A 288,358-nucleotide genomic window follows, 5' to 3' on the forward strand; every position below is an offset into this window, starting at 1 on the left:
ATTCCAGTTCAGCTAGCAACCTTACATACAGGAAGGAATAATTTAATAAAGGTTGGTCATGGGTCAGTCTTAAAGGATTTAGTAAAGGGAACTTTACCGCGTTCTTTGAGAAGGTGACGAAACAGGTGCATGAGGGTAAAGCAGTTGGTGTGACGTATATAGATGTCAGTAAAGCATTTGATGAGGTTTCCCCACAGTAGGTGATCCAAGAAAATACGGAGGCAGGGGATTGAGGGTGATATTTGCGGTTTTGATCAGAAACTGGATGAAGAAGCCAGATGGCAGTGGCTGATGGGAAATGTCCTTCATGGGGTGGCATGGTGGCTCAGTGTTTAGCACTGCTGCCTAATGTGCCGGGGCCCCAAGTTCAATTCCATCCTCGGGTGACTGTCTGCGTGGAGTTTGCGCATTCTCCCTGTGTCTGTGTGAGTTTCCTCTGGGTGGTTTGCCTTCCTCCCCCTGTCCAAAGATGTGCAGGTCAGGTGAATTGGCCATGCTAAATTGCCGATAGTGTTAGGTGCATTAGTCAGAGGGAAGTGGGTCTGGATGGGTTACTCTTTGAAGGATCATTGTGGACTGATTGGGCCAAAGGGCCTGTTTCCACATTGTAGGGAATCTAACCTGATTTAGTTCAGTTAGTAGTTGTGTACCACAAGGATCTGATTTGGGCCCACTGCTGTTTGTCATTTTTATATATGACCTGGATGATGGCATAGAAGGATGGGTTAGTAAATATGCAGATGACATTAAAGCCTGCCGAATTATGGACAGTGAAGAACGATGTTACAGGTTACAGAGGGACTTAGATAAGCGGCAGAGTTGGGCTGAGAGGTGACAAATGGAGTTTAATGCGGACAATTGCGAGATGGTTCACTTTGGAAGGGGTGACGGGAATACAAAGTACTGGGATAATTGTCATGTTCTTATTAGTGTCAATAAGCAGAAAGATCTCGTCATCCATGTGCTTAGATCACTGAAAGTTGCAGCTCACATTAATAGGTTTAGAAGACGTACAATGTGTTAGCTTTTATTGGTATAGGTATTGAGTTTCAGAGACATGAGGTCATGTTGCAGCAGCACAAGACTCTGGTGTGGCCCCACTTTCGAGTATTGTGTACAGTTCTGGTCACCACATTATAGGAAGGAGGTGGAAGCATTGGAAAAGTACACAAAGTCGTCATTCCCTAGCACAACATTAGTTCCGAAAAATTGAAAATAAAAAGAGAAACAGAAATAAAAAAAAATCCAAAAGTAAAGGAAAAATCCAGATTACTCCTGCACATCCGCCATGAATCGACAGGGCCCGAGAAACAATCCAGAAAGTCCACTCATTCGCCACAAGCTGCCACAGCCAGAGCGCCACCATCTTGAATGACCCATGTGCAAGATATTGGTACAGTGTCGCCATTCTTCACTGTCACCACCATGAGTCAGTGCTGGGCTTTTCGTAAGAGTTACTCGACATGAAACATTAACTCCATTTTCTCTTAATAGAGGGTGCCAGACCTGTTGAGTTTTTCCAGAAATTTCAATTCTTGTCTCCATTTGTAGAATAGTGTGGTACTCTGAGAAAGGAGAATGATGCATTTTATTCAAACTGGACCATTGACGATGATGATGCCTGGCATGATTTGATGGGATGTGGGCTGAGGTACATAGCACAGTGGCTCAGGGGAAACCTGGTCAATTAGAATTTTTTTTTTTTTATTCCTGTCTTCAAGGAACAGACATAGATACATCTCACTACATCTGTCTTGGAATCTATTCAGTCTGCTGCTATCGCTTTCTTAACCGCTGCCCTTGAATGCATTACAGGAAAACATTATGAAAGAAGATTTGGCAATCAAGTCTAATATTTTCCCATTAACCAGCATACTGTAAAATTAGCTTATTTGTCAGTATTATTTTTAATCGTGAGATCTTGTAACAATGAGGACGATTCAATAGTCATGTAATATTTGCACAGAACATTTGGCTACTCTGAAAGTTCCTCGTTCCAGGAATGAGTTTTGTTCTTCAGCTTTCTGTGATCATGTTCCTTCTCATTTGCTCATCCACACTTCCTCTCTACTCATTCTGCCTCTGCCAATGTCGTCTTATGTCTAATTACTGCCTCCATCTCTAAAATTCAACCTTTTCCAATCCGGTCATGTTCAACTCAGCCACGTTCTCCACTTCTGTTTCAATATAATATTCCCCTGCTCAGTGTTTTAATGCCTCGACGTTAAAGTCTGCCTTAATTGCTGAATACTTTTCATTTGAAACCAAATATTGTTCATGATTCATTTGACTCAGCAGGAACCCGCGTTGTCACGACTTGACAGTCAGTCTGACAAACCTCTGCACAGACAGTGTAATTAGTACTTCGTGAAAAGAATGAATGGATAAAGGCAGATCAAGTAAATCACCAACGATTAAGCGTTGATATCGTCAGAAAATTTAAACACCATGAAATCTTGTGTGCCACTGTAGCCCGAACACAATTTTGACAAACATACTGCAGTTTCGAACCTGTTATTTCCCTCACAGTAATTACAAATCTGCATGTAGGCCACCACGATGTAGGAATAAGAGCAGACCGTTCAGCTCTGTGTGCCTGCCAGGCTGTTCGTTGCAATCATGGCTGAGATGCTGTATGTATTGTTTGTTGACGCAGAATTTAAAGACAAATCTTCCCCTTGTCATAACTATTGAATATGCCAGAGGACGGAGTAATATTTATTCACCCAAGAAATGCCATCATTATTGAAAAATTTCCTTCTGCTCCTCAATGACCCTTCGAAAAAAGTACTGAGGACCTGTCTTCTTGAAAATCTGATTTTCACGTGCTGTTGATGCTGCGATTAAGTAAACAAATAATCTTCAAAAATTTGACAGATCGACATGAAATAAAATCCTATGTAGTCTCAAACAGAATGTTGTGTAACCTGACGCATGTTTTCTCCATCGAGTACTCCACACCCATTCTCGGTATTTGTGCTGCTCTGAAAGCGCTATAATGAACAGTTGTTATAACAAAACAATGGGGCGTGTCTAGATTACTAAAATTGCAATGCATGACTGTTGGTGTGTCAGCGTGTTATAACGGTGATAGAAATCTCATTGATTTGTGATTTCAGCAGAAGGAGTTTGACATCGTGTCAAGTTTTCAGTGAATGATGCACACGAAATCTATGTAGAACGCAAATAACTGTAAGGAGATCCTGACAGATGAAAAGAAAATAGAATGAGAAGAATTTGATTATTTCACCAGGCGGTGTGCAACAAAAGACGATACAAAGAAAATAAAATGTGTTCAAATGCCCAAGTGTAGTTCAAAGATCATGTACTGTACTCAGAATAATGGACCTTACCTTGAGCGTTAGACCATAAGACTATGCAAGTTACCTTACGTATTAGACCCTAAGAATATAAGACATAGGAGCAAGAATCAGGCCAGTCACCCCATCGAGTCTGTTCCCCCATTCAATCATAACTGAGATGTTTCCCAACCCCGTTGTCCCACTTTCTCCCGGTAACACTTGATACTCAAGAACCAGTCTAAATCTTTCTTAAATATATTTAATGGCCTGGACTTCATAGCCTCCTGTCGAAATGAATTCCATAGATTCACCAGTCTCTGGCTGAAGACGTTTCTGCTTACCTCCATCCTAAAAGGTATTCCCTTTACACGAAGGCTGTGCCCTCGGTTGCAAGACTCCCCTACTAGTCGAAATACCTTCTCAACATCTGCACTCTTCTGACCGTCAGTATTCTGTATGCTTCAATTGGATCCCCACATATTTTTCCAAACTCCATCGAGTCAGACACAAAGTCTTCAAACATTCCGTATATGTTACAGGTTTCATTTTGGGAACATTCTGATGAACGTCCTCTGAACGCGCTCCAAGGTGAGTTGCATGTTTCCTGGCATGTTGGGCCCAAAACTGTGCACAATACTCCAAACCTGTCATGACCAAAGCATGAAAGAACCTCAGAAGTACACATTTTCTTTTATATTCAGGTCCTCTAAAATGTATTTGCCATTATTGCATTTGCCTTCCTAACTACTGATTCAACCTGCAAGTTTACTTTGAAAGAATCCTGAACTACAACTCCCAAGTCTCTTTGCACTTTAAACTTCTGAATTTTCTTCCCATTAAGAAAATAGCGCACATTTCTATTCAGATACTAAAGTGAGTGACATCACTCATGCCAACGTTGTATTTCGTCAATTGAAAATTGAATGATTTTGTAGTGCTCCATAAATGGTGCATATTCTTGAATCAATTTCGATGCACATTAGTAATTATGATCTGTCCAGGATATTTGCAGGTATGAACAATGCAGAGAGCTCCACGTTCTGCCTAACCAATGTTGAAGGAGACCAAATCCATCTTAGTGCTCAGAATATGGTTGATCAAAGATATATGGAGACAAAGTTTGCTCCCCTTCCACAGTTGTTTTATAGTTACGTTGTAGGGTGCATAAAATTAAATATAGACATGCTATACGGAGACAGGACAAGGAAACAGAGCTCCACGAGAAGCCAATGTCTGACATAAATAGTTCTATTAATGAGTTATGAAGAGGGATTGGAAAGGCTATTGCCATTTATCTTGGAACAGAGGAGATCGAGTGGTGTCATGACTGAAATGTTAAGATGGGCTGCGATCGGTGGGAGAGGGAAAACTTTGTCCGTAGCTCGACGGATCAAATACCTTGGGGAATATATTTCATGCAAGAGAGAGAGGAGATGTGCGGGAAACTGCTTTACCCTGTGGCCAATGGGAATGTGAAACTCATGACCTGTTTGGATGATAAAGGCAAAACATTTTAGAAAGTGTTTCGATATGCACTTGTGATGACAAGGCATATGAAGCTACAGCCCAAAATCAGGAAATGGGATGTGAATAGTTCAATGATCATCTCTGATTGACACAGAAATAATGTTCTGACATGACCCAATGGGTATGACTCCAATTTAAATCCCTCACGCTCTCATCGAGGTACTGACGCTGTGACAGGTATCCAATATGGAACTAACTTAGTTACCTTCCCAATCACAGCTTACTCAATTCATCCAGCCTTCCTCAGAAAGTGTCAGAGCCTCCAGGATAATCCACGACCCCAGGTATTCCCAACACGATCCCATAACCTTCATGCTAACAAATACACCCCAGAATTCAAAACTGCACTCTCAGATCCTATATATTAAACAGTGAAAACGGCTTTAAGTAGTGCGTCTCTGACAGTTTGAAGGACTATGCTTTCCTGGTGGAGGAGATTCTTTTGATTTTCTGCGTAAATTTTATGGGATACTTCTCTGGAATGGCACACAGCTGTAAATACAGGAGAATGGCATTAAATGCATCTTGTCCTAAGAAGACTTCAATTCTGAGAATCAACTTTAGTATATCACGCCATTTAATTTGAAATATATTAACGAAATGTTCCCACTTAAACTCAATCCCCCTACAGGTTTTATGGGAAAATAATCTACATTGACAGTGATATATATTCCTTATGGAAATATGTAACAGAAACAAAGCTTGAACTCATTGCTAACGAGGACTTTGAATATGAATCGATGGATGTCATCACATATCAAGTGAATTGGGAAAGTTTTGGGAGAATCATAGGATAGCACAAGAGGTTCAAACAAGTGGTGTACAGGAGTCTATATCATTATAATGTGACCACTTGCCTCATTCTAGCTTCCAAATTACCCTATTTCTCTGGCATTCTAAACGGGAAGTTCAAAGGAAAGTAACTTGATTTTCTCTCCACAAATTCTCCTGCAGAAATGAACCATTATTATCTGATTTTGTTATTATTCCTCTGACACAGTCTTACACTGACAACGTAGTTTTCTTCCGCACAATCCAAATGGGATAATGAATTTAGTATCTGTAATGACATCGTTGTACATTGGAGATGGTTGCAGAAGGACATGGTTTTGGCATTTCTCTTCTCTCTTACAGCTGTCATCACAACGACGAAATTTACTAAGTTATATATTTAATTCGCCTTAATTTTGTACTTTCTCTCCTCAAACCTGTTAATGCTTTAATATTAATGCTAGACAGTAAAGACTTTTCTGAATCAATCATTTAGCTTCATATCAATGCAACAATGAGATTGAATGCCATCACTCCAACCCCACCACCTTCTGAAGGTCGACCACTGACGGACAATGCATACTGGCCCATCCAACGATATTTATGTGGCACGAATTGACATTCACGTTCCCCACTGTTGCTGACTGATCTGTGAGATATCCCTGAGGTTTTCTGTTCTCATTTCGGATTTCAGATTCTCAGTGAGTTCAAACGATTTGGAGTATTATCGATTTGGAGATGCCAGTGTTGGACGGGGGTGTACAAAGCTAAAAAAGCACAAAACACCAGGTTATAAGCCAAGAGGTTTAATTGGAAGCAGTAGATTTTGAAGCACTGCACCTTTGAAGATTCATTGCTTAAGGATTGCAGAGGGGTGCAGGAAAGTCCTATTAAAATATTATTTTACCGACTATTGTAAAAGATGTCCAGGAGTGCCATTTCTGAGGCAGTACTCTTTATTCTTGACGACTAGGACCTCACACGATTGGGAAATTCCAACCATGCAGGGATTGACATGGAAATACAGATGGTATTAGCGAGTTTTGAGAAGATTTGTAGTTCAGGTTGAGGTTCTGGATGTAGGCATGCTCACTGATCAGGAAGGTTCATTTTCAGACGTGTCGTCAGCATACTAGGTAACATCTTCGGTGAGTCTCCGAATGAAGCACTAGTGTGTAGCCCGCTTTCCATTATATGTTTGTGAAAAAGAACATGAAATGACATCACCATAGGAAATGTGTCACCACAGGAAATGACATCACCAAACCAAGGAAACTCAAACATGTAAAAAGAAAGTGGGCTTCAGCAGCAGTTTTCCATTCGGAAGCTCACTGGAGATATTACCTAGTATGCTGACAAACCATCTCAAAACAAGCCTTCCAGCTCAGTGACCAAACCTATCTCCAGCAGATAATATATTTTTGCTTTCATCCTTATTGCAATCATTGCCCCTCTGATGCAGCTCGGAGTTTTCTGTTGTTTCGTCTTGAAATTTTCCACTGAAAATGTCAGTATATATTAATTCTAGACATGAGCGGGTCATGAAATAGTTGAGGTCGTGATTAGTCTTGCATGCGAATTATATAAGTGGTCATACTTGGTCATACACAAGTATTCTTATCAGTAATATTATTTCCCGTTCCTCATCCATCTCTTGCAGTAAATCTGCTGGCAATTGTGATCCATCCGAGGGAAAATAAAGCCTCTTCATTTGCACCATTTGTTACCGAGTGTCCATGGTGGCAGAGAATCCAATGGTCATTACCAAAGCGGTCATATTGAGACAGCTCAGTTAGTTTGCATTACTCACTATGTTTCCTGCAGACCATGCCTGTCTTTAATCTCAACCATACTCTGGCTCATCAAGCAACAGACTGCTCCATCTTGTTTAGTGTCACTTTTACCATTGATTGATTTATGGGCATTTATTGCCAGAAACTGAAGACGAGCTATTGTAACATGAAAGGATGTTAATTTATAACAGAAGTGAGGAGACATTTCTTCAGCCAGAGAGTGGTGGGCCTGTGGAATTCGTTGTCATGGAGTGCAGTGGAAGCTGTGACGTTAAATGTTTTCAAGGCAGAGATTGATAAATTCTTAATCTTGAAAGGCATTAAGGGCTACGGGGAGAGTGTGCATAAGTGGAGTTTAAATCCCATCAGCCATGATTAAATGACGGACTGCACGCGACAGGGCAAATGGCATAACCCCCACTCCAATGTCTTATGGTCTTTAAACTGCAGCTTGATTTTCGTCAACATCGTGTTCTCTCTTCTTTCTTTAAAGCAAAATATACCGTTCTACTTTGTGTAGGAATCTGGAAGCATTATAGATAAACTGTCATGTTTCTGTTACGCAAAGCCTATCTTTTATATTAATCATGGATGGCTCGTTTTTGACTGGCTAGATTTCATATTAACACTAATTCTCCTATTTGCTGTAATTCTGCTCCTTAATGCTCTTGCTGTCAGTCATATTTTGTTGGCTAATCAGGATTGCAAGGGACTGAAGAGGCCCAGGAAAAGTGGGTATCACAAAAACCCAGTGTTGGAGAGCAGTGATTTGACTCTTCACCAGATGGCAGCTTCATATTTCTGTGGGTGACTAATATTACAGTTTTCAGATTTTCCAAATCGCAGGCGTTCATCGCAATGATTATGACTTGCCTTTGTAAAATTTTGTAGAACCTGGTTTGTACTGTAGAATTTAAACTGTTGTGAAACTTCATTTATTTATTTGGTCACTCAGTCGACGTGCAGACAATAGGTCAAAAGTGCAGTGCAGTATGCATTTACAACAATGATTCAATTAATTAATAAAGACATAAAATTATAAACAGGCGGTCTGTTTCTACTGCATCAACCAATTGAATTTTAGACGGGGTAAATATGGGGTGAAGCATCCGGATTGAAGGCAGAAGGCGAAGGCGGCAATGAGCTGTACCGGAAATAGGAATTGAGGCGGTTTGTTTGGAGAACCACCTTTCCGAAGAGCAGTGAAAATAGCAACTAGGGACACATATACTCGCTTAACCCGACACTATGCACCTTCCTGTTCATAAATTATAAATAAAGAGACTAAACAATGCGTTTGCTGATGTTACAGATCCACCATTCAAGATAATTGACAACTCTTTCCATCTGATGGAGAGGAAGAGTGTGCTGGAGCAGTTGTCTTGAAAATGAATGTTTGATATCTGCAAACATGAAGTGCAACAGTTCACGTGGTGGATCAGGACTCCAGACGTACGGAAAGCATCTGGTCTGAGAGATAAATCAAAACATAGCCAATAGTAACCTGCTGTGTCATATCTTTCAAGTTAGTTGATATCAGCAATTGTTTGCCGTCCTGCCTTTATCACAACTGAATGTAAAACTCGACCAATCAATATGCTGACTATAACTTGTCGGGTTAGGTCAGTTCAACAGAAAACTTGTAATCATGGTGCCAGTCCGAGAAATCTGGTTAGTGGAGAGTAAAGGTGATCTTTAAAGCATAAAGCAATGCATTTGCTAAGGACGAAATGACGCAGTTTAATAAATCTTAAAACACCCTTTGTGTGGTGCAAAAGTCTCATTCATTTTCTGTCACAATTATATATTTCAAATGCTGCCTGAACTGCTGTGCTCTTCCAGCACCACTAATCCAGTATATATTTGAAAAGCAGAGAATGCACACATTCCTGTCCTTTAAAAAGAATGGGTGAAATGATCGGTTGCAATGAACTGTGAAGTCTTGTGACAGGAAGTCACAAAAGAAAACTAGGAGCTCAGCTTTTAACAACATGCAGATTGCTGATGGTACACTGCAGTTCTGTAAGTTGCACCAAGTAATTTTATGATAACGTGAAAACAGAATACAGGCAATGGTGGAAGTCTGACATAAGAAAAGAAAGGAAAACTGTTAAAACAAATTAAGATATTCTGGCAGCTTGTTTTACACTCTTCAGATGTATTAAGCGTTAAAACATTAACTTTGCTTGTCTGAATATGCTGCCAGACGAGCTGAGTTTCTTGAGCCATTTCTGTTTGCACTTTCAGCGAAGAAAACTTGTTATCTAAAAATTCTATACCCATTTCTTGCACAAGTTGTTCTTCTGGTTTTAATCAGGTCAATGAAAAATTGCTTAAAAGCTTCTAATCTCCTTTTTTTTTTGAAATAAACATCTTTTGTTTTTGTCCTTAACTGAAGCCAAACCTCAATATTTACAATATTAATCTTATATCAGAAATTTCCACGATTTTTCTTCTATCAGATAATGGTAAAATAAGGAATCCAGCCACAGCGAGCTACCTTCTGCTTAGCCTCTTAATCAACAAAATTCTTCTTGAAGAAGGTGTAACGTGTCCTCTAATTGATTAAAAGAAGAATTTTCAATCAGTGAATGAAGTACTGAAAATCCAGCTACTAAAGAAAAACTCTGTGTCAACAGGAAGTTAATGAAATAATTTCAAAGACAGGAAGTCTGTTAACTCCTGTGGTCCAGAGATGTGAAATTTAATTGCAGTTCACTTATGATTCCCTCCTACCACACCCACACCCCACGCTGCATATTCAACCCGAAGCTTCAGTCCTGACTGCGTTTATGTATTGGACACGATCATATCACCGTCAAATATATAAAGAAGATAAGCAAGACACAAATGTAAGGTGATCTGTTTCAGATGTAACTTGATCAGTCACATTACTCAGCTCAAAGCAAAATAGTTTATTCTTGCAACCAGCTGACATACAAACAAAAGAAAGAGGAATTGGTCTAAAGTGGGATCTATTGAAAGAGTAATCGATTATTTCACTGCAGCAAGTCACCAACAATTCCAATATAATAACATCCATAAACACAGGCTTGGCAATGATAAATTCATTAAAGCAGTTGGTCGTACATGCAATGTTTCTCCACTCCAGGAGGAAAGAACATCAAAAAAACAATTTCTGACAGAGAGCGAGAATTCAAGTGTTTTGGAACATAGAACATAGGACAATACAGCGCAGAACTGTATTGCAGATGTTGCAACGACCTGTGAATTAATCTCAGCCCATCACCGGACACTATCCCAACATCATCCATGTGCTTATCCAAGGATTGTTTAAACGCCACTAATATGGCTCAATTAACTACAGCGACAGGTAGGGCATTACACGCCCTTACCGCTCTCTGACTAAAGAACCTACCTCTGACATCTCAATAAATCTATCACCAATCAATTTGTAGCTGTGCCCCTTCGTACAAGCCGACGTCATCATTCTAGGAAAAAGGCTCGCACTGCCACCTTATCTAATGCTCTGATCAACCTATCTATCCCGATTAAATCCCCTCATTGCCTTTTTCTGTCCAATGAGAACAGACACACGTTTTTCTGAATCCGACCTTGCCTCCAGCCTGGCAAGTCGCCTCTGCACCTTTTCCAATGCTTCCACATCCTTGCTGTAATGGGACGACCAGAACAGTATGCAATACTCCAAATGAGGCCTTCTTAACAGCACTATCAACCTAGGTGGCAACTTTCAGGAATCTGTGTACATGGAAGTTGCTTTAGCATGGAGAGATATACGACAGCTTCTAAACGCCAACAATTGTTGAAAACCAAACTAAAGCTTCGTTCTGTGGGAACCTGATTCCACCCATTCATGGTGTTTCTATTCTAACAACTTAAAAATGAAAACTGAACCCCTCACAAGCTGTTTACTTTAGTAGTTTCAAATGGGAAGGTATATTCCTATGGCTCAAAATCCCTCTTTAGAAAGAAAAGCATGATAAAATACTCCTCTTGAAACCATACCGTTGTCACATTTCTTGTATCTATTACTTTCTGTGTAGAAAGTCTTGCAAGCTAAGCTCTCGACGTATAAATTAGCAAGTAATTCAGCCAATTATAGTTTCTGTTTAGCATCAATTGAAGAAAATTCGTTTGCAGTTAGCCGGAATTTACCTGCTGAGTGCATGGAAGTGTTGAACATGCGTTTGTTTGTTCATAAATTCGATGATGTTATTCATTTTGTTTAAATTTTGAAGGCTTCTGATGACCAACGTTGTTGTATTTCATTTCCAAAGCTTCAGCCCAGCGGGTTGAAACACATTACATTCTGATGAAAATATATTTCACGTGATAGTCATCACCTGAAGTCAGAAGAAATTAATGGAACAACCTCTGGAATATCAGCGCTCCCCCAATGATCTCTGACCGCAAAGATTTCAGAACGAAGGTCAAAGTTCATAATGAGAAGCCACAACAGGACAACTGGGAACTTTGTGTTTGTCGCACAAGCTGCTTTGAACTAAATAGGATTAAAACAAGTGGTCGAAATTCGAGAGGACATGTGAGGGGAAACATTTTGTTGCAGAGAGTGGTTGGAATATGGAATACACTCGCATTAAGTGTTTTGGAAGCATAAACACTTGTAAAGTTTTACTTTACAGGTGTACATTCTGGTAAATCTCCTCCACACTCCCTCAACTGTAGTGTAATTCTCCTAAAATTCTGATTCGAGAACTATAGATAGCATTCTAGCCATTGTTTAACTAATGTTTCAGACGGTTCCAAAATCAATGCCTTTCTCTTAAACTCCAATAATAGCACATATTCCGCATGCCTTTTTTAACCTACTTTATTAAACTGACGTGTTCTTTGTGTTATTTAGTCTGTTGTAATTTAACTTCTTGATATGTGATCTTGCTGGTGTTATTGTGTACGCATTCCTTGTGTCATTTCTACAGAGATTTTATATCCCAAATTCATCATTCAAACTTGTAGGGAATTTTAAAGCTATGTGTTTCTAAACGTATTCCATTCAGATTGGCAAATTATCATTCAATCATATGTGGTCCATTGTATTTCATTGTTTAAAATATGTTGTTTTGAAGGCGCTGCACAGAATATAATTGTTAAATGACTTCAGTTAATATCAGCCTCTCTGGGCGTCGAATTTGTCCTCTGGTGAATTGCCATACTGAATTAATAAAGGGTGCCATGTTTTCAATCAGTTATTCCGATGTGTTTGCCAGATTCCACCAATTTATTGATTGGAGTCTTTAACTTTACCAAGAAGAGGAAGTAATGTATTGTGGAAAATCAGTACTGTGACAGAAAGATGACTACCTCTTCAAAGTCGAAGATTTTTATTACCCTTTGCTGGCTGGCGATGCTCTTCTTGGTAAGTGCCTATTTCGAGCTGCTTGTCCAAAGACAGCCGAATTCAACAAGGCAAACAAACAGTGTACCTGAGAAATTTAGCTCAATGCTTTTCGTTCTCAGGCGTGACATGCGGTTTAAGGGCAGAGACGTTAAGTTGGAGGTATGAAAAACCTTGGAACGGCAATGGTTAGCGCACTGTGTACAGTCCTGTTTGGTGTAGTGGGGAAATAATGTGAGAAAGAAAGTGAAAATTGCTGGAGAAGAGCATCAGGTCTGGCAGCATTTGGGCAAAGATAGTGGTGTCAGCACTTCAAGTGCAGTGATCCATCTTCAGAATTTCTAGGATCTAGGAAAATGTCATAAATTTGCTAATGACAAGGGAGGGGAAGAAATGTATGGGCAAGTCACCAGAGATAGATCCCAGAGACCAAGAAAGACGGACCATCAAAGGGAAGAATGATGAAGAATCAAGCAGATAGAAAAGTTGCTAATGGAGTGGACAATTCGGTGAAATTGAGTTGAATGTGCTGAAATCAGTCCATATAATGAAATGGTCTCGGGTCAAGGGATGGGTATTCAGGCCATACAATTATTCAACACGATATTAATTTCTTAAACTGCAGCGGTACCAAGTGCAACATAAGGTATGTTTACTCTAGTTGCATTTAGCCTCAGTGGAGAACTAAAACAAGGCTGCGACAGAAATTTTGAGCAAGGAAGAAGGTGGTTGTGTTAAAGTTACAAGGAATTGGAAGTTCAAGTCATTAATATGAACAGAACACACGTGATGTTCAAAGCGGTGACTCAGTATATGTTTTAGCATGGTAATGCAGAATAGATCACATAACATCCAATGTAGATAGTGCATTCAGTGACTTGCAGGTGAATCACTGCTTCACCACGAAGATGAATATGCTTTAGTAATCACTAGAAATAGGGACCTTGGTTATAGTGAGAACACTGTGAACCACGTTAATTGGCTGGAGCAGATTGATATCAAGGAAGTGGATCTGCTGGAAATTCTGGGAAGATGAATACGCCAGGACTGGAACAAATCTATCCAAGGCTACTGTGGGCAGTGAGTAATGAGTTTGCTGCGTCTCTGGTGATGATCTTTGCATCCTCCCTCTCCATGGGAGTTGTACCAGCTGAATGGGGGGAGGCAAATGTTCAAGAAGGAAAATAGGGAAATCCCTGGGAATCACAGATCTTTCAGGCTTACATCTGTGATAAGTCAGATACCAGAAAGGACTCTGAGAAATAGGATTGATGACTATTTGAAAAAAAAAGGTTTTAGTTAAGACAGTCAGTCCGGCTGTGTGAGGAGAAAGCCTCATTGATTTCTTTAAGGATGTGACGAGACAGATTGAGGAAGGTCAAGCACTGGATGTGATGTATATGGATTTCCGTAAGGCATTTGATAAGGTTCCCAATGGGAGGCTCATTCAAAAACTTCGAAGGTATGGGACCCAGCTAAATTTGTCTGCCTGGATGCAGAATTTACTAGCAAAAAGAGGACAGCGAGTAATAGTGGATGGAAAGTATTCTGCCCGGAGGTTGGTGGCCGATGGTGTTCCGCAGGGATCTGATCTTGGACCTCCGCTGTTTGCCTTTTTTTCCAATGACTTGAATGAAGAGTGGAAGGGTGAGTTAGTAGATTTGCCAAAGACACAAATGTCGGTGGTGTTGTAGATAGTGTCCAGGGTCGTTACAGACTACAAAAAGACAGTGACAGAATACAGACCTTGGCTGAGAGGTGGCTGACAGATTTCAACCTGGATAAATGTGAAATAATTCGTTTTGGAAGATTGGACATAAATGCTGAATACAGGGTGTAAGATACGATTTTGGCAGTGTGGAGGAACAGTGGCATATTGGGATCCATGTACACAGATTCCTCAAAGTTGGTATCCAAGTTGACGGAGTTGTTAAGTAGGTATATCGTGTTTTGGCTTTCATTAACGTGAGAGTTACGTTTGAGAGCTGCGAGGTTACGCTGCAGCTGTATAAAACCCTGGTTAGACCATACATGGAATATTGTGTTCAAATTTTGTCGCCTCATTATAGGAAGGATGTCAACGCTTAAGTGAGGGTCTGGAGGAGATTTACCAGGATGCTGCCTAGATTGGAGGGCTTGTCTTCTGCAGAGAGGTTGAGTAAAGGAGGGCTTTTCACGAAGAAGAGAAAAAGGAAGATAGGTGACTTGATAGAGGTGTATAATGTAATAAGAGGCAGAGATGGAGTAGATAACCAGAGACTTTGCCCCAGGCCAGAAATAGCTGACACGGGGAGTCATAATTTTAAGGTGATTGGAGAAAGGTATTGGGGAGATGACAGAGGAAGTACGCAGAGGATTGTAGATGCATGGAATATACTGCCAGCGGCGCTAATAGATTCAGAAACATGAGGGACATTTAATTGACTGCTGAACAAGCACATGGACAGGAGTTAGTTGATGGATGTGTAGGTTAAGTTGATCTTAGATTAAGATAAATGCTCAACACAGCATCCCTGGCCGAAGGCCCTGCAGCGTGTTGTATTGTTCTGTGTTCTATGTTCCATATGAGGTTTTGAAACTGGTGATAAATGAGGGCAAATCTTGCATCTTCCAAGATGGCATGGAGAGATGCCTTGGGTGTGTTGGAAATAGACGAGGAGTGTACCACAATGTACCAGAAAGCAAACTTACCGTAGACATCTGCATGTTGTGTCTTGATGAACGTATATTGTTGATAAATTGGTGCTTTTTTTGTATGATTTGTTTGCAATCCTACCGCAACATTGTTTTTTTTTGCAAGAAGGACAATATTCAACTGCTGTGTATGACTACAACAAACTACCTTGTTCTGTACGATCACGTAAGATTATAGTTAATCATAGTTGAAAAGATAAATATAATGCAACTCATATCCTAGCCAATCTTCAGCAAAGCTTTCTCATTTTACCCAACAAAGATCGTAAGGCCAAAGTCCACAGGAGCAAAGGCAGTCATTTCTGCCCATCTAGTCTACTCCAGTATTCAATGACATCGCACCTGGTATGATTAACTTCGGGTGCACTTGCCTGCCTTTTCCGCATTACCCTCGATTCCCTTCCAGATTCATTTATTTTACTCTTGAACATGCTGAGTCAGCCAACATCGATAGTCCTCCATGGCAAAATGAAAATGCACAAACTCACTCTCCAATGACAGCACGAATTCCTTCTCATTTCTGCCTTGAACGGTCGATCCTATATTTGTCAGTTGATGCCTTTGCTACCAGACCTTGACTTTTGTTTCCAAAACGGGACAAATAATTCTCATCTAGCCTGGCAAGCTCCGAAAGCAGCTTGATTGCTTCAATAAGGTTACCGTACATTCATCTAAATTCCTTATTAGAGGTCCAAACTACTTAATCTTTTGTTGTAAAGCAATGCCTCCATACCCGATAGGAGCCCAGCAAGCGTTCAATGAACCACCTCCCATTGCAATAAACCTTTCATTACGTTAGAGAACCAAAATTGTTTGTACTGTTATTGGTATTGTTCAAATCGTGTTTTGCACAGATTTGCAGCATTATTTTTATACTCTATTCGCTATGAAATAAAGATCAACATCTTGTATCATTTTCCTTCCCTGTTCCCCGTTGGTCTTAGATTCAAGCACTCAATGCTTCATGGACGGGGAGTACCACCACTTCTGTTCTGCCGATGAGTGCAGTCCATCTCCATTTAAATCGTGCTGGGTCTTGTTTTAATCTCCACCCTCTAGTACAGAGCATCACGTTTATCCTGATTAAATTACATTCATACTTTTTGGTCCAATCACTTCAATTCTATCTGACCTTGTTTCTGATAGCTCGATAGCAGATCTGCGAGCAGATACTGAAGGGGACTGTCAGAGAATGCAGCAAAATATAGATAGATTGAAGAGTTAGGTGGACAAATGGCAGCTGGAGTTCAATCCGGGCAAATCAGAGGTGATGCATTTTGGAAGATCCAATTCAAGAGATAACTATACAGTAAATGGAGATTTCCTAGAGAAAATAAATATATAGAGAGATCTGGGCGTTCAGGTCCATTGTACCCTGGCAATGCAGTTCGATAGAGTGACCAAGAAGGTCTATGGCGTGCGTTCCTTCATCAGACGGGGTCTTGATGACAAGAGCTGGGAAGCTACATTACTGTTGTATCGTACTTTGGTTCAGCCACATTTGTAATAGTACATACTGTTCTGGTCGCCACATCACCAGAATAATGTGGATGTGGAGAGGATGCAGAGGAGGTTCACCAGGATGTTACCTGGTATGGAAGGTGCTAACTATGAAAAGAGGTATAGTGGATCAGAATCATTTTCATTAGAAAGACGGAGGTATAGGGGAGACCTGACTGAGGTTTACAAAATCATGAGAGGTAAACAGGGTGGATAGCAAAAAGCTTTTTTCCCATACTGGGGGATTCAATCATTAGAGTTCACGAGTTCAAGGCGAGCGGGGAAAAGTTTAAGAGAGTTATGCGTGGAAAGTTCTTTATGCAGTAGGTCGTGGGTGGCTGGAATGTGTTGCCAATGGATGTGGTAGGGGCGGGCATGACAGCATCATTTAAGATGCATCTAGGAAGATAAATGAATGAGCAGGGAGTAGAGTGATACAGATCTTTAAAAAATAGGCGATGGGTTTAGATGGAGGATTTGGATCAGCGCAGGCTTGGAAGGGCGTAGGGTCTGTCCCTGTGCTATAATTTTCTTTGTTGTTTGTTCTCAGCCGCTGTGTCACTCTGTCGTCTGTGACTTCACTCTTCAGACTGCTGATTTCCCAGGGTCGTCTTCTTTATTTTTATTGTGAGTGTGATTTATATGAAAAGGTACCTTTGATGGAGAGTGTTTCCTAATGTTTTGTATCTGTTCGATGGCAGTTGCTCCAGCTCCAATTTTCAAGCATGTCTGCACTTTTATTTTATTCCCAAATTCAAGCTCGATTGTTTTTTAACATCCTGGGACTTAATTTAAACTCAGCGTCATAGAGTGAAGTGTAGTATGGTCGACATCAGAATGAAGAGCTTATGCTCGAAACATTAACTCTCCTGCTCCTCGAATGCTGCCTGACCCGCTGTACATTTCCAGCATCACACTTTTTGACTCTAATCTTCAGCATATGCAGCATTCGCTTACTCCAAATCTTTAAGCTGATTGCTTAATTTCAAACAGTTGTCAACTCAGCAACCAAAACTCAGGTATCCATTTCACATCCAAATGTTACATGTGTTCAATTTTCCAGGGCACTCTGGGACTCCCTCCTAATCATATGAACAGGTGCTTCTAATCTCTCAGTTCAGAAGAGCATTCACTCTCTCTTGAAAGTACAATAACCCGCGTCAACTTCATAACACAAAGTACAAGTCACTTTCCTGGGTCATGCTATTGGAAATGGACAAATGGCTCCACCGAATGCAAAACCAAATGTCATTGGGATGTCGCCTATATGATCGATGAAAAGAACAGTACCTGTACTATGATTCCCGTGATTGAGTGGATTTTATCGAAACGTCGTACTGAAGTTTAGCAGTGTGACTGCTTAATTCACTGAATTGCTAAAGGAAGGCAAGAAGGCATTTAACAGGATAAAAGCTGTGTAACTACTGTTGCAGTGCTTGCCACACCTAATTCTAAAAGCCATTAAAAATAACTATTGATATAAGTGATGTGGGTGTCCATGCTCTGCTCTTACAAGAAGTCGACGAGAACCTTTGAAGACATGTCTGGTATTTCTCCAGGAAATTGAACATTTATAAACAGAAATATTGGATAATTGAGAAGGAGACTTTGAAGTTGGTATTGGCATTACAACGTTTGAATGTTTATGTAACCAGTGATGTTTCTGAGGCAATCGTAGACAATGATCACAACTCCTTGATGTTTGTGGAATAATGTCAGGACAAAAAATCAAGACAGAATTGATGGAGATTGTTGTTACAGCCGTTCAACTTGAAAACTGTGCACATGGCAGGACGAGGAAATATGATTGCCGATGCATCATTGAGATTTGACTGAAAAAAACATGTGTTCAGTCGCAGGAGTTAAACAAACTGAGACAGAATGTATATGTTTGCATGCATATACCCAATGTCATATAAATGTTCATTGTAGTCTGCTAACAATTTAAAATTACGTGGGTTTAGAATGAAGCTATCTTTGGTTATTGATGTTTTTTTTAAAGAAGAGAATGAGACGATGATGTTCCTTTAACAAGGTTGTGCAGTCTGTAGCTTTTTTTTCAAAGCGGTCGTAAATACAATGATTCCAAAACGTCTGAGTTTAACTACTTGCGAATATTTGCAAGACTTTTTTAAAAAGAAGCATTTGTACAATGAAAGGGGAGTGGCCATTTTTTCCAGCTCAGCTCATCACAGGTTTGGTTTGATTTGACAATAGACAATACAATAGACAATAGACAATAGGTGCAGGAGTCGGCCATTCTGCCTTACGTGCCTGCACCACCATTCAATATGATCATGGCTGATCATCTTAAATCAGTATCCTGTTCCTGCCTTATCTCCATAACCCTTGATTCCATTATCCTGAAGAGCTCTATCCAACACTTTCTTAAATGAATCCAGAGACTGGGCTTCCACTGCCCTCTGGGGCAGAGCATTGCACACAACCACCACTCTCTGGGTGAAGAAGTTTCTCTTCATCTCTGTCCTAAACGGTCTACCCCGTATTTTTAAGCTGTTTCCTCTGGTTCGGCACTGAAAACATGATTCCAGCCTCCAGAGTATCCAATCCTTTAATAATTTTATGTGTCTCAATCAGATCCCCTCTCAGTCTTCAAAACTCAAGGGTATACAAGCCCAGTCGCTCCAGTCTTTCAAGTTTAGGTGCATGAGTCAAAGGTAAATATAGAAGTATAGGGATAGGGGAATATGTCTGGGTAATTTACTCTTTGGTGGGTGGTGAGGGGGATCAGTATGGACCTGTTGGCCCTAATGGCCTGTTTTCACACTGTAGGGATTCTATGAGGAAGTGGTGGATGCTGGTGCAATTACAATATTTGAAAGGCATCTGGATAGGTATGTGAATAGGCATAGTTTGGAGAGATATGGGCAAAATGTTGGCAAATATGAAGTGATTTATGTAGGAAATCTAGTTGGCGTAGATGTGTTGGAATGAATAGACTGTCCATGCTGTACCTCTCTCTGACACTGTATGCAAATATGAGATGGAAGGGTGCAAGAGTAGGAGAGACACGTTGCAATCAGTAAACATCTTTGATTCGATGACACTGTCCCTGACATTTCCTTATTTACATGACATAACATTGGGATAGTGAACAGACAGCCATTGTCATTGTGCTTAACGTTTGATCTGCTCTAGTGTTAAATATGATTGTGGAAGATCATCCAACTCATTACTCTGTGTCTGCTTTCCACAGAAACACTTTGGCCCCTTCAGCTTTTTGAATAATCCACAATTCTTGAAAACATTCAGTGATTTGGTTTTCTTTTCAAAACTTTGCAGAGGCGTATGACTTTCTTGATGAAAGAAATTCTCGTAAACCCTGTCTTAAATGGCCAACCACATATCCAGAAGCAAAGACTGTTCGTTTTGGAGATTAAAACAGCCCTTCTGCAGCATCTGAAGTGCTCAATTGAACACATGTCCTAATACTAATAAAGATCTTCAATGAGAACATACCATGGAACCAATACAAGCCTGAAAATAATGTAAACTCTGACACTAACACAAGCTCTACAACGATTATGGTCCCTGTGACGAATACAGACTCCAAAAATGATGGCTGATGCTGTGTTAGAGACTTTAGCAAACCAGATAGCTGAAACATTTAATGTCTGTCAAAATAATATGGACACGGTACTTACTGCAGAATTATTACAGAGGATTGCAAAAATTGCGTGTTGATAGTCCAGTCCAGAATTGAGAAAGTTGCATTACGAGGAGATACTGAGCAGACTGGGTCTTTACTTATGGGAATTCAGAGGAACGAGAGTGCATTTTAAAGAAACATACAAAATTATGAAGGGAATGAATAAGATAGAAACCAGGAAGATCTATCCACAGGCAGGTGAAACTGGAACTAAGGGGCATAGCATCAAAATAAGTTGCAACAGGTTTAGGAGTGAACTGAGGAGGAAATGTTTCACTAGAGGGTTGTGAATTTGTGGAACTCTATGCCCAGTGCATGTGAGTAAACCTTATTCCAGATGTTCCTGGCGTTGAAGGAGACACACTTCAAACCACCTTCCTGCTTGCTACTGAACTCTTGCGAGCTTGAAACCATATTTCTGTCCTCATTAGTGTCAACCTCTGTACACTGGAAACACAGCTAGGTTTCGATCCCCCTCCTGAATATGATTAGCAAATTCCCATTCCCCACCACCATGATATTGATACCTCTCTGGTCAGGGGTAGACTACTCTATTTGAAGAGATCCCACCTATCCCAGAATGAGCTCCAATTGTCCAGGTATCCGACACCCTCCCTCCTGCATCAGCCGTGTAGCCACATCTTCAACTCCTTTCTCTCCCTACTCCTTGCCTCGCTAGCACGTGCCACGGGCAAAAATTCAGAGATAACAAGACTATTGTAGTACTAAGCTTCCACCCTATCTCCCTGAATTTCTGCCTTAAATCCCCACCTCTCTTCCTACCTATCTCATAGGTGCCTATGTAGACACACGACTTCGGGTTGCTCCCCTTCCCTTCAAGGATCCTGAAAACATGATCAGAGACATCACGAACCTTGGCAGCTGGGAGGCAACACACCAACCGTGAGTCCCTCTTGCTCTCACAGAATCTCCTTTCTGCCCGCCTAATTAGAATCCGTAATGTCTTCCTCTTCCCTTCTGAGCAACAAATAACGGCTGTGTGCCAGAGTTTTTTCCCCCTTGCTTACTCCTGGTAAATCGTTCGCCCCCAACAGTATCCAAGATGGTATACTTGTTAAGGGAAACGGCCACAGGGGGTCCCTGCACTGCCTGCTGGCTCCCTTTCTGTTTCCAGCCACTGGGAAAAAGGAGGAATATACAAATCGCAATGTTCATAAAGGCCCGAAACACTGAATTAGACTCTGACACACTTAAAAAAAAACCTAAAACTGATGCAGTGAATAATACTGATAAACATCGTGAGAGATAGGGAGGCCCTGTCTTGAATACAGAGCATGAAATTGGTGCCACAAAGTAACACAGAGCTTGAACCTACTGTGGAGGCTGCAACAGATGCAAACTCTGACACTAATGTAGGCCTCGAAAATTTTACTGACGATGAAAGTGCTGCAGGTCCTAATATTAATGCAGACATTGATATAAATACAAATTCATTATCTATTGGAGCCCTTGGATCTGCTGGTATTCTGGAAACTGACTGGAAGTGAGATTTTCACACTGATTGATTTGTTGGCACCAAGAAATGCTCTGTCATTAAAGATGAATCAAAATGTGTGGCGCTGGAAAAACACAGCAGGTCAGGCAGCATCAGAGGAGAATGAGAATTGAAGTTTCGGGCATAAGCTCTTCCTCCAGATTGAGAGGAATGAGAGATAAGTAGTGGCTGGTGTGAGACTCAGACTGTGAGACGTTAGGTAGGAAGGCTATAAATGGGTACAAGGGGAGGGGAATGGTAACAACTGAAGGAGTGGAATGGATAGGTGGGGAGGAGGATGGACAGGTAGGACAACTCAAGAGGGCATTAGCAAGTTGGGGGTTGAATCTGGGATGAAGTGGGGGGGAGGGGGGATTTTGAAACTCGTGAAGCGATGTTGTTGCCATGTGGTTATAGGTTCCCAAGGCAAACGATGAGGTATTGCTCCTTTAGTCGGTAGGTGGTTTGATTTGGTGGTGGAGCAGGTGCAAGGCTTGCAGCTAATTGGGGGAACGGGAAGGGGTGTTGAAGTGGTCGGCCACAGGGTGGTAGGGTTATTTGGTGTGTGTATCCCAGAGATGTTGCCTGAAACGCTCCATAAATTGGCATTTGCTCTCCCAAAATACAGGAGACCACATCGAAAGCAACAGATCAAGTTGATAAGGTGGATGGGTGTGCCTGAAAATCTCTACTGGATATCATTAAACATGCTCTAACAGCAATAGAGACAGTTTTAATGGTCAAAGTAATGAAAATTATTCTATCGTGTCCACGATAATGACCTTGAAACTACCATAGACCCTGGAATTGCCAGTTGCCTTGAACTAACTGATGATATTTGTCTTCTTACGATTCCTGATAATAATCGAGAGTCTGGTTCTTTTTTCCAGTTACAAGCTGAAAATAGTACATCGAACATAGAAAGGTACCGTATCGAAGAGTGTCTTTGGCCCACGATGTTGTGCCGAGATTTAATCCTAATGTAAAATATCGTAACTTAACCTACGCACCCCTCAACTCACTGCTATTCATGTGCATGTCCAGCAGTCGCTTAACTGTCCCCAATGACTCTGCTTCCAAAACCACAGCTGCTAACGCATTCCATGTATTCACAACTCTCTGCGTAACGAACCTCACTCTGATGTCTCCTTCATACATTTCTCCTAATATCTTCAAACAATGACGCCTCGTTCCAGTGAATCCTACCCTGGGGAAAAAAAAATCTCTGACTATTGACTCTATCTATTCCTCTCATTATTTTGTACATTTTGATCAGGTCTCCTCTCTTCCTCCTTCTTTCTAGAGAGAAAAGTCCGAACTTATTCGACCTTTCCTCATAAAGTAGGCTCTCCACATTCACTGCTCGACCATCGTAAAACCGTCTTGACACCTCTTCAAATAACGCAATAAGATTCGTGAGGCACGACCTGCCCCTCACAACGCCATGCTGACTGCATTGAATTACAGCATGCTTTTCCAAATCGTCATAAATCCTATTCCTCGGAATTCTTTCAAAAACTTTGCTGACCACAGACATAAGACTGACTGGTCTGTTATTGCCAGGGATTTCCCTTTTACGTTTCTTGAAAAGAGCAAGAACGTTCACCTCCTTCCAATCCTCCAGTACGACTCCTGTGGAGAGTGAGGAGGCAAATATCCTCTCCAGCGGCTTAGCAACGTACTTTCTCGCTTTCTGGAGCAGCCTAGGATAAATCTGGCCTGGCCCTGGAGACTTATCAATCTTAATGTTTTCCAAAATTTCTAGCACTTCAACTTCATCAACCTTGATCTGGTCAAGACAGCATCCCAGCTCCTCTAAGTTTTAATTTACAACAAGTTCCTTTTCCCTGTTGAAAATCGAGCCAAAAACTAATTTAGTGCTTCCCGTATCTGCTGAGACTCCACTCATAAGATCCATACGCTACCCCTGATCCGTCCTACCTTCTCACATACGAGTAAAATACCTTTGGGTTCGCCCTAATCCTCCCTGCAAAGGGTTTTTCGTGCCCCCTCCTGGCTCTCCTCAGTCCAATTCTGAGCACCTTTCTAGTTAGTCTGTAATCATGTAAAGCTGTGCTAGATCCTTCCGTCCTCCACCTTCTTCCTTTTGACGAGAAGTTCCTCTGTTTTCATCATCCACTGTTCCTTAATCTTACCCCTTCTTACCTGTCTCAGAGGAACAAATTCGTGCATCACTCGCAACCACTTCTCCTTAAATAGTAACCACATGTCTGCTGTGCCCTTTCTGTGGAACAATTGCTCTCAGTCTGTACTTCCCAACTCCTGTCTGGTAGTGTCATAATTTCCTTTTCCCCAATTAAATATCTTCCCTCAGTAATTGCTCCTTTCCCTCTCCAAAACTATGCTAAATGTGAGGCAGTTGTGATCACTTTCACCAAAGTGCTCACTAAGTTGAAAAATTTGTTTTTAGCAGAAACAGTAATGCTGAAACTCAAACAAAGATCCCTCCCGACTATCCAACTCAAACTTTGGATCTGCTACATCGATGACACCTTTGCCATCACAAAACAGAACAAATTAGATGAAACCTACCACATCATCAACAATATTTTTACTGGCACAAAATTCACAGAAGAGGAGGAGAACAGCAACAGACTCCCTGTCGAGACGTTGTAACGAGTATTTTACAGAGAACATCAGACCAACATCGACAGGAAAGGAACACATATAGATCAGATACTTAATTACAGAAGCAATCAGCCCATAACCCACAATTGAAGCTGCATCAGGAAATTATTGAAACGGGCCACAACATACTATAGCACCCAGGAATTACGAGCAGCAGAAGAAAAATATCAACACGGTGCATTCAAGAAGAATGGGGACCCAATAAACACAATCCACGATTCCTAAATAACAAACGCAAAGAAGCAGACACAACGAACCCAGAAACTACAGTCACTCTCCCCTACATCAAAGACATCTCTGAAATTGCTACCTGACTACTCCGACCCCTGGCACAAACCTACCACCTCACCTAAACAGCGGCTAATTAACCTAAATGACCTTATACGAACAACTAGTAAATCCAATGTCATTTATAAAATATCATGCAAGGACTGCACAAACATTACAGCGGACAGACAGGCAGAAACCTAGGATGCACAAAAACCAACTAGCGAAAAAAGACATGACCCACTATCACTAGTATCCTTACATACAGACGACGAAGGACATCATGTTTACTGGTACAGCACACCCATCCTAGGGCAGGCTACACAGAAATACTTATGTGGACAGATCTGGCATTCAAACTGGAACTCCATCAATAAATACGTAAATATGGACCCATTTACCAACCTCTGAGAAAAAAAACTAGAGATGATATCACCCACCTTAAGAGACCAAGACTCCAAAATTGAATATAACGGCAAAGCTTCACCGGAGATTCGCTTATGATATTACCTAACATGGTGATAAACGTCTGAGACCAAACCACCCGTCTCAGAGTGAAAAAAAACCTTACAATCTGGACCTCAAACAGAGCAACAAATGTTCTCAAAAATTGCAAACACTCAGGGGCGCAATGGTCTCAAATTTGCCCGAAGATGGGAAACCAAAGCCATCCAATTCAGTGCCACCTATGTAGAATGCATGAATGCCATAGAAACGGGAGCGACCAAAGTGTCGCATTAACAAACTACCACTCAATATCGCACAAGCCAAAAAAAACAGCAGACCAGTACAGCTGCCAAATATTGCGTGAAGTTATGAACAATGCCCACAAGTGACTCCACAAACACTATCCGAACATTTTGTGCCAAATATTTTTATAATCCAATGTGACAGATCATGAATGGACAGACAGGCTAGAACGAGCTAACAGCAGCAAATAACAGCAAACAAAGGAAATGGAAAAAAAAAACTGTCCCTACAGGGAAAACTGGACAAGCTCACATAAACGAAAAGCATTGACAACTAGAGGCTTGGATTTAAAAAAACAATCAGACCAACCACTAACAGAGAAGGAAAAATCCCGTCTGAGTCAGAGGGATGAGCTACAACTACAGAGACACGGACAGAAAGGACTTCTTAGCAGCATTAGAATCACCACTGATGGACATTTGATTCACTGAAGAAACCCAGCAGACCACCAGACAGACAAATACAATCGGCAAAATTAACGCCAAACTCCTTTTTGCACCAACGCAACAGTCCAAGAATGTGCAGACACATTAGAATGAGCCATCAGCATCAAACAACAGCAAACAAAGAAAATGAAAAAAATAAATATCCCAAAAGGAAAACCTGGACAAGCTCGCACAAAAGAACAACACAAACAATTCAGAATCTTGAATTAAAAACCTATCAGACAGCCCGCGAAAAGGCACGGGGAAAAGTCATCCTAGTAAAAGGGATGAGCTACAACTACAGAGACATGAACAAAAAAGGATTTCTTAGCAACATTAGAATCAAGTTGGAACAACAACGGACACACAGAAGAAATCCAGCAGACCATCAGACAGACAGTTGCACCAACTCTACGCAGGAAGAAGAAGGGAACACCCTCAATACACAGGAAAGGAAAGCCCTAGAAGGATACTGAAAAGGCAGAAACATTGCAATCTTAACTGCAGACAAAGGTCGCATGACAGTCATCCTAAACAGAACACAATACATTGAAAAGGCAAACTCTCTGCTCGTAGATACCGATATTTACGAACACATTACTATAGAACTGACTTTTCAGCAAAAAAAGTGTCTCAGCCACATTCCAAAAAAGTTCATAAATCTGGACAAATCAACAAGAGAGATCTCCCAATTAAATGAAACTGGATGGATGCAACACATCGCGCTTGTATGGACTACCTAAAGGACACAAAACAGGATCCCCCTCAGACCCATAGTTTCACTACCTGGAACACCAACATGCAGATTTTCTGAGGAATTCAACCGAAAACTGAAATATCTAGTAGAAGACGCATGCCACTCCAGTCATACCAGCAAGAATTCCTGAACACCATCAAAGACACCAACATAGAAGAGGACGAAATAATGGTCTCCTTTGACATAACAGTCATATTCACATCAATAAGCATCATCCTTGCTCCTCCCACTACTCAGCATCATGGTACATAGAATATAGTACATAGAACATTACAGCTTAGTATCGCTTCGGCCCTCGATGTTGCGCCGACCTGTTATACCAATCTGAAGCCCAGCTAAACTCCACTATTCCATGTGTACACATGCTTGTCCAATGACGATGTAAATATATTTAAAGTTGGCGAATTTACTACTGTAGCAGGCAAAACATTCAATACCCTTACTACTCTCTGATTAAAGAAACTACCTCTGACATCTGTCCGATATCTGTCACCCCTCAATTTAAAATCATAAGCCCTCCTGCTCGCCGTCAGCATACTTGTAAAAAGGCTCTCCCTGTCCACCCTATCTAGCCCTCTGATTATCTTAAATGTCTCTATTAAGTCACCTCTCAGCCTTCTTCTCTCTAACGAAAACAGTCTCAAGTCCTTCAACCTTTCCTCGTAAGACCTTCCCTCCATACCATGCAACATCCCAGTAAATCTCCTTTGCACGCTTTCCAAAGTTTCCACATCTTTCTTATAATGTGGTGACCAGAACTGAACACAATACTCCAAGTGCAGCCGCACCAGAATTTTATATTGTTGCAGTATAACCTCATGGTTCCAGAACTCGATCCCTCTATTAATAAAAGCTAAAACACTGCATGTCTTCTAAACAACCCTGTTAACCTGCGTGGCAACTTTCAAGGATCTGTGTATCTGGACACCGAGATCTCTCTGCTCATCTACCAAGAATCTGACCTTTAGCCCAGTACTTTGCATTCCAGTTACTCCAACCAAAGTGAATCACCTCACACTTGTCCGCATTCAACTCCATTTGCCACCTCTCAGCCCAGCTCTGCAGCTTATTAAATGTCTCTCTGTAACCTACCACATTCTTCGTCACTCTCCATTACTCCCAACCTTAGTCTCATCTGCAAATTTACTAAACAACCCTTCTACACCCTCATTCAGGTCATTTATAAAAATGACAAACAGCAGTGGACCCAACACCGATCCTTGTGGTACACCATTAGTACCTGGACTCCAGGATGAACATTTCCCATCAACTACTACACTCTGTATTCTTTCAGCAAAATAATTACTGATCCAAACAGTTATATATCCCACAGTCCCATTCTTCCGCATATTGTACAATAGCCTACTATGGGGAACCTTATCGAATGCCTTGCTAAAATCCATATACACCACATCAACCGGTTTGTTCTTATATACCTGTTTGGTCACCTTCTCAAAGAACTCAATAAGGTTTGTGAGGCACGACCTATCCTTCACAAAACCGTGCTGACTATCCCTCATCAAATTACTCTGTTGTAGATGATTATAAATCCTATCTCTCATTACCTTTTCCAACACTTTACCAATAGCTGAAGTAAGGCTCACTGGTCTATAATTACCTAGGTTGTCTCTGTTCCCCTTCTTGAACAGGGAAACCAAATATGCTAAACTCCTGTCTTCTGGCACCATTCCTGTAGACAATGACGATTTAAAGATCAATGCCAAAGGCTCAGAAATCTACTCCCTATCTTCCCAGAGGATCCTAGGATAAATCCCATCCAGCCCAGGGGACTTATCTATTTTCACACTCTGCAGGATTTCGAATACCTCTTCCTCGTTAACCTCAATCCCACCTAGTCTAGTAGCCTGTATTTCAGTATAATCTTCGACAACATTGTCGTTTTCGAGAGTGAATACTGTTGAAAATTATTCATTAAGTGATTCCCCTATCTCCTCTGACTCCACAAACAACTTCCCACTTCTATCATTGATTTGCCCTAATCTTACACTCGTTATTCTTTTATTTCTTAAATACCTATAGACAATCTTAGGGTTTACCTTAATCCTATCCGCCAACAACTTCTCATGTCTCCTCCTGACTCTTCTGAGCTTTCATTTTAGGCCCACCACTCTACCAATACACCTAAACAGCGGCTGATGAGCCTGAAGGACCTTATGCAAACAACAAGCAAAACGAATGTCATTTACAAAATGCCATGCAAAGACTGTAACAAACACTACATCAGACAGACTGGTGGAAAAGTAGCCATCAGTATACACAGACACCAACGTGCCACCAAAAGACATGACCCACTACCACGCTTAGATTCCGACAGTATAGAAACAGGCCCTTCAGTCCAACCAGTCCACACCTACCCTCCGAAAAGAAACCCAACCAGACCCATTTCCCTTTGACTAATGCAAAAAACAATATGGGCAATTTAGCATGGCCAATTCACATTACCCGCATATATTTGGACTGTGGGAAGAAACCGGAGCAGCGGGAGGTAATCCACACAAGCACAGAGAGAATGTGCCATCTCCACATAGCCAGTCGTCCGAAGCTGCAATCGAACCTGGTGCTGGTGCTGTGTGTCAACAGTGAAAACCACTGAGCTACTGTGCCATATATAGAAGACAAAGGGAGCACCATCAACACACAGGAAAAGAGGGTCTTATAAGTGCGCAAAAAAGACAGAAGCAGAGCAATTCTACCAGCAGATGAAGGAACCATGACCATCATCCTGAACAGAACACCGTTTATAGAAAAGGCAAACTCTCTACTTGCAGGCACTGACACTTACCAACAGGTGGCGATAGACCTGACTGCCAGCTAGAAAACCGTGTCACACCCATATTAAAGAATCTTCATCAATTTTGAATAATGAACAATGCAGATCTCCAACAATATGACTGGATGTCACCAACACATCCCACTTCTACAGACTATGTAAAGTACACACACCTGGTGCATCCCCTCAGTGAGACTATGGGCCTATCTGGGACAGAGATATCCAGACCAGCTAAGGAGCTCCAAAGAATACTGAAATACCTCGTAGAAGACGCATGTTACTCCATCCACTCCACCCAAGAATTCCTGAGCACCATCAAAGATATCAAGATGGAAGAGGATGAAATAATAGTCTCCCTTGACATAACTGCCTATTCACAACAATGAACATTAAGCTTGGTAAAGAAACATTGACCACACTAGGCGAAGATCCAAACACCCAAATACAGACAGCAGCAACTTCATCAAAAAGGACAACATCCTCACACTTGCAGACCTGTGCCTCACTACCTACTTCGCGTTCACTGCCAAGACCTACCAACAAATCAATGGAACATCTATGGGATCATCAATATCAGGCTTCTTTGCAGAAACAGAAATGCAAAGTCTGAAATGAACAGCTCTGCCCACTATCCAATCCAAACCGTTGGTCCGCTACATGGTTGACACCTTTGTCATCACAAAATGGAACAAATTAGGGGAAGACTACAACATCATCAACAATGTCCTTATTGACATAAAATTCACAAAAGAGGCAGATAACAACAACAGACTTCCCTTCCGATATGTCAAGTCGAACGAACAGTTAATGGAGACCTTCAGTCCAGCGTCTACAAGAAAGGAACACACACTGACCAGATACTTAACTGCAAATTCAATTGCCCCAGCACCCATAAACGGAGCTGCAACAGGACATTATTTAAACAGACCACAACACATTGCAGCTCCCAGGAACGACGAGCAGCAGAAGAAAAATACATGCATAGTGTATTCAAGAAGAACGGGTACCCAATAAACACAATCCGCAAATTCCTAAACAACAATCCCAATCAAGCAGCCACAACGCGCTCAGAAACCCTCGCCACATGACCATACATCAAAGACATCTCTGAAATGACTACCTTTCTACTCCGACGCCTTGGCATCATGGTAACCTATCAACCTACCCACAAACCTATCAACATACCTAAACAACGGGTGGTGAAACTGAAAGACCCTATCCAAATAACCAGCAAAACCAATGTCATTTACAAAATATCGTGCAAGGACTGTAACAAACACTAAATCGGACAAGCAGGCGGAAAACTAGCCACCTGGATACACGAGCACCAACTAACCACAAAAAGACACGACCCACTATCACTGTTATCCTGACACACGGATTTGAAAAAAACATCACTTCAACTGGGACACGATGCGAATCCTAGGATAAGCTAAACAGAGACACGCACAGGAATTCCTAGAGGTCTGGCATTCAAACCGGAACGCCATCAATAAACTCATTGATCTGGATCCCATTTTCCAACCTCTGAGATAAAGAACCAGAAATGATATCACCCACCTTAAGAGACCAAGAGAAATAAATATAAAGTGTGACATATCACCAGCGTTTCGCTGGAGGCTCAATGATGATGTTATCTAGCATGTTGATGAAACGACTGAAAACAACCCTTGTAGCTAAGCGAGCAAACTTAAGACCTGAACTTCAACTTGAGCTACAAAGCTTCTAATAAATCGCAAATAATAAGTAGCCTTATTATAATTGATAGGAGAGGTGATGTCTTATCCTGTTTTTCCAAGGAATGTTATTAAAATCATTTATTTTGCATTAATGGTGTTGCAATGTGTATCATTGTCATTAAGTAAGGTTACAGCCAACCAGCACTACTGCCTGTGACATGTGATTTTAATTTGTTGAGCTGAGTATCTTATTCCTGAGACTTAAATCATTCTCAGCAGTTTGAGCCTGAAACTGAAGTCAAAGCACTTTGGAGAATCTGGTAAGTTGTGTTTTTAAATAGATTTTTCAAACAGTCTCCAAAATGTGACAACCATTTCGTTATGGCAGAATGGTGGGTTTAGTGCTCCATTTGCCCTGACTTAAGCTTCAGGAATGAACCTCGGTTGAAGGACAGATATTGTGCCAATGCTGCAGTGTTCTACGATAGTTGGAGAAGTAGTTCACAAGCACGTTAGATTAAACTAAATTGATTTTTTTCTGATCGTGGTGGAAAACTTAATTTGTGGCAAGAAGTGAATAAGTGTGAAGTATATACAATGACATGTGAGCAAGTGGTTTATTAGATGCGTCAATGTAGGGGTGAGAGGTGGCTGTAATTAAAGCTAACTCTGTTTTGTACAGAGAGGACTCACTTCAATTTTCTAGACAGGCAGTGATGGAGATTGAAAAAAGTTCACTGTTTCTATTGCAGTTTAAGTACATGAGGAAGCAGGAAGTGTTTTATCTGCCAAACTGTTTGCCCAGTGACATTGTGATAGGGTCTTAATCCGCTCTGAATTCAGTTCATCAAACTCTGCTCTTGTAACAACACTATGTAATTGTATTTCTCTGTTTCACTTTGCAGATTGTCACAAACTAGGATGGGTATTCTGCTCCTTGTACTTTGTTTCCTGAATAAGCCATTTGCATTTTAGTGAAACCATATTTGTTTAAGATACCTCCGGTGTTGTGCAAAAATAATGCTTTTGATTTGTATTTTTGAACAGGAAATATTCAGTCTGTTGCAAGATGATAAGATAACAGTGTTGACATTACACTAGTAATATGTTGTCATAACATAGAGGCCAAATCCCTGTGTTACTTAAAACTAAATACCCTGAAATGCGAGCCTCAAATTCTAATCCTCTAAAATGTGGACGTGTGGCAGAGAACTCCTAATTTCCAATACTTAAAGATAAATTCAATTTATTTTCGTAACTCATTACTGAACGCTAAACAAAACTATTAACAAATCGAGTACTCTTCCTCTTAACCGAACATAATAATATTCAGATGTTGTTCCAATAACACGCTTATTAAACATTACTTACATTAACTTATTCTCAAATAAACACAATCTCTGTCTTATCTGCTATCCCCAATCTTCATCTGCTGATCTCCGAGTCTTCTTCCTTCTTTTTACCGTGAGTATTTTTACATAAACAGTTGCCTTTTGATATTCCGTCCTCCAATTTCATTAAGAGCAAGATTCTTCATGAACAGCTCACTTTCCAGCTCTACGGCAGTTACTCTGTTGTTCGGTTGCAGTTGCTCTGACCAATTTTCAAAACGTCTGCATTTTATACCCCAACATCGTTCCTTCTCATTGGTCTGATGTTGTCAAAACGATGTATTCAAACTCAATTGAATTTTAGTATCTGGGACATGGTTTTTATTAACTGGCCCAAACTGTTTGTTTTGTGGTGCTGTGGATTCCGTGGACCATGTATATCTTGGGTGTGGGCGTCTGCAATCCCCTTTTAGTTACCTGAAGAAACTCCTCCCCTGGTTTTGGTTGCACTTCAGTTCCATTCTCCTATTCTTTGGGCATCAGGTACGGGCGGGAGCGGGCAGAACAAAGGACCTCCTCGTGGATCTGTTCCTGGGTCTGGCTAGGCTGGCCATAAACAAGCCCTGGCTGTGGAAGATGTTGTTATTTCTGACTGACTGCCCTTCCTCTGTCCTCATGTTTGCGCCAGTGTTTCCCTCGAAAAGGAGCATGCAGTGTCCAGCAATACTCTCGAACTCTTCAGGGAGAGGCGGAATGTGTTGCTTCCTCCTCCATTTCTGTTTGATTTATTCCCTGCACTCCCCTTCACCTTTAATTTTATGTAAGCATTGCTCGCTCTGGGTTTTGCTTTTCACTGGTTCCTTGACCACGTGGGTGATATTTCTGGTGATGGAGCTGTAATAAAATTATTTACACTTGGCGTTTTCACTATGACTTGCACATGTACGCACACAAAAAATAACAAAATATATAAATAGGGAAATTAGAATCTCCTCCCTTTGTGGGACTGACTCTGAGCTGGCTGCGGACAATCAGTGCACTAAGTAAATAAAGGTAAGATAGTGACGGGAAAATATATTAAAGTAATTGGTTAAATTTGAATTGTTGTTGAAACAGCAACAAAAACTCACGTATCACTTTATCAGCTAAATGTTGCATTTATCGATTCTCAAGCAGGCCATCTTCTAGCGTTTTCATTCGGGAAGCTAAGCCTGCAATTTCTAGTTCCCAATTGTGAATTTTCTTTCCAACCAAAAAATCTCTGAACAATGGTCATAAGAATAATTTTCTTTCAAAAATGTGTGGAATTCCAAACAGGCTTGAGAGTACTTGCGGGTGGCACGGTGGCACAGTGGTTAGCACTGCTGCCTCACAGCGCCAGAGACCCGGGTTCAATTCCTGACTCGGGCGACTTTGTGGAGTTTGCACATTCTCCCCGTGTCTGCGTGGGTTTCCTCCAGGTGTTCCGGTTTCCTCCCACAGTCCAAAGATGTGCAGGTCAGGTGAATTGGCCATGTTAAATTGCCCGTAGTGTTACGTAAAGGGGTAAATGTAGGGGAATGTGTGGGTAGCGCTTCGGCGGGTTGTTGGGCCGAAGGGCCTGTTTCCATTAGATTAGTAATCTAATCTACCGTTTGTAGCTGAATCTCAGCACGCCTGAAGCAGAGAAGTGAACAATGACTGTTTCCTCCTTCTCGATAGCTCTGTTCCACTAACAAACCAATTCTATCTTTAATGCCTTTTCCTAAATAATGTAAAACACCGTCTTTTGCAGGGATATACATAACCTTAACAATAAATTTCATCTCATGTTACGATTGCTTCATTGTCAATCCAGCTTCAATTTTAACTCCCTAGTTCTTCATCGTTCCACTAATTGAAACAATTCCTGTTGATTCCTTTCTATGTGAACTTTCCAAAGTTCTGAATATCCCAGTCAAATATCCTCTTGGCAATTTCCCCTCCAGGAGAGCCGTCTCAACGTGACGACAATTATTTTCTGAAGGGTTTATTTTTGCTGTGACCGCGTTATGATATACACATCGTGCAATATTCAGTCTTTGTTAGAGAGCAACGTATAATATTTTTCTGTTATTTAGTGCTGAGGGCGGCACTCACTGACCCGTGTATCAACAACACCATCCTGGACCAGTCTTGGAGGAGCATCAATTGTACTCAGACTAAATGTTCCAGCCAATGGAAGTGTTATAATTATCGTCAAAATGAATGGTACAGATTTAACAGGTAACTTCAAGAGGCAAATTAAGTAAACAAAGCTATAATTCCACAATAAAGAATAAGTGGTTTACAGCGGTTTTGTCATTTATCCTTTATTATCTTTCTTCAACGAACGTTTGGAATTTCAAATCAATTCATAGAACGTTGGAATAAAACTTGGATTCAAGATAAAATGAAAAAAAAACGTTACTGTAAATGTCCAAGTGGTTCATTAATAATGTTGAGAGAAGGAAAATAGTTATTCAAGGAAACAAAAAATAAAGCAGAGTAATTCATCTTTACATATAAAAAAGCTTGGTTGTAAAATGAACAAATGGAATTGCATGCATTAGCTTATATTATCTAACTTCGTTCATTGTGCAGTGTTTTGGTTTCCATATTCATAAGTAACTTCTCCTAGAAGTACTGTGTACAGTACAAGATCTAGACGCATGGATGAGCCAACAGTGACAGCATTACTCTGAGTTCACTTCTCCATATCCTTTAGTTAGACAACACTTTTAACGATTGACACAGGTATGACATTCATATTTACTTGTTTGACCACGTGCATTGTCCTTAGTCCGTAATTGCAAGAAATCGGAGCACTGTGCACAGATATGATCTCTACATCACTGTATTGACCCTCACCTCAAATAGTACAGATAGTTACGTTTTCCAAAACTTTCATGAAGCAACAATTATAAAACTGAGCACAGCGCAGTCCTCCATGTACATGTTTTAAATTTTCCTCAAACATTGTATACATTTTCTTTTCAAATCAATTAATTAGACAAGGAGTAACAGGAATACAGAGTACTGAGTAAGATTCGTGGTACTGTGAATGAGCAGAGAGATCTCGGTGTCTTTGTGCATAGATCCCTGAAATTTGCCAAACAGGTTGATATGGTTGTTCAGAAAATGTAATGTGTGTTAGCTTTTACTGGTAGAGGGACTGAGTCATGAGGTCATGCCGTGGTTGTAGAAAACTTTGCAACAGCCACACTTGGAGTATTGTGTCCAGCTGTGGTCGCCACATTATAGGAATGATGTGGAAACATTAAACATAAAACATGACAGTGCAGTACAGGCGCTTCGGTCCTTGATGTTGCGCCGACCTGTGGAACCAATCCGAAGCCCATCTAACCTGTATTATTCCATTCTCGTCCATATGCCTATTCAATGACTATTGAAATGCCTTTAAAGTCAGCGAGTCTACTACTGTTGCACGTAGGGTATTCCACGCCCCCACTACACTCTGTGTGAAGAAACTACCTCTGACATCTATCTTCTACCTATCACTCAACAATTTAAAACTAAGTCCCCTCGTGATGTCCATCGCCATCCGAGGAAAAAAGCTTTCACTGTCCACCCTATCTTACCCTCTGATTATGTTATATGTCTTAATTAAGTCACCCCTCAACCTTCTTCTCTCAAACAAAAATGGCCTCAAATCCATCAGCCTCTCCTCGTACGACCTTCCCTCCTTACCAGGCGACATCCTAGTAAATCTCCACTGAACCCTTTCCAAAGTTTCCACATCCATCCTATAATTCGGTGAACAGAACTATACGTTGGAGATTTCTACAGCTGTAGCATGGCCTCATGGCTTCAAAACTCAATCCCTGTACCACCAAACGTTAACATACCGTATGCATTCTTAACAAGCCTATCAAGCTGGATGGCATTTTTCAAGGATCAATGTACCTGGATACCTACCTGCTCATCTATCACTACCAAGAATCTTACCATTAGACCAGTACTCGGCATTCCTGTTACACCTTCCAAAGTAAATCACCTCACACTTTTCCACATTAAACTCCATTTGACAGCACTCAGCCCAGTTCTGCAGCTTATCTATGTCTCTCTATAACCTACAACATCCTTCATCACTGCCCACAACTATACCGACATTGGTGATATCCGCAAATTTACTAACCCACCCTTCTATGACCTCATCCAGGTCATTTATGAAAATTACAAACAGCAGTGGACACAAAACAGATCTTTGCGTTACCCCACTAGACATTGAAATTTAGGATGAATATTACTCATCAACCACCACTCGCTGTCTTCTTTCAGCTAGCCAATTCCTGATCCTAAATGTTAAATCACCCTCAATTCCATGCCCTAATATTTTGTGCAATAGCCTACCGTGGGGAACCTAATCAAATGCCTTACTGTAATCCATCTCCACCATATCAACCACTTTGCCCTCATCCACCTGTTTGGCTACCTTCTAAAATAACTTAATAAGGTTTGTGAGGTGCGACCTACCCTTCATAAGCCTGCGTTGACTATCTCTAACCAACGGATTCCTCTCTAGATGATTATAAATCCTATTTCTTATAAACCTTTCCAAATCCTTACCCACAGCTGAAGTAAGGCTCACTGTTCTATAATTACCAAGGTTGTCTCTACTCGCCGTCTTGAAAATAGGAAAACGATTTGCTATACTCTCGGAAGAGTTCCTATAGACAATGCCGATTTAAAGATTAAAATAAACGTCTCAACAGTCTCCTCACTGGCTTCTAGAGAATCCTAGAATAAATCCCATCCGGACCAGGGGGCTTATCTATTTTTACACTTTGCAGAATTCCTAACACCTCGTCCTTGTGCACCTTCATCCGTCTAGTTTGGTAGCCTGTATCTCAGTATTCTCCTCGATCACATTGTCTTTTTCTATTGTGAATGCTGATGAAACGTATTCATTGAGAGCTTCCTCATCTCCTCTGTCTCCATGCAAAACCTCCCATTATTATGCTTGATTGGTTCCAATTTATTCTGGTCATTTTTTTTATTCCTGATGTACCAATATACCTTAGGGTTTTCCTTCATTTTATCTGCCAACAAATTCTCATGTGCCCTCGTGGCTCCTCTTAGCTCTCTCTTTAGGTCTTTCGTGGTTAACTTGTAACTCACAAGGGCCCTAATTGAGCCTTCACATCTCATCCTAACATAAGCCTTCTTCTTCTTCTTGACAAGCGATTCAACTTCCTTAGTAAGCCACGGCTCCGTCGATCGACAACTTCCTCCCTGCCTGACAGGTACATACTTATCCAGGATCTGCAGTAGCTGTTCCTTGAATAAGCTCAACATTTCAATTGTGCCCATCCTCTGCAGTTTCCTTCACCATCCTATGCATCCTCAATCTTGCCAATCACATCGTAATTGCCTTTCCCCCAGCGATAACTCTTTTCCTGTGGTATATACTTAGCCTCTTCCAGCACCAAAGTAGACGTAACCGAATTGTGGTCACGATCCCAACATGCTCGCGTACCTCTAAACCTAACACTTGGCCGGGTTCATTAACCAGTACCAAATATAATGTGGTTTCGGCCCTTGTTAGTGGAATCCCTCCAGCACACATTGGACACAAACTGACCCATCTAAAGTACTTGAGCTATAATATTCCCAGTCAATATTTGGAAAGTTAAAGACCCCCATAACAACTGCCGTGTCACTCTCGCTCTTATTGAGGACCATCTTTGCGTGGTATCATCTACATCTCTTGAACTGTTCGGGGGTCAATAGAAAACTCCCAATAGAGTGACCTCTCCTTTCCTGTTCCTAACCTCAGCCCATATTACCTCTGTCAACATGACCTCAAATCCCTTTTATGCCATCATTATACTGTTCTTGACGAACAATGCCTCACCACCCACTCAGTTAATATTATCTCTGTTCTTACTGAAACATGTACACCTGCAATAACCTTTCCTGACCCTGCTATCCCCATGTCTCACAAATGGCCACAACATCGAAATCCCAGGTACCAACCCATACTGCAACTTTACCTGTCATTTTCCAGATGATCCTGGCATTGAGGTAGACACACTTCAAACCATCATTCTGCTTGCCGGTGCCTTCTTGAAATATTAGGTCTGACTTCACTACTCTCAACCTCTTATATGCTTGAACTATAATTTCGGTTTCCATTCCCGTGTTTAATTATTTTCTACGCACCCGAAGAGCATTAGCAAATCTACCCCCGCCCCGCACTCAGGATATTGGCACCCGACTGGTTCAGGTGAAGACCAGCCTGTTTGTAGAGGTCCCACTGACCTCAGAAAGAGCCCGAATTATCTAGGAATCCAAAACCCTACCCCGTGCACCTGTAGCCATGTGTTCAACTCCTCACCCTTCCTAATCTTCGTCTCCCTCGCACGTGACATGGGCAAGAAACCAAAGATACCAACTCTGTTTATTCTAGCTCTCAGCTTTCACCCCAGCTCCCTGATTTTCTGCTTTTAATCCCCATCTCTCTTTCTATCTATGTTGCTAGTGCCTATTCGCTCTCCCTCCCCATCAAGGATCCCGAAAACATGATCAGAATCATCATTACCCTTGGCACCTGAGAGGTAACACACCAACCCTAAGTCTATCTCGTTCCCACAGAATGTCATATCTGTCGCACCTGACTGTGGAGTCCTTAATGATTAATGCTCTGCTCCTCTTCCTCTTCCCTTCTGAGCAACTCTACTACAGAGACCTGTGCCCCATTGCTTACCCTTGATAAGTTATTCCCCGAACAGTATCCACAATGGTATATTTATTATTGAGTGGAACGGCCACAGATGATCCTTGCACTGCCTGCCAGTCCCCTTTCTGTCCCCTGACAGTAACCCATCTACCTTCCTCTTTTGTCTGAGGTGTGACTACCTCCAAGTAACTCATTTCAGTAACCTCCCCGCTGCCTAAATGATCCAAAGTTCATCCAGCTCCAGTTCCCTGACTGGAGGAGCGGGAGCGGGAGTTTCGAGGAGCGGGAGTTGGGTGCACTTCCAACAGATGTAGTCAGCAGGGGCGCTAATGGTGACCACTACCCTTCCCAGTATGCGGAAGGAACATTCAACTGCCTTAACCTCCATTCCCACTATTCTAGATTCCCAACGAGACGTCACTTTACTAATCCGGCTCACAGAGGAGGACGCCAGCTGGGACTCACTACCCGAGTAGGGTTTCAGGGAAAGCAACCAATCAAATACCCTGTGAAAGGGTGCAGTGGAGATTTACCAATATGTTGCCTGGTATGGAGAGAAGATCTTATGAGGAAATGCTAAGGGATTTGAGACTGCTTTTGTTCGAGAGAAGAACGTTGACAGGTGGCTTAATAGAGACATACAAAATGACAACGCCGTGGACGGTGTCTGCTCCTTCACAGCGTCACGGGCCCGGGCTCGACTGCAGCCTCGGGTGACTGTGTGGATATTGACGTTCTTCCCGTGTCTATATGGGTTTCCGCTGGGTGCTCCAGTTTGCTCTCATAATCCAAAGACATGCAGTTTAGGTGAATATACCATTCCAAAATTGCCCATCGTGTTCAGGGATGTGTAGGTTCCATTTATTAGTTAGGGGCAAATGTCGAGTCGTAGGTGAATGGGTCTTGGTGGGTTTGTCTTTGGAGGGTCAGTGTGGACTTGCAGGGCTAAATGGCAAATTTCCACCCTAACGGAATCTATGATTGTGGACAGTGAGAGCCCTTCTCTTCGGATGTTGATGGCTAGCATGAAGGGAAATAGGTTTAAATTGAGGGGTGCTAGGTATAGGTCAGATGTCAGAGGTAGGTTCATTACTCAGATAATAGTAGGAAAGTGGAGTAGCTTGTTTTAACAATGGTAGACTCGCCAACTTTCGGGGCTTTTAAATGGTCATTGGGTAAACATATGGATGATAATGGAATAGTGTCTGTTAGATGAGCTGAAGATGGATTTCACAGATCAGCACAGCATCGAGGGTCGAAGGGCTTGTATGTACTGTAATGTTCTACATTGCATGTGTTATGTTCTATGTTCACACAGAGAATATTGAGAAAATTTGACCCATAGCCACAGGGATTGGAACTGAGTTGCATCATTGGCTGAATGGTCAGCACCTGTTTGCCCAACAGTTTCTTTTTTTCTGTTGGGTGCTCTGTAACGTCCTGTGCTGTCATAGAATATGGACATTAGGGTGGAGGATTAAGTTCAATCTGACACATAATTTAATTAATGGTGTATAATGTCTGGTCATGCCTGATTGGACCAGCCTTTCTACATTTTGTTAAGTATAATCGTTTGAAGAGTTGAGTCTATTATCATTGTTTCAGTTCTGGTGGACTCATGATTCGAGAGACAGTTGTCCCAAAACGTCATTGCTATACACTTCCCACAGGATTGTTAAATGTAATTTCAAATTTTATTCAATTTACATTCACTAAACAGGTCTGTTCAGCTTGTGTACGCTCTTCATTACTGATACATCTTATTTCAGGATCTCATCCCACTGCTTCTGGACCCGAAATGTGGAGCTGGTGTAAGGGAACAATATTGCGTATTTCGCAGCAGAGAGCGGCGGGAGCTGGGCGGAAGTTCAGACGGAGCGCAAAGCTGGTCGGGTAGGTAAGTGATTGTTATATAAAGAACTTACCTCGACGCCAACGGTCCTTTCGCAGCAGAGAGCGGCGGGAGCTGGGCGGAAGTTCAGACGGAGCGCAAAGCTGGTCGGGTAGGTAAGTGATTGTTATATAAAGAACTTACCTCGACGCCAACGGTCTTTTCGCAGCAGAGAGCGGTGGGAGCTGGGCGGAAGTTCAGACGGAGCGCAAAGCTGGTTGGGTAGGTAAGTGATTGTTATTAGAGTGGGTGTGTTCTAAACCCCAGGTCCTACAAAGTAGGGTCTCCCTCCCTCCCTCCTCCTCTAACCTTAATTAAGAGTCCACAGAGTTGCCATAGGAAGAGGGTCTAAGGAAGTTTAGATCGAAGAGTGAGGCTTCAGCTCAGGAATCTTGATAAGGAGGTTGAGTAAAGAGATTACGCCACAGTTGAAGAGGGTGAAGACATGACTGCTCAGCTGGTTCAGTGCGCTACGTGTTTGATGTGGCAGGTCAACGACTCTGGTGTGTCTGGCTCGTATATGTGTGGAAAGTGTGCGCACATTCAGCAATTGACCGAGCATATTGCAGCACTGACGAAAGACCTCGAAGACCTTAGGCTCATCCGAGAGAACGAGATCTTTCTGGACAAGACCTTCAGAGATGTTAGTACAACAATCATGCCAGAAGAGAGCAGAAGAGTGCAGACGATGAGGAAGGCAGAGAGGAGACAGGTGCAAGAGACGCCGGGAGAAGTACCTGTCAGGAACAAGTTGAAGCTTTTGGAAACAGTAGAGTCTGATGACACTACTAGTTCGCAAGGCGGCCATGTTTGTCAATCAAAAGTTGCCGCAGAAGCAGAGCGGAAGAGTCGGACATTGCATAGAGCCGGGGTAATAGGGGACTCCATCGTGAGAGGAACTGACCGGGTTTTTGTGGCAGCAGACGGGATTTAAGGATGGTGTGTTGCTTTCCTGGTGCTAGAGTGAAAGACATCGCGGACAGAGTGCAGGACATCCTCAAGGACAAGGGTGAAGAGCCCGAGGTGGTGGTACACGTCGGCACAAATGATGTCGGGAAGAAGAGGAGGAACATACTACGGCGAGACTTCGCAGAACTAGGAAGAAGGCTAAAAAGCAGGACGTCCAAGGTGGTTATCTCCAGTTTGCTTCCAGTTCCTCGGGCTAGTGTGGCCAGAAACCGGGAGATAATGGACTTGAACGTGTGGTTGGGGAACTGGTGCAGGAAGCAAGGTTTCAAGTTCTTGGATCACTGGGGTATATTTTATGGTAACCATAAATTCTACAAGAGAGACGGCTTGCACCTTAATAGAACAGGGATCGGCATTCTGGCAGGCAGGTTTTCTGCTGCAACACCGCTACATTTAAACTAAGTAGCGGGGGGGAGGGGACAAGCTGGATGTTTAAAAAGGAAATTGAAGGGGGAGTTAGAACAAGAGTAGTCAAGAAAGACAACTGTATCAAGGAGGCAGAAAACTGGAAAAGGCATCATTCTGTAAAGTTGAGTGAAATAAGGGTTGAGGGGAAGGGTGAGAGCAGTAACAAATTAAAAATTCTATATATGAATGCACGAAGCATTAGACACAAGGTGGATGAGCTTGAGGCTCTTTTGGAAATTGGCAGATACGATATTGTGGGGATAACTGAGACGTGGCTTCATGGGGACATGGCCTGGGAAATGAATATTCAAGGCTACACGTGCTATCGTAAGGATAGACTGACGGGCAGAGGGGGTGGGGTGGCCTTGTTGGTAAGGGAGGATATTCAGTCCCTTGCGCGGGTGGACCTAGAGTCAGGGGATGTAGAGTCAGTGTTGATAGAGCTTCGAAACACTAAGGGTAAAAAGACCCTCATGGGAGTCATCTACAGGCCCCCAAACAGTAGTCTGGATGTTGGAGGTAAGTTGAATCAGGAGCTGAAATTGGCTTGTCGCAAAGATGTTACTACAGTTGTTATGGGGGATTTTAACATGCAGGTAGACTGGGAGAATCAGGATGGTATCGGGCCTCAAGAAAGAGACTTTGTGGAGTGCCTCAGAGATGGATTTTTAGAGCAGCTGGTGCTGGAGCCGATCAGGGATAAGGCGATTCTGGATCTGGTATTGTGTAACGAACCAGAATTGGTCAGTGACCTCGAAGTGAAGGAGCCATTGGGAAGTAGTGACCATAATACAATAAGCTTCAATCTGCAATTTGAGAGGGAGTGGGTACAATCTGAAGTGACAATATTTCAGTTGAATAAAGGGAAATATGGAGCTATGAGGGAGCAACTGGCCAAAGTTCAGTGGTTCAATACCTTAACAGGGAAGACCGTGGAGGAACAATGGCGGATATTTCTGTGTATAATGCAGAAGATGCAGGATCAGTTCATTCCTAAAAGGAAGAAAGATCCCAGGAGGAGACATGGGCGGCCGTGGCTGACGAGGAAAGTGAAGAAACATATAAGGTTAAAAGAGAAAAAGTATAACTTAGCGAAGATAAGCGGGAAAACGGAGGACTGGGAAGCTTTTAAAGAACAACAGAGGATTAGTAAGAAGGAAATACGCAGAGAAAAAATGAGGTACGAAGGTAAACTGGCCAAGAATATAAAGGAGGATAGTAAAAGCTTTTTTAGATATGTCCAAGGATAAAAATGGTTAGGACAAAAATTGGGCCCTTGAAGACAGAAGCAGGGGAATATATTACTAGGAACGAAGAAATGGCAGAGGAATTAAATGGGTACTTCAGATCTGTGTTCACTGGGGAAGACACAAGCAATCTCCCTGAGGTAACAGTGGCTGAAGGACCTGAACTTAAGGGAATTTCTATTTGCCAGGATTTGGTGTTGGAGAGACTGTTAGATCTGAAGGTTGATAAGTCTTCGGGACCTGATGGCCTGCATCCCAGGGTACTGAAGGAGGTGGCTCGGGAAATCGTGGATGCGCTGGTGATTATTTTCCAGAGTTCAATAGAATCGGAGTCGGTTCCTGAGGATTGGAGGGCGGCTAATGTTGTGCCACTTTTTAAGAAGGGTGGGCGGGAGAAAGCAGGAAATTATAGACCAGTTAGTCTGACCTCAGTGGTGGGAAAGATGCTGGAGTCTATTATAAAGGATGAAATTACGGCACATCTGGATAATAGTAACAGGATAGGACAGAGTCAGCATGGATTTATGAAGGGGAAATCATGCTTGACTAATCTTCTTGAATTTTTTGAGGATGTAACTCGGAAGATGGACGAGGGAGATCCAGTGGATGTAGTGTACCTGGACTTTCAGAAAGCTTTTGATAAAGTCCCACACAAGAGGTTAGTGAGTAAAATTAGGGCGCACGGGATTGGGGGCAAAGTATTGATTGGATAGAGAATTGGTTGGCTAATAGGAAACAAAGGGTAGTGATTAACGGCTCCATTTCAAAATGGCAGGCAGTGACCAGTGGGGTACCGCAGGGATCCGTGCTGGGACCGCAGCTTTTTAAAATATATGTAAATGATATAGAAGATGGTATCAGCAATAACATTAGCAAATTTGCTGATGACACAAAGCTAGGTGGTAGGGTGAAATGTGATGAGGATGTTAGGGGATTACAGGGTGACCTGGACAAGTTAGGTGAGTGGGCAGATGCATGGCAGATGCAGTTTAATGTGGATAAATGTCTGGTTATCCACTTTGGTGGCAAGAACAGGAAGGCAGATTACTACCTCAATGGTATCAATTTAGGTAAAGGGGCTGTTCAGAGAGATCTAGGAGTTCTTGTCCACCAGTCAATGAAGGCAAGCATGCAGGTACAGCAGGTCGTGAAGAAGGCTAATAGCATGCTGGCCTTCATAACAAGAGGGATTGAGTATAGAAGCAAAGAGGTGCTTCTGCAGCTGTACAGGGCCCTGGTGAGACCACACCTGGAGTACTGTGTACAGTTCTGGTCTCCAAATTTGAGGAAAGACATTCTGGCTATTGAGGGAGTGCAGCGTAGGTTCACGAGGTCAATTCCTGGAATGGCAGGTTTGCCTTACACGGAAAGACTGAAGCGACTGGGCTTGTATACCCTTGAGTTTAGAAGACTGAGAGGGGATCTGATTGAAACGTATAGGATTATGAAAGGACTGGACACTCTGGCAGGAGGGAACATATTTCCGTTGATGGGGGAGTGCCTAACCAGAGGACACAACTTAAAAATACGGGGTAGACCATTTAGGACAGAGATGAGGAGAAACTACTTCACCCAGAGAGTGGTGGCTGTGTGGAATGCTCTGCCCCAGAGGGCAGTGGAGGCCCAGTCTCTGGATTCATTTAAGAAAGAATTGGATAGAGCTCTTAAAGATAGTGGAGTCAAGGTGTATGGAGATAAGGCTGGAACAGGATACTGATTAGGAATGATCAGCCATGATCATATTGAATGGCGGTGCAGGCTCGAAGGGCAGAATGGCCTACTCCTGCATCTATTGTCTATTGTCTATTGTCTATTGTATCCTTGATAGGTATGTCCCTATCAGGCAGGGAGGAAGTGATATGCTAATGGAACGTGGTTTACTACAGAAATTGCATCTCTTGTTAAGCAGAAGAAGGAAGCTTATGTGACGAGGTTAGAAAAATCACACAATACCAGGTTATAGTCCAACAGGTTTAATAGGAACCACACTAGCTTTCGGATTTTTAACTTTCTACACCCCAGTCCAACACCAGCATCTCCAAATCTTGTCTATGTGACGATGAGACAAGATGGTTCAGATGAGGCAAGGGAGAGTTACAGATTATCTGGGAAGGATTTAATGAGAGGGTAAAGAAGAGCAAAGAGAGGACATGAACAGTCTTTTGCAGTTAGAATAAAAGAGAACACTAAAGCTTTCTATAGATATGTCAGTAATGAACGGATGACTAGTGTAGTAGATTAAAAACTAGGACAGCAGATGCTGGAAAACAGAGACTAGATTAGAGTGGTGTTGGAAAAGCACAGCAGATCCGGCAGCATCCGACGAGCAGGAACATCGACGTTTTGGGCAAAAGCCATTCATCAGGAATAGAGGCAGGGTGCCTGCAGAGTGGGGAGATAAATGAGAGTGGGGTGGGGGTACTCTATGATATTTTCTCCCCACACCCAACATCCTCTCATTTATCTTTCCACTCTATAGGCACCCTGCCTCTATTTCTGATGAAGGGCCTTTGCCTGAAACGGCGATTTTCCTGTTCCTTGGATGTTGCCTGACTTGCTGTGCTTTTCCAGCACCACTCTAATCTGGGGTAGTAAATGGTCAGTCAAAGACAGAAATGGGAGGTTGTGTGTGGATCTTTTGGAGATCGGAGAGGTGCTAAGCGAATATTTCTCATTGGTTTTCAATCAGGAAAAGGATAATATTGTAGAGGAGAATAATGAGCTACGAGATATTAGAGTAGAAAGCATCGAGGTTAGTAAGGAGGAGATGTTATCAATTCGAGAAGGAGTGAATTTAGACAAGCCTTTGATAAGGTTCCACAAGGTAGATAATTGGAGAAAATGCCTACCATGAGATGCGGGATTGAAGGTGATTTAGCACTATGGATTAGAAACTGATTTTCTGAAAGAAGCCAGAGAGTGGTGATTTTTGGAAAATAGTCAGTCTGGAGTCTTTAGTCCTATGCCGCAAGAATCTGTTTTGGGACCACTGGTGTTTGCCATTTTTATACATGACTTAGATGCAGACATAGCTGGATGGATTAGTAAATTTGAAAATGACACTAAAGTTGGTGGAATAGTGGATGGTGTGGAAGAATGTTGCAGGTTGCAGGGGCAATTAAATAAACTGCAGAATTGGCACAGAGATGGCAAATGGAGTTTAGTGCAGCTACATTTGAAGTGATGCCCTTTGGGAATAATAACAGGAAGGCAGAATACTGGGCAATGAAAGGTTGCTCGTAGTGTAGATGTGTGGAGGGATCTTGGAGTTCATTTACATAGATCCATGGAAGTTTCCACCCAGGTGGATAGTGCTGTTAAGAAGGCATACTATGTGTTTGGTTTTATTCGTAGATGGATTGACTTCTGCTGTGATACGCCCAGGATGTTGCCTGGTCTGGAGGGAAGCTCTTATGAGGAAAGGCTGAGAGAGTTGGGTCTGTTCTCATTGGAAAAAAGAAGGCTAAAAGGGGATTTGATAGAGACATGCAAGATAAACAGTGAATCTGATAAGGTAGACAGTGAAAGGCATTTTTCTAAGAAAATGAAGCTTGTGTGAGGGGGCATAACTACACATTGAGGGGTGATAGATTTAAGAAAGGTGTCAGAGGCAGGTTCTTTACTCAGGGAGAGGTAAGGGCATAGAGGGCCCTGCCTGCCAATGTTGTTAACTCAGCCACATTAGAGAGATTTAAACAATCCTTGGATAAGCATAGTGTAGGGATATGAGTTTACGTTAGTTCAAATGTCGGCGGCCAAAGGGTCTGTTCTGTGCTGTATTGTTCTATGTTCTATGTTCCAACCTAAGTAGTATGTACATGACTGGACACTTTGCATAATTTATCATGCCCAATCCAGCTCTCCTGCACATCTTGGCACTGTGGAAAGTAGGATGTATTGAAGAAAGAATCTAATGAACGAGGGAATAGTAGATCGAGGGGAGAGGAATTCTGTGGCTGGGGTAAACCAAACGCATTGACTGAGATGAAAATAGAGGGACAATCAATGTAATGTCTTAAGCAGAGTGAGATGCAGTGACTGAGCAGAGTGTGATGGGATGGGGTGACTGAGCAGAGTGGGATATAGCGTTGATGCATGGAGCTGTAGGGCATCATAATGGTTCAGTGGATGCTTCTGCAACCTCACCGTGCCAGAGATCTGGGTTTGATTCTAGCCTTGAGTGACTGTCTGTGTAGAGATTGCATGTCTCCACATCGACATGGGTTTTGTCTGAGTACATAGAACATAGAACATAGAACAATACAGCGCAGTACAGGCCCTTCGGCCCTCGATGTTGCGCCGATCAAAGCCCACCTAACCTACACTAACCCACTATCCTCCATATACCTATCCAATGCCCGCTTAAATACCCATAAAGAGGGAGAGTCCACTACTGCTACTGGCAGGGCATTCCATGATCTTACGACTCGCTGAGTGAAGAACCTACCCCTAACATCAGTCCTATATCTACCCCCCCTTAATTTAAAGCTATGCCCCCTTGTAATAGCTGACTCCATACGCGGAAAAAGGTTCTCACTGTCAACCCTATCTAACCCCCTAATCATCTTGTACACCTCTATCAAATCACCCCTAAACCTTCTTTTCTCCAAAGAAAACAACCCCAAGTGCCTCAGCCTTTCCTCATAGGATCTTCCTACCATACCAGGCAACATCCTGGTAAACTTCCTCTGCACCCGTTCCAGTGCCTCCACATCCTTCCTATAGTATGGCGACCAAAACTGCACACAATATTCCAGAAGCGGCCGCACCAGAGTCTTATACAACTGCAGCATGACCTCAGGACTCCGGAACTCAATTCCTCTACCAATAAAAGCCAGTACGCCATATGCCTTCTTCACTGCACTATTTACCTGGGTGGCAACTTTCAGAGATCTGTGTACATGGACACCAAGATCCCTCTGCTCTTCCACACTACCAAGTAGTCTACCATTAGCCCAGTAATCCATCTTTTTATTACTCTTACCAAAGTGAATCACTTCACACTTAGCTACATTGAACTCCATTTGCCACCTTTCTGCCCAGCTCTGCAGTTTCTCTATATCCCGCTGTAACCTGCCATATCCTTCCTCACTGTCTACAACTCCTCCGACTTTCGTATCATCCGCAAACTTGCTCACCCAACCTTCTAACCCTTCCTCCAGGTCATTTATAAAAATGACAAACAGCAATGGTCCCAAAACAGATCCTTGCGGAACACCACTAGTGACGGCACTCCAAGATGAATCTTTGCCATCAACTACTACCCTCTGTCTTCTTCCAGAGAGCCAATTCCTAATCCAAACCTCCAACTCACCCTCAATGCCATATCTCTGTATTTTCTGCAGTAGCCTACCATGGGGGACCTTATCAAACGCCTTACTAAAATCCATATATACTACATCTACCGCTTTCCCCTCATCTACCTCCTTCGTCACCTTCTCAAAGAATTCAATAAGGTTTGTGAGGCACGACCTGCCCTTCACAAAACCATGCTGACTATCCTTGATCACATCATTCTTATCCAGATGTGCATAAATCCTATCCCTTATAATTCTCTCTAAGACTTTGCCCACAACAGAAGTGAGACTCACTGGCCTATAGTTACTAGGATTATCCCTACTCCCCTTCTTGAACAAGGGAACCACGTTTGCTAGCCTCCAGTCCTCTGGCACTACTCCTGTAGACAAAGAGGACACAAAAATCAAGGCCAATAGCTCTGCAATCTCCTCCCTTGCTTCCCAGGGAATCCTAGGATAAATGCAATCAGGCCCAGGGGACTTATCTATTTTCACCCTTGCCAGAATTTCCAACACCTCTTCTCTACATATCTCAAAGCCATCCATTCTACTTATTCGTGCCTCAGTATTCATATCGACAACAATGTCCTGTTCCTGAGTGAATACTGATGAAAAGTATTCATTCAGTGCCTCCCCAATCTCTTCAGCCTCCACACGCAACTTCCCATTACTATCCTTGATTGGACCTATTCCTTCCCTAGTCATTCTTTTATTCCTAACATACCTATAGAAAGCCTTAGGGTTTTCCCTAATCCTACCAACTAAGGACCTTTCATGTCCCCTCCTTGCTGCTCTTAGCTCTCTCTTCAGGTCCTTCCGGGCTACCTTATAACTCTCAATCGCCCCTATTGAACCTTCACGCCTCATCTTTACAAAGGCCGCCCTCTTCCATTTAACAAGGGATTCCAACTCCTTATTAAACCACGGCTCCTTCACACGACCCTTTCCTCCCTGCCTGATAGGTACGTACTTATCAAGGACACTCAATAGTTGCTCCTTGAACAAGTTCCACATATCAATTACGCTCTTGCCTTGGAATCTACTTTTCCAATCCACACATCCTAAGTCATGCCTCAACGCATCATAATTTCCCTGCCCCCAGCTATAACTCTTGCCCTGTAGTACACACTTATCCCTCTCCATCACTAGAGTAAAAATCACCGAATTGTGGTCACTGTCCCCAAAGTGCTCACCTACCTCTAGTTCTAATACCTGGCCTGGTTCGTTACCCAGAACCAAATCCAGTATGGCCTCACGTCTTGTTGGCTTATCTACATATTGTGTCAGGAAACTCTCCTGCACACATTGCACAAACACTGACCCATCTAACGAACTTGAGCTATAGCTTTCCCAATCAATATCAGGAAAGTTAAAGTCTCCCATAACAATCACCCTATTACTGTCACTCTTCTCCTGAATCATCTTCGCAATCCTTTCTTCAACGATTCTAGGACTATTAGGAGGCCTGTAAAAGACTCCTAACAGGGTGACCTCACCTCTCCTATTCCTAACCTCAACCCAAACTACCTCAGATGGCAAATCTTCATCCATCTTCCTTTCCACCGCTGTAATACTATCTTTGACAAGCAAAGCCACACCCCCCCCTCTTTTACCCCCACCTCTGACCCTACTAAAACATTTAAACCCTGGAACCTGCAACAGCCAATCCTGTCCCTGATCTAGCCATGTCTCCGTAATAGCCACAACATCGAAGTCCCAGGTACCAACCCACGCTGCGAGTTCACCTACCTTATTTCGTATACTTCTGGCATTAAAGTATACACACTTCAAGCCACCCTTCTGTTTACAGGCACGATCCTTTAAGATTGATACCATATTCCTACCCTCCCTACACTCCAGGTCCTGCACCCTAAAGTTACAGTCTGGGTTCCCATGCCCCTGCAGAGTTAGTTTAAACCCCCCCCAAGAGCACTAGCAAACCTCCCCCCAAGGATACTGGTGCCCCTCAGGTTCAGGTGCAGACCATCCTGTCTATAGAGGTCCCACCTTCCCCAGAAAGAACCCCAGTTATCCAAATACCGAAATCCCTCCCTCCTGCACCATCCTTGTAGCCACGCATTTAACTCTTCTCTCTCCCTATTCCTCGACTCTCTATCACGTGGCACGGGTAACAAACCAGAGACAACAACTCTGTTCGTTCTAACTCTGAGCTTCCAACCTAGCTCCCTAAAAGCCTGTCTAACATCCTCAGCACTCCTACCTATGTCATTGGTGCCAATATGGACCACGACTTCAGGCTGCTCCCCCTCCCCCTTAAGGACCCTGAAAACACGATCAGAGACATCACGTACCCTTGCACCTGGGAGGCAACATACCAAACGTGAGTCTCTCTCGTTCCCACAAAACCGCCTATCTGTGCCCCGAACTATCGAGTCCCCAATTATTATTGCTCTGCTCTTCTCCACCCTTCCCTTCTGAGTAGCGGGGACAGGCTCCGTGCCAGAGGCCTGAGCCCCGTTACTTACCCCTGGTAAGTCGTCCCCCCCACAAGTATCCAAAACGGTATACTTGTTCTTGAGGGGAACGACCACAGGGGGTCCCTGCACTGGCTGCTTCCTCCCAGTCCCCCTCACTGTCACCCATCTATCTGCCATCTTTGGAGTTACTACTTCCCTATAGCTCCGATCTATGACCCCCTCTGCCTCCCGAATGATCCGAAGTTCATCCAACTCCAGCTCCAGTTCCCTAACACGGTCTTGGAGGAGCTGGAGATGGGTGCACTTCCTGCAAGTGTAATCAGCAGGGATGTCCATGGCATCCCTCACCTCATACATGTTGCAGGAGGAACATTGCACTGCCTTCACTGCCATCCCTCTAAAGCTAACCTTTATTTAAAAAAAACTGGGTCTAAAGAATACAACAAGCAAAATTCGGCACTTACCTCCTTACCACAACGGATCTTATTATTAGGTTAGAGGAGGAGGGCGGGAGGGAGGCACTACCTCCGTAGTGCCTCGGGTTCTTCAGCTGCGCGCTTTTAAAGGGGAAACAAACCTACCCAGGTAAGCTTACGCTCTACCTGCTTCCGGGTCTCGGCTGCCTCTCTGGTCGTCGTCACTTCCCCCTACTGCTCCCGCTCTTTCTGTGAAGAGAGAGTGAAAAAAACCACCGCTGCCCGCTACCGGTAAGTACTTTTAAAACAAACAGTCTTACCTTAGCTGCTGCTCGCACTCAAAATGACCGTTAGCGTCGAAGGGTGAGTATTTATACTCACTGCTTTCCTTCCCGGCTGCCTCTCTGGTCGTCGTCACTTCCCCCTACTGCTCCCGCTCTTTCTGTGAAGAGAGAGTGAAAAAAACCACTGCTGCCCGCTACCGGTAAGTACTTTTAAAACAAACAGTCTTACCTTAGCTGCTGCTCGCACTCAAAATGACCGTTAGCGTCGAAGGGTGAGTATTTATACTCACTGCTTTCCTTCCCGGCTGCCTCTCTGGTCGTCGTCACTTCCCCCTACTGCTCCCGCTCTTTCTGTGAAGAGAGAGTGAAAAAAACCACCGCTGCCCGCTACCGGTAAGTACTTTTAAAACAAACAGTCTTACCTTAGCTGCTGCTCGCACTCAAAATGACCGTTAGCGTCGAAGGGTGAGTATTTATACTCACTGCTTTCCTTCCCGGCTGCCTCTCTGGTCGTCGTCACTTCCCCCTACTGCTCCCGCTCTTTCTGTGAAGAGAGAGTGAAAAAAACCACCGCTGCCCGCTACCGGTAAGTACTTTTAAAACAAACAGTCTTACCTTAGCTGCTGCTCGCACTCAAAATGACCGTTAGCGTCGAAGGGTGAGTATTTATACTCACTGCTTTCCTTCCCGGCTGCCTCTCTGGTCGTCGTCACTTCCCCCTACTGCTCCCGCTCTTTCTGTGAAGAGAGAGTGAAAAAAACCACCGCTGCCCGCTACCGGTAAGTACTTTTAAAACAAACAGTCTTACCTTAGCTGCTGCTCGCACTCAAAATGACCGTTAGCGTCGAAGGGTGAGTATTTATACTCACTGCTTTCCTTCCCGGCTGCCTCTCTGGTCGTCGTCACTTCCCCCTACTGCTCCCGCTCTTTCTGTGAAGAGAGAGTGAAAAAAACCACCGCTGCCCGCTACCGGTAAGTACTTTTAAAACAAACAGTCTTACCTTAGCTGCTGCTCGCACTCAAAATGGAGTACTCTGGTTTCCTCCTGCAGTCCAGAAGTGTGAAGGTAAGATGGATTGACTGTGCTTAATTGTCTATAGTGTTGAGGAATGTGTACGCTTGGTGGAAAATCCGGGATGATAGGGTACAGGGTGGGTTAAGATGGACTGGTCTTCTGAAGAGCATTATGGACTCTATGAGCTAAAATGCTTGTTTCCACATTGTGGGAATTGTATGATTCTATGACAGAGCGAAGTGGAGTTCTGTGACAGAGGGTAATAGGATACTATTGCTGAGGTGTTGGGATGCAGTGACTCAAGTAAATGTAATTGATAGGAAGGCGATGTCATGTCAAAATGGAATGCTTTGCATTGACTGAGTAGAGTGGGACAATGATTAAGGTGATTGGGATGAAGGGACGCACTGTACTGGGGTTACATGTTATGGAGTGACTGGAAGCAGTAAGAAACAGTGACTGAGGGGCATGGATTGTAATGAGTGAGTGAAATTGGTTGCAAGTTTGGTGGTGAACAAGTTGCAATAACAGACCAGGGTGTAATGGGGCTAGTGAGATTCAGTGACTGAATTGAATGGAAATCAATAACTTCGTGGAGTGTGATGCATGGAAATATTGATTGACTGGAGAGGGACGAAGTGACTGACAGGAATAGGGAGTGGTGACAGATTTTTGTTTGGTTATGGTGAATTGATGAAGGGAAATCTCCAGATTCTGGTACGTTTTACACTGTCTTCTAGGTTGCACAATCATTCTCTTACCCACTTTGGCACCCACAAGTAGCAAATCCCCGAGACACCACTTTGTGGATCTATTCAGGTAGGCAAACAACTACAGGGCCAGGCAGTGACCGTCTCTCACAATCATGTCCACCAAAACAAAACAGCGATTTACCCATTTACCCCAGACACACTTACTCATGTGCAAATTAATTTGTTCAACCACTCACCTGCATGCATTCTGTGAACACCCAGTAAGCCACTCTGCAAAAACATCCTCCTTGCACTAGATCATTAACCGAACCATTATCTGCCCACTCACTCAATGACTTAAACATTCAGTCTCCCATCTTCACGCACTTACATACTCACTGGTCACCCACTCACTTTCACTCCCATCATAATTTCAAGCATGCAACTTGCCACCCTGTCATTCACTAACCCACACTCTTAATCACTCACTCACCCAGCATCTCAGTCACTCACACTCATCCAATATCTTAGCAAGTCAATCGACATTTTCACTCAGTCACTCATTTTTTCATTGTCTCACTAACACATGTATTCTCACAAAGGCATAGACATTGAAGCCGGACCTAAATGTAAAGTGTAATAGAGAGAGAAGCTAGTATGCCTTTTATTCCTTTATCATCTCTTGAATTGGATGTTCTTCCCAAAAAGTGACTACATTGACCCTTTTCTTGTTTTAACTAAGGAACGCAGGTTCTGGTTGAAATCTTGTAGTATTACTGGTTACAGATAAGAGAAATGCAGAACCACATGCTAAACATTTCCACTGAACAAAACATCTGGTCTAACATATTCACAGTTCGACTTTAGATGATGTCGTCACTATATTTCGGCAGTTCAGGTTTAAGTAGAAAGAGATTTTTTTATACAACAAGGGCAGCTTGCCATTGGATACAGAAAGATCAAGATGGATAGAACTGGTCGTTGACAACTTTTTCGGAATCCAGTCACAGACTCAGCAGTTGATGACACTTGCATAGATCACACAATCCTGGATCAACCCTGGAGGAGCAGGGATTGCATTCAGGCTCTTTACACTGGTTTGTCACAATGCGATAACGGTCTTAACCACGGATGGTGTAGACTTAGCAGGTCAAATGTAGTCTTTTCTTTGTTTGTTAAGGAAACAAGTCAATTAAAAGAGTGCACTTGGTTAGCAACAGTGCAAAATATCTACAAAACCGTCAAGAGCAGCAAAACTCTGAGTCTGCAGAATCTCTGCTGGCGCTCTGCGAATGGCCAAACAATTTATGTTTTGTCTTGCTATAACAACATGAAAGCACAATGATTTCATAGAGCACAGCAATTCAAAGAACTAAAAACTGCTTCACCTCCAAGGGGTATTTGCGCCTTTGGAAGGTGGGGAAGAATAACATCACATCGTCACAAAGATCTGCAGCACAGTCAAAGGGTCATTTAACCCATAGTGTCCGTGCCAGGTAAAAGCAATCGTCTAATTAGTACAATCCTATTTCTCGTCCTTTGGCCCATAGCCATGTTTGCCTTAAAACAAAAGTGCATATCTACGCATTTCTTAAATGTTATGAGGTTCTGCATCTATCACCCTTACAGGCAAGGAGTCCCACATTTCTACCATCCTCTGAAAATATATTTCTTCACACCTCCTCTAAACTTTGTATCTCTTACTTTAAATCTATGCCCCTGTCACCGGTCCCTCTTTCAAACGAAAATGTTTCTTCCTTTCAAGCTTGTCTTTGCTCCTGATTTTTCTTTTTACATTTTAATCCTATCCTCTGTCAATCTTCTTTGGTCTAAGGAAAACCATCCCCATTTTGCCCATTTTCTATTCATGGTTGAAATTCTACAGCCCAGGAAATATCCTTGTAAAAGGTGACTGCACAGTCTCCAAATGCAACCTCATCTCTCCTATAATGAGAAATCCATAACACTCATTCGAATCTAGTTGTGACCTAACCAGCATGATTGGTTTGAATCACTTCACGTGTTGTTGCATCTCTTGTGCGAGCACTGAAAATTGTGGCGGGGAAAGGATGATTTCTGTTGATTGTGTGTCACTGGGTGTCACTGTTGGAATGCCCGTTCAGAATCCAGACCAAAGAGAACGACGTTTTGACTGGCGAAGGCATCACGCTCGAGGGAGAATAACTTGTTTAAAGTGATGTGCTAAAAATGGAAGGTAAAAAAGTCAGAAGATGATGACAGGAGAAACACTATCAATGATCATGTAGGAAGGGAAAAGGAGAGAGGGCAGGAATAAGCTAGTAGAAAAGATGCACTGAACGGACTTATCAGTTAATTATCGAGACAGGAAGAGCGGGAAAATTGTTTTGAAGACAAAGAAGGCATATTTGGAACGACAATGAAAAATGTTTAAAATTCAGTAGTTAAATCTTTCATTGTTTCAGTTCTGGTGGATTGAAGATGCCAGAGCTGGTTGTGCCAACATATCACTGCTCAGCACGAGCAACAGGCTGATTACAGGGTAATTGTAGACTTTGCAATATCGGATTTACATTTACATTCACATGTCCAGCATTTTTAACACCAGCTACATGTTCGAATAATTGTAACCTACGTTTTAGGTTCTCAACCTACCGTAGAAGAAGACACAGTTACGAGGACTGTTTGTTTAAATTGGGCTGGAAATCAATGTTACTGGGCCCAAGAAATAAAAATCCGAAACTGCAAGAGGTACTTCGTTTATGAGTTGAAATTATTACATCGTTGTGCTGCTTACTGCACACGTACAGTTCTGAATATCTGAAAAAATCAGAAATGGTGACAATGAGATGAACCATATCGACAAAAAATACTAATAGTTAGATATTATCGTTCTTTCTGCAAACCACACAATGACTCTTGCAGTCTGATAGTTTGCATTAGTCTGTGTCAGAATTGTTTTTCAGAGGTAGATTTGACTGCAGTGAAGAGGCTTGGGAATGCATGCCCTGTTTACTACAAGGAATGCCCAAGAGAGCATGCATGCCCTGAGCAGTAAAATAGGATAGATATAAGTTTGGTAAAGCTGGATCCGCTAGTACTTGGAGTTGATGTTAAACCATTAATATAATTGCATTTAAATAAAGCTTAACTCATTCTGTATTACAGATCCAAACAGAAGGCAAACTGGGAAAATTTTGTGCAGTCTCCTCGACAATCAGCAAACATATATTTCCCTAAACAGTCAGCATCAGCAACCACTGGTACTGGATGTTCATCAATTATTATTGATATCAGTGGTTACCCCATGAGAACTCATGATAGAACAACATAAAAATCCGCTTAATTGATAATATGACGTAGTGACTGGTGTTGATGAGCAGCTAAGCTTATATGAATAGTTTGCTATGAGACAAAATAGTCGAGTTTAATGACTGAAAAGTGTGATGGAGTGAGAGGGAAATTTTGCCTTGGTTAAAAGGAATATGATAATGTGGCTAATCAAAATGAGAATTAGTCATGAAAAAGAAAGGGATGCAGCAACTGAGGAGATTGAGATAAATTGACTGTGAGGGTGTGATCCATTGACTCACCTGTGTCAATCATAGCGACTAATAGGAGTAGCCTGAAATGATTTCAGGTATTGGACAGCAGTGACTCAGGGGAGTTAATTGTCCTGAGTAATAGCTGGCACATACTGACTGAGTGACATGTTCCAGTGATTGCACAGATTTATAGACTCACGCAACTCACTTATAAAGCATTGACTTTCCCTCTATTCCAGCGATTAACAACCACAGCCAACTTGTCCACAATCGCACGTGCTCAGCAAATTGTTCACCCACTGAAGCAACCACAAATGTACAACTTTACGCATCAATATTCAAGCATACAGTCGTCTTAAAAACTCACCCATTTACAAATTCACGCACTGATGTGGTCACTTTGTCTCCAAATTAATTGGATCAACTATCCACCCACTCTCACACACAAACTCAGCCACTTACACAACCAGCTTCTCATGCCAGCATGAACTCACTCAACAAATTTTCAACCTTAACGTCTTCTTTAAACAGCCACATTTACAGTCATCGTTATGGAACATAAAACATAGAACATAGAAGAATACAGCGCAGTACAGGCCCTTCGGCCCTCGATGTTGCGCCGATCAAAGCCCACCTAACCTACACTAACCCACTATCCTCCATATACCTATCCAATGCCCGCTTAAATACCCATAAAGAGGGAGAGTACACTACTGCTACTGGCAGGGCATTCCATGAGCTTACGACTCGCTGAGTGAAGAACCTACCCCTAACATCAGTCCTATATCTACCCCCCACTTAATTTAAAGCTATGCCCCCTTGTAATAGCTGACTCCATACGTGGAAAAAGGTTCTCACTGTCAACCCTATCTAACCCCCTAATCATCTTGTACACCTCTATCAAGTCACCCCAAACCTTCTTTTCTCCAATGAAAACAACCCCAAGTGCCTCAGCCTTTCCTCATAGGATCTTCCTACCATACCAGGCAACATCCTGGTAAACTTCCTCTACACCCGTTCCAGTGCCTCCACATCCGTCCTATAGTATGGCGACCAAAACTGCACACAATATTCCAGATGCGGCCGCACCAGAGTCTTATACAACTGCAGCATGACCTCAGGACTCCGGAACTCAATTCCTCTACCAATAAAAGCCAGTACGCCATATGCCTTCTTCACTGCACTATTTACCTGGGTGGCAACTTTCAGAGATCTGTGTACATGGACACCAAGATCCCTCTGCTCTTCCAAACTACCAAGTAGTCTACCATTAGCCCAGTAATCCATCTTTTTATTACTCTTACCAAAGTGAATCACCTCACACTTAGCTACATTGAACTCCATTTGCCACCTTTCTGCCCAGCTCTGCAGCTTCTCTATATCCCGCTGTAACCTGCCATATCCTTCCTCACTGTCTACAACTCCTCCGACTTTCGTATCATCCGCAAACTTGCTCACCCAACCTTCTAACCCTTCCTCTAGGTCATTTATAAAAATGACAAACAGCAATGGTCCCAAAACAGATCCTTGCGGAACACCGCTAGTGACGGCACTCCAAGATGAACCTTTGCCATCAACTACTACCCTCTGTCTTCTTTCAGCCAGCCAATTCCTAATCCAAACCTCCAACTCACCCTCAATGCCATATCTCTGTATTTTCTGCAGTAGCCTACCATGGGGGACCTTATCAAACGCCTTACTAAAATCCATATATACCACATCTACTGCTTTCCCCTCATCTACCTCCTTACTCACCTTCTCAAAGAATTCAATAAGGTTTGTGAGGCACGACCTGCCCTTCACAAAACCATGCTGACTATCCTTGATCACATCATTCTTATCCAGATGTGCAGAAATCCTATCCCTTACAATTCTCTCTAAGACTTTGCCCACAACAGAAGTGAGACTCACTGGCCTATAGTTACTAGGATTATCCCTACTCCCCTTCTTGAACAAGGGAACAACGTTTGCTAGCCTCCAGTCCTCTGGCACTACTCCTGTAGACAAAGAGGACACAAACATCAAGGCCAATGGCTCTGCAATCTCCTCCCTTGCTTCCCAGAGAATCCTAGGATAAATGCCATCAGGCCCAGGGGACTTATCTATTTTCACCCTTGCCAGAATTTCCAACACCTCTTCTCTACATATCTCAAAGCCATCCATTCTACTTATTCGTGCCTCAGTATTCATATCGACAACAATGTCCTGTTCCTGAGTGAATACTGACGAAAAGTATTCATTCAGTGCCTCCCCAATCTCTTCAGCCTCCACACACAACTTCCCATTACTATCCTTGATTGGACCTATTCCTTCCCTAGTCATTCTTTTAATCCTAACATACCTATAGAAAGCCTTCGGGTTTTCCCTAATCCTACCCACTAAGGACCTTTCATGTCCCCTCCTTGCTGCTCTTAGCTCTCTCTTCAGGTCCTTCCGGGCTACCTTATAACTCTCAATCGCCCCTATTGAACCTTCACGCCTCATCTTTACAAAGGCCGCCCTCTTCCATTTAACAAGGGATTCCAACTCCTTATTAAACCACGGCTCCCTCACACGACCCTTTCCTCCCTGCCTGATAGGTACGTACTTATCAAGGACACTCAATAGTTGCTCCTTGAACAAGTTCCACATATCAATTATGCTCTTGCCTTGGAATCTACTTTTCCAATCCACACATCCTAAGTCATGCCTCAACGCATCATAATTTCCCTGCCCCCAGCTATAACTCTTGCCCTGTAGTACACACTTATCCCTCTCCATCACTAGAGCAAAAATCACCGAATTGTGGTCACTGTCCCCAAAGTGCTCACCTACCTCTAGTTCTAATACCTGGCCTGGTTCGTTACCCAGAACCAAATCCAGTATGGCCTCACCTCTTGTTGGCTTATCTACATATTGTGTCAGGAAACTCTCCTGCATACATTGCACAAACACTGACCCATCTAACGAACTTGAGCTATAGCTTTCCCAATCAATATCAGGAAAGTTAACGTCTCCCATAACAATCACCCTATTACTGTCACTCTTCTCCTGAATCATCTTCGCAATCCTTTCTTCAACGATTCGAGGACTATTAGGAGGCCTGTAAAAGACTCCTAACAGGTTGACCTCACCTCTCCTATTCCTAATCTCAACCCAAACTACCTCAGATGGCAAATCTTCGTCCATCTTCCTTTCCACCGCTGTAATACTATCTTTGATAAGCAAAGCCACACACCCCCCTCTTTTACCCCCACCTCTGACCCTACTAAAACATTTAAACCCTGGAACCTGCAACAGCCAATCCTGTCCCTGATCTAGCCACGTCTCCGTAATAGCCACAACATCGAAGTCCCAGGTACCAACCCACGCTGAGAGTTCACCTACCTTATTTCGTATACTTCTGGCATTAAAGTATACACACTTCAAGCCACTCTTCTGTTTACAGGCACCCTCCTTTAAGATTGATGCCATATTCCTAACCTCCCTACACTCCAGGTCCTGCACCCTAAAGCTACAGTCTCCGTAATATTATGTAAATATTCATCCGACAAATTAAAGAAGTACACAAATATCGACTCATATATTCGCATAGATGTAATCACCAACAATCCCAGACGCACTTCGCCATCAACTTACCAGCTCACTCACTCGCACACTCAGCCACCTTTTCAGTCTTCTAATGCATGCCTTCACACTTTGAAATCGACTACACGCTGCCTCATTCATTTACACACATACCCATATTTTCACAAACATACACAAATGTGCTATAACTAAATATGGCAGGAAATATGAACATACTAACACATGTACAAGGATGAAGAGGAGGATGTTCGACCCTGTTCTGTCAATACGTAAAGTCCAGCTTTGTCTGATTTTAACCTCGACTGGACAATGTCTTGTAACTCCAAAAATATTATATCCAAGTGGTATCCGTGAATCTGTTTGGATTTCTAGTTTTGACAAAGATTAAATATTCTACTTCAACTAGCTTTTGAGGAAGCAAAACTTTCAGAAGCAAACAATACATTTCGTCATCTCCATCTTAAATAGGTTATCCCTCAATTTTATTCCATGTTTGTGTGCTCCCATTGGCCGTGTTTTAATTCTTAACTCCTCGGTCGGAATTCTTCAAGCTTCGTTAGAATTTGGCATTGTTACATGCATGCAAACTCATTCATGCCTGAATTGAGTCAATTCTGCTTCTTTTTGTGTTCCAGAGAATAAAGGTCCATAATTTTCAGTTATTCCGCATAAGGCAATTTTTCAGTTGATGGAAACTACACCAAACATTTCAGCGCTGATTATAACGCATTACGACATTTCCCTATGTGCATTGAGCAGTTGAAACCAACACCATCCAAATGCAGTCTTAACAGCACACTATGGAAGGTCAGTGTGACCTCCCGACTCTTGCATTCAAGTTCCCTCATAATATAACTTCGACAATTAATTTGTTCCCTAATTACTTACAGTGCTTGTGTACTAAGATTGATATATGGTCGATGCACTAGGACACCAGGTCGCTCTACGCGAAAGAGAACCTCAATCTCCCATGACAGCGATTCCTTCTTCGTGCATTTTAGACCCACATAAATGAACAACTCACCATGCTTGCTACGTTTCAAGACATCTTTTCCCACTTTTCCATTAAGACACCTATATTGGTTATACGACCCCATGCCACTTCATGCACATATCTTGAGGCATCAGCAAACAAATCTAACATCATTTCTCTTCTTTCTTTAACATCATTCATTTAAATTGTCAACATTTCTGACTTCTTAAACGATCCTTGCGGCACTTAGCTGTAAAGTTCCTGACATCCTCATAAATAAATGGTATTTCTAAACTCTGTTTTCTGTTAGCTAGAAAATCTTCTATTCAATCCATTGTCTTACTCTATGAAAGTTGACCTTTGTTTTAAACAAAACATCGAACAAGGTGATTTATCAGATGTCTTTTGGAAATCTAAGTCAACATATAATTCCAGTGTGGAAACAGAACCTTTGGACCAACAAGTCCACACCAACCCTCCGAAGAGTTTCTGGCGCTATGATGCAGCAGTGCGAACCACTGTGTCACCATGCCGCCCCACTATTGTCATTCCATATATTTATTGTCTCCCCATTTTGTCAGCACAAGATAAGTCTTGTTCAGGAATCTCTAATAGAGCACGGTGCAACACATATTGGCCATTAATGTACTCGTGTGTCACCTCAATACAGATTGCTTCCATATCACGTTGCCTGAATTAAATCATCTCTCTCTACTTGCGTCATTCTTTATTGTAGACTCACGCTGACATGCATTCCAATTACCGATCTATCCTCCATATTCGGATATTGTACAATATTCGGAACTTAATATCGGTTATCCTGCAACATATATCCGAGTAACAACTGAACAGTAAATCTTCACTTGAGTTTGAAATACAAGTTAATCATTTGTCTTTAATGCTAAATAAACTCAGACTTCTCTAAGCTGTATTATTACTTTAGCATAAGAATATTAGTATAATTACATGTGGGAATCTTGGTCTTGGTCAATTGGATGTTCCCGGATGACAAAAGTTTAAGAAATCTAACTGTCCTTCTATTTACTGCAATTGATACAATGGAAAAAAGGTTTTGAGATACCAGTTGAAGTATCAGTACACATTCTTGTGGATCCTATTATTTGATGCAGATATTAGTCATTGGAGACTCTGGGCTGTGCTTCTGAGGGAGAGAAGTAAATGTCCATTTTAACATTCGGAATGATCATCTCTTTGTCAAATAAAACAAGCTGTTCATGAGGTTTGTAATGTTCTGTCAGAATTTGTTTAGGCTCTACCATTAAGTTTAAGTGCAATTGCTGGTAAATCACTCTATGGATTCCCTTATTTCAGATGAAAGTCCAAGGCAAACGATGGAAAATGTGGCTCATTCAATTCGACAGTCAGCAGAAAGTTCGTTCTTTTACAAGTCAGTTCCAGCCGCCACAAGTACCAGCTTCACGTTTTTTTTTCAGAGTATCAGTCTTCACCCAACATGAATCTAGATATGTTTGAAGGACTATTGATTCAGTTCGCATCAAGCATGGGCGAAGTAGCAACTGAGCTTCCTAAGGTGTAGTGTTATTTATTTGTGATGCTTGAACAGAGTTGAACGGAGGTAGTCATGGAATGAAGAGCGACGATATCAGACAATTATTGTCTGATCAGAGTGGAACACTGTGTGACGCCGTGACAGAAATATTATGGCAGTTGTGGAAAAAAATTCGCTAAATGAAGAGCGTGAAATGACTAATGAAAGTAGGTAATAGTGACTGAGTTGGTCAGATATATTGACTGAAGAAAGTAAACCACTGTAAACTCACACACACAGTCACACACTTATTCATTCGTGCCAGCAGCGAAAAATAGTCAACACCTAAGCCTTCATCTGTCATTGTCATGAACAGTGTTATTGTGGACAGTGAGGAGGTTTATCAGAAATGCAGCAGGATATTGTTCAGTTGGGGAATTGAGCCGAGAAATGGCATAGAGTGTGATATAGAGAAGTGTGTTGTCTTGCATTTTCCCAAGTCAAATCAAGGTTGGAGATTCATATTGAATGATTGGGCCATAAAAAATGTAATGGACTTGATGTGCGTTTCTCTAAAAGTGGGATCGCCGTTAGTCAGGGCAGGGAAGAAGGTCTTTGCCACACTTGCCTTCGTCAGACTTTAGTGTTATTACATCCACTCAAACTCATTTATGTCTGAATTGAGTCAACTCCGATTCTTTTTGAGTTCTAGAGAATAAAGTTCGAGAATATTAGGCCATTTCTCATAAGGCAATTTTCAGTCGATGGAAATTCCACCAAAACTTTTAGCGCTGAGTATCACGCATTAGGAAATTTCCCTATTTGCATTGAGCAGTCGCGACAAATGCATTCCAAATGCAGTATTGCCAGCACACTGTGGAAGATCAGTGTGACCTCCTGACTCTTGCATTCAAGTCCCTTCATATTATAACAATGACAATTTATTTGTTCCCTGATTACTTACATTTCTTTTGTACTAAGATTGATATGATCGATGCATTAGGACACCAGGTCGCTCGACAGGAAATAGAACTGCAATCTCCCCTGACAGTGTTTCCTTCTTCGTGCATTTTAGTCCCACACAAATGAACAACTCGACGTGTTTGCTATATTTCAAGACATCTTTCGCCACTTTGCCCTTAAGACAGCTATATTGGTTATCGGAGCCCATGCCACTTCATGTGTACATATTTTGAGGCATCAGCGAACAAGCCTATCATCATTTCTGTTCTTTCTTCAAAACCATTCATTTCAATTGCAAATATTTGTGACTTCATCAACGTTCCTTGCGGCACATGGCTGGAAGGTTCCTGGCATCCTGATGAATAAACTCTATTTCTGAACTCTGTTTTCTGAAGCCAGAAAATCTTCTATTCAATCCATTGTACTACTCATGTGAAAGTTGACCTTTGTTTAAAACAACATATCGAATTAGGCGACTTATCAGATGTCTTTAGGAAATCTAAGGCAGCATATTTTTATCTCCCGATTTTCTCAGCACAACATAACTCCTCTAAATAAATCTCTAATAAAGCAGGTTTCAACACAGAGTGGCCACATGTATACTTGTGCCTCATCTCAATACAGATTGCTTCTATATCACGTTGCCTGAATTAAATCTTCTCTCTCTTGTGTCATTGTTCATTGTAAAGCCACTAAAGTATGCATTCTCTTTTCCCGTCTGTCCTCAATGCTGCATATCATGCACTATTAAATACTTAATATCGGTTATCTTGCAACACATATCCCTGTAACAACAGGATTATAAATTTGCACCTCAGTTTGTAATACAAGTTAATCCATATGTTTTGAATGCTACATAAACTCAAACACAGTTCTCTATGATATCTTATTTCTTTAGGAAATGAATATTAGTTTATTTGCTTGTGGGAAATCCTGGACTTGGACAATTGGATGTTCCATAACAACAAAAGTTATAGAAATGTAACTAGCCTAATATTTACTGCAGTGGATAGATGTTTTGATGTACCTGTTCAAGTATCAGTAAACATTGCTGTGAATTCTATCATTTGATGCAGGAATTAGCCATTGGAGACTCTTTGTTGTGGTTCTGCGTGAAAGAAGTAGATGTCCAATTTACCAATCGGAATGATAATCCCTTTGTCAAATAAAACAGGCTGTCCATTATGTTGGTAATGTTCAGTCTGCATTTGTTTGAGCTCTACCATTAAGCTTAAATACAATTGGTGCAAAATCAATCCATGGCTTCCATTACTTCAGATGAGAATCCAAGGCAAACGCTGAAAAACGTGGCGCATTTAATTCGACAGTTTGCAGAAAGTTCGTCCTTTGACAAGTCAGTTCCAGCAACCACAAGTACCAGCTGCTAGTGTGTTATTCAGATGATCAGTCTTCACCCAACATGAACCTAGATGTGTTTGAAGGAATATGTTTCCAAATCTTATTAAGCATGAAGGAGGTAGCAACCGAGCTTCCTCAGGTGCAGTGATTTTAATTTGTGATGCTGGAACTGATTAGAACGGATGTCGTCGATGCAATTCGGCAAGATTTCGGAGGCATAGGATGGGGAATGGAACTTCAGGGGATGGGCACATTAGAAATGTGGAGCTTATTCAAGGAAAAGCTCCTATGTGTCCTAGATAAGAATGTACCTGTCAGGCAGGGAGGAAGCTGTCCAGTGCGGGGGTCGTGGTTTACGATGGAAGTGAAATCTTTGGTGAAGAGGAAACGGAAGGCTTATGTGAGGATGAGATGTGAATGCTCAGTTAGGGCGCTTGAGGGTTACAAGGTAGCCAGGAAAGACCTAAAGAGAGAGCTCAGAAAATCCAGGAGGAGACATGAGAAGTTGTTGGTGGATAGGATCAGGGTAAACCCTAAGCATTTCTATAGTTATTTAAGGAATAAAAAAATGACGAGATTAAGATTAGGGCCAATCAAGGATATTAGTGGGAAGTTGTGTGTGGAGTCAGAGGAGACAGAGGAGATATTCACTTAATGAATATTTTTCGACAGTATTCACTGTAGAACACGGCAATGTTGTCGAGGATAATATTGAGATCCAGGCTACTAGACATGGAGGGATTAAGGGTCACAAGGAAGAGGTATTAGAAATCCTGCAGAGTGTGAAAATAGATAACTCCTCTGGGCCCGATGGGATTTATCCTAGGATCCTCTGGGAAGCCAGGGAGGAGATTGCCAAGCCTTTGGCATTGATCTTTAAATCGGCATTGTCTACAGGAATAGTGCCAGAAGACCGCAGGATTGCAAATGCGCTTCCCCTGTTCAAGAAGGGGAGTAAAGACAACCCAGGTAATTACTTACTTCAGCTGTTGGTAAAGTGTTGGAAAAGTTTATAAGAGATAGGATTTTTAATCATCTAGAAAATAATAAATTGTTTAGCGATAGTCAGTACGGTTTTGTGAAGGGTATGTCGTGCCTCACAAACCTGATTGAGTTTTTGAGAAGGTGGCCAAACAGGTAGATGAGAGTAAACCGGTCGATGTCGTGTATATGGATTTCAGCAAGGCGTTCGATAAGGTTCCCCAAAGTACGCTATTGTACAAAATGCAGTAGAATGGGATTGTGGGAGGTACAGCAGTTTGGATCAGTAATTGGCTTGCTGAAAGAAGGCAGAGGGTGGTGGTTGATGGGAAATGTTCATCCTGGAGTCCAGTTACCAGTGGTGTACCGCAAGGGTCGGTGTTGGGTCCATTGCTGTTCATCATTTTCATAAACGACCTGGATGAGTGTGTAGAAGGGTGGGTTAGTAAATTTGCACACGACACTAAGTTTGATGGAGTTGTGGATAGTGATGAATGATGTTGTAGGTTACCGAGATACACAGATAAGCTGCAGAGCTGGGCTCAGAGGTGGCAAATGGAGTTTAATGCGGACAAGTGTGAGGTGATTCACTTTGGTCAGAATAACCGAAATGCACAGTACTGGGCTAACGGTAAGATTCTTGGTTGTGTAGATGAGCAGCGAGATGTCGGTGTCCAGGTACACAGATCGTTGAATGTTGCCACGCAGGTTGACAGGGTTGTTAAGAAGGCAAGCAGTATTTTAGCTTTTATTAATAGAGGGATCGTGTTCCAGAACCATGAGGTTATGCTAAAGCTGTACAAAACTCTGGTGCGGCCGCACTTGTAGTATTGTGTACAGTTCTGGTCACCGCATTTTAAGAAGGATGTGGACGCTTTAAAAAGGGTGCAGGTGGGATTTACTAGGATGTTGCTTGGTATGGAGGGAAGGTTTTACGAGGAAAGGCTGAGGGACTTGAGGCTGTTTTCGTTAGAGAGAAGAAGGTTGAGATGTGACTTAATAGAGACATATAAGATAATCAGAGGTTCAGGTAGGGCAGACAGGGAGAGCCTTTTTCCAAGTATGTTGACGGTGAGCACGGGGGGCATAGCTTTAAATTGAGGGGTGATAGATATAGGACAGATGTCAGAGGTAGTGCCTTTACTCAGAGAGTGCAAGGGCATGGAATGCTTTGCCTGCAACAGTAGTAGATTCGCCAATTTTAAGTACTTTTGAGTCGTCATTAGACAAGCATATGGACGTACATGAAGTAGTGTAGGTTAGATGGGCTTCAGTTTGGTATGACAGGTCGGCGAAACATCGAGGGCCAAAGGGCCTGTACTGCGCTGTAATGTTCTATGTTTGAAGTTCTATGTTCTAGTCATGGAATGGAGAGTGACGATATCAAACAATTATTGTCTGATCAGAGTGGAACACTGTGTGACGCTGTGACAGAAATATTGTGACAGTTGTGGGAAAATTCACGAAATGAAGAGCGTGAAATGACTAATGGAAGTAGGTAATAGTGACTGAGTTGGTCAGATATATTGACTGACGGAAGTAAACCACGGTAAATTCACACACACAGTCACACACTTCTTCATTCGTGCCAGCAGCGAAAAATAGTCAACACCTAAGCCTTCCTCTGATATTGTCATGAACGGTGTTATTGTGGACAGTGAGGAGGTTTTTCAGAAAATGCAGCAGGATCTTAATTAGTTGGGGAATTGAGCCGATAAATGGCATAGAGTGTCATATAGAGAAGTGTGTTGTCTTGCATTTTCCCAAATCAAATCAAGGTTGGAGTTTCATGCTGAATGATACGGCCATAAAAAATGTAATGGATTCGATGTGCATTTCTCTGAAAATGGGACCGCCGTTAGTCAGGGCAGGGAAGAAGGTCTTTGCCACACTTGCCTTCGTCAGACTTTGGCATTATTACATCCAGTCAAACTCATTTATGCCTGAATTGAGTCAACTCTGATTCTTTTTGAGTTCTAGAGAATAAAGTTCGAGAATGTTCAACTGTTCCTCATCAGGCAATTTTCCAGTCGATGGAAGTTCGACCAAAACGTTTAGGGCTGAGTATCACTCGTTTGGATATCTCGCTACTTGCACTGAACAGTCAAGACCAATACATTCCAAATGCTGCATTGCCAGCACATTGTGGAAGGTCAGTGTGACCTCCTGACTCTTGCATTCAAGTCCCTTCATATTATAACAATGACAATTTATTTGTTCCCTGATTACTTCCATTTCTTGCGTACTAAGATTGTTACGATCGATGCACGAGGAGACCATGTCGCTCTCCACGAAATAGAACTGCAATTTCCCATGACAGCGCTTCCTTCTTCATGCATTTTAGTCCCACATAAATGAACAACTCAACATATTTGCTACATCTCAAGACCTGGGGAGAAGTCTCTGGCTATTGACTATCTATTCTACTCATTGTTCAAATTCCGAGCTTATTCAACATTTCTTCATAAGGCAAGCCTTCCAATCCAGGCAGCATCCTGGTAACCCTTCTTTCACCCTCTCCAAAGCCTCTGTACCTTTCCTATAGTAGGGCTACCTGCACTGGACACAATATTCCAAGTGTGTTCTCACTAGGGACTTGTAGAGCAGCAGCAAAACCTCTTGGCTCTTAAACTCGATCCCCCTGTTAAAGAAAGCTAAAACATCATATGCTTTTTCAACAACCCTATCTACTTGGGTGGCAACTTTATGATATCTATCTACTTGAACACCCAGATCCCTCTGTTCCTCCAGACAGCCAAGAATCCTGTTTTAATCCTATATGCAGCATTTGAGTTCGACCTTCCAAAATGCATTACTTTGCATTTATCCAGGTTGAACTCCATGTTCCTTGTCATTTTTATAAATGACCTGGATAAGGGTGTAGAAGGATGCATTAGTAAATTTGCAGATTGCACGAAGGTGAGTGGAGTTATCGACAGTGCCAAACAATGTTGCAGGTTACAGAGTGACATAGATAAGCTGCAAGTCTAGTCTGTGAGTTGGCAAATGGAGTTTAATGCGATAAAAGTGTGAGGTGATTCACTTTGGAAGGAGGAACAGGAATAAAAATGTACTGGACCAATGGTAAGAATGTTGGTAGTTTAGATGAACAGAGAGATCTCGGTGACCATGTATATAGATCTCCGAAAGATGCCACCCAGGTTGATAGAGTTGTCAAGAAGGTATGCGGTGTGTTAGCTTTTTAGAGGTAGAGTGACTGAGTTTCGGAGCCATGAGCTCACGTTGCAGCTTTACGAGACATATAATATAATCAGAGGGTTAGATAAGGTGCACAGTGATAGCCTTTTCCCTCGGATGGTGATAGCTAGGACGAAGAGACATAGCTTTAAATTGTTTGTTGATAGATCTAGGGCAGTTTTCAGAGGTAATTCCGTTACTCAGAGTGTAGTAAAGGCATGGAATACACTGCCTGCAACTGTAGTAGAATCGTCCATTTTATGGGCATTTAAATAGTCATTGCATGAACATGGAATAGTGTAGGGTTTCAGATTGGTTCCAGAGGTCGGTGCAGCATAGAGGGCCGAAGGGCCTGTACTGCACTGTAATGTTCACTGTAATGAAAATACCTTTTGGCGCCTTGGACAGAGGTGACGGGGCGGTATGGGCACAGGTTTTATACTGCTTGCGCCGGGAAGGGAAGTTGCCGGATGTGCAGTGTGGTTGATGGTGGATGTAAATTTAACATGAGAGCCACAGAAGAAATGTTCTCTGCAAAATGCAAATTGCGGTCGGGGTGGAAAGGTGTCTCTAGTGTTGGGGCATGATTGTAAGTGGAGGAAATGGTGGAGAAGAATGCACTGTATTTGGATGTTAGTAAGATGGAAGTTGAGGAAGAGGGATGCCTCTCCTTGTTGTGGTTGAAGGGGTCGAGTTCAAGGACAGATGTGAAAAAAGTGGAGTAGATGCACTGGAGGACATTGTTGATCACGTGGGAGGGGAAATTGCCATCCTGGAAATAGGAGGCCATTTGGGATGTCCTGGAGTGGAATTGCTCTTCCTCTGAGCAGGTATTTCAAAGGTGGAGGAATTGCGAATGAGGGATCGGGTTTTTCAAGGGACAGGGTGGTGGTAGAAAGAACAGTCCATGTAGCTCAGGGTGTCAGTAGGTAATTGATGTCTGTGTTGAGTTGGTCACTAGAGATGGAGGCAGAGAGCTCCAAGCAGGGGAGGGAGGTGTCTGAGATGGTCCAGGCTAACTTAATGTCAGGATGGAAGGTGTTAGAAAAGTTGGTGAGCTGTTCCACCTACTCGTGGGATCACGAGATGGCACTGATATAGTCATCAACGTAGTGGAGGAAGAAGTAGGGGATGGTGCTGGTGTAATAGCAAAAGATGGATTGCTTCATGCATCCAGCAAAGAGACTGGCATAACTGGGGCCCATGGTGGGTGCCCATGGCTAACACTTTGATCTGAATAAAATGGTAGGATTCAAAGGGTAAGTTGTTTAGGTTAAGAACCAGTTCTGCCAATCAAATGAATGTGTTGGTGGAGGGATACTGATTGTGTCAGCAGATGAGGAAGAAACACAGAGCATGGAGGCCTTCACTATGGTTTGTGGACGTTCATAGGGACTGGATATCTATAATGAAGATGAAGCATTGGGGACCAGGGAAATAAACGTCTTGGATGAGGTGGAGGGCATGGGTGGTGTCCCGAAGGTACGTTGGGAGTTCCTGAAGCAAGAGGAACAGGACAGTGTCAAGATATGAGGAGATAAGTTCAGTGGGGCAGGAATAGGTTGACTGGGGCAGTCAGGTTTGTGGATTTTGTGTAAGAGCTAGAATCGGGTGGTATGGTGTTGCAGAACTATGAAGTGTTAACAAGTGCAGGGGCGATCCCCTAAGCTGAAGAGGTTGTGAATGTAAGACCAGGGAGATTGTTTTTGCACAGGACTACTTGCAATGGTAGGCAAATTGCAAGGGTCGAGGCAGGTTGAGAGGCTCGAATCAGCATGAGCCTGGTTAACCTCTCGACTCACTTCATAATTATCAATGATGGAGCTGCAAGATAATAGTCATTGACACACGAGTTTTCTTTGTTTCCGGACGATGGTCGTCTTCTTACAGCAGGTGGGAGCTTCAGATCATAGTCAGGAGAGCTTAAAAATGTTAGTGAATGCTCCCATCAGCTGGTTTCTGAAGAATCAACTTCATGGCTGAGAATGCTGTCAGAGCCAATAATTTCAATCGATTCACTCAAAATTTTTTGCACTCCTGCATGTGGTAATATGTAGACTGCTATCAGGATCGTGGAGGTGAACTCGCACGGCAGATAGTGGGAACAACACTTCACTGTTAGATCAGGGGATCTATCAGGGGAAACTATAATTCATCATGGACATCATTTGTGAGCACCAGGAAGTATTGATTAGGAGGCAGAAGCCATTGCGCCATACCTTGCCCGTGGTGTCCTTGTGATGTATAATATAGAAAATATGTCAATTTGCAAAACAGGCAGGCAGAGCAAGTTTGAGTCGTGCGTCTGTAATCTATTGTCTGGCAGATGTTTTTGGTAGAGAAACAGAGTAAAGGCTTTCAGTTCTATCTCGGTCTCCTCCTATTCAGTTGTCCAATACCCACAGCATTTTCCTTTAATCCCTCTATCTGTTCTTGTCACTGGTTTCATTCCCTTCACTCCCTAGCACCACAACCGCCCGCACTTGTGAGTTTTGCTTTCTGCATGTCTGCACAAAAGTCTCTGTAGCTCAGCTTTACTTACCTGTGTTTCTGTCACTCTGTCTGTCAGTACATCTGGTTTTCGTCTGAGTTTTCTAATGACATCTATGTAGCTTATTTTGTCTGAGTCTTTACATCCATGCTTTTATCCATCTGTTTGTCTGTCTTTGCCTTTCATTGTGTTTCAGTGAGACCGCTTTCTGTTCTCTGATGTGGAGACAATGATGTAAAGGGGGAATTGTAAAGGAGTAAAAATGAAAAACAAAAGTCTGAAATGCAAAGATTGAGAAATAGCGAAATGGAAGTAGGATGAATAATACTGCAACCAGAGGATTCAATATTGATTATAGGTGAACTAGAGGAATAGAGATAACACACATAAAGACAGAACAGAAAATAAGAAAACTTTGAGGCAATGAAGAACTAAACCCTTTGTGTTTTTAGTTGGTTGATGTTCTGACTTTTGCATCTACGTATTCGCTCCCAAAGGGTTAATGTATGGATTAATTCGGAGACAGTGATTGATACCGAAAAATCAAAGGGAATTGCCCTGCAAAAGGTGACAGTTGCACAACACTGATGGCAAGCACAGGATAGATGGGCTCCACCTACTTCGGTGCACTCTCACTACCTATTTTAAATTAGTGGTAGTTTCGGAACAGAAAAATAATTTCATTTATTTCCTATCTGGTCCCTGTGCCACACAGACACACGTGCATTCAACATCTCACAAAATCATGGAAACGCAGAATCCCCCAAAATTGGAAGCGGCCCATTCGGCCCATAGAGGCAATACTTACCTGAGAACATAGAAGATAGAACTTCACAGCGTAGCACAGATCCTTCGGCCCTTGATGTTGCACCAATCTGTGGAACCAATCTGAAACCCATCTAACTACTCCATTCTCGTCCATATGCTTCTCCAATGACCATTTAATTGCCCTTGAATTTGGCAAGTGTACTACTATTGTAGGCAGTGTGTTCAACACCCCCACTACTCTCTGAGTAAAGAAGCTACCTCTGACATCTGTCCTATATCTATCACCCCTCAATATAAAGCTTTACACCTCGTACTAGCCATCGCCATCCGAGGAACAAAGCTCTCAATATACACCCTATCTAACCCTCTTATTATTTTATATGTCTCAGTTAATTCACTTCTCAACCTTATTCTCTCTCACGAAAACAAAATCAAGTCCCTCAGCCTTTCCTCATAAGACCTTCTTTCCATACCAGGCAACATCCTAGTAAATCTCCTCTGAACTCTTCCCAAAGCTTTCACATCTTTCCTACAATGCAGTGACCAGAACTGTACTCTCTACTCCAAAGGCGTCCACATAAGAGTTTTGTACAGCTGGTTCCAAAACTCAATCTCTCTACCAATAAAAGCCATAACACCGTATGCCTTTTTAATAACCCAATTAATTTGCTTGGATCTTTGTATGTGGGCACCGAGATCCCTCTTCTCATGTACACTACAAGAATCTTACTATTATTGCACTAGTCTGCATTCCTGTTACTCCTTCCAAAGTGAATCAGCTCACACTGTTCGGCATTACACTCCATTTGCCACCTCTCAACCCAGCTTATCAATATCTCTCTATAACCTACAACATCCCAGAAAGCATCCCATCCAGACCAATCACTTCCACCCTACTGTAACACTGAATTTTCCAACTAGCTTGCACATTTCGGGACAATATTGTTTCATTCCATCATGAGGACGAATAATCTTTTTTATCCTCGTCCTGTAAATTGATTATGAGTAGGGTTCAGGTTAGGCTGAATGCTTTTCCTTTTTTCCTGTGTAGTGGATTCCAGAGAGAAGGCCCGGCTGGATATCCTCATGTTCAAGCTCTAGATGCTATTAAGTGGTATCTCTTTTCTTGTTTCACAGTATTCCATCTCAGTTTTTCTTTCAGCTGCATCATGTCTCACACATTCAAGTTTCATTCTTTTCAGTCTTTTAGTGTTTCCCTGCCTTCCTGCTATTTTGATTTGTTTTTCCTCATTCTAACTGTCTTTGTAACTTGTACTAAGTCGCTTGGTCTCCTGCCTTTCTTATTCTTTGTTTTCACTATTTCTGACTCTCCATTTCTCTGTCTCTCCCTGGTATGTCTGCCTGACCCTCTATCTCTGCGACTGTCCCCACTCAATGTAAAATGTTTCTTTTGCCTTGGTACTGGAGCTGCAGGAGATTGTCAGTGAAAGAGTTGGCAGGAAAGTGGAATTGGAACTGGAAGATGGATACTGTTCAGCTCTGGGCTTTCTGGATGGGCGGGACGGTGGCATAGTGGTTAGCACTGCTGACTCACACCGCCAGAGACCTGGCTTCAATTCCCGCCTTAGGCGACTGACTGTGTGGAGTTTGCACGATGTCGGCGTGGGTTTCCTCCAGTTTCCTCCCATAGTCCAAAGATGTGCAGGCCAGGTAAATTGGCCACGCTAAATTGGCCGTAGTGTTAGTTAAGGGGTAAATGTAGGGGTATGGGTGGGTTGTGCTTCGGTGTGGACTTGTTGGGCCGAAGGGCTTGTTTCCACACTGTAAGTAATCTAATCTAAAAGGAGATTGACTGTGTTACAAAACACACCTGGCATTGTATCACTGTAATTTTTACAGCTTTACTGCAAAATGCCTCAAGTTTCCTTTCCCCTGCTTGTATCAATATGATTTCTTCTCCAAATAATAATGTCTTAATTGTAGTGAGTATAAGAGAGTGCTCATCGCACTGCTGGACTATGAGAACTTTCATCACTTTCTTTTGTCTTTCTGTAGAAAAAGTGAAGTCCTTTTTTTTAAATAATGGACATATGCCCCCAAACCCGACTAAGCTAAGAATTACAATAGGTTGTAAGATCATTTAAATGCCACAACAATGAGGGTGCTTTAATAATGATGTTTCATGTGAGATGGCATTTGACTGGTGCTTTACAGAAGTTTAAACAGACCTCGACACAACTCCTTCATTACGTACAATTCTAAGTATTTGAGACTGAAGGAAAGTGTTTGCTTGAATGACTAATGAAATGTGTATACTGTGAAAGCCTAAACCCAATACTTAAACAATTTTCCTAGGTTTCAAGGCTGACTCATGTTCTCGTCATCTGCCTCAAGTCTGTCATCTTGTCTGTCTGATATGCAAACACCGTTGAGCATGTATCACTCCCACTGATTTTTGGGAATATTCAAAATGTTGCATTTGTTCCCAAGCATAAAGTTGTTCTTTACAATATACTCCATCTCTCTCTGTTATTTGATGGCTGTCCTGCAGCACAGTTTCCAATTATCTATTCTCTGATGTTGCACTGAGACTGCTAATTATCAATGACAACGTCAAATTGATGCAGGTCTAACTCTGCTCATCTGATGCCTGTGCTTTCCTTGACTGAATGATTCTAATACTCTGTAGGCAGAAATCATTCATTCCTGCATCGCCATCTTCACGATTGCTATCGTCTTGTCCTCCCTGAATTGATTCCAAATTTGGTTCACCCATCAAAGCTTTTCTCGCTGATGTTCATTATCACACTATCTTACAGTGTGTCAAATTCATAACCTTGTTTTAGAATGCATCCATCACCATTCTAAATCTGTACCCAATATACTTAGAGAACGTTTGAGAAGATTTCGAGCTCAGGTTGAGGTTCTGGATGTAAGTTTGCGTGCTGAGTTGGAAGGCTCATTTTCAAGGAAAACTAACATCCACATTTAGAGAACCTTTCAGATTTAGTCTAAATTTAATTTGAGCTATTTGCCATCTCAGAATTCAGTTTTTGACGGTTATTCTTTCAGCAGCTCAGAGTTTCTATAAAGCGTTTTGACCTACTTTGACGATCTTCTTATAACTTATACCTTTTCGCTTACCTGCCCACATAAGTTTTCAGCTTTCATTTCTAATATCGCCTTTTATGACTTCAGTTTAGAAAAAAAAAACGAACAGTGAACGCAGGTTTGCTCATTGAACTGGAAGGTTTATTTTCAGATGTTGCATCCGTGAGCCTCCAGATGAAGCACTGGTGTTATGACCTGCTTTCTATTTATGTATTTAGGTTTCCTTGGATTGATGTCGTCATTTCCTTGGCGATGTCAGTTCCTATGGTGATGTCATTGCCTATTTGTCTACTCAATGGGTGGCCAATGGGGTCCAAGTCCATGTGTTTATTGATCGAGTTCCGGTTGAAATGCCATGCTTCTAGGAATTCACAAGCGTGTCTCTCTTTAGATTTTCCAAGGATGGATATGCTGTACCAGTCGAAGTCGTCCTTCCTCATCTGTATGTAAAGATACTAGTGTGAGTGATCCATGTCTTTGTGTGGCTAGTTGATTTTCATGTATACTGGTAGCTAGTTTTCTGCCTGATTGTCCAATATAGTGTTTGTTACAGTTAGAGCAAAGAAAATAGAAAAGTATAGCACAGAACAAGCTCTTTGGCCTATGATGTTGTGCCGAAGTTTAATCCTAATGTAAAATATAGTAACTTAACCTACGCACCCCTCAACTCACTGCTATCCATGTGCATGTCCAACAGTCATTTAAGTGTCCCCAATGACTCTGCTTCCACCACCACAGCTGGCAACGTATTCCATGCATTCACAACTCACTATGTAAAGAACCTACCTCTGACGTTTCCTATATTCCTTCCTCCTAATATTTTCAAACTATGACTCCTCGCGCCAGTCAATTCTGCTCTGGGGAAAAGTCTCTGTCTAGTGACTCTATATATTCCTCTCATTACTTTATACACCTCGATCAGGTCTCCTCGCTTCCTCCTTCTCTCTTATGAAGAAAGACTCAGTCTTTCTTCATAAAACAAGCCGTCCAGTCGAGGCAGCATCCTGGTAAAACTTCTTTGTATCCTCTCCAAAGCCACTGTATCTTTCCTATAGTAGGGCGACCAGAACTGGACACAATATTTCAAGTATGGCCTCACCAGGGACTTGTAGAGCTGCAGCAAAATCTAACGACTCTTAAACTCAATCCAAGGAATCGACATCAATCCAAGGAAACCTAAATACAGAAATAGAAAGCAGGTCATAACACCAGTGCTTCATCTGGAGGCTCACGGATGCAACATCTGAAAATAAACCTTTCAGTTCAATGAGCAAACCTGCGTTCACTGTTCGTTGTTTTTCTAAACTGAAGTCATAAAAGGCGATATTAGAAATGGAAGCTGAAAACTTATGTGGGCAGGTAAGCAAAAAGGTATAAGTTAAAAGAAGATCGTCAAAGTAGGTCAAATTGAGTTCAGGTTAGTGAAAGCCAAAACACCACATGCTTTCTTAACAGCCCTGTCCAGTTGGGTGGCAACTTTGAGGGATATATGTACTTGCGCTCCAAGATCCCTCTGTTCCTCCACACTGTCAAGAATGCTGTCTTTAATCCTAGATTCAGTATTTGAGTTCGACCTTCCAAAATTCATCACTTTGCATTTCTCCAGTTTGAACTCCATCTGCAAATTCTCGGCCCAGCTCTGCATTCTGTCTATGTCGTGCTGCAGCGTGCAGTAGCCCTCCAACCTTTGCGTCATCTGCAAATTTAATAACTAACCTCTCAACCTCCTCATCAAATCCATTTATAAAAACTACAAAGAGCAGAGGCCCAAGAATAGAGCCTTGTGGGACTCCACTCAACATTGGCCTCCAGGCAGACTACTTTCGAACTACAATCACTCTCTGCCTTCTTTCAGCCAACCAACTCTGAATCCAAATAGCCAACTCTCCCTGTATCCCATAGTTCCTGATTTTATGAATGAGCCTACCATGGGGAACCTTATCAAATGCCTTGCTGATGTCCATATACACCACATTCACTGCTTGACAATGGTCGACCTGTCTTGAAACCTCCTCAAAGAACTCAATAAGATTTATGAGACACGACCTGTCCCTCACAAAGCCATGCTGACTGTCTTTAATCACACTTCAAAGCCATGCTGACTGTCTTTAATCACACTATGCTTTGCCAGATAGTCATAAATCCTATCCCACAGAATTCTTTCCGAAACTTTTCTGACCACAGACATACGAATGTCTGGTGTGTAATTGCCAGCGATTTCCCTATTACCGTTCTTAAAAAGAGGAACAACATTCACCTCCTTCCATTCCTTCGATTTAACTCCCATGGAAAGCGAGGAGGCAAAGATCCTCGCCAGTGGCGTAGCAACCTCCTTTCGCGCTTCCCAGAGCACCCTAGAATAAATCTGGTCAGGCCCTGGGGACTTATCAATCTTAATGTTTGCCAAATTTTCAGCACAACGAGTTCATCAATCTTGATCTGGTCAAGACTGTATCCCAGCTCCTCTAAGTTTTCATTTACATCAAGTTCCCTTTCCTTGGTGAAAAACGAAGCAAAAAAAAAACTCATTTAGGGTTTCCCCTATCTGCTCAGACTCCATACACAAGTTCCCTCCACGATCTCTGATCGGCCTACATTTTTTCTGATCATGGTCTTATTCCTCACGTATGAGTAAAACGCCTTTACGTTTTCCTTAACTCTTCTTGCCAAGCCTTTTTCGTACTCCTTCCTGGATCTCTCTCGGACCATTTCTGAGCTCCTTTCTAGCAAGCCTGTAATCGTCTAAAGCTGTGCTAGATCCTTGCTTCCTCCACCTTACGTAAGTTGCCTTCTTCCTTTACTAACGTAGTTCCTCTATTCTCATCATCAAAGGTTCCTTAATCATACGAGGAGAAAGTGAGGACTGCAGATGCTGGAGATCAGAGCTGAAAATGTGTTGCTGGAAAAGCGCAGCAGGTCAGGCAGCATCCAAGGAGCAGGGGAATCACCCCAAAGGATCCTTCCATATCCGCCACAAATTCACCTACACCTCCGCACACACATCATTTACTGCATCCGCTGCACCCGATGTGGCCTCCTCTATATTGGAGAGACAGGCCGCCTACTTGCGGAACGTTTCAGAGAATACCTCTGGGACACCCGCACCAACCACCCCAACCACCGCGTGGCTCAACACTTCAACTCCCCCTCCCACTCCACCAAGGACATGCAGGTCCTTGAACTCCTCCATCGCCAGGCAATAGCGACGCGACGGCTGGAGGAAGAGCGCCTCATCTTCTGCCTAGGAACCCTCCAACTACAAGGGATGAACTCAGATTTCTCCAGTTTCCTCATTTTCCCTCCCCCACCATGTCTCATTCCCAACCTTCGAACTCAGCACTGCCTTCCTAACCTGCAATCTTCTTCCTGATCTCTCCGTCCCCACCCCCACTCCGGTCTATCACCCGCACCTTGACCACCTTCCACCTATCGCATTTCCACCGCCTCTCCCACAAGTCCCTCCTCCCTACCTTTTATCTTAGCCTGCTGGACACACTTTCCTCATTCCGAAAGAAGGGCTCATGCCCGAAACGTCGATTCTCCTGCTCCTTGGATGCTGCCTGACCTGCTTTTCCAGCAACACATTTTCAGCTTTTTTAATCTTACCCCTACTTATGCGTCTCAGAGGAGCAAAAGTGCTCTCCCACCGCAAGATATGACTACTGTCCTGATTTGTTACCGATCCAAATTCAAAATGGCCTCTCCCCTCATCGGTCTGTTTACATCCTGAGTAAAGAAACACTCCTGAACACACCTGACAAAAACAGCTGCATTCAAACCCTCTGCACTTATGTGTTGATGAGACAAGATGGTTCAGATGAGGCGATGGCGAGTTAAAGGTAATCTAAGAAGGATTTAAAGAGAGAGTTAAGAAGAGCAAAGAGAGGACATGAACAGTCTTTAGCAAATAGAATAAAGGTGAATTTGCCAATTGCCGAGAGGTGCGAGGGAGGAGTGAAGGAATTCTGGGAAGGTGACGAAAATCGATCAAAATACTCTTAGTGTGGCCTACCCAAGTTCTTATAAAACTGAAACATCACATCTTGACACTTGTACTTAATTAATAGAATCATAGAGTCCTACAACATGGAGACAGGCCCTTTGATCCAAACTGCTCCATGCTGTATCATCTTTGTTAACTCCTTTTCTCTGCACTTGGCCCAGAAGCTTCTAAATCTTTCATCTCCATGTAGTTGTCCAAATATTGTTAATGCAGCAGACTGAACCATTTTCGCTGGCAGCTATTCCATATGTGTACCATTTTTTGTGTAAAATATTTGCCCTCAGATTCTGTTTTATTCTTTCCCCTCTTACATTAAACTGATGACCTCAAGACCCTGATTCCACAATCCTGGAGAATAAAATACTGAGGATATAGAGGATTCAGGTGAGATGGAAAGGGAGATAATGGGGTGGAGAAGTTGCATTTCTGGTCAGAGAGGATATCACAGCTTTGCTGAAGGAGGGCACTGTGGAGGAATCGAGCAGTGAGGCAAGATGGGCAGAGTTCAGAAATAGGAAGAGTGCGGTAATAATGTCAGGGCCTTACTGCATGCCTACCAACAGCGAATGTGAGATAGAGGTATAAATATGTAAACAGATTAAGGAAAGATGTAGGAACAACAGAGTGGTGGTGATAGGAGATTCTAATGTTCTCAACATTGACTGGGATTCACTTGGTGTTAGATGTCTAGAAGCAGTATAATTTGTAAGAGCGTTTTCCGGAACAGTATGCAAATAGTCCAACTCGGGAAGGGGTCAAATTGGACCTGGTGTTCGGGTACAAGCCTTGCCAGCTCTTTGCATTTTCAGTAGGGGATTACTTTGGAAATAGTTCCATAATCCATGGATCATAATTCCTTAAGTTCTAGAATACTCATAAGCAAAGACAGGAGTGATCCAAAAGGAAGAGTGCTAAATTGGGGGAAGGCCAACAATACCAAAATTCGACAGGAGCTGGTGAATGTGGATTTGGAGCAGCTGTTTGAAGGTAAATCTACATTTGATATGTGGGAGGCTTTTAAACAGAGATTGATTAGAAATTTTGATGAGATTTCAGAGTCAAGGTTTCGGGTCCAGTGACACTTGTTCAGAATGTATTGATGTCATGATGATTTGTTCCTATGTCGAACCTCCTACTGCCATGTCGTGGGACAATAACACTCAGTAGCTATGACAGCAACACGTTTTAGCTCTTTTGAAGACCATATTGTTCCCATTATTTAATTATTTGAGTTATGAATAACATCCATTGCCTCTTCAGTTGCCTATATTGGTTGAGGAACTATGACAAATGTTGCTTCTGTACTACATCGCTTGACTGTAGTAGCAACAATGTTATGCTCCTTTTCTAATGCATCCAACGTTATATAATGATAGCTGATATAACTATTGACCAAATCGCATGTATATTTAAACTATACAAGATAACCTGTTACATGTCACTTGAAGTATGATAGCTTTCAAGAATAAAATGTTTATTGAGATATACTTATCGACAACACATTCAGCATTACTTGTTTGTACACGTGCTAAATGTCAACCTGCTAAACCTCGTCTAGGTGGTGCAGTATTGAAAGTATGTGCATTTGTGCTTCATAGAGAAATCATTTCTTTACAGACATTTGCCAATTATTTTCAATGTGTTTTTTTTTTCAAATACCCATTATCCACAAGGCACGCAAACATTGTCCCCACTTGGATAATGTGAAATGTATTCCCCATCCCTGCCATTCTCAATCCATGTGTCGAGAGTGCAGTCGTTACATTTTAAGCACGAGCCTGCGATTAAATGGATGTTTTTAAAACTTTCTCAATTTCTACAAATTTCTTTTAACTGTCAACTGCGAGTATGGACCGTTCAGGTGACAGTCACGAAATGAATGTAAGTAACTAATAATTTTCTTGTATCGAATACTTCAGCAGGCTCATTTTTCAGGTCAGCGACCAACATGTTCTTGGTCCAGCAATACTGGATCATCGGTCATGTTGCATAATTGAGCTAAGCACGTTTTAACTTTCACTAACCCCAAAAGGTGGCATATACAGCTCAGGTAGTGGTTGAGCACCATCAAACAAGGTTATCTCGGACAGGTTAATGTATTTGGATACCAGCTCAGAGTACACATTATCATACAAGATCATAGAACTCCTACAGTGTGGATGCAGGCCATTTGGCCCATAGAGTCCACACTGACCTTCTGCAGAGCATCCCACCCAGAACCAACCTTTAACCTGTACCTATAATCTTGCATTCCCTATGTCTAATTTACACATTTCTAGACATCATAGTCAATTTAACTTTTCCAATCCAACTGCCTGCACATTTTGTACTGTGGGAAGAAACCAGAGCACCCAGAGCAAACCTATGGAGATGGGGGTGGGGGTAGCATAGAACATAGAACATTACAGTGCAGTACAATCCCTTCGGCCCTTGATGTTGTGGAACCAGTCTGAAGCCCATCAAACCGACACTGTTCCGTTCTTGTCCATATGACCATTTAAATGACCATTTAAATGCCCTTAAGTTTGGTGAGTTTACTACTCTTGCAGGCAGGATATTCCATGCCCCTACTACTCTCTTTGTGAAGAAAATACCTCTAACATCTGATCTATGTCTATCACTCTACAATTTAAAGCTATGTCCCTTCGTGCTAGCCAACTCCATCCAAGTAAAACGGCTCTCACTGTTCACCCTATCTAACCTTCTGATTATCTTATATGTCTCAATTAAGTCACACAGTGCTCCAAGTGCGACCACGTCAGAGTTTTGTACAGCTGCAACATGACCTCGTGGCTCTGAAACTCAGTCCCCCTTCCAATTAAAGCTAACACATCGTATGCCTTCTTAACAACCCTATCAACCTTACTATCTTACCATTAGCGTGTCTGTTGCTCCTTCCCAAGTGAATCACCTCAGACTTTTCCGCGTTACATTCCATTTGCCACCACTCAGCCCAGCTCTGCAGCTTACTTCTGTCCCTCTGTAACTTGCAACATCTTTCAGCACTATTCACAATTGCACCAACCTTAGTATCATTCGCAAATTTACTAACTCCTCCTTCGACACCCTCATCTAGGTCATTTATAAAAGTGACAAGCAGCAGTGGCCCCAAAACAGATAGTTGAGATACACCACTTCAGAATGTGCAAACTTCACACAGACAGCTGCCCGAAGTTGGTATCGATCCATGGTCCCTTGTACAGTGAGTTAGCTGTGCTAAAAATTGAATCAAACATGAATCAAGAATCTCAAACATGTTAGAAATGCTTAAGGATTGAGGATCTGGCAGTGCAATCCCCTTGCCATTCCCCTTGTCACTCCCTGTTGGGATAGTGGCTCAGTAATTAGCACTGCTGCCTCACAACTCCAGGGACCCAGGTTCTATGCCAAACTCAGAGCGACTATCCGTGAAGAATTTGCACATTCTTCCCATATTGATAGCGCTTTCCTCTGGATGCTCTGGTTTTGTCCCACAGTCCAAAGATATGCACGTTCGGGTGGATTAGTCATGTTAGATTGCCCATGTTACCCAGTGGTGTCTACATTAGGTGGATTAGTAATGGAAAATGGAGAATTGCAGGAGGGCAGTGGGTCTGAGTGGAATGCTCTTCAGAAGGTCAGAACTTTCCTTTCCTTTATGGAAAGATGTAGGAGCAACAAAGTGGTTGTGAAAGGAGATTTTAATTTTCCCAACATTGACTGGAATTCCGTTTATTCCTGATGAAGGGCTTTTGCCCGAAACGTCGATTTCGAAGCTACCTGGATGCTGCCTGAACTGCTGTGCTCTTCCAACACCACTAATCCAGAATCTGGTTTCCAGCATCTGCAGTCATTGTTTTTACCTCGTTGATTTATTCCCTGAGTGTTAATGGTCTAAAATTCACTTAGTGTTAGAGGTCTAGATGGAGCTGAATTTCAAAGGAACATGTAAGAGGGTTTTCTAGAGCAGTATGTAAATAGACCAAATCGGAAAGGTGCCATACCGGACCTGGTGCTGGGCAATGAGTCCGGCCAGTTGTTGAAGTTTACAGTAGGGGTTTACTTTGGGAATGGTGATCACAACGCCAAAAGTTTTAGAATACGCTTGGACAAAGACGAGAGTGATCCTACAGGAGGAGTGCTAAGTTGGGGAAAGGTAAACTATGCAAACATTTGGCAGGAGCTGGGGAATATAGGTTGGAAGGGTAAATCCACATTTGATATGTGCGAGGCTTATAAAAGGGTGGCATGAGTGGATCAGTTGTTAGCACGGCTGCCTGATAGCGCCAGGGACTTGGATTCAATTCCAGCGTCAGGTGACTGTCTCTGTAGAGTTTGCACATTCTCCCTATTTCTGTGTGAGTTCCTCTCGAAGTCCAAATGTGTGCAAGTTAATTGGATTGCCAACGGTAAATTTCCCATATCATCCAACAACGTGTAATTTAGGTGCATTAGTCAGGGATAAATGTAGAATAATAGGTTAGCAGAATAAGTCTGCGTGAGATACTTTTTGGAGAGTCGGTGTGGATTTGCTGGACTGAAGGGCCTGTTTCGATGATGATCTTATGATTCGAAAGAGAAGTTGATGCGAGTGCAAGGACTGATGTGTTCCTGTGAAAATGGGGGATAGAAATGCAAAGATTAGTGAACCAGGGATGACAAGTGAAATTGTGAGACTAACTAAGAGAAAAAAATGAAGCTTACATAAAGTCGAGGCAACCGAAGACAGACAAAGCTTTAGAAGAATATCAGGAATGTAGGAACAATCTGAAACGAGGCATTAAGAGGGCTAAAAGGGGTCATGAAGACGTTTTAGCAAACCTGGTTAAGGAAAATCCCAAAAACTTTTATTCATATATAAGAACAAAGAGGATAACTAGAGAAATGTTCGGCCCATTCAAGGACAAAGGAGTAAAGATATCCCTGAGGTCAAAGAAAATGGATGAGAATCTTAACGAGTACTTTGCATCGGTATTCACTGAGGAGAGGGACATGACGGATATTGAGGTTAGGGATAGATGTTTGATTACTCTCTGTCAGTTCGGCAAAAGGAAGGATGAAGTTTTGGGTATTCTAAAAGGCATTAAGGTGGAAAGTCCCCAAGTCTGAATGGGATCTATCGCCAGTTACTGGGGGAACCATCTCTAACCTAATAATATCCTTCCTTTAAGTGGCCAACCACAGCTGGACACAGTATTCCAGAAGAGGCCTCATCAATATCCTGCCCAATCTCAACATGACTTCCTAATTTCTATACTCAAAGAACCAACCAATGGAGGCAGCTTAGCAAACGCCTTTTTAGCCACCCTGTCTATTGTGATGCAAATTTCAAAGAACCATGTATCTGAACTCTGAGGTCCCTCTCGTTTATAAAACTACCCAAAGCCCTACCATTAATCCTGTAAACCAGACCTTTGTTTGGTTTACTAAAATGTAATACATCACATTTATCCAAATTACCTTCCAATGGTCATGTTTCAGCCCATTGACCCAATTGATCAAGATTTGCCTGTAATCTTAGATGAACTTAAGCACAGTCCACTAAATAACAAGTTTTGGCATCACATCCAAACTTGTTAATCATGATTGCGAAATTCTCATCTCTTACCCTAATGGCAAATAACAGAGGACTCAGGGCCACTCCCTGTGGATTACCACTGGTGACAGGCCTCCAGTCCGACGAAGCAACACTCAACCACCTATCTCTGCCTCCCGCTGTTAAGTCAATCACGTATCCAATTGGCAAGGTCACCCTGAATCCCGTGTGGTCCAACTTTCCAAATTAGCCTAACATGCAGAACCTTATCGAAGCTTGAATAAAGTCTAAGTAAACACATCTACTGTTCTGCCGTCATCAATCTTTTTGGAGACTTACACGGAGATATTCATTTACTTCATGCTGTTTTCTTTGGAGAACAGAAAGTTGAGAGTGAAGACAGAGATTTTGCAAATCATGGCAGAATGGTAAGAGTGAGAAGAAAACAGCTGTTCCCCTTGTGGTATGTTCATAACAAGGGGTTATGCATTTATAGAGAACACAGAGACGGATTTTAGGAAATAAATCTTTTTCACAAAGATAGTGGTGGTGCCTTCAATACCCAGGAAGGTGATGGAGGTAGTAAACCTCAGAGAGGAAGGCAATGAACGAAGTTGTTTAATATTCGGACTGGAGGCAAGACTAACTGATTTAGCAGCTTGTTTAAAAAGAGTGCTGAGAAAATAAAAATATATTTTTTTTCATTGTTAGTAGTCATCCCTGGGTAGGCCAGGATTCATTGCATGTGGCGAATTGCAAATCACATGGTGAAACAAAAGAGACCCTGTTGAAAGAGCGTGCACGTGAGAGAGAGGAGAGTGAGAGCGAGCGAGTGAGAGAGAGAGAGAAAGAGACAGAAGGGGAGAGAGAGAGAGAGAGAGAGAGAGAGAGAGAGAGAGAGAGAGAGAGAGAGAGAGAGAGAGAGAGAGAGGAAAGAGATATCAACATCGAGGGTGAAGCTGTTTAACGCTTGTTTTGGTGTTTCATGGACCAGGCCAGATCTCTTCAAAACATTTCAAGAAAGTAGTGCAGAGCCTAACTTTGTTAGTTATTTTAAGCATGAGAGATGCAGTTGTTCAAACCACACAATTTTAAACAAAACAGAATTTATTTTTAACAGTAACGAATAAAGCACAAACAAATCAGAAAAGAATATAGAATAACTTAACCAATCCAAAAACCCAACAAATTATCTCAACTGAATGATGGTATTCAAAATACTTGGAACAAGCCCCATAAACACCCCTCAGCGCAAAAGGAAAATTCAAATACAAGGCGTTACGGGAGAGAAGTCAGACAGAGAGAGTCAGCATAGATTTGCTTCTCTTGCGTCTAGCAGCTTCACAGCACTACAGCTTGGTAACCATACCAAACCAGAGAATAGTTGAACTTGGGCAATTGAATGCCTGTTGTCTGAGGCACCCTTCGAAGCCCATACTTCTTGGAGTTTGTGTCGTTTACGACTTCCTAAATAGAAAAGCCAAGGGCACCATAACCTTGCAGCATCATCAAAGGGATGAAGGCTTTCACAACATGTGACACAAAATGGAGTCATCTCTCTCTTTACAATTCTGAATGTTTTAGCACCTTAACCATTAAATAACGTAACATAATTCATATAACATGAGTGAGGGAAATTCAAGCAGTTTTGCATCGTATCTCCTTGCATTTTGAATTTTGTTAAAATGTTTTGAAATGTTCTTGTGCATATAACACAGTTTTGCAGCAAAACACGTGAAAGGAAGATTATTTTAGCTTTGAATAAGCTGAACAAATAAGCTAAAACCTAAGCAAATCAAATTCAGCCCGGTTAGCATCAGCTAGCTTTGCTGGTTGTTTTGATAGCATGAGTACGTAATAAGATTATCAACATGCAGTGTCATTGTACTCTGAGGAGGAGGTGGCCAACTTTCATGCACAGATTCATCTCCACAACAGCTGTCAGTTTCAGTTTCATCTTCTGCGCCAAAGTGAGCTTGTTATGGGAGAGAAAAATCCGAACTGTAGCTAATGTGTATTTACTCATGGACCACACGACCCATTTCAGAGAAAAATAAGCATCAACACATTTAAGGGATCTCAAACAATTTGCAAGCTACATAATATTAGGATGGATGATGTCCTTATTTCCTGTAACATTATAGAACAGTTGGGCTTTACGACCTCCTGAAAAACTATTGATAATCACTTTGTCATCATGAGCCTGTATTTTCTGAAGACCATATGTTTGATCTCACGTCCATTGTGGATTGACATCGTCTTTGGGAACGCTGAAGAATTCTTTTTGTAGCAGTCTCCAAATCAATCATAAGAAAATAAGGACTAGGAGCAGAAGTAGGCCATTCGACCCTTCCAGCCTACTCCACCATTCAATAAGGTCATGGCGGATCGTTTCGTGGACTCAGTTGTGTTTACCCACGCTCTCACCATATCCTTAATTCCTTTATTTAAAAGCTTTTATTGAAGTAGCGTCAACTCCTTCCCTGGAAAAGGGATTCCATCGATTCACAACCTTCTGAATGAAGAGGTTCCTTCTCAATTCAGTCCTAACTCTGGTTCCTCTCATCTTGAGGCCATGCCCTCTTGTCCTAGTCTCGACTACCAGCGGAAACGTCCTCTCTACTTCTATTTTATCTATTCCCTTTATCATTTTATAAGTTTCTACAAGATCTCCCCTCATTTTTCTGAATGCCAATGAAGCTAATTCCAATCGACTCAGCCTCTCCACATAAGCCAACTCCATCAACTCTGGAATAACATTGTGATCCTCCTCTGGAGAGCCCCTCCAGTGCCAGTACATCCTTTCTCAAGTAAGGAGACAAAGACTGCACACAGTACTCCTGGTGTGGCCTCACTAGCACCTTGGATAGATATAACATTACCTCTCTGCATTTAAACTCAACACTTTAGCAATGAAGGGCAACATTCTATTTGCCTTCCTAATTATTTGTTGGACTTGCAGACCAATCTTCTGTGATTCATGCGCAAGGACACGCAGGTCCCTCTGCATCGCACATGCTGGAAAGTTTATACCATTCAATCTGTTTTAATGTTACTCCGACCAAAATGTATGACTTCACATTCACTCACACTGTATTCCATCTGCCAGGCTTTTGCATACACTCACTTAATGTATATAAGTTTCTTTGCATAGTTTCAGAGCCGTCTGCCACTCAACTTAGTGTCATCTGCAAATTTTGACACCCTACTTATGGTCCCGAACTCCAAATCATCTGTATAAATTGTAAATAATTGCGGTCCCAACACCAGTTCCTGAGGGACATCACTAGTCACTGATTGCCAACCAGAATAAATTCATTTATCCGCAATCTTTGCTTCCTGTTAGACACATCACTCAGGAATTTCCCAGAGATTCCTGTGCCGCTGGAGCTCTTTGCATGTCTCTCATTAAATGCAAATATTTAGAACTTCTGCTGACAGAAAATCAATAGTTTTGCAGTAACAGCGAAGTCAAAGACATAACTGAATTCCCGAGTTCAACAGACGCAATACTTAGCTTACAATACTTAGCCACATCTACAACCCCTCCAGATAGTCTGTCTCAAAAGCTCATCGACACATATGTTTAACACTAAGGTAAAAGGTCCTCTCCCTCATCCTCAAAAACACAGGACACAAAGTCTTCACCACACTGTGGAATTGAAAATCACCCGTGGCAATCCACAAGACCTCTTCACCCATCTGGATGTGAATCTCATTCATCAACAAGGTCCGGTACCAATTTCAGATGCATCAGGATCTCTCCCTGTCTGAACATTCCTTTACCTGCTCCTGTCCAGATGTTGGGGCATACATGACTATTGCTGACCCTTAAGCAGCCTGAAATCACAACTCAATTTCCTGCAAGAGAGCCATGCACCTTCACCATTCTAGGCCCAGTGACATTTTGCCCAACCTCATAGGATCTTACACATGCATTCTTTTCCAAAAAAAGATAAAAGTTATGGCCCTGGTTATCCCTTTGATTTATTTGCAGGGATTTGGCTTGATCCACAACAATCCCAGTGGATGGAGAGGAGCAGGTGGATGTTGTATACTTGGATATTCATAAGGTGATCGATAAGGTGTCACATAAAAGACTCATCCATTAGATAGGAGTGGGAGAAAGTGAGGACTGCAGATACTGGAGATCAGAGTCGAGAGTGTGTTGCTGGAAAATCACTGAAGGTCAGACAGCATCCAAGGAGTAGGAGAGTTGTCATTTCGGGCATAAGCACTTCATCAGGAGTCCTGATTCGTGGTGATCAGGATCATGAACATTCCTAATGAAAGGCTTATGCCCAAAACATCAATTCTCCTGCTCCTCGGATGCTGCCTGACCTGCTGTGCTTTTCCAGCACTAAATATTGTGATTCTGATCTCCAGCATCTACAGTCCTCGCTTTCTCCAAGACTGAAACGTATCCAAGTTTGCTGATGACACTAAATTGGGTGGAAAGGGAAACTACAGAGGATGTGGTCGGTCTGCAGAGATATTTAGATATGATAAGTGAGTGGGTAAGGGTCTGGCAGATGGAGAACAATGTTGTGTATGGGAAGATATCCACTTTGGAAGTATAAATTGTAGATCAGAGTATTATTTAAATGGTGAAATATTGCAGCATGCTGTGTCCAAGGGGTTTTAGGAGATTGTACATGAATCGCGAGAAGTTGATGTGCAGGTGTAACCGCTAATCAGGAAGGCAAGTAGAATATTAGCTTCCATTGCTCGAGGGATCGAATTTAAGCGCAGGAAGGTTCAGCTGCAATTGAACAAGATGTTGGCGAGGCCGCATCTGTAATATAGTTCAAAGTTCTAGTCTCCGTAACTGTGGAAGGATATAATGACATTGGAGATGGTGCAGGATAGTTCACCAGGTTGATTCAAGCGATCAGAGAGTTACTCTATGAGGATACCTTGAGCAGCCTGCGAGTGTAATCACTCAAATTTAGGGATCTTATAGAAACATATGAAATTTTTAGAGAGATCGATAAGATAGAGGCAGGCAAGTTGATTCCACTGGTGTGTGAGTGTAGGACGAGGTGATATCCTCAAGATTAAGGGAGTCAACTTAGGACAGAGACGAGGAGGAACTGCTTTTCTCAAAGTGTAATGAATCGATAGAATTCTCTGCCGAAGGAAGTAATCAGACAGCTTCAAAAAAAAAATATTCAAGACACATTTTGGATGGGGTTTTAAAAGTCGGGGAATGAAGGGTTATGGGGATAATACAGGTAGGAGGAGCTGAGGTGATGGATAGATCAACCAGGATCTTAATGAATGGTGGAGCAGGCTTGACGGGACAAATGGCCTTTCCCTGTTTCTATTACTGTGATACAATCCCTTTGGAAACCTTCACCATCTTAATTTACTTCAGAAACTAAGGGTATCCACCAACATGCACTCCCATATTTCCACAACACATGCATCACTGCATTTGACAAGCTTCATCCCCTGATACCAACAGATTCTAGTTCTTCAATCAGCACGAACGAAAGTTATATGCTGCCCCTCTCACTTGAGGTTCTGCTGCCCCGCTAACCTTGAGTACAACAGCAGCTCTAATCTGGGGAAATGTTGCCCCTCTAAGCTGGGGCCCTGCTGCGCCTCTAACCTGGTGCCTGGGTGCCCCTCTAACCTGGTGTCTTGGTGCCCCTCCAACCTGGTGTTTGGGTGCCCCGCTAAACTGGGGATGTGCTGCAGATCTAACGTGGGAAGCTGCTGCTGCTTTAACATTGGGTCCTGTAGACCCAGAAACTGGGGTCCTGCTGCCCTCTAACCTGGGGTCAAGTTGCAGCTCTGAACAGATGTCTTTGTGCAGGTTTAGCCTGGGGTCCTGTAGCAGCACTTACTTGGGTTAATGCTACCCTATAACCAGAGGTGCAGCTGTACACTAACTGTGTCCTGCTCCAGCTCTAACCTGGGGTCCTGCTGCATCTATAACGTGGTGTCCCTCGTCGCTGTAAACTGGGATCCTGCTACAGCTCTAATCTGGAATTCTGCTGCAGTTCTCATCTGGGGTCCTATTGCCCCTCTAACGTGGGGTCTTGCTTACCCTCTAAACTCGGGTTTTGCTGCCCCTCTTATCTGAGGATCCGTTCCACTGTAACCAGGGGTCCTGCTGCCTCTCTAACCTGAGGATTTGTTGCAGGATAACATGGGGTCCCGATTCTCCTCTAACCTGGGGATCAGTTGCACTATCACCGAGGGTCTGGCTGAACCTCGAACATGAGGATCTGTTGCACTATGTCCTGGAGTCCTGCTGCTACTCTGAACTGAGGATCTGATGCACTATAATCTGGTGTCCTGCTGCTCTTCTAACCTGGAGTTTTGCTGTAGCTCTAACCTGGAGCCCTGCTGCCCCCAACCTGGATCCAGCTGCAGGCCGCAACTGGGGTTGTGGGGTTCTACTGCCACTCTAATGTGGAGTTCTGCTGCAGATCTAAACTTAGGTTCTGTTGCGTCTCGAATGTGGGATCCTGCTGCCCCTCAAATCTGTGGTTCTGCTGCCCCTCTTACCTGAGGATGTGTTGCACTATAAGCTGGGATCCTTCTTCCCCTTTAACATGGGCATCTGTTGCACAATTACCTGGGGCCTTGCTACCCAACTAACCTGCAGATCTGTTGCACTATAACCTGGGGTTCTGCTGCCCCTCAAACCTGAGATATGTTGCACTACAACCCGGTGTCCTTCTTCCCCACTAACCTGAGGATCTGTTGCACTATATGCTGGAGACCTGCGGCCCTTCTTACCTGAGGTTTTGTAGCACTATAACCTGGGGTACTTCTGCCCCTCCAACCTGAGGATCTGTTGCAGTATTACCTGGGATCCTGATGCACCTCTAATCTGAGGATCTGTTGCACTGTAACCTAGGGTCCTGCTGCCCCTCCAACTAAGGATCTGTTGCACTATAACCTAGATTCCTGCTGTACCTGTTTCCCGAGGATCGGTTGCACTATCACCTGGAGTACACCTGCCCCTGTAACCTAAGGATCTGTTGCTCTACAACCTGGGGTCTTGCTGCACTATACACAATTATCCTGCTGCCCCCCTAACCTGAGAATCCCTCCCACTATATCCTGGTGTCCTGCTAACCCTCCAACCTGAAGATCTGTTGCACTGCATCCTAGGGTCCTGTTTCCCCTCCAATATGAGGATCTGTTGCTTTATAAACTGGGGACATTCTTGCTCTCCAACCTGACGATCTCTTGCACTATTACCTGGATCCTGTTGCCACTCTAAGCTGAGCATCAGTTGCACTATGATCTGTGGTCTTGCAGCCCCTCTAACATGAGAATCTGTTCCACTAATATATGGTCCTGTTGCCCGTCTAACCTGAGGATTTGTTGTACTATAACCTGGGGTCCTACTGTCCCTCTAAACTGACGATCTGTTTCACTGTAACGTGGGGTCCTTCTGCATCTCTAACCTGGAGACTTGCTGCTCCTCTACCATGTGGTCCTGCTGCCCCACCAATCTGGATCCTGCTGCAGGTCTCAACTGGGTTTCAGCTGCCACTCTAATCTTGTGTTCTGCTGCAGGACTAACCTTGGGTTCTGCTGCCCCTCTAACGTTGGGTCTTGCTGCCGCGCTAAACTGGGGATCTGCGGCCAATCTTACCTGAGGATCTGTTGCACTATAACCTGGATAACGTGGGGCCCTGATGCCGCCTCACCTAAGGATCGGTTGCACTATATCCTGTGCTCCTTCTTCGCCTCTAACCTCAGGATCTGCTGCAAAATAGCCTGGGTGCTTCTACCCCTCTAACATGAGGATTTGTTGCACTGAAACCTTGGGACTTGTTGCCCTCTAAGCTGAGGATATGTTGCTCTATAACCTGCGGTCTTGCACCCCTCTAACATGAGCATCTGTCGCACCAAAACCTAGAGTCCTGTTGTCCGTCTAACCTGGGGATCTATTGCACTATAACGTGGGGTCCTGCTGTACCTCTAACTGGACGAAATGTTGCACAGTAACCTGGGGCCCTGAGGCATCTCTAACCTGGGGTGCTGCTGCCCCGTTATCTGAGGATGTGTTGCAATATAACCTAGGCTCCTGTGATCCTTCTAACCTGAGGATCTGTTGCACTATAAACTGGTGTCCAGCTGCCCCTCTAACCTGAGGTTCTGTTGCACAATAACCTGGGGTATTTCTTCCGTCTAACCTAAGGATCTGTTGCACTATACCCTGGGGTCCGGACGTCCCCAACCTGATGATCTGTTGCACTATAACCTGGTGTCTCTGCTGCCCCTCTAACGTGAGGATTTGTACCACGATAACCCGGTGTCCTGATTCCCATCTAACCTGAGGATCTGTTGAACTAAAACCTGGGGTCCTGCTGCCCCTCTAACCTGGAGCTTTGCTGCATCTCTAACCGGGAGTACTGCTACTCCTCAGCCATGGAATCCTGCTGCCCCACAAATCTGGATCCTGCTGCAGGTCTCAGCTGTGTTCGTGGGGTTCTGCTGCTTCTCTATGTGGTGTTCTGCTGCAGATCTAATCTTGGGTTCTGCTGCCCCTCTCACCTCGGGACCTGCAGCCCATTTTACCTGAAAATCTGTTGCACTATAAACTGGGGTCCTGCTGCCACTGTTACCTGCGGATCTTTTGCACTATAACCTGGGGTCCTGATTCCCCTCTAACTTGAGGATCTGTTTCACTATTACCTGGGATCCTAATGTCCGTCTAACCTGAGGATCTGTTGCAGTGTAAGCTGGGGTCCTTCTTCCTCTCTAACCTGAGGATCTGTTGCGCTATTACCTGGGATCCCGATGCTCCTCTGATCTCAGGATCTTTTGCACTGTAACCTGGGGTCCTTCTTCCACTCTAACTTGAGGACTAGTTGCACTTTAACCTGGGGTCATCCTTCCCCTCTAACCTCAGGATCTGTTGCACTTTAACGGGGGCCCTGCTGCCCCTCCACGCTGAGGATCGTTTGCACTACAACTTGAGGTCCTTCTTCCCCTCCAACCTAAGGATCTGTTGCACTATTACCTGGGATCCTGATCTCCCTCTAACCTGAGGATCTGTTGCACTGCAATCTGGGGTCCTTCTTCCCCTCGAACTTGAGGAACTGTTCCTCTATATCCTGAGGCCCTGCTGCCCCTCCAACCTGAGGATCTGTTGCACTCTAAACAGGGGTCCTGCTGTCCCTCTCACCTGAGGAGCTCTACCACTATATCTTGGGGTCCTGCTGTCCCTGCAACCTGTGGTTCTGTTGCACTATAACCTGGGGTCCAGCTGCCCCTCTAACCTGGAGATCTGTTACACGATAACCTGTTGTCTCTGCTGCCCCTCCAACGTGAGGATTTGCTACACGATATCCTGGGGTCCTGCTTCCCATCTAACCTGACGATCTGTTGCACTAAATCCTGGGGTCCTGTTGCCCCTCTAACCTGGAGCTTCGCTGTATCTCTTACCGGGAGTACTGCTACTCCTCAACAATGGAATCCTGCTGCCCCACAAATCTGGATCCTGCTGTAGGTCTCAGCTGGGTTCGTGGGGTTCTGCTGCTTCTCTATGTGGTGTTCTGCTGCAGATCTCATCTTGGGTTCTGCTGCCCCTCTCACCTCGGGACCTGCAGCCCATTTTACCTGAGGATCTGTTGCACTATAACCTGGAGTCCTGCTGTCACTGTCACCTGCGGATTTTTTGCACTATCGATGTCTCTCTAACCTCAGGATCTGTTGCACGGTAAACTGGGGTCCTTCTTCCCCTCCAACCTGAGGATCTGTTGCACCATAACTTGGGGCCCGGCTGCCCCTCAGAAATGTGGATCTATTGCACTATAAACAGTGGTCCTGCTACCCCTCTAACCTGATGATCTCTACCACTATATCCTGAGGTCCTGCTGCCCGACCAACCTGTGGAACTGTTGCACTATATCCAAGGCTCCTGCTGTCCCTCTCACCTGAGGATCTGTTGCACTATAACCTGGTGTCCTTCTTCCCCTTCAACCTGACGATCTGTTGCACTATATGCTGGAGGACTGCAGCCCCTGTAACCTGTAGATCTATTACACTATAACCTGGAGTACTTCTTCCCCTCTAACCTGAGGATCTGTTGCACTGTAACCTGGGGCTCTTCTTCCTCACTAACTTGTGGATCTGTTGCACCTTAACATGGGGTCCTGTTGAGCCTCTAACCTATGCATGTCTACCACTGTATCCTGGGGTCCTGCTGCCCCTCTAACCTGAGGATCTGTTGCCCTATATCCAATGCTCCTGCTGCCCTTCTTACCTGAGGATCTGTTGCACTATAACCTGGGGTGCTGATGCCCCTCGTACATGAGGATCTGTTGCACTATATCCAATGCTCCTGCTGCCCCTCATACCTGAGGATCTGTTGCAATATAACCTGGGATGCTGCTGCCCCACCAACCTAAGGATCTGTTGCACCATAACCTGGGGTTCTGCTGCCTCTCTAACCTGAGGATCTGTTGCGCTATTACCTGGGATCCCGATGTCCCTCTAAGCTTAGGATCTGTTGCACTGTATCCTGGGGACCTTATTCCCCTTTAACCTGAAGACCTGTTGCACCATAACCTGGGGTCCTTCTTACCCTCTAAACTCATCACCTGTTGTACTATCACCTGGTGTTTTGATTACCACTAACCTGAAGATCTGTTGCACTATTATCAGGGGTCCTTCTACCCCTCTAACCTGAGGATCTCTACCACTATATCCTGGGGTCCTGCTGCCCCACAAACCTGTGGAACTGTTGCACTATATTCAAGGCTCCTGCTGCCCCTCTTACGTGAGGATCTGTTGCACTATAACCTGGTGTCCTTCTTCCCCTCTAACCTGACGGTGTGTTCCATTATATGCTGGAGACTTGCAGCCCCTGTAACCTAAGGATCTATTGCACTATAACCTGGAGTCCTTCTTCCCCTCTAAGGTGAGGATCTGTTGCACTATAACCTGGGATGCTGATTCCCCTCTAACCTGAGGATCTGTTGCACTGTAACCTGGGGTCCTTCTTCCTCACTAACTTGTGGGTCTGTTGCACCTTAAGATGGGGTCCTGCTGCACCTCTAACCTAAGCATCTCCATCACTGCATCCTGGGGTCCTGCTGCCCCTCCAACCTGAGGATCTGTTGCACTATATCCAAGGCTCTGGCTGCCCCTCTTACCTCAGGATCTGTTGCAGTATAACCTAGGATGCCGATGCCCCTCTAACCTGAGGATCTGTTGCACTACAAACAGCGGTCCTTCTGCCCCCTAACCTGAGCATGTGTAGCACTGTAACCTGCGGTCCTGCTGCCCCTCTAACCTGAGGATGTGTTGCACTATAACTTGGAATTCTCCTGCCGAACCTCTAACCTGAGGATCTGTTACTCTATGAACTAGGGTGCTGCTGCCCCTCTAACATGAGGACCTGTTGCTCTCTATCCTGGAGTCCTACTGTTCCTCTAACCTGAGATTCTGTTGCACTATAACCTGGGGTCCTTCTTCGCTCTATTGAACTATTCTCTGGGGTCCTGATACCCCCTAACCTGAGGATATGTTGTACGATAATCTGGGGGCCTGCTGCCCCTCTAACGTGAGGATCTGTTCCACTACATTCTGGGGTCCTGCTGCCCCTCTAGCCCGAGGATCTGTTGCACTGTAACCTGGTGTCCTGCAGCACCTCAAATCTGGGGTCCTGCTGCCCCTCTAACCTGTGTATCTGTTGCACTATATCCAAGGATCCTGGTGCCACTCCAACCTGAGGATCTGTTGCACTTTAATCTGTGGTCCTCCTGCCCATTTAACCTGAGGATCTGTTGCACTATAAACTGGTGTCCTGCTGCTCCTCTAACTTGAAGGTATGTTGCACGGAAACCTGGGGTCCTGCTGCACCACTAACCTGGTGTCCAGCTGAATTTGTAACCTGAGGACCTGCTGCACTATAAGCTGGTGTCCTGCTGAGGCTCTAACCTGAGGATCCGTTGCACTATAACTTGTGGTCCTGCTGCCCCTCCAACCTGAGGATCTGATGCACTATCAGCTGGGGTCCTGCGGGCCCTCTAACCTGAGGATCTGTTCCATTATAACCTGGGGTTCTGCTGCCCATCGAACCTGAGGACCTGTTACACCATACCCTGGGGTCCTGCTGGACCTCTAACCTGCGGATCTGTTACTCTTTAAACTTGGGTCCTGCTGCCCCTTTAACCTGAGGAACTGTTGCACTATATCCTGGGATCCTGATGCCCCCTAACCTGACAATCTGTTTCACTATACACTTGGGCCCTGCTGCTCCTCAAACGTGAGGATCAATTCCACTATATCCTGAGGTACCGATGCCCCTCTTACCTGAGGATCTGTTGCACTGTAATCTGGAATTCTCCTGCCTCCCTAACCAGAGGATGTGTTGCACAATAAAGTGGTGTCCTGCCGCTCTTCTAAAATGAGGATCTTCTGCACTATAAACTGGGGTCCTGCTGAGGCTCTAACCTGAGGATTCGTTGCACTGCAATTGTGGTCCTGCTGCCCCTCTAACCTGAGGATCTGTTGCACTATAGCCTGGGCTTCCTGCTGTCCTTCAAACCTGACGATCTGTTGCACTATAACCTGAGGTACTTTTGCACTTCTAACTTGGTGTCCTGCTGCGCCTCTAACCTGAGGATGTGTTGCTGTATAACCTGGGGTCCTGCTGCCCTCTAACATGAGGATCCGTTGCACTATAAACTGGGGTCCTGCAGGCCCTCTAACCTGAGGTTATGTTCCACTATAACCTGGGGGCTCTGCTGCCCATCGAACCTGAAGACCTGTTGCACCATACTCTAGGGTCCTTCTGGACCTCCAACCTGAGAATCTGTTACTCTATAAACTTGGGTCCTGCTGCCCCTTTAACCTGAGGATCTGTAGCACTATATCCTGGGGTCCTGATGCCCCCTAACTTGAGAATCGGTTTCACTATCTCCTGGGGCCCTGCTGTCCCTCAAACGTGAGGATCCACTCCATTATATCCTGGGGTCCTAATGCCCCTCTTACCGGAAGATCTGTTGCACTATAATCTGTAATTCTCCTGACCCCGAACCTGAGGATGTGTTGCACGATAACATGGGGTTCTGCTGCCCCTCTAACATGAGGAACTGTTGCACTATAAACTAGGGTCCTGCTGAATCTCTAACCTGAGGATCTGTTACACTTTAAACTGGGGTCCTGCTGCCTCTTTAACCTGAGTTTCTGTTGCACTATCACCTCGGGTCCTTCTTCGCGCTAACTGGAGGATCTGTTGCACTATACGCTGGTTTCCTGATGCCCCCTAACCTCACAATCTGTTTCATTACATCCTTGGGCCCTGCTGCCCCTCAAACGTGAGGATCCGTTCCACTATATACTGGGGTCCTGTTACCCCTCTTCCCTGAGTATCTGTTGCACTGTAATCTGGAATACTTCTGCCCCCCTAACCTGAGGATACTTTGCACCGTAACCTGGGTATCTGCCGCCCCTCTAATCTGAGGATCTGTTGCACAATAAAGTGGGGTCCTGCTGCCCCTCTAAGATGAGGATCTGTACCACTATAATCTGGGGTTCTGCTGCCCCTCTAACCTGAGGTTCTGTTGCACTATAATCTGGGGAATGTCTTCCCTCTAATCTGAGGATCTGTTGCACTATAACCTGGGGCTCTGCTGCCCGTCTAATGTGAGGATCTGTTCCACTATATCCTGGGGTCCTGCTGCTGGTCTAATCTGAGGGTCTGTTGCACTATAACCAGGGGTCCTGCTGTCCCTCTAAACTGACGATCTGTTGCACTGTAACCTGCGGGCCTTATGCTTGTCTCAACTGGGGTCCTTCTGCCCCTCTAACCTGAGGATGAGTTGCACTATAACCTGGGGTCCTCCCGCCCCTCTAACCTGGAGCTTTACTGTATCTCTAACCGGGAGTACTGCTACTCCTCAACCATGCAATCCTGCTGCCCCACATATCTAGATTCTGCTGCAGGTCTCAGCTGGGTTCGTGTGGTTCTGCTGTTTCTCTATGTGGTGTTCTGCTGCAGATCTAATCTTGGGTTCTGCTGCCCCTCTCACCTCGGGACCTGCAGTGCATTTTACCTGAGGATCTGTTGCACTATAATCTGGGGTCCTTCTGCCACTTTACCTGCTGAACGTTTGCACTATAGCTTGGGGTCCTGCTGCCCCTTTAACCTGAGGATCTGTTGTACTATTACCTGGAATCCTAATGACCCTCTTGCCTGAGGATCTGTTGCACTATAACCTGGGGTCCAGCTGCCCCTCTAACCTGAGGATATGCTGCACTATAACCTGGCGTCCTTCTTCCCCTCTAACCTGAGGATCTGTTGCACTATTACCTGTGATGCTGATGCCCCTCTAACCTGAGGATGTGTTGCACTGTAACCTGGGGTCCTTCTTCCCCACTAACTTGAGAATCTGTTGCACAATAGCCTGGGGTCTTGCTGCCCCTCCAACCTAAGCATTTCGACCACTAAATCCTGAGGTCCTGCTGCCACACCAACCTGAGGATCTGTTGCATTGTATCCTAGGGTCCTGCGTGACCTCTTACCTGAGGACCTGTTGCACTACAACCTGTGGTCCTCCTGCCCCTCTACAATAAGGATCAGTTGCACTTTAAACCTGGGGTTCTGCTGCCCTTCTAACATGAGGATCTGTTGCACTAAAACCTGGGGTTCTGCTACCCATCTAAGCTGAGCATCTGTTGCACTTTATCATGGGGTCTTACAGCCCCTCTAACATGAGGATCTGTTGCACTCGATTATAGGGTCGTGCTGTCTCTCTTACCTCACGATCTGTTGCACTGTAACTGGGGGTCCTTCTGCACCTCTAAACTGGGGTCCTGCTGACCCTCTAACCGGAGGATAAGTTGCACTATAACCTGGGGTCTTGCTGAACCTCTAACCTGAGGATCTGTTGTACTAAATCCTGCAGTCCTGCTGCCCCTCTAAACTGGAGTTTTGCTGTACCTCTAACCGGGAGTCCTGTTGCTCCTCTAACATGTGCTCCTGATGCCCCACCAATCTGGATCCTGCAGCAGATTTAAACTCGGTTCGTGCGGTTCTGCTTCCACTCTAATGTGGTGTTCTGTTGCAGATCTAATCAACGGTTCTGCTGCCCCTTTAAACTCGGGAACTGCAGCCCATTTTAGCTGAGGATCTGTTGCACTATAACCTGGGATCCTGCTGCCCCTCTAACCTGACGATCTGTTACACTATAACTTGGGGTCCTGCTGCCCCTCTCACATAAGGATCTGTTGCACTACAACCTGTGGTCCTCCTGCCCCTCTAAAATAAGGATCAGTTGCACTTTAAACCTGGGGTTCTGCTGCCCTTCTAACATGAGGATCTGTTGCACTAAAACCTGGGGTTCTGCTACCCATCTAAGCTGAGCATCTGTTGCACTTTATCATGGGGTCTTACAGCCCCTCTAACATGAGGATCTGTTGCACTCGATTATAGGGTCGTGCTGTCTCTCTCACCTCACGATCTGTTGCACTGTAACCGGGGGTCCTTCTGCACCTCTAAACTGGGGTCCTGCTGACCCTCTAACCTGAGGATAAGTTGCACTATAACCTGGGGTCTTGCTGAACCTCTAACCTGAGGATCTGTTGTACTAAATCCTGGAGTCCTGCTGCCCCTCTAAACTGGAGTTTTGCTGTACCTCTAACCGGGAGTCCTGTTGCTCCTCTAACATGTGCTCCTGATGCCCCACCAATCTGGATCCTGCAGCAGATTTAAACTCGGTTCGTGCGGTTCTGCTTCCACTCTAATGTGGTGTTCTGTTGCAGATCTAATCAATGGTTCTGCTGCCCCTTTAAACTCGGGAACTGCAGCCCATTTTAGCTGAGGATCTGTTGCATTATAACCTGGGGTCCTGCTGCCCCTCTCACATAAGGATCTGTTGCACTACAACCAGAAGTCCTGATGCCGCCTAACCTGAGGAATTGTTGCACGATAACCAGGGGTCCTTCTTCCCCTTTAACCTCAGGATCTGTAGTACTATAACCTGGAGTCCTGATGCGGCCGAGCCTGAGGATCTGTTGCACTAGAACCTGTGCTCCTTCATCCCCTCTAACCTCAGGATCTGTTGCAAAATAACCTGTTTTCTTGCGACCTCTCTAACATGACGATCTGTTGCACTGAAACCTGGGGTCAAAAAGCAGTCTCTAAGCTGAGGATCTGTTGCTCTATAACGTTGGTGTCTTCCTGCACCTCTAACATGAGCATCTGTCGCACCAAAACCTGGAGTCCTGTTGCCCGTCTAAGCTGATGATCTATTGCACTATAACCTGGGGTGTTCCTGTACCTCTAACCTGACGATGTGTTGCACAGTAATCTGGGGTCCTTCTGCACCTCTAACCTGGGTTCCTGCGGCCCCTGTAACCTGAGGATATGTTGCACTATAAACAGGGGTCCTGCTGCCCCTCTAATCTGAGGATATGTTGTTATATAAACTGGTCCTGCTGACCCTCTTACCTGAGGATCTGTTGCACTATAACCTGGAATTCTCCTGCCGCTCTAAACTGAGGATCCGTTGCACCATAACGTGGGGTGCTGCTGCCCCTCTAATCTGAAGATCTGTTGCACAAAAAAGTGCGGTCCTGCTGACCTCTAAACTGAGGATCTGTTGCACTATAACCTGGGGTATTTTTCCTCTAACCTGAGGATCCGTTGCACTATAACCTGGGGCTCTGCTGCCCCTCTAATGTGAGGATCTGTTCCACTATATCCTGGTGTCCTGCTGCCCGTCTAACCTGAGGGACTGTTGCAGTGTATCCTGGTGTCCTGCTGAACCTCTAACCTGAGGATCTGTTGCACTGTTCCCTGGGGTCATTCTGCATCTCTCAACTGGGGTCCTGCTGCCCCTCTAACCTGAAGATGAGTTGCACAATACACTGGGGTCCAGCTGAAACTCTAACCTGAGGATCTGTTGCACTAAATCCTGTGGCCCTTCTGCCCCTCTCACCTGGGGTTTTGCTGTATATCTAACCGGGAGTACGGCTACTCGTCTACCATGGACTCCTGCTTCCCCACAATTCTGGATCCTGCTGCAGGTCTCAGCTGGGTTCGTGGGGTTCAGCTGCCTCTCTATGTGGTGGTCTGCTGCAGATCTAATCTTGGGTCCTGCGGCCCCTCTAACCTCGGGACCTGCAGTCCATTTTACCTGAGGATCTGTTGCACTATAACCTGGGGTCCTGCTGCCACTGTTACCTGCGGATCATTTGCACTACAACCTGGGGCCCTGCGTCCCCTGTAACCTGAGGATCTGTTGCTCTATTACCTGGGATTTTAATGCCTCTCTAACCTGAGGATTTGTTGCAGTATAAATTGGAGTCACTCTTCCCCTCTAACCTGAGGATCTGTTGCACTATTACGTGGAATCCTGATGCCCCCTAACCTGAGGATCTGTTGCACTATAACCAGGGGTCCTTCTTTACCACTCATCTGAGGATCTTTTTGCGCGATCATCTGGGATTCCGTTGCCCCTCTAAGCTGAGGACCTGTTGCACTGTAACCTGGGGTCCTGCTGCCCCTCTAATCTGAGGGACTGTTGCACCATAACCTGGAGTCCTTCTTCCCCTCTAACCTCAGGATCTGTTGCACTATAACCTGGTGTCTTGATTACCCCAAACCTGAGGATTTGTTGCACTATAACCTGTGCTTCTTCTTCGCCTCTAACCTCAGGATCTGCTGCAAAATAACCTGGGTTCTTGATATCCATCCAACATGAGGATCTGTTGCACTGAAACCTGACGACCCGCTGCCGTCTCTAAGATGAGGATCTGTTGCCCTATAACCTGGGGTCTTGCAGCCCCTCTAACATGAGCATCTGTCGCACCCAAATCTGGAGTCCTGTTGCCCGTCTAAGCTGAGGAACTATTGCACTATAACCTGGGGTGCTGAAATAAAATGCGGTCCTGCCGCCCCACTAACGCGAGGATCGTTTGCACTGTATCCTGGGGATCTGCTGCCCCTCCAACCTGAGATTCTGTTGCACTATATCCTGGGGCATTACCTCCCTCTAACCTGACGATCTGTTGCACTCTCACCTGGGGTCCTTCCGCATCTCTCAACTGGGGTCCTGCTGCCCCTCTAACCTGAGGATGAGTTGCACTATAACCTGGGGTCCAGCTGAACCTCTCACCTGAGGATCTGTTGCACTAAATCCTTTGGTCCTGCTGCCCCTCTAACCTGGAGTTTTGCTGTATATCTAACTGGGAGTCCTGCTACTCCCCTAGCATGGAATCCTACTGCCCCACAAATCCGGATCCTGCTGCAGGTCTCAGCTGGGTTCGTGGGGTTCTGCTGCCTCTCTCAGTGGTGGTCTGCTGCAGATCTAATCTTGGGTTCTGCTGCCCCTCTAACCTCAGGGCCTGCAGCCCATTTTACCTGTGGATCTTTTACACTATTACCTGGGATCCTAATGCCCCTCTAACTTGAGGATATGTTGCAGTATACGCTTGGGTCCCTCTTGCCCTCATACCTGAGGATCTGTTGCACTATTACGTGGAATGCTGATGCCCCCTAACCTTAGGATTTGTTGCACTATTACCAGGTGTCCTTCTTCCCCTCTAAGCTGAGGATCTGTTGCGCCATTACCTTTGATCCCGATGCCCCTCTAAGCTTAGGATCTGTTGCACTGTAACCTTGGGTCCTTCTTCCCATTTTACCTGAGGACCTGTTGCACTATCACCTGGTGTCTTGATTACCTCTAAACTGAGGATCTTTTGCACTGTAACCTGGGCCCTGCTGCCCCTCCAACCTGGGTATATGTTGCACGACAACCTGGAGACCTTCTTCCACTCTAACCTGAAGATCTGTTGCACGATATGCTGGAGGCCTGCAGACCCTCTAACATGAGCATCTGTTGCACTGTATCCTGGGGTCTTTTTGCCCCTCAAACCTGAGGATCTGTTGCACCATAACTTGGGGTGCTGCTGCCCCTCTAAACTGAGGATCTCTACCACTATATCCTGCGGTCCTGCTGCCCAACCAACCTCTGGAACTGTTGCACAATATCCAAGACTCCTGCTGCCCCACTAACCTGAGGATCTGTTGCACTATAACCTTGTGTCCTTCTTCCCCTCTAACCTGAGGGTGTGTTGCACTATATGCTGAAGACCTGCAGCCCCTGTAACCTGAGGATCGATTGCACTATAACCTGGAGTCCTTCTTCCCCTCTAACCTGAGGATTTGTTGCACTATAACCTGGGATGCTGATGCCCCTCGAACATGAGGGTCTGTCGCCTTCTAACCTGGGGTCCTGCTGCCCTCATCAACCTGAGGATCTGTTGCACCATAACCTAGGGTCTTCCTACCCCTCCAATCAGAGGATCTATTGCACGATAAACAGGGTTCCAGCTGCCCCACTGACCTGAGCTTCTCTACCACTATATCCTGGGGTCCTGCTGCCCATCTTAGCTGAGCATCTGTTGCACTATAACCAGGGGTCTTACAGCCCCTCTAACATGAGGATCTGTTGCACTAAAATGTGGGGCTCTGCTGTCCCTCTGACCTGACGATCTGTTGCACTGTAACCTGGGGTCCTTCTGCACCTCTAAACTGGGGCCCTGCTGAACCTCTAACCTGGAGTTTTGTAGTATCTCTAACCGGGAGTCCTGTTGCTCCTCTACCATGTGGTCCTGCTGCCCCACCAATCTGAATCCTGCTGTTGGTCTCAATTGGGTTCGTGGTGTTCTGCTGCAGGTATAGCCTTGGGTTCTGCTGCCCCTCTAACGTGGGATCTTGTTGCCCGGATAACCAGGGGATCTGCAGCCCATCTTACCTGATTATCTGTTGCATTAAAAATTTGGGGTTCTGCTGCCCCTCTAAGCTGAGGATCTGTTGCACTATAACCTGGGGTCCTGCTGCCCCTCTCACATAAGGATCTGTTGCACTATAACCTGAAATCCTGATGTCGCCTATCCTGAGGATCTGTTGCACTATAGCCTGTGCTCCTTCCTCGCCTCTAACCTCAGGATCTATTGCAAAATAACCTGGGTACATGCTACCGCTCCAACATGAGGATCTGTTGTACTGAAACCTGGGGCACTGCTGCCCCTCTAAAATGAGAAGCTGTTGATCTATAACCTGGGGTCTTGCAGCCCCTCTAACGTGAGCATCTGTCGCACTAAAACCTGGAGTCCTGTTGCCCGTCTAACCGGAGGATCTATTGCACTATAACCTGGGGTGCTGCTGCACCTCTAACCTGACGATGTGTTTTACAGTAACCTGGGGTCTTTCTGCACCGCTAACCTGGGGTCCTGCTGCCCCTGTAACCTGAGGATGCGTTGCACTATAACCTGGGATCCTAGTGCCCCTCTAACTTGAGGATCTGTTGCAGTATAAACTGGGGTCCTGCCGCTCCTCTAACCTGAGAATGTGTTGTCCTATAACCGGCGGTTCTGCTGCCCCTGTAACTTAAGGATCTGTTGCACTTTTACCTGGGCTTCCTGCTGTCCCTCCAACCTGACGATCTGTTGCACTGTAAACTGGGGTCCTTTTGCAACTCTAACCTTGGGTCTTGCTGCCCGTCTAACCTGAGGATCTGTTGCACTATAACCTGTGGTCCTGCTGCCCCTCTTAACAGAGGATCCGATGCATCATTACCTGGGGTCCTGCTGATCCTCTAACCTGAGGATCTGTTGCACTATAAACTGGGGTCCTGCTGCCCCTCAAATCTGAGGATCTGTTGAACTATAACCTGGAGTCCTGCTGCACGTCTAACCTAGTGTCCTGATGATCCTGTAACCCGAGGATCTGCTGCACTATAAACTGGGGTCCTGCTGAACCTCAAATCTGAGTATCTGTTGCACTATAACCTGTCTCCTGTTGCCCCTGTAACATGAGGATCTGTTGCACTTTTACCTGGGCTTCCTGCTGTCCCTCCAACCTGACGACCAATTGCACTCGAAACTGGAGTCCTTTTGCAACTCTAACCTAAGGACCTGCTGCCCCTCTAACCTGCAGATCTGTTGCACTATAACATGGAGTCCTGCTGCCCATCTAACCTGAGGATGTGTTGCACTATAACCTGGGTTCCTGCAGCCCCGCTAATCTGAGGATCTGTTGCAGTATAAACTGATGTCATGCTGCCCCTTTAACCTGAGGATCTGTAGCACTATAACCTGCGGTCCTGCTGCCCCTCTAATCTGAGGATCCGCTGCAATATAACCTGGAATTCTCCTGTCCCTCTAACCTGAGGATCTGTTGCACCATAAACTTGGGTCCTGCTGCACAACTAAACTGAGGATCAATTGCACTATAAACAGGGGTCCTGCTGCCACTATAACCTGAGCATCTCTACAACGATATCATGGGGTCCTGCTGCTCCTCCAACCTTAGGATCTGTCGAACTATATTCGAGGCTCCTGCTGCCCCTCTTAGCTGAGGATCTGTTGCACCATCTCCTGGGATGCTGATGCCCATGTAACCTCAGGATCGGATGCTCTATAACCTGGAGACCTGCTGCCCCAGTGATCTAAGCATCTCTACTACTATATCCTGGGGTCCTGCTGCCCCTCTAAGCTGAGCATCTGTTGCACTATAGCCTGGGGTCTTACTTCCCCTCTAACATGAGGATCTGTTGCACTACAATCTGGAGTCCTGCTGTCCGTCTAACCTGAGGATATGTTGCACTAAAACCTGGGGCCCTGCTGCCCCTCGAACCTGAGGATCTGTTGCACCATAAACTGGGTCGTGCTGCCCCTCTAAAATGAGGTTATGTTGCACTATCACCTGGGGTCCTCCTGCCACTTTAAACTGAGGATCTGTTGCACTCTAATGTGGTGTCCTGCTGTCCCTCTAACGTTACATTGAAACCTGGGGTCCTGCTGCACATCTAAACTGATGTCCTGCTACCCTGTAACCTGAGGTTCTGCTGCAATATAACCTGTGGTCCTGCTGCCCTGTAACGTGAGGATCTGTTGCACTTTTACCTGGGCTTCGTGCTGTCCCTCCAATCTGACGATCTGTTGCACTGTTAACTGGGTTCATTTTGCACCTCTAAACTTGGGTCCTGCTGCCCCTCTAACCTGAGGACCTGCTGGACGATAACCTGGGGTCCTCTTGCCCCTTTAAACTGAGGATCTGTTGCACTCTAATGTGGTGTCCTGCTGTCCCTCGAACGTTACATTGAAAGCTGGGGTCCTGCTGCACATCTAAACTGATGTCCTGCTGACCCTGTCACCTGAGGTTCTGCTGCAATATAACCTGTGGTCCTGCTGCCCTGTAACGTGAGGATCTGTTGCACTTTTACCTGGGCTTCGTGCTGTCCCTCCAACCTGACGATCTGTTGCACTGTTACCTGGGTTCATTTTGCACCTCTAAACTTGGGTCCTGCTGCCCCTCTAACCTGAGGACCTGCTGCACTATAACGTGGGGTCCTGCTGCCCCTCTAACCGGAGGTTCTGTTGCACTAAAATCTGGGGTCCGGCTGACACTCTAACTTGAGGATCAGTTACACTATATCCTGGGGTCCTGCTGCCCCTCTAACCTGAGGATCTGTTGCACTATAATCCGCGGTATAGCTGCCGCTCTAACATGACGATCTGCAGCACTGAAACCGAGGGTCCTGCTGCACCTCTAACCTTATGTCCAGCTGACCCTGTAACCTGAGGATCTGCTGCACTATAAACTGGGGTCCTGCTGAACCTCAAACCTGAAGATCTGTTGCACTATAAACTGGCGTTTGCTGTCCCACTAACGGGAGGACCTGATGCATTAATACCTGGGGTCCTTCTTCCCCTCTTTCCTGGGGACCTGTTGCACTATAACCTGGGGTTCTGCTGCTGCTCTAACTTGAGGATCTGATGCATTATCACCTGGGGTCCTTCTTCCCCTCTAACCCTAGGATCTGTTGCACTATAACCATCGGTCCTTCTTCCCCTATAATCTGAGGATCTCTTGCACTATTACCTGGGATCCTGATGCCCCTCTAACCTGTGGATCTGTTGCACTGTAACCTGGTGTCCTTCTTCGCTCTAACATGAGGATCAATTGCACTATAAGCTGGGGACCTTCTTCCCCGCTAACCTGAGGATCTGTTGGCCTATAACCTGGGGTCCTGCTGCGCCTCTAACCTGAGGATGCGTTGCACAATAACTTGGGGTCCTGCTGCCCCTCGAACCTGAGGATATGTTGTACTAAATGGATGATATAGATGGGATTGTGAACAAAGATAAAACTAATTGGGTGGAATTCTGACATGGACCCTTGCTTGAAGGCTAAGAACTGGATTTTTGCAATTGTTTAATTCTTTAGAGCCTGTGAGATAGGTTCATGAAGCTGGTGTCCCGTCACCAACTCACCCTTTATTTAACTTACATTGTACATATACTCTGACCAACTGGCTCGGCGCTAGTTCCTCGGTGAGTTGAATGCATAGGACTTCTGTTGATATCTGTCAGTCAGAGTTCGCTGATTAAACCAGGTTAACAGACCCCAAACAGACAACTCACACTAAACGAGACCTGCCTAGCCAACGTTGTTCCAATCCTTACATCCTTCCATCTTCCAAGTCCAGGGATATAAGCCTGTTCATCTGCTTACAACTTCTCCTGGGACGTTATCACCCCAACTCTGGTTCCTCCAACTCTGCCTGGAACACAGATGGCCGCAGGTGCACTTGCACCTGAAATATCTACGTAAAAGATTATCTTCCTCTTCTTCAGGCAGCAACTGGTTGAAGGCTGTATCCATCTTGGACGCTGAGATTCCTTTGATATTCGACAGAGAGGGTAAACCCACGGTTTCTGACAACTTTCCAACTGTTCTGACGCGCCTGCTACGTTTTGCTCCTGCCCTGTTTGCAAGGTAGCAGCTTTCATGTGATCGACAGCTATCTTAACGATTGCCTCATCTAAATAAACTTTGTCACAGGACATAATCCTGCATCGACCTTGCCTTACACCCATGTAGCATCACGAGTTCATACGTTCATAATGTATAGATGCAGAATTAGATAGTTTGGTCCATCGAGACTGCTTTGACATTCGTTCACTGTTGATATGCTCATCATCCCTGTTTCCCAGTCCTTTCCCCATAACCCTTCAGCCATTGAACAATTACAAGTCTAGGGTGTAGGTTTGCTCGCTGAGCTGTAGGTTTGATATCCAGACGTCTCATTACCTGGCTAAGTAACATCATCAGTGGCGATCTCCAAGTGAAGCTAAGCTGTTGTCTCCTGCTTTCTATTTATATCTTTGTCCTGGATGGGGTTCTTGGGTTTTGTGGTGATGTCATTTCCTGTTCGTTTTATGAGGTGTTGATAGATGGCATCTAGATCTATGTACTTGTTTATGGCGTTTTGGTTGGAGTTCCAGGCCTCTAGGAATTCTCTGACATGTCTTTGCTTAGCCTGTCCCAGGATCGATGTGTTGTCCCAGTCGAAATCTTTTTTTTCATCCGTATATAGGGATATGAGGGAGAGGGGGTCGTGTTTTTTTGTGGCTAGCTGGAGTCCATGTAGCCTGGTGGCTAACTTTCTTCCTGTTTGTCACACATAGTGTTAACTACATTGGCAGGAAGGGTATTCCACGCCCTTACCTCTCTCTGAGTGAAGAACCTGCCTCTGACATCTGTCTTAAGCCTATCACCCTTCAGTATGTAGTTATACCCCCTCAAACAAGCTAACGTAATCATCCTAAGAAAATGACTTTCCCTCTCTATTTTATCTAATCCTCTGATCATCTTGTATGTCTCAGTTAAATCCCCCATAGCCTTCTTCTTACCAATGAGAAAATACCCAAATCTTTTAGCCTTTCCACATAAGACCTTTCCCCAAACCAGGCAACATCCTGGTAAATATCCACTGCATCTTTTCCAATGCTTCCATTTCCTTCCCGAAATATGGCGGCCACAATTGTACAAAATATTCAAGTGTGGCCGCACTAGCGCTTTGTATAGTTGCAGCATGATATTGCGGCTCCAGAACTCAATCCCTCCATCAAAGAAACCTAACACACTGTATGCCTTCTTAACAATACTATCAACCTGGGTGGCAACTTTCAGGGATCTATGTATATGGACTCCAAGATTCCTCCGCACATCAACACTACCAATAATCTTTCCATTGACCCAGTAGTCTGCCTTCCTGTTATTCTTCTCAAAGTGCATCACCTCACATTTAGCTGCAATGAACTCCATTTGCCACCTCTCAGCCCAATTCAGCAATTTCTCTAAGTCCCCTGCAAACTGTAACATTGTTCCAAATGGTCCAGCGATTTTAGTGTCAACTGCAAACTTACTAATCCATCAACAGATGCCTGGGGGTAAGTCATTTATACAGATGTCAAACAGCAGTGCTTACAAAACAGATTCTTGTGGCACGGCACGAGTAACTGGACTCCAGGCTTAATATTTTCCATCAACCACCACTCGTTGCCTTCTTTCAGAAAGTCAATTTCTAAACCAAACTGCTGTATCACTTTCAATCCCTTTCTTCTGCATTTTATCCAACAGCCTAGCATGTGGAACCTTATCAATGGCGTCAACTGCCCTACCCTCATCGACATGCTTGGTTATCTTCTCAAAAAATTCAATGAGATTTGTGAGACACGACTTGCCTGTGACGAAACCATGTTGGCTAACTGAAATAAAATTGTTGCTTGATAGTTGACTATTAATCTTATCTCTTATAATTGTTCCAAAGCCTTTCATACACAAGAAGTAAGGCTTACTGGTCTATAACCAATAGATGTAAGTCTCACCAGGTCCAATGTGGTGCCAAGGCCTCCCCTGCAGGAGCATGAGGCATGGCCCCACTGTCAAACATGAACCAGGGCAGTTTGGTGTTGAGTGAAGGCTGCAGGCTCTCAACTTGAACCTGCGTCCAATACGCCGCCGGCTCCCTCCACTACACTGGTTTCTGGTGTAGTGGTTCCAGCATTTAATTGCACGTCTGCCGCCATGATTTGAAGACATTCGCGTTGACAAACTAGAACAGTCAGCAGACAACAGCCACAAATATGCACTTGCACCTTCACTGCACCATCCGAGTTAGCATGGTTCCACTCAGCAGCCAAGCAACAGGGAACTTCACATGCACACGCTCCACCACCTGAACAGTAAGGAAGGTGGCATTGCACGTCAACATTAAGGAAGAGCAGCACACAGACACAAAGGAACCCGCTGAACCAGCCTTCCACACCTCTCCATCAGCACTGGCCAAGGAAACCGTACCCGCACTAATGTCTGAGCAGGATAGCTGTGCTGGACAAGGCACTCTAGGCACAGTGCCACAAGTGCATCATTGCCAATGCCCTCCACAGCAATGTTGCAGCAAAACAACCAGCAAACATCCACCAGCCCAAACTTCCACGAGCAGTGGCTAGAAGCAAAACATCAAGTAGCATCGCACTTAGGTTTGGTGTAAAGTCAAGGATACTCTGCAAATCACTCACTTTCAAACAGACGAACCTTAAGGTACCAAAATCTCCTGCTCCAGGGAAACAAAACTACACCTCTATCCGCCTTGGTCTCCCCTCCAAAATAATGTTCAGGGTGATGAAGCTCCCCACTAGCACAGGACTGGCACCCAGTACAAGCAGACCTAAGATGCCGCAGACCCGACGCGATTGCCCGCAATCTCCCCACGACAAATCCAACCTTAACATTTGACATAACCAATCTACGCCTCTCAAACTCCAATGTGCTAAAATTAGCAACAATGTTCCTCCAAATCCATCCCCACGTTTGATTATCCCACGAGACCCGACTCACTCACTCATCTTGGTGTTTGGATGTAGCTATCCGAACACGCCACCATTCCACCAGACACAAAATACCCCAGAGCAAAATGCCCTCCCTGCTGCTACACAGAAGAGCACAACCCCGCCAATCCTGCTGGCAGTCTGCGTACCGCCCCATGCAAATATGCAAAGGTTTGCAGGTGGGGAAGAGTTTTTCAATGGCGAACAGACGATATGTTTAGATACATGGATGAAAGACTTGGGAAGGCCTGGAATCAGTGCAGACTTACAATAATCTGATAGCTTTTTCCAACAATCTCACGTCAATACCTGGTAAAATCTGTTAACACAGAATTTTTCCACCCGAAATCATGACTGATTGAATAGGTTAATTTCCTGTGATTTGTCATCTCTGTATTTTATTCTGCAAATTTGCTGAGCCACTACTTAAGTCTAAATCTGCTTTGATCTGGTACCACTCAAAACTTCAATTAACCATTCTTTCTTTTCTGCATGTTATTCTCTGTTTGAGTGTTTCTCTCCCGTCATTTAGAAAGTATGTAGTCTTCCACGTACGACAATTGAATCCTGTGTATCTGGGCTCACTTTTGCTTTGGTCCATGTGAGGTACATTCTCATATGTTTTCTTCCCTCTTGAATCAGGTTGTTCCATATATATATATTCCTTACTTATTTTCCTCAGTTCTATTCTGGTATATATTCAAAATGGATGAACGTCATTTTGTGAGGCAGGCAGTGAGGATGTCAACTGCAATATGATATAGTTGGGCTAGCAGAATGGGGACATAATGAATGCGACAGATAGAATTCGATGCAGAGAAATGCGAAGTGTTGCAATTTGAAGATTAAACAAAGGAATGAGAGATCTTAATCTCACAGTTCAAAAGACTTTGCTGGAAAAGAAGAGCCAAGATGATTGAAAAAATATACAGTTTTATTATGGAAGGATATGGGATCTTAGGGTTCACAAATAGAGCTGAGTACAAAAACAGGAAGTGAATTCTCCTTAATGCTGTTAAAACTAAAGAACATTTAAAATGGCATATAAACTTTCAGTGGGAATCCAAAGACACTTGTACTGGAGAGTTGTGTATTATCTGTGCCCATTACCTGAAGTCTGCTATTTTCTCGTCTGGATCGTAAATCTTGTAGTTCATCGCGTATCGGAGACTGTACTCCATTTTTCTTTCGAACGTGGGCGGCAAGGTGACTCAGTGGTTAATGCTGTTGCCTCACAGCGCCAGGGTCTGTGTGCAGTTTGTATATTCTCCGGGTGCTGTTCCTTCCGTACAGGTGAATTAGTCCTGCTAAATTGCCCAGAGGATTTGGCGCATTAATCAGAGTTATGTATATATACTAAGGGCATCTGTCTGACCCTTCGGAGGGTCGGTGTGGACTTGTTGGGCCAAATGACCTATTTCCATATTGGAGGAATCTCAATCAATCCTTGGCTCGGGATCTGCAACAAGGGCAAACTTCTTCATTGCATTTCATATATCAAGCTCTGTTGAAGTTTACAGGTTTCAGTCAGATGTAATCTTCTCCTGAGAAACTATTCTCAATGTAGGCGATTCCCAATAACACCCAAGTGAACCCCTGCTGCACTCCATCAAAGCCCAGTATTTCCTACCTTGGAGCAGAAAATCAAAGCTGCATGTGATATGCAAGTTATAGTCGCCGAAAAGGCACTGTATAACACCCTTTTGTGTTATCCCTCCAACAGAACGCAAATCCTTTTCTCAATTAAGTCAAATAAACATCTGCTCTCCTAATTTCATTTTACAACTACCTGCCTAGTTTCAGTGCAGGATAAATTTCTGCAGAAGTTGGAATCTATAGCGAAAATAACAAATTATATCGATCACAGTGGCTCAGAGAGCATCCATGAGAGTCTAGATGACTCTTCAGCAGAAATAGAGAAATATCGTCATGGCAACATTTATGGTAGTTACAGGGTGTGTGAAAATGATGGGGTGCAGACTGCTGTAGGAAAATTATACTGATAGTTTAGATGATGTGATCAGAATGTGAGATTCGCAAAAGATTGGTGAGTCTAACTGACAGACTTGAAATAACAGACAGTCTAACTGAAGTGGAGAGCGGGAGAGAGAACATATGGACAGAGAATTAATAAACAAAGCTAAAGTAAGGAGAACAAATGAGCGAGTGTAATAAGTAAAGCTAAATATAGGGAAGGCAAGGAAGTGGGTTCAAAACGGGAAGGAGTTGAACACAATGTTGTGTACAGAACGGTGTGAAGTGCCTGGTCTGAAGAGGAGATGTTGTTCATCCAGCTTGTGCTGTGATTTACGGGAACGCTGCAGCATGCCTCGGACATATAAGTGGGCATATGAACACGTTGCTGTGTTAAAACAATCGGCTGTGTAAACTTCATTGTCCTGCTTGCACATAGACCAGAAATGCTCTGCAAAGTGAGCAAACAGTCTGCATTTGTTTTCTCCAATGTAGAATAGGCCACATGGGTGTAGCAAATATTATACATCGGTATCTAGGAAGTACAGATGAAATGATACTTCAACGAGAAAGACTGGATAGTGAGTACAGAGGAGGTGAAGAGGGAGGCGCTGCAACTTCACCAGTTAAATGGGAAGGTGCTGTTGCGGGCGGGGCGGCATTGGTGTTGGAGGTCATGGAATGAATGAGAGTGTCCCGGAGGGAACACAGTCGGGGCAGTGGGGAACATCTGTTTGGTGGTTGACTTCTGCTGGAGTTGCCTGAAATGGCAGAATATGGATCGTTTGAATGTGGAGGCCGGTGGGATAAAACCTGACCACGCTGTGAGGGATGAGAAAGGGCAGGGGCAGAAGAACGGGTAATAGGTTGGATATGTTTGAAGGTCCTGTCAACGACAATAGTCGGGAAACAATGATTTTGTGGAAAGAAAAACAGCGTTGTTTTACAAAGTGGCACAATCAAATGAGATGCGACATAGGCGATGCAACTGAGAGAATGGGATTGAGTTCTGACTGGAATTTGGGTGTGACAAGCTGTATTGAAGGTAACTATGTGAGTCTGTTATTTTATAGTGAAATTCAGTCGACAGTTTATTCCCTAAAATGGAGAGAGAGGAGTCAAGGCAAGAAAGGACGTGTTGGCTGACGTGAAAGTTATAGAGGGGTACAGGTAAAGCGATACATTTTTCAAGGCCCAACGCAGTGAGCCTGAGACGGCACTGAAGCAGACTTCCATGTACCGAAAGAAAGAGTTTGGGGTATGCGTCGGGGAGTGCAGAACTGGAATAAGGATTGTTCACCTTCCACATCAGAGACAGGCATGCAGTGCCCATAGCCAATCTTTTAACTTGGAAATAGTGAAATAAATTTAAGGAGAAATTATTCAATGACAGAACAAGTTCAGCTGGGGGAAGGATGGCAACATTTCGCTTTTCAGATGACTTCCCCATCAATCAATCCATTAATGATCGCTTCAGGAGCTGACAATTCGCCTCAGAAGAATAAAACAATAAATTGCGTTGTGAATTATAACAAATGGGGTCATCGACTAGACAGGGAGGGGTGAATGGTTCCTTTTTCTGCTGTGATCAGCATATGAGCCACAGTTTTTTTCCTCTGTGAAGCATGTTTTCATTTGACGACGATTTCAGGATATAAATCTAATGTCAGACAACTGCATACATTCAAATGCCCTTGCACCTTTACAACCACGGGAATTAGAAATGAGTAGGACTTTCAGTCCCTCAAATCTGAACCACCAACAATTGCATATTGACTTTCTAATATTTGTTACATCCACTTTCCTGCCTTCTCTTGTAAGCCTTTATTCTAAATTTCTGGTGACAGCCAATTTCGGCAGGAGGAGAGATGAAAATATCTGCATACCATTCGGGAAGACCAGGTCCACGAATTGAGGTTCATGTTATGCAACAGTGAATACATGATATTAAAGTGTGAGGAAGGAGCCGTGGAGTCGATGTGACACAGAAACAGTAAAGGAATGGCTTGAACGATTATCAGTAAACAGAACAGCAAGAGAGTCACTAAGAAAATTATGCTGCAGAGGTCCCAGGCAGGCTGAACATTTAGAGACAGGGAAATGGAATAGTGGGAGATGAACATTCAGAAAAAAGGTGTTCAAGATGATCATCAGCGAGGAAGCAGCTGCAGAAATGAAAGTGGTACAGATAGACCATGCCAAAGAGGAGCATGCGAAAGCAATACCAATGAGGAGAGAAATTCAGTTGAAGGAAGTGAGGGCATAAAGACTAGCAGCAGGAATAGGCATAAAGCTCTTCGTCCCACCTCTTTTACAATTATCAAGATTGTGTCTCTATTTCAATCTGTTTCCTCCTTTTCGTCATACATCTTGATATCGTTTCCAAATGAGAAAAATCTATTTCTTTCCTGAATATATTCCATGATTTGATATCTACAGCCTTCTGCGCTCGAGAATTTCCAACCATCAATGATGCCTGAGTGAATATCCTTTCTTTCTCTCAATCCGAAATAGTGGACACTGTACCCTGAGATGATCATCTTGACTCCCTCCAAGGGAAAATGTGAAACCAGCATCAATCAGATGAAATCAATATATGTACAGAGATCCGTTCTTACACATTCATTGTCAGTCTAGTGATTCTCCACTGCATTCCCTCTATGGTAAGAATATCTTTCTTTTGGTATAGTGCCTACAATTGCAGGGGTGGTCTCAGCAAAGGCCCTGAATAGCTGTGAAAGGACATTGACTTCCTAACTGCTTACTGCACCTGCCTGGTTTCTTTGATTAACTGATGTACAAGGACACCCAGATCACTTGTGCATCTGCACTTCCCAATTTATCACTATTTATATGATGGCCTTTCTTTCTGTTATACACGAAGGTGTATAATTCAGTCCATCCTATCGGAAGGATGTTGTGAGACTTGAGGGAATCCTGAAAACATTTCCACGGATGTTGAAAAGAGTTGGACGATTTGTGCTGTAGGGAGAGGTTGAATAGGCTGGGACTGTTTTCACTGGAAAGCCGGAGGCTGAGGGCTGACCTTATAAAGGTTTATAAAATCATGAAGCGCATCGATAGAATCATTAGACAAAGTATTTTACTGCGAAGGGGGAGTTAAGAAATGGAGACCATGCGTTTAGGTTGAGAGGGGCAAGATATAAACGAGATCTAAGGGGCACATTCTTCACGCAGATGATGGCGAGTGTATCAAATTAGCTGCCAGAAGGTACGGTGAAGGCTGGTACAATTGCATCGTTTAAAAGACGTCTGGATGGGTGTTTGAATAGGAAGGGTTTGGAGGGACATGGGTGCTGGCAAGTTGGGATAGGGTAGTTTGGAATATCTGGACTGCATGGTTGTGCTGGAGAGAATGGTTTCCATGCTATACATCTCTAAGATTCTACGACTCTACTTTCCACAGCTTCACACATAAAGCAAAGAAAAAGTAACATGTAGCTTCAGCAAATAATTGGCAAACCATATTCTCGTTTAAAGGAGGACAATAATTTCTCAGTAGCGAAGCAACTCTTGAACCACTGTTAAGATAACATTTCGAAAACTGAGTGCAAGCCTGATCTCCCAGTTTCCATATGGTTATAAACAACTTATTATTCTTTCTTCATTCCTTACGTTCAGATTTCTGTCTTAAAATAGACTCTTCTAATTGTTTAACGGTGTCCTCCAAATATTGTATTGAGGAAACGTACTTCTAGTAACCATCTTGTTAGGTCGGTCAGGAACAGATGGCTTTCAATGAAGACATATTTTTCAAACTTCAAATAGGTATCAACCCAAAATGTTTTCACTTGGTAGGAATCAAAAAAAAATTCTGGAAAAGAAAACTCAGCACGTAAGTTAGCATCTGTGGAGACAAAGTAGTGTTAACATGCCTGGTTCAGAGACCGTTCTTCACATAGCAATCCTTTGTTCCAGGAGGGAAAACCAGTGAAATTGATTGAAAAACTTATAAGTCATGGTTTTCAAATGAGGAGATAAACACGACTCCAAAAAGTCCAAGTATAACTTCAATAATACATAACACACCTGCTGCTGCTAAGATATCCCGCTAATATAAAGGAACAAATGCTGCAGAAGTTGGATATTTGAACAATAAATACAAAAATGCATGGAAACAGCAGCTGGTCTGGTGTGACCAGTGAAAATTTAAAGAGAATTAAATTTTGATTTCAATTTGTTAGATTTTTGTACTCTTCATTTGGTGGATACAGTGGACTTGGGATACTGGAAATGTAAATCAAGTGCGGATAATGCTCGAGATACGCAGCCAACCTTGCAGCATCAGGGGACAGCGCAACAGATTTTATGTTTAAGTCAGTATGACTCTTGCTCAGAAATCCTAAGCTTCTTCTTCTGAGTTTAGAAAGCGGAGAGTTTGAATGAAAGATTTCCCATTACAATGCTTCCCAGTCATACCACAGTGAATGTGGATGCAGAGCATGTTGACTTGGTGATGTGTCATGAGGCAGACTTGATGAGGGAACTACGTTGAATGAATCGCTAGGATCTGTGGCCATCTTAAGATATGAGGTATCCCTCTAGATTGAGAGGGAGAAAGTGGAATCAGTTGTAAAGAGAAAGACATGAGGGAGGAGATGAAAGGAGTTGATTGGAAGGGAACTATATCAAAAAAGATAGTGGAGGATCAATGGCAGACATTCCTGGGATGGGGAGGCGGATTTATGGAGACACAGCAAACATTCATCCAAAGAAAAATGAAATATACTAAAAGAGTGGTTGACAGTAACGTCAGCTGACAAGGGACGTTAGAGATAGCAAAGGAGCAAAAGAAGAAAAAAAAGAAGTTGCAAATACTAGTGAGAAGCCAAAGGAATGGGAAGATTTTAAAAACCAGCAGAGGACAAAACAATTGAAAAACAATTTGCAGAGAAAATATTGGATTTGAGAATAAACTAGCTAATAATATTTTAAAAGATTACAATAATTCGTGTTTTTTTTAAAAAAAAGCATGTAAGGAAGAGGCAAGATGGACATTGGACCGCCAGAACTTGAGCTGGAGAAATAAGAATGGTCAAGAAGGAAATGCCAGAGGAAGTACGCACAAACTTGGCGTTATTCACCACCGTGGAAGAGACCAGTAGGACATATGAGAATGTTAAGATGAGTCAGGGTCACAGCTGAGTGCCGTGGTCATTTTTGAAGAGAAGAAGCTGGGAATGTTCAAAGGTCTGAAGTTGCAATTATCACGCAGGCCGCAGGATTTAAGCAACAAAGTTCTGAAGGAGATAGATGATGGGATTGTGGAGGCATTTATGCTGATCTTCCAGGAATTACTGGATTCAGAGAGGATTCCAGAGGACTGGAAAATTACTAATATAACAGGCCTGTTTAAGGAAGGAGGGATGCAGAAGACAATCGATTATAGGTCAGTAATAATGACGTCTACCGTCATTTAAACTTTAGAGTTATTTATTAAGTGAAATGCATGCATACTTGGTAGTCCATGGTAATATATAATAAAGTTCCTATGGCTTCGTCACGAGGAGTTCATGCATGAAGAGTCTGTTATATTTCTTCCAAAAAGAACCAGTGATGTTAGACAAAGCACAACCATTTGATGCACTCTATTTGGATGACCAGACGGCCTTTTCCAGGAGGTTATTGAGGCATTTAAGATGACTGTTGAGGCCATATTCTGGCATAAATAGAGGATTGGCTGACTGGCAGATGGCAAAGAGTAGGAAATGAATGAGTCTTTTCTCAAGCTGGCAGCCAGTGACGAATGAAGTTCATCAGGAGTGAACTTTGGAACCATAGCCATACTTCTTAAACATAAAAAACTTAGGCTTTCAAATGGACAGCATTTTTGCAGTTTTCCCAAAAGATGGCCAGAGAGGCAGCTAATGTTGAGGGGGAAAAAATGAGGCTACAGAAGGAGTTCGATGGGTTAGAGGGACAATGATGTGGCCGATGTAATCAGTAGAAAGAAAGCTGACAGAGACTATTTTTAAATGGAGAAGACATATGGAAATCTGAAACGCGAGATTCTATTGTATACAATTACCGCCAGTTTACAGTCAGAAAGGTGAAAACAATGTCAGCATTCATTTCAAGAGTGCTGGAATTCCAGATCAGGGATGTATTGCTGAGAGTGTATATGGCTTTGGCCAGATGGCAATTAGTGTTTGTATATAGGCAACGATGTGTTGGCATTGAGGGTTCCCCAGGACGTTCACAAGAATTATGCCTGAGATGAAGTGCTTGTCATTTGAAGAGCGGATGAAGACTGTGGGTCTGCATTCTCTGGAGTTCAGAATGATAACGAGATGTTTCATTAACAACTGCAGAATACTGTGAGGACTAGAGTGAAGGTGAGGAACATGTTTTTACTTGTAGGAGACTAGGACCCGAAAACACCGTCTCAGATGAAGGGACTTGCCTTGAGAACCGAAATGAGGATGTTACTTCTTCTGGAGTTCTGAAATTTATCAGATGTGATTGCCATCTGGAAGCAGATTCCACAGCCCGAATGATCTTGTTATGCCCCTAGGTCCTGTGGTCTTATGAACTTAAATGACCATATTGAATATGAAAATGCTGAATTGCAACTAGTTACTTTTAACATAACAACAAGAACTTAGGCAAATAACTGGATGCAAATATGCTTTTATTCATGGAACATGTCTGTACATAATCAGCATGATCTACACTTAATGTACAGAAAGTTGAGATTAAAAGTAGATACAGTCTCAGTGAGATATTTAATGCTGCAGTGATTATGTTATTATCAAGAATGAAAACATGACTGACATCCCTAAAGACAAATTCAATACGTTTTTGTCTGGTTATCTCTAAATTTCATTAAAATTAATTTGAACTTTTTTCTTATTTGTGAAAAAATGTAACTATTCGTTCATTAGTCTCATGCAACTTTATTTGAGAAACGAATCAGAGTCGATTAAGAAGGCGAGAAAAGCTGTATTGCTCCATTGAGAGATAAACAACGCTGGGCAACATTTAGAATAAATTACAATGAAATAAACAAATTACCTAATTATTTCCCTGAGGTCAGTCATCATTTAAAAAGTGAACGTTATTCATTGAAATGCAAAAGGTGCGCAGAGCCTCTGACTGAAATGCATGGAATTCCAAAGGGCTTGACTTTTGCCATATACTATCCGCTCATTGCAGCTATTGGAGTACCAGGTAAGTTGTCGAGGTTTGGGGGAGCTGCATGAATATTGGGGAGCTGCAGCAATTTTCCAATTTTATCAACAGCAGTTCTCTCTCCTACTGTTATGACATTATATTTTGTTATTTTTCTCTTTTTTTTAAAATTACTTACCTACAATTGTCCTAGTTATCATTATGTTACCATGTAATTTTCTGAACTAAACAGCATTCAATCGGTATTTGAGGTGCTGCTATCTTTATAATATTAGTTATTAGTGATATGTTTCTCCCTTTATCGTTGTGATTTTACATTTCTGCATCACTACCACAAGCTTCGACTTCAATTTCAGCCCTTTAATATCATATGATCTTGTTTCTTTTCATCATTTGAACGATGCTTTGTGCCTCATTTACCATTATCACCTCAAATTGAAAATCTGGTTCCACTGAGTTATCACTTTCTTTTTCTGTCAAAATCTTGACAGTGCAATCCAATTGCATGTTTGTCAGTGCTTTCGTCAGTTAGTAGGTGTATTGTAATGAATTGATTGTAGTATAAATGTTATTCTAATGTTTAATTCATGTTCAGGGAATTGTTAAACTATTATCGCCGCTACATTAGGACATTATGTTACTAGTGTAGCAAATAATTGCAATGGATCATATTATTATAATTGTACACGTATCAATCAATAGTGTTCACAAGTATGCTTGTGGTTAAATCCAAACAAAGTTTTGATTGTATGAAAATTAACACATTGTGCTATTCAGAAATAAGATGTGAAATTATTATGAGATTATTACAAAGAAGAAGGATCGTTTATGTTATTGTCACTACGTCATTTTGAATTTATGACATTGACACAACACTGTTTATTTACATGTTTTGTGCGTTGGAATTAGAATAATCCACATAAATGATACATGATCGAGAGATATGAAGCATTTTAGAAGTTAGGCCATTATCAATAATTTTTTAAAGTCTATAATAGTCAGAAGACTTCAATAGTCTTCGGAAGTCTATAATAGTCAAAACAACTTCATACACAAGTTGTTCTTTGACTAAATAATGATTCAACCTCTCAAAGCACAGAATATTTTTGTTAATCTCTACATCAGATGAGTGATTCACTTATGAATTATTTTTGCGCTGAATTTTTGGCAACTGATGTCAGAATTTTCCCTCCTTCCAGCAACAGGCAATGACTCAGGAACATTCTTTACTCACAATTTCTCCACATTTAGCGAGACATCAATTCTGTTGGCATCTCTCTGACACAACGGAAAATGAATTTTAACAAATATATCTCCTGCAGGATGACACTTATCAGTTTTGCTGGTAGACAGTGATGAAGGGCTGAATTTTCAAGGAAAATCTTTTTTTTTAATCTGAACTCCACATCTAAATGGAGTGTTCGGATAAAAAGAAAGGTTGCTTCAACGATGAGCTGAAAGACTTTGCTTTTTCCTTCGCAAATTGAACAAAAACGTGAATTGTCTATTCATACCTCATTTTCTCGATCTATCTGATCAATTTGACTACCAACATTTCCAAATGATTATTATAAGTGTAGCAATTGTTGCCCCTCAGCAAATGTAAATGTCTTTACTGATTATAATTTCACAGTCTCCTGGAAAATCAAAAGATGTGATTATAAATCTGATCATAATCACTGTTGCTACCATGCAATATGACTCAATCATTTTGTTATTTGCTTTTACTCTCACTCCTTCTCATACCCTTTCTGGATTTCTACTACAGCTAACCTAACAGTGATTGTGATCCTTTCACGAAGAAGGTGTGGTCTATCTGGATGCATAACCTGTTACCTGGTGTCCATGGCAGTGACAGATCTTCTCGTTACAGTCACATCAGTTATATTAAACCGAATTGCTGGTATTTATTTTCCAGTCACTTTTCTGTCCATCACGCCAATCTGCAGTCTCCGTTCAGCAGTTATGTTTGCAACAATAGACAGCTCTGCCTGGTTAACGGTCGCTTTCACATTTGATCGATTTGTAGCCATTTGTTGCCAGAAACCGAAACTAAAATATTGCACTGAAAAAACAGCAGTGCGGGTGATAACAATCATATCCGGACTTTCCTGTGTAAAAAATGCTTTCTTGTATTTCATATATGACCCTGTTTACATGATTAATAACGTACCATGGTTCTGCAGTGTAAAATCAATATTTTACAATTCATATGCATGGGCTGCGTATGACTGGATTCGTTGCATTACAAACCCTTTTCTCCCGTTCATTCTTATTTTACTGCTCAATGTTTTGACTGTAAGACACATTGTAGCAGCTAATAGAGCCCGCAGAAGATTCCGGGCACAGAGCAATGGAGAGAATGAGACTGACCCAGAAGTGGAGAAACGGAGGAAGTCCATTATTTTACTCTTTGCCATATCGGGAAGTTTCATCCTCTTATATTTGTTATTTTTTATTACCATAATATATGTACGAATTGCGAATCTTACCTATTTTTCAGGTTCTAATTTTAGTCAATCAACATTTCTTCTTGAGGAAAGCGGATATATGCTTCAACTTCTGAGTTCCTGCATCAATCCGTTTATTTATGCTGGGACACAGAGTAAATTCCGAACTGAGTTCAAGAATGGGGCAAAATATCCATTGAGCCTACTAATTAAATTATTGAACAAGCAAACATAGGGAAATCCTGCCCGAAATTTATCTGTTTTGTTCATGTCACATGCAACACGTTCTGCAAGAGATTCTCCATTTTAAAGCAGAATCCAACAAATGAATTTTCGAAGTCAACTATTCATCCTTGCATACTTCAATCTGTAAAATGAGTTCAATGAGTTTCCAATTGTTTTGGCCACGCTGACACAGTCATGTTTCAGTTTCATCAGCAGTTAAAGGTTGCTGCAGGTTAGTATAGATTTGCAATTAACAGTTGCTAAGTCATACAGACAAGAGCTTGTTGATTTGCTGATTTGTTTTCTCTGTTAATTTATCCATGCATATACTGGGAACATGGTTGCCATGAGCAGTTCCCCCTTTCCACCTGCACTTTCGTGTCTCCAGCCTTAGACCTGGTTGCACCCATGCCGTGGACCGTGATGAGCCATGTTTGCATGCACATTGCTTCCTGCAGCGATCAGTCGTTAACCAGTCTACAAAAGCATTGATAACTGTAGCATTATTGCGGGCACCAAAGTTAAAATACGAGCTTGAAGCAGAACGGCGTCTGCCGTTCCAATCGTAATCACTACTAACGCTACGTCTGTCAGATTGTTGAGTATTTCTCCGGGGCTGTCTCCGAATTCTGACCCTGTTAATACTCCCACAGTAAACTCCACCAATTACAGGTGAACTGGTGAATGGAATGCGTATTGTGTGACCTGAAACAACTCAGATATCTTTCATGCCGTCCAGAGAATAAAGGAATATTGCAAAACTCTGAATTTCATCATTCTGGTTCATCATCTACAAGGAAGATAAAATAACTAACAGATAATAAGTTATCCTTATGACTATTCAAAATTCCGTCTGCATAATCGGCCTCAGATGAAATTATGTTTTATTTGCATGTTTCTATTTCCTTGCCTTCATTTCCATCGCAACATTTCTGACATGTCTTGTCTCTGTGCCTCCCAGCTCCAGGTCCTCATCCTCCTCAGAGTAAGATCCATGGCAATCCGTTTCTGGCTCATATTCTTTGTCAATTTTTGTTAGCTCTCCTGTCCTCATTGCAGACTTATCTTCATTTTCATATCAGTTCAAAATTAAAGACACTGATTATGTTTTCAACAGCTGATCTTTCACAGGACCCCATATATGAGTCCTGCAAGCAATCATTCTAGACTAAATGTGCAGTGACGACAAATACCTCAAAAGTGTCATGCATAGCGAGTTTAACTCGCCTTAAAAACGTTATAAATCATAGCATGGAAATCAATCTGTCAGCAGATCCTAGGTCTTCCTCCTAAACAGGTTTTCATTTTAAATAATGTCCACTTACGTTGCTAGAATGTGCAAGCCCCGAGTCAAATTCATGTAATGTAATAATTGGGCAAAGTGGAAATAGCATACTGTATTCCACCATTAGTCACAACAGTGGGATCTTCATTTAATATCATAGGAAGATTTGATGTGCATGACAATTGTCACATTTTACTCCTGTTAATTTTCCTATTACTTGATCTCGATTTAATAAGCTTGTTTTGACTTCAACTCTCCATTTTTCTCCCTGAGTTTCCAGTGTGTTGATGATATTATGCATTGAATCTAATGTAAAGATGGGTGAAAATTCTGTTCAACATCGACGCAATTTGAGTGTTTTCCATTTTTAGTTCACACTCGCATAATAATGTTTTTTTTTTCTCGAGCCGTTATTTCCATATGAACTCAACTTGTAGAATTTGGAATTGTCCTTAAAAATTTTAACTTTGTCTCATATTTTCATTTCTCCCCTTGTTTTATTTCGTTTGCTTTTATATTTTCCTGAACATCAATGTTGCCTTAAATCTGTCGTACTTTGTATGTAATGTCTTTCAATATTATGCCACACTTACATTCGTTACTTCGTCACTGATAGGGCATCTACTTTTCTAACAGAATCGATCTTCATTGAATAAACATGATAAGCTCCTCTCCAAAGGCCATTTATTGCCTGTAATTTTGTTTCCTAACATTTTACAAGTAACACTGCCGTATACTTCGTGTGGATATATTTCAAGTAAACTTCCTTCAAAGCTATGAGATGAGTTATTAACTTATGACTAGAGAACGTCTTGCAATGAAATAATGATTTTATCCCATTTTATTGTATATTGCATTGAAGTAGACTCTTCTCCTATTTACTTGCATCTAAAGATTATAAATCTCCTGAATATACTCGATGCATTCATACTTCAAATAAAATCTGTTCCTTCTAAATGGAGATTTTTGCAATATGTTTATCAAATCAGGATTACCTCTGAATTTCAAATTCGTTCTAATGCTTTTCTTAGAGTGCCCACATACCCGCCACACCACTGACATCTGCATTCTGGTGCTTGTTAGGTAACAGGAAAAATGTTATTTCATTATTTAATTTATTAAGTGGTTCGCAGCATTTCCGCAATGCGCAAGTGGCCCAGGTTTAATTCGAGCGAGCAGTGACTGATTGTGTGGAACCTTCACATTTTCCATGTGACTGTGCGGATTTCCTCTGGGTGCTCAAATTCCCTTCCACAGTACAAAGATATGCAGGATAAGTGGACCAGTTATGCTAGATTGCTGATAGTCTCCAAAGATGTGTAGGTTAGGTGGAAAAGATGACTAATAGGGAAAGGTTATTGGATGCATCTGGAGGGATGCTCTTCAGAGAGTCAGTGTGGATCTGTTAATGATGCAAATAGCCGTTTTCCATTCTGTAATGATTCTATGGATTTGTTTAATGTGGCGTCAGTGCATTTATCATAGTTGGACAAATATATTATTAATAAAGCTGCACGTATCTCATTTTCGTGTGCATTGTTCCGCCACGAGGTAAATACCCCAGCGAATGTAAACCCAACGCACAAAGAAGCTCACCTCGCACTGTAATCTTTTAAATTTCGAGAGGCAAAGAATTATCCCAGAGGTCAATATTTAAAGTAAACACTAACAAGTTCAGTATTTAATTCCAACAGGGAATATTAAAACAGCAGCATCTATTTACAGCTGCTTTCTCTAAGAGTTTTTTCTTTACCTTTGACTCCACGATACTCGTCCAATTAAAATAAAACTGGTGAAGTTTAAAAAAAACAGGTTTCAAAACCAGCCAGCTTTGTAGATTCTCCTTTGCAGCTTTTCCTCTGTAGGTTTTTTTTGTTTCTTGGACGGCTTTGATGTTCTGCTGCATAAACGACTTTAAGACATGTACCTATCAGAGCTGTTCAGTTACTGGTCTATAATTGATGCTGCCTTGGCAGTTCTCTTTTTAACTGTTCAAAATGTCCGGTTTTAATCCTCAAAATATCGGATTTTTTCATTGGTTTTAAAGTCGTCAAATTACTAAATTCCTATTTAATTGGATTTTGGTGTCTTGAGTCATAATTTAAAATGATTGGGTGAATTTGAATTTGGTTTTGTGTCATGGCAACTCAGATGCATTGTTGATTTCACAGTCGAATATTCCATTTTAAATTCTTTCAGTACGCCATGTGCTTCTCAAATTCCGTGCAAGCTTCCAGTCTGCCTTAAAGGTACAGTACACGTCTACACCTTCATAAAACTTCGCAAATGAAAGAAAAGTACAATCATAATGAAAAATGTCCTCTCTATTCCTGAACCACATAATCATGACATACATATGACTTTAATCTAACTTCATATTAATTTCTACCCACATATGATAGAAAACTAAATATATGCAAATCATATCTACACATTTTCAGTTAAATCCACAGTAATGCATCTGCAGTTAGATTCTTGTGGCATTGACCATGTACGCTATGTAACTTAAACGTTTGAAGCAAAAGATTCCAACGAAATAATCTCACATTGGTGATTTTGAAGCGTTCTAAGAATATACAAGAATTGTGATCCTTGCGCACAATCGTCTCTGACACATTGTTCATGACATACGCATCAAATTGTTGGAAGGCCAGGACCACACTCCATAGTTCTTTTTCCGTGATAGAGTATTACCCCGGTTGAATGTTGATTTTCTTCGAAAAGTAACCAACTGGCAGTTCAAATCCATTAACACCTTGCTGCAGCAGCACAGCTCCAACTACTATATCACTAACATCGATGGCAACTTTGAAAGGTTTCGAAATGTTTGGTGTAGCTAACACTGATGCGGTGATTAATATTGCTTTCAAAAAGTCGAAGGCCTCCTGGCATTTTTCTGTCCACCGAACCTTCGTGTTCTTCTTCAGCAAATATTTTATCGGTGCCACTATACTGCCGAAGTTTGGAACAAAGTTTCAATCATATCTGCTAAGTCCCACATCTTTCTTTGAGGTTGGTCGTGGAAATTCCTCGATGGCCTTCATCTTTGCTTTCCGTGCGGTCAATCTTTCATGACTGATATTATGTCCCAATAACCGTCACCTCTGCTTTCGCTAATTCAGTTTCAGTTTTGTTTAAGTTTATTTTCAGTTAACCTTCTCTGAGTCCTTCAATATGCTCTGCCATCTGTACCATGTGATCTTTCCAGGACTGACTGAAGATCACAACATCATCCAAGTAAACTGCACAGCTGAGTTTACACAACCACCACTCTGTCCATGAGTCTTTGGAATGCAGTGGGATTCTTCACTCCAAAAGGTATCACTTTGAATTCTTATCGCACATTTACGGTTACGAATGCAGAAATTTCTTTCACCGTCTCTGATACAAGTACCTGCAGCCACCACACAGCAAGTCCAACTTGATGATTTAACTGATTTGTCCAACCTTCGCTACACAGCTCTCCGATCTCCGTCTTGGAGAAAAGTCCAATATTGTAACGATATTGACCTTCCGACTATCCACGCAAAATTATTGAATTCCTCTGCTTTGGAAAGTAAGAAGAAACGTGCTCTGCACTCACTCTGGCGTGATTCGTTGATATCTTCATCATCCATCTCATTCTGTACATTTGAAAGGATTAGGCCGGACGGGGTATTGATTCATTGGAGCAGTATTCCCTCAATCTATCTCATGTAAGAATCAGTCCTCAACTGATTCTTTATATATATGTATACATATATATATATATATATATATATATACTGCAGCTAAAAAAAATCTTCAACTGCCTTCTACGCTTCTGAGACAGATAGTTTACTAACCTTTCAAATTCCACCCAGACGTCTTCATTTTATAATCTAATTTGAGGCACATAAAAATCCATCCCATCTGGAATTGATTCCTCACTTTGCAGGCTGTACCTAATACTAGTTTCTAGAAATCATTTTTTCCAGTATTAACATGTTCACAGGACATTCGTAATAACTTTTCTTTCTATCTGGCATCTTTATTCGAGAGTTCGCCTACCTCATTTTTTTTTCTCTCAATTTGATTGTGACCACTAAACCTGGCTTTAGAGGAATGTCCTTTCACTGGTATAGCACTAACACGTCATCCCCTCGGGAAAACATCCGAGTCTCAGAGCTTTTATCTGCGACGTGCTTCGACATGCGTTGAGCCCTCTTGAGGTTGTGCTTAGCTAACTCACCTTCTCGATTTAGTCTCTCTGTCACCTCCGAAATATATTCTAATTGTGAGATTTCCGACTTTGGTCTGGTCAATTTGTCTTTAATTAATTTCAAAGAGCCTTTCACTTCATGCCCAAATATTAATTTGAAGGGAGAGACCTGAGCAGATTAGTTTTGGGTATCTCTAACAGCAAACAATATGAATAGGAAACCTTTATCCCAAGCGTTCAGTTAATCCTGACAGTATGCTCTTCAACGTTTAATGTCATCTTTATAAAGATGGATACGTGCTGGATTTAAAGAGCTGTATACTTAAACTATCCATAATCTCCTTCAATATTCCAACAGTAAAATGCGACCCTTGGTCCAACTGAATCTCTCTGGGTAGCCCATACCGCCTGAAGAATGCTACTAACTTCTTTACCATCCTATTTGCCTTTATGCTCCGCAATGCAATTGCCTACAGCGATCTGGTAGGCAAATCCATTATGGTTAACAAGCACTGGTTCTTACTTTTAGTTCTCGGGAGACGACATACACAATAAATTATCACCAGCATGATAGCTTCATCAAATGTGGGAAAAGGCAACAAAGGTGCTGATTTTCTTACTGTCTTTGGCTAAGCCACTATCTTGCATGTATGACACATACGGCAGAAAGTAACCACATCATTGTTCATTCCAGATCAATAAAAATGTTTTTGTACCTCAACCTGAGTCTTTCCTACTCTCAGTGACTTCCTGCAGGTAGTTCCTACACTACCCATAACATGTCCTGTCAATATGCTCCCACCGACACAATCTGGTGAATTTCGGTCCATTTATCCTCTGCACTAACCTGCCGTGGTCTCCATTTCCGTTTTAGGATTATATTTTTCAGATAAGAACCGTCAGGAATATCCTATGTCTCCTGTTCCGTAAAGGCATCCACATTCATATCGTTAATCAGCTTGTCTTCCTGTTGCAAGAGTCTTCGCCTTTCAGGATGAAAGACTTCTGTCCAGCGTTCTGCCACTTCAGTTTTATTTTTCCTGCACCATTAACTAAAATAGGGTGTCTGCTAAGTGAAAGTCATCTTTCTCTTTAGTTTTTGCATCCTGTTATGACTTTTGGCAGTTGCATGTGGTGACGACACAGTCTGCGAAAATACCAGGATATTTCTGTCTTAACTCCTCAGTTCCTTGGGCTTCTCCACAACAAGGGATGTCACTCTCAACTTAAATCCAACAACAAACTGTTTACGTGGAACTGACATTCTGTCAATTACTCACACCGTAAAATCCCCAGTTTGAGTTGGCAGTCCAAACGTACATAGGGGATCGCCGTGTTTCTGTCCATCTATCCACAAAATTACCACACTGGCGGGTAACAGATCAGAAAGAGTGCAAACTTGCTCATCTCTTACTATCAACGACTGGTTAGATCCTGTATCACCCAAAATTATAACTGATTGTCCTTCACCCCCTGTTCTTTCTGTATACACTTCATCCACAGAGGTGAACTGCTTATAGAGATCTGGTACTAACTCCATACCCAGCCCAAAGGCTCAGCTAATAATCCTCCTGCAGTTTCTCTCCTCTTCTTGGGGTTTCTTTTCCTAACTTCACTAATACCACGGGATTAGCGTCTTTTACCACATATTTTCCCAAAGTGCCTTTCTTTAACGAAGAGCACTCTGACTTTACGTGTCCCACTTTACCACAGCGGAAGCAACTGAGGCTTTTCACCTGCTTTTCACGCTCCTGGACTTCTTTTTAAACTGTGGAAATCTCTTACCAGTGTTTTCTACCCTTTTATCGTAATGTAGTCGATCCCCTTCTCCCAACTTCTATCCCTCACGCGATGAAATTCTGGCGAGAAACTTGTCCTCAGTACTAAATGTATTCATCTGTTAAATCTGCTGCTCTTCTCACTTCCTGGGCTTCCTGTGAATTGTCACCATCTCTGGAAGTGAGTTTCTAAGCTCCTCCAGCAGAATGCTCTCTATTAGATCCTTAAAGGTTTACTCTATTTTGAAGCACGCACCCTTCTATCAAAATCACTCCATTCAATTCTTTAGAACTCAACATAAGTCCAAATTGGTTCATTTTTTGTGTTTTTGAAACACTACCTATATGCTTTTGGTATCAATTCATTGGCACTTATCTGCTGTTTAGCTACTTCACCTACCCAATATAATTTCTCTCTTACCTCCGATACATAATCTAATTTGAGATCTCCGACTTTGGTCCTCGAGACTTTTCTTTAATAAATTTCAAAGGGACTCACACTTCATGGTCGAGTGTTAACTCGAAGGTAGTCAAGTGATGAGCTTATTTTGGGCATCTCTAATGGCGAACAATGCAAATGGGATGCTTTTACCCAATCATTCGTGTAATCCTTTTTAGATTAGATTAGATTAGATTACTTTTAGATTAGATTACTTACAGTGTGGAAACAGGCCCTCCGGCCCAACAAGTCCACACCGCCCCGCCGAAGCGTAACCCACCCATACCCCTACATCTACATCTACATCTACCCCTTACCTAACACTACGGGCAATTTAGCATGGCCAATTCACCTGACCTGCACATCTTTGGACTGTGGGAGGAAACCGGAGCACCCGGAGGAAACCCACGCAGACACGGGGAGAACGTGCAAACTCCACACAGTCAGTCGCCTGAGGCGGGAATTGAACCCGGGTCTCCGGCGCTGCGAGGCAGCAGTGCTAACAGTATGCTGACAGTATGCTCACAACATGGTCCTCAAGGTCCCATGCACATTTCCTAAACTCCCTGGCAATCAGGATGATATGCATTCAATTTATAATGTTATAGATCTAAGCTATCCATGACCCCCTTAAAAAGCTTGGCAATTAGAACTGACGCTTGGTCCGACTGTATCTTTCTGGGAACCCATATCGTGTGAAGAAAATTACTAACTCCACTGTCGCCCTTTTTGCCTGGATACACCTGAATGTAATTGCCTCTATACATCTGGTAGACATGCACGTTATGGTTTTCAAGTGCTGGTTCCCATTTTCAGTTCTCGGGAGGGAGCCTGCACAATCAATTACAACTCGTGTGAAATGTTATTCAAATACAGAATAGGCTACATTGATTCTCATTTTATTACCACCTGTAGTTTACCTACCATTTTGAAAGTATGGCATTTACGGCAAAGGTTATACACAAACTTGCGCACTCCAAAACTATAAAAATATTTTTGTACGTTGGTCTGAGTCTTTCATACGCCCGGGTGACTTCCTATCGGTAATTCTCATGTGCTAACCGTGGCAATTCCTGACTGTGCGCTACCGGCTATACAATCTGATGCACTTCAGCCCATTTCCATTCTGCACTAACCAGTTGTTGTCTCCAATTCAGCCTTAGGATTCTATCTTTCAGATAATAACCCTCATGAATATTCTGTGCCTACGCTTAGGAATACATATCCACATATATATCTTTTATCGTCTTGCCTTTCCATTGGAAGTCCCTGAGCCTTTCAGGACTGAATACGTCTATCTGACAGTCTGCCTGTTCAGGTTTTTCCTGAACTATTACAACAAACAGGCTGTCTGATAACTGAAACTGCAACTCCTTCATCTTTCTTTCAATTTTTTTGCTTCATGCTGTGACTTGTGTTCGTGGGATCTGGTTACTACACATGCTGGGAAAATGCCACAATACTCTGTGTAAACTCCTCAGTATCTCAGTATTCCTTGAGCTTCTGCACAACAAGTGTTTAAATATGCTGAACGCTTTTGTACCACCAAACCTCTTCCAGCCTGTCAAAACTTTGCAAATCGTGAAAGAAAGCCCCCAAACTGTAACGACATGGGGGAAACCCCTGTGCTAATTTGAACCAGCCATGCAGAAATGATTGACTCTGGGCTGTAATCTGTTAAAATTCGAGACGCAAAGAGATATCACAAAGGACACAATTCTTAGTAAACAGAGGCCAACAGTGCATAATAAACCAAAAGCAATTTTAAAATTATTTTTGTTAAACCAATCTTTTACGTCACACTCTACAGTTCTAATCCGATTTTAAAAATGTCCATTAAGATTTATAAACAGTCAAATACGTTTCAAAACTACTCATCTTTGTCGGGTCTCCTTTGTAGATCTTCCTCTGTAGATCGTCTCCAGGTCGGCCTCAATGGTCTGCTGTGCAAACTCCTTCCGCAGACTGGTGCAATACAGCGAGCCTTTCAGCTAGCAGTCCCCATGACAGTTCTCTCAACTGTTCAAAAATGTTCTGTTTTATGCCTCAAAACATCGGACCATTTCATTGGTTTTAATCAAATCAAATACTAAATTCAAACCTGATTGGATTTTGGTATCTTTGGGGAATAATTTAAACTGTTTGGCCGAATTGAATGTGTTTTTGACTCATGGTAACCCACATATTGCTAGCCGTTAGGCCCAAATGTTACTTGGTTCCCTTGTTCAGAACACTTAGTGCTGTGTCAGGCACGTCTTGCTAGCTTTTTCACTCTTAAATGTCCGGTACTTTACACTTTCACTAGAGAACGTTGATCAAGCCACTTAATTCACATAGTTGGACTTATGCATAGTTATTGGCAGGTAGCTTTACCAGAGAAAGTGAAAGAAGTTTCTGTGTTTACAAACGTAATTTGGCCATATCACCTCAAAATCATACCCTTTGGAATAAACAATGCACCAGCAACAGTCTAAAGAATCATGAACAGAGTTAACGAAATGTGCAATTCAGCTGAAAGATGTAGCGATCCTTGGCGAGACGTGGAGGGATTAAACGGTCCAGTTAACAGAACTCTTTGAATGATTACGAGAAGCAAATCTGTTAATGAACTGAAAGAAAACAGAATTAGTGAAGGCAGAGATCACGTCCTTCAGGCATAACATCGTTAAAAATCAAACAACACCAGGTTATAGTCCAACAGGTTTAATTGGAAGCACACTAGCTTTCGGAGCGACGCTCCTTCATCAGGTGATTGTGAGGGTTCGATCGTAACACAGAATTTATAACAAAAATTTGCAGTGTGATGTAACTGAAATTATACATCGAAGAATTGATTGCCTGTTAAGCCTTCCATCTGTTCTTCAATTCTTCAATGTATAATTTCACTTACATCACGCTGCAAATTTTTGCTATAAATTCTGTGTTACGATCGAGCCCTCCTCAATCACCTGATGAAGGAGCGTCGCTCCGAACGCAAGTGTGCTTCCAATTAAACCTGTTGGACTATAACCTGGTGTTGTGTGATTTTTAACTTTGTACACCGCAGTCCCACACCGGCATCTCCGATTCAAGGCATAACATCAGTAATGTAAGGTCGACTGCAAGAAACGGAAAGACGAAGGCCATCGAGAAATTTCCCTACTAACCTCGAAGGAAGGGCAGCTTCGGTTTCTGGAACTGAACAGATACTATCAGAAGTTTGTTCAGCAGCGTGGTGGCATCGCTAACAAGCTTACAAAAGGAGAACATAAAGGACAGAAAAATGCAAGGAAAATTTAGAGAATTTAAAGCCGTATTAACCACTGCACCAGTTTTAGTTACACCATTTTTTTAAACACTTCGAAGTTGCAATCGATGTTAACGCGATTAAAGTTGAAGCTGTACTGCTACAGGAAAACGATGATGGAATTGAATGGTCAATTGGCTCCTTTTCAAACAAATTTAATATCCATCAAAGGAAATGCTGTACTAGCAAGAAATAGTTGTTAAGTTTGGTGCTGGCCTTATAACATTGTAAACGCTGATATGATAGATAATGTATCGGACCACAATACTCTTACATTCTTGGAATGATTTAAGGACAAAAAGATGATAGTATTTCATGGGAATCTTATGTTCCAGACTTTAATTTACAAATTGTACATGTCGTAAAAATGTGATAGCAGATGCGTTATCACGGACATGAAGTCAAAAGTGCAGATACGTTTTGACAGATTCCAATGTTAATTTGTGCACAGAAATTAATTGAAAAGAATAACCTAGATTAGTGACCTATATATTTCATTGTAATGGGAATAAGAACTAGAAAATAAAAGAAACCATGTTTTTCTTAAAGGAGTAATTGTTACGAAGCTGAAGACGTGTACTGTACCTTTAAGAGAGCGAGAATGTTGTTCTGAACGGAGAGATCATAAGCCCCTGTGAATATGACTGGATAGCAGCTGAGAGTGTACTTAAAAATATTGAAATATGTGACAATGGCTGCGAAATAGATGCCTGGGTTTAGTTTCTTCTTTGAAAACAATTCGACTTTAACCAATCAGTTTTAATTTTGCCCCAGGTTCTAAAACACAACTGAGATTGAATTTATTGTATTGCCAACATTGAACCAATGAGATGATCAAATTTTGGAGGTATGAAATTGCAGACATTTTGAGAATCGGTCAGAGAGCCACTTCTGTCAGCAGAGAAACTTCTGGAGAGCTAATTGCTCATGTAACATCTTGCTGTCAAAGTAATTAGAAAATACTCTGTATCAAAAATCCCTTTTGATGTGCAATATACTCACAGTAAAAAGAATGAAGATGATCAAGGGAGATCCACTGCTGGAAGAATGAAGACACAGCCGACATGAATGATTTTGAAATTAAGCTGATGTAAATTTAATAGATGTTTCATTGGAAATAATGCTGTTATACACCACCTCGCACTCACACATTCTTGCAAGTTCAGCTGGGTCAGTGAAAGTGAGGAGCACGTTGTCAGCGTAAGCCAAGAAGATCACCATGCCCGCACCATGCAGAACCAGCTCTGACAATCTACTCTACAAACTGCACAGGAGAGGCTTTGAACACAAGGAATACCAGCTGGCTGAAAAGGGACAGCCTTGACGCATTCTGTCAAAGAGAAAGGGTGCCATCAGGGACAGTTAATTTTAACCAGACACTCTGTAGAGGTATACAAAAGTCAGATCAAGGCGCGCTACCTTCTCCTCAGCCCCAGCCCCTCCCATTTATCTCTCAGACAGCTTGCACCCTTCCGTTCCCACATTCCTGATGATGAGGTTATGCTCAAAAATTCGATTCTACTGCTCATCGGATGCCGCCTGACTGGCTGTAGATTTCCAATACCAGACGTTTAGACTCTGGTCTCCAGCATCAGCAGTGCTCACTTTCGACCTTTGGATCTGAAACGATGAATCCGTCGTCGGCCAGTAGCTCAATGAGCTGCTGAAGGTTGCTACACCTTTATTTCCAGTGAGTAGAAGGGGGTGCCATAGACCATGTCCTGGAGGAGTCAAATCAGCGACTTCACGTAAGGGCCCCGCGACTTAACGAGATGCAGGTGAGCTAAGAATTAAGATGGACAATGCCACATTTCAGCAAGCTAAGGAAAATTGCTAACAATTAAGGATTTTGACGTCAAAGCAGTAGAAACTCGAAAGGGTGACGTTCGCGAGTTCGTTGACCCCACACGTAGAAGAGTTGAAAAGACACTGAGTTCTCGGATGAATAGTCTGAACTGCGTGAACATCTATTCTCGGTATGTTACTTTTGCTAACAGTTCACAGAACATCATGCGAAAACAAAAATGTGAGTGTATGGAATTTAACCTTGTGTGAGTTGCATACCTCCTGTTTGCTGTTTCTAAAACAAATCGTGTGCATTGTGTGTCTGTTTTGACTAAACTAGTAAAGTAGGTGACTAGTTGATGTACACATTGTGCACTTGTCCTCTTTGTGTCAACAACTGTTGCATATGACCATAACCGAGCAACACTGGAAGGCTTTGGTTTTACATTTGATTCCCCTGCAGCGATCTCTCTTCTAAACCCATAGCATTTTACTTCACATTTAAAATCTTTCAATGAGAATCTTGCTCTGTGTACTGTACATATGTATGCACACGGGCCTCAGTACTTCGTTTAATACTCATCTTCTCACAATTGTTCCCTTATCTGTTGGACCTGAAGTTAGATCCTTTATAGTTTCCATACACTGATCTATAACTTGTTCTCGAAACGTTAATCTACACGGTAAATAGTGTAACGAGTTTATTGCCAAACTTTTCCAGCTTTTCAACTGGAAACATGGTCCCTGATCTCTACACCTGGAAGCAAACCTATCCATACATTTCCTTCCTCTCCCAATAATTATGCCAGTGCTTCATGAAGTAGAAACCTTCTTTCCTTCATCATAATTTACTTGCTTCCCTGATTTTCGTATGACTGTGCTAATTTTCACATGGCTCAAATAACATTCCAGAAGTTATGAAGCTTGAGATCCTGAATTTCCGTTTTGTTTCTAATTCGTGTATTCAAGAAACAGGGACTCATGGTATTTTATTGTCTGATTACAGAAGTCTGTAGGTGCTGTCATTGGTTACCTGCAAAAAAGGTAAATCCAATGAAATAACCAGATTATAATTCGGTACTGTTCACTATAACGTAAGAGTAATTTTTGATTTTTATGTGTAGAAGAACTCTTTAATGGGAGATGATGACCTATTGACATTGTCGCCAAAGTATCAATCAATTAAATTGAGCATCTTTTCTGAAGGGAATCCAATACGAATCCCGCCACGGCAGATGGTAGAACTTGATTTCATTTTTTAACAAAAAACTGGAATTAAAAATCTACTGGCAATCTTGAAATCATAGTCAATGTTAAGAGAAAATAATTATCTGGAACACTCATGTCCATCAGGGAAGGAAATTTGACGTCCTCACTTGGTGTGGCCTACATATGAGTCCAGACCCACAGCAATGTGATTGTCAATTAGCCTCGGAAATGACCCAGTAAGCTATTCAGGTGTATCGATTACTCCAATGTCTAATGACGTGCAGCCAGACAGATCACCTGACATCATCCTCGGCACCGGAAAAGACAACATCAGTAATAGCCCTGTCGACTGCACAAAGCCCTCCTTACTCACATGATGGCGCTAGTGGCAAAATTGGAACAGCTTTCTCACAACAGCCTGACATAGTCATATTCATTGAATCATATCAAACAGACATTTCCCGCGCTATCACCATCGCTGGCATGTTTTGTCCCACTGGCAAGACAGCCAAGCAGCAGCGGTTACACTATAGAATACAATCGAGAAGAAACTATTGGGCCTCCTCAAATTGACTTTGTTCCTCTTGAAGTTTAATTGCTTCAGGCTATAAATGGGAAAGATGCTTCCTTTTGATGACTATGTACGGTAATCCCACAGCTTATGAATGGGTACTCCTCTATGTTTAACAAGACCTGGAGGAAGCACTGAGGATGGCAAGGTCAGAATATGTCCTCTTGGTGGCGGATTTCAATATGCAAAATTAGCTATGTTGCGGTAATCAAGATCGAGCTGCTTGGGTCCTAATTAACCTCGCTCATTGTCTGGGTCTCCCATTCGTGAGGAAACGAATAAGAGGAGAAAACATGCTTGAATTGTTCCTTAGAAATCTGCCAGCAGCTGAAGCATCTGTCCATGAGAGCATTGGTAAGAGTCAACACTGCACTGCCCTCGTGGAAAACAAAGTCGCTCTTACATTTTGTAACTAATCTCCAGTGTGTGGTATCGGAAGATCACCATGCTAAATGGGACAGACTTTGAACAGATCTACCAACTCAATAGCGACATCCACAAGACTCTATGGGCCATCAACAGAAACAGAACTGTACTCCAGAAAAATTTGTAAGGTCATGTCCCATCATGTCCCCTATTCAACAATTACCATGACACCGAGTGATAAACCCTAGTTCAATACAGAGTGCAGGAGGGCGTGCTAGGAACAACACCAGGCATATCTGAAGATAACGCATCAACCTGCTGAAGTCACCAAACGTGATGACTTACATGCCGAACAGTGAAACTGCAAGTGACAGAGAGAGCTAAGATGTCCCACAACTAACGGATCTGATCGAAGTACTTCAGTCCTGCGACATCCAGTCGTGAATGGTGGTGAACAATTAGATAATTCATTGGAGAGGTAGGATCGACACAACCATCCCCATCATCCAGATGGAAGAACCCAAGGCCTTCAGTAAAAAAGATAAGACTGAAACTTTCGCAGCAACCTTCAGCCAAAAGTGCCAAGTGAATGATCCAACTTGGCTTCATCCAATGGTCGCCATCATGACAGATGCCACTCTTCAACCAATTCGATTCACTCCATATAATAGCTACAATTTTTATGGAAACAATGGATACTGCAAAGGTTGTGCGTCTGGATAACATTCCGGCAATAACACAGAATTCCTGTGCACCAGCCGAGCTCTTCAAATATAGTTGCAAGCCTGCTATCTGCCGGATGTTGTGAAGAATTGATCAGGCATGTCCTATGCATAACAGAGCCTGTACAAATCCTAATCAAGCCCGTTCCCACCCTATCCACATACTTTCGATCATCATTAAAGTGACGGATTATATCATTAACAGCGCTATCAAGCAGCGTCTGCTCAGCAACTACCAGCTCAGTGACGACCATGTTGGGTTTTGCCAGGGCTAATCTGCTCCGGACCACATCACAGACTTGGTTCAAAAATAGACAAAAGAGCTTACTTCCAAATGTGAGGTGAGAATGAAAGTCTTTGACATCAAGACAGCATTCAAACTTTTGTGGCATCAAGAAGACCTAGCAAAACTGAAATCAATTCGTAATATGGGGAAAACGCCAGTTGTTAGAGTCATTCCAGGCGTGTGGGAATATGGTTGTAGCTGTTGGAAGACAGTCATCTCAGCTCGAGGGCATCTCTGCAAGAGTTCGTCATGGTAATGTCCTTGAATGATTCATCTTCAGCTGTCTCATCACTGTCCTTTCGCCCATTAGAAGGACAAAAGTGTGAATAATCACCGAGGTCACACAGTTTGCACACAGTTCAGCATTATTTGCGCATCCTCATTTACTGAAGAAGTCCAGGGTCAAATGCAACAACATCTGGACATTATCCAGACTTGGACTGACAAGCGATTGGTAACATTTATGCAACCAAACGCCATGCAATATCCATCACCAGTAACAGACAATCTAATTCGTGCACCTTGACATCAAACGGTGATAACATCACCAAATTCCCCGATCAACATCCTGATAGTTACTGTTCGACCATTAACACAACTGTATTCACCACATCACTACAGTGGCTACAAGATTACGTGCGAGGCTAGGAATATTATGACGAGTTATTCAACTCCTGACTCCTCAAAGCTGATCAGAATTATCATGGAATGCACCTCATTTGCCTGATGGATGCAGCTCCAAAAATACTCAAGAGGTTTGAGTCCATCCAAGCATATGTGGTCCTACTCTTTGACAGTAAGCGAACAGGCATCCACAGCTTCCAATCACCAACAATCAATAGCAGCAGTGTGCACCCTTTAAAAATACACTACAGAAATTACATCAAAGTTCATTGGATAATAAAAGGTTATGCAGACATGGTTGATTGGACGTTCTAAACTTCCAATAGTGTCCAAGGAAGTACAGGCGATGTGGGAGAAGCCAGATGCTGGATATCAAAATAAATTATTGGGTATCTTCTATGAACGTGTTCAAGCAATGTTATGACAGAGAAAGAAACTGGAGAAACAGCTATGAGTTACATACACTCAGAGTGAGGAATCAAATCCTGATGATCTGATGTTGATGTGCCTCAGAGGAGATTGATTGATTGGTATCTTGAAAGAATGGGATAGGATAGTAAAATATCTGTCTCAGGAACAGAAACTAATTATATGGAAATCTTGCGACAGTAAAGTAAGAGTATGTGTAGGAGTAGAATGGGGAGTGCTATTGCTATAATTCGTGAGGTTGATGGGAAGAGTGCTATGATGATAAGGCAACACACCTTCAGGCTTAATGCTCTCAACTTATTACAAAGGTGAGTTCGACACGCGTTTGTTAATTAAAATCGAGACTTTCAGAAAAGATCACCTTGACTCATAATTTGAAAAAAAGTGTGGAAGTTGGTCCAACCTGCCTCGTACTTCCAGTAGTTATATTTCATTATTTTTAAAAGATTCCCCCCCCCCACCCCCCCCCCCCCACCCCCGTTTTGGAGATTCTCATCGATGTCATGTGATTGTTTTTAATCTTTATTTTCCCCAACAGCAATGCTGTCTGTATGCTACTGTTTTCACACTGACAGACAATGGATCTTTTTTTCACTTTCAACTACCAGGAACAAAGGAAAGACCAGAGTTGCCAGTGGCAAGCAGCGCTCTTCTCACCAAACGCCAAATAAATCTCTTCTCACACCCCGTGGTGGCACCTCTCCCTCAATAGGTCAAGGGTGTTGGTAGACACCGCATGCTCCTTTTCCAGGGACACCCGGGCTCGAATGTAACCACAGATGAGGGGCAGGCAATCGACCCTAAAGACTCCCTTCACGGCCCGCTACTTGGATCTGTTTATGGCCAGTTTGATCAGGCCCAGAAGGAGACCCACTAACTGCTCCTTTTTCCTAACATCTCTGCTCTGCACCAGGTGCACAACGATCAGACGCATGGTGTTGAAGTGCCACCAAAACCAGAGATACAGGATTTTAAGAAAATTAAAAAGGCAGTGCAAATGTCCACACCCAACATATAAATGATCCATGGACTCTACAACACTACTGAACCAGCAGTTGGGCCAAGAGTCCGTGAACCACCACAATCTGTAATTGAAATTGACCGATGTGTGCAGGTCACTTCACTCCAGATCGCAATGGAAAAGGGGAAGCCTCCAGCAAAGTGTGCCCTCCCTTGGCGATCCACACAACCTTGTGGCAAATGGGCATACCGTGGTGTGTCCAGACGAAGGATAAGGGTAAACAGATGGACGGTGTGCAACAGCTGTCGATACATTTTCTGCTGCGTAGTGTGTCTGAAGGCAAACTAAAATTGTGGAGGCAGCTTACATTGTGGGACATCGGATCTCACGAGTGATTGGTCACCCTGGGGCGAATATGAAATTTCATACTGGCAGTGTTGTGCCCAGACGGGATTCCACCACACACCTGAGCATCCTCAATATGGTGCACAACATCAGGACATACCATTGACATTTTAAGTCATCGAAAGATTGTGGCAACGAACCGGACGTCTATTACTGTCCTGCTTGCTATATCCTGCGGCAGTGTCCACCCCAGACTACCACAACCCAGACAACGCTGTTAACCCTCCTCAAAATGGCCATCCCGTCCGACTGCCACTCAAAACTACGAGCACGAAGGTGTGGATTTATAGGTAAAAGCTCCCTAACAACAGACGGTAATCATGCTGGAGACGATGGGCGACATGATTCGACCATCTTTCAGACAGTGTTTAGATTCTGGGGAAAGGGAGGCAGCGTTCTGAGAGCGACAACCAAACCGTCATGGTCCTTCAACAGGAATTGAGTATCATAGTGGAGTTTATGCACCGGGTAGAAGAGTTACATTGCCCGGGCTCACCAATGGCGGAGACATAAAGGTATGACATCAAGGTCTGGAAGGTGTAAAGATACCTGGTGCGAATGCTAACCAGTGACTGACCGCACTCCTCAATGGGGAGAGTCAGAACCTGCGCCACAACCCAGTGCATCTTTTTGTCTCAGATGAAAGATCTCTGCATACCAGCAGAAAAGCTGGGAGGATGGACCAAAGTGACGAGCTGCATCCACAGCATGACAGACACCAACTGGTTTATGAACAGCACTCGGCTCCAGTAAGACAGCCCTCGGAGCCGTCCTGCACAGCAGAGTGGCGAGCTGTAACTTTTCCCTCCATCTCCTGGCAGTTCTGCAGCCAGTATTCTCACGAGTCTGAGGTAGACACCCAGATACAGGACATGGGCATTACACCAGATGAACCGCTGTAACTCACCTGGCAAAGTCAATCCACCACAGACCAACGAGTAATTTGGCACATTTGACTTAGTTGATCCTGGCAGAAAACACAGTCGAGTACACTGCCTGGGACTCACGCATCCTCCCCAGATCAGTGAAAGTGAGGAGTATGTAATTGCCATAAGCCAAACAGACCACCCCCATGACCACGGCCTTCAGAAGCATCCCCGGCAATCTCCTCTGCAAGGGGCACTGCAGAGTCTCGAGCAGATAATCGAGATCGACCCTTTCGACCGCCTCCTCCTGATGAAGAGACTGAAAGGCACACGGCAGACCAGTCCTTTGACACAAATGGATCAGGTCCAGGACCGAATGGACGTTGCCATGATTCCTCTGTCCCGGGAACGTGCAGGACTGGTCTGGGTGGACCGTGTGAGTCAGCACGGAAGCCAGATAGATTATTAAAATGCCTGTATGAGGAAACAAGTTGGATGCAGAATGGAAGAAGTTCCACCGACACCTGTTGATGTTCCATTCAGACCACCTGCCGCATGACGGGGCTGCAGGAAAGGTGGAGGTGTATACCCGTGAAACATATAGGCAGTCAATTATGAATGTTCCTTCTCCAGGCCTGACGAAGGTGAAGGCGATGGAGCTAGGATGGAAATTCTACCAGACGGTCACCAGGTTGAAAGTATTGACCAAGTCCCTCAACCTCCTCCCCGACTCCCAATTAGTCTGGGCAGCACCATGGTCCCTGTCCTTGCCGATGCATTTAAAAGCTGCCCCGAGAACAATGCACTGGCCGTCGTCAATGGAGGCGAGATGCATGGATACTTCTTCGTAGAAACGCATTTGACTTGGTCCAAGCAAGGGAGCATAGACGTTCACTAAGTGTAGAACAGCGGTCCCCAGCTGTACCGTCAGGTGAAGGAAATGGCCTCTTACAGGCTCCACTCCTCCCAAGATTTGCAGCTGAAAACACGGGGCCAATAAGATAGCCACCCCACCAGACGTGCAGGTGAGGTGATTCATGTAGTTCCCTCCCTTGCCTCTGCAAGAGCCAATTGACTTTTTTTGCAGCAGTAGTGTGGGTTAATTTCAGAAAGCACACCACATACTTCCTGTCCCGAATGACCCAGAAGGTCTGGTATCTACCCTGACACTCGCTGCTGGCGTTGATATTGAGGGTGACTATGGTAGTCTTCATGCCAGCAGTACTGTGCAAACACCACCAAAACCACAAAACCTACATATCATTACTGGAACGTCAAGGGAGGGGCGCAGAAATCCCTCGTCCTCACCAAGAGGGCACCAATGAATTTTCTGATGTGTTGTAGCTCATTTGCGTCCAGTCCAGGTGCTTGGTGAGCAGCTTGGAACGCCCAATAAACCACCTCGAAGGAGCTCCAGTGGTCGAAACCCAGTAGGGCTGTACCCTGGCTACTGCAGGTTTCCGTCAAAAGGTCCCAAAGTGCCTCAACGGATAGGAGGGGAAGCTCATATGGGGTGCCTGTAACTGAGAAATCTTGCTGAAGATGGACTCCACGTCTTCCCAATTCCCAGCATCAAACCCAAACCGTCTTCTAGGCAATCGCCCTCCGTCACGGGCCCCTACCTCACCATGAGAGTCGGGGCAGGTCTGGCAGAGCCAGCTGGCCTTAAAGCCACAGTAAACGCAGCACCAGGGTCACGACTGACAACATACATAGTGCAACACTTCCTGCAATGCCCCGACGTCGCATAATCGGGCGGCAGAGACTTGGGGTCCCACTCCTCTCCAGACTCTGGGACGCCCGAACCCTCAGGGCAATGGTCTTCCCCCAGGACAAGGTGCTCGGAAAAAAAACACACAATTGTGGGAGGAGTGAGGATAACACCTCCCTCTCCTCCCCTGCTCGATGACACGTCGGTACTAGAATTATTATTGCAGCCCGCATCGCAGCCTATGTGGGGCACAGTCTCATCCCTGGATGCTGGTGGAGCAGCAGCAGCAAGAGTCCTGCTGGGAACCCTAGGCTCCTGGGACATCAGCCTGTGGTACGGGAAAGGCAGGAAACGCCTGAAGAACATGCTCTGATCATGGGTAGCATTCTTGGCGTGCTACAAGAAAGTCCTACCCTTTCTGTGGGTAACACCTCTTCTCGAAGTGACAGTGGCTGTGCGAAGGACTCCGACTTGCTCGGCCGACCTGAAAGTTATTGGGCCGAAGGTTCCTCTCCCAACCTTCTCTCCGAATATGACTTGCTGGGGGAAGGCAGCGGCAGTACAAGGGCAGGTATTGCCAGATGAGACACTCACTGAACCACTCCTACGCTATTAGGTGATAGTGTACAGGGGAAGGTTCCCAAAATCCTGCCTAGGGCCCAGAGACACAGCTGCTGCAGAATGGGACCATCAGCAACAGGTTCCCCGAGGTTGGTGCTGGAGCCTGGGTGAGTGAGTTAAGGGCATTGGTTCAGAGACCATTGGGTCAGGTGTTGTTGGGCAAGGACGAGGCATGGCTGACCTGTGGGTCACCGTAGCAGGGCAAGGTTCGGACACAGAATCAGGGGACGAGGGTCAGGGTCCTGCACCAGGGCGACACTAATGCAGTCACAGGGGCATTGTCACACTGAGGAGGGCAGAGTGAGAGTCCGATTCCTAATCATGGATGGCTTGTCAACACTGCGGTGTCTTGGCATGTTGTATCTTTTTTTCCGGCCAGATGTTCACCGCTCCCCACCAGAAGCAGACGCACGAGTAAACCTTGCCTCATCCCCATTGACAGGGCCACTGATGGTGTCTTAAGGGGACGGGGTGTGTGGTGGCAGCGCCCCCTGTGAGGGCAGGTGTCTGCTTGGCGGCCTTCTGTGTGGAGCAGTTCTTTCATATGTCCCCCACCACGTGGCACAAGTGACACTGCACACCGTCTGCCATCAAGAAGACGTGGTTGGACACGATCTCGTCTGGGAGTATAAAGGAGTGCTCTGACACCTCCTTCCAGATCAGACAAATGAACATCTGGCGTCAGAAATAGTACATGTGCTTGAGGGCAGGGTCAGTCAGACAGAGCTGGACCAGTTGTGCACCTGAGTGTGGGAGAGAAGGAAGCCACTGGCAATGAATGGTGGGACATTGGGAACGACGAGTCCTTGGGCTGTGACCACTAAAGTGTCGACGGTTAGGTATGTCCTGCACAGTCAGCCACTTTTCCAAGGCCAGATGTAGCGCAGTGCAGTCCAAAGGAAACCATATGGCTTTCCCATGCATCTAGACTGCAGTAATAATGGCGATCGGGCCGACAACACTGGCCATGGCTTTGGTGCAGGTCTTGACGATCGTGAGGTAGGCCTTCAAACCCAGGCTCTTAGGCAGGTTCCGGAAGGGGCTAGTGTGTGCACCCATGACTGAAGTGGCTGAGCCGAGGGCAGCGACATCTTTGCAGTGGGACATCACATTTTATGGCTTGCCATTGTGTGCTGCTGTGCTGCTTTGCAACCCCAGGTGTTCTTCCTCCACGTGGCCCTCAAGCGATGATAGACACAACACTGGAAGGCTGGTACAGTAGCGGCAACAGTCCCGGGCATCAGTGCGCACTGACACGAGCGGAGGTGTTAGGCTGAGGCAGGAAGATTACGAACACTCCTAGGTGTTTGTTGGGCTCAGGCAGCTGTGGTGGACGCGGGCCCAGGCAGCAGCAGCAACACACCCAGATGCAGTTGAGGCCCAGGGTGAAGGCCTAGGCAGCAAAAGCAACACTTCTAGATCTGGGTGAGCCCAGGCAGGAGAAGCAACGATCCCACGTGTAGGTTGGCCCCGAGGCAGCACATGTGGAGGCAGGCCAAAGGCAGAAGCGGTGGAAGCAGGCCCAGGAAGCAACAGCAACAGTCCCAGTTTAGGGTGGGGCCCAGGCAGCAGCTGTGAAAGCAGGCCCAAGAAGCAGCAGCAACAGTCCCAGGCTTGGTTGAGATCGAGGCAGCAGCCGTGGAGGCAAGTCCAAACAGCACATTTACATTCCCAGATGCAGGAAAGACCCTTTCAGCAACAGCAGCAATGCTGGGGTGTACAGAAGGCCCAGGCTGAGGTAGTAGGAACAGTCCCAGGCTGAACAACAGAGCTGAGGTGCTGACAGTTGCCTGTGCAGCTAAGCACAGCTGAAATTAAAGGAAGTAAACAGAAAGCAACCCAGAAGTAAAGAACAAATTTAACAAGCAAAAAAGAAAACCAAAAATCAAAAGAAAAGTCTACCTGAAATATTGGGGAGAAAGGAAAGGTCTTCTTATTATGAAATCTTACAGCAGTATGTGGTCCAGCCAGCAGAGATGTTTGTCCTCTCTCTAAGACAAAGTGGAGACTCCTTCACCACTGATCAAGCTCCCTCAGAATCAGCTCTCAGAATGATCAGGATGTAAAGATTCGTATTCATTTTATTTTAGTGGAGTGAACCCAATGTCTGACACTCATGTATTTTTTTTCTACCTTTTGGTAGTGTTTTTTTTTCAACACCCATGTCGTGTGTATGCAGGGTGTAGGACACAGTGAAGAACAACAAGTGCATAAATCATTATTTATATTACACCACGGGGGAGAAGAGAGGGAACACCAGGTTTGCCAGCGGAAAACAGTGCCCTTCTCGAAAATGATACTGCTGCGTCATCAAAAAGTGAAGGGGAGGGCAGAGATTGATTCAAAATAGAGTTGCAGGGGGAAGTAAGACGCTCCACTCCCTGTGGTGCCCACTTCTCTCTCTGAACAGCTCAAGGGTGTTGGTAGACACTGCGTGCTCCTTCTCCAGGCACACCCAGCCTCAGACGTAGCCAGGGAGGAGGGACAGGCAATCGGCCATAACAACCGCCTCCACGGCCCGCTGCCTAGACATGTTTATGGTCAGTTTGGCCAGGCCTAGAAGAACAACCACAGCGAGATCCTCTGACCTACCCGAACCCCTCCGCAATGGGTGCCGCAAGAGTGTGGGACTGAAGAGCAAACCAAAGGCAGAGAGAAAGTTAACTGGAAAACTAAAAATAGAATGCAAACGCCCACACGGAATATATACTTTTTTGCGCAGCTGTGAGATACAGTGAAGCACAATAGATGCCCAAAGGTTTGTTCAGTTTCCACCATCAGGAAAAATGGAAACACAACGGTGGCCAATGACAAGCATTGCCCTTCTCATCAAAGGCAATGCTATGCGATCAAATAAAAAGTGAAAGGAATTAAATCAAAATAGAGTCGGATGGGGGTAATAAAACACTCCTATCCATGTGGCGAGCAGATCTCCGCGAAGAGCTCCAGGGTGTTGGTAGACAAGGTGTGTTCCTTCTCCAGAGTCACCCGGACAGGGACGTAGCCATGGAAGAGGGCCAGGCAATCAGCTGTAAGAACTCCCTACATGGCCAGTTACCTGGGTCTGTTTACATACAATACATAAAACATAAAACATTATAGCGCAGCACAGGCCCTTCGGCCCTGAAAGTTGCGCCGACATATCATCCCAATCTGAAGCCCATCGAACCTACACTATTCCATGTACGTGCATATACTTGTCCAATGACACGTAGATGTACTTAAAGATGGCGAATCTACTACTTTGCAGGCAAAGCATTCCACACCATTACTACTCTATGAGTACAGAAACTACCTCTGGCATCTGTCCTACATCTATCACCCCTCAATTTAAAGCTATGCCACCTCGTGTTGCCGTCACCATACATGGAAAAAGGCTCTCCGTGCCCACCCTATCTAACCCTCTGATTATCTTATACGTCTCTATTAAGTCACCTCTCAACCTTCTTCTCTCTAACGAAAATAGCCTCAAGACCCTCAGCCTTTCCTAGTAAGACCTTCTCTCCATACCTGGCAACATCCTAGTAAATCTCCTCTGCACCCTTTCCAAAGCTTCCACGTCCGGCTTATAATGCAGTGACCAGAACTGTATACAATAGACCAAGTGTGGCCACACCAGAGTTTTGTACTGCTGCATCATAACCTCATGGTTCCGGAACTCGATCCCTATATTAATAAAAGATAAAACATTATATGCCTTCTTAACAACCCTGTCAACCTGGGTTTCAACTTTCGGGGATCTCTCTGCTCATCTACACTACCAAAAATCTTATCATTAGCCCAGTACTTTGCATTCCGGTTACTCCGAACAAAGTGAATCACCTCACACTTGCCCACATTAAACTCCATTTGCCGCCCCTCAGCCCAGCTCTGCAGCTCATCTATGTCGCTCTGTAAACTACAACATCCTTCCTCACTATCCACAAATACACCGACCTTAGTGTCATCTGCAAATTTACTAACCCACCCTTCTACACCCTCATCCAGGTCTTTTATAAAAATGACGAACAGCAGTGGACCCAACACCGACCCTTGCGGTACACCATTAGTAGCTGGACTCCAGGATGAACATTTCCCATCAACCACCGCCCTCTGTCATCTTTCAGCAAGCCAATTACTGATCCAACCTTCTATATCTCCGACAATCACATTCCTCCACATTTTGTACAATAGCCTACTGTGGGGAACCTTACCGGACGCCTTGCTGAAATCCATATAAACCACATCAACCAGATTACTCTCATCTCCCTGTTTGGTCATCTTCTCAAAGAACTCAATAAGTTTTGTGAGGTACGCCCTACCCTTTACAAAACCGTGCTGACTATCCCTAATCAAATTATTCTTTTTTAGACGATTATAAATCCTATCTCTTATTATCTTTTCCAACACTTTACCAACAACTGAAGTAAGGCTCACTAGCCTATAATTACTAGTCTATAACTACTCCCCTTGTTGAACAGGGGAAACAACATTTGCTATCCTACAGTCTTCTGGCACTATTCCTGTCGACAATGACGATTTAAAGATCAGTGTCAAAGGCTCGGCAATCTCCTCCCTGGTTTCCCAGAGGATCCTAGGATAAATTCATCCGGCCCAAGGGACTTATCTATTTTCACACTGCGTAGGATTTCTAATATCTCTTCCTTGTGAACCTCAATACTACCTGGTCTAGTAGTCTGAATCTCAGTATTCTACTCGACAATATTGTCCTTTTCTCGAGTGAATACTGTCGAAAAGTATTCATTTAGTCCTTCCCCAATCTCCTCTGACTCCACACACTACTTCCCACTAATATCCTTGATTGGTCTTAATCTTATTGTCGTCATTTTTTTATTCCTTAAATAATTATAGAAAGCCTTAGGGTTTACCCTGATCCTCTCCGCCAACAACTTCGCATGTCTACTCCTGACTCTTCTGAGCTCTCTTTTTAGGTCTTTCCTGGCTACCTTGTAACCGTCAAGCGACCTAACTGAGCCTTCACATCTCATCCTAATATAAGCCTTCATCTTCCTCTTATCCAGAGATTCCACTTCTTTAGTGATCCACGGCTCCCGCTCTCTACAGCCTCCTCCCTGCCTGACAGGTACATCCTTATCTAGGACACACAGGAGCTTTTCCTTGAATAAGCTCCACATTTCTAATGTGCCCATCCCCACCAGTTTCCTTCCCCATCCTTTGCTTCCCAAATCTTACCTAATCGCATTGTAATTGCTTTTACCCCAGCTGTAACTCTTGCCCAGTGGTATACACCAATCCCTTTGTATTACTAAAGTAAACATAACAGAATTGTGATCGCTATCACCAAAGTGCTCACCTACCTCCACGTCTAACACATGGCCGGGCTCATTACCCAGTACCAAATCTTCACCCATGTTGGCCTGTCTACATACTGTGTCAGGAAGACCTCCTGCACTCGCTGGACAAAAAACTTACCAATCTATCGTACGTGTACTATCGTGTTCCAGTCAATATTTGGAAAGTTGATGTCCCCCATGACAACTACCCTGTCTCTCTGACTCCAACCGAGAATCATCTTGGCTGTCCTTTCCTCTACATCTGTGGAATTATTCGGAGGCCTATTGAAAACTCCCAACAGGGTGACCTCTCCTTTCCTGTTTCTAAACTCAGCCCACGCAACCTCAGTCTCCAAACTTCATTTCTGCATCGCAATACTGTCCTTGACCAACAATGCAGCACGTCCCCCTCTTTTATCATCTTCTATGTTCTGACTGAAACATCCAAATCCTGGAACCTGCAACAACCATTCCTGCCCCTGCTCTATCCATGTCTCCTAAATGACAACAACATCGAAATCCCAGGTACGAACCCATGCTGCAACTTCACCAACCTTATTCAGGATGCTCCTGGCATTGAAGTAGAAACATTTCAAACAAACTTCTTGCTTGCCGGTTCCATCTTGCATCCCTGAAACTTGATTTCGGAACTCCCTACTCTCAACCTTTTCTATACTCGACCTAAACTTTTGGTTCCCTTCCCCCTGCCGGATTAGCTTAAACCCACCCCGATAGCTTAAGCGAATTTCCCCCCCAGGATAGTGGTACCCCTCTGGTTCAGATGAAGACCATCCTGCTTGTAGAGGTCCCACATACCCCAGAAAGAGCCCAAAATATCCAAGAAATAAAAAAATCTCACTCTTGCACCATCCCTGTAGCCACGTGTCCAATTCCTCTCTCTCCCTATTCCTCGCCTCACTAGCACGTGGCACGGGCAACAAACCAGAGACAACAACTCTGTTCGTCCTTGTCTAAGCTTCCATCCCAGCTCCCAGACTTTCTGCCTGAAATCCCTATCTTTCTTCCTACCTATGTCGTTGGTGTCTATGTGGACCATGACTTGGGTTTGGTCCCCCTTTCCTTAAGGATCCCCAAACCACGATCAGAGACTTCAGTTTGGCGAAGCCCAGGAGCAGACCAACGAGGAGATGCTCTGACCGACACTCCCCTATCTTCACCGTGTGCCCCAAGGTCAGAAGCATAGGACTGATGTTCAGCCAAAAGCAGAGGAGAATGTTCTCCAGGAAACTAAAAAGGGAGTGCAAACGCTCAGAGCCCATATATACACGGTTCTCAGTCTACAGTCAGGTTGGGAGACCGTGAACTACCGCAGTCCGTGTTTGCAAAGGACTGATGCTTGCAGTACCTTGCTCCATAAAGTCCCGGGAGAACGAGGGAGGACTCCCGTGTGGATCACCATTGCCTGGTCGTAAATGGGCACGTAAAGGTATGTCCGGGAGGTGTATGAGGAGAAACAGGTTTGCAGCAGTAGTCTGTGCAGGGCCCGCTGTGATATGTCTCTGAAGGGAACAAATGAAAATTCTGGAGGCAGCTCTGTTTATGAAGCACAGTCCCCCGCGGGAAATACGAGACCTTGGGGCAAACGTGAAATTCCATTCGGGCAGGGGAAGAGCAGATAGGATTCCAGCGCACTCCTGAGCATTCTCCAACTGGTGCACGATGTTTGATCAAAGCACGGCCATTTATGCTGCTGAGCTGCTTGCTATACTGTGCGGCAGTAACCAACCCAGACGTCTGCCCCTCTCAATAGGTAGTCTCAGGACCTGCGCAGTGACCCAGTGCATCTTTCGTCTCAGAAGAAGTGAACGAACATTCTCTGGATGTCAGTGACAAAATCAGGAGGAATGTACAAAGGGACCAGGCTGTACCACAGCATGGCGGCCATGAGCTGATTTGTGACCAGCACTCGACTCCACTAAGACAGCACTCTGAGCAGTCCTGTCCAACGGCTTAGATGAGCCGAGAATTTGGCCTTCAACTCCAGCCAGTTCATCAGCCAGGATTCGTCAAGTGGCCTTATGTAGAGCCCCAAGTCGAGGAGATGGGTGGTACTCAGCTGCACCCCCGTAACTCCTCTGGCAGACAGATCACCCGTCACGAACGGACGAATAAAATGGAATATTTGGCACAGTTGATCCTGGTGATAGACGCCGCTGAGTGCACCGAATGACATTCATGCATCCTCCCCAGGTCAGCCGGGTTGGTGAAAGTGAGGAGCACGTCGTCGGTGTAAAGCAAGAAGACAAACCCCTGCCTGAACCACGCAGAGCCAGCCCCGACAATCCCTTCCATAAAACGCACGGGAAAAACTACAGGGAATACAGTTGGCTGGAAAGGACGCTGTCTTAACATAATCCTGTCAGAAAGCAAAAGCAGACCCTTTTACTTTAACCTAACATTCAGGTGCGGTGTACAAGAGTCAGATCCGGGTGACGAACTACATCCAGAACTTGAGTGCCCGAGAGTCCTGTTCAGATACTCGTGATTGACCCTGTCCAACCCCTTCTCCTGGTCGAGAGACAGGAAGGCACTTGGCAGACCAGCCCGTCAACAGAGATGAATTAAGTCACGTGCCAGATGAAGAGTTTCGTGTCTCACCAATAAAGGGCAGCTCTCCAGTAGTTAGACAGTCCACAAGGACCTGTGGGTAGTTGCTCCCCAGGACGTCCCAGGATGCCTTGAAGAACTCCACAGATAGCAATCCAGACCCGTTGACTTGCCCCTCGAGAACCGGTCGAGGACAGCAGTCAACTCCTCTATGCTTACGGCATCGTTGAGATTTCCTGCGTCATCTGGGCTCAGTGGAAGCGGATCCTCCCACAGAACTTAACGAGCATCCTCACTTGACAGATGCGGAGAGAACACCACCGTCAAATAGGAGTGGACATGGGCCCTCACACGCTCCAGATCCGAAACGAGGGGCCCGTCATCGGTTAGCTGCACAAGGAGCTGTTGGCGGGTGCTGTGATTTTTTTCCAGCAATTAGAAGAATGGCCGCGATCCACGTCCTGGAGCAGCTGAATCTGCAGCCTCAAGTATGCACCCTGGTATGCAACGAGCTGCAGGTCTCAGAGCGCAACTTTCTTTACTTCATCAACCCCCGCATGGCCATGCCCATATCAGGTTGAATGAGGCGTGATTCCAGATCCAACAGCTCCTTCTCCAACTGCTCAATCCTGGATTTCCAACTCTTTGTCGACGCCCTCGCTTCTCCTGACAGAAAACGTGGACATGAGTCGTGCTTACGTCACACCACAGCTGCAGGGAGTGGAAGCTTTCCCGCATCCTTCTCCAGCTGGCCCAGATCTGAGGAAAAGTGTCCCGGAACCGCATGTCTTTCCACAGCAGCTAGTTAAAGTTGAAGTATGCAGACCCGATCCACGTGTCAATTTGAAGGAGTTCTGTCCACACCAGCTGATTGCCTGAGAACTGTACCTACCGCATGGAGGCCGCCAGAAAGCAAGAGGCATACGCCCGTGATACATCCTGGTTGTCGATCCTGGACACTCTGACTTCAGAACTCATGAAGGTGAAGAGGTGGAGCCAGGATGGATAATTCTGCAAGATATCCACCAGGTCGAAGCACTAAAATAAAGTCCCCAAACCTCTTCCCAGGAGCCTGGTCCCTGTCCTCGAGGATGCAGTTGAAATCTCCACCGATGACAAAGCACTGACCTTCATCGATGTAAGTGCGATGAGCAGACACTTCTCCACAGATGTGTATCTGCCTCGGTCCGACTATGGAAGCTCCAAATCCAGGCCTCACGAAGATAAAGGCAATGGAGTCAGGATGGAGATTCCACGAGAGCTCCAACAGGTCGAAGAAATTGACCAAGTCGCACAACCTCCTCCCTGATGCCAAACCAGTCCGCACTGTTCCCTGTCTTCAAGGATGCAGTTGAAATCTCCCGTCACGAGGAGGGTACGAAGGAAGTTACTGAAACGCTTTTCTTCTTTTGTATCCAGTGCAGATGCTTGACAACCGCCCAGCACACTTGCTAAATTGAGGTCCAGAAGTCCAGTGCTAGTTTGGCTCTATCCCAGCGACTGTAAAATTCCTCAACTAATTCCGGGAGGTCCTTGACGGGGATGAGGGAGATCTTGTTGGGGGTCACCTGGGACACAAAACCTTGCTGCAGATCGACTCCGCGTCATCCCCAGTGCTCACCACGAACTCTGAACACTCTTTTGCGATGTCACCCTCAGCGAGCAACCCCTACACCGTTATTAGCGTGGGGGCTGATTCGGCACCACCATCTGGCCTCAATCCCCCTGCCACCGCACACTCAGTGTCACCAGTGAAACCTTCCTCAGTGCTCCCCTTCTTTGGGAGCCCGAGGACGGGTAATCAGGCAGGAAATGCTTGGGAACCCGCTACTCTCCCACACCGGGACGCCTCACTCCTCGGGGAAAAGGTTTTCATCCAAGTCTAAGGCGACCGGAAAAACAGTATGTGAGGGAGGAGTGAGGTTAATATTTTCCTCCACTCGACTGCTTGATCACAAAATGGTAGTGACCTCATTATTGCAGACTGCAACGTGGCCTTCATGGTGTACATGTTTGTCCCCGGGGCTGGTGGAATGGCGGTTCAGGGAATTCTGCTGTGATCCGCGGACCACAGTCATGTCGGGCCACGGTGTGGGAAGGCAGGCGGCGCTGCGTGAACACCCCTTTGGGATGCATAGTACCGTCAACATGCCACGGGGAATACCTCCTCCTCTGGGCCATGACTTCGATTTGATCAGCGGGTAGGTAAGTTCTGTCCACAGGGAACGCCTTCTCTGACTGCTTGTTTCTTTGGAAAAATGCCACCTCCCCATTCATTCCTGCAGCACCAACAATGGCTCGTGGGCGACCACACTAATCATGGACTTGCTGCAAATCTCGATGCTCCTGTTTGGGTGGCGATAGCACCTAACCCCGAGGCATGTAATTATGTGCCTAAAGCGGGTTAGGGGTTGCAGTTGTGGTTGAAGCAGCCAAGCTTAGGGCAGCAACTGCACCAGCATAAATGCAACTAGGGTCTTAGATTATGGCTCGTCAGTGTGGGCTGCTGGACAATTCCTGGTGGGGTCTACAGTTTGGGCCTCAGGCATTGGTAATCATGACACTGGGAGTCTGGGTTAGTAGCAGCAACAGTTCTGGGCATCGGTGGGCGTTGGCGACAGCAGAGGCGTTAGGCACTGGCAGTAACAGTCCCAGGCTTTTGTGCGGCTCAGGCAACTGCTGTCCTGTCTGGGCTCCAGACAGCAGCAGCTGAGGCAGTCCTAGGCAGCAGATGTCGCGACAGGCCAATGAAGCAGCAATACTCTCAAGTTTATGTTGGCACCAGGCAAATGTAGAAGTTGGCCCTGGTGTTGTCGTGGCTGAAGCTGCAGCAGTGGAAGCAGGCCCCAGACAGCAGCAGTGGAAACAGGCCCGAGGCGGCGGACGGGAAGTAGGCCCCAGGCAGAAGAAGCAGAAGCAAATCCCAGGCAGCAGCTGTGAAAACAGGCCCCCAGCAGCAGCAGTCGAAGCAGGCCCCAGGTGTAGGCAGGCCCTGGCAGCAACAGCACCACTGAGGTGCATCTAACACCCAGGCTGCCGTAGAAGGAGTAGGCCCAGAATGCAGCAGCAGCAGCAGTGCTGGTGTTTGCAGCTGAGCACAGCATCAAGTCAACAGACATAAACGGAAAGAAAGACAGGAAACAAGCAGACACGGCAAGCAATATAGAAAACAAAAAAAAACAAAACAGAGTCTACTTGAAACAATGGAGAGAGACAAAATAAAGCTCTCCTACTCAGTAGGAAACGCCAACGGCAGTAATAAGACACAGTGATTGTGTGGTCCAGGCAGTTCAGAGTTGTCCCCTCTCCCCAACACACAAATATGGAGAGTCCGTCACACACTGATCCAGCTCCCGCAGAGCCGGCTCTCAGAGTGAACAGTTTCGACAACACACCAGTACTTCAGCTTTTTTCGACAATTTTCATTTTTTATTTTATTTTCTTCTTGTATATTTCTTATTTGTTTTCCCCAGCACCAATGTCATATGTGTCATGTGTCGGACACAATGAAGAACAGCAACTTTGTAAATATTTATTTATGTTCTTCGACCATGAAGAAAGGAAACAACCGCGTAACCAGTGACAAGCATATCGCCCTTCTCGACAATGTACAATACTGCCAGATCAAAAAGTGAAGGGCAGGCAGGGATTAAAACAAAATAGATTTGGAGGGGGACATAAAATGCTCCACTCCCTGTGGTGCCCACCTCTCTCTGAACAGTTCAAGTGTGTTGGTAGACACTGTGTGGTCCTTCTCCAGGGGCACCAGGGCTGGAATGTAACCATGCATGAGCAGCAGGCAATCAGCCCTAGCGACCTGGTCCATGACGCGCTGCCTGAACCTGTTTATGGCCAGTTTGAAACTCCTGATCTTCTTTACACTCAGAGCCATCAGGAAAATGGAGTTTGAACCAAATTTCAAAATTGATAATATGCATTTTTCTTTTCTTTCAAAGTTGCAGGACCACACTGACTGTGGTTCATTCAACACAGATTCAGTGACATAAAAAGAGGTTCCCCTGATTCTATTTTCACCCACACTAGCACCTTACAGTGGTAGTGCTTTTATTTTCCCAAGCACCCATGTTGTGTGTGTGTGCAGGTGTGAGACACAATGAAATACATATTAATCATTATTCAATTTCCAACATCAGAAAATAAGGAAATACTGGAGTGGCCAGTGACAAGCAATTCCCTTCTCGACAAAGGGCAAGCGACATGATATAAAAAATGAAGGGGACGGCCTGGATTACATCAAAATATAGTTGGAGGGGGAAGTAAAACATTCCACTCGCTGTGGTGCCCTGCTCTCCAAATAGAGCTCAAGGATGTCGTTGGATACCGCATGCTTGTACATAACTATGGAAGGGGGCAGAAAATCGTTCATAACGACTCCCTGTACAGCCCGCAGCCTGGACATGTATGTGGCTAGTGTGAAAAGCGTGTTCTTTTTGCCTTTATTTTCTGAAATATCTCCACAGAAGCCAGTTTCCCAGAACCAAGTCACCCATCATTTCCACGTGGAGAGTCCTTGACACTGATTGAGCTCCCCAGAGCCAGATCTCAGAGTGAACTAGATTCCGACCCTCCTGTGTATTTACTTATTTAGTAAGTCAGACACTCCTGACTTTATTTTTTCCCTTTTTCTTTTTTTCGTTTTGGTTTTTTATCCTTTTCTCTCACAATACCGCCTGACAGCGAATGCCATTCGCAAATTTACTAGCCTATCCTTCTATTCCCGCATCTCAGTCATTTATCAAAATGGCAAACGGCAATAGACCTGAAAGAGATTGACTGAACTCTGGGATGAATATTTCCCATGAACAACCATTCTCTCTTCTTTCATCGAGCCAATTAACACAAACTGCTAAATTACCCTCAATCCCATGCCTCCAATTTTTAGTGCAAAAGTTTACCAAGTGGAACATTGTCAAACACTTTGTCAAATCCATGTACACCGCAACAACCGCTGTACTCTCATCCACCTGGTTGTTCACCTTCTCAACGAACTCAGTATGGTTGGTGAGGCACGACCCGCCCTTCACAAAACTGTGTTGACTATTCCTAATCAACTAGGAGAAAGTGAAGACTGCAGATTCTGGAGATCAGAGCTGAATATTGTGCTGCTGGAAAAGCGCAGCAGGTCAGGCAGCATCCAACGAGCAGGAGAATCGACGTTTCTGGCATAGGCCTTTCTTCAGGAATCCTGAAGAAGGGCTTATGCCAGAAACTTCGATTCTCCTGCTCCTTGGATACTGCCTGACCTGTTGCACTTTTCCAGCAACACATTTTTCAGCTCTAATCCTCATCAACTTACTCCTTTCTAGATGATTTTGAATTCTATCTCTTATGAAATTTTCCTGCATTTTACTCACAAACAAAGTAAGGCTCACTGGTCTATATTTACAAGGGTTGTCTCTACTCCCCTTCTTGAACAAGGGGACAACATGCGCTGTCCTCCAGTCTTCTGCCAGAATTCATTTATTGAATGACCACAAAAAGATCATTTGGAAAGACTCAACAATCTCTTCCCTGACGTCCCAGAGAATCTTCGGATTCGTTTGGTCCAGGGGACTTATGTCTTTTTAAACTTTCCAGAATTGGTCACACCTCCTCCTAATGCACCTCAGTCCTATGTAGTCACCTTGCCGATATCTCAGTATTCTGCTAGACAACACGGTCTTTTTCCAGTATGAATAGCGACGAAAAATATTCATTCCGCGCTTTCCCTATCCCTTCTGAATTCACACACAACTTCCCAAGACTATCCTTGCATGGCCCAAACCTTACTCTAGTCATTCTTTTATTTGGGTTAAAGAATGTCTGACGGTTTTCCTTGATCTTATCCGTCCACGACCTCTACTGTCCCCTCCTGGTTTTTCTTAGCTCTCTCCTTCATTCCTTCCTGACCAACTTGTAAGATTCAAGCTCGCTAAACGAAGCCTCACATCTCTTCCTAACATATGGCTTCTTCTTCTGCTTGACATGAGATTCAACTTCCTTAGTAAACCACGTCTCCCGCGCTCGATCACTTTCTCCCTGCCTGACAGGCACACACTTAGCAAGGACTGGCAGGAGCTGTGCCTTGAATAAGTTCCACGTTTCAATTGTGCTCATCCCCTGCAGTTCCCTTCCCCATCGTATGCATTCTAAATCTTGCCTAATCACATCGTAACTGCCTTTCCGCCAGCTAAGTTTCTTGCCCTGCGCTATATACCTGTTCCTTTCCATCACGAAAGAAAATATAACCGAATTGTGTTCACTTTCCCCAAAGAGCTCACCTACCTCCAAATCTAAACATGGCCGATTTCATTTCCGAGTACCAAATCTAATGTGGCTTCGCCCCTTGTTGGCCTGAATACATACTGTGTAAGGCAACCCTCCTGCACAAATTGAACAAAAATTGACCCATCCAAACTGCTTGCAATATAGTATCCCCGGTCAATATTTGGAAGGTTAAAGACCCCATAAGAACTACCCTGTCACTCTCGCTCCTATCGAGAATCATCTTTGCTACTGGGCGGCACGGTGGAAAGAATCATCTTTCTGAACCTGAGGGGCACCAGTATCATTGGGGGGAGGTTTGCTAGTGCTCTTGGGGGGGGGGGGGGGGGTTAAACGAACTCTGCAGGAGCATGGGAACCGAGACGGTAGCTTTAGGGTGCAGGACCTAGAGTGTAGGGAGGTTAGGAACATGGCATCAATCTCAAAGGAGGGTTCCTGTAAACAGGAAAGTGGCTTGAAGTGTCTACTTCAATGCAAGAAGTATACAAAATAAGGAAGGTAAACTTGCAGCATGGGTTGGTACCTGGGATTTCGATGTTGTGGCTATAACGGAGACATGGGTAGAACAGGGACAGGATTGGCTGTTGCAAATTCCAGGTTTTAAATGTTTTAGTAGGGTCAGAGGTGGCGGTAAAAGAGGGGGAGGTGTGGCATTTCTTGTCAAAGATAGTATTACAGCGGTGGAAAGGACGATGGATGAAGACTCGCCATCTGAGGTAGTTTGGGCTGAGTTTAGGAATAGGAAAGGTGAGGTCACCCTGTTAGGAGTTTTCCACAGGCTTCCTAATATGCCCAAGAGACGTAGACGAAAGGATTTCGAAGATGATTCAGGAGAAGTGTGAAAGTAATAGGGTGGTTGTTATGGGGTGTTTAACTTTCCTGATATTGACTGGGAAAGCTATAGGAGAAAGTGAGGACTACAGATGCTGGAGATCAGAGCTGAAAATGTGTTGCTGGAAAAGCGCAGCAGGTCAGGCAGCATCCAAGGAACAGGAGAATCGACGTTTCGGGCATCAGCCCTTCTTCAGGAATCCTGAAGAAGGGCTGATGCCCGAAGCATCGATTCTCCTGTTCCTTGGATGCTGCATGACTTGTTGCGCTTTTCCAGCCTCACACTTTCAGCTGGGAAAGCTATAGCTCGAGTTCGTTAGATGGGTTGGTGTTTGTCCAATGTGTGCATGAGGGGTTCCTGACACAATATGCAGACAGGCCAACAAGAGGTGAGGCCATACTGGATTTGGTTCTGGGTAACGAATCAGGCTAGGTGTTAGAATTGGAGGTAAGTGAGCACTTTGGGGACAGTGATCACAATTTGGTGACTTTTACTCTAGTGATGGAGAGGGATAAGTGTGCATTGCAGGGCAAGAGTTATAGCTGGGGGCAGGGAAATTATGATGCGGTGAAGCACGACTTCGGATGCGTGCCTTGGAAAAGTAGGCTTCAAGGCAAGTGCACAATTGAAATGGTGGAGCTTGTTCATGGAGCAACTATTGAGTGTCCTTGATAAGTATGTACCTGTCAGGCAGGGAGGAAAGGTTCGTGTGAGGGGACCGTGGTTGAATAAGGAATTGGAATCCCTTGTTAAAGGGAAGAGGGCGGCCTATGTAAAGATGAGGCGTGAAGGTTCAATTGGGCGTTTGAGAGTTATAAGTTAGCCAGGAAGGATCTGAAGAGAGAGCAAAGAGCAGCAAGGAGGGGACATGAAAAGTCCTTAGTTGGTAGGATTAGAGAAAACCCAAAGGCTTTCTATAGGTATGTCAGGAATAAAAGAATGACAAGGGTAGAAATAGGTCCAGTCAAGGATAGTAGTGGGAAGTTTCGTTTGGAGGCTGAACAGATTGGGGAGACACTAAATGAATATCTTTCGTCAGTATTCACACTGGAACAGGACATTGTTGCCGATGTGAATACTGAGTCACAATTAATTAGAATGGACGGCTTTGAGGTATGTCGGGAAGAGGTGTTGGAAATTCTGGAAAGGTTGAAAATAGATCGGTGTCCTGGACCTGATGGCATTTATCCTAGGATTCTCTGGGAAGCAAGGGAGAAGATTGCAGAGCCATTGGCCTTGATTTTTATGTTGTCGTTGTCTACAGGAATAGTGCCAGAAGACTGGAGGCTAGCAAATGTGGTTCCCTTGTTCAAGAAGGGGAGTAGGGATAATCCTAGTTACTATAGGCCAGTGAGCCTCACTTCTGTTGTGGGCAAAGTCTTAGAGAGAATTGTAAGGGATAGGATTTATGAACATCTGGATAGGATTAATGTGATCAAGGATAGTCTGCATGGTTTTATGAAGGGCAGATCGTGCCTCACTAACCTTATTGAATTCTTTGAGGAGGTGACTAAGGAGGCGGACGAGGGTAAAGCGGTAGATGTGGTGAATATGGATTTTAGTAAGGCGTTTGATAAGGTTTCCCATGGTAGGCTACCGCAAAAAAATACGGAGGTATGGCATTGAGGGTGAGTTCGAGGTTTGGATTAAGAATTAGTTGGCTGGAAGAAGACAGAAGGTAGTAGTTGATGGTAAAGGTTCATCTTGGACTGCACTTACTAGTGGTGTTCCGCAAGGATCTGTTTTGGGAACATTGCTGTGTGTCATTTTTATAAATGACCTGGAGGAGGGACTGGAAGGTTGGTTGAGCAAATTTGCGGATGATACGAAAGTCGGTGGAGTTGTTGACAGTGAGGAAGGATGTGGCAGGTTACAGCTGGATATAGATAAGCTGCAGAGCTGGGCAGAAAGGTGGAAAATGGAGTTCAATGTGGGTAAGTGTGAGGTGATTCACTTTGGTATGAGTAACAAAAAGATGGGGTACTGGGCTTATGGTCAGATACTTGGTCGTGTGGATGCGTAGTGCGAATTTGGTGTCCATGTACACAGATCTCTGAAAATTGCCACCGAGGTAAATAGTGCGGTGAAGAAGGCATATGGCGTTCTGGATTTTATTGGTAGAGGAATTGAGTTCCGGAGTCCTGAGGTCATGTTGCAGTTGTATAAGACTCTGGTGCGGCCGCATCTAGAGTATTGTGTGCAGTTTTGGTCGCCATACTCTAGGAAGGATGTGGAGGCACTGGAACGGTGCAGAAGAGGTTTACCAGGATGTTGCCTGGTATGGTAGGAAGATTGTATGAGGAAAGGCTGAGGCACTTGGGGCTGTTTTCATTGGAGAAAATAAGGTTTAGGGGTGACTTGATAGGGGTGTACAAGATGATTAGGGGTTTAGATAGGGTTGACCACGAGAACCTTCTTCCACGTATGGAGTCAGCAATTACGAGGGGCCATAGTTTTAAATTAAGGGGTGGTAGGTGTAGGACAGATGTTAGGGGAAGATTCTTTACTCAGCGAGTAGTGAGATCATGGAATGCCCTGCCAGTATCAGTGGTGGACTCTCCCTCTTTATGGGCATTTAAACGGGCATTGGATAGGCATATGGAGGATAGTGGACTAGTGTAGTATAGGTGGGCTTGAATCGGCGCAACATCGAGAGCCAAAGGGCCTGTACTGCGCTGTATTATTCTATCTTCTATGTTCTATGGTCACACTAAGGCCCAAGGGGGAATGTCCCAGAACGCTGAAGTGTTCCCTCACAGAGAGGGAACACTCCTGTCTATTGATGCTGTGCGCTGTCTATTCATCCGTTAATGTAGCCTTTGCTCGGTATTGCCAATGTGCCATGCCTCAGTGCATGCTTTCCTGCAGCGTATGAGATAAACAACGTTGGCCCAGTCGCATGAGTACCTGCCGTGTACATGGTGAGTGATGTCCCCACGTGAAATGGTGGTATCCCTGTCGACATTCTGTCACATCTTGTGGCGTGCACCATGACAGCGTTGTGTGGTGCCGTCCTGAAAGCCAGGCAGTTTGCTCTGAACAATAGTCTGTTTGAGGTTCGGTCATTGATGTAAGGCAAGAAATGGAGGTGTGGGGAAGGTCTTGGCCAGGTGCTTGTCCTCATTGTGAATGTATTGCAGGCGGTGAAGAACATGGCATGGTTTGCTTTTCCCAGGAAGTACTGAACAACGAAGTGTACCCTGCCAGTTGCAGTTTGTGTCTGTTTCCTGAGGAGAAAATTTGTGCTTTCTCACTGTGGCATTTCGGCTTTAACAGTCGATGGGTTGCACAATGTACGCTGTTCTGATATGGGCATCCTTGAGTACTTCCAGGTGTCCGTCACTTTCCTCCTCATCTGAACAGATCCTATGAATGCGGAGGGCTTGTCCGTGGGGAATGGCTGTTTTACAATTTTTCTGTTGGAAGTTGGAGAAGTGCAGCATCGTGAGGTTTCAGTTCACCCACAGTCACAGCCACACACGCACTCTCTCAGACGTGTGGTCCTTTTCACGCACACTCGCACATTTACAACTTCGCTCACAGACACTCACAGCTCTCTAAACACACACACACACATACTTGTGGAGTGCATTTGTACTTGCAGAATTACACTTTCTTTTGCTCAATAACTGCATGAATCCATGTAAGATTGTGTAAATCTTTCTTTTAAAGAAATTTAATCAGTCTGAACATTCGTGCACAGACAGCCTGACACAGGACACCTCACACCTTCAATGCATTATCTGAGCTGACTTGGCACCGATCGTTAAAGTTCACTTCGGAATGAATCTTTACAAAAATACTTGTGCTCTTTACTTATGAAAGAATCAAAACGAAGGTGGACATTCTAAACGATGGGAGAATTAACAAACTATTCAAGTCTTTTTCAATGTATAATTTCAGTTGCATCACATTGTAATCTTGTGCGATAAATTCTGTCTCACAATCTTATTTTCCAAAACCATGTGTTGAAGGATCAACGCTCCGAAAGCTAGTGCTTCCAAATAAACCTGTTGCACTGTAACTTGTTATTTTTTAACTTTGTACACCACAGTCCAACACTGGCAATTACTATTTAAGTAGGTAGAATCATGCCAAGGTTTCCAGTGAAAAGTGGATACGAATGGAAAAGCAACACTCAGCTCCAAGTTTGCAGTTTGTTCTTGGCAACGATATAATCGGTGCTATTTCATGTGCTTTAAAGGGAGTAGGAATTCAGACAGTTGAATTATTACTGAAACAATATCCTACGATTTTACCAGATGGTGTGTTAACGAGTTCACAAAGTCCCCAAATGGAACAAGAGATATCAAAGTGTACATATAAGGAAGTTGAAGTGGAATTAACGGAGACCCCGATAAATCAGATAGTTCAGACAAAACGGGAGCAGGTGGACAAGAAAAAGCTAGATATGTTCCGCTGATAGAAATTACTTGAGTTACACCAGCAAGATGAAAAATTTAAGTATTTGTGTCAAAACACACACATGGAAGAGGAATCTGAGTTTAACTCTGAATGCTACTATCTTCCAAAAGAATGCCTGAATGAGAAAATGGAGACCATCAGGCAGGTAAGGATAAGAGCCAAAATCTATCATGTGATATTGCCAGTGGATTGCAGGAAGGAAGTGTTACGGTGGCGCATGAACTACTAGTACTAGGTTATTTTGCGGTACTGTAAACAGAAGCTCGAATACCAAAATATTTTACTTAAATTGACAGCACAAGTATGTCATTGAATTTTGCCAAAAATGGCTCACATGTTAGGCAATTGAAAACCCGGATGCAGTATTAAAATGGGCAACGTTAATACCCTTTTGTGCATTTGAGAAACATCTACAAGACGAAAGTGAGGACTGCAGATGCTGGAGATCAAAGTCAAGATTAGAGTGACGCTGGAAATGCACAGCATGGAAGGCAGCATCCGAGGAGAAGGAAAATCGACGTTTCAGGTAGGAGCTCTTTATCAAGAATGATGAAGGGCTCTTGCTGTAAAAGTCGATCCAGTTTTCCCAGGTCAAATCCATTATATGACATCACAGCATAAAGGATTCAGAGGAGTTACTCTTTTTTTCAGAAGATGCAGACTACCCAGAGATACCAATCAGATCAAGGGTAAAACTTACTTTTAAAATTCAAGGGAGTCGTGGACAGCTTAGGAATAAAACAATGCATATCCACTGCATACTGTCCGGAATCGCATGAAGAGCTTGGAAGTTGGCAATAGACCTTAAAGTCCATGTTAAGAGATAATAATCAGGACTATGCAGATGATTGGTATAAAGGGATTACGAATCTACGTTTTTATATTAGCGATGCACCAAAATATTCCAAGCAAATCAACACTTTTTAATTTGCTTTTGGGCATTATGTGAAGGGGCCACCAAAATGTTAAAGAAGAAATTGGTAAGTGGCAAATATTTGGCAAATATTTGGATTGAGTTGAATTTAATGGATTGATTTACTAGAGCGGGGGAGTTGGCTAAAAAGATATTAAAATTATCAAAGCTTACACCGAAAGAGTAAACAAACAGGAGACCGAAAACTTGCAACGTTGCCATCAGTGATAAGGCTTGTTACTTCCAGTGATAGGTTAACCATTAAATGAAGCGTTTAGCAGACCTTACCAAGTCTACATTGAGGGAGGCGAACTATTTGATACGGACTCCAGACAGAAAGGAATCTCCCAGAGTATTTCATATCAATATGCTGAGAAGTTACTTTGACAGGCAGGACAATTGTAAGGAGAATGTGTTATTGATTGCACCGCAGAGAGAAAAACCAAGTTCAGAGGAATCTGAATTAGATATTACTCAAATTAAATTCGGCAATGAGGCAGGTTTGAGAAGGTGAGGACTGCAGATACTGGAGATCAGAGCTGAAAAATGTTTTGCTGGAAAAGCGCAGCAGGTCAGGCAGCATCCAAGAAGCAAGAGAATCGAAGTTTCAGGCATAGCCCTTCTTCAGGAATCAGGAGGGTGTGCCAAGCAGGCTAAGATAAAAGGTAGGGAGGAGAGACTTGGGGGAGGGTCGTTGGGTATGCGATAGGAGGAAGTAGGTTAAGGTGAGGCTAATAGGCTGGAGAGGGGGTAGGGCCGGAGAGGTCGGGATTGCAGGTCAAGAAGGCCGGGCTGATTCCGAGGGTTGGGACTGAGATAAGGTGGGGGGAGGGGAAATGAAGAAGCCGGAGAAAACTGCATTCCTCCCTTGTGGTTGGAGGGTTCCTAGGTGGAAGATGAGGAGCTCTTACTCCTGGCATCGTGTTGCCATGCTCTGGCGATGGAGGAGGCCAAGGACCTGCATGTTCTTGGTGGAGTGGGAGGGGGAGTTAAAGTTTTCAGCCACGGGGCGGTTGGGTTGGTTGGTGCGGGTGTCCCAGAGGTGTTCTCTGAAACCTTCCCCAAGTAGCCAGCCTCTATCCCCAATGCAGAGGAGGCCACATTGGGTGCAGCAGATGCAGTAAATGATGTGTGTGGAGGTGCAGGTGAATTTGTGATGGATATGGAAGGATCCCATGGGGCCTTGGATGGAAGTGAGGGGGGAGGTGTGGGCGCAAGTTTTGCATTTTTTGCGGTTACAGGGGAAGGTGCCGGGAGCAGAGGTTGGGTTGGTGGGGCGGCATGTGGACCTGATGAGAAAGTCGCAGAGGGAGTCTGGAACGCTGATAGGGGCGAGTAGGGTAACATATCCTTTGTGGTGGGGTCTGTTTGGAGGTGGCAGAAATGTTGAAGGATGATACGATGTATCTGGAGGTTGGTGGGGTGGTAGGTGAGGACCAGTGGGGTTCACTCCTGGTGGCGAATGGAGGGGCGTGGTTCAAGGGCGGAGGAGCGGGAAGTGGAGGAGATGTGTTGGAGAGCATCGTCAACCACGTCTGAGGGGAAGTTGTGGTCTTTGAAGAAGGATGCCATCAGGGTTGTTCGGTATTGGAATTGTTCCTGCTAGGAGCAGATGTGGCGTAGGCAAAGGAATTGGAAATGTGGGATGGCGTTTTTACAGGGGGCAGGGTGGGAGGAGGTGTAATCAAGGTAACTGTGGGAGTCGGTCGGTTTACAGTAAATGTCCGTGTTGAGTCGGTTGCCCGAGATAGAACTGGAGAGGTCTAGGAAGGGGTGGGAAGAATCTGAGGCGGTCCAGGTAAATTTGAGGTCTGGGTTGAAGGTGTTAGTAAAGTGGAAAAACTGTTCAACCTTGTGGGAGCACGAGGTAGCGCCGATACAGTCATCGATGTAGCAGAGGTGGTGCCAGTGTAGCTGTGGAAGATGGACTGTTCCACATATCCGACGAAGAGGTAGGCATAGCTCGGGCCCATGCGTGCATCCTTGGCTACTCCTTAGGTTTGGAGGAAGTGGGAGGATAGAAAGAGAAGTTGTTCAGAGTGAGGACCAGTTCAGTCATTCGAAGGAGGGTGTAAGTGGAAGGGTACTGGTTCGTTCGGTGGGAAAGCAAGAAGCAGAGGGCTTTGAGGCCTTCGTGATGGGGGATGGAGGTGTATCAGGACTGGATGTCATGGTGAAGATAAGGCGTTGGGGACCGGGGAAGCGAAATTCATGGAGGAGGTGGAGGGCGTGGGTGGTGTCCCGAATGTAGGTGGGGAGTTCTTGGACTAAGGGGGATAGGACCGTGTCGAGGTTTGCAGAGATGAATTCGGTACTTGGCAGTGTTCCTAGACATGGACATGTGGCAGTTGTCTAAACTTGGCATAAATTATTGAGGTTTTTTTCCATAGGATAATTGAAATGACATAATAAAGTTATTGCTATCTCATGAGGAGATACATGAAAATAAGGTAGAAAACAAATCTTGCATGATATGAATATAGCGAACGTTGATCAAATTAAGCAAAATCCTCAAAGGTTTCAAATCTGGCCAGTTGGTACGAAAAATGTGCTAGCCACATTTTGAAGACTAACTAGAAGCATCATTTCTGGATTAGGCAGTTGTGTGACTTATATCGATGACCCAGTGATTTCCAATCACACAAGGAAGGAACATATGCACCGTTTTTCAGAACTTTTCGATCGACTTTGGGAAAAACCCTGCTAAAACATGAATTTCCGAAATCCCAAGTAGTCTCACTGGGCAGTGTTCCTAGACATGGACATGGACAATGGGCCGCCGGATTATATATAAAAAAACTGTTATTGAGATGTTTCTCATACCACCGACGAAAAAACAGTACAATATTCCTGCGATTGGCTGGAAATGTTTTGAAATGCATAATCAAATTTTATCATGCGACTGACTGAATTACGAAAAAAAGGCAAGTATCAGTGTGCAGTGGATCTTCAGACGCTATTCGACAGCTTGAATGCTGCGCTAACCACTGCCTCAATGTTTGCCAGATGTCATTACACAATCCTTTTAAGTTGACTATCATTGCGAATGACGTGGGTTTCGGTGCTGTGGTCTTAAAGGACCGAGGTGATGAGAGGACAGAAAAACCTATGCGGTATTTTTCCAGGAAGTTGAGACTGTGTTGCTTGAAAAGACAATAAATCAAACAGCATCCAAGGAGCAGGAATATCCAATCTCTCCAGGAAATTAAGCAGTCATCAGCATAAATATTCGATAGTTGAGAAGGAGACATTGATCGTGCTGTTGGTTTGAGTACATAACAACGTTTACGTTTTCCATTGTGTATCTGGGAAAATCATATACACTGATCGTAATCAAGTGAAGATTTTGGAGAAATTTACAGACAGAAATTCAAGATTGTTTAGATAAAACTTCTTAATTTATCCATTGAATTTGAAAATTCAATGTGGGCGGCACGGTGCCACAGTGGTAAGCACTGCTGCCTCACAGACTGGGCTGGATTCAGCCAAATTTGCTCATGTTTACCAGATATTTCCTAAGGCACGAATCAGGAGAATGGAATTTTAGGCTTTCTTTTTTAAAGAACGCGTGAAAGGGGATTGACAATTCCTCGTAATTCAGGGCTTTCTAGTTTGGTTTAGTTTTAGCTGGCGATCCGAGAAGGGCTGATGGGGAATAGCGGTTCCATGCTTCAGCAAACGATGTCAAGCCAATTCATTTGGCCATCTGGGTTGCCTGTAAGAGCCTGTGCTTGTCTGTACATTTTTGTAAGGGGTATGTTTTTCGGGAAATTGGAACAGCTCATTGTTAAGTTATAGAGCATAATATGTCGGTCGCATTTTCAAAGCGTTGTTATTTTAATTTTGTGTCCTTTCGTTTGGTTTTCATTCCACGGTGTGTAAACAGATTTGTTCAACTTGAAGCCCAATCGTTTGACCAACAGCATCACAATTTCCTTTTCTGAGAATGATATTGACTTTGTTCACCTCCGTTAAGAATTTTAAAAGAGCCCTGCGTTTGGCCCCTTTTGGAATATATTGTCTGAATTTCCAAATAATAGATATATGGCCAGGCGCCCTACAAGATGCTGCTTTCTTTTTTCTATTCCTCCTTGAAGGTGGTATTACATTAGTACCTTTTACATCCACTGGAATCTCGCGAGTTTGAGTAAGTTTCAAGAAATGGTGACAATATTTTTCTACAAACTTATTTCAAAATCTGAAAAGAGAACATCAGCTTGTGGTGGATAGTTTGTCTGTAGGCTCATAATTTTGTCAAATACATTGCCTGAAGATAAGACCAGTTACAAGATCTTTCCTACTGTTAGCACCTTTCAATCCGTTGGGATATTTCCCTATCTAATCTATTTGACGACCAATGCAAAATATTGTTGTTAATTATCTGACTTTTACCATTTTTGTTCTGTCTGAATTTCCCCTGTCTCAATTTTCAACTGCCCTAAAAAAGACTATCGTTACCCTTTTCTGTTTTCATACAGAAACTCAAACTATTTCATTCACATTTCTTTGCAATTTAATTTCTGAATGAATTTTCTTCTAATTTAATCACTTTACACCCATCAATTTCTGCATCCTGACAAAAAGTCTGAATCCACTTGGCTAACAGCAGTTTTCACCAGTTGTGTGCCTTAACTTTTTATTATTTGGGTCCTCATTTTGAACACATTTGTTTATCATGGAAGGTTCGTCGTCTCATCGATTCTTCATTGGTTTTGATTTTGATCGTTGTGAAATGCATGTATTATTTTGTGTCAATGCTCACCTAATCAACTTTCCCTCAGTCTACTTTCCCAGCTCAATTTAATTTTGGCACTTAGACCAAAAACATCTGAGCTTCTGTTTACATGCCGAGTTGTTTCCAAACTTCCACAGGATCTCCTTATGTGGATAAACATATGATCATTTGATAGTGACTAACCCAGACTTTCAATGGATACGTGCAGAACAAATTTCAAAGATGTGAATCAAAGTTGTTGAAATGTCGTGACCAACATGGAGCACCTAGTGTGGCACAGAGGCATGTGAATGTCAAGATAAGCAATAAACCAACACAACTGACGCTACCAGGGTTACACTCATAGTCAGGGAGTGAAACAGGGAAACACATTCTTTTTAAACATAGAATAACAAAGCGCTCAAAATCAGAAGATTGAAGCAAAATGAGATTTGGGGAAATAGATTAAATACAGAAGTGTTGATATAGAAGGACTCTCATAAGAATGAAAACATTAAGATGGGATATGAACACACGAGGAATTCGTGCAGCCTATCATAGGGGTGATGGGTGAACAGATCTGTAAGTACGGGGTGATCGTTGCACTGGACATTGTAGATCAGTGAGTACAGGGATGAGGAGTGAATGGGATTCTGAGTGAGTTGGGGGACAGGCAACAGAATTGTGGGAAACTGAAGTTCATGGAGGGTGCAAGGTCGGATGGCAGTGAGAGGAGGTTTGGAAGAGTTTATTTTGGAGCTAGTAGAGACAATGTTGAAGATTTCAGCATCAGATGAGCTCGCAAAGAAAGAGAAATGTAGGATGTAACGGCGGGAGAGGTAGGTGATTGAATCGAAAAGAGGTACGAAACACAGTGCAAAATAAAGCAAATTGCAAATATTTTATAAATTTCGGCTGGGATATCAATTGAGAGAAGAATGAATTCCTCTGCATTTACTTTGGATTCTTTTGGGGCCGACTTTCAGGGGTTAGCAGCATCAATCGAGCCAATGTCCCTGTGACCGGCTCTGACACTCAGAGAAAACAGTACTTTCAGTCAGAGTGATACTGATTAGCGATTCAAATGAGAGTGGGCAGACATGAGATTCTGTGGCTGCAGAACAGAAAGCGTGTTAGTCTACTGCCTCCCAGGTGCCAGGGACAAGAAAATCACTGAGCGGTTACAGACCATTCTTAGTGGGAGGCTGAACAGCCAGAGGTCATTGTGCAGTATATTACAAATGACATATGTCGCCAAAAGGGTAGAGTGCAACGAAATAATTACAGGGAGTTAGTTACGAAGTTAAAAAGTTGGACCTGATGGGAAGTGATTTTCAGATTACTATCACTCTCACGTGCATTTAAAGATAGAAATAGAAAGATAGACCAGATGAATGTATGGTTGAAGAGCTGCTTTAAGAGGCAGAGGCTTCAATTTTTAGATCGTTGGCATCTCTTCAGGGGATGAGGGGACCTGAACAGGAGGATGTGTTCCACTTGAACCAGAGGCAGATAAATCCCGTTGCGGGGAGATTTGCTTGTCCAACCTCGGCAGGCTTTAAACGAGTTTGGAAATGGAGAGGGTTTCTGCATAATAGAAGGGTTATCGCCAATTCATGGAAAAATACATTAACTATCAAGTACAAGTTTACCATTCAGGATAGCCACGGGTACAGTTAATGGAGGGTAAATAATTCTGATTTAAAGTACATTTCATTCAACGAACGAGCTGAACTGGTAAGGCAGCTGAGTTCAAAGCATGGATTGGCTCTGGGTCCTGGGATGCTCTAAACTAAACATAAACATGACTGACGAGAAAATAGTGCAAGGAGCTCAATGTTCCATGATTCAGAATCTACAGGTGTGAAAGCAGGACAAGTAAGTGAGACGGCTCGGGGAGGATAATCTTCAGGGGTCATCAAATGAGAGTATAAATTTAGAACCTAGACTGAAAAATGTTGTTCCCTCTTTTTGGACTGTATTACAGAACATCAAACTGCCTGCGGCTATGAGAGGAGTGGATGTGTCGAGATTGAGAGTAATATTTTTTTAAGACTTTAATCTCTCCTGAATTAACAGGCAACCCACAATGTAAAAGACCTGGACGGGGTGGATTTTGTCAAACGTGTCCAGGAAATTTACGTACATCGATATTTCGAGGCCATACTTGGAAGCGTGCAGCACTCGACTTCTTTCTTCAGAAGCAATGTCGGGCAAGTGACTGAAATGTAATTCTAACGGCACTTTGCTTCCAGTGAACATATTCTTATTAGCTTTAATATATTAATGGAAAACGATGGGACAGTTCTATAGGTTCAAGTGCTAAACTAGAGGATGGCCCATTGTGGGGTCAGTACGCAGGCTCTAGCAGAGGTCGATTCGGTGAGTGTTTTTGAAGGAAAATGAACGTCTGGCAAATGTGAGACAATTAAAAAATGTCATATCAATAGACCAATGACGCAAATTCCCTATCAGAGTGAAGGGGAAAGCTGACAGTTTTCGGGTTCCCGGGCTGGCAAAGGATATTGAGGCTCTGGCAAGCGAAAAAGAAAAAAGGCATGCATTAGGTTTAAGCTACTGGACTGAGGTAATTCCCAAATAGAACTACAAGAAGTGTAGGAGCACACTTAAGCGTGAAATTCGCAAAACAAAAAGAGAATATGAGATGGGTCTGGTAGATAAGTTGAAAGATAATTCCCAGATTTTGTTTTGCTATATTAACATTAGAATGGAGGCGAAGGAGTTTAAAAGGTCATCTTACAGATCAGCTTCGCTGTGTTTTTGTGGATCTACAGGAGATTAGGAATATTTCTAATTAAAATTTCTCCTCAGTGAACACTGATGAGAGAGTCATGGACACGAAGCAAATAAGGTAAAAATGTGGTGATTTTTTGGACCACTTCTGTATTACCAGAGACGAGATATTTACAGCTTTAATGTGCGTTCAGGTGGATAAATCCCCTGCGCCTGATTACGTTCTTCCTTAGATGCTATGTGAAGCTCAGGAAGAAATTTTGAGGTACTCGCTGAGAATTATGCTTCAAATTTAACCACTGATTAATTTCTAGAAAACCATAGGGGTTCCAATTGTTAAGAATGTTCGTAAAAAACATGCCAACGAACCACACGCCAGTGAGCATGACATCAAGACGTAGGCCAGTTGTTGGGGAGGATAATGAGGGACAGGATCAACCACTATTCAAATAGACAATGTTTGATGAAGACGTCAACATGTATTTGTGCACGGGATGTCACGTCTGCCAAAGATTTTAGAGGATGGATGAGAACAGAGCAGTGATGTTGTCATTATAGACTGAAGCAAGGATTTCAACAAGATCCCACCCCGCAACCTAATCATGAACATCATGTCCCATGAGCTCTCGGGAGAGCTAGCTGATTGGATTCAAAGTTGGCTGGATGGTCGGAAGCAAGGGGCAATTGTTTTTCGGATGGAGGCCTGTGACTTTTGGTGTGCTGCAGGGGTCGGAGCGTAACCTCTGTTCTTTGCTATTTACATAAACGATGTGAATGTGAATGTATAAGGCAGGATTGGTAAGTTTGGATCATACAAACTGAGAAGGTATCGTTGAATATTAGAAACTTTAATCAAACTTAAAAAGGGCTCCTCGTCAGATGGAGAAGTCTACTGAGTATTGGCAAATGGAATTGAATGTTGAGAAGTATGAGGTAACGCAATTTTGGAAACTCAAAACAAGTCATGGATGATGCAGTAAATCATAAGATCCTGAGGAGTGTTAAGAACCCGACGTTCCGAGGAATTTAGCACACAATATGTTGAAGGCGGGGTCACATGTAGACAGGTTGGTGAAGAAGGAGTTGAGCATGCTGGCCTTCATTGGTCAAGGCATTGAGGACAGCAGTTAAGATATTATGTTACAGCAGCAAGAGGCATTTGGATGGGTATATGAATAGGAAGGGTTTGGAGGGATATGGGCCGGGTGCTGGCAGGTGGGACTAGATTGGATTAGATATCTGGTCATCGTGGACAGGTTGGTTGGAAGGGTCTGTTTCACTGTTGAACATCTCTAATACTCTAAGTCGTTGGTGAGGCTACACTTGGAGTATTGTACACAATTTTAGTCCCCATGCGATAGGAATCACTTTCTTAAATTGTAAAGAGTACAAATAGTTTGAATGAGGATGGTTGTACATCTAGTAAGCCTGACCTATAGGGAGATGTTGGTCGGCTTAGGACTTCATTTCTTGGAACATAGAACAATGTGAGGTGACCTTACTGAGGTATATAAAATGAAGAGGGACATTGATAAAATGAATGCAGAATCGTTTGTTTTTCCCAGGCAACTAGAGAGAACAGATTTCAAGTGAGATTGATAATATTTAAGAAGGACCTTTGGGACAACTTCTTCACGCTGAGAGTGGTATGCACATGGAATGGGTTGTCAGTGAACGTGGTTGAGGCAGGTACATTTGCAGCATACTAAACTCTTTAAGATAAATACATGGATGAGAAATGTTTAGAGCCTTACGGATACATTGCAGGAAATTGAATCTAACTCCGTGGGAACCTCGCTCAGCATAAACAGCTTGAGCCAATGAGTATTTGCATGTTGTATTACTCTGTGACAGTATGAGTCTAAGTTCGTGCTTAGTGCTTGAAAAGACACTCCATCGTCAAAGCAGTCCATTCTAAATGTAATCCCAAGCTCAACTGATCCCACCTGTCTGCTCCAGGCCGATATCATTTCAAATATTTCCTTCATGCACTTGTCCAAACGTTTGCAAAACGTTTTATTTGCACTTATCCCGAGCATTTCCTCATGTGAATCACTCTTTAAGTTAAAAACATGTTAATGTCTTTTTACGATTTCTCTCCTCTCACCTTACAAATTTTCCACCCATTCTTGATATTCTCCATCCTAAAGAAAATTCGTGCCAATAACCCCATCCATTGCCTGATTATACTAAAACTTTAACTTCCTGAGCTCTATTGAAGAAAAGTCCCAGCCTATCCAATCTTTGTTTAAAAATTAAACCTTTCATACTAGCAAAATTCTGTTAAATCTTTCGTGAACTCTCACCAGATTGAAAATATCCTTTACAGAACTGGATGTCCAGAACTGGGCATAATATTTCAGAAATGGTGTCGCCGATGTCCTACACAAATCAACAAATCCTTCAAATTCCATATTCAAAGGACTGAACAAATACTGGGTGTGCTCTAAGCCTTTCAGCCACACTGTTGATATTATACACAAATTTTGAAGAATTACATACCTAAACCTCGAGCTCACCAATCGTCAGTATATAATCCTTCACTTTCTTTGTGCTAAAATAAACTACCTTGCATTTATCCAGATTGAACACCATGGGTAAATCACTGTAGAGACTGATGATGAAGGCTCCTGAATTTTAATAGTACTGCATAGTGAGGAATTCTTTATGGATCAGTAAACAGAAATAGAAATGAATTTATTATAACAAAACATATAATTCATCTGGTGTCTAGAATAAGGACATCACAATTTGGGTAAAGTTACAACTTCCACCAGGTTGATCAAAAAAACATTGGCACAGCCTGAAAATATACAGAGTACCGCTCCTTCATTCACTCTGGGCGTGGTTCTATGGATCATTGCAGGAATGTTGTGGAATTACAATTATACTCAATTGATGCCTCCAAAGTCTGGCTTGTCTTATGATTAAAGCTGACAAGTTGCACATGTTTCGACGAATGTTTTGAGGAGTGCAAAGTGTATGTATAAATTACTGTTTAATTTTCTCAGGGAGGGGTGACCTTTTAGAGGTTTACAAAATCATGAGGGGCATGTATAGGATAAATAGACAAAGTCTTTTTCTCTGGGTTCGGGGAGGCACAGGTTTAGGCTGAGAGTGGAAAGTTATACAAGGGATCTAAGGGGCAACGTTTTTACGCAGAGTGTGGTACGTATTTGGAATGAGCTGTCAGAGGAAGTGATGTAGACTGGTACAATTGCAACATTTAGAAGACATTTGGGTGGGTATATAAATATGAAGGGTTTGGAGAGATATGGGCAAGATGCTGGCAGGTGGGAATAGTTTGTGTTGGGATATCTGGTCGACATGGACGAGTTGGACCGAAGGGTCTGTTTCCATGCGGTACACCTCTATGACTCTATGACTCTAAATGTCAAAATATCGAATTAGCACGTTGGTTGGTTGTCTTACCTGCAATTCACACATGTGACTCCATCACATTTTCAGGCAGAGAATTCGTAAACCCACAGAAAGGAAAGGTAATTCCTGTTTTGAATGGCTGATCCTTGATTTTTAACCATTGAACCAGAGGTCCGGATTTGCACGAAAGGCAAGGCATTCTATCCACATCTATCCTCTCAGGGTCATACAGCCTTATAAAATCTTAAGCCAAAATAGTATATCAGCCTATTGAAACTTCTCCATCATTTATTCAAATAATGGCTGGGACAATAATCTTCAAACACACCTTCTTGCTTTCTCCCCATATCCATTGCTTCCTTAAAAGTCTGCCCAGCATCGAACTTGAATAAACTTAGCGGCAGAGTTTGAACAGCCTTGTCATTCATTACCCTCTGAAAGCGAAATCATCTTTTTTTCCATCATAATTGTGTAATCCATTAGTTTATGTCTGTCCTCTATCGTGTGAGACTCTCCAGCTAATCAAAACAAACCTCTTTGGCAGCTAATCTATCAATACCACTATCAATATTGCATTGTTGTTTTAACATTTCCTCTCGCTCTTCCAAACTTCAATGTGTGCATGACTAAACAAATCTACCTGGTTTTGTAAGAAAACACCTCTAGTTCTGGGATTCACTTTGTGAATGTTCTCTCATCAATGCGCCTGTCATCTCGTATGCACATTGCCCTAGATAGACTGACAGGAACGTGCCACCTCCTTTGAAATACTTGCCAACAGTGGATTTGTATTTCCTATAAAACTTTGGCTTTGATGCTAATATTTTGATTGTCGTTGAAGAGCCAATATTTATCTTTCCTGTGACTTTCCAGAAATGTTTCTCAATTAAATTATATTCAGCTGGTCTATCTTTTATTCTGACAAAGTGCATTAGCGCAACCTTTCCAACATTATATGCCAGCTGCCACGTTTATGGGCAATTACTTCTTTTACTGCATCCTAATTTTAAGACAGAGGCATTTACATTCACGTTATTAAATAACTTAACTATTTTTGAAGATAAAGGATAATTCTGAATACAAGTCAGAAACAGATCAGTCACAATTTTGTTGACTGTCAGAATTTGAGTCAGAATTGGCCACCTTCTGCTCTTAGTCTCTTTGTATGTTCCTGTTCGATTGCTTTTTCGATTACTTCCTTTTCATCAAAGTCAACTTCATACAATTCTGTGCAATTACTTGTTATGAAATCCACACTGTGCACTGTGGAAAATCATCAAGGTTTCTTAAATCTCAACTTCTCGAACTATAAAATCCTCTATCCAGAATACTACGTGCAGAATCACATTGGAACGCCACCACAGCTTCAACTTCTCAAAGGCACTTGGCATTCTGAGTTGGAAACATGTCATCAGTCTTTCAGCGTTGCTGTGTCAACAGATTGGTAAAGCGTTCTGAAAGGTATTCTGGTTCGATCTACGTTGTCGAGAGTGTAGCAGATCAACAAAGCAGCTGAGTACCACTTTTTCCAGTCAAGTTGAAATGCATTATGCATGCTGGCCCAAGCAACGATACCAACATTCAATGAACAAAATGAATGAATGCAAACTAATGAGTTCAACATTATTTCTCGAAGATTTGCTAACCCCTGCCCATGAGGACAGAAACAATGTTTGTCCGTTGCCTGGAGTAGGTGACTTTTATCACCTAGTCGATACATTGATGGATGGCATCCTGGGAGTGGATAGATATCATACAAACTCCGACCTCGGGAGTTCCAGTTCCCTGGTATTTATTTAAAATGTTACATACACAGTGAATGTTCACGCAGTCCTCACTCTAGTGTGACAGTCCATGTTGTGTTGAAAGTGGGATGGACAACTCTGACACCACATTCTCCTGAAATTGGCTTGCCTTATTGTGTGTGTTACCTTTTACAAAATTTTGGGAAATTGTTTCTGGAAAAGTCAGAATTTTTCAGAATTTTTCAATCTCCCTCATCCCTCTGACCGATCCCACCCTCGTCCTCCTTCTTCTCAACACAGCTTTCCTTTTTTTTTAGTTTACATTTCGTTTTGCAGCTCCTCCCTGAAACTATGCGCCATCTCAAACACAAACTCTAGGAAAGAATACAAACACTTCCCCTTTTTTCAAGCAGCTAAGTACATGCCATTCCGTAGTTGCACCGAATGCGCACTCATTATTGATCAGAACTATGTTGGCTCTCTTCTGTTTATTTCCCATTCTGACGAAACGCTGTCGGGCGTCTAATTACTCTCAGCACACTGGAAAATGGAAAACTTCATGCCTCCATAGAAATAATTATTAGTTACTGGTTCAATATTCTGAAGGCCAGCATCATAAGTACCAACACCAGTGATGCCTGTGAAGATAAATGCCAGATTCAGGTAGAGAAACGGAGATGAATAATTGTAAATTAAGTTGTCATTAGTTACACACAAAAACGTGAAGGACTTTTAGATAAAATAGTAATGACGTGGAAAAAGATTTCACCTTTCTTGGCCCTGAATTGATTGACTTGCTCGGCTATTGAAGCAGAATGTTCACAGCCAATGATTTTGCCTTCATTGAGTGTAACAGATCGCACATACTTACAAATGAATGCATTACTCCTTTTTTTTGCTAATGGACATGAATGAACCAGGATTAGTAAAGTCCATTCACAAAAAATCCACTCGCACTAATGACGACCACAGATCTGTTGCTTACTAATACAGCTGCAAGGTAGGAGGGTGCGGGGAGGTGGAGGATGGAGGAATTTATGCCCATTTCACAACAATATAAGTCTGGGTCTCTAGGTTTCTTGGAAAGCAAACCTTCCACAATCTCAACAGCTCTCTGGAAAAGGCAAATCTGGCGAAATAAAAAGTGAAAATGATGACCTGTTCAGCAGCTGGATACAGGCTGTGATAGAGACTAGGGCCATTGTCGAGTTGGCAGTTCACAATGCTCTTGCTGCCGAGAATATTGAGACAGAAATCCGTTCAGGATAAGGTCACACCTTAAGTTATGAACACTTGGTTCCTCCTTAGATATTGGCTTCAAACTGGTTTGATATGAGACAGAGTTCTGGAATGGCAGTTATGCCAGTTGCTTCAATACTTACAGGAATTAAATACCGAGGACAGCAATTCGTTACAAGCTGGTTCATACAGTTCAAAGTCAGATACAGAATCTTACCAGGAGCACCAACGATAGCAGGAAAGGATAGTAGCAAACTTGAATCACCCAAAGAACAGACAAGACCCGGAATGATAAGGAACACGAATCCCGAGAAAGCCAAAAAAACACAGTGGTAAGACCCTCTCCATTGTCGTAAAATTTCAATCTGTTATTCTCAGGTTTTGATCACTCATTTTCCTTTCCCTGAAGCTGCCGATACCTCGTAGTGTCGAACATGATGATCTCATCGATACTATGAGGTAACTAATTGAAAGGAGTCCCTTATTAAAAGAAGAGTGAAACCCCCAGTGTCACAGGTTGAATCCGTGGAGAAGGATATTAATCACAGTCAATGAGCAAACAGCTCCAGTTAACTCCATTCAATCTAACATCTATCTGTCATTGTGAGGAATAATGTTTACTCAGTCTGAATAGCAGGCATTGCGTTCATTGACAAAAAAGTTGATGAAAATAGCAGAGGAAATGACCATATCATACTATCTTCAATCGAAATGACATATGCATCAGACGACTGGATAATTGTAAATTTTAAAGACTTTTTGAAAATGAGTCGATATTATCGCTCGAATTAATATCTGTCATTTTTATGTCCAGAAATTTTTCTTTTGCAACGCTGCAGATTACAAAATCAGGGGAAATAAGTTGTTGCTAAGAAAGCAAATATTTAAAAGGAAATAAAGCAATCTGGAGATTTGAATCGAAAATTTTACCTGGGGAGTTGTATTTATCGTTTGACATGATGTGACCAAGGGCCTATTTTTGAACTGGAAATCTTTACGCTTCTCGGAATAGCAGAACAAAATATGATCACGTGTGATTTTGTTGCACTTGTTTAGGAAACAGGATTCCATCGATTCAAGGGGAGTACGAATCTAGACATAGCGTTGAAAAGAAAGCAGAAAACGGGGTGTGTGCGGGAAGATGGCTGCCTGATAATACTACCTTGTTAACGGAGCTTGAGAAGTGCATTTTTGAAATCACATCAAATAATTTGAATGCAGAGCAGACTGAAGAGGAAAGAGGTCTGTAAATATGAAGAAAACAAAATAAAAATTAAAGCAGTTAACAAAAAGAGTGTGACTTTATGAGAATGTTTATAACTGCATTTGAAGCATTTTAAGAGACAGTGTACTTATCTCATTGGTGAGTTCATCCGTTTATCATCTGTGGGTATATCGACACTATTGTCTGTAACTACAGTAACTATAGTAAGACACAAATGGTGCACAAATGATTCAGCACATCGCTGCTGAGATCACGTTTCACAGCATAAGGGGATCAGAACTGTGCTACACAAATTAAAATGTACGTTCTCCAAATTTCAGACGACAATAACGAGGTACTTATTCCCACAAATATCATTAGCACCTGAAACGATATTGTCTAGAGAGCAATTTAGTCTTTTGATCCTTGTTTTCATGTTGTGAAACAGGTCTGACAAGCATACCCGCCAACATGTCCTTGTATCACATCACTTCCATTGTAAATTGAAGGAAATTACCACAAAAATAAACAAACTCCCTTTTCAGATTTAAATGAGAATATTCTTCTGTCGTTGAAATTGTTCTAACCGTAGTGTTCTAATTCTGAGGGAACAGGGGTGGTTTGGATAATGGGAAGTATTCAACGTTGAGTTTGATAGCTGTTGGATCGACAAAGAGGCCAATGTTTATTTACTACAGTCAGCAAATGGGTGTTTAGCCACAATCAGAGCAGCCATGATCTCTCTAAATATTATGAGAGTGGTCCAATGGTTAACTGCTGATCTTTAGTCTTGCATTATTGTTTTAATCAATATTTCGAGGATGCTATTCTAGCCAAGGAATGGAAAATGCAAGCGTCCAGAATTGTGACGCTCGACAAGAATATGTACTTTCTCTAAAAAGACAAGCAGTAACCAGAATATATAATTTAATTCTTTAAGAACATGACGTGACATGAAATGAGGCGTCGCCAGAAATATGTATAATGTCGGAATAAATGCATAAATGTATGGGTTGCAAAGTTTTAACTGCTGGAGACCCACAGAGATCAGTGCAGGAAATTCAACTCATTACAATTTACCTCAGAGGTTTGGATGAATGGACTGAATTTATTGGAGCTCAACTAACTCATACAACGAGATGATCATTCAATCAATTGAAAATTGGAGTACGAGAGGCTCAAGTGAAATATAGAAAGGGAAATGATTGTGTAAAGATTTGTAGCTGGGTTGACAGTTGATATCGTTGTGGTTGCCAAGCTGGGAAGTTGATTTGCAGATGTTTCTTGAATGTCTAATTGATATTATTAGTATTTTGGAGCCTCTTGTTAAGCGCTGCTGTTCCGTGTCTTCTGGAATTTATTTGGTCCTTTCCTGCTGCTTCTGGTTGCTGGTTCTGTTAGTTCATTGTAGTAGCCGGTAATATTTCGTAAAGATCTTTGTGTTTGCTGATGAAATTTGTCCAAGCAGACAGATAAAGCGACGAGGACATGATACAACTCCACTCACTAACCACGCCAACTTATTAAAATTAAAAGTCTTGGAACTGACAGTCAGACTTCATCAACGACTCAGATGCATAACAGCCCACAAACCGGCAAGCACTCTAAGACAACTCAGCAGAACAACAGACCGAATAACCATAATGTGCAACGTTAGTGCAATTTGCAAGATTCCATCGAAAGCCTGCACGAAACACCATTTTGGACTAACAGGCAGACAACAAGCAATCTGTGGTCATACACATAATTGATAGGGACGACGAATTCGACTGCAACAACTGAAGGACAAGAGGACAAGCTAAGCAGTGGACAAGTAGCGAATTGTAGAAAAATTACATTCATCCACAGACTCCATCAATAAACACATAGAACTCGACCCAATATACTGCTATGAAAAAGAAGTAGTTGAACAAGTAACTGGAAACAGCAGGAACAGAACCAAAAATGGAGTACAGAAGACACAGTACAGTCGCGCTTCATAGGATTCTCAAAAGCAGCAACAATGTCACTGAGACAAGGAACGAAAAGTCTGCAAGTCAACTTTCCACCCAGGGAAACATATCCTTACCCATGGTTGGCAGGGGAATTGAGTGAAGAAACAGTAATATGACCTTAGATGTGAGAAGGTGACTATTATGGCAAGACAGATAATATAACAGCAAACTACTAAAACACAGAGGGATTTGAGAATTCAGTGATGCAGAGAGATTTTTTTTTCTGTCCTTGCACATGAAACACAAGAAAGTGTAGATTGTAGCTGAGTCAGTGATCAAGAAAATAATTGGAATGATGTGTTTCCTCTTCTTTTACAACGAACATTGCAATTAAACGTTGTCATGTTTTGGTGCATTTTACTGACCATTTGTGAGAACAAATCTGTTGTGCCATGTGCAGTTTGATCTCCTTAACTAAATTACAAAGACATAATTGCTTTACAGGTGATACAGAAATGTTAACATTCATTTTCTATTGGAATGAAGTGTTTGCATTTTTAAGATTTACCTGGTATAACCTATGAATTAGTGGTGATCATGCTGAATCATGTAAAATCTTAATAAGAGTGAACATAGTGCAAACCCAATGGATACTTCTTCTTGTCCAGGGGTCGAAAACTCGAGGAAATAGGAGCTGACAAACGTGTTTTAGTTTCAACACATATATTATGAATGCAAGAATCTCGAAAAAGAAATCCTTGACACGCATAAAAAATGCTACTTCAAACCCGGATGTAAAATTAGGTCTGGGACCTTTCAGAGAGAGTTCATACAATTCAGTCTGGAGTTCCTGTGAACAAATAGAAAGGGCCATGAACTTGTAGGGATGACATGTGCGTGTTTTATTTTCCCAAAAAAAATGGGCATTGTCTGTTTCCAGAAAAGGCTGACAAACCGTATGCGGCAGCTCGTCCCAATACTAAGGCACGAAACGAGTGAGAAAAGATAAACAAGACACACATGTTGGAAATCAGAGAGAAAGAGAATTCGTCCTGCCTGAGAAGCAACATCTGTGTAAAAACGTAACCCCACGAGCAGGAATAAAATCTTCAACAGGGAGGCAGACCTCAGGTAAGTGGAACATGTTTATTGAAGCAGAAACTGGTTAATGCAACTAGTAGACCGAAGACTCTTCCCCGGATAATGGTCTCAAAAGGGAGATTCATGACATTCTCTGGGTTTTTTTAAAGCAGGATTTTTAGACTTATTCTGTTAAAAAACGATTTGCAATGTGATCACGAAGTTCCTCCTTCGTACTTTGCATAACTAGTTCCAGCGGACAACTTATTCACGATGCCAAGTCGTGTGGATAGTCCCTGGTTCACATTATTTCATGGCGTTCAAAATGCGCTATGAACGCTAGACCTTGGGAACTTTCTATGCATCCTATTCATTCGCATCCTCAAGTTAATTGCTATAATCCTTCTGGTCTCTCTGGCTGGCATGTCTCTAAGGAAATGGTGAATTCCGTTTATCACTGTATTTCATTTTATCAAATGTAATTACTTCTGTTAAATGTTTTACTGTCCAAATTGTGTATGTAGAAACAATGCAAAATACAGATATTTTCTAACTAACTTTCTGTAGAAATTCTAATATGGACCTCTATTATAAATTTAGTTGTACAGTGTAAATTTACAAAGGTACTCTCATTTTCAGGACTTTGTCATTACTGGCCAATGAACAATCTGTCTTGTCCAGGGCATAAGAGAAATTATATTCGAAAGCTAGTTAACTTCACATTTAGATCCAAATGTTTCTCTTTAATACTTTTAAGAAGTGTTGGTTAAATGTATCTATTTCGTGTTGGAAAGCAATCTTATGCTTCTGCAGAATCTTCACTTGGAACCTATTATTTTGATATTTCGAGAAGCTTGAAAAAGTAGTTATCTTCGTCAAACTAACAGTTGTTCTGTTAACTGTTTGGTCTGTATCATGCACCTGGTATTTGTCCATCCACTAGGACAATTATTCTTCCATTAATGAAGGCTAAGCTTCATCTGTTGCCTGTTCTACAAAATGCAACTACCAAAACTCTCGAGAATGGTATACTAATGGCTTTGCTGTATTATTTGTTTAGTGGTCCCGTGGTTCCTTTTTAAAAGCTAGAACAGGCCGTGTGTCTTGTTTATGCCTTCTTAGTCATTTCGTGTCTTCGTGCTGCGATAGGCTGCCTCGCCTTGTTTGTTGGCCATTTTGCATAAAATGATCTGGTTCATTTTAATAACAATAGGCACGGGTCATCCCGAGAAGCGCATGGCTCTCTCTCTCTTTCGAGTAATAAGGATAAACCGCAAAATCCAAAGTCACCTTCATTACTGGTGGCGAAATTCCATAGGGGATGCTTTGTAATCCACTCAAAAGATGGAAGAAAATGTGATTTAGTCAAATAATACTGTTTAAGAGAGTCCAGCACTAACAGCTTGTGGGAGCTAAACAGCTTCGGACAGTTATGTGGTACAATCTGTTAATTTGTCTTTTTTCATGAGTTTAACTGGCACTGGGTCAAAGTGTTTGCAAGTTAACACTCTGAATACTTTTGCTTTTCCTCATTGTATCTTTGTTCATGGCGTCTTGGTTTTGTCTTAACAACATTATTGTGTGTAAACGTGGCACACTTGTTCTCACTAAACGAGATAAATTCTTTGGATTATATATCTTGAAACTGTCTGCTATTCTAATTGTTGTGGATGGTGGAGATGCAGGACAAGAAAAGCAACAATGATCTCTCCAAAATCGAACATGCCATTGATAGTTTGTGGGAAAATCCAGCATTAATCATTTAAGGTTGTTCCACTATTTATTATAATCATTGGTGGTCCTCTCTGGAAACATCACACAGAACATAGGATATAGAACATAGAACAATACAACACAGAACAGGGCCTTCGTCATTCGATATTGCGCCCACCTGTGTACTTACCTAAGCTCAATCCCCAGTACTATCCCATCATCCTCCAAATGATTATGTATTTAAATGTCCCTAATATGGCTTAGATAACTACATTAGCAGATAAGGCCTTCCACGCTCTTACGAATGTCTGAGTAAAAATCTTGCCTCTGACGTCTGTCTTAAATCTATAACACCTCAATTTGCAGCTATCACTCTACCCTATCTGATTCTCTCATCATTTTGTTAGTCTCTATCAAATTCCCTCTAAGCCTACTCTCTAATGAGAACAGACCCAAGTCTCTCAGACTTTCCTCATAAGACCTTCCCTTCAGACCAGGCAACAACATCCCACTTTCTTTCCATTCACCCTGATCAACTTAATGATCTAAAACGAAAGAGAAAATCAAGATTTCCTATAATCAGTGTCTTTGTGTCTCTTCTCACCTCCGTCACAAAAGACCTTTCCCACGTCACACGACATATAAAAGTGTTGTTAGGCTCTCCAAACACAGAAAACATTCACTTTTTCTCTCGTATACACTCTCCTATCCTGTAAAACGCTGTCCATTTTCTACACTGTTTTCCAAGTATTCTGCGAACACACCTTTGATAATCGAGCTCAAGTTTTCCCTGTAATGAAGTTAGGCTAACTGGTTTGCACTTCACTGATTTAGTTTACTCTCCTTTCCATGAAAATCAATGAAATGACATTTACCACCACCCAGTCGTCAGAAACTGCTCCAGGATGATGGAACATAGGAAGAAAGCAGATATTTTCAATATATGTCCAGCATCCATTCATCGAAACTACTGAGAATGTAGACCTCACTTGTTCAGCAGTTGATGATAATTTAACCTCTTCATACCAAGAATCAGTCTTGTGTGTCTACCTAGTTACTTGCTTCAATCACATGCCAATCCTCTGTCTTTCATGCACAACAACAACCATATCATTCTGGGCTTGTTTGTTTTTCTTAAATCTCATATCAAACTATGATCAGCCATTTGATTTTACTATGAATGTGTTCACATCGTTTCACAATTTTCACTCACTTACTGAATATGAATGCTTCATGTCTCTTCTTCCTAACGTTCTCCACGTAACATGCTATCTTGAGTTTCAGTTCCTATCTTGTAAAATATGAGAGCATGTAATCCACTTTTCAATCACCAGTTCAGTTATTTTACAAGTATTAAGGATAGTAATGGGAAGTTGCGTGTGGAGGCTGAAGAGATTGGGGAGGCACTGAATGAATACTTTTCGTCAGTATTCACTCAGGAACAGGACATTGTTGTCGATATGAATACTGAGGCACGAATAAGTAGAATGGATGGCTTTGAGATATGTAGAGAAGAGGTGTTGGAAATTCTGGCAAGGGTGAAAATAGATAAGTCCCCTGGGCCTGATGGCATTTATCCTAGGATTCTCTGGGAAGCAAGGGAGGAGATTGCAGAGCCATTGGCCTTGATTTTTGTGTCCTCTTTGTCTACAGGAGTAGTGCCAGAGGACTGGACGCTAGCAAACGTGGTTCCCTTGTTCAAGAAGGTGAGTAGGGATAATCCTAGTAACTATAGGCCAGTGAGTGTCACTTCTGTTGTGCGCAAAGTCTTAGAGAGAATTGTAAGGGATAGGATTTATGCACATCTGGATAAGAATAATGTGATCAAGGATAGTCAGCATGGTTTTGTGAAGGGCAGGTCGTGCCTCACAAACCTTATTGAATTCTCTGAGAAGGTGACTAAGGAGGTAGATGAGGGGAAAGCGGTAGATGTGGTATATATGGATTTTAGTAAGGCGTTTGATAAGGTCCCCCATGGAAGGCTACTGCAGAAAATACAGAGATATGGCATTGAGGGTGAGTTGGAGGTTTGGATTAGGAATTGGCTGGCTGGAAGAAGACAGAGGGTAGTAGTTGATGGCAAAGGTTCATCTTGGAGTGCCATCACTAGCGGTGTTCCGTAAGGATCTGTTTTGCGACCATTGCTGTTTGTCATTTTTATAAATGACCTGGAGGAAGGGTTAGAAGGTTGGGTGAGCAAGTTTGCGGATGATACGAAAGTCGGAGGAGTTGTAGACAGTGAGGAAGGATGTGGCAGGTTACAGCGGGATATAGAGAAGCTGCAGAGCTGGGCAGAAAGGTGGCAAATGGAGTTCAATGTAGCTAAGTGTGAGGTGATTCACTTTGGTAAGAGTAACAAAAAGATGGGGTACTGGGCTAATGGTCGGATACTTGGTAGTGTGGAAGAGCAGAGGGATCTTGGTGTCCATGTACACAGATCTCTGAAAGTTGCCACCCAGGTAAATAGTGCAGTGAAGAAGGCATATGTCGTACTGGCTTTTATTGTTAGAGGAATTGAGTTCCGGAGTCCTGAGGTCATGCTGCAGTTGTATAAGACTCTGGTGCGGCCGCATCTGGAATATTGTGTGCAGTTTTGGTCGCCATACTATAGGAAGGATGTGGAGGCACTGGAACGGGTGCAGAGGAAGTTTACCAGGATGTTGCCTGGTATGGTAGGAAGATCCTATGAGGAAAGGCTGAGGCACTTGGGGTTGTTTTCATTGGAGAAAAGTAGGTTTAGGGGTGACTTGATAGAGGTGTACAAGATGATTAAGGGGTTAGATAGGGTTGACAGTGAGAACCTTTTTCCACGTATGCAGTCAGCTATTACATGGGGGCATAGCTTTAAATTAAGGGGGGGGTAGATATAGGACTGATGTTAGGGGTAGTTTCTTCACTCAGCGAGTCGTAAGCTCATGGAATGCCCTGCCAGTAGCAGTCGTGGACTCCCCCTCTTTATGGATATTTAAGCGGGCATTGGATAGGTATATGGAGTATAGTGGGTTAGTGTAGGTTAGGTGGGCTTTGATCGGCGCAACATCGAGGGCCGAAGGGCCTGTACTGCGCTGTATTCTTCTATGTTCTATGTTCTATTACCTCAGAAGTGATATATTGAAGTGCCGGCGCTGTACTGAGGTCGGTAAGGCCCGACATCACATGGCACCACAGCATAAGTTGGCCAGGTTAATTTAAAATCACAAGCTTTCGGAGGGCTGTTTCTTCTGATTTCAAATAACCCTTTGCACTATTATCGGGTGCTGTGTGACTTCCAATCTCGCTACCAATATAAACTTATTACTTTGTAAGTTGCTGCACCGTAGGCTGCTGCATACGTTAAGACGTCAAAGTGTTCGTGGCAAGGTAGTTGCTTGGTTAGAGGATTATCTAACTGGCAGAAGGCAAAGAGTAAGCATAAATAAGTATTTTTTCAAGGAGGACAGCTGGTGACTGCCAGAGTTCTGCTGGCATAAGGATTGGAACCACATCTACTCCCATCATACACTAATAGACAGTTGACAATTGACAATAGGTGCAGGAGTAGGCCATTCCGCCTTTTGAGCTAGCACCATCATTCATTATGGTCATGGCTGATCGTCCACAATCAGTATCCTTTTCTCCTGCTGATCATCATAACACTTGATTCGACTATCTTTCGAGCTCTATCCATCTCTTTCTTGAAAGTATCCAGCGACTTCGCCTACACGGCATTCTGGAGCAAAGCATTTCATCTATCCTCCATTGTCTGGGTAATGACGGTTCTCCTCAACTCTGTTCAAAATGGCCTACCCCTTATTTATTAAACGGTGTCATCTGGTTCTTGACTCACACATCAGCGGCAAAAAAGGTTTCCTGCCTCCGGAGTGCCCAATTCTTTCATAATCTGATATGTCTCAATCAGATCCCCTCGCATCCTTCTAAACGCAATTGCATACATGCCCAGTCGTTCCAATCTTTCAAAATTTGGTATTCGTTTCATTCCAGAAATTGACCTCATAAGCCTACACTGCACCCCTTCTATAGCCAGAATGCACTCCTCAAATTTGGAGACCAAAACTGCACACGGTTCTCTTGGTGCTGTCTCACTAGGGTCCTGTACAGTTGCAGAATGACTTCTTTGCTCCTTTACTCAATTCCGCATGTTATAAAGGCCAGCATACCATTCGCTTTCTTCACTGCCTGCTGTACTACGCTTGCTTTTATTGACTGAAGTACAGAACGCCTAGGTCTTGTTTTACTTCCCCTTTACCTAACGTGAATGCATATAGATTGTAATCTGCCTTCCTGTTCTTGCCACCAAAATGGATACAAACATTTATCCATAGTTAACTGCATCTGCCATGCGTCCGTTCACTCACCTAGCCTGTTCAAGTCACCCTGCATTCTAATTACATCCTCGTCACATTTCACCCTGCCACGCAGCTTTGCGTCATGCACTAACAGTCTGTATGGAGGAACTGATAGTATTGCTTCTGCGTTTGCAGATAACCAAAGATAGGTGGAGGGACAAATAGTGTTGAGGAAGCAGGCAGGCTGCAGAAGACGTTAGACAGACGATGAGAGTGGCAACTGGAATGCAAGATGGGAAAGTAGTAGGAAGCAAATTAGGTGGGAATAATGGAGGTATCGACTCTTCTCTGAATGGGGAAAGGCATCAGATAAATTTCAAAGAGACTCGGGAATCCTAATTCATGATTCTCTTGTAGTTATCTGCTGGCAGCGCAATGCCTACATTAAGTTCACAGGGCTGAAATGCAAAGGCTGAGACAAACTGTTAAGTCTGCAGCAGTCCTGTGTGAGACTGCAGTTGAAATATTGGTAGCCGTTATGGACCCCTTATCTAAGGAAAGATGTACTGGTCTTCGAGGGGGTTTCTGTCAAGATATAAAACAATGATGGATAGCAGTAAATGGAGGAGCTGTTGAAGACTATGGACCTGTATTCTTTGGAGGTCAGAAGAACGATGGGGTGTTGCTTTAAATATCCAGAATATTGTATGGCCTGATGCAGCATTTGTAGAGATGTTTCCACTAATCGAAGAGATAAGCAGCCGAAGGCATAGATTCTGAATAAAGGGAGGATCATTTCGAAGTGAGATGGGGAGGAGTTTCGTCAGTCAAAGGGTGGTTAGTCTATGGAACTCCTTTCCACACAGGGTTGTTGCAGTCAATTCATTGAGTATTTAAGGAACAGAAGGGAGAGCTCGTGAGATTTTGTATGAGAGTGAAATCCACATCTATGTCTGTATCAATCTCGGTCTGTGCAGTCAATTCAAATTCTACAGAAGGATACTGTGATTATGCATGTGAGAAAGAGAAACAGTGAAACTGTGTTTGGGAGAGAAAGAAAGGTAGTGAGATGGTGCCAAACAGAGATAGAGAGAGAGTGAGGATGAGAGAGAGAAAGACAAAGATGGTGTGTGAACGAGAGACAGATTGTGCATATGAGAGAGAGCCACAGAGATTCAGTACGAGACAGTGGGACTTTTTCATAAGAGAGAGAGATAATCAAATTGTGCATTGGAGAGATATTAAGATTGTGCATTACAGATTGAGTTTGTGCTTGAGTGATAGAGAATGATTTTCTCAGACAGAGATAGAGCGAGGTAGTGAGATTTTGTATCAGGGAGAAATAGCGAAATGAGAGCATGAGAGAGAGAGAGAGAGAGATAGTGAGTTTGAGCATGTGAGAGAAAGGGCGAGAGAGCTAAATTGTGCTTGACAGAGAGAGAGAGATAATAACATTGGGCATGAGAGAGAGTGAGGTTGCACGAGTGAGAGTGAGATTGTGAATGAGTGAGAGAGTAAGATGACTCATGAACGAGACAGAGTGAGATTGTGAATGAGAGAAAGCGAGAGACGGAACCAGAGACAGCAACAGGGACAAACAGGGAGAGCGACAGGGACAAGGAGAGATTGTACATGTCAGGGACTGGCTTACCTCTTGACATCGCATTGGAATCAGACTCTGCATTTTCGAGCAAGACATAGCAACTAGTTTAAACTGAGGACTGCAGATGCTGGAGATCAGAGTCTCGATTAGAGTAGTGCTGGAAAAGCATAGCAGGTCAGGCAGCATTCGAGGATCATGAAAATCGACGTTTCAGTCAAAAGACCTTCCAGGTATCTGGCAGGTAATCAGAACAGAACAGGGAAAGTCAAACAAAGAAGTTGATGTTGAATTTGCTGAAGAGAATCGTTCCTATTCAAAATGTTGAGCCGATAATATATCGACCTTGTTGATTCATGGAGGAGAGTTCAGATTTGTATCTTTATATCTGTATGTGTGAGGAGGAATAAGATAGAGACAGTTTGGACTAAATGTAGGTTTGTTCGGTGAGCTGGAAGGTTCATTTCCAAACGTTTCGTCATCCTACTAGGTAACATTTTCAGAGGGCCTCCGGATGATGCACCATGCTTTTTTCCTGCTTTCTATTTACATGTTTGGTTTTTTTGATGGCATTTCCTGTGGTGGCATCATTTCCTGTGGCGATTTCATTTCCAGTTCTTTTTCTCAGTGTGTGGCAGATGGGGTCTAACTCAATGTGTGTGTTGATTGAGTTCCGGTTGGAACGGCATGCTTCTTAGAATTCTCGTGCATGTCTCTGTTTGGCTTGTCCTCGGATGGATGTGTTGTCCCAGTCGAAGGAGTGTCCTTCCTTATCTGCATATGAGATACTACGAGTCAGAGATGGTCAAGTCATTTTGTGGCTATTTGATATTCATGTATCCTGGTGTCTAGTTTTTTTTTCCTGTATGTGTAAAGTGAGTTTGTTACAGTTGTTGTACGGTATATTGTATAAGACATTAGTTTTGCTTGTTGTCTGCATAGGGTCTTTAAAGTTCTTGACTTGCTGCAGTACACATTGCATTTAACAGTGCATCACTGCTCAGCTTATGCCCACCCTTTAAATATTTTTCTCCAGACGCAATTGAGAGAACCAACTATGTCCTGGAAGTGTTTGATATAGGTACTGAGTCAGATAGAGTGGCGCTAGAAAAGCACAGCAGGTTATGGAGCATTCGAGAAGCAAGAGAGTCAATGAAACTTTCATAAGCCATTCTTCTGGAATATGGATGGGGAAAAGTGCTGAAAGACAAATAGGGTGAAGTTGGTGATGGGGCTAGAGTTAGGGGAAATTTAGTTGGGAAGTCGGTACGTAGTTGCAGATGGACGGCAATTGTGCTAGGTTAATGGGTACGGTGGATGGAGTGGTGGGAACGAAGATGTACAGGTAGGACAGGTCAGAAATGTTGTGGCGAGTTGAAGGGTTGGATAAGAGATGACGATCGGGCGAGATTTGGTTACTGGTGAACTCGATGTTGATGCATGTGATTGTATGGCCCCCAGGCAGAAATGAAGTGTTCTTCATCCAGTTGGTGGGTGGCTTGCATTTGGCAGTTCAGCAGCGCAGTATATGCATATCCTTGGAGGATTAGGAGGGGTCGTTGAACTGGTCGGTCACAAAATAGTGGTGTTAGTTGGTGCACGTGTTCAAATGAGTCTTGCTGAAATGCTCCACGGTTTGGATTCCTGTTTCCACAAAGTAGAGGCGACCACACCGAGATCAATGGACATAGAATATGAGGTTGGTGAATGTGCAGGAAAATATCCGTCCGATGTGAAAAGATTCTTCAGGGTCTTGGACTGTATGTCCATTGAGAATTTCAGGATTTTGGGGATGCGGAATCGAAATTCATGGAGAAGCTGGATTGCGTGAGAAGGCATGTGGGACCAGGTAGAAGCGGGCTGTGTGGAGTTCAAGGACTACGAATGGGAGATCCCCTGAATTGATGATTTTGTGGATGACTGAGGAGATGATGGTTTGGTGGTGAGAAGTGTGTTCGAGGTCTTGCGTGTTAGGAGGAGGAGTTAATGAGTTGGCATCGGGCTTTAGCGTGGTCGACACTGGTGCACCACACGACCAATGCATTTCCCATCTCCGAACCTTGTCAGCCCATGTCGATATCTTACCCAAAATTCACAATATTGACTGCCCCTGTCGACACGTATATCCAACTGCTCCTGCTCCACAGAACTCTTCGCCTTATATCTTGACAACATACTTTTACCTTAGTCTATGAAGTCCCCACATACACTGGGGCACCACCCAGCTGCTGCACCTCCTCCATAAGCCTCATTTTCCAGGGCTCAAGAGCCTTCTCTTCAACGTAGACATCCAGTCCCTCCACACGTCTGTGCGCCACGACAAAGGACCTGAAGCCTTCTTTTCCTTTCACTCCTGCCGATGAAACAAAACCCCTCCACTGACAATCTCAATCATGACGGTCTGTGACGTGCTGGCTGTTAATGTTACACTCAATTGTGCAGATGAACACATGTTAACTTGGAATATTGTGTGCAGTTTTGGTCTCCAGAATTGAGAAAAGATGTCCTGGCACGTAAGTGGGTGCAAAGGAGTTTCACTAGGTTAGGTCCAGTGTTAAGGGGTTTGTCTTATGAGAAAAGACTGCATCGACTGTGATTATATTCACTGGAATTCAGAAGAATGTACTTGGCGAAAGGGGTGGCATGCAGGCTTGGTGATTGGCATCGCTGCCTTACAGCACCATGGACCCGGGTTCGATTCCTGCCTCAGGTGACTGTGTGGAGTTTGCACATTCCCCCCGTGCCTGCGGGGGTTTCCTCGATGTGCTCCGGTTTCGTCCCACAATCCAAAGATAGGCAGGTTTGTTGGATTGGACACGTTAAATTGCCCAGAGTGTTAGGTGTATTACTCAGAGGGAAATGAGTCTGCGTGGGTTACTCTTTGCAGGGTCGTTGTGGACTTGTTGGTCAGAATGGTGTGTGTTTTCACAGTATAGGTAAGTTTAATCTAAACAAATCGATTTAGCAGAGCATGCCCTCAATTTCACATGGACCATGTCCACCAATTCCTTCCCCTTGCTGGACCACTCTGTCTCTGTCTGTGGAAACCGACACCACATAGACATCTAGTTCAAACGCAGCCACTTCCACAAGTAAATTGACTGCCCCTCCTCCCACCCTATCTCTTGTGAAAACGTGATCCCTTAATCGCAAATCATCAGCATCCACCGTTTCTTATCCCAGCACGAGCAAGACCACTCATGGATACAGTAGATATCCTCCTGTTTCAACGCCCACGATTTCCCATCCCATATGATCAACAATGCCCTCCAGTGCATCTCCTCAACTGTCTACAACTTTGCTCTTGAAGCCCATTCCACCAAATGCAGCAATAAATGAGCATGTGCCCCGCACCCCGTCCTCACACTCCACCCCACTCATTTCCATATATCATGCCTTATTCACTGACATTTGCACCACGTAAAATCATACGCTACCACCAAAGATATATGGCCCAACCTTTGTCAGCATTCTACGGCGACTTTTCCCACCTCAACTCCTGCATTGATCCATGCCCCCGACCAAATCTCCCTCCATACTTAGCTGCATCCAATGCCACTGCATGACCAGTAAACTCGGGGCGGAAGGATCTAAATGATCATTTCGAATTCAGCAGCGATTGTCTTGCACATTTACCCAACTCATTTACTGCATGCTTTGCTGTCAATGTGATTTCTACTGCATACTGTCGACAGTGCATCAATTCGTGGAACATTACAAAGAACATCTCTGGGACACTTGCACTAACCCAACCACCGCCCTGTGGTCAACCACTTCAATTCACCGTCCCACTTCTCCAGGACGGCGGCTTCAATTAAAGCCAAATCAAAGCCTCTCATCAACTGGAGGATGAATGCCTCATCTTCCAGCTGTGGTCATTCCTTCATATGATATCAGCATCGACTTCGCCAGATTCCTTATCTATTCTCCTCCCAACTAATTCCAGATCAAATCCTGAAACTGGGCACCACTCTTTGACCTATTCAATCTGTTCATCTTCCTTCCCACCGATCCACTCCATCATCCCACTGGAATATCACAACGAATTCCTTCTTACCTTCTGCCCAGTCCATTCCCACCCGCTATTCCTTTCTCAGCCGCCTTTCCCTTCCATATTCTTGAAGAAATGCTTGTGCATCAAACTCAACTGTCCTGCTCGACTGTAGTGCTTTACAGTGCTACAGCACAACATAAGGCATATCTGTATTAGGGTAATAGTGGAAGGATGTTTGTCAGACTGGAGGCCTGCGACTAGTGGACTCTTTCAGAAATCTGTCCTGCGTCCACCTTTTTTTTATCGGTGTCAATAAATTGAATGAGAAAGAGTAACGCATGATTAGTTTGTTTGCTGGCAACAGTAAAGTAAGTGCGATCTAGGTGGTGAGAAAGGTTGACATAAATTGCAATAGGACTTTCATCAGCTGGGAATTGTGCCAAGAAATGGCTAATAGTGTTTAATTTTGACAAGGCCGAAGTTTTTAGTCTTTCAGTTTGGAAAGTCAAATCAATGTAGGAGCATCACATTGAATGATAGGGTCCTACAGACCGTAATGGAATAGTTGAACCTTGGAGTTCCGGTTCACAGTTTCGAAGAGTGGAGTCAGAGGAAGACAAGGCAGTGAAGAAGGCTTTTGGTAAACATCATAAGTCAGGGCACTGAGTGTAGTTGTTGGGACGTTATTTTGCAGTTCTGCAAGACGTTGGTGTGGCTGCAGTTAAAGTTTTGTGTTCAATTTTCAAAGTAGAATATTGCTAAACTGTAAAAGTGTTTTTGAGACAGTGTTTCTGTGTCAGAGGCTTTGCTTGAATTTTCACATTTGTGTGTGAGATTGAGATTGGTGTGTGAGACTGTGATTGTGTGATCGTGTGCTTGTGTGAAAGCGTGTCTGTGAGAGTGTGTTTGTGTTTATTAATATTTCAGGTCTCTCATTAACTGCTGTCTTATTATTTGTACTGTAATCCGATGTTAAGTAATGTAGTACAGGTCGACGGTGTGCAGTTAAACCGGAGCTCCTGCTGAGTGATAATTGCTGCAAAGTCCCTCATCTTTCCCATGCACTCTACTCCAGTCGGCCTCACAACTCGGACTCAAATGGGTCTCGCGGCTCAGACGAGATTAGAACAAGCAGCACGAACTTGAGTTGGCAGAGCAACACGTATTGGGATAAGCCTAGCAACGCAGACACGAGTGAGCCTAGCAGCTCCGACTCAAGTCGGCCAGCAGATCAGAGTCCGGTAGGCTCAGCAGCTTGGACTCGAGTAGGCAAATCAACTCAGAGTTGGGTCGTCCGAGCAGCTCTTACTGGAATACATCCAGCAGATCAGACTCGAATAGGCCCAGCAGCTTAAACTCAAGAAGGCGACAGAAGCACGAACCGAAGTGGATTCAGCAGCTCAGACTTTAGTAAGTTCATGAGTTTAGACTTGAGTAGGCCCAGCAGCTCCATATGTTGCAGGACCTACAGGTTGCACTTGGAATAGCCCCAGCAGCTTGAGTTGGCCCAGCAGCTCAGACTTGAGACGGCCCTAGACTTTGGCTGGGTATTGCAGCTCAGACATTGTTAGTCCAGCAGCTCAGAATCTGTTAGATCCAGCGTGTCAGACTTGCATAGGCCAAGCAGGTCGAGCTCAAATAGGCCTATATATGCTCAGACGCAAGTTCGTGCAGCAGGTCGGATTTGAATGTGCCCAGCAGCGCAGACTTAAGTATGCCCTGCAGCTCAGACTTGGGTGGGGCCAGCAGTTCTAACTCAAGTTAGTCAAAAAGCTCGGATTCGAGTCTACCCAGCAGCTCAGGCTCCAGTAAGCCCAGTGTCTCAATCTTGGGTCGGCCCAGCAGTTCAGCCTTGGATAGGCTCAGCAGTTCAGACTCGAGTAAGTCCAGCAGCCCAGACTCCAGTGGGACAAGTAACTCAGACTTGGGTAGACCCAGTCTCAGACTCGAGTAAACTTATACTGGCGTATGCACAGCTTCTCAGACTTGGGTAGATTGATTGGCTTAAACACGAGTTGGCCCAGCAGCTCAGAGATAGAGTGGCCAGAAATTCAGACTCAAGTCAGCCCAGCAGCTCAGACTTGGGGAGGCATTGTAGCTCAGACTCGATTGAGCTCAGCAGCTCAGTAATGAGTAGGTCCAACAGCTCAAACTTGCATGTGGCAGGTGTTCGGACTAAAGTGGGCCGAGCAGCTCAGACATCGGTGATCCAGAATCTCAGACTGTATTGGGCACAGCAGCTTGGATTTAAGTAAATTTATCAGCTGAGACTCAAATAAGCCTACAGCCCAGACTCAAGTAGATACAATCGCTCCGATTTGAATAGACCCAGCAGTGCAGACTTGAATGGACCCAGCAGCTTGTACTTGAGTGGGCCCAACAATTCAGACTCGAGTGGGCCAGCAGCTTAGACCTGGGTAGACCCAACATCTCGGACTTGAGTTAGCCCCAGCTGCTATGACTAGAGTTGAACCAGCAGATGAGACTTGGGTAGCCCCAGCAGCATGAACTCGATTAGGCCTAGCAGATCCGACTCAAATAGGCGTCGAGCTCAAACTCGAGTCGGCACAACTGCTGAGACTCGAGGGCACCCAGCATCTCAACTCATGTAGGCTAAGCAGTCGGACTCGAATGCACCAGGCACCTCAGACTTAAATAAGTCCAATAGCTCACTCACGAGTGGGCCTGGCAGCATGAAATAAGGTAGGCCCAGTAACTCAGACGAGTAGGCCCAGCAGTCTGGACATGTGTGGGCCCATTAGCACAGATTCAGGTTTTCCCAGCAGCATGGCCTTGAAATCGCCTGTGCACTTAAAACATTGGGTAGGTTCAGAAGCTTTGACTTGGGTTGGCCCAGCTGCTCAGACTCGAAAAGGTCCAGCAGCTCGGACTTAATTTGGATGTAGAATCGAGGACTCCAGTGGGCCAAGGTCTGTCTCAAATGGACCCAGCAGCTCAGACTTGTTTAGGTGCAGCAGTTCAGACTCGAATGCACCTAGGAGCTCAGACCCAAGTGGGCCCAGCAGCTGATACATGTGTCGGCGACAGGTCAGCCTCAAGTCGATTCAGCAGTTCAGACTTGGGTGGAACAAGCAGCCTGGATTCGAATAGGCCCAGCAGCTCCAATACAAGTAGGCCCAGCAGCTCAGAAACAATAGGCCAACCAGCTCGGATCAATAGACCTAGCAGCTCAGACTCAAGTAGGTACAGCCCCACAGACTTGGGTATACCCTGCAGTTTGGAATCGAGTAGGCCCAACAGATCGGACTCAAATAAGCCTAGTGGCTCTGACTCAAATAGGTACAACAGCTCAGACATGGTTAGGTCTTTCAGCTCAGACTCGAGTACACCCAGCAGAATACTCTCGTGGAGGCCAACAGCTCGGACTCGGGTAGGCCCTACAGTACAGACTCAAGAACGCGCAGCTGAATAGACCTGAGTAGGGCCAGCAGCTCACTCTCAGGTAAGCCTAGCAGCTCAGACTCGAGTGGGCCTAGCAGATCAGACTGGAGTGGGCAGAGCAGGCCAGACCCGAGTAGGCCTAGGAGCTAGGACTTGAGCGGGGTCAGCTACTCAGACACAGATAGGACAGCAGCTCAGACACAAGTGGGCCTAGCAGTTCTGAATAATATAGGCCCAGCATCTTGGATTCGAGTATACCCAGCAGCTCAAACTGGAGTAGGCACAGCATCTCAGACTCGGTTAGGTCTCGCAGTTTGGACACAAATGTGCCCAGAAGCTCAGACTTGACTCGGCCCAGCAGCTCAGAATCACCTGGGCCCAACAGCTCAAACATGGGTAGGCCAGCAGCTCAGACATATTTAGGCCCAGCAGCTGAGAGTTGAGTAGGCCTAGAAGCTCAGAATCAAATATGCCTATCTGCTCAGACTTATGTAGGTACAGCAGCTCATACTTGGGTCGGCCCAACTGCTCACGCTTGAATAGACCGAAGAGCTCTGGCTCAATTTTCTCCAACAGCTCGGACTCAAGGTGGCTGCAGATGCACGGACTCGAGTGGACCCCAGCAGCTCAGATTCGAGCAGGCTCAGCAATTTGGAGTTGAGTAGGATCAGCAGCTCAGAGAAGTAGAAAAAACAGTTCCAACTCAAGTTGAACTAGCAGCTCATACTAGGCTAGGCGAGCAGGTCAGACTCAGGTCCGCTCAGCAAATGAGTCACGGGTAGGCCGAGCAGCTCAGACTCGATTAGGCCTGGCAGCTCAAACTTGAATAGACCGAGCTTCTCAGATACCAGTATTCCCACGCTTAGACTTGAGGACGCCCAGCAGAATAGACTCTAGGAGACCGAGTACTTCAGAATCAGACATGGGTGAGCCAGCACTTCACAATCGAGTCGGTCCCCCAGCCTAGACTTGAGTGGGCCCAGCAGCTCAGACAGTGGTAGGCCCACAAGTTCAGACTTGGGTAGGCCCTGCAGATCAATCCAGTTCAGACCAGCAACTCAGACTGGAGAAGGCTCTGCAGCTTGGATTCGAGGTGGCTCTTCAGCTCGGATTCGAGTACATGCAGCAGCTCTGAGTTGATTGCGCCCAGCTGCTCAGCCTCTGGTGAGCCAAATTGTCCCCTTAAATCTGACTTGAGTAGTCCGCAGAAGCATGGGCTCCAGTACGCACAGCAGCTTTGACTCAAGTCGGCCTAGCACCTCAGACACGAGTAGATCCAGCAGCTCAGACCTGGGTCGGCCCAGCAGCTTAGACTCGAGCACGACAGGCAGAATAGACTCAAGGGGGCCCAGCAGTTCAGACTCGAGTAATCTGCAGAATCAAGGACTCAATTGGGCCCCAGCAGCAAAGACTCGAGTTGTCCGAGCAGCTCAGACATGAGTAAGCACAGCATTTTGGACTCGAGTGGGCCCAGAATCTCTGAATCAGTTGTGCCCAGCAACTCGGACTCAAGTGGGCTCAGCAGCTTGGACTCGATTGGGCTGCAGATGCACGGACTTGAGTGCGTCCCAGCTGCTCATTCTCGAGTGGACTTGCAGCTCAAATTTGTTTTGGCCCAGCAGCTCACACTCGAGTAGTCTTTGCAGCCTAGACTCGAGTAGGCCAAGCAACTCAGACTCTGGATTGCTAAGCAGCTCAGAATTGAGAAAGCACTTCAGTGTAGATCAAAGTCTGTCCAGCAGCTCAGACTTGGGTAGGTCTAGCAGTTCAGACTCGATAACGCCTAGCAGTGTGGACTCAAATAGGCCCATCAGCTCAGTTTCGAGTCAGTCCAGCAGCTCTCACTCAAGGAGGCCCAGCAGCTCGGACACGAGTATGCCACTGAATCAGGTACTCAAGAGGGCCCGAGCAGCTCAGACATGGGGACACTCAACAGCTCGGACTCGAAGAGACCCAGCAGTAGGACTCGAGTGGTCCCAGCAGCACGGCCTCAATTTAGCTCCAGCAATTCAGATTCAATTCGGTCTGGCAGCTCAGACTCGAGTAGGCCCATAAGCACAGACTGGAGGAGGCAAAGCAACTAAGACTCAATTAGCCGCAGCCTCTCCTACTCGCCTAGGCCCAGCAGCTTTAACTTGAGTGGGCTGTAAAGCTTGGAGTCTAGGTCAGAGTAGTGCTGGAAAAGCAGCGTCAGGTAAGTCAGCATCCGTGGTGCAGCATCTAAAGCTTAGACTCGAGTAATCTGCAGAAGCACAGAATCGAGTGGGACCAAGCTGCATAGAGTTTATTGGGCACACCAGCTCGGTCTTGAATAGGCCTAAAAGCTTAGACTGAAGTAGGTAGAGCAGCTCAGTCTTGACTAGACTGAGTAGCTCAGACGTGAGTAGGCCCAGCAGCTCAGACTTGATTGAGCCAGCAGCTCAGACATTGGTATTCAAGACCGCTGAGTCTCGAATAGGCCAACAGATCTGACTTGAGAGGGTCCAGCATCTCGGTCTGAGTTAGCCCCAGGACATCAGACCTGAATAGGCCCAGCATCTCAGACTCATGTAGGTCCAACGACTCAACCTTATGTAGGCCCAGCGGCTCATGTTCAAGTAGACCCAGCAGATCAGAGTCGAGGCAGCCCAATATCTCAGACTCGGATGGGCCAACAATTTGGTCTCAAGTGGGCTCAGCAGCTTCGACCCAAATTGACTCGCAGCTCAGACTCAAGTAGGTAGAGCAACTCATATTTGTGTTGGCCCAGCAATGCAGACTTGATTGGGATTCACAGCACATACTCAGATGGGCCAACAGCTCCATTTCAAGTGGCCCCACCAGCTCTGAGTCGAGCAGTAGCACGGACTGCTGTGAATCCAGCAACTTGGTCTCAGGTGGGCCTAGCACCTCAGACTCGGGTAAGTCCTGCAGCTCAGACTTGGTTATGCACAGCAGCACAAACGTAGGGAGCCACATCTGCTCAGAGTCGAGATAGCCTCAACTGCTTTGACAGAAGTACGTGCAACAGCTCAGACTAAGATAGGCCCGGCAGCTCAGATTTGAGTCCGACCAGTGGCATAAACTCGCGGAGGACCAGCAGCTCAGACTCGAGTAGTCTGCAGAATCACCGCCTAGATTTGGCCCCAGTATTACATTCAGGTAAGTCGAGCAGCTCAGACTCGAGTAGACCCAGCATTTTAGAGTTGAGTCAGCACAGCAGCTCCAAATTGAATGGGCTCAACAGCTTGGAATCGATTAGACCGTCGAAGTGTGGGCACCAGCAGCTCATTCTCAAGTGGGTGCAGCAGCTCAGCTTTGTGTAGGCCCAGCAGTTCAGACTCGAGTCGGCCCAGAATCTCAAAGTCAGCTAGTCCTAGCAACGCAGATTCGGGTTCAGCCAGCAGCTCAGTTTCAAATGGGCACAGAAGCTCAGACTCTGGTACGCCCAGCAGCTCAAACTTGAGAAGGCGTAGCTATTATGACTCAGATAGGCCTAGCAGCTCAGATTCGAGTCGGTTCAACAGCTCAGACTCGAGGAAACCAAGCTGCTCAGACTCGAGTTGGCTCAAGCACCTCAAATATGAGTAGGGCCAGCAGCTCAGACTCAGATGAGCCCAGCAGCTCAGAATCGAGTAGGCTAAACAGCTCAGACTCAAATAGGCCAAGCAGCTCAGACTCAATTAGATACAGCAGCTCAGTCTTGGTTAAAGCCAGCAGCTAGGACATGAGTGGGCCGAGAACCTCAGACCTGATAAAGCAAAGCAGTCCAGATTCGAGGAGGCCCAGCAACTTAGACTCGAATAGGCCCCAGCTCAGACACACGTGGGGGAGCAGCTCGGTCTCGAAGTGGCCACCAGCTTGGACTCGAATAGGCTGCAGAAACACAGACTCAAATGCGTCCCAGTAGCTCAGCCTCAAGTATGTACAGCAGTTTGGATTTAGTAGGCCCAGCAGCGCAACGTTGAGTGGGCCCAGCTGCTCAGATGGGTAAACCCATCAGCTCGGACTCGCACGAGCCCAACATGCTCAGATTGGGTAGTCCTGCAGCTCAGAATTAAAAATGCCAAACAGCTCAGATTAGGGTAGAATCAGCAGCTCAGAGTCAATTGGGCCCATCGCCTCAGATTTGGGTCGACCTAGCAGCTCAGACTGAGCTGGGCCCTGAATAACTCCGATTCAGTTGGGTACAGCAATTTGTTCTCGAATATGCCTAGCAGCTCGGAGTGCACAGGTTTCTCAAATCTGCAACTTAGACTCGATTTGCCCATGGAAGCACCGACTCACGTATGCCCCGCAGCTCAGACTCGAATCAAATTGACCCCACTTCTCGGACTCGAGTAGGCCACAGAAGCACAGAGTCAAGTGGGCCCCAGCAATTCAAACATCCACTGGACCCAGCAGTTCGACCTTGAGCAAGCACAGCAGCATGAGCTCGAATAGGCCCAGCAGTTTAGAGGAGTAGGCCCACCACAACTGACTTGAATAGACAGCAGCTCATATTGGGGTTGCCCAGTATCTCAGACTAGAGTAGGTACAGCGGTTCAGACCGAAGTAGAACCAGTAGCTCATACTTGAAGAGGCCCATCAGCACAGACTGGAATGGGTCCTACTCTAGTGGATACAGCAGTATGGGCTCAACAGACAACACAAAATATTTGCAGGATTCGGCTATTCGACCCTTCGAGCCGGCGCCATTCATTATGTTCATGGCTGATCATCCACAATAAGTATCCTGTTCCTGTCTATCCTCATAACCCTGGATTCTACTATCTTTAAGAACACTATCCATCTCTTTGTGAAAGTGTCCAAAGATTTGGCCTCCATTTCTTACTGGGGCAGTGTGTTCTATATATCCAGTAATTTTTTGGTGGAGACGTTTCGCCTTAACTCTTACAAAAGGGCCAACCCCTTACTTTTACACTGTGTGCTCTGGTTCTGGACTCTCCCATCAGCAGAACAATGCTTCCTGCCTCCAAAATATGCAATCTTTAATAATCTTACACATCTCAAACAGATCTCCTCCCATCCTGCTAAACTCAAGTATTTACAAGTCCAGTCGCTCCAAACTTTCAAAATATGATAGTCCCACCATTCCCGGAATTGAATTCGTGAACATACTTTGCACTCCCTCAATAGCCAAAATGTCCGTCCTCAAATTTGGAGACCAAACTGCACACAGTATACCAGGGCCCTATACAGCTGCAGAAGGACCTCTTTGCTCCTTTTCACAATCTTCTTGTTATGAAGGCCAGCATGACATTCACTTCCTTCACTGCCTGCTGTACCTGCACGCTTGCTTTCGTTGATTGTTGTACAAGAACACCTAGATCGCGTTATACTTCCCCTAAAGCGCACTTGACTTCATTTAAATAGTAATCTGCCTTCCTGTCCTTGCCACCAAATTGGATGCCCACACATTTATCCACATTAAACTGCATCTGCCATGCATCCGTCCACACACCTAGTCTGTCTAAGTCACTCTGAATTATCATAACATCCTCCTCACATTTCACCCTGCCTACCTGTGTTATCAGCAAATTAGCTAATATTATTTTTAATAACTTTTTCTTTACCATTAATGTATATTGTAAACAGCTGCAGTCTTAGCACCGAACGTTCTCGTACTGCATGGGTCGCCGCTTGTCACTCTGGAAGGGACCCATTTATCACTACGCTTTACTTCCTGTCAGCCAGACAACTTATCAGTCCAAGTCAGAATTTTGCCCCCAATACCATGTGCTATAAGTTTGCTCATTAATTCACTTTGTGAGACTTTATCAAAGACTTTCTGAAAGTCCAGGTGCACTACATCCAATGGCTCTCCATTCACATTCTTCATAGTTACATTCTCAAAGAAATTCCAGAAGATTAGTCAAGCACGCTTACCCCAACGTAAATCGATGCTGACTCTGTCCGATCCTGATACTGATATCCAAATGAGTCGTAATTTCTTTTTCCATAATTGACTCCAGCATCTTTCCCACCACTGACGTCAGGCTAACCAGTCAATAAATCCCTGCTTTGTCTCCCCTCCTTTCTTGAAAGAGCTACATTAGCCACACTCCAATCCGCAGGAACCGGTCCTGAATCTATAGAATATTGTGAAATGATTACCAATGCGTCCACGATTTCTAGAGCCACCTCCTGAAGTACCCTTGAATGCAGACCATCAGGTCCTGGGGACCTATCAGCCTTCAGTTATAATAGTTTATCAAATACAATTTCCTGCCTAATATAAATTCCCTTCAGCTCATCCATAACCTTAGGTGTTTCAACCACTTTTACATCTGCGAGATTGCTTCTGTCTTCCCCAATACTTTTGAACTTGCAGCGTGGGTTGGTACCTGGGATTTCGATGTTGTGGCTATTACGGAGACATGGGTAGAACAGGGACAGGATTGGCTGTTGCATGTTCCAGGGTTTAAATGTTTTAGAAGGGTCAGAGGTGGGGATAAAAGAGGGGGAGGTGTGGCATTGCTTGTCAAAGATAGTATTACTGCGTTGGAAAGGACGTTGGATGAAGACTCGCCATCTGAGGGAGTTTGGGCTTAGGTTGGGAATCGGAAAGGTGAAGCCACCCTGTTAGGAATTTTTTACAGGCCTCCTAATAGACCTAGAAACGCAGAACAAAGGTTGCGATGATGATTCAGGAGAATAGTGAATGTAATAAGGTGGTTGTTATGGGGGTTTTTAACTTTCCTGATATTGATTGGGAAAGCTATAGCTCGAGTTCTTTAGATGGGTCGGTGTTTGTCCAATGTATGCAGGAGGGTTTCCTGACACAACATGTAGACAGGCCAACAAGAGGTGAGGCCATACTGGATTTGGTTCTGGGTAGAGAACATGGTCAGGTGTTAGAATTAGAGGGAGGTGAGCACTTTGGGGACAGTGACCACAATTCGGTGACTTTTACTCTAGTGATGGAGAGGGTAAGTGTGCACTGCAGGGCAAGAGTTATAGCTGGGGGCAGTGAAATTATGATGCTGTGAGGCATGACTTAGGATGCATGGCTTGGAAAATTAGGCTTCAAGGCAAGGGCGTAATTGATATGTGGAGCTTGTTCAAGGAGCAACTATTGAGTGTTCTTGATAAGTATGTACCTGTCAGGCAGGGAGGAAAGGGTCGTGTGAGGGAACCATGGTTTAATAAGGAATTGGAATCCCTTGTTAAATGGAAGAGGGCGGCCTATGTAAAGATGAGGCGTGAAGGTTCAATTGGGACGATTGTGTGTTATACGGTAGCCAGGAAGGATCTGAAGAGAGAGCAAAGAGCAGCAAGGAGGGGACATGAAAAGTCCTCAGTTGGTAGGATTAGGGAACACCCTAAGGCTTTCCATCGGTATGTCAGGACTAAAAGAATGACTAGGGTAGGACTCGGGTAGGACTAGGTCCAGTCAAGGATAGTAGTGGCAATTTGCGTGTGGAGGGAGAAGAGATTGGGGAGATACTGAATGAATACTTTTCGTCAGTATTCACTCAGGAACAGGACATTGTTGCCGATGTGAATACTGAATCATAACTAATTAGAATGGACGGCTTTGAAGCATTTAGGGAAGAGGTGTTGGAAATTCTGGAAAGGGTGAAAATAGATAAGTCCCCTGGGCCTGATGGCATTTATCCTCGGATTCTCTGGGAAGCAAGGGAGAAGATTGCAGAGCCATTGGCCTTGATTTTTATGTCCTCGTTGTCTACAGGAATAGTGCCAGAAGACTGGAGGATAGCAAATGTGGTTCCCTTGTTCAAGAAGGGGAGTAGGGATAACCCTACTAACTATATGCCGATGAGTCTCACTTCCATTGTGGGCAACGTCTTAGAGAGAATTGTAAGGAATAGGATTTATGAACATCTGGATAAGACTAATGTGATCAAGGATAGTCATCATGGTTTTGTGAAGGGCAGGTCGTACCTCACAAACCTTATGGAAATCTTAGAGAAAGTGACTAAGGAGGGGGACGAGGGTAAAGCGGTAGATGTGGTCTATATGTAATTTATTAAGGCGTTTGATAAGGTTCCCCATGGTAGGCTACTGCAAAAAATACGGCGGTATGGCATTGAGGTTGAGTTGGAGGTTTGGATTAGGAATTGGCTGGCTGGAAGAAGACAGAGGGTAGTAGTTGATGATATTGGTTCATCTTGGAGTGCACTTACTTGCGGTGTTCCGCAAAGATGTGTTTTGGGACCATTGCTGTTTGTTATTTTTACAAATGACCAGGAGGAAGTGCTAGAAGGTTGGGTGAGCAAGTTTGCGGATGATATGAAAGTCGGTGGAGTTGTTGACAGTGAGGAAGGATGTGTCAGGTTACAGCGGTATATAGATAAGCTGCAGAGCTGGGCAGAAATGTGGCAAATGGATTTCAATGTAGCTAAATTTGTGGTGATTCAATTTGGTAAGTGTAACAAAAAGATGGGGTACTGGGCTAATGGTCGTCTACTTGGTAGTGTGGATGAGCAGTGGGATCTTGGTGTCCATGTACACAGATCTTTGAAAGTTGCACGGACTTGTGTGAACCACAGTTGCTCAGACTTGGGCATTCATGCAACTCAGACTGAAGGAGACCCTACAGTTCACACTCGAGTGGGCCTAACAGCTCAGAATCGAGGGGACTGAGCAGCATAGACCTGAGTCATGCAGCAGCTCAGAGTCGAGTAGTCCTAGCAGATCGGACTTGAATGGGCCTAGCAGCTCATATACCAGGAGTTCCAGCAGCTCACTCTTGGTTAGCCGCAGCAGATGAGACTCGAGGAAGCCCTGTCGCTTGGACTCGACTTGGCTGCAGCAGTTCAGATTCTGGTGGGCCAGCAACTCGGTCTCAAGTTGTTCCACCAGCTCGGACTCGAGTAGGCCATAGAAGCACATACTCGAGTGGGCGCCAGCTGCTCAGACGAGGAGACCCAGCAGCTCGAAAGCGAGTGACACCTACAGATCAGGCTTGCGTAGTCCAGAAGCACAGGCTCAAGTAGGCCCAGCAGCTCAGATTAGAATAGGCCTAGCAGCTCAGATTCGACTATGTCTGGCAGCTGAAACTCGAGGCGTTACAGCAGATTGGACTTGAATGGGACCAGCAGCGTGGACTCCAGTATGCCGCAGAAGCAGGGAACTGAGTGGACCCAGCACCTCAGATGAGAGTGTACCCAGGAGCTCGGACTCGTGTAGTGCCTGTAGCAAAGAGTTGGGTCGTTCAAATAATCCAGATTGGAGTAGCCCCAGGAGCTCAGCCTCCAGTCGGACAAGCAGTTGGATCCGACTGGTTCCTGCAGCACAAACTTGGGTAGGCCAAGCAACATGGACTGGAGTATTCCCAGTAGCTCACTTCAAGTGGGGCCAGCAGCTCGGACTAGAGTAGTGCCTGGGGCACAGGGTTGTCTAGGTCCAGCTGCTCGACTTGAAAAGCCCAGCAGCATGGACTCAAATTGGCCCAGCAAGTGGATCTCGAGTAAGCCCAGCAGTTCGGAGATGAATTGGCCCAGCAGTGCAAACTTGAGTGGGCCTCAGTAGCTCAGACATAAGTATGCTTAGCAGCTCAGACTCGAGTAGGTTCAGGAGCTCAGACTCGAGGGGAGCCAGGAACATATATTCGTGTAGACCAAGCAGTTTGAATTCGAGTAGGACCAGCAGCTTAGTCTCGAGTAGGTCTAGCAGATTGATCTCAAGTAGGAGCAGCAGTCTGGGTGTGAGTTGGCCCAGTAACAGAGGATCAAGTGGGCCCTAGCAGCTTATACGTGAGGAGTTGCAGCAGCTCAGACTCATTTTGGCCCAGCTGCTTTGACTTGTGTAGGTCCAGGAGCAAAGACTTTTGTAAGCTCAGCACCTCGGATATAAATGGGCCCTCGAAGCACAGATTCTAATCGCTTCCCCCCCCCCCCCAAGTGCACCACACTCGAGAAGGTACAGCAGATCAGATTCAAGTGGGCCCCGGCAGCTCAGACTTGAGTAGGCCCAGGAGGATGGACCGAAGTAGACCCACCAGGTCGGTCTGAAGTAGGCCCTGCAGCACAGACTTGAGTAGGTCCAGCAGCATGAACTCGAGTGAGCCCAGCTTCATAACCTCGAGGATTCCCACCAGCAGTGACTTGAGTAGACTCAGCAACTCAGACTTGAGTGAGCCCAACAGCTTGAACTAGATTAGGCACCGCAGTTCAGGCTTGAACCTGCCCAGCAGCGCGGACCCAAATATTTCCAGTAGCTTAGACTCGAGTGGTCCCGACATCACAGACTAGATTAGGCTCAGCAGCTCGGAATCGAGTAGGTCGGGCAACCCAGACACCAGTGAGCGCAGCAACTCAGACTCATGTAAGCGCATCAGCTCATATTCGTTTAGGCACAGCAGTTTGGACTCGAGTAGGCCAAGCAGCACTTATTCTAAGGGGCCCAGTATCTTAGAGTCAACAGGGCCCTAGCAGAGTGGACTCAAGTAGACACAACAGCAAGGACATAAGTAGGCCCAGAAGCTCTGACTCGATTATGCCCAGCAGGTCGGACACATGTAAGCCCATCAGCTCAGTTTTGTGTCAGACAGCAGCCCGGAGTCAAGTAGGCTCAGCACCATGGACTCAAGTAGGCTTAGGAATTCACACTAAAGTAAGCCCTGCAACACAGACTCCAAGAGACCCAACAGCTCAGACGATAGAAGGCTCAGCAACTCAGTCTCCAGCAGGCCAAGCAGCTTGGACCCGAGGGGATCACCAACACGTTATTGAGTCATGCCCACAGCACCATCTCAAGAAGGCTGAGCAGCTTCGAATCATGTGGGCCCCAGAAGCTTGTAATTGAGTTGTCCAAGTAGCTCAGACTGAAGTCGGCCCAGCAACTCAGAATCATGTTGGCCACAGCAGCTCGCACGGGAGTGTGCCACAGCAGCACACGTTCGAGTAGGTACAGCAGCTCAGACACCAGTGGGTCCCAAAAGTTCAGACGTTCAGAGTTGAGTATGCTCAACAGCATGTCCTCAAGCCCAGCAGCACAGACTTGTGTAGGCACAGCAGGTTATACTCAAGTGGGCCCAGCTACATGGACTCGATGATGCTAAACAGTATGGACTCACATAAGCTCAGCAGCCCGGACTCGAGTAGGCCCAGCATCTTGGGATGGAGTGGACTCAGCTGTTCACACCCGAGAAAGCTCATCAGCAAGGGCCCAGCAGCTCAGACCCAAATTGTCCAAGCAGCACAGGCTAGAAAAAAAACTCAGCAGCTCGCACCCAGGCCGGCCCCGCAGCTCAGAATCGTTACGTCCTGCAGCTTGGAGTCAAGTCGGCCTTGAAGCATGTTCTCCAGTGTGCCCCAGCAGCTCAGTCAAGTGGGCCCTTGCAGCCTGGACTCAACTCGGTTCAGCAGCACAGACAGGGACTTCGATATTGTGGCCACTTCTAGAGATGGATAGAACAGAGTGAGGAATTAATGTTGTAGGTACCAGGGGTTAGATATTTTATTACGAACAGGCAAGGCGGTAAAAGAGGTGAAGGTGTGGTCTTGTTAGTCAGGAATCGCATAACCGTGGCTGAACGAACTTTTGATGAGGACTCGTCTACTCATGTAATGAGGTTAGAAACAGGAGAGGAGATGTCACACTGCTCGGAGTTATTTATAGGCCTCCGCAGAGTTCCAAGGAGGTGGATGAGATGATTAGCAAAATTATTCTGGCTAGGAGTGAAAGGAACAGGGTGGTCATTCTGGGGGACATTAACTTCCCAAACATTCACTGGAAATGCTATAACTCAAGTGTGTCAGTTGTATCAGTTTTTGTCCAGTGTGGACAGGAGGGTTTCCTGACACAGCATATCAAGGGTTGACAAGGGAGGAGGCACTGGATCTGTTGCATGGTAATGAACCAGGCCAGGTGTTTGATTTAGTTGTAGGTAAGCACTTTGGAGAGAGAGACCATAATTTATTTACGTTTAGTTTAGCGATGGAAATGGATAGGTATATGGCACAGATCAAGAGTCAACGATGGGCAAGGCCAATTATAATGCGATTAGGCAAGAAATAAGGATGCATAGAATGGGGTAGCAAAATACAGGGGTTGCAGACAATGGGAATGTGGAGTTAGTTTAAGGAACAGATATCGCGTGTTCTTGATGGGTCTGTCCCTGTCAGGCAGGGAGCAAGTGATAAGGTAAGGGAACCGTGATGTACTACAGTAAGTGCATCTCTTGTTACGCAGAAGAAAGAGGCTTATGTTTTGATGAGGCAAGGTGGTTCAGATGAGGTGATGGTAAGTTACAGATCAGCTGGTAGGATTTAAAGAGTGTTAAGGAGAGCAAAGACTGGACACGAGTAGTCTTTTGCAAATAGAATAAAGTAGAACCCTAAAGCTTTCTATAGGTATGTGAGGAATAAATGGATGACGAGGGTAGGAAGAGGGCCAATCACCTCAGGAGATCTCCCACCCACAGCTTCCAACCTCATAGTCCGGGAACACCGCACTGCCTAGTTCTACCTCCTTCTCAAGATCCACAAGCCTGACCGCCCTGGCCGACCCATTGTCTCAGCATGCTCCTGCCCCACTGAACTCATCTCTACCTACCTCGACACTGTCCTATCCCCCCAGTCCAGGAACTCCCTGCATACGTTCGAGACACATCCGCCCTCCACCTCCTCCAAGACTTCCGTTTTCCTGCCCCCCAACGCCTCATCTTCACCATGGATATCCAATCCCTCGACACCTCCATCCGCCATGACCAGGGCCTCCAAGCCCTCCGTTTTGTCCTCTCCAGACGTCCCCAACAGTACCCTTCCACCGACACTCTCATTCGTTTGGCCGAACTGGTCCTCACCCTTAATAATTTCTCCTTTGAATCCTCTCACTTCCTCCAGACCAAAGGGGTAGCCATGGGCAAACGTATGGGCCCCAGCTATGCATGTCTCTTTGTTGGCTAGATGGAGCAGTTGATCTTCCGTAATTACACCGGCACCACGCCCCACCTCTTCCTCCACTACATTGATGACTGCTTTGGCGCCACCTCGTGCTCCCGCGACGAGGTTGAGCAATTCATCAACTTCACCAACACATTCCACCCTGACCTTAAATTTACCTGGACCATCTCTGACACCTCTCTCCCCTTCCTGGACCTCTCCATCTCCATTAATGACGATAGACTTGACACTGCCATTTTTTACAAACCCACTGACTCCCACAGCTACCTGGATTACACCACTTCCCACCCTACCTCTTGCAAAAATGCCATCCCGCATTCCCAATTCCTCCGCCTCCGCCGGATCTGCTCCCAGGAGGACGAGTTCCACCACAGAATACACCAGATGGCCTGCTTCTTTCGAGACCGGAATTTCCCTTTCCACGTGTTTAAAGATGCCCTCCAATGCATCTCGTCTCCATCCCGCACCTCCGCCTACAGACCCCACCCCTCCAACCATAACAAGGACAGAACGCCCCTGGTGCTCACCTTCCACCCTACCAACCTTCGCATAAACCAAATCATCCGCCGACATTTCCACCACCTCCAAACAGACCCCACTACCAGGGATATATTTCCCTCCCCACCCCTTTCCACCTACCGCAAAGACTGTTCCCTCCGCGACTACGTGGTGAAGTCCACGCCACCAAACAACCCACCCTCTAATCCTGGCACTTTCCCCTGCCACCGCAGGCACTGTAAAACCTGCGCCCACGCCTCCTGCCTCACCTCTATCCAAGGCCCTAAAGGAGCTTTCCACATCCATCAAAGTTTTACTTGCACATCCACTAATATCATTTATTGTATCCGTTGCTCCCGATGCGGTCTCCTCTACATGGGGGAGACTGGGCGCCTCCTAGCAGAGCGCTTTAGGGAACATATCCGGGACACCTGCACCAATCAACCACACCGACCTGTGGCCCAACATTTCAACTCCCCCTCCCACTCTGCCGAGGACATGAAGGTCCTGGGCCGCCTTCACCGCCGCTCCCTCACCACCAGACGCCTGGAGGAAGAACGCCTCATCTTCCGCCTCGGAACAATTCAACCCCAGGACATCAATGTGGACTTCAACAGTTTCCTCATTTCCCCTTCCCCCACCTCACCCTAGTTCTAAACTTCTAGCTCAGTAACTGCCCCCATGACTTTCCGGACTTGTTCTCCCTGCCTATTTCCTTTTCCACCTATCCACTCCACCCTCTCCTCCTTGACCTATCACCTTCATCCCCTCCCCCACTCACCCATTGTACTATATGCTACTTTCTCCCCACCCACACCCTCCTCTCGGTTGTCTCTCCACGCTTCAGGCTCACTGCCTTTATTCCTGATGAAGCGCTTTTGCCCGAAACGTCGATTTCGAAGCTACTTGGATGCTGCCTGAACTGCTGTGCTCTTGCAGCACCACTAATCTAGGAAGAGGGCCAGTCAAAGACAGAAGTGGTAACTTGAATGATCGGAGAGGTGCAAAGCGAACATTTCTCATCTCTTTTCACTCAGGAAAAGGAGAATATAGTTGTGGAGAAGACTGAGATAGGAGATATTAGACTAGAATGGATCGAGGTTAGTTACGAACATGTGTTGTCAATTCTCGAAAGAGTGAAAGTAAGCAAGTCCCCTGGGCTAGATGGGATTTATCCGAGGATTCTCCGGGAAGCTAGTGAGGAGATAGCAGAGCCTTTGGATTTTATAATTCAGTCGTCATTGTCTACAGGTTTAACACCAGAGAACCGGAAGATTGAAAATGTGCCCGTGTTCAACAAGGGCAGTAGAGAGGACCCTAGTAATTGTAGATCAGTGCGCCATACGTCTGTTGCAAGAAATGTTTTGGAAAGAGTTGTAAGAGATAAGATTTATAATTATCTAGCAAGCAACAATATGATTTCAGAGAGTCCACATGGTTTCATCAAGGGCAGTTGGTTGTCACAAATCTAAGTGAGTTTTTGAGAAGGTGACAATACATGAAGATAAGGGTAGGGCAGTTGACGTGGTATACATGGACTTAAGTAAAGCCTTTGATAATTTTCTATATCGTAGGCTGTTAGACAAAATGCAGAGGCATGTAATTGAGGTTGATTCAGCAATTTGGATTTGAATCTGGCTTTCTGAAAGAAGGCAGCGAGTGGTGGTTGATGGAAAATATTCAGTTTGGAGTACTGTTATGAGTAGTGTGCCGCAAGGATATGTTTTGGGACCACTGTTGTTTGTCATTATTATAAATGACTAAGACGCAGGTATGGGTGGATGCATGAGTAAATTTACAGATGACACTAAAGTCGGTGGAGTAATGGACAGTTTGGAACAATGTTAAATGTTGCAGGGGATATGGATAAACTGCTAAATTGGACTGAGAGATGGTAAATGGAGTTCAATGCAATAAATTAGAGGTGATGCACTTAGGGAAAAATAAACGAAAGGCAGACGACTGGGTCAATGGAAAGATGCTTAGCAGTGTAGATGTGCAGAGAGATCTTGGAGTCCATGTACCTCGATCCCAGATAGTTGCCACCCAGGTTGATAGCATTGTTAAGTAGGCATACGGTGTGTTAGATTTCATTCGTAGAGGGATTTAGTTTGGGAATATCATGCTGCAATAATACAAAACGCACGTGCGGCCACACTAGGATTATTCTATACGGTTCTGTTCGCCACATTCCGGGAAGGATGTGGAAGCATTGGAAAACGTGCAGAGGAGATTCACCAGGATGTTGCTTGGTCTGGAGGGAAGGTCTTATGAGGAAGGGCTGAGAGACTTGTGTCTGTTCTCATTGGAAAGAAGAATATTAAGAGGGTATTTGATAGAGACATACAAGATGATCAGAGGATTATGTTGGGTAGACAGTAAAGGTTTTATCCCCAGGATGATGACGTCAGCTTGTACGAGGGGGCATAACTACAAATCGCGGGGTGATAGAGTTAAGACAGATGTCAGAGGCAGGTTCTTAACTCATCGTTAGGTAAAGGCGTGGAATGCCATAAATGCCAATGTAGTCGACTAACCCATTTTAGGGAGATTTAAAAAATCATTGGATAAACGCAGAAATGATGATTGGATAGTGTAGGGGGACGAGCTGAGAATAGTTCACAGGCCAGTGCAACATCGAGGGCCGAAGGACCTTTTCTGCGCTGTATTGTTCTATGTTGTATGCAATGTGACTACGCCCAGCAGCTCGGACTCAATTCGGCCCTGCAACTCAGACTTGAGTATGCCCAACGGCTCAGACTCAAGTGGACTATGCAGATCAGACTCGGGAAGGCACAGCAGCACGGACTCGAATAGGCCCAGCAACTCAGACTTCAATAGGTTAAGCAGAACAAACTCGAGGAGACCCAGCAGCACAGACTCGAGTAGGCCCTAGCAGTTCAGGTTTGAGTCATCCCAGCAGCTCGGAATCCAGTGGGCCCAGCATTATGGACCCAGTAAGCTCAGCAGCTTGGACGCGAGTTGGTTAAGCAGCATGAACTCGAATACTCCTGGCAGCACAGACATGGGTTTAACCAGCAGATCGGACTCGAGTGGGGCCAGTAGCATTGACACAAGTAAGCTCAGCAGCTGGGCCTCAAGTGGGTTAAGCAGCATGGACATGAGTAGGCCCAGTAAGTGGTCAACAGTAGCTCAGACTCAAGAAGGCCCAGCAGTTCAGATTCGTGTAGGCACCATAGTTCAGACTTTATTTCTTCCAGCAGCTCAGATTCGAATAGGCTCAATACCACAGACTCGAGTATGCTTAAGTGTTGCAGACTCAAATAGGCCCAGGAGCTCTGACTTGAGTGAGCCCTGTAGTTTGGTTCGAGTAGGTCCTGAATCTTGGACTCGAGCAAACCCAACAGCACACTCAGTGTACAAATGATCAATTCCATATTTGAAAAAAACCTCATGTATTTCTCGATAATGAATGTGTTTGAACCAGCACGATTAAGCTAACCGTGAAAGGAAACATACCGCAGTGGAAGGAGTCCATTTTGGTTGATTGTATTGAGGATCAGATGGTTTGCATTCCCGATCAGTCTCCATTTCTCCATGTTTGACGCTGGTTGTGGATGGCATAGAGACAGAGAAGGAAAGCATAAATGTGAAAGTTTGGGAGAAAGAGAGATGGTGGGAGGGAGAGATGCATGATTTGTGGATGATTCATAGTCAAAGTAGGAGTTTTCAATGCATGTCAGGACACCAGGAATCTGAGAGTAAAAGCGGGACCTTAGAGGGTTTGTCTACACAGAATCATAGAACAACTACAATCTGGAAGCAGGCTATTTTGCCCAACAACTCTACACTGACCCTCCGAGCAGTATCGTCACAGACCCATTACCTGAACCAATTACTCGACCATCCCGCACCTAGCCTACACAACCCTGAACACAATAGCCAATTGAGCATGTGAATTTCAGCTAACCAACGCATTCAAACATAGAGATGTACAGCATGGAAACAGACTCTTCGATCCAACTCCTTCATTCCGAACAGATAACTTTACAGAATGTAGTCACATTTGCCAGCACTTGGCACAAACAACTCAAAACGTTTCCTATTCGTGGACCCATACAGATGCCTGAAAAAACGCTGTAGTTCTACCAGCCACCACCAGTGCCTCTGGCAGCTGGTTTCATATATGTGTTACCCTCTGAGTGAAATCGTTGCCCCTTTTGTTCTTTAATACCTTTATCCTCTCACCCTAAACCTCTGCCCTCTACTTCTGGACCAGCCAACTCAGGAAAAAAACCTTGTCCTTTATTCCTATTCCTATTACAAACATCTATAAGGTCACATCTCAGCTTCTGACGCTCCAGGGAAAGCAGCCGAAGCCTTTTCCCTGTAGCATAAATCCTCCAACACTGACAACGTCCTGATGATTCATTTCTGAATCTTTTCAAGTTTCATAACATCCTTCAGTTGGGAAAGAGACCAGAATTGCATGCAAAATCCAAAAGTGGCCTAATCAATGTCCTGCACAGCTACAAAATAACCTTCAAACTCCTATACTCAAAGATGTGTCCAATTAAGGATAACATACCAAACGCCTTCTTCACTAACCTATCCACCTGGACTCTATGACGAGCTATTAACCTGCTCTCCAAGTTCTCTTCACTCAGTAATGCTCCCTGAGACCTTACCATTACCAAGTCCTGATCTTACTGGCTTTTCCAAAAAGCAGCATCTCGCATTTATCTAAATTCAACTCGATCTGCTACTCCTCAGACAATTGGCCTATGTGATCAAGATCCCGTTATACTCTTATGTAATCTCCATTGCTGTCCACTACACCTCCAATTTCGGTGACATCTGCAAAGTTACTAACTGTGCCTCCTAGGTTCACATCCAAATCATTTCTATAAGTGATGAGAAGTAGTGGACCCAGCACTGATCCTTGTGACACTCCACTGGTCACAGGCCTATGGTCTGAAAAGCAACACTCCACCACCACACTCTGTCTTCTACCTTCGAGCTAGTTGTGCATCCTTGTATTCCATGAGGTCTAACCTTGCTGACCAATCTCCCCTTCTGAACCTTGTCGAACATCTTACTGAAGTCCATATAGATCACATCTACAACTCTACCCTCATTAATCGTCTTTGTTAGATCTTTGAAAAAACTTAATCATGTTACTGAGAAATAATTTTACCAAGCACATAGCCATGCTGACTTTCATGAACCAGTCGTTTCCTTTTCAAATACATGAAAATCCTGTCCTTCAGGATTCCCTCCAACAACTTGCCCAAGACCAATGTAGGGCTCAATGGTCTGCAGATCCCAGACTTGTCCTTACCAACCTTCTGAAATAGTGATCCTATATCAGCCAAACTCCAGTCTTCGTCACCTATGACTATCGATGATACGAATATCTCAGCAAGGGGGCCAACAATCACTCTCCGAGCTTCCTATATAGTTCGAAGGTGCACCTGATTAGATCCTGGTGATTTATCCACTTTTCTGCATTTCAAGTTATGTCGCACCTCCTCCTCTGTAATATATACATTTTTTCAACATGTCACCTCCTATTTCCCTACTTTCTATATCTCCCAAGTCCTTCTCCACAGTAAACAGTATTGCACAATACTCGTTTATTATCTCCACCATCCTATGCAGGTCCACGCGTAGGCTGCCTTGATGATTGTTGATGGTTCCTATTCCTTCTCTAGTTACCCTTTTCTCCTTAACCTACTTATAAAAACTCTTTGTATTCTCCTTAACTCTATCTGCTATAGCTATTTCCTGTCCCCTTTTTGCCCTCCTGATGTCCCTCTTAAGTGTGGTCTTCTAAGGATTCACTCAATCTCTCCTGTCTATACCTGTCATATGCTTTCTTCTTTTTCTTGCCCAAAAACTCAATTTGTCCATTCGTACAACATTCCGTACAGCTAAGAGCTTTTCCTTTTACAGGAATATACTGTCTCTGGACGCTCTTAATCTCATTTCTGAAGGCTTCCCATTTTCCAGCCATTCCTTTACATCTGCCTCAATCAGCTTTGGGATGTCCTTGCCTAATACCGCCAAAATTAGCTTTGCAAAATTTTCAACTTTAACTTTTAGGTCCGGTCTTTCAGTTTTCATCAAAATTTTAGAACTAATAGAATTATGGTCGCTGGCCCAAAGTGCTCCCCACTGACACCTCAGTCACTTGCCCTGCCTTACTTCGAAAGAGTAGGTCAAGTTATGCACCTTCTTCAGTCGGTACATCCACATAGCGAATCGCAAACTTTTCTTGTGCATACTTTACAAATTCCTCTCCATCTAAACCCTGAACACTCTGGCAGCCTCAGCCTATGGTTGGAAATTTAAAATCCCCGCCCATAACCACCCAATCATTCTTACAGAGAACTGAAATTTCCTTCTAAAAACTTTGCTCAATTTCCCGCTGGCTATTTGGGTTGCTTTGATAAAGTCTCCGTAGGGTGATCATCCTTTTCTACTTTCTCAGTTCCACCTTAATAAGGTCCATGCATGTGTTCCAGGAATATCTTCACTCAGTAGCAGTAATAGTATCCTGTATTAAAAACGCCAATCCGCCTCCTCTCTTGCCCCCTTTCTATCCTTCCTATGGCATTTGTATCCAGGAACATTAAGTTGCCAGTCCTGTCCATCCCTGAGCCATGTCTTTGTAACTGCTGCAATGTCCCAATCCCATGCTCCTAACTATGCCCTGAGTTCGTCTGTCTTCCCTGTTAGGCCTCTTGTATGGAAGAAAATGCAGTTCAATTTATCAATCCTACCTTGTTCTGTGATTTGTCACTTCCTGCCCTGGCTGTTTGACTCGCTCCCTTTCCCAACTGTAACACTCTCAGAAAGATCTCTTTCTTCACTGTCTCCCTGAATCCCACCACCTCCTTACTAGTTTAACTCCTCCTGAGCAGCTCGAGCAAATCTCCAAATAGAACCTTAGTTCACATCCAATTCAGGTGCAATCTGTCCTTCTTGGGCAGTTCACTTCTACCCGAGGAGAGATTCCAATGATACACAAATGTGAATCCTTCTCCCACACACCAGAGCCTCAGCCATGCATTCAACTGCTCTATCCTGCTATTTCTGTCCTCACTAACTCGTAGCACTGGGTGTAATCCAGGTATTACTACGCTTGATCACCCCTTTTTAAATCTCTGCCTAACCCTCTATTTTCTCCCTTCAGAATATCATCCCTTTCCCTTCAAATGTCGCTAGTTCTAATGTGTACAATGACTTCCTGCTGGCCCCTCTCCCACTTGACAGCATTCTGCACCTCTCTGAGACATCCTTGATCCTTGCACAAGAGAGGCAAAACAGCATTCTGATTTTTCACTGCTGGCTGCAGAAATATCTGTCTGTGACTCTGACTAGAGAGTACCCTTAACACAATCATTGACTTAGAACCCGACATACCCCTCACAGCCAGTCTCGATTAAAAAAAAACTTGGCTGTTCGTGCTACATTGTCCTCAGAGTCCATCATCTCCAACATTTTCCAAAATATCATACTTGTTTCAGATGCGGATAGCCATGGGAGGTTCCGAAATCACCTGTGCACCTCTCCTCCCTTTCCTGCAGTTAACCCATCTACCTGACTGTATCTGCGGCTTTGTAATTCTGTTTTGCACTGAAAGCAAAAAAGCACCTGTCATATGTCTCATATGACTCATTAGCAGGCTGAGAGTCTACTGTAAAATTTAAAACATGCAACATTTATTTATGAAACAAATATCTGAGTTAGTCGCTGTTTTGACAGCAATTAACATATAACCAATTGGTTTAAATTATGCCTCAGGATATCACAGGCCAGTTGAGCTTGAATTTATTGCTTTGCCAACCTCAAGCCAATGAGATCATCTGATGTTGGAAGTATTTAAAAAATGCTAACATCTTGAACATTAGATAGAGTCACTGCCATCGAGAAAGCCTGAGATTTGAAACATTCTGTATCAAATTCACCTTTTCACCTGAGACACATTCCCAGTAAATGACAGAAAACGATCCAGGGAGATCCTCAGCCAGATGAAGACCGACAACAAAGATGGCAGTCGCTGTGCGGTTTTGAATTAAAGTTGCTTTAATTTTAGAAGTGTTTAATTCGATCAGCATATGCTATAGAGTTGGAGGCAGATATTAAACAGTAAAGAGAAAACGGAGCATAGATATGTGAAAAGTTGATGTTTAATGGTCACTTATAGAGTTAAAGATTAAATTGACATTATTTTCTTTAAACAGTGGATTTTGGAAGATGTCTGTCATTGATACTTTAACAGATTACAAGGTGACATAAACTTTTTTGTGCATTTGTTTTAGTTCACAGAGGTGTTCACCGCTGTGGCGTAACACAAACAAGACTTATCTGTATCCAGTGAATGGTTGTGTTGGATTTTCTTTCCAATATAGCAGACAGGTTGAGGGGAAACCGCGAGGCATCATCATTCGTTATTTTGTGCAAACATCATCTATTGTTTGAAACAAGCAATGACAAGCTTTCAACTTTCCGATGACAAGACTGGACTTATTCAGCAAATTTCCTTTAACGTATTCAACGTCAGAAAAGTAGCAAGAAAAAGCAAAACTTAAGGAAAACCAGAGCATAAAGGAGAAAACAGAAAGAAAGAGAAGAAAAGCCACTGAAATAAATAATGCATTCTACCTATTTTAGAGAAAGAAGCAAAGATCTTGTTAAAAAAATGAAGCACTTTAGATATAGATCGGGCAGCCAATGATATTTTTGCTGACAAACAACATGAGTTCGACTGGGACAACACTACTCTTACAGGACAAGCCAAACAGAGAACAGCCAGGGAATTCCTAGAGGCATGGCACTCATCCACAGATTCTATCAACAAACACATCGACCAGGACCCAATATAGCAGCCACTGCAGCTGACAGCTGGAACTGACAACCGGAAGTGGCAGATACAAATCACTATAAATGCCGGAGGAAACATCACAGAATTGCTTCACAGCAGGCTCCCAAGCACTGAGGATGTCACCTGGACAGGGGATGAAACGTCTCAGCACAAATTCCCAGCTCAGCGAACAGAACCACAACAATTTGTGTCAAACAATTTGTGTATATGGATTTAGGCCAAAGATCAACCGTTGAATGGTGAAACAGGCACGAGCAGATGATGTTCCCATAAAGGTAGCTATTCTGTAATGCGATGGTAGTTCTCTTGTGCAGGCCCACGTGACATAAAAAGTTCACTATTAAAACAGCACTCAAAGTGTTCACTTTGGAATCGCTTTACAGCCAATACACCTTTTAAAAATGTGGTGAATATCATAGCTTTCCAATTAATATCTCAAATTCGTCAACCATTTTACATTGAATTCCTGTTAATGAAATGTATGCTATTGCAGAACAACCTGTGTTACTCTGTTACAATCACAGACAGTCGCATTCGAATCTCTAACAATCCACTCTTCTGGACTCTCTGCATCACACGCACTCTCACTTCTTTAAAAGCACATATTATTACCTCAGTCAATAGAAGTAAGATGCAGGGCCAAGCAATGTGTTGAATCTATTTGATTGCTCTACCCTAAATTCAATCAGTGGTCAGGGTCAGGAGGGTGTGACTATAAGCGAGACAGTTCGAGGGATGCAAGAGATCGTGCTGAAGGAGTCTCAGCCCCTGAGTATGTCTAACATGTTTGGGATTCTTACTCCCTATTTGCATGAGATTGGAGTCTACATGGATTATGAGCAAACTGACCAGAACACCGTGGTTAAAGGGACCATTCAAAATGGTAAGGAAAAGAGAAATATAGTTGTATTCTGTGATAATGTTGTTAGGGGAGTAGAGATCAGGACGAAAAGCCTGGTTGCTGGTTTCAGGATATCGTAATGTAGTTGAAAGCATGTACCACAACTAAGAAAAAGAAAATGCCATTCTGAACTGAGAGATTGCAAGCACCTGTGCACTGATTAGAGGGCACTTCCAGAGTTCACTGGAAAATTGAAAATCTGGAACGTTCGGCCGTGAAATTGTTAATATGGTGTTGGAAAGCACGGCAGGTCAGGCAGCATCTGAGGAGGAAAAGAATCGACATTTTGGGCAATAATGTTTTGACAACAAATTATAATTAATCGATTAGTTCAAATTATTCACCAGGATAATTAAGCCCAATTGATTGAAAATTTATTATTTTGCTGACATCTAACCAATGTTACATTCTGATTTTGGGAGTATAAAAATGCAGACATTTTGAACATTTGTCAGAGAGTAACTGCCTTAGATAGAGAAACTCCTGGAGATTTAATTGCCCATCTAACATCCTATTCTCAAAGAAATTGGAAAACACCCCCAATCGGGTACCTTTTCAAATGAAACATTATCACCGTAAAAGGAAAGAGAGATCTTCAGCCAGAAGAATAAAGGCACAGATAGTGCCAGCGGCTGTGTGGTTTTGAAATTAAGTTGATGACATTACAATGAGTGTCTTATCAGAGCAGCATACTGTTATATTGTTGGAGGCAGATAATAAGCAGTTAAGAGAAAGAAGGGCTTAGAGTTGTGAACAGTTATTGCTTAATGTTCACTTTTAGACTTGAATCTTAAATTATTTCCTTTAAAGCAGCTCATATGTTTGCAGAATTTGAGGCGAGGGCAACATTCCTGGGTGTTTGATTGAATTGACCTCGGAGTGTACCTCTGTGTTGTATCGATATCTCATTGCGTCTGCAGAGGAACTTGGAGTGGGAAAGGAAAGACCAAGTTGCTATGGTCAACATCGATGCCAATAACATAGGTAGAAAGTGAAAATAGGTTCTGCTGAGGGAATATGAGCAGCTAGGGGCTAAGTTAAAAAGATGAACCAATAAGGTAATAATATCCTGATTGGTCCCCGAGCTGTGAGCGAATTGGCACTCTGTCACAGAAATTAAAGGAGAGAATGTGGTCGACAAAGCTTGGGAAAATAATAGCTCTCTCAGTTGGCAAAGGGTCTTCTGAAAGTAGATGCGGTATCTTTGGAAGTTTTGCAAAAGGTGAATGAGACCAAGCTTCAGGAAGTAGCAGATGATTTCAGATTGGGTCTGTGTGCTTCTGTGAGGAAAGGCGATATAATTACCGCTGTACCTCAGCAGTTAAACTTGCTGGAGAATCTATCAAAATTTATAGAGATCGCAAGAATTTAATTGCACATGATGCAGCTAGAATTTGGGGCAAGAGATAAGGAAGTGACAGCAGAAATGAAACTGTTTGTTTACGATTAAAAACAAAGAGAGAGAAAAAGAGGGAAAAGCAGAAGAGAACGAAAAGAGAGAGCGTTTGATCTTCAAAAACTGAAATTTAAAAAGGAAAGTCAACTTAAAAGGCTCGAGATAAAGACCGATGGTAGGCTGAGTGAGGATGAACAAGCCCCTGGTGGTCCGAAACCGTTTAAGAAACAATTCAAATATATTCAAGCATTGCTTATCTTTGATGAGAACGACTTGAAAGTCTTTTCGTCTCATTTTAAAAGGTCGCTGAATGCATGCAGTGGCCAGTGGCAATGTGGGTTTTGTTGATCCAAAGGAAACTTGTAGGTAGGGCTAGTGAGGTATGTTAATCCCTGTAAGACGATGTATTTGGGGAGTGTCAGAAGATGAAAGCAGCCATTTGAAATACAATTGAGCTTGTACGAGAAGCCAATAGACAATGTATCATGAATCTAAGGAGGGATCCAGTTCAAACCGACATTGAGTTTGAAAGTATCAAACAATGTAATTTCGATATATGGATAAGAAGTTTAAAAATCAAGCAAACCTATGATGCCCTCAGAGAGGTAACTATTTTGGAGGAATTCAATCGCTCACTGCCTGAAGTAGTGCGAGCTCATTTGGAAAATCAGACAGTTAAATCAGCAAGGATAGCAGCTGAAGTGGCTACTGATTGTGAGCTGGTCCATAAAACAATATTTTGCTTGCAAAATCAATTTCAGTCCGTGAGGGGTACAAATTGAGGCAAAGATAAATCCTCAGTGGAAAAGGTAAAGTAAATCTCAATGAAGGTCACATTTTTCTACCACAAGGTCGAAAAAAAGAAACCCTTGAGGAGGACGAAGAAGTCAAAAAGCTCCGGTCTTTTAATTGTAGCAAAGTGGGCCACAGGATATCACAGCGTTGGTGGCTAGGAGAAAACCAGATGTCACAAAGTCAGACAAGTCCGAGAGTTTTCTTGGACTAGTAACAAAAATCACAAGGGAAGTTAGACAACTGCCTCAGAGTGTAAACGATGATCAGCAGTTAATTAAGGAGGAGGTACCAGACCTGTTTAACAAATATATGCAAGTGTGAAGTTTATTCACAAAGGCCAGTGGTATCAGGTAACAAGGTTATAATATTAAGGGACACAGGATTCTATCAGTCTGTAATGCTGAAGGATGAGCAGATATGCATTCCTGAGGGACTATTGTCAGAAAAGATAATGGTAACATTATTTCATAGTGAGACAAGAAGTACTCAGTTATGTAAAGTGAGTCCAGATACTCTAGAGAAGAGTGGAGATTCTTTGGTTGGGTGTACAGGACAAACCCTCTGCTCCAGGAAGGGAATTTGTCCTTGTTAATGTTACAGCTGATTCACCGGTAGGCATGCTGTCTACTCTAGTATAAAAGCCAGTAGAGACACAGGCAACTGAAGAAGCGAAGAATGTTTATGAAGGAATTTTGCCAGATTGTGTGATCACAAGATCACAGATGCACAAGCTGAAGCAGGAGAGATCAAAAGGCACAGAGAAGGAAGCTGGCATACCTTTAATGATGACGTTTTGATCAGGTAAATGGGACAGAGCAGGTGCCAATAGGTAAACATGCAACTACGTTTAGCCCTGCCAAACTGATGGAGTTACAGCAGAAAAATTGAATTTAAAACAGTTGTATCAAAAGACATAAACAGTGAAGGAGAGTGAATGCATCCATGTGTGTTATTACGTAACAAACGTTGTCTTAATGGGGAAATGAAGACCATTACACATTCAAGCAGATGAGAAATGAGCAGAGATTCACCAAATTGCTTTGCTTGAATGGTTAGGAAGGAGGTGCTGCGAGTCGTGCATGATTTACCACTTGGAGATCATTTATGGGTAAGGAAAACATAGGCTAAAATACAAAGACATGTTTACTGGCCTGGACGTCACAAGGATGTGGGTGAATTCAGCAAGACATCATGCTCATCAGCTAATTTGAAAACCGCAGGCAGTCATAAAACCTGCATAATTAATACCTATTCCAGCATATGAGGAACCTTTTACAAGATTGATTGTATAGGCCCCGTACCTTAAACACAAGGTGGCAATATTCATGTATTGACAATGATAGATGTGTCGAGTAGATTTCCAGACGTAATCCCATTATGCAATATCACAACAATACATGTTATAGAATAATTGCCGCTTTTTAAAAACTCATTATGGACTGCTACATAGATACATAGAACAATACAGCACAGAACAGGCCCTTCGGCCCACGATGTTGTGCCGAACTTCTAACCTAGATTAAGCACCCATCCATGTACCTATCCAAATGCCGCTTAAAGGTCGACAATGATTCTGACTCTACCACTCTCACGGGCAGCGCATTCCATGCCCCCACCACTCTCTGGGTAAAGAACCCACCCCTGACATCTCCCCTATACCTTCCACCCTTCACCTTAAATTTATGTCCCCTTGTAACACTCTGTTGTACCCGGGGAAAAAGTTTCTGACTGTCTACTCTATCTATTCCTCTGATCATCTTATAAACCTCTATCAAGTCACCCCTCATCCTTCGCCGTTGCAATGAGAAAAGGCCGAGAACTCTCAACCTGTCCTCGTACGACCTACTCTCCATTCCAGGCAACATCCTGGTAAATCTTCTCTGCACCCTCTCCAAAGCTTCCACATCTTTCCTAAAGTGAGGCGACCAGAACTGCACACAGTACTCCAACTGTGGCCTAACCAAAGTCCTGTACAGCTGCAACATCACTTCACGACTCTTGAATTCAGTCCCTCTGCTAATGAACGATAATACTCCATAGGCCTTCTTACAAACTCTATCCACCTGAGTGGTAACCTTCAACGATCTATGTACATAGACCCCAAGATCCCTCTGTTCCTCCACCTGACTAAGAACCCTACCATTAACCCTGTATTCCGCATTCTTATTTGTTCTTCCAAAATGGACAACCTCACACTTGGCAGGGTTGAACTCCATCTGCCACTCCTCAGCCCAGCTCTGCATCATATCTAGGTCCCTCTGCAGCCGACAACAGCCCTCTTCACTGTCCACAACTCCACCTATCTTCGTATCATCTGCAAATTTACTGACCCACCCTTCGACTCCCTCATCTAAGTCATTAATAAAAATTACAAACAGCAGAGGACCCAGAACTGAACCCTGCGGAACTCCACTTGTAACTGGGCTCCAGGCCGAATATTTACCATCTACCACCACTCTCTGCCTTCGACCGGTTAGCCAGTTTTCTATCCAATTGGCCAACTTTCCCTCTATCCCATCCCTCCTCACTTTCCACATAAGCCTACTATGGGGAAACTTATCAAATGCCTTACTAAAATCCATGTACACTACATTCACTGCTCTACCCTCATCCACATGCTTGGTCACCTCCTCGAAGAATTCAGTAAGACTTGTAAGGCAAGACCTACCCTTCACAAATCCGTGCTGGCTGTCCCTAATCAAGCAGTGTCTTTCCAGATACTCGTAAATCCTATCCCTCAGTACCCTTTCCATTACTTTGCCTACCACAGAAGTAAGACTAACTGGCCTGTAATTCCCGGGGTTATCCCTATTCCCTTTTTTGAACAGGGGCACAACATTCGCTACTCTCCAGTCCCCTGGTACCACCCCCTGAATGCTAATAGACATTCAGCCAGATCAAGAGTCAGCTATCTCATCCAAACTATTCAAGGAAGTTGTGGATAACGTGGGAATAAAGCAATTCAAATCTACTACGATCCATCACGGGAGCGCGAGAGAGATCGCATCAAACAGTAAAGACCATGTTGATGACTTATAGTCAGGATTAACCAGACGATTAGGATAAGGGTGTTCCGTTTGTACTTTTTACGAACAGAGATGCACCGAATGAATGGAACAATATCAGTCCATTTGAATTAAGTTCTGGGCGTGAACTTGCAGGGTCTTTAAAATTGATTAAGGAGAAATAAATAAGTCAGAGACCACCCATTTGGACTATGGGTCAAATTTCAGTGAAGGATTAAATAGACCTGAAGAATTGGCGAGACAGCATTTAGAAGTTTCACAGCACAACATGAAACAAGAAGCGGATGCGAAATCACAAATTGGTAATTTTGCAATTAGGGATCAGGTGTTGGTATTACTTCCAGTAACAGGTGAGCCTTTCAAAGCAAGATTTAGTAGACCATGTCAAATAGAGAGAAAATTGAGTGAACTACTGAATAAGGACTCCAAACAGAAAGAGACCACACAGAATGTGTCATGTGAATATGTTCAGAATGTGTTTTGATCGGGAAGGAAAGCAGGAGGGGAAGTTGTTAATGATTACAGCACAGAAGGAAGAACCAAGTTCAGTGGATTCTGAATTTGACATTCCTCAAATCAAATTGGACCACGAGGAAGTGGTCAAAAATTGAGTTCCCATTCACAAGAAAATCTAAATAACATGAAAGAGTTATTACTATCATATCGGGAGATATGTGGAAATAAACTGGGAAGTCCTAACCTAATTTTGCATGATGTAGAGAGAGGAGATTCTGTTCTGGCTAAGTAGCATCCTTATAGGCATAATCATGTAAAGTTGGCACAGGTTCAGAAGAAGATAGAGCGGATGCTCCGAGATGGCATAATATAAGCGAATTACAGAGAATAGAGTTCACCCATAGTCATGGTGCCTAAGCCAGAATGTATTCAACGTTTATGTGTGGACAATCGCAAAGTCAACGCCGTTACAAAGACAAATGCATATCCGATTCCACGGTTGGACGACTGTGTTGGAAACATGGGACAAGCAATTTAAATTTTGAAGCTGGACTTGCTCAGAGGCTACTGGCAAGTACCTCTGTCAGAGAGACCACGGGCATTTTCAGATTTCGTAATGCCAAATGAACTGCATCAGTTCAAATTCATGCTGTTTGGTATGAAAAACGCTCCAGCGAAATTTCAGAAACTTACTAATAAGGTCACTGCCAGTAACCCATTGCGTTGTTTATATAGAAGAACTGGTGATTAATTTTTTTTCACTCATGAAAGGAATATGTAGATTTATAGGACTTTTTCGATCGAGTTTGGAAAACAGGCTTGGTATTAAAAATAACCAAGAGTCCAAGTCACTTTCTTGGGCCATGTTATTGGAAATGTGGAAATGGCCCCACGGGACGTGGAAATAAAAGTAATTAGAGAATTTTCCACACCGTCGATTAAAATAACAGTACTACAGTTCCTGGGGTTGAGTGGATTTTACCAAAATTCAGCAGTGCGCCTATTCCATTCACCACATTGCTACAAAAATAAGGCATCTTTCTGTAGACAGCCGACTGTCAAAAAGCATTTGACAGTCGAAAAACTGTGTTAACCACTGCCCCAGTATGAGCCACACCTAATTTCACGAAGTCTTTCAAGGTGGCTGTCGATGCCAGTAATGTGAGTGTCCAGCATGACAAGGGAATAGAAAGATCCATCGTGTATATTTCCAGCAAGTTGAACATTCACCAACAGAAATATTCAACGGTGGAGAAAGAGACTTTGAACCTGGTACTGGCATCACATTTCAGTGTTTATATTACCTGCAATGCATCTGACACAATTTTATACATTGATCATAACCCCTTTGACATTTGTGGAAAAATGTAAGCACAAAAATGTGAGCCTGTTTATATGGAGCTTGTTGTTGCAGCCATTTAACTTGAAAATTGAGCACGTGAAGGTCGCGAAAATTGGATTGCTAAGGTGTTATCAGGCTTAAATGAGATACAGAGGCGATCGTCACGGGTGAGCCACGGACTGAATTTGCATGTGATTATGCATTTTTGCGTGATTATAGTTATTGTGTATATGTGCGTTTAGACTACTAACCACGTTTTTGTTGGGTTTTAAATTGAAGCCATCTTTTGATATTGATGTTCATTTGACAAAGAAGTTAACGTGCTTCCATTGTCATAAAACTGGGCATACCAAATCCAATTCTTGGACGTTATGTACAAAACCCATTAGAACATAAGACATAGGAGCAGAAGTTAGGCCATTCAGCCCATTGAGTCTGCTCCACCATTCAATTATTTAAGATCCGTTTCTCAATCTCATTCTCTCGTTTTCTCCCCGTAATCCTGACCCCTTTGATACTGAGAAAGTAACTATCTCATCTCAAGTATACTCAATTCCCTGTCCTCCACAGCCTTCTGTAGTAATGAAGTCCATAGAGTCCGTACTTTCTGGCTGAAGAAGTTTCTCCTTATGGCCGTTCGAAAAGGTCTAATCCCTTACACTAAGACTATGCCGTCGGATCCTCGTCTTTCCAACTAAAGGGAACTTTGTTCCAACATGTACTATATCCAGGCCGTTCAGTATTCTGTATGTTTCAAGTAGAACCCCACTTTTCGGCATAAACTCCGTTACATATCAACTCAGAGTCATCAAACGTCCCTCATATGTTAAGCTTTTAATTCCTGGGATGACTCATTGAACCTCCATGGAACACGTTCCTGGGTCATATATCCCTGAGGTATCGAGCCGAAAAATGCACACAATACTCCAAATGTGGGCTGTCCAGAGTTTACAGTACTGCAGAAGTACATTACTGCATTTCAATTCAAGTCCTATCGAAATAAATTCCATCACTGAATTTGCCTTCCTAACTACTGTCTCAAACTGAAAGTTTACCCTGAGAAAATCCCACGCTAGAACGTCCACATCTCTTTGCACATCAAACTGCTGAAATTTCTCCCCATTTGGAATGAAGTTAATTTGGTGGAGGCCAAGGACCTGTATGTCCTTGGTGGAGTCGGAGGGGGAGTTGAAGTGTTGAGCCACGGGGTGGTTGGATTAGGTTGGCTCAAGGGTGGTGGAGCAGGAAGTGGAGGAGATGCTGTGGAGAGCATCTTCGATCTCGTCTGGGGGGTATTGCGGTCTTTGAAGAAGGAGGCCATCTGGGTTGTACGGTATTGGAACTGGTCTTCCTTTGGCCAGATGTGGCGGAGTCGAAGGAATTGGGAATATGGAATGGCGTTTTTCCAGGGGGCAGGGTGGGAGGAGGTGCAGTCTAGGTAGCTGTGGGAGTCGGTCCGTTTATAGTAAAGTTTATAGTAATGCTGTGGGAGTCGGTCGGTCCTCACTGTGAGAAACAAAGCCCACTCACTTCAATAATTTCAGTCCGAGACAAGATCTGAATCAGTAGTGCCATTTATTTTACACTTGCAAGTGGCTGAGATGCCAGTGCCTATAAGGTAGAGGACATACACACACCAAATTCAATTCATACACAACATTTATATGATTTGATTTCTATTGTTTTACACTGCTCCCTCCCCTGTTTACATCCTCCTCTTCCATAAGACCGGCCCCCATTACCCCTGTTTGTCTCTTGCCTTATCCGGCCTTGTCTGGGACAAAATGCTTATCTCTGGCCTCACAAGGCTGTTTGACCTCATCCTGTTGTAGGTCATTGTTAGGCATATTCTTTCTTCATCATTATCTACCCCCTTCATCTGTGCCTTTCCCGAGGCCGTTCTGGTCCCTATGACCCTTTTAATTGGGATTTGTTCCTGTGTTTTTGTAAAAGTGGGAAGCAGATGTTTATACCTACTGTTTGTACAGGCGTATCTAGCTTAACTTCATCCCCTCACAACATCTTATCTACTTGCCCATAATGTCTACCTTCTGACATGCAGTTTTAGCTAATACAAAAACAATTATATATTTCCTCCACATCGTTTCCATTCTTGTTGACTCAGCTCTTGGCTAAAACAATTACACACTGGTGTTAGTTCATTTTACTTTGTAAAATGGAATTGCAGAATTGCAGAAGTAACATTAATTTACCTATATCCCACAATTTCCCCCTTTTCTTTAATTACCATTTGTTATCTTCTGCATTTTTCTTTTAGGGGCACCTGTTTCATTAAGGCTGTTTCAAATCAGTCTTTGGGTGAGCCCTCGTGTACAGGGTATGATACAACAGCCAATGGCCACTAATACCCCGACTAATACTATCAGGGAAGTAAGGATAGAAACCATCATCCCCTTCTACCTTCCAAACCAGGACTCAAGCCATTCTGTGAGAGAATGGCTGCAGGATGTTTGAGGTAGGGGTGACCACCGATACTCCTGCCGACTTCGTGTGCAGGAAATGCAGTCAGATCCTGATCCTCACCGAACGAGTTAGGGAACTGGAACTGGAACTGGATGAGCTGAGGATTATTAGAGAGGCTGAGAGGGTGATCGATAGAAGCTACAGGGACATAGTTACGCCAGAGAACAGAGGTAGCTGGGTAACAGTTAGAGGTGGGAAGGGGAAGAAACAGGCAGTGCAGGGTTCCCCTGTAGTCGTTCCACTAAAAAATAAGTATGCAGCTTTGGAAACTGTTGGGGGGGACAGCCTTGCAGGTGTAAGCTGCAGTGAAGGGGTCTGTGGCTCTGAGATTCAGAAGGGAAAGGGGGAGAAGAAGAGAGCGCTAGTTATAGGGGACTCTCTAGTTAGAGGGACGGACAGGCGGTTCTGTGGACATGGGCGAGACTCTCGGATGGTTTGTTGCCTCCCGGGTGCTAGGGTCCGAGATGTCTCGGACCGTGTCTTCAGAATCCTTAAGGGGGAGGGTGTGCAGCCAGAAGTCGTGGTACACATTGGCACCAACGACATAGGTAGGAAGAGGGGCGGGGAGGTCATTCAAGAGCTCAAGGAGTTAGGCTGGAAGCTAAAAGCTAGGACAGACAGAGTCGTCATCTCTGGGTTGTTGCCGGTGCCACGTGACAGAGAGGCAAAGAATAGGGAGAGAGTGCAGTTGAACACGTGGCTGCAAGGATGGTGTAGGAGGGAGGGCTTCAGATATTTGGACAATTGGACTGCATTCTGGGGAAGGTGGGACCTGTATAAACAGGACGGGTTGCACCTGAACCAGAAGGGCACCAATATCCTGGGGGGTAGGTTTGCTAGCACTCTTCGGGGGGGTTTAAACTAATTTGGCAGGGGGATGGGATCCGGACTTGTAGTCCAGCAAGTAAGCTAGCTGTGTGTCAGGATGTCCAAGACTGTAGGGAGGCTGTGGAGAAGGTAGCACTGACAGGGACTACTTACGGACACAGAGATGGGCTCAAGTGCGTATACTTCAATGCAAGGAGTATCAGAAATAAGGTGGGTGAACTTAAGGCATGGATCGGTACCTGGGACTACGATGTTGTAGCCATCACGGAAACATGGATAGATGAGGGACAGGAATGGCTGTTGGAGGTTCCTGGTTACAGATGTTACAGTAAGATTAGGGAGGGTGGTAAAAAAGGAGGGGGGGTGGCATTGCTAATTAGAAATGGTATAACGGCTGCAGAAAGGAAGTTTGAGGGAGATCTGCCTCTGGAGGTAGTATGGGCTGAAGTCAGAAATAGGAAAGGTGCAGTCACCTTGTTGGGTGTTTATTATAGGCCCCCCAATAGCAGCAAAGATGTGGAGAAACAGATTGGGAAACAGATTTTGGAAAGGTGCAGAAGCCACAGGGTCGTAGTCATGGGCGACTTCAACTTCCCAAATATTGATTGGAAGCTCTTTAGATCAAGTAGATTGGATGGGGCGGTGTTTGTGCAGTGTGTCCAGGAAGCTTTTCTAACGCAGTATGTAGATTGTCCAACCAGAGGGGAGGCCATATTGGATTTGGTACTCGGTAACGAACCGGGACAAGTGGTGGGCTTGTTAGTGGGTGAACATTTTGGTGATGGCGACCACAATTCTGTCACTTTCACCTTGGTTATGGAGAGGGATAGGTGCACACAACAAGGAAGTTTTTACAATTGGGGGAAGGGAAATTACGATGCTGTAAGACAGGATTTGAGGAGCATACGTTGGGAGCATAGGCTGTCAGGGAAGGATGTGGTGGAAATGTGGGACTTTTTCAAGGAGCAGATACGACGTGTCCTTGATATGTATGTACCGATCAGGCAGGAAAGAAATGGTCGTGTGAGGGAGCCTTGGTTGACGAGGGAGGTTGAATGTCTAGTAAAGAGGAAGAAGGAGGCTTACATAAGGTTGAGGAAACAAGGTTCAGACAGAGCAGTGGAGGGATACAGGATAGCCAGAAGGGACCTGAAGAAAGGGATTAGGAGAGCTAAGAGAGGGCATGAAAAATCCCTGGCGGATAGGATCAAGGATAACCCCAAGGCATTCTATGCGTATGTGAGAAACCTGAGAATGACGAGAACGAGGGTAGGTCCGATCAAGGACAGTGGTGGGAGACTGTGTATTGAGTCGGAAGAGATAGGAGAGGTCTTGAACAAGTACTTCTCTTCAGTATTTACGAACGAGAGGGACTGTATTGTTGAAGAGGAGAGTGTGAAACGGACTGATAAGCTAGAAGAGATATCTGTTAGGAAGGAAGATGTGTTGGACATTTTGAACAACTTGAGGATAGACAAGTCCCCCGGGCCTGACGGGATATATCCTAGGATTATGTGGGAAGCAAGAGAGGAAATTGCAGTACCGTTGGCAATGATCTTCTCGTCTTCACTGGCAACGGGGGTGGTACCAGGGGACTGGAGAGTAGCGAATGTTGTGCCCCTGTTCAAAAAAGGGAATAGGGATAACCCCGGGAATTACAGGCCAGTTAGTCTTACTTCTGTGGTAGGCAAAGTAATGGAAAGGGTACTGAGGGATAGGATTTACGAGTATCTGGAACGGCACTGCTTGATTAGGGACAGCCAGCACGGATTTGTGAAGGGTAGGTCTTGCCTTACAAGTCTTATTGAATTCTTCGAGGAGGTGACCAAGCATGTGGATGAGGGTAGAGCAGTGGATGTAGTGTACATGGATTTTAGTAAGGCATTTGATAAGGTTCCCCATGGTAGGCTTATGCGGAAAGTCAGGAGGCATGGGATAGAGGGAAATTTGGCCAATTGGATAGAAAACTGGCTAACCGGTCGAAGTCAGAGAGTGGTGGTAGATGGTAAATATTCAGCATGGAGTCCAGTTACAAGTGGAGTTCCGCAGGGATCAGTTCTGGGTCCTCTGCTGTTTGTAATTTTTATTAATGACTTAGATGAGGGAGTCGAAGGGTGGGTCAGTAAATTTGCAGATGATACAAAGATAGGTGGAGTTGTGGACAGTGAGGAGGGCTGTTGTCGGCTGCAGAGGGACTTAGATATGATGCAGAGCTGGGCTGAGGAGTGGCAGATGGAGTTCAACCCTGCCAAGTGTGAAGTTGTCCATTTTGGAAGAACAAATAAGAATGCGGAATACAGGGTTAATGGTAGGGTTCTTGGTCAGGTGGAGGAACAGAGGGATCTTGGGGTCTATGTACATAGATCTTTGAAGGTTGCCACTCAGGTGGATAGAGTTTGTAAGAAGGCCTATGGAGTATTATCGTTCATTTGCAGAGGGATTGAATTCAAGAGTCGTGAGGTGATGTTGCAGCTGTACAGGACTTTGGTTAGGCCACATTTGGAGTACTGTGTGCAGTTCTGGTCGCCTCACTTTAGGAAAGATGTGGAAGCTTTGGAGAGGGTGCAGAGAAGATTTACCAGGATGTTGCCTGGAATGGAGAGTAGGTCATACGAGGATAGGTTGAGAGTTCTCGGCCTTTTCTCGTTGGAACGGCGAAGGATGAGGGGTGACTTGATAGAGGTTTATAAGATGATCAGAGGAATAGATAGAGTAGACAGTCAGAAACTTTTTCCCCGGGTACAACAGAGTGTTACAAGGGGACATAAATTTAAGGTGAAGGGTGGAAGGTATAGGGGAGATGTCAGGGGTGGGTTCTTCACCCAGAGAGTGGTGGGGGCATGGAATGCGCTGCCCGTGGGAGTGGTAGAGTCAGATTCATTGGCGACCTTTAAGCGGCATTTGGATAGGTACATGGATGGGTGCTTAATCTAGGATAGAAGTTCGGCACAACATCGTGGGCCGAAGGGCCTGTTCTGTGCTGTATTGTTCTATGTTCTATGTATCTAATCCTGAATTCTCAGCCAGTTCCTCTGCTAAGGTAGTCAATCCTCTTAAAGCCCGAGTAATTGAACCATCAGTTGCAGTGTTATTAGGAATAAAGGTACAACAACTTCCTCCTAACATCACACACACACACACACCCTTTTCCCGCTAGAATCATATCAAGGGCCATTCTGTTTTCCCATATTATCCTACTTGTCGCATCAAGCTGGTCTGATATTCCTTTAACCACATCTCTTGTATAATTTATAAATCGATGTTGATTATAGAAAATGTAATTTATCCAATCTATATTTTTATTAATTGTTACCCACTAAAAGAGAGCTGACTCAAAGCCTGCTGCAATCTGGTTACAAGTCTTGAATACATCAGGTACCCCCCTAGGGACTCCTACCGAATCGAGATAAATCCTGTCATCGAAAGAAGTGTCTAACAGTAATCTCTTACCCCTTCCCTTTTTCCCTCCTATCTTTTCCTTCTCAAATGCCAGGGTAAATGGAATTGCCAATTGGACAATTGCACGTATCCCTCTCCAATCTGGAGGGAGGGTGGGTCTCTATATTTTGCCTCCACAGTCCCACCACAGATCCGCTCGGGGAACCTTCAGCGCTGAGGAGTTTGTTTTTCGATACTTGCAGTCCCTGCTGACCCAGGAAATTCGATAATTTGTTAGTGGCTTCTACTACTTTCTCTTCTTTTTCCTGTTACTAAGAAGTCGTCTACTTACTGCAACAGGGTAATTCCCTTGGGGCTGCTAAATTTCTCCAAAGTCTTTTCTAACATCTGTCCAAATAAATTCGGGGATTCCGTAAACCCCTGGGGAAGCACAGTACACCGGTGTTGCTGTTTCTGTCCTGTCTTAGGGTCTTCCCACTCAAAGGCAAACAAATTCCTACCTTCCTCTGCAAAGGGACAAGCCCAAAAGGCATCCTTTAAATCTATCACACTAAACCATTTGTGGTCATGACGGATCTCACTTAATAAGGTATAGGGGTTTGGCACCACTGGGTGCCTGATCTGTACTATTCAATTTAATATTCTCAAACCCTGCACCAATCGATAAGTTCCATCCGATTTTCGCAATGGTCGTATTGGGGTATTATAAGGAGACATACATGGCTCCAACAGTCCATCTCTAATCAATCCTTCAATGACTGGCTGCAGTCCTCATTTACCTTCTATGGAAATGGGATATTGTCACTCACAGACAAAGTCCCCTTTCCTTTTTTTTAAAATTTACTTCAAGGGGAGGGATCTGTGATTTTCCACAATTCCCTTCCCGAGCCCATACAATAGGGTCTATCTTTCTCTCCACATCCTCTGCCAACATTGCCTTTTGTACAACTAATTCTTTTTCCTGAATGCCAATCCCCAGTCCTAAGAGGATAATTAAATCTCTCCCTAATAAGTTACTTCCTATATCAGGGATATACAACAATTCCCCTGTGACCCTATCCTTAGGACGTTCTATCATCATAGGTTCAAATACTGGAACAGTAAATTCTTCCCCTTTTACCCCCGAAACAGTAATTGACCGTGTTGACATTCCTACTTTCTTTGGTTTAAAATTCAGCGATGACCGTTCTGCCCCCGTATCTAATATGTAGATTACCTCTTCCCTACAGGGTCCCACCTTCACGTTTATCAAGTGTTCCTGGTGGGTCCCCGGGGGCAGGAACCCCTGACACCCCTATTCTTCATTAAAATTCATAAGCGGAATTTCCCTCTCTTATTCCTTTTAGAATCATGTCTTTCAATTCCCTCATTCCTTCTTCTCTATGCTCCGGATTTTGATTTTCCCACTTTGGGTCTCTGAGGGGAATCTTCACCTCTCCCTGTCCAGCATCCCCATCTCCAATGGGGTGTTGACTGTCCCATATTTTAATGGCTGCTCCCCGTATAAGTCCCCTTTCTTCCCCAGTAAATAGTATATTCCAAATAGACATTAACTCAGCCCAGGTATACAGGCTGGGCCCCAAAAATTGATCAATTTGTTCAGACAGCCCCACCGGATCCTCAACCAGGACCTTCATTTCTTTTTTAAATTTTCTGACCTCCCCACTGCTGAGGGGGACACTTACAAACCCAATCCCTATTTGTCCCCTGTTGGTACCTCCCAAAGGGGATAAGTCATTACGTTCTTCCCCTTTTCTTTTTTTTAAAGAAATATTGCAATATTTCTAGCTCCCCATAACTTCAAACACCAATTCATCAATTCATGCTTGACTAACTTTAAAGCCTGTTCCAAACTTGTAAATATATTTATATATTTACGTTCATTTATTCAGTATTTAATATTCAAAATGTAAAATGCATACAGTTCTCAATTTTGAAATCCACTGTAATCACGCAGTTTTAGTCCCTTAATTTAAATCCAAAATTAGTTTTCTTAAGTAGTCCTGACCAATCATTGCTCAAGTACAATACTATAGGTCGTGAAATAATCAGAGCTGCCTTAAAAGAATTTATCTATTCAAGTTTAAAAAAAAACTTCTAATGCATGAACAATGGCCGAATCCAAGGTCACAGATATGACAATAGACAATAGACAATAGATGCAGAAGTCGGCGATTCAGCCCTTCGAGCCTGCACCGCCATTCAATATGATCATGGCTGATCATTCCCAATCAGTATCCTGTTCCAGCCTTATCTCCATAAACCTTGACTCCCCTATCTTTAAGAGCTCTATCCAATTCTTTCTTAAATGAATCCAGAGACTGGGCCTCCACTGCCCTCTGGGGCAGAGCAGTCCACACAGCCACCACTCTCTGGGTGAAGTAGTTTCTCCTCATCTCTGTCCTAAATGGTGTACCCCGTATTTTTAAGTTGTGTCCTCTGGTTCAGCATTCCCCCATCAGCGGAAATATGTTTCCTCCTGCCAGAGTGTCCAATCCTTTCATAATCCTATACGTTTCAATCAGATCCCCTCTCAGTCTTCTAAATTCAAGAGTATACAAGCCCAGTCGCTTCAGTCTTTCCGTGTAAGGCAATCCTGCCATTCCAGGAATTGACCTCGTGAACCTACGCTGCACTCCCTCAATAGCCAGAATGTCTTTCCTCAAATTTGGAGACCAGAACTGTACACAGTACTCCAGGTGTGGTCTCACCAGGGCCCTGTACAGCTGCAGAAGCACCTCTTTGCTTCTATACTCAATTCCTCTTGTTATGAAGGACAGCAAGCTATTAGCATTCTTCACGACCAGCTGTACCTGCATGCTTGCCTTCATTGACTGGTGGACAAGAACACCCAGATTTCTCTGAACAGCCCCTTTACCTAATTTGATACCATTGAGGTAGTAATCTGCCTTCCTGTTCTTGCCACCAAAGTGGATAACCAGACATTTATCCACATTAAACTGCATCTGCCATGCATCTGCCCACTCACCTAACTTGTCCAGGTCACCCTGTAATCTCCTAACATCCTCATCACATTTCACCCTACCACCCAGCTTTGTATCATCAGCAAATGTGCTAATGTTATTGCTGATACCATCTTCTATATCATTTACATATATTGTAAAAAGCTGCGGTCCCAGCACGGATCCATGCGGTACCCCACTGGTCACTGCCTGCCATTCCGAAATGGAGCCGTTAATCACTACCCTTTGATTCCTATTAGCCAACCAATTCTCTATCCAATCTGGTACTTTGCCCCCAATCCCGTGCGCCTTAATTTTACTCACGAACCTCTTGTGTGGGACTTTATCTAAAGCTTTCTGAAAGTCCAGGTACACTACATCCACAGGATCTCCCTCGTCCATCTTCCGAGTTACATCCTCAAAAAATTCAAGAAGATTAGTCAAGCATGATTTCCCCTTCATAAATCCATGCTGACTCTGTCCTATCCTGTTACTATTATCCAGATGTGCCGTAATTTCATCCTTTATTATAGACTCCAGCATCTTTCCCACCACTGAGGTCAGACTAACTGGTCTATAATTTCCTGCTTTCTCCCGCCCACCCTTCTTAAAAAGTGGCACAACATTAGCCGCCCTCCAATCCTCAGGAACCGACCCAGATTCTATTGAACTCTGGAAAATAATCACCAGCGCATCCACGATTTCCCGAGCCACCTCCTTCAGTACCCTGGGATGCAGGCCATCAGGTCCCGAAGACTTATCAACCTTCAGATCTAACAGTCTCTCCAACACCAAATCCTGGCAAATATAAATTCCCTTAAGTTCAGGTCCTTCAGACAGTTACCTCAGGGAGATTGGTTGTGTCTTCCCCAGTGAACACAGATCTGAAGTACCCATTTAATTCCTCTGCCATTTCTTTGTTCCCAGTAATATAGTCCCCTGTTTCTGTCTTCATGGGCCCAAGTTTTGTCCTAACCATTTTTTTGCCTTGGACATACCTAAAAAAGCTTTTACTATCCTCCTTTATATTCTTGGCCAGTTTACCTTCGTACCTCATTTTTTCACTGCGTATTTCCTTCTTACTAATCCTCTGTTTTATCTTTAAAAGCTTCCCAGTCCTCATTTTTCCCACTTATCTTCGCTAAGTTATACTTTTTCTCTTTTTAACTTTATATGTTTCTTTACTTCCCTCGTCAGCCACGGCCGCCCATGTCTCCTCCTGGGATCTTTCTTCCTTTTAGGAATGAACTGATCCTGCAACTTCTGCATTATACACAGAAATATCCGCCATTGTTCCTCCACGGTCTTCCCTTTTAAGGTATTGCACCATTGAACTTTGGCCAGTTGCTCTCTCATAGCTCCATATTTCCCTTTATTCAACTGAAATATTGAATTAACCATAGAATTTTGTTTTTAATACAATCTAATGTTGAACTGTAACTTCAACTGTCCTCCATAAATCGCTTTTATGTAAAGATAAAAGTGATTAGTTAGAAACTGAGAGTAAGGCAGTCATGACCTGTAAGAAGAACAGGAGTTATCAGTCTTTTTTTTCATAATCTCTATAGAATCCTTAACCTTAAAAGAAATCATGTTACGTTTCCATAATAAAAATCAGATTCAAAACAGTCCCGGAACTCAGGCTCCAGGGAATAAAACGCAAACATTCAATCACCAACAAACAAATGTGCATTCAAACCGAATCACAAAGGGTTAAACTTTCTACCAGCTGTACAGCTCTTTTCATTCTCTCTCTCTCTCTCTCTCTCACTCATTGACAAATAAATTCAGATATTTACAAACCCAGTCTTTGTCCGACCTGTATTTTGTCCAGGAGAGGCGGGACGAAGAATGGATTCCTTAGTCCATACGAAGCAATAATATTTAATCATCTTTTTCCCTTGTACAAGTATTATTTTGCCAATTAAACAACGTCCTGCCCAAAGGACTTTCTGGAGGTATGTTGTAAGGGACCCCGCCTCCATTTCCATTGCCTCTTCCTTCTTTTGTTTTCCTGGAGGCTTTTTCCTTACCCACGGCACAACCCATATTGAGTTCCTTCGTTAGTCCCTTATTAACTCCTAAAACTCAATCCCGGCCACCAAGGCAATACTTAAAAGTCAGGTTTCTTACCTTGGTCTGTGCACAGAGTTGCCTGGCCCCTTTGTGCCGTATTGTCTATCGAGCTCCTATCACTGTCTGATTCAGATGTCTCTCTTGTGGGATTCGTACCAGTCACCCAAGGGAGCAGACCAAAACAGGACACGAGACCGCTACTGAATGGGAACGGGACGCGTCTTCCCAGTGTCCAAGGCCAGCCACTCCCCCCGGTGATGGAAGAAAAAACCCGGACAGCCCCCAATTGTGAGAAACAAAGCCCACTCACTTCAATAATTTCAGTCCGAGACAAGATCTGAATCAGTAGTGCCATTTATTTTACACTTGCAATTGGGTGAGATGCCAGTGCCTATAAGGTAGAGGACATACACACACCAAATTCAATTCATACACAACATTTATATGATTTGATTTCTATTGTTTTACACTGCTCCCTCCCCTGTTTACATCCTCCACTTCCATAAGACCGGCCCCCATTACCCCTGTTTGTCTCTTGCCTTATCCGGCCTTGTCTGTGACAAAATGCTTATCTCTAGACTCACAAGGCTGTTTGACCTCATCCTGTAGTAGGTCATTGTTAGGCATATTCTTTCTTCATCATTATCATCCCCCTTCATCTGTGCCTTTCCCGAGGCCGTTCTGATCCCTATGACCCTTTTAATTGGGATTTGTTCCTGTGTTTTTGTAAAAGTGGGAAGCAGATGCTTATACCTACTGTTTGTACAGGCGTATCTAGCTTAACTTCATCCCCTCACAACATCTTATCTACTTGCCCATAATGTCTACCTTCTGACATGCAGTTTTAGCTAATACAAAAACAATTATATATTTCCTCCACATCGTTTCCATTCTTGTTGACTCAGCTCTTGGCTAAAACAATTACACACTGGTGTTAGTTCATTTTACTTTGTAAAATGGAATTGCAGAATTGCAGAAGTAACATTAATTTATCTATATTCCACATCACCTACCACCAGAACCCCACTGGTACTCACCTACCACCTCACCAACCTCCATATACTTTGTATCACCCATCGTCATTTTCGCCATTTCCAAACGGACCCCACGACCTTTTCCCTCCCCTCCCCTATCACAGTTCCAAAAAGACCACTCCCTCCATGACTCCCTCGTCAGGTCCACACCCCCCACCAACCCAAACTCCACTCCCCGCACCTTCCCCTGCAACCGCAAGAAATGCAAAACTTGCGCCCACACCTCCCACTTACTTCCCTCCAAGGCCCCAAGGGATCCTTCCATTTCCACCACAAATTCACCTGCACCTCCACACATATCCTACATCCGATTGGGGAGACAGGCCGCCGACTTGTGGAACGTTTCAGAGAACACCTCTGGGAATCCCACACCAACCAATTCAACACCCCGTAGCTCAACACTTCAACTCCTACTCCCACTCCACCAAGGACATGCAGGCCCTTGGACACCTCCATCGTCGGACAATAGCAACACGACGGCTGGAGGAGGAGCGTCTAGAAACCCTCCAACAGAAGGGATGAACTCAGAATTCTCCAGTTTCCTCATTTCCCCTCCCCACCTTGTCTCAGTCCCAATTCTCGAACTCAGCACCACCTCCCTAACCTGCAATCTTCTTCCTGGCCTCTCCGCCCCATCCTCACTCCGGCCTATCACCCTCACCTTAACCTCCTTCCACCTATCTCATTTCCAACGCCCCTCCCCCAAGTCCCTCCTCCCTACCTTTTATCTTAGCATGCTGGGCACACTTTCCTTATTCCTGAAGAAGGGCTCATGCCCGAAACGTCGATTCTCCTGCTCCTTGGATGCTGCCCGAACTGCTGCACTTTTCCAGCAACAAATTTTCAGCTCTGATCTCCAGCATCTGCAGTCCTCACTTTCTCCTGCTCTATTCTTCTCCCAAAGTGCATTATCTCACAATTACCCATGTTGCACTCAATCTCACACGTCTTTGCCGACTCCCCCAACCCAACCTGTGCAAATCCTTCTGCTCCCTCCCGGCCTATTCAGTGCTACCCGTTCCTCAATTTATAATTATTTCATGGGCAAGGACAGCCAGAATGCCCTCAGTTCCTTCATCTGGATCGTTAATGTGTCAAGAGAAAAGTGACTCTCCAATAATGGGGCCTTGTTCTACACCACTTGTCACCAGTTTCCATAATGAAGCCCACTTTTTTATCCACTCTCTGCGTTCTGTCAGGCAATCAAACCTTTAACCATGCTAGAACCTTACGTCTGAAACCATGGGCCTTCATGTTATTCAATAACCTCCTGTGCAGTACTTGTCAAGAGACTTCTTAAAATTTTGGTAGATAGCAAACACTGGATGTTCTTACTCAAACCTGTTCAATACGTAATCAAAGAATTCTCGCAGATTTGTCAGGCAGGGTTTCCATTTGATGAAACTATGCTGACTTTGCCTATTCTGGAAAGCACTTCCAAGTATTCAGAAATACCATCTTTCACAATGGATTCCAGGACCTTAATCACAACCGAGAATAGGCAATTGTTTTGTCATTTATCGTTTTTTACCTTACTCCCTTATTTAACAGGGGTTTGACGTTAGTGATTTTCCAGTCCTCTTGAAATTTTCCACATTCTAACGATTCTTGAAAGATTACTCGAACGCCTGCACTATCTCTTCAACTATCTCCCCTAGAACTGTGGGGACTAGTCCATCTGGTTCAGGAGATTTGTGAACCCTCAGGTCATTCGCTTTTTCTCGCCCCTTCTCTTTGCTGATGGCTGCCACATTCAGCTCTGCTCCCTCACTCTCTTAACTTATTGGGACATTGCTCTTGTCTTTCACCATAAAGACTGATGCGTAGTAATTATTCAGTTCCTCAGTCATTTCCTTGTTCCCCAGTACTATCTCTCCAGTATCATTTTCTCGCGGCCCAATGTGCATTTTTCCCTTTCTTTACGTATTTTTCACAAACTTCTACTGTCTTCCTTTATGTTACTGGCGAGCTTACCCTCATATTCCCCCTCCTTTTTTTATTGTTGCCCTCTGCTGGTCTTTGTAAGGTTCACAATCCTCTGTTTCCCCACGACTCTTCGTGATATCATAATCTTTCTCTTTGGCATTTATGCTTCCCTAAATTCCCTGGTCAGCCATGTATTAACTGTCCCTCTTCTCATTCTCATTATCATTAGTCTGTCCAGTGTAATTGAAGATCGATTGATAACTCTTTCCATTCACTGTGGCCTATTTCATACACTCTGTCTTTCTGCAGATTTTTTTATATAAAAGGAGCTCTCCTGAGTTCTGAAATGTTACCTCCAACTTTAATTTGCGTTTTATACTTTCCCTATAAATAAGCACTGCCACCACCCCCCCCCCACCCCCCCAATTGAGGAAGTTTGAATTGAAAGGTTACATTCCTGCCGCGTGTCCTGTAGTTGTTTTAAAAGCTGACTTGGTATGCAGAGAAAATGTAGTGGGAGTAGTAAAACAAGTTTTGTTGAAGTGACCTGCAAAGTTTAAGAAGATTGGCCTCAACGATGGTAGGCGAACATGCAATTGATGTAAAATATGGTGAGATACTCAAAGAGGAACAAGCTGGATTGTTTTCTGACTGTGTTGTGACTGAATCGGATGTCCTTAGAAATAGATAAGAAGAAAATGAGTCGATGAATCAGGGGGACAACATAGAAATCCAGATACCAGGTAAAATTTCAAAGAATTAACAGCATGAGAGGATGAAGGTAAAGAAAAATAATGTTCATATGTTCAGCGCATTTTCTTTCATGGAATTGTCAAATATATTTGTCATTGAAAGAGTTACAAAAATCAGCTCAGTCAGAAATTGAATTCGAAACAATATCTGAGTGCGACTTGTTACGGTCTGGAGAGTGGGATGGGCTGGATTACTCTGTCTGGAGCTGATACAGATATGATGGATTAAATAGCCTCCTTCGTTTATGTAAAATTCTGTGATTCTATCCTGTGTTTTTACTTGAAAGAAAAAAATATTGATAGAGAGTTGGAGATTATCTCAAACATCAGCCGATAGGAAATGGGCTGTGTCCAGGTGATGACCTAGTTGCATTTTTTTGGACTGTTAATGCAGAGAGCCGGAGAATGTCTGCGAGAACAGTTTCAAATCCTACCACTCCATGAATTAAGAGTCAAATGACTGCCATTGTTGACTGTTAGACAAAACTCCCGCCCATTAATATCTTTTCAGGAAGAAAACTGTTATCCTTACCTGGTCTGGGCTCCATGTGACTCCAAGCCCGCAGCAATTAGTGGTTGAATCTGAAGTGTCCTCTGGTTCAGTAGAGAAACGTCAGGATGGAATGGCCAACGATTTCCCCATCAAGTGAATGGCTAAAAATAATTCTGAGTAGAATCCACAGAGAGCATTTTTTAACATTTTGAGATTAGCATTCTATGAACTGTAATCTTTGCCACGGTTAATCACCTTCCCATCAACACATTAAAGTATTCTCTGATTAATAATCGCTACACCTTTATGACAAGCTCCAGTATTGTTCATTTTGTACAATATCATATGACATTGTTCCCATGAATGGGCCTTTACACCACATCGAGTGACAACAATCTGCCTTTACAGTTTCTCAATCTGTTCAAATTGCCTCTATCTTCTTGCTTTGAGAAAGCAAAACATCTTTCTATGTGGTGCTAGTGCTACCATTGATTAAGAGAAGCTGTCCTTGATATTTCCTGGCCTTGCTGATGTCTCTACACCTTCAAATTCAGATCGTCTTTAAAACAGAATCTTTACTTATAAATCATGCTTTATCCAAGCAATGAACATAATCTATTTTTCCTTAGCACATAAATTGCTACCACGAATCTATCCAGCTGATAGTTAAATGTAACTGAGGTATATGCCATTTTAACAAGAGTGCAACTGGTGAGATTGGCCCGTTCACTTAAAGTGTCTGTGTTTTTCAGAAGGATGAGGGGAGAATGGAGAAATCCTTTCCAATCGAGACCCTTGTCCTTCTACATTTAATATACATCTTCTCCATTGCTATACACTCTATATTGGAGATAGCTTCTCCAGCTGCATTTTTGCAGCATTTCTCACGTTCACAATATTCCAATTGTCTGGTTTTTCACTGTGACTGTTCAGCATCTCGATCCTTTTAATCCCTGGTGAAATATATCTTCAGTAAATAGCAATTAATACCCTATTCCTGCTTGTCAAAGCGTGACTCTCGGCTCCTATTCTGTTCACCACTTCCTTTATCGACATTTCCATTAATTGTGATCATTTCCAAGTCTTTTCGAAGACCAGTTCTGTTAGTTGCTTCTGCCCAGTCTAAATCTTCTACTTCAGAGTTTGTTCTTCACTTCTTTATATAGAACTTCTTTTTTTCATTCTGTCTCATTTATTGATCTCGTCTTTCTTTAAGCTCCCAACGCCGTTCTCCATCTCAATCTCACCATCTGTTTCTCTCTCGAACTCTCTCCCTCTCACACTATTCACAATGCTCTGTAGTCTTCTATGTTCTACAATGCTGTTGTTGTGTTCTTTGTGTCCTCCTTTATGAAGATCCTATACTGAACGCGACTTCACCTCATAACCAACATCTCCCATATCTGTGCGACTGACCCAACCACACATTCTCCAATGGCTGTGGAATAAAGCAGGACCCTGAACACCCAGAGCTACTCCTATGGTCTATAGCTCCTGCCAGGCCCTATATCTCCAGGCCACCATGACTTACTCCACATAGTTATCTGCCCCTCATCACCTTTCCACCAGGTATTCATTGTGACTCCCTCCAAAAGAAGTTGGCAGACTATGTCCCTCGCATCCTGCTCACATCACTGCTGGGATACTACCAACATTCCAGTTGGAATTCTAACCCCTCTCCTGTTAGTAGTGTACACACCTGACATCTTGACCCTCTGACACTTGGTGTCACCTAATCTGCTAACCTGGTGCCGTACGTCATTAACCACAAGACACCTCACTGTCAAAGCAGATTCACTTAATGTATTATCAGACTTTTCTACCCTGGAGAGATCTGTAAGGGTGGAAGTACAGTTCCACATTCCTGAGGATAACCCTGAATGTAATCTCCTCTCTGAAATGCAGCGCTCCCTTCTTACTTAAAAAGGAAAGTACCTAAGTCGTAGTCCATGTGGGATCCCCACTCAGTGGAAAACTCGTTCCAGTGTTTTGTTCATTTAAAAGGCATTAATGAAGGAAAACCACATCTCAGTCTGGTGCACACTAGCATTATTACTGGAGCTCATTATTCTGTCATATAAAAATATTTCAAAAGTAGCCTTTTAACTTTTAGCTTTATTTCATTGCTTTTCTACTTAATTCTAAGAAGAACAGTAACGGTTTAATATTTAACTTTTAACATTATGTTGCTTCTTTGTGCCTACGATTTTGTACGACGTACATTTGTACCTAGGGGAAGCTGGGAATGATGACTTTTTACACTTTTCACTGTTCTCATATACTTCTGTATTTGAGTAAAATCTAGTGACAGTAAAATCTAATTCCAACTCTGAACCAATTAGTGACGTTTCATTTTAAAAAAAAATAGATTCAACTGCGTAATAACCCTCAGAGGAAAGTGGTTAATTTGCTGTTTGTTCAGATTACTACGGTTAATGTAATTAGTGATGCAAACAGATTTATTGTTTCACTGGACATATAGCTTCCAAATAACAGGAAGCTGTGTTGATAATACTAATGCATGTCGGTGGACTTTGACTGCAAAGGAACAGTTTGACCTGACTGCAACATAAGGAAATACACAACAATCTTAAACATAGAACGCATTTATTGTTAGATACTAGCCGCTGTTCGCATTATTGGTAAATCATCAAATACAGTTATATTTGTGTAGAATATTTAGCTTGATTTGCTCATTTTCTTTTTGAAATTTGACGTACTTTTCCTGGGTTTCGTCATTGTCAACCTATGCATTCTTGGTTGATTCTTGGGGAGTTCAATTTTGATTGTTGTTTCCGTCTGTCTGCGCAAGCAGGATGATTTATAAATGATTTACAGAGCGTTTAATCCCAGTACAGTGCAGGCTGAGTCAGTATTAATTCCCCATTCCGAGTTACACTTCAGAAGGTGGTGTTGATCTGCCTTCTCAAAACACTGCAAACCAATTGGTGCAAACGCACCAACATACGTCATGGAAACAGACTCTGGTCCAAAACATCCATGCTGACCTGGTTTCGTCAACTGAACTAGCCCCATTTCTCTGTATTTGGCGAATATCCCCTAAACCTTAACTATCTATGCAGCTGTCTAAAGGTCCTTTCAATGATTTCAACTCCATTTGAAGTGTGGTTTGAAGGCAAGTTGCAATTGGTGTCATTTTCTTCTATCTGCTACTTTAGACAATAGAGGCTGTGAGGGGAGAGGGGGGCTGCCTGATGAATATTGGTGAGATTCTGCAGGGATTCTTGTAGATGGTGCACCATGGTGTTACTGAACGACAGTTGGCGGGAGGAGAGGCTGAACGTTAGTGGATGTGGGTTGTCATATCTTTGATTAAAGCAAACTACTACAGATGATGGCTATTTGCAACAAATGAAGAAAATGTTGGATAAACTCAGCAGATCTGGTTTTTCTGCGGAAAGAAAAAAAGCTTTTTGTATTTAATATGACAATTCTTCAGAATTTTCCAATGTCCAGTGTGGTTTTGAGTTTCGTGGATGTTTATTGGAGCTGCATACATCTTGCACAGTCCTGACTTGTGTCTTGCAGATGGTTGGACAGACCTTGGCGAGTCAAGAGTTGAGTTTTGCGCAGCAGAATTCCTAGCGTCTGACCTGTTTTTGTAATACTAGTATTAACATGGCTAAGTCTGGGCAGTTTTGGATAAATGTTCATCCGTATGATGTGAATAGTCGTGGATTCAATGATAGCAATGGTAATGGCTAGGGTCCGTTTTATGAAGATGACAATTGCCAGACACTTACGTGGATCAAATGTTCCCTACTTCTTGTAGATAAGATGATAAGAACATAAGGTATAGGAGGAGAATGAGACCTTTCAGCTCAGCGAATCTTTTCCGTTATTCAATCGGGACTGATAGGTTTCTCATCCTCATTTCCCTGTTTTCACCATGTATCCCTTGATTACTAATTCAGAGATAAATTGTCTCAGTCTTAAATGAACTCAGTGACTTGATTGCCACAGCCTATCTGTGGCAATGAGTTCCACAGATTCACAATCACCTTGCTGAAGAAATTCCTCCTCATCTCGTTTCTAAAGGGTGATGCCCCTCACCCTGAGGCTGTGCAATCGGGTTCGGATCTGTCCTACTCGTGGAAACATCTTCTCCATGTCCCCTCTGCAGGTCTCTCTGTGTTCTGTAAGTTTGAATCAGATTTCTAAAGTGCCCTAGGTAGACACACTAGTTCGCGAATGATCCTCAAATATCAAACTATTCAAACAAGGGATGATTCTTGTAAATTTTTCTAAAGCCTATTGAAGTCGAACACTTCCTCTTGATACCCGAGAACCAAAAATGTTCACGATATGTTAAGCACGTTGGTAAATGTCTACTATTGAAAACATGCAACTAATAATATGTGTAGCTTTCATTTTTATTTCTTATGTGAGTTAGCAATACATTCTACATAGTTCACTGCAAGACCATTTTTGTGATTATTGCAAGAATGATTTCGTATTTGTTCGTATTAAATTATTTTATGATATTCTGGAAATTGCGTGATCCTGTGATCATTTTCAGATGTTTGGCTGATTGTTTTCTCAAAGGTGAAAATGTGTTGCTGGAAAAGCGAAGCAAGTCAGGCAGCATCCAAGGAGCAGAAGAATCGACGTTTCAGGCATGAGCCCTTCTTCAGATTTCTGAAGAAGTTGCATTGGCTTCCTGGTAGATTGACTGAAGCATTAAGCTCTTTTGTATCAATGCAGTGAATCATTACCTGTGGACCAGAAAGGCCCATGTTCAAGTCCAACCTGGTGTCGAAGTGTGTCATGAAGGTGTCCATTCCAAAAACATACGTTTGGCACTGTACATAAAGCAATTATTCGGATTGTTCTTCCAACATTGTCTTGCGTGCCTTTGAGTTTAATAGTCAGAAGACTATAAGATATCGGAGCAGAAAGTAGATCTTTCAACCCATCGAAAGTGCTGCACTGTATAATCATGACTGATAATGTTTTCAACGCATTCTACCACTTTCTCTCCATAATCTTTGATAACCTTCAAAATCAGGAAGATATCTATCTCAGTGTTAAATACACTCAATGACCTAACCACCGCAGCCTCCTTCTCTCTGTTCTCAAAGTTCTTCCATTTACTGTCAGGCTATGACTTCAGATCCTAGCCTACTTGCCAATGGAAACATGTTACCAGCATCTTCTCTGACCAGGCCATTTAGCATTGTGCAAGTTTATGTCAGACCCCACCCATTTCGTTCTAAACTCCATCGAGTATAGAAAGCTCAAACGTTCCTCATATGACAAGGTTTTCATGAGCAGAACCATAATTTTGAACGTCCTCGGAACATGCTCCAAAACTGCACACAATACTCCAAATGTGGTTGACCAGATATTTATAGAGCCTCAGAAGTACATCCCTGTTTTTATATTCAAGTACTCTTAAAACAAATATCATTGTTATATTTGCCTCCCTAATTACTGACGCAAATTGCAAGTTTACCTTGTGTGAATCGTGGACGAAAACTCTAAAGACTTTTTGAATTTCACAGTTGTGGACTTTCTCCCCATTTCGAAAATAGTTCATGTCTCTATTCTTACTACAGAATTGCATGACTTCACGATTTCCCATGTTGCACTCCAACTGACACTTCTTTGCCTATTCTTCTTATGTATCCGAATCCTTCTTCAGCCTCCCTGTCTTCTCAATGCTACCTGCCCCCTTACCAATTTTACCTATCTTTCTATCGTCTACAAATGTGACCAGAATGCCCTCAGTTCCTTCTTCTAGCTATTTAATGGATAAAGTGAACAGTTGTGGATCCAACATCCACCCTTGCAGAACACCACTTGTCACCGCTGCCATCCTGAGAAGGAACATTTTCAACCTACTGTATGCTTTCTGCTAGACTGTCCTTTTCAAGTCCAAGTTATTTAGCACAAATTGGTTTTTCTTGGTTAAATCTGTTCATAACTTTCTCAAAGAATTCTAGCAGGTTTTTCACGACTGGCCTCCCCTTGATGAAGCCATATTGGTTTTGTCCTATTTTACCATACACTTCCAAGTATTCATAAGTGTCATCTTTTGGGTGGATTCCATGATCGTTCCTGCAACTGAGGTTCAGCTAATAGCTTTGTAATATTTTTGTATTTTTACCCTTACTAACTTTTTAACAAGGGTGTCACGTTAATGATCGTCAGTCCTCTGGGACCCTTCCTGATTCTTGTGAATCATGAAAAATCACACCAGTGCCTCTATCAACTCTTCAGCTCTCTCCCTTAGAACGCTGGGGTGTAATCCATCTTGTCCAGTTCATTTAACCACATTCAGGCCATTCAGTTTTCCTCGCAACCTCTCCTAGGTATTGGTCACCGTACTCAGCTCTGCCCCCTCGCTCTCTGGAATGCTTAGGCTATTAGTCTTGTCTGCCACCGTTAAGACTGACGTGAAATAAGTATTTAGTTCCTCAGCCATTTCCTTGCTTCCAACTATTACCTCTCCAGCATAATTTTCCAGCAGGTCAATGTTCACTTTTCACTCTCTTTTATCTTGCATGTATCTAAAGAAACTTTGAGAGTCTTCCTTTTTGTTACTGGCTAGCTTGCACTCATGTTGAATCTCCTTATTTGCTCCTTTTTTTGGTTCTTCTCGGATGATGCTTGTAAGCTCCCAACCCTCTGTTTTCCCACTGACCTTCGCCATATTATATGCTTTCACTTTTGTTTTCATGCTATCCATGATTTCCTAGTCAGCCAGGGATGCCTTATTCTCCCTGCACCATGCTTCTTTCTCCTCTGCTATGTCTCCTCAATTACTCCCAGAAACTCTTGCCATTGCTCTTCCACTGTTCTTCCTGCTGTGCTCCTCTCCCAATCAGTTCTACCCTGCTCCGACCTCCTACCTATTTGGTTGCTTTTAATTGGCTGTTATATCATTACCTCTGATTCTGGCTTCTCCCTCTCAAATTGCAGATTGAATTCAATCATTATGTTTACTGTCTAACGAGCTTGATTCAACTTAAGCTCCCTTATCAAGTCTGCCTCATTACACAACAAAATCCAGTATTGCCTCTTCCCTCGTAGACTCCACCAGAAACTGTTTTAAAGCCATGTCGTAGAGATTCCAAAAATCTATTTTCTCGCGAATCATTAGCAATCTGATTTTCCCAGTCCACCCTGTTTATATAAATCTCCTGTCATCTCAGTAACTTTGCATTTCCGGGAAATCTTTTCTATGTTCTGGTGGATCTTGCAGTCCAGCTCCTGGCTGCTGTTTGGAGGCCTAGAGTTAGCAACAACTGTGTTTTGTTTCTTGCCTTTACAGTTCCGCCATTCTTCCCGAAACGATACTATATCATCTGTCCCAACTTCGTTTCTTTCAGTGATTTCATTTCTTGTTAATAAGGCAAACACACACCAACCTGCCTGTCTTTTTGATAGAATGCGTAACCTTGAGTATTTAGCTCCCAATCCTTATCCCCTTTCAGCCAAGTCTCCACGAAACCCAACACGTCATACCTGCCAAATTCGATATGGGCTGGTAGGTTTCTGGGCTACCATGATGCCAAGGGGTCTGAGTAGTCTGGCAACCCAACAACAGACAAAACAGCAGGTAATGAACGTGAAACATCTATTCTGACAACAAGCACAACAAATGTCATTTACAAAATACAGTGCAATATCTGTAACAAACACTACACTGGACAAAAAATGCAGAAAACTAGCCACCAGGATTCATGAACACTTACAAGGCAGAAAACGACATAACCCTCTCTCACGAGTATCTTTACATACAGATAAGGAAAGGCACCATTTCGACTGGAACAACACATTCATTTTTGGACAAGCCAAACAGAGATAGTCACTAGAATGCCTTGAAGAATGGCATTCCAAACGGAACTCTATCAACAACCAGATCAACCAGCCCCAGAGAAAAAGAACAGGAAATGACATCACCACAAGAAATGACATCCCCAACCCAAAGAAACCCAAACATATTAATAGAAAGCAGGAATCATATACAGTGCCCGCTGAAGATGTTACCTAGTAGGGTGAAGAAATGCCGAGAAATGAACTTCCAGCTCATGAGCAAACCAACATCCAGATCCTCAACCAGATCTTCAAGTTTTCTCAAAGCTCGCTTAGATAAATGTGTTGTACTGTGTTAAGATAAACAAGGGCAGATGACCTACCAGTATACAGATAATGAAAATGATGTCGAGCATAGAGTCCTCCTGGTTGAAGTGCAGAGTTCGTTGAAAGGTGTGCCACAGAATAATAGGGTGCTTGCCTAATAGGAGAAAGTGAGGATTGCAGATGCTGGAGATCAGGGCTTAAACATGTGTTGATGGAAAAGCGCAGCAGGTCAGGCAGCATGACAGGAACAGGAGAATCGACGTTTCGAGCATAAGCCCAAGGGTTTATGCCCGAAACATCGATTCTCCTGTTCCTTTGCTTGCCTAATAGCTCAGATTATTCAATGCAAGAGTTGGGACTCCATGTTGTGCTTGTATAGGATGTTGGTGAGGCCATGTTTAGACTACTCTGTACAGTTCCTGCCACAGAAATGATATTATTAAATTCGGGAGGATTCAGGAAAGATATATCAGGATGTTTTGAAGACTGGAGGATTTGCGTTAAAAGGATAGGCTGGATAGACAGGATGGTTAGTGGCATGGAGGGTAATGTAACCTCACAGACGCTGTTGTCCCCATCGTCGCCAGCTGTTTTAACTTTTACGAGGACGGGATCTTTTTGTGTCCACAGTTGTATATTGTCAGCGGTGACTGGAATGACGTCTTAAACGTTTACAACCAGAATAGTCTTTTCCAGGAAAAACACCAGCAATGGTGTATCTGCCAATAAGAGATGGCTTAAGCCACCACATTTGGTATTTTAGTAGCCCTAGGAGCGATTTACGATCTGTTACTATAACAAATTTATATCATAAATGCATTGATGGAACCGGCTCATGCAAATGGTTACTCCAAACCTTCCTACTCTATCTGGATCTGACTGCATTTGGTGTCAGCCGAAGTCCAGGAAGCATACATTATCAGACATTCCACTCCAGTGGGCCACCAGTGAGCCAACAACAGCACTACCCGGATACTGTATTGGGAGGCATCATATGTCAGGAACCTTTTTCGCTCCAGAGCATAGTGTGCCAACACTTAGATGCCAGTAGCTGCTTTTCCTTTCCATACATTGTCAGGGATTTTAGTTTTGTCTTTTCAGTTGCTTCAGTTATTGGGACGTGAAGATGTAGACTTCTTTTTATCTCCCATTCTTGAGTACAGTTCTCTTCCTGTTGCTAGAATTGCTTTGAGGCAGTCTGTTTTACCGCATTCGTCTTTTTCCCAATGCGTGTTTATGGCATGTTGCTATATTAGAACAGTCACTGTTGACTCGTTAAATAATCTATCATTCTGTTAATTTTCCAATCGTATTGTTACTCTAACGTCATCATTCTTTTGTTGTGTTTTAACTATGGTGTGTGAATAAAACATTTTGCTTCAAATCTGGTAGCTTGAGAAGTATGGTACTGGAAAAGCGCACCAGGTCAGTCAGCATCCGAGGAGCAGGAAAATCGACGTTTTGGGCATAAGCCCTTCTTCAGGAATTAGGCTGGTGTGCCAAGCAGGCTGAGATAAAAGGTGGGGGAGAGGAATTTGAGGGAGGGGGGCTGGGAATACGATAGGTGGAAGGAGGTTAGGGGAGGGTGATATGCTGGAGAGGGGGTGGGGGCGGAGTGGTCAGGAACCAGACCTTCAAGAGGTCAAGAGGGCGGTGCGGAATCCGGGGGTTGGGACTGAGATAAGGTGGGGGGAGGGGAAATGATGAAGCTGGAGAAATCTACATTCATCTCGTGTGGTTGGAGAGTTCCTAGGCGGAAGATGTGGCGCGATTCCTCCAAGCGTCACGTGATCAGTGTCTGGTTTAGACGAGGCCAAGGACCTGCTTGTCCTTGGCGGAGTGGAAAGGGGAGTTAAAGTGTTCAGCCACAGGGCAGTTGGGTTGGTTGGTGCGGGTGTCCCAGAGGTGTTCCCTGAAACATTCTGCAAGTAGGCGGCCTGTCTCCGCTATGTAGAGGAGACCACATTGGGTGCAGCAGATACAGTAAATGATGTGTGTGGAGGTGCAGGTGAATTTGCGTGGATATGGAAGGATCCATTGGGGCCTTGGAGGGAGGTGAGGGGGCAAGTGTGGGCTCATGTTTTGCACTTCATGCAGTTGCAGGGGAAGGTGCCGGGAGTAGAGGTTGGGTTGGTGGGGGGTGTGGACCTGACGAGGGATTCGCGGAGGGAGTGGCCTCTCCCGAACGCTGATAGGGGGAGGGAGGGAAATGTATCCCTGGTGATGGGGTCTGTTTGGTGGTGGCGGAAATGACGGAGGATGATACGATGTATCTGGAGGTTGGTGAGGTGGAAGGTGAGGACCAGTGTTGGTTCTGTCCTGGTGGCGATTGGAGGGATGGGGCTCAGGGGCGGACGTGCGGGAAGTGGAGGAGATGCGATGGAGAGCATTGTCGACCACGTGGGAGGTGAAATTGCAGTCTTTGAAGAAGGAGGCCATTTGGGCTGTTCGGTTGTGGAATTGGTCGTCCTGGGAACAGATGCGGCAGAGATGAAGGAATTGGGAATATGGGATAGCGTTTTTACAGGGGCAGGATGAGGAGGTGCAATCCAGGTAGTGGTGGGAGTCGGTCGGTTTGAAGGAAATGTCTGTTGAGTCGGTCGCCTGAGATAGAAATGTAGAGGTCTAGGAAGGGGAGGGAGGAGTCTGAGATGGTGCAGGTAAATTTGTGGTCGCGGTGTAAATTGTTAGTAAAGTGGATGAACTGTTCAAACTCCTTGTGGGAGCACGAGGTAGCGCCAATACAATCATCGATGTAGCGGTGCCAGTGTAGCTGTGGAAGGTGGACTGTTCCACATATCCGATGAAGAGGATGTCACAGCTGGGGCCCAATTGGATGCCCATGGCTACTCCTTTGGTTTAGAGGAAGTGGGAGGATTGGAAGGAAAAGTTGCTAAGAGTGAGGACCCGTTCAGTCAGTCGAAGGAGTGTGTCAGTGGAAGGGTACTGGTTGGGTCGGTGGGAGATGAAGAAGCAGAGGGCTTGGAGTCCTTCGTGATGGCGAATGGAAGTATCTAGGGACTGGATGTCCATCGCTAAGATAAGGCATTGGGGGCTGGGGAAGCAAAAATCATGGAGGAGGTTGAGGGCATGGGTGGTGTCCCGAACGTAGATGGGAAGTTCTTGGACTAAGGGGGACAGGACAGTGTCGAGGTATGCAGAGATGAGTTCGCTGGGTCAGGAGCTGGCCGAGACAATTGGTTGGCCGGATCCACCACTCCAAACTCATAGTCACACAATCCCCCCAATGCCCGTTTCTACCTCCTGCACAAAACCCAAAAACCCGACTGCCCGAGCTGATCCATTGTCAGGTGGGACCAGTTCAGTTTAGGATTCTGCTTGGCAAACACTGATTGGGTGGAAGGGTCTGTTTTTTTTTGTTGGCTGACTGCATTGCACTGTCTGTGTCTGACTGCAGGTAAACATGTTAATCGAACAGTCTGCATTCCTGCGGAGAAAATTTGCAATTACAAAATTGACCAAATTACTTCTTTATGTGCCACAATGAATTGAAGCCTTTTTTCTGCAACCTCTCTTCGCCATATTATGTGTCAGTGACTGAGATTGATGGGAAAGTATCCCACTCAATAGCTCTGTCTCTGAGCTGGCTGTCAGTATGAAAGAGGCTGAGAAAATGGATTAGTGGATGCAGGAATAGCGCGAGGAGGATGGAGGAGTAAGGGTTGGACATGGAGTTGTTTCACCCACCACACCACCACAAAACTCAGCTCATTGTTTCTCTCATTGCTCTCCATCTGCACAATCTTCCTCCATCCTTTTCCAACCACCATTCCCTCAGTTAATTTCCAAAGATGTTTTCTTATTTCCGACATCCTATGTTCTTTTTTCTCAGAATATTCAACAATATGAGAATTGAATAGAAAACAAGAGACAGAGCAACCAGTCGAAAAGCTTTGAAAATGATTCTGCATCTTGTTGATCACCATGAAGTGATGCAGTCCGTGTGGTGAAGCTAATCACAGATTGCCATTCGGTCAGGAGTTATAGGATTTTTATCCAAATATGATAAGGTCGTGCTGATATTTGAGTCTGTTCCAAACATTGTTTTTTATAACACCTTTAAAAGAATAGAAAAATAGAAAGTTGAAACAGCAACAGTTGAAGATCTTATGAGGAAAGGCTGAGGCACTTGGAACTTTTCTCATTGGAGAAAAGAAGGTTTAAGGGAGATTTGATAGAGGTGTACAAGATGATTAGGGGTTGAGATAGGGTTGACAGTGAGAACCTTTTTCCACGTATGGAGTCAGCTGTTACTAGGTGACACAGCTTTAAATTAAGGGGTGGTAGGTTTAGGACAGATGTTAGGGGTAGATTTCTTACTCAGCGGGTTGTGAGTTCATGGAATGCCCTGCTAGTAGCAGTGGTGGACTCTCCCTCTTTATGGTCATTTAAGCGGGCATTGGACAAGCATATGGAGGTTATTGGGTTAGTGTAGGCTTCGGTCGGCGCAACATCGAGGGCCGAAGGGCTTGTACTGCTCTGTATTTTTCTATGTTCTATGTAATAGGTTTTCGTTTGATCCTGCTCCAATGTTCATTGTGATCAAGTCTGGTCATTGCATTCAGTAGCCTGTTATTACTGTGGACCCGTACCGTGTGATCAATTTAGCACACAGATCGATATGGTCTTCTTCGAAACATTCCGATGTTTGAATTTAACACCCTTCTGCAGCACAAAATTGCACAGGGTCACCCGTGTCAGATTCCGAAATGGCCTGCCGATATCTTTAAACTGTGAACCCCACACCTCTTGATGTGGACTCCCTGGTCATGAGGGCGTCCTTCCTACATTTGCCATGTTAATCCTGGTAGAATTGTACTAATTTCTGTGACGTTCTACTTCATTCTCCTCAACATCAGTGGATGCCATGCGAACAAAACCATACTCTCCCCAAAGTTCAGTCCTGCCATCTGAAGAATCGGACCGCTAAAACTTTGTTGTGCAGTCCCCATGAGCCAAACCTGCAACGAACACTCCACATACTGTTTAACCAAAAAACTACAATTTCAACACGACATCCCATTTGCCGTACTGAAAATTCTTGCTACAAGTCCAACATGCCATTTGACACCTTTACTTCCTGCTGCATCTATATACAAACTTTCAGTGACTTGTGAACATAGGCACTAGGAGTATTTTCTCATTTACGTTTCATAAATCAATGCTGACTGACGCTGTACAATCCTGTCACTGTTTTCCAGTGTTAGGCTGGCTCGTTTATAATTCCATGGTTCATATCAACTTCTTTAAAAAAGTGTAGTCACGTTAGCTATATTCCAATCCATTTATAATTGTTCTAGAATATACGGAATCTTCAGTCATTAAATTACTTAATTTAGATTCAAGCTCCTTGTTTCAGATTAGATTCACTATTCACCAACACATACTGGTGCTCTTCAGTTCTTCTGTTGATGTATTCCTCAGCCGTTTAAGGATATTATTTGTCATCCTTTGTGATGACAGAACCAAAATACAGCATATAGTTAATTGATTTGCCATCTTTTGATCTCCCATTATAACTTCCTCCGTTTCTGACTGTTTTTGTTTGGTTTTCATCTACCTTCAGGAGATTTTACAATTAGCTTGTACTTCACAAGCTTACTCATATACTTTGTTTTTTTCTCTTTATCAATCCCTTACTCGTGCTGAAATCAGAAATATTCTCAGTCTTCGGGTCTGCTGTTCTTTTTAGCCATTTTGAATTTTCTTCCATTGGATCAATGACAAACCATATTCTCCATTCTTCGACATGGTAGAGTCTTGTGATAGACAGAAGTGAGTAACATTTGCGATTCCTCGAAGGGTTCAATACAAGATTGTCATGCAGTTATGTCCCCCAATTTCTTGTAACAAACTCGCTCCTTAAACCATCGTGATCTCCTCTATTCAGATTTCATACCCTAGTCTCAGAATCAACTCTGTCACTCTCCAACCTAATGAATAGTTCTATCATTGCATTCTTCAATCTCCCACAAGGGCCCTCAGACAGATAAATTGCCAATTATTCCCTTCTCATTACACAAATAAAATTATGCAATTGAAGTTGCCATCGCCCCATAGACTACAGGACTGCTGTCTCCCTTGTGTGAGAGAGAGACAGCTAATGTTGCGTTCCCTAAGAGTCACTGAGCTTTAAGCAAGTGACAAGGTTAAGAACGTGACACCATGAGGGCGACCTTAGTTAATACGGGGATTGAATGTGTGCTGTTGTTGTTACTCTGAATCACAAACCAACTATCTACCAATTGAACTGAATCACTTCCAGCCATTATGCACTACTGGGCGGGGTGGGGAGTTCAGTAGCGGGAAGCGACGCTGAAACACTAGTCATGACAAATTTGGCTCTTGCACGTTGTGCAGTAGTGTGGCCGAGTGCTCTGAGGCGCTGGGTTTAAGCTCCAATCTCTATTGAGTCGTGGATTCGACATCGCTACTCAATACTGCAGGCATTTGTAAGATAGGGCTATGCAGGTCATTGTACCTCTGATTTGAGTATTCGCCACACCATTTTGGCGATTAAAAAACAAGCAAAAATGGCCAACGACTCTAAACACTGTGAGAGTTCCTGATGGACAAATCCTCCTCTGATTGGAAGTTTGTTCCAGTTCTTGGATCTTTTTATTAAAAACAAACACCTGTTTTGAAAATGATAAATGGTAAAAGTTGTAGACAGGAAAAGAAAACAAAGAAAATGTTGTTTGTGAAGACTGTGTCTCGTCAGGCAGATGGGATTCCATGCACTCCAAACAGAAAAGATTGTGTTACCAGAGATAATTTTCCGATTGTTTTACTATCTGCCAGATTGATTTGGAATCACATCAGCAGCCTAAAGACGAAGGAAAATATTAAAATATTAATTTTGAATTTTTCATCCCGTGACAAGTGCGAAATAGATTGTAATGTTCTGAAGTAATAACAGCTGAGAAGTGGAAGGTGAAACTGATGTTCTTTGTGATTGGGAGGAATGAACTGGATCCTTGAAAATTGCGGCGCCATCTCAATTATGCTCAGTATGAAATGAGAAACTAATGAGAAATGTGCACGGCCCAGCTAGCTGAGTCGTTGACGCGTGAGACTCTTAATCCCGGCGTTGTAGGTTTGTGCCCCGCAGTGGGCGCTTTGACTGTCTAATGGGATGCCAGCTCTCCATTCCACTTGCAGGATTGCAACTGATCATTGCGGCGTGTTCTGTTGTTCCTCCTGCTTTTGATCACACTTCAGTTTCTGAGTAAATCTTTCGCCATTTCAGTGGAATTCCCAGAGACACGTTTATTGGTGCAGCTGAATATATGATGAGAAATTTTCCTTTCAAAGCGTTCCATATCAACCACGCATCAAACTAAGTTGATGAGAATGGCCACTTGCTGAGGGTGACGACTCCATGTCAAATGGTTCTGAGCCATAATTATCTGAATCAGAAGTTTCTAATGGAAACCTAAGGGTACACTCGCTGAACGTTTCCCAATTCACACGGAAAATGTTCTTCCTGTGTTCCCAATGGGCTTTGCGCAATGAACAGTTATTGTCAGTAACGGGGGTGGGCAAGCTGGATTCAGCGTGGGACAGAAGTGATCTGGTCGAACGAGGAAGTCAAACATTCCCAGAGAAGAGAGAGCTGATTGGTACAGGGTCACTCTGCCATCTTCTGTAGCAAAACCAGAAATTGCTGGAACATCTCAGCAGGGCTGTCAGCAGCTTGGAAAGGAAAACAGAGTTAAGACTTCGTGAACAGTGACGCTTCTTTTTTCCATGTCCATCTCCCTCTGCTGATCTGCACCCTCGCTTTTTATTAAGTATCTCCTGACTTGCAACTTTATACTCAGCTTCTCTCTTTTTACTTCCTCTCCAAATATTTCCCCAGTCTCTAAATTTGTATCAGACCTGTCCCATCTCTCACTTTGCCCACGTCTGACCGGAGGGCTTCGAACTGAACAATTACCCCTGTTTCTATTATGTTAGATAGCAGGTGGCCAGAGACGGGATAGCATAGGTGGACGGTTAGAGCCTTCAGCCCATCTAGTCTGCTTCGCCATTTGATCATAGCTGATATTGTTCTCAAACCCATTCTCAAGCCTTCGCCCTGTAACACTTTTTCCCCATGAATTCAGAAGACAGTCTCTTTCCCAGAGTGGGTCTGAATTCGCCCCAAATCCCTCCACATGTGCCGATAGCTATTTCGCATTATCTGTGTGTGATCCGGCTCAAATTCAGTCCCACAGGTCAAACCCGATCTGTTCTGAGAAAATCAATCCCCGCTGGACGACAGCTCTATCAGGCCTCTGGCCACACTGTTCCTGTTGGGGCGGGGGCAGTTATCACGTTCACTTCGCACGAGAAGGATGCCTGCTTCAAAAAGCCGTGCATAAACATGAGTGGAGCTTATTGATTGCTGATCTGGTCAGTATACCTTACTCTGTATGTTCCCGCCCATATGCAATGATGTAATGAAAGGGAATATAATTCCAATTAATTGCTGTGTGTCATTTACTCGATATGTATTCTTCCTTTTTGCTGAAGATGCGCGGATATTTCCAGCACCGATGGTCACTAATTTTAAGACTGCAGTCGGTGGCCCTGACACTTTCTGCAGAGTAGAACTATCAGGTTGTGCGAAATTGGCGTATTTCGGAGCTGTGCAGAAACATTGTTGTTCCCTTTTCATGGGCAACAGTTTATTGGATTGTGATGGATGGGGCTTTATTGCAATCTCATCAGCAAACCGTGTTGTGAATTTACTCGCACATCATTACCCCAGAGGTGTAAAGGAGCATAATTTCAAATAATTGATGTGTGAATTTGTTTCAAATTTGTCTCCGCAGTGGTCCTGAATATGTGCCAATATCTACAGCACTGCTGGCCGTCCGATTCAAAATGCAGTTATGAACTTGCATCGGCTCGCCTCGACAGGAAAAAAATTGTTCACGCTATTCAGCCACGCCCTACCGTCCAAACCCAGCAAACTTGGCAACATCTTTGCCAATTTTCACGTGATTTTTTTTTAAAGATTCAGTTATGCTAATAACCCTGGACAACATCGATTTAGTCGAAATAGAAAAGTAATGCGTTAAGTTGCTGCCAGTTTCAGTGCTTTACGAACATCAGAAGACCGGGCATATTGAGCTGAGGACGTGGAAATCTGCAAACAGATATAGACAGTAGACTGATTGGAGAAATCGTGGCACATGCAGTTTCATGTCGGCAACGTATGCTCATGCAATTTGTTTGGAAAAATCAAAAGATAGACCACTAGTAAAATTGGAAGAAACTCAAAAGAATGAGGTGCAGGGGAGTCTGAGTGCTTTTGGACTTGAAGCAAACAAAGATTAGTGACAAATTTATTTTTATAGCAAAGAATGGCCTTTCCTAATGCTCGGAATGAAACAGATGGTTTCCAAGCAATGGCAACGAAGTCGGCTTCACGTAAACAATGACCAAGATATGACTCGTGTTGATTTGATTTATATGATTTATTCATTATTATTTTCGAAGACTTCTTTACAATAGAACCGGGTGTGAGAGAAGGGAAATTAAAACAAAACATCATGGTTTTAGATTATAATTATGATTATTGCCATCTTTTATCGCTCACGCATAGTATTTTTTTTCTTGTAAGTTTTATTTCACATTTTGGTTGCTGTGAGTGGCCTTGTAATCTACACCTACGAGTGACTTCTTTCCTCACTGAACCTCATTTCTTATCATACAGATTTTACACCCTTTCTTCCTGCACCAAGGCAATCTCTCACCATTGCATAAACATCACGCTGGTGTTGGACTAGTGTGTACAAAGTTAAAAATCAGACAACAACAGTTTTTAATGCAGGCAAGTTTATTTCCAAAAAATAGTTTTCGGATTACTGTTCCTCCATCAGATGGTAGTTGAGAATAAGTTTGTAAGACAGAGAATTTACTGCAAACGTTTACAGTGTGATGTAATTGGTATTAAATATTGAAATAGACCTAGATTGGCTGTCAACTCTGTCCCCTTTTAGAATGGTCAGTCTGAAAGATGAGTAACTGAACAAACAACCCAGATTTTTTCAATATATAATTTCAGTTACATCACACCTAAACTTTTGATGCAAATTTTGTTTCTCACAATCTAACTTTCCACAAACACCTGATGAAAGAGCAGCGCTTCGAAAGCTGGTGCTTCGCAGAAAGCCTGTCGGACACTAACCTGGTGTTGTGTGATTTTTTTTACTTTATGAATGCAGGTCGCTAGTTGCCTGCCTCTTTCTCCTATAGATTGTTTCGTGCAGTTCCTGCGTGGCATCTTGTCAAACACATTTGTCCTGTATATGCTTGTTATTGTGACTTGTGTTGTTGTCTGATTATGGCTGTCGGTTTATGTGCTGTCGTAAACTGAACTGTTCAGAGTCTGGCTGTCAGTTCCCAGAATTTTCTGTTTAACATAGGGAAACATGATTTGTATATTGCCTCGTGACATATCCAATTGCGAACTTCGTGTGCCAGGCATCTGTGAATGAAGTTGCGGAGATTTCCTTTCTTGGCAAAGAATTTGTATAGCAGCTAGTAATTGCCACGACCAGATGTTCCCAGTAGCAAAATGTACGGAGTCTGTGAGACCACAACAATAACAGGACAAGCCAAACAGAAGGAATACAGAGAGTTTGTAGAAGCAGGGCACTCGTCTATCGATTCCATCAACAAACACATTGATCTGCACCCAATATACCGAAAACTGCAACCCCAACAACCGGGAGCAGTGGGAATGAAACCAATTCAATTCCAACCGCCACAGCACAGCAGCGATTTAAAAGAGGCTCTGCAGACCTGAGAATGTCACCCAGAAAGGGGAGGAAAAGGCTGCAAACAATCTTCCCAAATCCACCAAACTTTCAAAAGATAAATCCACGAGGGACATGAACTCTACATATTTCTGCTACAAACACTCCGATTCTCCACATCAGAGAATTCCCGCATACAAGGTGGGGATACCAACCCCTACACGACCGGGGATGGTAGTGAGAGCAAGGGCAACAGCTACCATTGTCATATAGATAGCCATAAACACTGTCTTTGAAACATACCTTTTCATATGAAAGTCTGTGCAGTATAATACGGGACCGAAGCAGCCTGTGCTAGCATTCAATATTCTAGGCAATTTGCATTGTTCACTATATTCTCTGAAAGTGAATAGAGGTCGTTATTTCACTGCTGCGGTGAAACCAGATACTGCATTGAATCTACTCGCATTTTCTTTTTACTTGTGATGTGAAACTTTATTGTATGTCTCTCTTTTTCTTCATTTCTGTCCTGGTGAGAGAAGCTGATGATTGGCCCTCTCGATCAGATGGAGGCTCATTTTTGATCTAATCTAATCAAGAATATAATTTGTAATTTTCATTTTTTCATGGTTCATTGTTAGTCTGTTGTCAGTTACTTGAGCACTTTCCAGGACATGGCAAAACACTAAAGCTCCACCATGTGTCACCACTGAACACACAGAACATCCATTACTCGGACGACTCAAAAGAAGCACTCCAGTAATTGGTCGACACAGTTTCCAGTATAGTGATTGCATCCTGCACCCTGTACAGCCCAGCTCAGTAATAGTGTCAGAACCTGGATGAGGGAGCGTCTCCCTCATTAAACGAAAGCACCTATTGGAAGTACCTGGCTGCCCTTTGTGTGAGCAGTTCATGACACAGATGACTCGCATTGCCTCATAGAAAGCATTAAACATTCGGTATGTCTGATAATGACTCGTCCATGTCAGTTTTGCTTCTGCTTCACGTTTGGAGCTGTCTGGTTTTGGAATCGCTGGAGTGCTGAGGGGTAACAAGATTCGTGAGGTATTTTTCTTCAGCTAAGATCTTTGACGGAGAACTTAGCAATGTGTCAAGAAGAATGTTCATTGGCAGCAATAGTCTCGAAAACCTTAATCTCTGGGTCGATTCGAACCATCTTCCATCCTGATACAAACTCCAAACACGGTGATTGGCTGCCAAGCTGCATGTGTTCTTGCAAAGGTTCTTCTCAAACTGGCGCCAGCTTCTGCAAAGTTTCAGACATCACAAGCAACGAAACAGACCATTCAATTCAACTTGTTCCTGCTGACCAGATATCTAAAATTAATCTAAGCATTTTTCCAATATTTGTCCCTTATCTGTCCAAACGGTTCCTCTCTTTCTACCCATCCAGATGCCTTTGAAATAATCTGTGTGTACCAGACTCTGCCACAAAATATAGCAATTCATTGCATACGCAAACATTTCTGTGTGAAAAAACAAGTGTTCCTCAGATCCCTTTTAAATTTCAAGTTAATCCTATGCACTACAACTTTGAACTCGCCTGACTTCTGAAAAAGTACTCCTTGACGATTTACGCTGTCTGTCTCCTTCATGATTGTATAAACTACTCTAAGGCCATCCCTCTGTCCTGAAACGCCAAGGAAAATTGTGGCAGCCTATTGAGTTTTGCGTTAAGGTCCATGCTGCGCAAACCTCGCAAATGCTCATAAATATTTCCTAAATTACTTTAAGATAGCCACTAAATATGCAAAGGGGAAGTGCCTGAAGTGAAGCGAGGCTGAAACACTAGTTATGACAAATTTGGCGTTTCTCTGTTGTCTGGTAGTGTGGCCGAACAGTCTAAGGGCAATTCGACACAGCTCATTGAATCTCCTTCCTCAGAAAAAGACTATTCGTGTGTGAAAGGGCAAAGTCCACTTTGCAATGGTAACGGCTTCAGAAAGCTTGGAAGCTTGCTCCTGTGCTTGGAACGTTTTTTAAAACAGACTTGTGTCTCGAAAATGAGAAGTGGTAAAAGTTGAAGGCAGGAAGAACAAAGAAGGTTTTGATTGTGAAGACTGCGTCTCATAAGGCAGATGAGATTCCTGACATCCAGCATAACGCTGAATGCTTTCACTTCTGAATTGGACGGCAGCTCTCCATTCACGCTGCCGTATCGTCACACAACTGTAGGGACGATATCCAAGACTGTAGGGAGGCTGTGGAGAAGGTAGCACTGACAGGGACTACTTACGGACACAGAGATGGGCTCAAGTGCGTATACTTCAATGCAAGGAGTATCAGAAATAAGGTGGGTGAACTTAAGGCATGGATCGGTACCTGGGACTACGATGTTGTAGCCATCACGGAAACATGGATAGATGAGGGACAGGAATGGCTGTTGGAGGTTCCTGGTTACAGATGTTTCAGTAAGATTAGGGAGGGTGGTAAAAAAGGAGGGGGGGTGGCATTGCTAATTAGAAATGGTATAACGGCTGCAGAAAGGAAGTTTGAGGGCGATCTGCCTCTGGAGGTAGTATGGGCTGAAGTCAGAAATAGGAAAGGTGCAGTCGCCTTGTTGGGTGTTTATTATAGGACCCCCAATAGCAGCAAAGATGTGGAGAAACAGATTGGGAAACAGATTTTGGAAAGGTGCAGAAGCCACAGGGTCGTAGTCATGGGCGACTTCAACTTCCCAAATATTGATTGGAAGCTCTTTAGATCAAGTAGATTGGATGGGGCGGTGTTTGTGCAGTGTGTCCAGGAAGCTTTTCTAACGCAGTATGTAGATTGTCCAACCAGAGGGGAGGCCATATTGGATTTGGTACTCGGTAACGAACCGGGACAAGTGGTGGGCTTGTTAGTGGGTGAACATTTTGGTGATGGCGACCACAATTCTGTCACTTTCACCTTGGTTATGGAGAGGGATAGGTGCACACAACAAGGAAGTTTTTACAATTGGGGGAAGGGAAATAACGATGCTGTAAGACAGGATTTGAGGAGCATACGTTGGGAGCATAGGCTGTCAGGGAAGGATGTGGTGGAAATGTGGGACTTTTTCAAGGAGCAGATACGACGTGTCCTTGATATGTATGTACCGATCAGGCAGGAAAGAAATGGTCGTGTGAGGGAGCCTTGGTTGACGAGGGAGGTTGAATGTCTAGTAAAGAGGAAGAAGGAGGCTTACATAAGGTTGAGGAAACAAGGTTCAGACAGAGCAGTGGAGGGATACAGGATAGCCAGAAGGGACCTGAAGAAAGGGATTAGGAGAGCTAAGAGAGGGCATGAAAAATCCCTGGCGGATAGGATCAAGGATAACCCCAAGGCATTCTATGCGTATGTGAGAAACCTGAGAATGACGAGAACGAGGGTAGGTCCGATCAAGGACAGTGGTGGGAGACTGTGTATTGAGTCGGAAGAGATAGGAGAGGTCTTGAACAAGTACTTCTCTTCAGTATTTACGAACGAGAGGGACTGTATTGTTGAAGAGGAGAGTGTGAAACGGACTGATAAGCTAGAAGAGATATCTGTTAGGAAGGAAGATGTGTTGGACATTTTGAACAACTTGAGGATAGACAAGTCCCCCGGGCCTGACGGGATATATCCTAGGATTATGTGGGAAGCAAGAGAGGAAATTGCAGTACCGTTGGCAATGATCTTCTCGTCTTCACTGGCAACGGGGGTGGTACCAGGGGACTGGAGAGTAGCGAATGTTGTGCCCCTGTTCAAAAAAGGGAATAGGGATAACCCCGGGAATTACAGGCCAGTTAGTCTTACTTCTGTGGTAGGCAAAGTAATGGAAAGGGTACTGAGGGATAGGATTTACGAGTATCTGGAACGGCACTGCTTGATTAGGGACAGCCAGCACGGATTTGTGAAGGGTAGGTCTTGCCTTACAAGTCTTATTGAATTCTTCGAGGAGGTGACCAAGCATGTGGATGAGGGTAGAGCAGTGGATGTAGTGTACATGGATTTTAGTAAGGCATTTGATAAGGTTCCCCATGGTAGGCTTATGCGGAAAGTCAGGAGGCATGGGATAGAGGGAAATTTGGCCAATTGGATAGAAAACTGGCTAACCGGTCGAAGTCAGAGAGTGGTGGTAGATGGTAAATATTCAGCATGGAGTCCAGTTACAAGTGGAGTTCCGCAGGGATCAGTTCTGGGCCCTCTGCTGTTTGTAATTTTTATTAATGACTTAGATGAGGGAGTCGAAGGGTGGGTCAGTAAATTTGCAGATGATACAAAGATAGGTGGAGTTGTGGACAGTGAGGAGGGCTGTTGTCGGCTGCAGAGGGACTTAGATATGATGCAGAGCTGGGCTGAGGAGTGGCAGATGGAGTTCAACCCTGCCAAGTGTGAAGTTGTCCATTTTGGAAGAACAAATAAGAATGCGGAATACAGGGTTAATGGTAGGGTTCTTGGTCAGGTGGAGGAACAGAGGGATCTTGGGGTCTATGTACATAGATCTTTGAAGGTTGCCACTCAGGTGGATAGAGTTTGTAAGAAGGCCTATGGAGTATTATCGTTCATTAGCAGAGGGATTGAATTCAAGAGTCGTGAGGTGATGTTGCAGCTGTACAGGACTTTGGTTAGGCCACATTTGGAGTACTGTGTGCAGTTCTGGTCGCCTCACTTTAGGAAAGATGTGGAAGCTTTGGAGAGGGTGCAGAGAAGATTTACCAGGATGTTGCCTGGAATGGAGAGTAGGTCATACGAGGATAGGTTGAGAGTTCTCGGCCTTTTCTCGTTGGAACGGCGAAGGATGAGGGGTGACTTGATAGAGGTTTATAAGATGATCAGAGGAATAGATAGAGTAGACAGTCAGAAACTTTTTCCCCGGGTACAACAGAGTGTTACAAGGGGACATAAATTTAAGGTGAAGGGTGGAAGGTATAGGGGAGATGTCAGGGGTGGGTTCTTCACCCAGAGAGTGGTGGGGGCATGGAATGCGCTGCCCGTGGGAGTGGTAGAGTCAGATTCATTGGCGACCTTTAAGCGGCATTTGGATAGGTACATGGATGGGTGCTTAATCTAGGATAGAAGTTCGGCACAACATCGTGGGCCGAAGGGCCTGTTCTGTGCTGTATTGTTCTATGTTCTATGTTCTATGTTCTACAACAGTGGGGCGCCTTCTCTCATTTCTGTTGCTTTTGATCGCATGTCAGTTTTTGAGGAAAAATTGTCACCTGTTAACTGGGAGTGCCAGAGACAAGTTTATCAGTGCAGCCAAATAGATGATGAATGATGTCCATTTCTAACCTGGAGTTTTTGCCCGAAATGTTGACTCTCCTGCTCCTTGGATGCTCCCTGACCTGATTTTTTTTTTCTGGGTCCACTCTAATCTTGATTCTGATCTCCAGCATCTGCACTCCTCACTTCCGTCTCGCATGATTGAATTCCTGCGCCTTACAGATTGAATTTCTTCTCGTGTTTTCCTCATGAATTTCATTATGCTTAAGCCAATTTGTTTTTAATATCATCAGAATGCATTGATGGCCTTCTGAGGATCTTCTGAATTTGGACAGAGCGATACCTCCTTTCTCTGTGAACAAACAGAATATCAAGGAGTCGGATTGGAGAATCTTTCCTCTCACAGAGTTAGGAACAGGGAGATGTAATTTCCTCTGAAATAAACACAGGCCATACTTAGAAATCTGATAAGGTCACGCAGCATATGTCGAGCTGAGGGAAAGGTTTGCTTATGTGTTATGAGTGTCGGGGGATTCACACGAGCGGTAGGAAGTTAGAAAAGTAATAGTTTCTGAACAATTGGAATGGGGATAACGCTGAACAAAGAATGAGATGGATTGTAATAGTTTGGAGGCTGCAGAGATTTACTTACAAACGGTAACATGGAACCAAATCTAAAGGGATGGGAATTGGTTCAGAAAGCAACTAAGAATTCAGGAAATTTGAGCAGGAGGAGTGTACACAGCCTTTGTAAACTGTTCAGTCTGTTCTGGCAGTCAGTCTAATCAGAGCTGGAGTTGGATTTCAACTCCACTTTCCTGTCCAACCCACAGATCCCGTGACTTACTGATACACCGGCAATCTTTGTATTCCAATCTGAAGTATACTCAGTGAGTGAGCAACAGCAAGCCTCAGGGAGAGACAATGCTAAAGACTTAGAGGCCTTAAAATTAATAGCGCACTCCTCATCTCAGTCCCAAATAACCAGCCCCTAACCCTGACAGTTTGTCAATAATAACCGAAAGAACTGTGGATGCTGTAACATTAACGGTTGCATTTCTGCAACTCCTCAGACTGTGTTATCGTGTTTCAGATTCCCAGATCCAAAAGATCAATTTCGTAGCATCTTCCCTCTCAAGCCTGTTCGGAATCTGATACATTCAAATGAAATCACCTTTCAATTTTCTGGAATATGGACACAAATTATTCAGAAGCTCAGCATTGGAGCATGTGGATTCCAACTAGTGACCTTTATTTTGTGATTCATAAATGGACTTGGCTCATTGTTACTGGGTTAACACGTATTGCTCAGATATAATTGCTGTGGCGAATGTGGCAATGAGTTTTCGTCTTGAAATTCTGCCATTCATTTGGCACAGATAAACCCGCAACGATGTAAGGGAGAGTGTTCCATGATTTTCATCCAATGGCAAATGTAGAACTGAGATGTTTTTTTTTCCAAGCCAGGGTGGCGAGTGGCTTGATGTGGAATTGTCAACTGGTGATATTCCTATGTATCTGCTGAGCTCAGCGTTCCACGTGATAGTGCTGTGGGTCTGGAAGCTGCTCTGTAAGGAACCCTGGGATAATTCTACTGTGCACCTTGTCAATGGTACACACCGCTGCTACTGAATGTCGGTGGTGGAGACAGGGGATGTTTGTAGCTGTGGCTGAGTAAGCTGCACTGCAAGTTAATTCTACCTAATTTGGAGAACATAACTACTGTCCATCATCATCAATCCATTTCACAGATGGACGTCTAGTGATTACACGAATGTTGTGTACGAGATTGTTAATTGCACAAATGACCATGAAATTTTAAGCAGATTCACCTTTTCCCAGACATTAGGCTGAGGGACATCACATGGCTATTCCAATTTCTCATCGACATTTAATCTGTAAAAACTGGGAATGAGCTGATGGGACACTGATTGTGTCACAGATGGTTATACACAGGGCAGTGTCAGTTAATGCACTCCGATTCTGTGTGGGTTTATGCATTTGTTTCTCTGAATGTGTGTGTCCATTTGCGTGTGCTCCTGTCTTTGTAATTGTGTTTGTGTCGACCCACCTATTTCTCTCTATCTGTGTCTATGTGAGTAAGTGTGTTTCATTGTGTGTATTAGTGTGCATTTCCATGTTTATATATCTCTGTGTCTGTACTTCTGTGCAACGGGTTCTCTGTTGTTTTGGGGGTTGTAACCATTGAAAATGGTTTTAAACCCCCATCTATGTGTATCTCTGTCTATTCCTCTTGTGCATAGCTTTTGGTTATGTTAATGTGTGCGTGTGTTTGTGTGTGTGCGTGAGACAGACGAAAATATGTACAGTTACTCAGGTACAAACACATACACAGAGAGATGTGCAGAGACAAATTCAGACAGAAGCACACATGTAGATTTAGAGAAACACTTGTGCACATGCAATCACACAGGTATACACACACAACTGCACAAATGTTGATGGAAACAGCAAAAGTGATACTAATAGAATTCCTTGTTCCTAAAACTAAATGCGAAATTAATGGATTTTTGAATTGTTTGACTTCACTGGAATTTTTCCATGATTTTAGCTGGACAGCTGTGCCTTTAACAATTTTTTGAATGAAATAAGAAAAAGGTGGTTTAGTTAGCCGTGTGCGAAGTTACTTATTAAAGGTTCAAGGCAATTTGAATCAATGAACCTGTTTTGACCATCCCTGCGTTCTCCAGTCTTTTCAAAATGGCCGCTGATGCTTCTGAATTGGGTAGAAGTGCTGGCTTGTTCCAGGATGATGAATTAGGAATTGAGAACATGGAGGATTTTTCTATAAGAAACAATACCAGTAATTGGAAAACCACTCTTCTGTAGGAAAGGGGATTTTGGGATTACTGTTAGCACATCAGCACTTTGAAATCCATCCAACAAAGAACAATGAAATACCCAATTGCACAGACTGCAATCCACTGGCGTTCTTTGAAAAGTATCTAATTAAAAATGCAACATATTTTGATGGAATCGTTTGTTGTAACCATTCCTGAAGCAGTGGGAATTGAAGCTTGAGTCAATGGATGGAAAGGTGATTTGCGTGAATGACTGGCTTGGGTTTTTTTTAGTCAAGTATTCCTTTACTCTGGATCTTATTAAATCATTCAACATTATTGTCCACAATCTTAAATTGATGGTGTTAAATTGATGGTGTCACCAATATATTCGGATGGCTTCGCAACTATTACCAGGGCTTGGGACTAGGATAGTGAGGAAGTCTTGCAGTGATCGTAAAGGGGATATGGACATCATGAAGCAACTCCAAAAGGCGAACAGATAAATGTGACAATTCACAGGTATTCTGGACGAGCACAGAGAAACACGCAGGCACACTGACTAAGGGACAGAGAGTGGTAGAAGCATATTGGGATTTCCAGTTAGTTCAAGTCAATTTTGATTTAAACATTGAGTATATTATTGGTGAAATTAGCTTTCAATGCAAATTGCGAAATGGAAGCAAGCTGCTGTAGCATAAGGCGATGTAGAGATTGTAAGTGAGTGGGTAAAACATTCTCCGTTACAGTATAAAGTGGAGAGTGTGATGTTTGCCAGGAAGAATCGACAAAGAGACTTTAGTTTAAATGGGGAGATGTTGCAGGGCTCTGACGTTGAAAGGGATCTGTATGTTCTCGGACATCAAATCACATTGAGTTACTCTATGTGGCAGCAAAATATTAGCAAGGCAAAGGGATGAGGTTTTCACTTTTTCACTGGATGTGAATATCACTGGGTGGGCTCTGCATTCATCCCTCATTCCCATCAGCCCTTGAGAAGATGGTACTGAACTGCCTTACTAAATTGGTGTACTCCATAAATCTTTATTCTTTGGAGAAACTGAATGTAGCTGAAATTAAACTACCCTTTTTTGTATTCCCAGCCCCAATTTTAAACTTAAGCGTTTACGTGTCACGGTGGAGGTTCAGTGGTTTGCATTGCTGCCTCAGTGCTCCATGGACGCATGCTTGATTCCAGTCTCGGTTGACTGTCTGTATGGCGTTTGTAAATTCTCACTGTGTTTGCGTAGATTTCCTCCGGATACTCTGGTTTCTTTTGACCGTCTCAAGATGTGCAGGTTAGGTAATATTGGCCATGCTAAATCGTCCATAGTGATCAGAGATAAGTAGGTTAGATGCATTAGTTTGGCAAATGAACAGGGTTAGGGCAGGGGAATTTCACACCATAGGGATTCTATATTCATTTACTTTAGACTGAGTTAGAGACTGGAATTTCATGTGTTGTCATCTAGCTGATGTACAGCAGAACAAAGACGACTGAGGGAATGAATTCGTAGAGCAGGGAAAGAATGGGGAATGAACAGAAGTTGCTGATTGTAGCTCAGCGGGTTTGATAGCATCAGTGCAGAGAAGTCAAAGTTACTGCTGCGAATCTGGTTACCCTTTCTCAGAACCAAACCTGAAACGTTAACTCTGATTTATCTTCTCCGTTCCTGCCAGGCCTGCTGAGGTTTTTCAGTAACCTCTGGATTTGATTCTGATTGACAGCATCTGCAGTTCTTTCAGATTGTGTTTAGGTAGAGAATGGGGTTAGGTGCAGAATAAATCTCTCTCTACACTTCCGGTTTTTGAAACTCCCAGGCCATGTACACCGTAGGGTTAGGCAATGACTAAATCAACCCCTGTCCCCACACTGTCCCTATCAAACACACTTAGCATAGTTACATCACTGGCATTGAGGCAGAGTATGTTTCCGTGTACACTTTCTCAACCTAAACATCTCAGGGTCTGAAAAGAATAGGGTTACATATAGTGTAATGATCGGTCCACAAACACTCCCGTGTCAGGGGAAGCTCTCTCACACACAAATACACAATGTCATGCAGTCACACATGTTCAGTCACACAAGGCAAAAGTGAGAAATGCAGATGCTGGAAATCACAGTCTAAAGTAGAGACGTGCTGGAAAAGGACAACAGGTCAGGCAGCATCCTAGGAGCAGGAATGAAGGGTTTTATCCCAAAATGCCGATTTTCGTGCTCCTCGGACGCTGTCTAATCTGCTGTGCTTTTCCAGCACCATTCTAATCTAGCCCTATGTTCAGTCACACACACAGTAGAGCGTCACAAATTCCTTATCTCAGAAACACACAATCGAGCACAACCTCTCATTCAAACAAGCTCAGCCACCAACTCTCAGTCCTTTTTTTTTTGAGTGGGAGCAGCGGCCGAGGAAAAACGAACCCGGGAGACTACAGCTAAGGTAAGACAGTTTGTTTCAAAATTACTTACCTGTAGCGGGCAGCGGAAGTGAGGTTGGAGCGCATAGCTGGGCGGGAAGGTAAGTGATTAGTATTTGAGTGGGTGTGTTCTAGACCCCAGGTCCTACTTCCGTAGGGCCTCCCTCCCACCCTCCTCCTCTAACCTAACTTAAAAGTCCACAGGTTATTGACTCAGTGTTCTTGTTTTTGGAGACAGTGTACAGTCATGGCAGCGCAGGCGGTGGAATGTTCCTCCTGCAGGATGTTTGAGGTAGGGGTGACCACCGATACTCCTGCCGACTTCGTGTGCAGGAAATGCAGTCAGATCCTGATCCTCACCGAACGAGTTAGGGAACTGGAACTGGAGCTGGATGAGCTGAGGATTATTCAAGAGGCTGAGAGGGTGATCGATAGAAGCTACAGGGACATAGTTACGCCAGAGAACAGAGGTAGCTGGGTAACAGTTAGAGGTGGGAAGGGGAAGAAACAGGCAGTGCAGGGTTCCCCTGTGGTCGTTCCCCTAAAAAATAAGTATGCAGCTTTGGAAACTGTTGGGGGGGACAGCCTTGCAGGTGTAAGCTGCAGTGAAGGGGTCTGTGGCTCTGAGATTCAGAAGGGAAAGGGGGAGAAGAGGAGAGCGCTAGTTATAGGGGACTCTCTAGTTAGAGGGACGGACAGGCGGTTCTGTGGACATGGTCGAGACTCTCGGCTGGTTTGTTGCCTCCCGGGTGCTAGGGTCCGAGACGTCTCGGACCGTGTCTTCAGAATCCTTAAGGGGGAGGGTGTGCAGCCAGAAGTCGTGGTACACATTGGCACCAACGACATAGGTAGGAAGAGGGGTGGGGAGGTCATTCAAGAGCTCAAGGAGTTAGGCTGGAAGCTAAAAGCTAGGACAGACAGAGTCGTCATCTCTGGGTTGTTGCCGGTGCCACGTGACAGAGAGGCAAAGAATAGGGAGAGAGTGCAGGTGAACACGTGGCTGCAAGGATGGTGTAGGAGGGAGGGCTTCAGATATTTGGACAATTGGACTGCATTCTGGGGAAGGTGGGACCTGTATAAACAGGACTGGTTGCACCTGAACCAGAAGGGCACCAATATCCTGGGGGGTAGGTTTGCTAGCACTCTTCGGGGGGGTTTAAACTAATATGGCAGGGGGATGGGATCCGGACTTGTAGTCCAGCAAGTAAGCTAGCTGTGTGTCAGGATGTCCAAGACTGTAGGGAGGCTGTGGAGAAGGTAGCACTGACAGGGACTACTTGCGGACACAGAGATGGGCTCAAGTGCGTATACTTCAATGCAAGGAGTATCAGAAATAAGGTGGGTGAACTTAAGGCGTGGATCGGTACCTGGGACTACGATGTTGTGGCCATCACGGAAACATGGATAGATGAGGGACAGGAATGGCTGTTGGAGGTTCCTGGTTACAGATGTTTCAGTAAGATTAGGGAGGGTGGTAAAAAAGGAGGGGGGGTGGCATTGCTAATTAGAAATGGTATAACGGCTGCAGAAAGGAAGTTTGAGGGGGATCTGCCTCTGGAGGTAGTATGGGCTGAAGTCAGAAATAGGAAAGGTGCAGTCACCTTATTGGGTGTTTATTATAGGCCCCCCAATAGCAGCAGAGATGTGGAGAAACAGATTGGGAAACAGATTTTGGAAAGGTGCAGAAGCCACAGGGTCGTAGTCATGGGCGACTTCAACTTCCCAAATATTGATTGGAAGCTCTTTAGATCAAGTAGATTGGATGGGGCGGTGTTTGTGCAGTGTGTCCAGGAAGCTTTTCTAACGCAGTATGTAGATTGTCCAACCAGAGGGGAGGCCATATTGGATTTGGTACTCGGTAACGAACCGGGACAAGTGGTGGGCTTGTTGGTGGGTGAACATTTTGGTGATGGCGACCACAATTCTGTGACTTTCACCTTGGTTATGGAGAGAGATAGGTGCGCACAACAAGGTAGATTTTACAATTGGGGGAAGGGAAATTACGATGCTGTAAGACAGGATTTGAGGAGCATACGTTGGGAGCATAGGCTGTTAGGGAAGGATGTGGTGGAAATGTGGGACTTTTTCAAGGAGCAGATACGACGTGTCCTTGATATGTATGTACCGATCAGGCAGGGAAGAAATGGTCGTGTGAGGGAGCCTTGGTTGACGAGGGAGGTTGAATGTCTAGTAAAGAGGAAGAAGGAGGCTTACATAAGGTTGAGGAAACAAGGTTCAGACAGAGCAGTGGAGGGATACAGGATAGCCAGAAGGGACCTGAAGAAAGGGATTAGGAGAGCTAAGAGAGGGCATGAAAAATCCCTGGCGGATAGGATCAAGGATAACCCCAAGGCATTCTATGCATATGTGAGAAACCTGAGAATGACGAGAACGAGGGTAGGTCCGATCAAGGACAGTGGTGGGAGACTGTGTATTGAGTCGGAAGAGATAGGAGAGGTCTTGAACAAGTACTTCTCTTCAGTATTTACGAACGAGAGGGACCGTATTGTTGAAGAGGAGAGTGTGAAACGGACTGATAAGCTAGAAGAGATACCTGTTAGGAAGGAAGATGTGTTGGACATTTTGAACAACTTGAGGATAGACAAGTCCCCCGGGCCTGACGGGATATATCCTAGGATTATGTGGGAAGCAAGAGAGGAAATTGCAGTACCGTTGGCAATGATCTTCTCGTCTTCACTTGCAACTGGGGTGGTACCAGGGGACTGGAGAGTAGCGAATGTTGTGCCCCTGTTCAAAAAAGGGAATAGGGATAACCCCGGGAATTACAGGCCAGTTAGTCTTACTTCTGTGGCAGGCAAAGTAATGGAAAGGGTACTGAGGGATAGGATTTACGAGTATCTGGAAAGACACTGCTTGATTAGGGACAACCAGCACGGATTTGTGAAGGGTAGGTCTTGCCTTACAAGTCTTATTGAATTCTTCGAGGAGGTGACCAAGCATGTGGATGAGGGTAGAGCAGTGGATGTAGTGTACATGGATTTTAGTAAGGCATTTGATAAGGTTCCCCATGGTAGGCTTATGCGGAAAGTCAGGAGGCATGGGATAGAGGGAAATTTGGCCAATTGGATAGAAAACTGGCTAACCGGTAGAAGTCAGAGAGTGGTGGTAGATGGTAAATATTCAGCATGGAGTCCAGTTACAAGTGGAGTTCCGCAGGGATCAGTTCTGGGTCCTCTGCTGTTTGTAATTTTTATTAATGACTTAGAGGAGGGAGTCGAAGGGTGGGTCAGTAAATTTGCAGATGATACAAAGATAGGTGGAGTTGTGGACAGTGAGGAGGGCTGTTGTCGGCTGCAGAGGGACTTAGATAGGATGCAGAGCTGGGCTGAGGAGTGGCAGATGGAGTTCAACCCTGCCAAGTGTGAGGTTGTCCATTTTGGAAGAACAAATCAGAATGCGGAATACAGGGTTAATGGTAGGGTTCTTGGTCAGGTGGAGGAACAGAGGGATCTTGGGGTCTATGTACATAGATCTTTGAAGGTTGCCACTCAGGTGGATAGAGTTTGTAAGAAGGCCTATGGAGTATTATCGTTCATTAGCAGAGGGATTGAATTCAAGAGTCGTGAGGTGATGTTGCAGCTGTACAGGACTTTGGTTAGGCCACATTTGGAGTACTGTGTGCAGTTCTGGTCGCCTCACTTTAGGAAAGATGTGGAAGCTTTGGAGAGGGTGCAGAGAAGATTTACCAGGATGTTGCCTGGAATGGAGAGTAGGTCGTACGAGGATAGGTTGAGAGTTCTCAGCCTTTTCTCGTTGGAACGGCGAAGGATGAGGGGTGACTTGATCGAGGTTTATAAGATGATCAGAGGAATAGATAGAGTAGACAGTCAGAAACTTTTTCCCCGGGTACAACAGAGTGTTACAAGGGGACATAAATTTAAGGTGAAGGGTGGAAGGTATAGGGGAGATGTCAGGGGTGGGTTCTTTACCCAGAGAGTGGTGGGGGCATGGAATGCGCTGCCCGAGGGAGTGGTAGAGTCAGATTCATTGGCAACCTTTAAGCGGCATTTGGATAGGTACATGGATGGGTGCTTAATCTAGGATAGAAGTTCGGCACAACATCGTGGGCCGAAGGGCCTGTTCTGTGCTGTATTGTTCTATGTTCTATGTTCTATGTTCTATGTTCAGTCATACACACCCTCAAAGCCACACTCGCTGCTTCACATACGCATTTATTCTTACACAAAAATATACAAATGATACCGGATCCAGGAGGCTTGCTTAATGGCAAGTCAATTTCTTTACTTTTAGAGAACACAAAACTTGAAGACAATGTACGTCAGGGTAGTCCTTGATAAATGCCTGTTTTCTGGATAAAATACATCTGACTCTACGCTAAAGGTCTGAAAGATTCTGAACAAGACCACGCATCCACAATTCAGTAGCAGTCCTGTCATATTCCTATTGTATTTTCCTGTTGAAGACTGGAAAGTTAGACAGACTATTAATTATCTCAGGGCATGGACTTTAAACGGATTCTGGTATCTGCATCTTAATCAATGGAAGCTATGTAACAGAATTCTCCATATCCTGCTTTTGCAGTTTAATTTGTAAATTAAGATTTGCAGGAATGTATGAAACGATAAAAGGCTTTTCACACATTTATCCCTCTCCTGTTCTGACAGAATTCAGACTGAAACTGAAGGCTTCTCTGCTCCTGCACCCAGTTAACATTGTACCATTTGGTTTAGATTGCCCCTCCTCTAACATCCAAAATGCATCGATTCACATCTCACTTTATTTCATCTGCATGAGACCGAGAGATGAGAATGTAAAAAGCATAATATGTCTTTTAATTTGCCAAACCAGGACAAATGATTCTAAAAGTGTCAGTTAGCCATTTTATGTTTGTTCAAGGCAGGCATTTCATGTTAACATAGCGCTGACAGTGATTTTGTAAACAGGGAAAGGGAAGAACGAGAGGGGATTCGGGAGTCCATGTGCAAGTGAATGCAGCGTAGATTCACAGAACTATAACTGGACAGCACGGATTCAATGGCCAGGAAAATGACACAAGCCCAGGACTGTGTCCCTGGAATTTAGAAATGTCTAAAATGATGAAAGTTTGAGAGTCAATATCAGGAACTTCCGGATGAGATAAGGAGAAAATGTCATTGTTGCATCTGGATCCTACGACTCGGTTCAGTGTCTATTAATCTAACAATACACTGTAACCCTTTGGAAACTCAGGCTATGCTCAGCATGAGGTTAGGTTTTGTTTAAAGCACTCGACACTATCCCGATCAAACTCACAGAAAAACGTTCGCATCGGGTTATATACAGAGTAAAGCCCCATTACACTGTTCCCATCAACCACTCCCAGGACAGGAGCCGCACTGAGTTAGATGAAAAGTTAAGCTTCCTTTACATTTTTCGCATCAAACCCTCCCAGGACAGGGACAATATTTTGTCAGATACTAAACAAAACATCCTCCATATAACTAGAAAATGATTGCATTCCATTTGCTGCTGCCTTGCCTTGTGTGGTTCCAGAATGAGCTCTGAAACATCTCCAGGACAATTTTATCCTCTATCTGCGGATGTGGCTCTCTATCTGTGTCTGTAACACTCTCTTGGTTTCTGAGAATTATCGCCCATTCCCTCGACAATGCTGACTAAATTTCAAAGAAGTTCAATTACATTTAAAACATTTTAGGATAACCTTCGGATTTTTTTTAAAAACGTATTCCATAAATGTCCATCCTCATTTTACAAAAGAATATTCAGTGTAATTCCTCTACGTTTATATTGTTCATAAATCGCAAAGAAAATTAGCATTCAGCGACGGTGAAATATCCGGAAGTTCCATAAAGAGTCTGTCTTTATTGCATGTGATTGGTCATCAACAGTGAGGAAGCCTTCCTGTGACTGTTTCACTGAGATGGCATCAAGAATTCTGTAGACCTCTTTGATCCTCAGATGGACTGTTCATTGTCACTACAAATAAAAATCAAATTTTCAAGTTGCAGGAATGTTTGAACGAAAACAGTTACTGATGTGCTTCCCCAATACAGTCCCTGATACTTTTTAGGATGAGAGTTTCAGGAGGACATTGAACTGATAGAAAACAGGAGCAGGAAGGGGCCATTCAGCCCTTCAAGCATGCTCTCCTATTCAATGTGATTATGTCTGATTCTCTATCTCACCGCTATATTCCCACTTCCTCTCCAGAGGTCGTGGTGGAGGATGTTCCAATTGCAACATTTGGTTCACGTTTGTTGGAAGAATCAAACAGAGACTGAATGATATTTTTGAAAATGGAGAGAAGTTAATATGTATTATCATTCAGGGGCATTTATGGAATCAGAAAATTAACTGACAGTGGATTCAATGATGAGATGGACAATTGATGCAGAACAGTACAAGACAGGCTCTTATGCCCTCGATGTTTTGCTGACATGTTGTTCTACTTTAAAATCAAACTATTCTGCATGCACTATCTTCGATGTGCCTATCCAAGAGTCACTTAAACATCTCTCTCATGCTTTTGACTGTACTACCACCGCTGGCATTGCATTACATAGAGTTTTGTCATTGCATGGAAAGAACCTACCTCTCATCTCCCCGAAACCATACTCTGATCACCTTTAAATTATGCCCCCTTGTAATGAAATTTCTGTAGTGGGAAGAAGTCTCTGGCTATCCACTCTATCTGGATCTCATCATCTTATACACCACTATGAAATCACCGTGCATCCTTCTTCACTCCAGTGAGAAAATCCCTTGCACCGAAATCATACTTCATAAAACATGCCCTCCAGTCCTGAAAGCATCCTGATAAATCTTCTCTGCAGTGCCTCTAAAGCCTCTGCCTACTGGATCAAACTAGTCCGATTGCAGATTAAAAATATGTGACTGATTCTTAGCAATCTTCACGTGAAATATGTTTTAGAAATCTCCTTCTCTCAGCTAACTTGAGGGTTTGCCATGTCAGAGTGTGATTTTGTTTAAATACAGGAAGGTTCTGTCTCCCATGCTCTTTGTGTGACTGTGTTGCTCTTTGCGACAAACAGGAAACTCTCACATCTCTCGTGTCTGTTTCACTGGAATTCTGTTCTTCATAATAATTGGCCACTAACAATAAGAAAGTATGGCTCTGTCTATTTCACTGTAACGATTCAGGAATCCTATGGACCACTTTCATCTTCAGACCGACTGGAAATTGTTTCTGCATGTGTCCTCCTAAATTCTGATGGTCTTCTCTTCCCTTTTCCTGCATTGGCAATTTCTGTCATCTGTAAATTTTGAAGCCATGCCATGTTTAATGGAGATTGTTCTCGATGTCCATAATAAAGACTCCCAGGCCAAGGGACAGCATGTTGACCTCTCTTGATGTCAGAGACCAAGTCCTCACTAACAAAGTGGAAGGTTGAGATTCAGAAACTGAATAACTGTGACATTCTGTTCAGTCCATTGACTCTCCACTCCTCAGTGAAATTCAAATACTGTTCCATTTCCCTATTAAATGCGTCAATCGGAGCTGCCTCCACTACAACTCCAGCAAGGACCTCCACACACAAACCAAGCGTTGTGTGAACAAAAAAAGACCTGTTCTCACAGATCTGTTACTTTTGCAGGAAATTTCTGCCTGTGTTGTGATATTCTTGAACCTTATAATCGGTGAACAGTTTCTGCCAGAGTTCTCATGATTTTTAAAAGTTCCATCAGATTCCGAATATGAAAAATCTCAATGTCTCCAATGCATCCCTATAATTGAAGGTGCTGATCCCAGGAACAAATCCACACAATATTCCAGTAAACTGTAGTGGGTAAGGAAGTGAGCCCACTCACTACCACCTTTTCGGGAGGATTAAGTGACAGCCGAGCCAGTGAATGCCACATTCTGAATGAATAATACTAGGTAACCTTCTGACAACCGTCTTTACAGCTTAGCCTCAATCCCTTCCTGTGGTATTCTTTGCCCAAATTAATGCACTCAATGCTGCATGCTTTACTCAACTACACAGCCCAGAATTGTTTCTGTTCAGCCATCTTCATGAATCTTTGATTAACTGTGATTATCTCTTTCCATTCTGTAATGACTTAAGTCTGAAAAATACAGTAAATCTTTGCCATATCTTATACTAGCCTGAGGAAACAAATGGACAAACCACATCGGATTGGGAGGTAAAATAGAGCAGGATGTAATGTAATGTATTGTGATATATTACCAGATCATGAAAACAGCATCAATAGAACAAGGTTATGCGATAAGGAACCTGACACAGTATACCAAACTGTCCTCCCTCTGCTTACCTGCTGATAACCTTGTTCTGTTACGACCAGAAGCCATATGTTATACCCACAGTCATTTAGCTTCAGGCCCTATCTGTACATTGACTGCAATGTAGTTCGCACTGAATCAACAACATTTATTTTTTTAAGAGCATGCAGGAGAATTTACCCAATCATTTCTTTATCTGACATGCTCGAGATTCCATGTGCCCTTTCTGCAGTTAAGAAAGTTATGGTTCAGTTTAAAATGAATCCAATAACAATGGGACAGAGTTTGCGTTAAGCCCACTGCCACAGACATTAGAACTGTGATTCTACTGCAATCATTTTATGCTTTAAATTGCTATTACGCTTCGTGTTGTTATAACATTCTGCTTTAACGTCAACACAAATTTGCAGTAACACGATTGACCAATTGGTGATGTTGCTTCGATAGCACAAAGTTTTAAAATGTGTGCCTTAGCTGTCACACGATCACAACGCCAACACTTTACGCTGTTTCTAAAGAGCAGTTTATCTAATACTGCACGATTGCACAGAAACACAACCATCGCGCTATGAGCTCCACATTTCGAGATAGAAATTCTGATTCTAGTCCTGTCAAAAATACAAAGTACAGCTGGAATAAACATATTTTTCTTTTATTCAGGTGTATTGGGGAATGTCAAGCCATGTCCTTCTTTGCAGGAGTGTACAGTGTCTGTGATTTAAACACTCAGATGTACAGCAAAACCCTGACAGCTGTTGTGAAAGAATGCTTATCTAGGGTAATTGTAGGGTCAGGTGGCAGATTGTTCAGGAGTCAGAGTGTTATACATGTGTTAATGGAGGCTTGAGTTAAGCGGTGCTAGGGACGTAGGGCTGGTGGCTTGGTGTTTTGGGTGAGTGGGAAAGGATTCAAAATATGTCAGGGTTAGCAGTCAGCGGATTTGGGCATGTATCAAGGGCAGCACATGGCCAAAGTAACTATTCAAATGGTTTTGTGTCGGGGCATTGATTGTCTCGCATTTCCTGGACAATTATTAACTTTACAAGTGGAACACTCCAAATGATCCAACTTTAGTGGATTCTTTCGGATGGTCTACACATCAGATTCTTCGGCTCCACAGTTCATTACCACAGAGTCTCTCCAGGTTTCTGCGGGGTCCTGACATGCAACACGAGCTTGTGCTGCTCCACCAATTTCCTGGCCTCTGGAATGGCTCCTTTCTTACTGAATTAATGCAGAGAAGTATTTATACTTTTCAGTGTAACTCTCTGGCTGCACAATCCACTAGAATCGGTAGCAAATGAGTACTCACCATTAGATGTTCGCTAGTATATCAGGCATCCGTACAATGGATATTCGACCGTTTTGAATGGCTTCATAAATCCCAGTGGATGGGTTCCTGTCCTAAATACACGCAGGTTCACTTCCCAAGCAAACTCACTGGGCACAGATGTCACATTGGAACACTTGGGACTGGCTGTCCAAGACCTGTGTGCAATTGTCAGTGTCCCCCTGCGTAACCCACAGTGAGGCCAACAGTGACTCGTCCCTGGTCGTGTCTTTCCCATTGGGGAAACACTGAGACCTGGACATCCGACAGAGGCTGCGCATTCGGGCCTGGCCCCTGAGTCTCATGACCCTGCTGCTAAGTCTCTGACCTCACAATGGGAGATAACCCTCATTCTGCTCGAGCTGGGGATTAAACAGCAGCCAATAGGATTTCACTCTGGAGCACGGCCGCGTAAATGGGCAGGAAATGAAATCAGGGAAATTTGATCAGTTAGATAGAAGAGTGAGGAGAGAAACTAAAATTCTACGTGTCCACAATCAGGTTGGTTTGCAGTGACTACAGCAACTATAGTTGTCTTTTCCCGTTTGAACTGAACTGATTGCACTGTAATCTGAAATATGAAAATTAAATGAGGCGAAAATACTAAATGTCAATAATGGAGAAACTGGAATTTATATTGCAATATCGAAAAGTATTTAGCTCAAATTTAAATGAATCCTCTTCAAAGTTTATTAATTATATTGAAAATTAACAAATGCTCACAATCTGCTGTCAACTGTTCTCTGTCTGAATACCGTCTGCTTTCATTCGAAATGAAAAATGCAGCAATTAAAAGAATTTATTGACAAAGATCAGAGAGGGGAAGCAGAGGGAAGGAAAACAAAATATAAGTGCAAGAATTATGAGATAGCAAAATGATAAGGGTGCAAAATTGAACCTCTGCGTCCCAACGTTCTTGCCCACAGTTGCTTGGAAGCACAACGTAATAGGTCGGGAATGAAGTTGGTGCTGGTATTGAACACAAGGGCCAAAATATTACTGGAGGTTATGAAATGCTGGGATCAGGATTTGAATCAGGAGGTGTGGCCACGTAGGCAGGGTAGGAAAAGTCTTGAATGCACTATTGTCAGAGCTGGTCAATGAACAGTCGGTCGTCAGGGGAGAGTTGTTCATTCAATGTGGCCAGAGGATGTTCCTGTTTCGGGAATGCTGCAACCATTTGTAAAGGCCATACGTTACACTTCCAAATAATGGTCTGGGGGACGGCTTTGGCTCCTAACAAAGATTTAACATTATTAGATTCATGTTGCTCCCTGATTCATCAATGCTCCTTCAGGATTTTGGGCACAGGAAGATGCCCTGGTCTATCAAGGCTTGAGAAGATCAATAAGTCAATTTAGGCACGTTCAGGTAGAGATTGTTGGGTGGTAAGTACGTATGGGGCACCTGGTTGCAATTACAAAAACAGATCAGCGAACTGACATCTTCTGCAAGGGTTACAAGGTTAACTGAAGAACTTACGTGTGACCAGAGATGAAATTGAAATTGAAAGCAAAACACATCCTGTCCAGCCATTGACAAATCCTTGGCAGCAGACTGTCCCTCTAGAAGGTCAGGGTAAGCAGGATCCAGTGTGCCCTGACAGAGTAGAGCAGCTGCTGCCTGCAGTGACTGGATTGGTGGGAGAGATGGGGTTTTGGGGGAGTTCGGGTTGGCGGCCTCACAGACATTTCCAGTGACCAAAAGCAGCTCGTCATGCCCTCTGAAAATTACACCAGCATCCGCACAGAAAGCTCTCAGGTTGTCGGCGCCCTCTCGGCTTTAGGCAATTAGACGATAATCAGAATGATCAAAATCCAGGGTGAAACCAGACAGCAATTTGCCATCACTTCAGTTTACAGTCCACAGGTACAACATCAGAACACCCGCATTTGTTAAGAAGGTCACCTTGAAGACGTTAGATTTCACAAGAATCTATGTTGTTATTGCATGTCACCTTGGTGTGTAGGCATTTTCAATTAATTCTGGTTGGGAGGGGACAAAACAAAGCAGTCAAATTTGCACCTCACTGAAGCAGTGACTCAGTTCACTGGCTCCAGGAAGGGGCCGTTGGCAACAGGGCAAGGAGGATTCGAGAAGAGCGCAGGACGGTGACTTCGAGCATGACCAGGAGTAACAGGAGCTTGCGAGGTCAGAGGTACAGGTCTGTGGAAAATCACTACCCACAGCATGGAATAATGGAGGTCTGGGTTCTCCAATGTGAGACCCTCAGGGGAACAGTGGATGCTGGCATTTAATTTACACAAGGTCTGCCGGGTCAGGAGGGCGGTTGTACAAGAGGCTGAAATGATGGTAGCATCAGTAACAGTGGGAGGTCCAATACTGAATTTAATGGGTTAGGAGAGTGGTTTTGTTATGGATTCTCCCAAAATCGCTACAGTGCAAAGGGGGTATGGAACTCAGGGAAAGTTCTGAGGCAGGAGCAGTGGACGAGTGGGTGGCCACAGAATCCACTAAAAAAGAAATAAGCTGCGTCACCCCCTCCCCCACACAACTTCCACATCCATCATCGGAATTTCGGACGGGACGTTTGAGAGGCATATTGAGATTGCCGTGAAATCTCCCTCTCACGATATCCCTTGTTAGTTTCTGGAGAATGGGGGAAGGGATCAGCCATAGTGTAGGCAGTCAGTTGAAGCTGCCTCTATGGTGTATGGATGCTGTCGTGCCTGCGGGGAGTGGGAGAGTGTAAATGGTTCTAAGCGACATTGCCTGGATCAGGTCCAGCATTGTCTCACTACATGCTCCAATTTTCCGAATTTCTAGCGCTTTGATAGTGCAACGTAAATACGTGAATATATGTAGGGTCTGCACTGCAAGCTTTTCGTTCTGTACTCATGGAATGCCTGCCGAGGTGTCCACCCTAAGCTTCTGGGACTGTGGGGCACAGGGCGACGGCGCTGTGTTTGGAGTTATCAAGGTCTCCACTGTTGGTTATTGTTGCAGCGTTCCTTCACCGTAGCGGCCTGATGCTGCTGGGAAACCTGTCGATTCTTTTCAATACACAGGAGCATGTAAAGAGTGCCCCAGGAGGGGTCCTTGTCGCTTCCTGTAATGGCTATTGTGCAGTAATCAACCTTAACCAATTTAAAAGAACCTCACTCCCAAATGGCCAATCTCTATGGGGCCGGGTATAATGGTCTCCTGTAAAAGGAATAAAGTAACAGCTGTCCCTTATCTCTTCTGGCACAGTGTCTGCAGGTGAACCAGGTATAACAACATCATCTCCGACCTTTATTTTGAAGTTCACGTATTTACACGCCTCCTCAACGTCATCTTGTTTAACTTCGGCCCTGGACCATTCTCACTACGACATTAGGGTTGCCCAGCTCCCACAGCTTGCATTTCCCAGAAGAGGCTGGATTTCCCTGTCCCCATGGCGTACTGGATGTCCTGGGTGAGTGCTAAGTATGGCACTTCGGTTTCGCAGAAAGACAGAGGGAGCACTCACAAGGCAGAGAGTGATTGACAGGTCAAACAATTAAGGATAACTGAGAGTCTAATCGCTGGCCGCTCTCAAAGCAAACAATTACCTGACGGATAAACACACTTAGATGAGAGTTCTGAAACTGACAAGACAAGCACTTAGCAATCGCAAAACAAACAGACACATCCAAAACAAACACTCAGAACGCATAAGACAGATATTAATGTATTGGTGTGGCCCTTGTCAATTTGTTTCAAGCTGATGATCTCTTCAGAGAAGCAAAACAAAAATGATCAGCGGTCTCTCATTCTATCTTGCCAGGTTTCCCTTGCCCTTTCTCTTAGCTGGAGTAGGATCACGGCACAGCCCTGGCCCCAGTCGATCACACTTCTGCCGAATTGGGTAAAAATTTAGTTGACCAATTTCACAGCTTACCTGTCTACCTTTTCAGACCAAATCCATGGTTTTGCAACACTTAATTGCCGCAGTAGGTAGATCAGATGTGTACATACCCTCCTCAGTCGTCCAGACTTTTACTTTAGGTTTGATTCGCTGAGCCAGAGTTAACCAGCAGGTCCGAATAGGAC

The sequence above is a fragment of the Chiloscyllium punctatum genome, chromosome 40 (genome assembly GCF_047496795.1).
Source record: "Chiloscyllium punctatum isolate Juve2018m chromosome 40, sChiPun1.3, whole genome shotgun sequence".
Classification (NCBI taxonomy): domain Eukaryota; kingdom Metazoa; phylum Chordata; class Chondrichthyes; order Orectolobiformes; family Hemiscylliidae; genus Chiloscyllium; species Chiloscyllium punctatum.